The following is a 238,116-nucleotide window of genomic DNA, read 5'->3' as shown; positions in this document are numbered from 1 at the left end:
TGGTGAATTCCTGAAGATTTGGGGGTGGAGGTTGGGGAGGGGGGAAATCTTAGGGTATAATACCATAAAGTTCACCTATCAGAGCAACCATTTTCTGCAGGTGAACTGATTCCTATAGCCTGGAGTTTGGTTGTAATTCTGAGAGATCTCCGGGCCCCACCTAGGGGTTGGCTACCATAGTTCTGCCCTGCTGCAGCCGTGCTGTAGAAACAAGTCTCAGCTTGATTGTTGCTAGGGTCCCTGTGTTGTGCTGTGTCTCTCTCCACAAACTTGCCCTTGTGTTGTTGCTCTCAACACCAAGGTAGGGCTTGAGTACACCTCTGTTCAGCTACAGCATGCTTTAGGTTGCTGCCAAGACCTTGTTTCTGAAAAAGCAAGTACCCTGGAAGCCAATCCCTCTGGAAGTTTTTCCCTCTAATTCCAGAAGAATGAACATTGCCAAAGGGTTACTTATTGGTGGTAAGGGGGAGGGGCTTTGCTCATGAACTAGAGCCTTGTGACTTCATGCATTTCAGGGTGGAACAGCAGTCACATGGCTCAAAAAATGGTTTGGGGTCTGGGCACCCAAAAAGAAAAGGCTGCCCAAGTAATCAAAGGGATGGAAGAGTGTGGGGCTTTGCACTTCAGAAGCAAAGATTACTAAGGTGTTTGGGGGGGCATGATGTGGGTGTACAAAATTATGCATGATGAGGAACAAACGGGCAGAGAGCTTTTTTCATCCTCCCAGAAGACTAGAACTCAGGATTACCTGGTAAAGGTAACAGAGTAGATTCAAGCCAGAAAATGAAAGGAATTCCTCACCCAGTCCCCTCCTCTAATCAAGCCAATTACATTTCACATTGCACCTCCACATCTTATCTTACTTCTTGGCAGTGCAACATCCCTCCCACCTTCTGACTGGGATAAAAAGACTCGTCTGCATTCCTGCTTGTATCTGAAGAAGGGAGCTTGACTTTTTAAAGCTTATATCCCGGAAACTTGTTGGTCTTTAAGGTGCTTCTGGACTTACTACTTGGTTCATCCAGTGAGTAACTAACATGCAGAATAGCTAGTTGTAGCACAATGACTTTAAAAGGGGGATTAGGCAAATTCATGGAGGAGGAGGAGTCCATCAGTGCATATTAACAATGGTGGCTAAATGGATCCTGCATATTCAGTGACCCTGTGCAGCTGCTGTGGGAGGGCTGTTGACTTTCTGCCTTGCTTGTGGGCTTTATGGAGGCATTTGGTTGGCGAATGTGGGAACAGAGCAGGGCTGACCTTTTGTCCCAACAGTGGCCCTCACCCCATGCAAGGCAGGTGTGTCTGGCCTTGGCCAAACTGGCTATTTAAAGCCCCAGAGGGGGCTGGTACATATGGCTACTACCCAGGGGTCATTTCGTAGAAAAAGAGCTGGAGGAACTCATTAGCATAACTCATTCGCATATGTCACACCCCTTGACATCACCAGAAGTGTGTCATTAGCATGACTGATTTGCATATGCCATACTCCCCTGACATCACCTATCCTGGCTGTTTTGGACCCAATCCTGGCCATTCAGGGCCGAAATTGAGCCCAAAATGACAAAAAGTGGCTGAAAATGGCCGAAAAGTGGTCCAAAATGTTCAGGATCGGGCCACTGCTGAGCAAGGGAGTGATCCACCACCCATCAGAGGCCCAATCTGGGGTGTTTTGTCCTCAATCCAGGCCGAAATAGGCCCAAAATGACCAAGAGAGTCAGGCAGGCAGGGCCACCTGACATGTGACCTCTTTGGGGAACTGCCAGAACTGCATTCCTGCGCGTTCCCCCCCCCCCTAAATGAGCCCTGCTACCACCAAGCCTGTACTCCAGAGGTGGTGGGCATATAGCCAGTGCCAAGCTGGGCACTCAAGGTAGGTGTGTGCAGCTACTACCCAACCTGCTGCCAGAGTCCCAGAAGGGGTGGGTGGGTGGGTGCAAGTGGTTGTCAGAGCCTGCTTTTCCTCTTCTTTCCCCTTTGATTGGAGGTTGGGCCCAGGTTTGTTCATGGCTCTCCACTCAGCCCTGCATACTCCATGGCTAAGACTGAGCCAGTGACTCCTATGCTTAGACTGAATGGCCAAGGGAAGGAAGGGGGACAGTTGGAATTGACACTGAGTGGGTTTAAACATTGATGATGAGTCGGCAAGAGAGGTCATCTCAATTGCTATAAAGAAATGGGAGAGAAAGATGGTGCGGATTTACAGTGTCGTTCTCTGCGCTTACACTGACTGGCCTCAGTGGACTCAGAAAGATGCCGCTCTGCTTAGGATTCCGCTTTTTTTTGTACTATGTGAAAAAGGAAAAATCAGGCTTGCTCAGTGCTGACAATTTTAAAAAATGTAATTTTTTAGACTGACAAAAACCCTGAATTTTAGTATTGTGTGAGAGAGTACACCTTCTTGAGTTTCCCACTAGTATGTATGTAAGGGTGCCAGCTCCAAGTTAGGAAATTCCTGGAGATTTGGGGGGTGGATCCTGGAGAAAGCAGGGTTTGGGGAGGACAACCCCCAGCAAGGTATAATTCCATACAGTCTACCCTCCAAAGCCTCTATTTTCCCCAGGTGAACTGATCTCTGGGGCCTGGAGATCAGATCTCCAGCCACCACCTAGAGGCTGGCAACCCATGTGATACTGGGAGGATCTCAGCTGTCTTTTTGTTAACAGTGCAATCCCAATGACACTTTTCTGGGTGTAAGCCTTAATGAGTAGACTTGAATAGGATTTTGAGTAGATCTGCGTGGGATGGCACTGCAAATCAAATGTCTATCTCTTATGCCCACAATGAAGACTTTGAAGATGTACTTCAGATTGTGAGACCAATGTCTTGCATATTTCAGTTAGGATTCCTTAAAAAGGTTTCCAGTGATTGGGGCATTCAGTGTTTCATTCTCCAATTAAGTAGAATAAACTATGTAAAATGAGCAATTTATAAAATGTACAGATGACAAAATCCTGCTCTTCTCAGTGCAGAATTTGTGGAGGCGGTGGGGGATTAATGCAAAATAACCTCCTCCCTTTGTATAACCCAATTAAAAATATTAGTCAAACCTATATCACTGAAATTGGATTTGAATGTATCCCCTTCCCTCATCCACCTGGTTTCTGAAGGTTTTTGCTTACTGCCGTTGATGCTTGAATAAATTGGCAGGTTTGCACTAAGGAGATGCACAGAAGCAAGAATAATCCTGTCTGACAACTGGCTACAGGTGACTGGGCAGCTATTGGAGTGGTTAGTGGAAAGAAGGTGGAGGGTTTTTCCCCTTCACACTTCCTTCTTTTAATTCCTCTGATTCTGTTCTTTTAAACCTGCCCTATTGCTAAAAGGTCAAAGCAGCGTAATGCGATTAGCGAAGCATAATCACACACTTTCTACGTCTTTTTAATTTCATTCTATTTTAAGACCGTAGAAATCTTTTTTTTTTTGTTCTCAGATTTTCCTGAAGGAAACTTTTCCTTGGTTGCTTTTGAAGGAGATAGAGAAAGGGGCACTTTTATAGACCTACGGAGACAGAAATGTTCCAATTTATTATGGCTGCATTTATCTTAAATATTTATACACTGCAGTATATGGGCTTTCCAAAATGGCTTTCGACAATCGAGTAAGGCAATCAAACAATCAATTAACATGATATCCTCCTATTCCTATACAAACCTGCCTGTATGCTAAAATCTGCAGTGAAGGTTAAGTCAGATGAACAGCCTTTGCTGTCCCTGTATACGTTCTTGGGGACCTTGAGAAATACTGCTCCCTTTAGCTTAGTGCTTTTGTTTCAATGAGTTTTTTATGCTGCTTTTATGCTGCTGTTTTGAGTTTAAGCTTTGGTCTTCTCCAGTCTTGCTTTTCGTTGTTTTTGTCTGATTGTTGGAAGTCGTTTTGGGAGCAGAGGCTGAAAGTGCAGGGTGTCAGTATTTTCAGAAAATGTGCAATAAAGCAAATCTCCAAATGAATGTGCAATAAAGCAACTGTCCAAGTGAACCAAAACGCACAAGTCAGAGAGCTGCAATAAAACCAGTCACATTTATCCTAAAAGCAGCTGGGGAAAATAAAACAGTCAAAGGTGTGTGTGTGTGTGTACGTGGAGGTTGTCAGCTCCTAGGCTATATATTCTATACACCTAGGTACTTCTGAGGAGCATCATTAATGCATATACTCAAAAGAATAACAGCACCCCCCTATTCTTCCACAAGGAGTTCCAAGGTTTGAGAGGTATCATACCATGTTAAGCCCACAACACCCCTCCTATGAAGGTCAGGTGAGGATGGGAACTGGTGGATTTGCCTAAAGCCCACCCAAGGAATGATTTCTCAGCTGAGTGGGAATTCCTCTGAGGTTTAGACCTTCCAGCAGCCAGAGCTGGGGAGAGGGGATGCCCAGATGAACCTCTATAGTAGAATTTTCATTGTGCTTTGCACAATGTGAAGGAGCTCAGGGCAGTGTATATGGGCAGGCTGAGAGAGAATAGCTCAACTCCCCTTAGTGATCTTGTGGCAATCATTCTCTTAGTCTCATCTCTCTCTTGTGAACACAGCATGGACAGGTTTATGTAGAAGAGGACAATCCCAAAACTCTTTATGGTTTGGAATCAACATAACCCGAAGGACCGCCTACTCCCTTATAAACTTACATGTCCACTTTGGTCATCTTTGGAGGTCATACTTTGGTACCCCTGACTTCCAAGATTAGGCAGGTGGCAACCTAGGAGAAGGCCTTCTCAGTAGTGGCACCAAAACTGGAACTCTCTCCTCAGGATGATTTGCCTGTCTCCTTCTGTTGCCATTTTCTATCAGCAGGTGGAGACATTTTTTGTTTCACTTGGCGTTCCCTCTGTGATCCTTCCTCCCTCCCCAATATCTTTTAAAAAAAATTGTATTCATTTCCAGTTCTGGTTGTAAATCATTTTATTTATTTATTTGTGTGCTGGTTTTAATAGTTTTTAAGATAAGATTTTAATTTGTATGTTTGGAGTTGTTAACTGCCATTGTGGCCCTATGTGAGGGCGGAAGGGTAGAGTAAAAACCTTGTAAAGAACCAAACATTGATGCCCATGGCCAGGCAAACAGGCTTACTCTCCCCTTCCCTCTTTGACCCTCAGTCTCAGCCCTGGCTCCTTCCATCTGATATCCTTTCCTTGTCTCACTTTTGGCTGCCTTCCTGCATTTGTCCACAGCTACTGCCTTCCTGCCCAGCACATTTTATCTTATGCTGAATTGGCCTTCTGCACACCAGTAAGTCTGAATCCTGCTAGGTTTCAGCTCTGATCAGGGAACAGAAAAAGATCTTGACTCCCCTGTGAACTGGGTCCTTCAGCATTTCCCATATGAAAGCAAGGACCTTCATCCAACATCCCCGTTTCCATACAAAGGATTGCTGTGCAGTCGTCCCACCTCTGCAAGCTTTACCCTGTCTGCTGTGTTCACTGACTAGCCTGTACTCATTTCAGAGCAAAGAGGGTATTTGGTCTGTTGTTTAAAGATTCGTATAAAAAGAGAAGCCCGCAATTGGGCTGCAGCGTGTTCAGTGGCAGGTCGCCTGCCTCACACAGTGCCTCAGCGTACATGAGCAGGTCGGGTGCACATGTGCAGTGGAGATGGGCATCCTCCCCCCTCATCCTCAGAAATTTGACCTGAGGAAGGGAGATGAACCCTGAACAATGACAACAATTCACTCTAACCAACTGTTCACTAGGTGAGCAGAAAAGGGTGATGGTGATAAACCTCAAACAGAAAAAAGGTACCATCCCTGGTAGCTGAAGCAGCAAAGTCTTGCCTCAAAGCATTATTATAACAGCAGCTAAGAGAATGAGCAGTGCTAGGCAAGCCACACTCACTCTGTCTCAGCTCCCTCCTATCTTCAAAATGGGGTGAGAATACTGGCCTACCTTACAAGACCGTTGTTAAGGATGACTGAAGAACATTGAACCCTCAAAGTGCTCTGCAGATGCCAGCTATTATTGCACGTGTCCTGCAGGCCCACAGGGAACAACCGGAGGAACAGAAGTTGCTGCTGCAACCACAGAGAGCCAGTATTTTTTTTTTAAAAAAAGCATCTTCAGCCCCTGCTGCGAACGACTCCAGTTTGCATCATTTGCTGCAATACGAAAAGCTTTCTTTGCTTCTCCTTTTCCTTACTGGCAGCCAGAGCAGCCAGAATAATCTCTAATGGCAAGCTAAGCCTTGAGGCTTCTTTCGCTCTGCTGCTGGAGGGTGGGGGCGGGAATCCCTGGTTCAAGGGAGACGTTCTCTCCTGAGAGATTTGGGTCAGTGACGCTTGATTCCCCTGCTCTCTCTTTTTCTTTTCATTCTTTTTCTTTATCGAGTGTCATTTTTGGCTCCGCCTGGGGCATAGGGCTGCCTCTCCAGCCACAGTAATGGACTGACAGCAGCAAGCCCATTTTCTCTGCGTGATTTCTCACTAGCCAGCACATGAAGACCCAGAAGAAGGAAACTCCACTCTTTCTGCTATTTCAGAGGTGAAAATGTGGCATACTTCTAACTCCCCTTCTTCTCACTTCTCGAGCCCTATTTGAGGCACGCGATGGAAGATGCTTCACCTGTACCTTATCTTTGCTTTCTCAGCAGTAGCCCTGTCCTCTGCTGCTTAAAAAGCTGTGATGGTGTTTGTTCTTGGTTAACAATGTAATGGAAAAAGAGAGCTATCTTACAATGTGTTATCAACAGTTCCAAATATACAGCCTGTGAAAACACAGGCTGTGCCTTAGTGTCCATGCACAAGTATTTATACACATGTGCCTTTGTGTTCATTGCACACATTTTTGTACCTTCATGTTTATGCGCATGCATCCACTTCCCACATGAAAGATTTATCTTCTATGGCCTTAGAGGAAGGAAAGAAACCCTGCAAAAGAACATGAGACGCTCCCATTAATAGCATTCCAACAAGGGCCGTCGTCACACGGGCTTCTATTTAGCGCTAAAATGGCGCTATTTCCCGGCAAACACCCGCCTTATTCCAACACTGTAGCGATTTTCTCTCTTCTGCTTTGAGCTTGATAGTCGCGCTGTTTTGTGCCTCAGTGTGAATGCCTCACATCGATGTTTTTCGCCTCGCAACGTCCTATGCCCTCCCTTCAATCCCAGAATCCATTTCTTCCTGCAACTCCCCTTTTTTTTATTTTATTATGTCCTTATAATGACATAATGACATAACACAATGCAAACTTTCTGCTGAAGTAAAAATGACTCAATCGCCATGGCAGAGTCTTCAGCGATGGGGATCACGTCAGACAGGGAGGTTTCTGCGGGCAAAGGGCTATTTATATCATTTCAAAGTTGGAAAAACAAAAAGGTCGTAATGTTTTGCTCTAATGGAATGTTTATATGCTGTTATTCCGTTATAGCGGAATTAAACGCCAGAATAATAAAAAAAAAGGAGGGGAGGAGCTGCTTCTGCGCGGTTAGAGAGAACAGAACAGAGTGCTTCGGTGTGGACAGCTGGTGGCGCGAAGAGCCGTTAGGTGACCCAAAGAAACGTTACTGTGCCGATAACAGGTAGGACGCTATATGCTGTAAATATAACGGAAGAGATGCCCGTGTGACGACGGCCAAGGACTCTCCAAAGGCAAAAACAGGGCTCGTGATTTACCAGGGAAATGATCAGGAAGCAGGGACTACCCCTAGTCAGTACTGGTGGTTGGAGTGAATGAAAGTCAGGTGCCTTTGCATGACCCACAATCAATCTCCCCACCAGCCCATCAAAAGAATAAAACGAAGAATATGTGCTTCCACAGTCTCTACTCACCAGGGTCATTCCAAATTTTCTGGTCCCTATCCCTAGTCAATCACTACCAATTTTTGCTTTTTGGGTATATCCTTCTTAAAATACCTTCAGTAATTTTTGCATGAGTTATTAACATTCTCATCCTTCTGGGTTCAGCTCCTTTTGCAGATTTGAATCCGTGTTTTTTTAGCGCACACCCATGTTCACCCATGGACATGAGCACTGAGGAGTCTTTTACAGTACACAGACCTGCATTTTTGCACGCTGAAGTCATTTTGGAATGGTGGACAACATTTTGTATAACAATTACCAGTGTGGTCTTCTAGTACATCTTTAACCTAAAGAACTAAACTCCCTTAGTCTGGGGCTTTTTTTAAAAGAGAAAATATGACAAGGGGGAGGGGAGTTGATAGAAATTTATAAAATCAGGCAAGGGGTGAAGAAAACAGATAGAGAGCTTATTATTCCTTAGTACTGTAGTGGTTGAATTGCGAGTCAGCACTCTGCTGGTTTGAATCCCTCTACTGCCATGAGCTCAGCAAGTAGCCTTGGGTAAGTGCTCCTTTCAGCCCTGGCTCCCCGGCTATATTATGGGGATAATTATAACACTGACTTTGTTCACTGCTCTGAGTGGGCATTAATCTGTCTAGTAAAGGGGTAAACACAGTGGTAGTAGCAGTAGTAGTAGTACTAAGCAGGGCTTTTTTTCAGCAGGAATGCGGTGGAACGGAGTTCCGGAACCTCTTGAAAATGGTCACATGGCTGGTGGCCCCGCCCCCTGATCTCCAGACAGAGGGGAGTTGAGATTGCCCTCCGCACTGCTCCAGCGGCGCGTAGGGCAAACTCAACTCCTCTCTGTCTGGAGAACAGGGGGCGGGGCCACCAGCTATGTGACCATTTTCTCCAAGGGCAACCCACTGAGTTCTACCACCTCTTTTCCCAGAAAAAAAGCCCTGGTACTAAGAATTAGAGTCATCCAGTGAACCTGATGAAGAATAGATTCAGGGGAAATATCTTCACTGGGTAAGTAACTTACAGACCTCACCGCCACAAGATGTAACCTTAGATGGCTTTTTAAAAGGATTACACAGATTCACCAAGGAGATGTCCATCCATGCCTCTTAGCCAGGAAGCCCAATGGAATCTCCATGCTGAGAGAGACCTCTGGATGCCAGCTGCTTGGGAGCAAAAAGAGGGGGGGGGTTTGATCTCTGTGCACTGCTTTGGAGCCAACAGGATGCTGGACAAGAGGGACTTTTAGGCTGCTCTTAGGTTCTTAAAGACTTGAAGGCGCAAGGTGAGAGCCTTCACTGTCAGCAGGAAAATTCTGCCAGTTTCGAATATTCATTTGCAGCAGGAACACTTTTTGTGTCCTGATGCATTATTTATCGGCAGGCTGCTTTGAGCCTCTCAGAAAAACTGGGAGTGGGAATGTTCTAAATAAATAAGTAGCCCAATTTTGCAAGAGCTTCAGCCTGTCATGATAGAAGGCTAGCAAGATGATTCCAGGGCCAAATGGCAGCTGCATGCAGGGCCCTCAGCTTTTTTTTTTTTTTAAACCCTGTCTTTTCCTTCATGGGTGGAAAGGCTGTGTGTGTATGTAGGGAGGGCACTTTCATCAGAAAAATAGATCAACAGAGAAAAGAGCTAAACAGCCTCTTCTCCGCATACATCTTCAGTTGCAGCCTCCAAAACAGCTTTGGCTTAAACAGAAGAAGGCTTTCCAGGACTATTAGCCATGATGTCTAAATGAAATCTCCATGTTCAAAGGCAGTCTACCTTTGAATGCTAGTTATTGGGGGACAACAGCAGGGAAAGCTTTGGCCTCTGCGCCTTGCTTGTGGTCCTTTTGAGGGCATCTGGGTTAGCCATTCTGGGAAGTTGGGCTAGGTGGCCCTCGAAGTCTTCTTAGCAAACAAGCTAAGGGGAGGGGAGTTACATGCAGTTGCACATAGTTTGGTCCCACGTCTTTGTTCCACTGTGTTTTGCAAACTAATCTAAAGGAGCCTTAGCTTCCTTGCGAAGGAGCTAAGGTCTTGCAAGCTTGTTTTTACAAAATATTTCAAATGACCTACCTAGCTGCAAAGAGTTACCAAAGCATTTTTTTGCTAAGGAAATTGGATTTGATTTATGTATGTGTTTTTGTTATCATAATCCTATTTAATTTGAAACTTGGGACTTGCAGGAAAAAAATTGTCTTGCAGTTCTCTGGGGTACATAATGCCAAAACTTTCACGGCTTTGCTTAGATTTCAGCTATCAAACAGCTCAGGTTTTGCAAAGTGTATCTCAAGTTGATTTGTAAAGGAGCAGGGGGGTCTTTCAAAGATCTCTGCTTTGATGGTAGCTGCATTTTGCAATGCTTATTGTAATAGGCTTGCCAAGGATCTGACTACGCTTTGATCTTGTGAGCTCAGCTTTTCCCTTTAGCTGTCCTGTTTCAAGGATTTTCGTTTCTCAGAAAAAGTGAAACTAACCAAGGCAAAGCCAGGTGAGAGGAGAAATCACCCTTAAAGCTGAGGACATGAAAACAAAGGACATGCTGAGACTTCTCCAAGGACAGCCACTCACAAGCTGCCACTGGACTGCTAAGACACCCTTCCATTGTTTGTAGTGGGTCACCCTTCATTCACACTTGTCATCAGTGATTCAGGCAATAGATTTTCTGATGATCACTTTGATCTTATGACCTTCTGCATGAAACCGACTCTCTCTGGCAGTCCATCAGATTGTGCCATTCAGCTCTCATGGGGTTTAATTGAGCGGATGATTGCTTTCCATCACAGTAGTTACTTATTGGGAGGGCTGTTTGTAAGGTTGTGCAATCAAAATTCTGCTGCACAGCTGTGATTCCTGAGCCTCACTACGCCTTCTCTCTCTTTTCCTTCCAGAGCATGCAGCTGGCTATGACTTTGAGCTTCTGGGCCACTGGAGATGCACGCCACTGGAGATGACTTTGAAGACTTCTAAAAAGGATTGGGCAAATTAATGGAGGTGCATGAGGTTTCTAGGGGGCTGTTAACCATTAGAACAAAATGGAGCCTCCATGAGTAGAGGCAGTATACTTTTGAATGCTAGATAATGAAAAGCTTAGGGTCTATCAATGGTTGATTGCCACGACCGGCCAACAGAACCTTCATGAGCAGACCCAGTATTCCTCTGAGTGCTAGATTATGGAGGAATTCCGGGTCCAGTATCAGTGTCTCTTATTTTTATTTTTTAAAATATATGTGGTTGTAGTTATGAGATTTCCAAGGTAGCTTCCAAAACAGAGAAACGAAATCACCATGAAAGCACTACTTTACAAACCATTTGAGCTGGCTAGTGGCATTTTGCAATGCTGTGACTACAATTGCAGCCCCCTCTGGCGAAATCCAACCAAACAGAAACCCTAATCCAAAGCCCGAGGGAACAAAAATGCATTCACTTGATACATAAAATTTAATAGGTAGTTGCCGAAAGAGCTAAATGGAACCTACATGTGCAGAAGCAATATACCTGTGAATCCCAGATGATGGCAGGCAACGGGTTGGAGATGCCTTTTGCTTTCCTGGCTTGCTTGTGGGTTTCCAGGAAACACCTGGCTGGGCCCCATGAGAAACAGGGCACTGGACTGCTTGGAGCACTGTTCTGATGCTGCCAGGCAAATCTTTTCTTCTGATGATGAAAAATCCCAGCATGGGGATCTACATCAGGCGCACTCCTCAAAACTCAGTGGAGGGCACATCCAGCGTCCTTCGTGGATCTTTCATCTCATCCAGCAGGGTGATACTTGGATATTTTTTTGTATTTCTCAGTGGAACCTCCATATTCAGAGGAAGTCTACTTTTGGACACCAGATGAGGCAGGCCGCTCTGCTTATGGGCTTCCTGGAAGCATCTGGTTGGCCACTGTGGGAAAGGAGATGTTGGGCCAGAGGGATCTTTGGTTTGCTCCTGTGGGGCTGCTCTTATGTGGGTATGAGCAGGTTCATACCTGTACACGTGGATCTCAGTTGCTGGACTGAGATGGAGGTTTTAGCTCCCATTTTGGTTTTAGATAGAAAATTATAATTTTAGTCCTGATTGACTGGTACTTTTGTTACTGAGTATCATGGATGTTTGCTCACCAAATTCAGCAAACTCGGCATAAAAGTATTTCTTTACAAACCGGTTGGAAAACGTGCCCTGTTCTCTTGCAAGCTGCGACGCGCGAAATCTCCCTCCGGGGGACTTCAGCCGGCCGCTGCGGCTCTGATGAGCGCAGGACAGAGCCCCGGCCCGCGGGAAAGGGGGCGCCTCTGCTACCAGCTGGCCGCGGCCCCTTTAAGGGCTGCTGCGTGCCCGCTGGAGGCGCTGCGGAGGCAGGAGCCGGAGCTGGAATCTTCCGCGCTGGAGCTGCCGGAGCAGGTGCCGGGCCACGGGGCGGCGTGGGGGAATCTGGCCGCTGCGGGGGCGCGCGGAGAGGTGAGGGGGCTGCGCGCCAGCCAGGGCGGCCAGGTGCGCCCGGCAAGCGAGGGAGGGGGCGGTGCCAAGGAGGGAGGACATCACGGTTGGCGGTGCCCGGGGTGGGTTTCTTGGAGGGCATTGCCCTCCCCCCCATGATCTTGATTTAGGGTGGGAGCAGGGGGGGTCCTGCATCAGTGCTGCAGCTGGCACTGGTGTGCTGAGATGCGCTGGGCATCCATGGGCTTTATTTGAGGGGGGGGGAGAGAAAAGCAGGAATTGGGAGGGGGCCGGATCAGTGGGGAACGTGAGCAGGCAGGATGGATCAGTGGGGAACGTGCCCCCCCCGCCCGCGCCATCACTTTCCTACCATGGGCAAGTGGGCCTCTCATCTGTCTCCGCTCCTTATATACTTTAAAGAATCTCCTGTACGAATGACGTATTGACATGAGATGCTTGTCCCCCGCAGCACCAGTTTTGGAGTCACCCAGACTAGCCCCCCCCCCTTCATCATACTGCTTCCTTTAACCGTGCCACCTTCGCCCTTCCCTTGAGATGCCCAATTTAAGCTCCCCTGCCCTCATCTTGTTCAGAAAGAATGGGGAAAGAATGGTGTCACGGGGGTGGGGGGTGGGGAGTAGATTTTATGAGCTGTTGCAAGGAGGGGAGATGCCACCTCACATTCACAGCAAAAGCTCTGGTTGATCAGTCATCACTTCTCACAGCGTCGTTTAACCATTTGGTAGTTAAATTGCATACCACCCCCATCAAATCTCTGTCCCCTTTAATTATTCTAAAAGAGGGAGCCAGGAGGTCAGTTTCAGCTTGCTTGGAGTGCCCAGGTGTCTCCTCGCAACCTGTGTTAATAATGGAGAGGTGATAATAAATGAGAATCTGAGAATCTACAATAAAGCAGTATCTGAGCATATCTAAAGTGTGTTTTCTCTCCAGGCTTGAGTAACTGCACCATGGCTCTGTACCTCTGGAAACAGGATGCAGAGGATGTCCTGAAGGAAAGGTGGTGGGTGGCTTCCAGGCAAGCTAGGACCCCTGACCTCTATCTTTGTATATTAGCCTGTGGCCAAATAACCCCTGCTATGATTGATGACTTCCAATCAGACCCAGTTTTATTTTGGCCAAGAAGGCTTCTGGACCAATTTGTTTCCTAACTGGGCTTGAGCTTGCTGAGACATCACCCCTAAATACCTGTTGTGTGGGAAGTGGCTGTGGTTCCTTCTGGTGAAAAAAGCTCTAAGTGCATGCTTGTTTCCCTGCATGTTCCAGAGCTGAGCCTCAGCGCACATAGAGCCTTCCTAACTGACCTGTGTGGGTCTCTGTTCAATGACACAGGCAGGCTGAAGACATATTTCATTTTCCCCTGTGGAGCCATTTGGTCTGAAAGCATTATTGATCTGCCAGTCTACCAGGCCTGTAGCGCGAGGGTTGGCAAGACCCGGAGGCCTAGCTCTGGACGGGGAAGGATGGCTCACAGAGCCATACCGGGCACCTGACTTGGCTGCCTTCCCCACCACTGTCAAGAGCAGAGCATGGCTGTAGTGAAGAGTGTGCAGCCAGAAGCCCCCAGTCTAAATCTCACCTCTGCCAAAAACTTAACTGGGTGGCCTTTCTCTCTGTCCCATCTGCAAAGTGATCATAATAATACAAGCCTACTTTACAGGGTTATTGTACAAATGAATCAGACTATATAGATGAAGTGCCTTGGCCCACTCGGAAAGTGTTGCACAAAGGATAAATATTTTTCTGACCAAGGCTTTGTGTCTCAAACAGCAAATTGATAGGCAAACGTTCAATAGGTAAAGCTTCTTTCCTGGCATGGGAGGAGGAGGAAGAAAGGAAGAGGATGTTGTGTTTCTGCCCATCAGGAGGTCTGCAGGGCCTGCAAGACAGAGATGTTCCCCTGGGCCTTTGACTAGGGGCCAGCATTTTGTTCCCTTTCTGACCACCCTGCCTTCCTCTTGCAGCCACCCTGGAGTTACATCATGGTGGTGCCCGTGTGGTTTATGGTGACTTGGCAGTAGCCTGATTTGCTTGGTGGCACCTGGACTTTTTCATATTATTTAGACCAATGTGGGTTATGATGTTTTTATTGTATTTTTCACTGTATGTCTAGTTGGAAGCTGCCCTGAGCCTGCTTGCAGGAAGGGCAGGGAATAAGCTGAAATAAATAAATAAATAAAACCCCCAGAGCCTGGGGCAGGGGGAGAAATTAAGGAGGACCCTGAAGGTGGCATTCTTCATGGGGGAGTGTTTGGCGAGTGACTGTTGTACTGTTTGGAGGCTTTCCAGGGGCATCTGGTTTGATGCTTTGTCCAACTTGATGGTGGGCTGGATGGACCATTAGTCTGGTTCAGCATGGCTTGCGCTCTCACAATACTGTGCAAGATGGACAAAGTGATCTGACGTGGGGTAAGGCAGCTTCTAATGAGGGGAGGCCACAGAACTGTGGAAGAGCCCTTGCTTTGCATGCAGAAGGCCCCGAATTCTTAGCCCAGCAGCTCCAGCTAAAAGATTTCAGATAGCAAATATTCTCCGCCAGAGACTCTGGGGAGCTGCCACAAGTCAAAGCACACACAGCAGGAGGAAAGACAGAGCGGTGATTTGATTTGGCATAAAGCAGCTTCATGTGGCTGTGGCAAGACTGACTTGCACAGATCTAGTAAGCGGAACGTGTTGGATCAAACTAGCAGATGTATACTGGCTTACTCTGTCCTTAGAATTTTTTAGGGGATTCATGGCCCCAAAATATGCCTATGGCCACTAACATAAGTAGCTTTTGTTTTAAAAAGGGGATCATTCACAGAGTGTAGGCCTATTGATGGTTATTAGGCATGCTAGCTCAATAGAAACTCCATGGACAGAAGCAGTTTACCTGTGGATATCAGGTAATGGTAAAGAACAGCAGGGAAGAGCCCATGCCTTCATGCCCTGCTTGGGGACTTCCAGGACTATCAGGCTGCCTGCTGTTAGTGCTGGATTCATTAGGCCTTTTGCCTTATCCAGCAAGGAAAGGGGGGCATGTTTGCTTATGGGCTTTTGGAAGTTATTCTTTGTTTTGGGTCCTGTTCTCGTGGGATAGAAAAGAGATGGGAGGTATCTGTAAAGGGATATGCCTTCGTTGCAGATGTAAGAAGTGCAAAAACCCGGGTGAATCTCTTATTGGGAAGGGGTGGGTGGGGGAATGGCTTTTGTTTGCCTGTAGGAACCATAGCCTTAAAAATCATGTATGTAGTTTCTTCCCAGGAAAAAATGCTTTTCTGAGCTGGGCAGGGGTGGGATGGGGAGATAATGGCGGACAAATTAGACATTGCTAATTTGTTTATGACTAGATACTTCCTCCACACAACCTGCTTTCTGACTATGAGGAAGATATCTTAAGCCAGCAATTCCCCCCCCGCCCCCTTCTGCTGATCAGTTTCATTATGATACTTCATTAACTGTTGCATCCCTCTTTCTCCCCCTTCCCCTTCTGATGATAGTATGATGTCTAGAAGAGACTTTGCTTTGCTGTAAACTTGGTTGAGATTAAATGGGAAGCATGAGGACTTCAGTCATATCAAGGCCTCGTTTTTGAGGATGTTTTTGAATGTTATACTCTGAGTTGAAGCCTCTTTGGAAGAGTCATTCGAAGGATATTCTGCACAGATGAACTCTTTGAGAGATAAATTCCCTCAGGGATGTGCTTTTGTCATTGAGTTGTTGTATTTTCTGGGGACGCCTGAGCAGGATATATTTATTCCTGGCAGAGTTGTGAACAGGGCTTTTTTTCTGGGAAAAGAGGTGGTGGAACTCAGTGGTGGAACTCAGGACTGCACAATGATGTCACTTTGGGTCAGCTGGAACAAGGGGGGAGTTTTTTAAAGTTTAGATCGCCCTTGGTGAAAATGGTCACATGGCCAGTGTCCCGCCCCCTGATCTCCAGACAGAGAGGAGTTAGATTGTCTGGAGGGCAATCTAAACTCCTCTCCGTCTGGAGATCAGGGGGTGGGGCCACCGGCCACGTGACTATTTTCCAGAGGTGCTGGAACTCTGTTCCACTGCGTTCCCACTGAAAAAAAGCCCTGGTTGTGAAAGCTTGAGAAGTGCTTGGGCTCAGTGGCAGAACATGTGCTTCGCATGCAGCGGGGCCCAGATTAGAAAGCCAGTGTGGTGTATTGGTTAGAGTGGCAATCTAGGTTCTGGAATTCCCAGGTTTGAATCTCTGCTCTGCCATGGAAACTCTCTGGGGCAACCCTGTCTTTCAGACTGATCTACCTCACAGGGTGGTTGTTGTGAGGAAAAAATGGAGGAGAAGACAGTGATGTTGCAGGCTGCTTTGGGTCTCCGTTGGTGAGAAAAGCAGGGTATAAATACCTAAATAAATAAATCACAGATGTCAATAAAGATCCTTCTTTGCCATTGCCAGTTGAAACAGATGATGTTGAACTAGGTGGATTAACATCTGACTCCAACTTCATTTCTTCATGTAAGTTTCATTTTTAAAAAAAGAGATTTGAAGATTTTCTGTCCTGACAACACCACCTCTGGGCAGCCTTTGAAAGATCATGAAGTGCACTCAAGTCAGCAATAGAACCCATCATTAAAATTGTGGAAGAACTAAAATAATAAAGGACGTCATGACAGCCGCTCAAAGACACAGTATAATGGATCTAATGGAAAAGTCTGTTGAAATATAACCCCTAGGGGGTTACATTTTCAGCATTTGCTTCACCCCTTGATAGTGCAGAAACCTGCAACACTTGTTGATGGAGACGAAAGCAGAGCAAGGAGCAGTGATCCCTTTCCCCAAGCTCTTCCATCTCTCTGCAAAAGACTCTCCTTTGTCTCCTCTGTGTGTGTGTGTGTGTGTGTGTAACTGCATAGTGAGTGCAACTGCGGAGGGGGTGGCACATTATGTGGGTGTGCAACAGGCTCAAGAGCATTTGTGTTGCCAATGGCTTTGCTCGGCAATGGCTGCTTCTCTTTTGCAGAAGAGGCTAGGCAATTCCCGAGACCTGGGACTGGTAACAAGCCTTGCTCTGCATGCTGCTTGTCCAAAGGTCAATCTTGGGCTCTTCTGAACTGATTAGAAGGGATACCACAAAAGAAAGTTTGCCAGCCTGGACTGCAGGGTGGAGATTCCTCCGCCATGTCCACCACACCCAACCCCTATGGGGGAAATATTACCATTTCTGAGCCCTGTTTCATATATGGAGATCCATTGTGTCTGTGTTGTGCTCGTAGATGAAATGCTGCAGATCTCTGAATCATGCCTCTTTGGCATGGATCCCCCCATCTTTCCTTAGTTGTGGATCAGCATAATTGTTGTGGACCATCTAAGCACAGGCAGACCTGCTATGAATCAGACTGCTGGCCCATCTGGCCCAGTACTGTCTACTCCAACTGCAAGCTCTCAGGCAGGTCTTTCTGTCTTGCTGTAGCATCTGAAGATCCATTTAGCTGGAGATTTTACCTGGGACCTTCGGCATTTAGAGCATGCTTGTTACTACAGAGCCACCACCTTTCCCAAGACAGTGCCATGTCATTGGCAGACTGAGTATATGATGCTGCCTTTGACAGAGTCAGACATCGGACCATCCTGTTCATTATTGTCTCCTCTGACCGACAGCGGCTCTGCAGGGTCTTGGGCAGAAAAGATCCTTCCCAGCACTTTTAACTGGCCATGCCAGGGACAGAACCTGGGGCCTTGTGCAAGCAAGGTGTGTCCTCTGCCACTGAGCTATGGACCCTCCTCAATGTGAACTTGCCTTATGCAGTTAATCCAGTGGTCCATCTAGCTTGGATCTCTCTGGCAGCAGGTAACTAGGATCTCTGACTGGAAAAAGGTCCTTTCCATCACCTGTTGCCAGAGATCCTTGAGCTGGGAGTTAAACCTGGGACCTTCTGCATGCAAAGCAGGTGTTTGTATGGCCCCATAACCCCCCTCCCAGTTATGCTCATTTTGCAGATAGGATAGGGGTGTGAAGCTGACTTGCGTGCCAAAGGTCACCCAGTGAGATTGCAGGAGAGGGCAGATTTGAACTAGGGTCATCCTGACTTGCAGTTCACTGCTGATGCAGTAGAGCTTACCCCATGGTTCATGTTGACCAGAGTTCCATCGTAGCCACTGTGTGCAAACCCCCTTCAAACCCTGGTTACAAGCCTGGGTTAAGAGTGGAGACCTTGTTAATGTTGACACAGACGCAGCACTAAAGTATGATTAAGGCAAAAGGGGAGGGGCCACTCGCAGTCTTTTAACCCTGGTTTAACCCTCGGTCTGTGTTGGGTGCCAGGGCATCTGTCACCAAACTGCACCTGGGGCCAAACTTGTTCTCAGGCATGATTCAGACAGCAGGTGAGGTGGTCAAACTGGACTGTTCCATTTCAGACTGCAAGGAGGAGATATCGCATGGTTGAATACAGTCCTCTCCATGGGAAAAACAACCTTGCACATAGAAAATTAGATTATGGGAAAGGCATGGCTAGAACTCTTCTCCTTGAGCAGGGAGTTTTTCATGTGATGGAGCATTCAGTTGGGCAGTTTCTCTCCTCTTCCTCTGCTGTCTAAAATGGCATGGCCTGGGAAGAGTTTGTGTGAACTCAGCAGAGACTCATTGCGGGATGTGTTGACAAGGAATGTGTGAACCAGTTGGAACACGGTTGGGGGGGATTGGGGCCCTTCTTCTCCACCCTCCCCTCCTTAGTGACTGCATCTTGGCAAGTAGATGCCAGTGGCTAGTCTAGGTCTTGTAGTAAGTTCAGCCACAACTGCGGGACTTCTCTCTCCCTCCTGTCCCAGCTGTCCCTTGCAGCTTCTTCTGCATACACTCTTCCTCTAGAAAAAGAATGTGTGTGTGCATGCATGCAGTGAAACCATGGCAACCGTACACTCTATTGGTGATGCCAGTTCTATCTCTGCATCCACTCCCTGGTGTATGACATCAGTGCCGACCAAGAACTCTTTGTGGCTCACCCACCAGAGAGAGAGAGAGAGAGAGAGAGAGAGAGAGAGAGAGAGAGAGAGAGAGAGAGAGATCAACCCCAGGCAAAAGACCATAACCTTTGCAAGCCACAAGAAGAATAATGAAGGGGGTAATAAAATTTATGGTTGCCAGCTGATCAGGAAAAACATAGCTTGGCTTGCTCCTCTCTCTTTAGCAGGTGGCTCTATAGAAATCACCAGCATACATATTTTTTCATAGCATGGTGAAAAACATTATCACCTCCGAATATTCACAGATCAAGCTGCAGATGAAGGTGCAGGAACTTAAAAGTTGGCAATCTTAGCAGTGATACAGCTGCTGCTTGTTCCAAGACCCCAAAACCTCTTGCAAGACTCTTCTCAGTGATCATGCCATACTAGCCACGACCACTAGGGGGAGAACTAAGCTGAAGATAGTTTCAGGTGGGTAGCTTAGCTGAGCTGTGTCGGTTTGTAGTAGAAGAGCAAGATTTGAATCCAGTGGCACCTTAAAGATCAACAAGATTTTTCAGGGTATGAGCTTACCAGAGATACCAGTGATTTGTATGTCACATGTGTACTGAGCTCTGCCTCCAGATGCCTAATTGGTGAGCTTAGATCAACTAGCCCCGAGACAAATTCTAGTGGAGCCCTTTAGCAGTCTTAGGTCATGGCAGAACTTCTGGACTAACTTGGAAGAAATTATTGCAAAGTTTGCATGTGTGGGAAAAGACTGACAAGATTTTCTTAACACTTTGCTGTAGAATGAGCCAATTTTAGCTCCTGTTCAAGAAGCTGAAAGCTGTTGTTAGGGTTACAATAATGGCTTGAATATGGAGGGAGAGTGGGGTGTTGTGCCCTTCATCTGTTCTAGTGCTTCCGTTTTCTAGAACTGAGTGCCTCCCTCTGCAGCAAGCACGAGAACATCTCTCTCTTTCTCGTGATAAATTTTAGTTTAGCAAAGCTAGGATGGTTGTTGTTATTGTGTTATGACTATTGTGAATGATCTCTTGGCTCATCTTGTATACCTTTGAGCACAGAAAAGTTGCAGACCTGATGATATTTGCAGGTCCCTGGAATGTAGAATTAAGACCTAATGAAGCAGAGTGAGTGGAGAAAGTTTTGGGGCTGCAAAATTGGGTGAAATTAACTGTGTGACAAAGTTCCCCAGTGTCTTGGCAGCTTGGAAATGAACTGTTCAATCTATAACTGATAACTAAAGTCCTCTAGTTTAGATTATTTGAATCTGTTGTTAATGTTTTCATAATGATGTATTTATTCAGTTGTGTGATGCATAGTTATATGGTTTGACACCTTGAATTAACTTGCACAGATTTACTGGAGCATGCACATTCCATAGCCCTTTGGCCCCTCTTTACAATTTTTACCTTTGCCTTATGCTTTTTTCCCTTATGATTTATATTGATTTGTACCCGTGTCATAGAACAGCTCTGAAAGCCCCATCAGTTTTTAGTACTCAGTGGCTGCCCTGAGTCTCCACCGGGCAATGCTCTTCTCCCCTGAGTTGGCTTGACTCTGGGTTTCTCCTGCTTGTCCTCTGGTACACTGCCACCAGCTGGTCAATTTCAGAAATTTCCACCAAGAGGGCAAGTACGCCTCTCTTCTGCATTGCCATTTCAAGATTCTACCTTAGTGCCTGTGTCTCCCGCTAACCAATATCTGGTTACTGCAGGGATGGCTTACCACACTTGCACATTCTTGGGGAAATAGTGATCTAGCAATCATTCACCTCCCTTCCCCTGGTGCTCGTTTTAGATAGTTTGTTTGAACAGTGGAGGTCCATGTGGTACAGAGAGCAACTACCAGCATTTAAAATTGAGAAGTATTTCTTGAAAAAGAAATGTCCACATAACTACTCTACACGGCAATGGATCAAGCAAGGATTACAAAGAAAAGGTGCAAACATGCAGTCCTCTGCCCTGCAGCCCTGTACATGTCCTAGCTGGTCTTGTTCGAAGGCAGGCTCTTTAAGCTTAAAATGTACCATGTTCTAAAAACTTCCCGTTTCCATGGATTCCTTGTCCAGGCTGCCTGACCTTTGTCTCCCCTGTGTGGCAATGGCTGCATTTCGGCCGGAATCGGGCTGCTGTGGGTGCGGGGGTGCACCACACTACCCAGGAGAGCACCCTGGGGAGTGCGACCCGCCCCTGGCCAAGTAAGTGGGCGCGGGAGATCCAGGGGAACTGGTTGCTGTTGTCTGGAGATCAGTTGTAATTCCGGGAGATCTCTAGCTACCATTTGAAGGCTTGCAACTCTAAGATCTACGCAGAATGCTATCTCTGTTTAAACAAGCATTTAAAAATCAAGCCTTCACAGGCTCTATCCTGGACTTTTGCTGAGGGCCCCCAAATCAAAAAGATTGCTGCCCCTCTGGACCTCTGAAGCAGCTAGGGTTGCCAACCTCTAGTTGGTGTCTGGAGATCTCCTGAAATTACAACTGTTCTCCTGGCCACAGAGATCAGTTCCTCTGAAGAAAATGGCTGCTTTGGAGGATGGACTCTACAGCATTAAACTTCCCACCCTCTCCAGGCTTCACTCCAGGCTCCATCCCTGGAGCTGGCCGTCCCAGAAGTGGCAGAGAACAAATTGTTGCCCTCTTCCATGTGGCTGCATTTTAAGAAGTAGAAGAATACATTTCCCTTGAGTCTTCTCCGGACTACATGCACTCATTGCCCTCAGTCTTTCCTTGTAGGACTTGTTTTCCATCTCCTCTACCATTCTTTTTTTTTTTAATAAATTTTTTTATTTTTCATAACTACAAAACACTACACCAGACTATCACAAGGAAAGGGGAGAGGGAAGGGACAAAGGGGGGTGGAAAAGGAAAAGGGGGGGGGGAATGAACTACAAACACTAAACACTACACTTCAATGTTTCCCTTCATACTGTCATAATACAAAAATAGCTCCATAGAATAATGATGGAGTGGTTAATCATACAGAGAATAAACATTTCAAATTCTGATTAAACTTTCCTCCCCCTTCTAGGTCCCGGACGTAGTTCTCTCTGTGCAACTGCTGTTGCGATGCTCTCCTCCTCCTCCCCCCCCCTCCGGCTCCTCCTTTTCTTCGTTCTTGGTGCAGCAGAGTTCTGGGTTTTTATTCTCAAAATCCTTTAGTTGATCTTCTGATAATATCTTATAGGCCTGATCTTTATATCTGAACCATATTCCTTCCGGGAATAACCATTTGTACTTTATTCCATGGTCCCTCAGAAGAGCTGCAAACTTTTTATATTTAAAACGCCGTTTCCGGACTAGAAATGGAATGTCCTTCAAAATCTTGACTTTCAAACCCATAAAGTCCAAATCCGCATTGTATGAGTTATATAGGATGGTGTCCCGAATCTTTTTAGATGAAAAGTCAATAATGATCTCACGAGGCAACTGTCGCTTTGTTGCATATTTTGAAGAAGCCCGACGGACCTCCAAAATGGCGCTTTTAACCTCTTCTTTAGTCGTCCTCGCGGGTGTCGCCAGTAGTTCCGAGACCACATCCCACAGATCCTCATTTTCCTCCTCTTTCACGTTTTGGAGACGCAAAATTGTCTGCGTTCGTTCCACCTGTAGCCCGATCAGCTGGTTCTCCACCAACTTCAGCTCCTTTTTTGTAGCCTTCACAAGTGACGCACTTTCCAGAGCAGACTTTTCTGCCCCCCCCGCTGCTGCCTTAATGGTTTTCACCTCGCTTTCAATTAAGCCCACCCTTTGATCAGTTTCGTTCAGCTTGTCAACAAAGGGTTTTATAGCTTCCACCACCGCCCTGCGCACCAACTCTTCGAGCGACTCCCCCTTCTGCAAGGTAGCCGAGATTGACTTACCGAGAGCGGGACTTTGCTTCTTTGCTGCCATTTTGGGGGGGGGGGCGCCAACAAAATTCGGGGAAGAGCGAGTCTTCTTCAGATCAACCTCTCCTTCACAAACGCTTGAAGAACAGAAGGGATTCGCTTGTTTACAGGCTTCCGCCTGTTTCTTTTACTTGCCGTTTCTCGTTGCCCGGCGGCACTCGAGGCGCCGCGCACATCTGCCGGCCTCCATAGGGACAAACGGGAAATTCCCCCCCCGCATTGATTTCGGGGAGTTCTTCCCGCCGCGTCCCGGACCCTGGCTCCCTCCCTGGGAGTCCTGGGGGCTAATCCTTGCGGATCAGCCGCCCGGTCAGGGTGCCCGGTCGTTTCCTCCCGGACCAGCCGAGAGGAGCGTCCGGCATGGCTGAGAAAACGAAACCGAATCCATCTCCTCTACCATTCTTGAAACCTCTTCCAATTTGTCTGCATCTTTGTTTTAAGGGCCCCCAACTGGACACATTGTTCCAGATGAGGTCTGCCTAGCGCTAACTGCAGTGGGAGTATTACGTCTCTTGACTACTTCTAAAAGAATGAAAAGCTGCATTTTTTGCTTCTTTGAAAACCAAAACCAAAATGTGACTTGAGCTCAGTTGTACTCGCAAACGTCCATCATGTACGGGTATATTTGTGAGGGGCCCGGACCCTGCATATGATCTCCATCTGTAATACAAGGGACTGATAACGCTGGCCTACTTTGCAGGGTTGTAAGAATTACAAGATAATGTTTGTGAGGCATTGTGAGCACTTCAAAGTGCTATATAAATGCTAAAGAGCATGATATGAAATACATTTATGACCCTGGAAAATACTGTGTCTGTCTAAGAGAAAAAAAAAAAACCTGGGGTGGCATTTTTCTGATGCATACTTTATTTATTTCCAGATTGGGGATGAGCATGGATGTAAAGCTGAGACCACTGCCTCTGCTGATGTTGAATAGTTTTAAGCCACCCCTTGTGCCCAGCCCAGGTAGTTGGTGCCCTGGATCATTTAGGTGGGTTCCCATGTGGCAGTAGTGCACAGCTTCTATTCATTACAATGACGTTTCTGCATGAGAACTTCCCATCAGACCATACCCTGTATAAATCAACTTGAAGAGGTTGCTTTTGAATTTTTTTGTCCTGGGCACCAAAATTTTCTTGGGCCAGCTCTGAGAGTACCTCTCTGTCTGAAACTACAGTAGCGTTTAGGGGATTCAAAGCAGCCTTCAGAATTTGGCCATGCTCATTTTCTAAAGGACACAATTCTGCTTATCTGTTTCTTGGCATTAGGAGCTGTGCAGGGCGTCAAAGCCTTGGCCAGTGGAGACCTGATTCAGCCTCACTGCTCCGTCTTATGAGAGTTCAGCAGCCATGCCTACATGCTTTCAAGCATACTTGCATAATCGTGAAAGCTATAAACATGCCTCTTTAAAAAAAATCAGAGATGTTTAGGAAGCTGGATTCTGCACCTGATCCCAAATCCTGTGCTTTTGCAGATCTCCAGCACATATACAGTCTGATTGGTGTGCATAGCCAGGTAGCCCGGGAAGTAATGTGACAGATCCTAATGCGATTGATTCACTCTGATCATTCAAAAGGTACTTTTTAGAGGTGTGATGTTTAATTGGTAAGTAATGGATTAAAAAATCTTTTTGATTTAAAAAGGTGCTTCTGATTAATCAGGAAGCAGGGTGTTTTTTAAAGGACTATTTATTGAAACCCAATAATTAACAAAAACTGGCTAGTGCATGCCTTAGAAAAAAACTCAGTCACATAGAAGGAAGTTTTCTTTCTAACATGGCACCACCTGTGACTGCTTGGGGCATTTTCTAAAGGACAAGTAAAGCTTGCGGTGTTCTTCCAGATTATGGCTTTATTCCTATGCAAATGGAATGAATGAATGGATAATTAAAACTTCCATAATGAATCCACTAAATGGAGACAGCCCTAGTACAAGTACTCCTAGGACCTGCCCCTCTTTAAAGAGAAGTCTGTACGCCTCCTCCCTCTTTATTTTTAATTCCTCTGTTGGCAAGGACACGCAACCAGAGTCAAAACACATTAAGGGTTTGTTTAAACCAAAGCAGCTGTTCATGTGAATGTGCCTTTTGGTTTGCCTTCTTTCTCTAGCAAGCTGATAGCTTCCTTCTTCTCTTCTTTTCCAGAGTTTGCTGTGGTGTACTAAGATGAACTGAGAAAGAGCTGGAAAGAGCAGAGAGCTGCTTTTAAGATGACCCGAACGGACCCGCCTGATATTCTGGTGTCTACGGTGTATCAGGACATCAAAGTGGCTTCTGTCAACCCCTCCCACTCTGCCTTCTGCCAGCCCATGAGGCAATGTGATACCTCCATGTCTTCATCCTTGGAGAACCACCCCCAGCACTTCAACAAGCGGCACTGCCGCAGCTTTGACTTCCTGGAATCCCTCGACGAACCACCACCCACGCCACCTGCCATGGAGCGCTCCTCCCGGCGACCACCTACGCCAGAACCGTCCTCTGCTCCTGTTGGCAGGAAGGCTTCTATCAAGACAGCTGCTTCAGAGGCCCCTGTCAGCAAGCTTGGCTCCCGAGGGAGAGATGCTCCGAAGGAATCAGTCCCTCGAGCAGAGCCCAAGAGGCGTGCCAGGTCTAAGAGCGCCCCTCGAGTTAAAACCACCTTCACCCCAATTGCCATCCCTGGGTCCTCTTGCTCACCGCCAGCACCGACCAGGAGGGGACGTGAAGTCCAGCGAGTCTCCCGAGAGCCTGAGCGACTTGAACTATCCCCACGTCGAGAGGGTGGCTATGCCTCCGTGAAGGCCCTGATGAATGAAGTGCATCCTATCAAGCTGCAGCCACAGCGCAGCAGTGGCAGCCGGATTTCACCCCTCTGTGTTAGTGGAGTGAACTGCTATGAGGAGGCGCCTGCCATGCGGCCTCTGCCGCAAAGCGTACACGTCAAACGCCGGGTGGACATCAAGCCAGATGAGGCTACGGTTATGCACGCTGCCCGCAGCAACAAAGCCTCTCATGGCCACATGGAGGCCCTGCCACCCTGGTCTAGGCTTCCTGGTGCTGCCCACAACTTAACAGTGCCTGGCAGCCGACAGATGTCCATGTCACGGACACCCACGCCCAGTGACACCTATAGTGGGGAACACCGGATCCTGGCGCCGTACCCTGCTGAGCTTTATGATGGAGGTCAAGCCTTGCCGGAAGGTGGCTGTATCCCCTTCTCCCCATATGTGCCAACAAAGTTCTTCTACACTGAAGAGCCGGGCAGCTTCCCTCTGAAAAGCTCTGGTTATGAGGGATACCCTTCCCAGTATGGGGGTCATGTCCTTCCCCCGCAGCCCTTTTATGCAGAAGAGCCTCCCAAAAGCAGCTTCCATGCTCTTCCTCCGAGAACATTTTTTGTGGAAGAGAACAGGCCTTATCCCATCCAGGAGGCCCCCACCAGGACATACTATGGGGATGACTCTCGCTTTTATGCCGCCAGGACTCCTCCCATGAAAGCCGTTTTTGCTGAAGACCCTAGGGCTTACCCTGCCTTAAGATCCAACCCCCGAGTCTTCTATGCAGAGGATTATGGGAAGTATCATGAGCGGGAAGCCATGTCCAGAACTTACCCATATCCACGCAATGCTCAGCCCATGACGTTCAATGACTGGTACTGCCCCGACAGAGGGGCACTGCCGTACCAGACTTGGCAGATGTCCCGTTTCACTCCCCACCAGCCAGGGCCCCGAGCCATGTTGTCCTCCTGGCATGCTAGCTACAGCGCCAGCCCTCCGCGGCTTGGCACGGACACACGTCACTATTCCAAGTCCTGGGACAATATTCTGACACCCCATGTACGCCGGGAGGACCCCATGTTGCGTGGGCGCAGCTATGAGAACCTGTTGGTCCGGGATCAACATCGTGCCTTATCTCCTGATGACCGACGCCAACCAGTCGTGGTCAATCTGTCCACTTCACCCAAGCGCTATGCTGCACTTTCACTCTCTGAAAACTCCCTCATCGAGAAGATGCATGTTGATGGTGGGCGTCATGGCTGGTTTGTTACCCCAGAGATCACTATCACAGACAACGACATCCGAGCCAATGGTTTCTGTAAACCTGAGAGGCGCTCGGCCAGCTGGGACGTGTTGGATTCAGGTGATGTGCGAGACAGGGGCTGCATCCAAGCTCGGCCCTACGTCCCAGATCCTGGCCCTAAAGAAAGTGCCGCTCGCCAACGCAGCCTGGAGCAGTTGGATGAGCTGATTACGGACCTGGTCATTGACTACAAACCGCCTTCTGTTTGTCCATCCAGTGAGGTTAGCAACTTGGCAGACCAGCTCCGGAGGCTGATAAGCGAGGGCATGTCTCTGCCTGCCAAGAAACCAGAGCCCTGGAAAGTGGTGGAGCCCCATCCCACAAAAGAACAGCCCGGTCCCAGCTCATTTCATGCTGAGCTCCGCAAGGATCAAGGCAGGCGCTCTGCCGACATGGCAGTGTCTGCCAGCCCATTTGAGAAAGTGTTGGATGACTGCTCGCCGGACCTCAGTGTTGATGAGGATGATGTGATGATGTGCTCCAATGCCAAGTGCCGCCGGACAGAGACTATGTTCAACGCTTGCCTCTACTTCAAGTCTTGCCACAGCTGTTACACTTACTACTGCTCCCGTAACTGCCGCCGAGAAGACTGGGATACCCACAAGGAGAGCTGCATCTATGGACGGATTGGCAGCACTTGCCGCCACGTGCTGCAGTACTGCCGAGAGAGTATAGAAGTGCACAAGGCCTTCTCACGTATTGCTAAGGTGGGCTTTCTCTCCAGGGGCCGTGGGGTACTCTTTTTGGGTTTTCCCAACTCTGGCTCTGCTGAGAACTTCCTCCAGTTTGGTTTGGAGAGCTTGCTGATGTCACCCACTTACCTGTCGCTACGGGAACTTGAAGGTTACTCTGACAATCTCGGGGATTATGCCCGGGAGCTTCGGGAGGCTGGCCAACAGTATGACCCAGACGAATGTTTCCTCCTGAATGTAACTGTGGCTGTCGGACAGAAGGTACCCGAACGGCCATCTCCCAAGGTGCAGGTGCCAACGGTCAGGAAGTACGCCAAGGTTGCCTTAGCATCCTCGAGTCCCGAAAAGAAGATCCTGAAGAAGGAGAGGGATATGGAAACACTAATCCTGACTCCTCCTCCTGGCACAGCTGACATAGACAAAGAAGGTGAGGAAGGACGCAAAGCTCGTGAGATCTGTTTCATCAACATCCAGCGGGAGCTGCGTATCCGTGGAGTCTTTTTACGGCACGAGTTCCCTAAGATTTATGAGCAGCTCTGTGAATTTGTGGAGAGTAATAAGCGCTTCACACCTACCACTATCTACCCTATTGATAAGAGGACCGGCAAGCAGTTCATGTGTATGATCATGGCAGCATCCGAGCCGCGCACTCTTGACTGGGTAGCGAGTCCCAACCTCCTCGATGACATCATGTGATCCTACTACTGCCACCAATCTCTCTTTGTGTCCCACCCAGGGCCTCCTATTTATTGCCTCTTTTCTTAGAAGTGTATTTTATTATCAAAGTACAAATGTGATTGGTTAGAAAGTTCCTGTTCTTTCTAATGCATTAATTGCTGGCCATGGAATTGGCTGGTCTAGGGTGGGACCAGGTTCCCTGGGGAAATATGCTGTGTGTGGCCCTAATTACAAATCATTTCAGAATCCAGCTGAAATAAAATTTCTTTTCAGAATTTGAAACAGAAATTTTCAAATGTTCAATTTAAAAAAATGATTCTAAAATTGCAAGATTAAGTTTTATTGGTAACTATGATGTCAGCAATGCTCAGTCTTTGCCAAATCCTGGGCCTTACAGCCTGTCTTAAACTCATTCCCCCAAAGCCAGCTGTTTCCATGGTAGAGAATACAGTTTTGTTGTTTTTAAATTGACACCAGAGAATAGAAATTAGAATATTTTCCATGAAATTTTAATAGGGGCAGTTTGCTTAAAATTTTTATCTGAACTCCCAAACTTGTTTCAGCTGGGGCTGATTGGGTTGGAATAGGATTGAGGTTTATTTTAAGTCACTTTTAAGCAACTGGGCTCTAATGCCAGAACTCAAGGTCTTGGGGAGGGCAGGGGCTGTCCTTCCAACCTTGCATCTCCTCTGCTCAGTGTACCAGCTGGACCTGGAAGAGCCAGGGTTGTGGTAGGACTATAGCCAAGGCTCTTCTAGCCTCTCTGGTTCCCCCTCTAACCATTAGACAACAGTGCTACCTCTCTTAAGGTGTGTGGTCAGAGATTAGGTTTGACTCCTACTGTCCAGCTCTTGGAGAAAACCAAATTGTCCTTAATTGCTCCAAAAAGGACATCTCCCTTCCAAATACAAGTGAAGGAATGGGACATCCCGCTAAACTTCTATGGCAATCACAGATGAGACTAATTTCGGGGTGTATTTGCATGGGGGGAAATGAGGTGCAACTTGGAAAGTGTATAAAGTAATTGATCTGAGTAACTGGTCCTACTATGCAGGAAAGTGACACACAACCTGTAAAGGTGGCAGAACGGGAGTGGGGCCTGATCTGTGGGGCACAGTCTACCGGCATGTCGTGCTGCATGATGCTCATTGAGATGAATGAACAGGAATTTCCCTTCATTTGAATGAAGGTCATGAAGGGAGATTGTCCCAGGGCATTGCTGTCCATGAGCAGAAGAATGGATGCAATTTTAATGTCTTGCCTCCGTCAGCAAAATGAGTTGAGCCAGCTCTGGCAGTCACTATTACCCCACTGCCCCTATCCAAACCATCATCAATATTTTTCAAGATCATTTAATGCAAATCAAAGACTCTGTAATGCCCTTTAGTCACTGCCATGCTCACCACTGGGGCAAAAAGCGGGATGTGACTTTCTCGTCTCATCTTTTGGTGTATTATGATAAATGTTTAATTTGCTTTTGTGACTGTAAGTATGGAAGTGTTGGTATTTGCTATTTGGGGTTAACACTGGAGTATTAGGGTGGAGTGATTGATACTGGAGTAGTAGGGTGTGATCTTGTGGCTCTTGCCTGAATTAACACGGAACCATTATTCTCATTACAGTGGTAGATGTTGCTCGATGCTCTCAGAGTGCGATTCGGCTAATACAGGGATACCTTTTCTCGTTGCAACACCTTGACCCAGTACAGAGATGTCTTATGAAGAGATCTGCCTCTAGGGGTCTATTTCTGGCTGCTGTGTGCCTGTCCATTCTATTATTTTTCCATGTCCTTGATCAGTAATGTGGTAGTAATCACACTGTGTGATTGTTGGCACATCACCCCTTAAACTGTGACATGACGGTGGGAGCCAGGCTTTGAAGGTGGTAGACTGAGAAAAGGTACTCATGTCAGCGCCTCCCCCCTTCAAAAGGGTTAGATTGGACCCTGGGGGAGCCACTGGTCCTGGGCTTGCTGTAATGTGGTTTAGCATGGGCACTCTGAAGCCAAGCGTGTCTTGACACAGTGGAGGAAATGGTCGGTCTCTTGATTTAAATAATATAAAAAATATGATTATTTATCTTGAAGACTAGAAGCTTTTTTTTAAAAAAGGCTGATATTTTCAGGGTAGGGAATCCTGCCGCAAACACCAAATTCTATGCTATTTCTGCATTTGATGCAATCTGTACAGCTGCATGTGCACATATACAAGGCTGAAACAAAATGACTTTGTGTGCTGTGTTGCCCACCTCCATGTTTTAGACACCTTGGCATCCAGGCACCTGGTCTTTTCCACCTGCCTTTTGCATTCAGCTTCCAGCTTCAACGTACCCTTGCTTGCCATGATGTAGGCTGGGGCAGGTTCCCATTTCTGCTCATAGCAGAAATCTCTTTGATTCCAGCCCATCCACCTCATTCTTCCAGTTGTTGCTGAGCTGCTTTCCCTCTTGGTTTCGCTTCCTTTCATGGGGGAGGTGGTGTATGCTAATACCCCCACTGAAATCCAGGTCAGGAGCAGCAGGAATGGGGATGTGGTTGTCATAGCAATGCTGAACAGCCTTGCATCAAAGCACAATTGTTGGAAGGGCGGGGTGGGGGAAGTGGAGGAAGGCTCTTCTAACTTTAGGCTCACAGCACTTTACAGCTAGCTCTGCAAGACCACTTCCCTGGGTATCACTAGCTGAATACCTTTCTTTCTATGGGGTTAACTGGAAGCTGGGTGGTGGTGCTGCCAGTAGAGATGTCCAAGGCACAAATTCAACCTGGCAATCCATCTCAAAGCTAGAGTAGCATATGAACTCAGAGACTCTGCCAAGTCGCTGGTTCCTGTTGCAGCAGCACTTCAAGCTCACCCTGGCAATCCACCCCCTTTTGGCCTCTGCTCCCATCTGTGATGAGGAAGCAATGATGATGGTCTACCTTGGAGGGTTAGAAGGTTTATAAAACCATGAAACAGTTTGAGCACTTTCTGAGCAACGCTGAATAGAACGGGGAGAATTGATGGTTATCTCAGGCGTGGTTCATACATTCAGGGGGATGAAGTGGCAGAATGAGAATGCACCACTTTAGACTACAGGTGCAGGACAGTGTTTTCAAACATTGCCCATAAAACCAGCTTAGCATGAGACGGGTGGGGTGGGCCACTTGTGTTCTATTTGCAGAGAATGTTTTAGGCAAAGGCATGTTCCAAGCTGAAATCTGCTACCTGCTGTTTGGACTGGTGCAGCCAATTCTACCACGGAAGAGCTATGCCACCTCATTCTCCTGCCGGTGTAAACCAGCCTCAGGTGAAAGATTTGTGGATATGAGTTCTCTATTTATTGAACTTGCTGGCCCTTTCTGCTGCCTCACAGTCATCACCAGTCCCTGTAATAGCCAAGGCCATGTTTCCTTCTTCCGTAAATTCCACATGCAATATCATCATCCTCATTTATTTTAAAATGTTTAGCTCACCTTTTGTTTCAGTAAAGGGGGCTCAGAGTGGCTTATTACTATTGATACCACACATTGTTTGTGGCACTTCACACTCTCAGTAAGCCTTACAACAACCCTGAAAGGTAGTCTGGTGTTACAGATGGTGGGTGAAGGACAACTGCTTGCCTTAAGCCAATTTGTGGGTTTGGAGTTTATCTATGTTGAACCAGGGGCTTTGGGGCACGGGCTCTTCACTACTACGCTGCATCATATAAATCTGGGCATCATATAAGGAAATTAGGGAGGAAACAGCTGTTTCTAGAAATAGCAGCCAGAAGGCGTGAGCTGGAGAAGAGAAGCTTGGCTTGGCAGGAGTCGGGGCATTGCAGTCAGCTGAAGTTACTTGTTGATGTGATAGAAAAGTTACATGATGCCTACAATCGTAGTTGTGTAAGGCTGGAGTTGGCTTCTGGTGTTCTCAGTCAGTAGCATAACTAGTGTGGGACAATCGAGGCATCACCAAGGTATGACCTGGATTAAGGCACAAGATGTCTATCTGAGATGATGCAATATATTAATAGTTTATTAAAACGAACATGATGCCATGAACTCTTGCCCAGAGGCTTAGTGAGGGCAGCCTGCCAGGCTGAGCCAGCCCATTGAAGCTTCTCATTAGTTCTCTGCATGCAGCCAAACACAATCAATTTATTTTGGGGCGGGGGGGGGGTGGAGGTTAAAGCAGAGCACAGAAGGGATGATTCCAATTAGCAGGTTTCTTTTGAGTTTCTCTGAGCAGCAGGATCCTTCCAGTCTTCACATCTTTTGTGACTCACTCTGGTTCACAGTAGGGAGAAAACACAGAAATGGGAGCCAGGTCATGTGTGTAGAAATGACTATTCATGGCACTATTCACAGTTCCATCTTTGAAGTCCCTTCTTCAGTAGAGAAGTACAGAAACCAGGAGCTAAATTAAGCCTTGGTCTCCCTTCAGAGATTGGGGAGAGAAGGTGGGTGGTTTCTTTGCGGCATCCACTCCCATGACCCTGCCCTTTAACCCCTGCACATAGTTTAATTTTCTCAGGTCTAGGAGGCTAAAATGAATGTAGCTGTAGAACCCACAGCCAACTGGTACTGCCTGGCTAAACTGGACTGTTCCTTTCTGGTGCTTTTTGACATTCAGAACATTAGACTAGCCTTGCTAGATGAGATCAAAGGACTATCTATGCTGTTTCTAATAGTGGACAGCCCTTGGAAAGCCCACAAGCAGGGCAGAAAATTGAGTGTGCGTGGGTTGCACCCAATGTACTATCTGATCACCTGGTACATTGCCTTGGAACATGGAGGCTCCACTGCGTGACCATGGCTAATAGCTCTCGATAGCCCCATTGGCCTCCATGAACCTGCCTAGCTTGTTTTCAAAGCACTATAAGCCAGTGGCCATTGCTACATCTTGTAGCAAGGAGTTCCACAAGTTTAGTAATGCACTGTGTGAAGTCTCTTGTCCGACCTGAACCAGCTGCCAACCTCTGTCATCAGTTGAGCCCAAACCCCTATCTCCACATTATTCATTTTACAAACCTCTACAGTGGTCGAGCACTGGCACTGAGTCATGCGCTAAACGCACATAGTCACATACTTTTACCTTCGTGTAATTCAGTGTTTTTCAGTGCCATCCTTTTAAGTCAATGGGGTTAGCTGGGTGTAGCTCTGCTTAGGATGGCACTGTTCGTTTCCCTTTCTGCACCCTTTTCTGCTCAACTTTATCCTTTTAAAGGGGGCAGCCAACAATGTATGAGGTATCCTCATTGTGCACCTGCAAAGACTCGGAATGACATGTGCACTGTGCTGCGGGTTGCTGCTACTAACTGCTGTGCGCGTGCAAGATTTGATTGGGGCAGGTGGGGAAATAACTGTGCTGTATCGAATGGGTGACTGCCACCACCACCACCACCCTGCCCACTCCCAGATCTGAGCATTATGAAATGTTCAAGGTTTTTTTTGTGTGTGAATGACAGCGGGGAGGGCAGGTGTCTTGCTCAGCTCTGTGTTTCCATTTTCCATTCCAACGTTTCCTCTTTGCCAAATTGTAATGTGCCTGTCAAAAATAGGGGTGTGCATGGGGGCCCAGGCCCCACACTTGTGGTGTATGCATGGTGAAGTGGGGGTGGTTGTTTCAGTGAGTAATGGGGTGTTGTCTCCTTTAATTGAAAATGAATTTGCTACTGTTCCTAAATGGGTGGTAAAGAGTAAGGAATCTGCCCTGGTCCCCAAAGCACCAGGTTTTCTCTCTGGCGGCTACAGTAATGTAATGTCCTGTTCCTGGGGCACTCTGGTGTGCTGCAAGAGAACTGCTAGTGTCATAGAAAAACAGTGAGTGTGCCTGCTATATTTCTGCATGATATAATGCCTCTTTCCAATCAGCCTCTACTAGGGGTAATATGTCCCATCTTAGCAGTGGATACCATTGGTTCTTTTTATCCTTCCAAATGAGATATAGCACAACCACCTGCCCTTGGAGAGTGCTTTTGTGTCTCTGAATGAACTCCTGTTCTGACCTTTCCTCTTTCCGGTTGATCTCCATCAGAGGCAGATAATTCTGTTTCTATCTCCATACAAGGCCATTCAGTCACCCAATGTAGAGACGCAGCAGAATTTCCTGCCCTCAGAGGAAGAATGCCCAGAACAGTGACTCTCACAGAAATCCAGGTGAACTCCTCAGAGGACAGGCAATTTCCCCTTTTTGTACTCTAGAGCATATTGTTCTCCAGCAATCAGGAGAATGTTGGCATAATGTCCCAGGTGTGGTAGGGATTGGAGGGTGTGTAAGAAGGGTTTGATGGCAGAGAAGGTGGGGGCTTTTAGGGAGGGGCAGTGGATGAGGGCTGCATGGTGGGTGTGCATGGATGGAATCATGTTCTACTGCAATGAGATAATCCTGGGACAGGAGTGGGTGGAATGTGAATGGCTGATAGCCAGTACATCTTGGCTGGGGCAGTAGGATGGGCTGGTTTGAAGCTAATTTTGCTTTGGTGCAGTTACATAAGCCTGAGAGGTATCCCAGGTATACTTGGAGGCCTTTGATGTTGCAAACAAGGGGTGCAGAATCCTTTACACCAGTTGTCTTGTGAGAGGGCAGCTGGTGATGGCCTATTCTGCAGGTTCATAGGCCACCCTGTCCAACACACAACGCTAGCTGTGTTTCCTTATGATACCACTCATGTGTGATGTGCCCTAAGGAAGCCAAGCCACTGGAACTGGGCGCTAACAGTCTCTGCAATCAGCAGATGACCAACTGAACTGGGAAAAATGGGAGAGTCTGAATTGCCCATTTATCTACTGCCTAGAATTACAGGGGGGGCAAAAGTCAGCTGTTATTATATCTGAAGATATTCTGGGAGTGCGGGAAGGGATCTTTTTCCACCCCAGCAGCTATTGAAGTGCAGCCCCCTGGAGGCTTTGCCCCTCCCCCAGAGGTTGTCACATTGCCTCAAGGAAAAAGGTCAAAATTTTGTTGAGATTCAACTCTGTTTCCCCCTCCCCAGTAATAACTGCACTTCAAATATGCTGCAAGTCTGAGAGCTGGTATTCAAATGTGAAAGGTCTGTTCTATGTCCATCTTGAATCTCGGGGGCAATATTTTCTAAGACCAGGAGCAAGTAGGGATGGTGGTCCGGGTGTGTGTGTGCATTTCCTGTAACCCTTGTGGCCAAAGTTTTGTAAAGATGTTGTCTTCTCTTCAGCACTTTTGAAATGTCAGCTGCCAGAGTCTTGGGATTCTTCTTGATGCACCTTAGCAACGAGCCTGGTGGTGGAGACATTGTGGAGCCAATTTTTAACATGGAGACAAAAGGAGAAGCTGCTTTGCCAGCTCACAGAAGGATGAGAGTCATCTAGCAAGATCTGGCTGAGCAGCATTTATGGTCTTCAGAGGTGCTGGCTTTTGTGAGACAAGAACATTTCAGTACGTGGGACCTTCAGTGCCAGGCGTGTGGGTGGCTTTCCATAGGTCCTTTTTCAGTCCGGCTTTGCCCTTAAGTACGGCAGGATTGCACCCCCAGTGCTTGCCTTGCCCTGGTCACTTTGGGCTGAACTGTGCCTGCCTGAGGCTGGCAGAAGCTTCTCTTAGTCTTTCCAAAAAGGACCTGCACCCCCGTATATGGCACACCTGTGAATTCCTCTGCCAGTGGCCAGGTACCATTTTTCTATGTTGCCCTCTGGTTCTTCCTACCACTTGTTTTGTTCCTTCTTCCCCAGATTAGCAGGAAGGCAACAAAGGCCCCTTTTAAGTACATAATGAGGGACCCTTACCAGTTTTTTTTAATCATATATCTCAACCAAGATTGGAATACATTTTTCCAAAGAGACAATGGATTACTCTGGCTGCAGTACAATGTCTTCGGTTCATTCCATCAACTGGACCAATCTACCAACTGGGCCCTAATGCCCCTTTCCCTGGGAGAATTTTGCGGATGCAGGACTGGTTCCTTTGATAAATGCATGGTCTATTTATTTCCTTTTTTTAAAAAAAAAGCTCAAAAAAGAAAAAAATATATATACTGCATCATACTGAAGAGTCCCATATTTCCTCTTGTGCAGAGCAAAGTTTAGGCCTGTATTTTCTCATGGTAATGTTGTCAGTCCTGCTGGTTTCCCACGGCACAGTTTAAGATATACTTCAAATCTCTATAAATCTATATATATAAATATATATACATATATAAATGAGAACAAAAACCTTTGAATAAATATAAAATATAACTTGAACGTACAGCTTGTTCATGCTTGTTTTTTGGGGGGATAGTAGCTCTTTGCAAGGCAGAGGCAAATAATTTGGATACGGGTGAGAGGTTGGGTTTTATTCCTGATGAACCAATTTGACATTTTAAAAAAGAGAAAGAAGTGATATTTGAACCAATCTTGAAATGCTTTCTCCTAATCCCCAGATGTGTATTTGTAACTTCTCTTTGTATGGGTTTTATGGGGCTTAGGAAGCAAACATTCACACAATTGCAAGTTAAGAATTTTTTAAAAAAACCATTTAACAATAAATACTATTTTTTTCCTTTAACTAAACTCGTAAGTGCAACCATACAGAAACTTTCAGCCAACAATGTCTTTGAAAAGGTAAACAGTTCAGCTTGTCAGATCCCACTGATAAAGTCCTTTTTCACAATCTTTCCAAACTGGAGCAACTGAAACCCAGGCTACAGTCCTTTCCTTGGGGAATTACAGCCCTGCAAAAACAATACAACCCCAATAACACCAACCAAACACAATACACAAACACCACTTTTAGCCATTTTGTTCACATACAATATTTTACACTACCTTATTCAAGGTGAAAAGAGCATATTAATTATTATTCAGCGCCTCAGCAACCAGGTTCTTTCTCAGTTGCCTGGCTCTAGCTGCCTGGCTCTGCCCTACTGGGCTACACCAATTACTTTATAGAGGTTACATATTGGTTGACTGTTCTGCAGTCTTCTTATCTTTTACAACGTATGTTCAGAGGCACTCATTTCCTAAATTTCAGGGCCTGAAGCTTAGCACTGGAAATAAGTTGTAGACATCTGTCAATCCCAGACACTCCCAATTGTCCTTGTAAATCATGGTCCCAATTTTCATTGTTTATTAACCAAACCTTCACCCTGCCTTTCTACCCTCACAGAGCTAACAAGGCAGCTAACAATTTAAAACACATACATTAAAATCCATTAAAACCAACACACAAATGCATAATTAAAACAATTTAAAACCAGAATTTAAAATGAATACAAAATATTAAAAACAATACTTAAGCCACTGGGGAGAGAGGAGGCATCATGTCTTTATCTGCTGGTGGAAGAAGGCAACAGAAAGGGACAAGTGAATCACCCTGGCAAGAGAGTTCCAGAGTCTTGGTGCCACTGCTGAGAAGGCCCTCTCCCAGGTTGCCACCTGCCTAATCTCAAAAAGCAGCACCTGGCTCACCCAAAGCAGGACCTGTGAAGATGACTGCAGTGGGCGGGTAGGTTCATAAGGAAGTAGGCTGTCCTTCAGGTATGTTGATCCAAAACCATATGGTGCTTTAAGTGTCAGCAGAAGCACCTTGAATTGTGTCCAGAAAGAAATTGGGAGCCAGTGTAGATGGGCCAAGACTAGAGTGGTATGTTCCCCGCAACCCACTCCAGTCAACATCCTGGTTGCAGCATTCTGCACCAACTGAAATTTCTGAACATTTTCAAGGGCAGCCCCACATAAGAGTGCGTTGCAGTGGCCAGATCTTTCCTATCCAGGAAAGGCTGCAGCAGGCTAACCAGTCAAACCACGGTGGTAAAAGTCACCTTTGACTTCAGCTGCCACTTGCTTATTCAGAACGCAGGCCAGGCCCTGACAACGTAAGTTGATTCAGCAAAGATTGAGCTGGGAAGATCCTTCAGCAATGCAGAATCAATGTGATCCAGCAGTCATGTCAGACTAGGATCTGGAAGATTTATACTGCAATCCTAAACAGTGTTATGCCAATCTAAGCCCATTGAAATCAATGGGCGTAGACTGGAATAATTCTCTTTAGGATTGCATCGTGAGGTTCAAATTCCTTCTCACTGGATGTGCTGGGGCAGGCCATCACAGCCTGCCACACCTTGGGTGTTATGAGGATGAAATGGGAAAGTCCTTGGAGGAAATTATACTACAGGAAAGCAATGGAAGGGAGGAATGCTGCAAATATGAAATGCTGTGGGAAAATAAGGGAAGAATTCTGTACATGGTCAGAGTAGGTTTGGCAACCTGCAAGTTCTCCCCTTGGAGAAAAGAGAAACGTTAGAGGGCAAGCGGTATGACATCACAACTCACTGAGCTCTTCTCCCTTCCCAGGCACCACCCCTAAATTGTAATAAATTACTTCATATAAAAGATACATTGGAATCAGCACATACTTATGGGTTTGCCAGCCTCCAGGTGGGGCCTGGAAATCTCCCAGAACTGCAAGTGGTCTCATGCTACAGAGATCCGTTTCCCTGGAGAAATGGCTACTTTGGACTGAATGGCATCGTAACCAGCCAAAGTCCCTCCCCAAACCGTGCCGTCTCCAGGCTCCAGTCCTAAATCTCCAAGAACTCCTAACCTGGAGTTGGCAACCTTGCACATACTCCTCCCCCTTCCATTCAGTTACATAACTGGGCCATCCCCTCCAATCTACAGCAACCGAGCTCCGCCAGCAAAGCGAAGGAGCCCCGCCCTTTAAAATCAAAAAGAGTCCAGTAGCACCTTTAAGACTAACCATTTTTATTGTAGCATAAGCTTTCGAGAATCAAGTTCTCTACGTCAGATGCATGATACAGAGCTCTTTAAAGGCTCCGGCCACTCCAATTGGCTCCCCCATTCAGAGGCGGGCGTTCATTCTGATTGGGCCATTGACCCTTCTGTGACGGGAGGGAATCCTGCCTTCTGAACAGCGATTTCTGTGTCCTTCGGTTGTTTTCGGAGAACCCGTGTCCTCGATCTCTATTGGCTCGTTAGGCTGGCCAGTTGCTTCTCTATTGGATACATGACTCGACAACCGCCGGAGTAACCCAGTGATCTGACTGGCTAATGCTGCGGCGCGCGCACGCGGTCTATCGCCTTGAGCATAAGGGACTTTCCATCGGCGCGCTCGGCTCTCTCCCCTTTCCGCCCGGTCCTGCAGCCGGCGGCGATGGCCGGGGGTGGCATCGGCCGCCTTCCCGACGTGGACATTGATCCCGACGGCGTCTTCAAGTACGTGCTGATCCGCGTCGTACCAGAAGGGGCGGGACCCGGCAAAGAGATCGTGCGCGGCTATGCCTGGGCGGAGTATCACGGTGAGCACAGGCAGCCGAGAGGGCAGGGCCCAGCTCAGCTGTGAAATGGAAAGGTGCGAGGGGCGGAGCTTCCACCTTTAGAACTATCAAAAAGAGTCCAGTAGCACCTTTAAGACTAACCAACTTTATGTTGCCAACCATGTCCATCTGCTCTGTACATTGGACAAACCAGCCAACCTCTGCGCAAAAGAATAAATGGACACAAATCTGACATTAAAAATGGCAACATCCAGAAACCAGTGGGAGAACACTTCAGTCTACCAGGACATTCCATCAAGGACTTAAAGGTCACTGTAGCTCAACAGAAACCTTTCAAAAACAAAATCCAAAGGGAAGCTGCTGAATTGGAATTCATATGTAAATTTGACTCAGGCTGGGATTGAATAGAGACTATGAATGGTTATCTCATTATCAGAAGTAACTGACTTCCTTAACAGAAGCAAACTGATCTCCATATCAGAAGCTACTGTTTGCATCTATTCCTCCCTCCCCTCTCCACCTAAATATCTGACCAGTTTCTTCTTGCCCTTCATGCATCTGACGAAGAGAACTGTGATTCTCGAAAGCTTATGCTACAATAAAGTTGGTTAGTCTTAAAGATGCTACTGGACTCTTTTTGATTTTGCTACTACAGACTAACACGGCTAACTCCTCTGCATCTATGACCTTTAGAACTATGGGGTTCTGTGTTGGGTTGCTAACCTCCAGGTGGTGGCTGGAGATCTCCTGGAATTACAACTGATCTCACAGAGCTCAGCCCCTCCCCCCTGGAGAAAATGGCTGTTTTGGGAAGTGGACTCTATGGCATATACTGCTGAGCTTTCTTGCCTCCCCAGGCTCCCCTACCAAAATCTCCAGGAATTTCCCAACCCGGAACTGGCAGCCTCTAAGAGAGGGGAGGATTCTGGCATGGCAAGGGAGGAGCTATGTTGGGGGGAAAGGTAGAACTAAGAAGTGGGAAGGAGCCTTAGATGGTAATGCAGTGGAGTTTCCCACACTTGGGGAAATCACAGGGGTCAGCACAACCCCGTTTTGCTGCTTGCAGGCTTTGTAACAGAGGAGGCTCTGTGGGGTGGGGCTGTAGTACAGTCTGGGGGAAGACCTATAGGTACTTACTAGCTAAAGTAATAATAATAACTGCACGTATATACCATTCTTCTTTTAATACCCCACTCAGAGCTTGGCCTTGGCTGACATTTCTAAAGATAAAATACTTTTTTCTCACTTTTCAACCTAGGAATTAGATGAGCACTAAGTGTTAAACTGCTCCTTTTAGCAGTAGGGTCCTCAGCTTGTCTTCCCTCTTGTTCTTCCTCAGCTGATATTTATGACAAAGTAGCAGAGGAGCTGGAGAAGCAGGGCTTCCACTGTGAATGCTTGGGCGGCGGCAGGATATCTCACCAAAGCGGGGCCAAGAAGATCCATGTTTATGGCTACTCCGTGGTAAGGAGGGGTCCAGAGGAAAACAGGAGGCCTCTAATAGGTGCTTCAATGCATTCTTGTGAATTTTGCGTATAGGGAAAGCTTGGGGGTGGGTGAGTTAGTGCACTGAACTGTGCTTTGAATAACTTTGATAAGCTGCTTTTCTAAGATTAATAATAATAACTGCACTTATGTACTGCTCTTCTAGACAGATTAGTGCTCCACTCAGAGCAGTAAACAAAGTCAGTGTTGGTATTATCTCTACAATCCAGCTGGGGAGCTGGGGCTGAGAGGAGTGACTTATTCAAGGCCATCTACTGAGCTCATGGCAGTCGTGGGATTCAAACCAGTATGCTGCTTTGCAGCCCAGCTACTTAACCACTATGCTACAGTAGCTCCCATTCTCAGTGATTGCTTAAAAATAATAAACAAAACAGCAAACAATTATTTTAAAAGCCTTCTGTTCTATTAACTCAGTCTTGCAGCCCTTGGGGAAACCAGCTGGTGGAAAGTTCTTCCTCTCATCTACAGACAGGTTGTTCCAAAGCCTTGGGGCCATCAAAATGAAGGCCCTGCTCTTGCTTTCACAGTTTTAACCCTTTGCATTAGGAAGGTATGAAGCAGGATGGAATCACCTGAATGCAACCAGCTGATACAGGGCGAGAGATTTCCTTAAGGACTAGAGATGTGGGATCCAAAGCAGTCATGGGCTGGGGTTGAGGCAGATTGTATTTGTAGGGCCAGTACTGTTGTAATGTTTTTTGTTTATGGAAAGGTAACAAGAGAAACAAGTCAGAATGCAGAAGCAGTGTTGGGTTGTTTTGTTTTGCCTTGAGCATAATGAAGGTATCTTACACTGAGTCTCACACCATTGGTCCTCCTGATCAGTATTGTCTGCTCTGACTAGCAGCAGCTCTCCAGGGTCTTGGGGCAGGGAGAGGCCTCCCCTGACATCTGCTTGCTGAGGTCCTGTAATGGGGCACTCAACCTGGAACCTTCTGTGTGCAAGACACATAATGTGCTATACTTTTAAATGCAAACAAGCACTATAGAGATCCTATACAGCAAAATCTAACCAGGATTTTGACATCATTGGGAGCTTAACCACATTTTAGCGTTTTGGGTAGGGTTACCAAAGAAACGTGGAGGTCCTCGGGTTGAGAATAGTGAACCTTTGCTGTTGAAAAGTATTGCTTGTTTGGCTAACAGTGGTTATAATATCTTTCAGGGCTTTGGTCGAGCAAAGCACTCCGTGTCCACAGAGAAGCTGAAAGCCAGATACCCAGACTATGCGGTCACTTGGGCGGACGAAGGGTACTGACGGCAGCAGAGACTACTCCAGAGGAGCCTCAGCCAACTTGCTTGGCCTGCTCCATTCCTTGATGATGCTGCACAAACAAACTGCCAAGGGAAATGGGCTGGTTTGGATCTGTGTGCCGTTGCCAGACTCTGGCTACTTACTCCAAGCCTGTGTATAAACAGAGAAATAAATTACTCCTGCCACAACTGTGGTCCTGTCATCTCCACAACACAAAAAGCCGTTCTCGTAATATGCCAGTGTCTTTTTATCTTTGTGAAAGCTTCTGCTCTGCATCATTATGAGAAAAAGGGAATGGGAGCAAAAGGGAAAGCCAGCAAGGAGACAAGGAACCGGTTCAACTGGTCAGAGTTTGCACACAGTTGAGTCTTTTTTCATCCAATTTCACACGGAGTTTTGCATCAGTGTTCAACTGTGGAAATAAGTATTTCCAGAATGTGCTTGACACAGTAAATGGGGGGGGGAGGGGGCTGTGAGGATATTCCTGCTGCTCATTCTACCTAAATTAATGGGAAAATGCCCTTCCAAGCTGTGTGTTGCCCAGGTTACTAAGGGCATCATGTTAGCATGAGAGGGTCTCCCCCCTAAAAATACAGATTTATGGGATGGACGAAGGCGTATGAGGATGCTAGCAGGCCTTGTAAGACATCAACAGGAAGGAAAGGAAACGACGGTGGACCTGGTGTGTACTTCCTGCTAGCAGCCAGGAGCTTATAAAGCTCTCTGGATAAACTGGCCCATTCTGGCCTTGCACTTGGGGGCAATCAGCAACCAAGCCGTGTTTCCACTGCATGCTTTATGAAGCCACTGAAAGAATTCCCCAGGGGTTGGGAGGGATTCCCCCTTTATGTTATCTGCTGCATGTTTTCCGGTAAGGATGAGTCTGTGCTGACCCTGATGGTTGCAGCCTCTTGCAATGATAAGGCCTGGCTCACCGTTTTATGGTCTGATTGCCCCAAGCTAAGCCCAGGTACAAGGCTGCCTCCTGGGAAGTAAGGGGCTGGATTACTTGGACTTGCTGTGAATGCTGCCCCAGACCCTGCAGTCTGCCTATGTGGCCAGTCAATTAAAGATTTCACAATCTGTTCCGCCCTGGCGTCTAACGAATTGATTGTCTTTAAATCAAGGTGCAGTTGCAAAAAAGTTTTGAGGGCAACATTAAGATGACCAGTAAAACCAGTGTTGAGGCATATACATTTTTCTGACCCAATTTGATGTCAGGTAAGAAAGGAAAAAACATGCTGGCCATACCCATCCCTAAAGGGCGCAACTATCATATTAAAATAATGTAAATACATTTAAGTTATTTAAATTGCTTTTTAGAGCCTACGGTGAAGAGGAGAATGGCTGTTGTCGGCTTTTCTTCTTCCCTAACCCCAAGACAGGCTTCCTTTTCCAGGGGAAAGACACATTCAGAGAGCGAATGCGGCTGTTGGCATGTCAGTCTCAAATTAGTGAGAGCTGGGTTCAGATCCCTGCTCTGCCAGGAAGTTTTCTGGGTGATCTTGGACCAGTTATCGTCAGCCTAGCATACATTGCAAGGTGGTTGTGAGGCTAGAACGGAGGGAACCATGTATGCTGCCCAGAGCTTGGAGAAAGGACAGGGTAAAAATGGAGTAAACGAGAAAACCGTATTCCTGAGAATAAGGATGGGGCAAAAAATATAATAGAGGTTGGTTATAAGGTTATGAAAGACTTCAGGAATACCACACAGACAGAAACCATGTGGTTGGGGCATCCTTGGCAAGGATAAATGCAGCTGACAGCTTTCATGAAAGCCCCTGGCTATAGGACTAGGACAACATTGCACAGTGCAGTGACCTGCGGAATTCATTGCTACAAGTTACAATGGCATATGATTTAGATGGATTTTTTAAAAGGACAATGCAAATTCATGGAAGATGCACATATTACTGGCTACTGGCTGTGATAGCTAAATGGACAGGCTGTATATCTTTCAAGATGGGAAAGACAGACAGATGAGGGCTGCTTTTCTCATGCTCAGCTTTTGAGCTTGCTGTAGGCATTTGGCTGCTATGGGTACTGACGGACCTCTAGTCTTATCCAGTGATGGAGTTCTAGTGCTATATTAATTGCTGTTACGGAAATCCCATCCTTTGACCAGCACTTTTATCATCATTACGCCAAGGATCCTATTGATGCAGTATATCATTGTTTACAGAGTGGCAGCAGTGTGGATTTATCAAGTGACTGGGCTGGCTTGCTGGACCATCTGGAAGTGGCTCATTTCTGTCACAATGTCAGCTTTTGGAACTCTGGTGTGTGCTTGTCTCCCAGCAGAGCACATCCATTGCCTCTACAGTTGCTGGCATGTCACTGGTGCTTGCTTGCATTCTGACTGTGCTGCTCTGCCCCTTGACTGGCATTCCAGGGTGTTTGACACTGTACTGAAAAACCTTGCTTCTTGCATCAAGGAGGCAATTGCTCGGGACAGCACAGGTGATAAATGAGGTTGAAGTCCAGGGCAGAACGTCATTAGCAGAAACCTGCCCTGTGTCCCCGAGAGCAACTCTCCGGCTGCCAGCTCTGTTGGCCTCTCTGCTCCGTGCTGCTGTCGAGGATGCAAGGGTCTTGGTTGCTCCCATGTCTGATGTTCTTGATAAAACTTTCAGGTATGTTTCCTTCAGAAGAGACCATGGTGACCTAGGAGTTGACTCAGAGCTCCTGTTGCTGCTGTTCCTGTGTGGAAAGGGGGGGCATGTTAAAGGATAAGGCTGCAGTAGTGTTGAAACTGCAAAGCCCAGTTCATGCCTATGGGGGAGTGATGTGATAGAACTGACTGCTTCTGACTGCAGATGGGGAATGTCCATGTTTGAATATTCTTTTGGTATTAAAAAGATCCCCCTGCAAACTGAAAACTAGCACAGCAAGATGAAAGCTCTGTCCCCTCCTTTCTCTGTTGGTTTCCTGTTTGCAGGGAGTTTTTTAATGGGCGCTTTCTCAAATGTGATCCTCTGTGATCTTCCTCTTGCAGTTTGGATTTGTGCATCGTACCACTTTATTCTCTTACATGTGTGAACCAGGCCTAAGTCTCTTGGAACAGAGTCCTGAGGCATTTTAAAAAACAACAGATTAGATTATGGCATAAACGTTTGCAAGTCAGAGCCCCCATCTTGAGATGCATGAAGTATTATGTTCAGTTGGCAGAGGGATTATCTGTACCCATATATCTGTGTCCTCCTGAGGTAATACTTCATGCATCTGGCAAAGTGGGCTCTTGTCTGCTAAAGTGATAGCGCAATAAACCTGTTAGTCTTTGAGGGGCCCCCAAATGACTTTTTTTGCTGCCACAGACAAATACAGCTAAGCCCCTCTCTGGAATGAAATAGAGATTTACTTTTAAGTAAATTTACATACAGTAAGGCTGGTAATTGTAAGAAATACAGGAGATTGCCAACTGAGATCACAAATTGCTGGATGGTTTGTTAGTCTTTTGATTTGTCAAATCCAGTATTCTAAAATTACGCTTAGTAAAATATGAGGGCTTTTTTCCCTGTTAACCCCACTTTGCTATACCTCCTTGAATGATTTCAGGCTGCCACTTGTTTGTGGCTCTGTGATTTTTTATTTGGTGTGCAAGGAAGTTTTGTGTCCTTGATTTTCCAAAACTACCGATTTTTGAGAAGGCAGGGGCAGAAGAAACTATAATATCTTGCTACCAAAATTCAACTGTTGGCACATCCAAAGCAGGAGCTGGTGTTACTTTATTCACTCTCTCTTTGTCTTAAAAGTGGTATATCCTGTCTGTGCTATTTGCATGAGGCTAATGAAGTTGTGTGGAGGATAAACAGGTGATTAAAATCCACCTCCCAATTTGTAAACCACTTCCACGGGCTAGCAGAGTGACTTAGAAGCTAACAATCAGGGCTTTTTTTCAGCAGGAAAGCGGGGGAACGGAGTTCCGGAACCTCTTGAAAATGGTCACATGGCTGGTGGTCCTGCCCCCTGATCTCCAGACAGAGGGGAGTTCAGATTGCCCTCTGCGCTGTGGTGCAGAGGACAATCTAAACTCCCCTTGGTCTGGAGATCAGGGGGGCGGGACCACCAGCCATGTGACCATTTTCTCCGAGGGCAACCCACTGAGTTCCACCACCTCTGTTCCCAGAAAAAAAGCCCTGCTAACAATCATACCTTTTCATGTCCCTGAGCAAAACACATGAACTGTGGGCAGGAACATTCCTTTTTCAAATCTCATCTCTGGTAAAAGCTTACTAAAAGATCCTAGGCAAGCCACTGTCTGCCTCAGTTCCGCCTCCCCGCCCCCCTCTGCAATATGTAGATGTTGGTCTACCTTATAGGACTATGGTAAAGATAATGTAAGTGCTTTGAACATTGACATACAATATAAATATTAAATCCACTTCCAGGATAAAAAAAAGGACCCATCAAATTTTTGTGGGTAAACGTTTGGAACTCTTGAGCAAGAACTTCCACATGGAAGTTTATGATTATGAGGATTCAACCCTTTGTACCCTTCCCCACAACAGATTTCTTCTAGTGATGCATTCTAGGCTCTTTTTTTTTCCTAGCTGGCCCTCAGCATCTCATCCAGGCGGTTTCTGTCCAGCAATGCGGGACCACCAGTGCACAAGTGTGTGACTTCGTCTGTGACTGCTGGGATTGTTCAGATGAAAATCAGTGTGGTAAGGTTTTTTATTTTCTTCCTCCTCCCTCACGTGCCTGAAGAGGAAAATTTAAGGTGAATGGCCCATTTTGTCAGTGCTGTTTTACTATTTTTTTTTTTAAATGCCAGTACTCATGATGTTCTCCCCTCTCAGCCCAAATACGCCAGGCCGATACTCCATCTGGTGGCATACCCCTGAAAAAAAGCCCTGTGTTTATTCCAGCCTTCTGCGTCCATTTGATTCTCAAAGCCAATGGCCGTCAATAGAAAATTTCCTCCTCCGTGAATTTGTCTTATCATTAAAAAGGATCTATAGGGTGCTCTGCTACAACACTAATAACAGTGGTGAATTCAATAATGAACACAAGGCTGTATCTCAAACCTTCCCTGTGACCTTTCCTTCTCTGCCAGGTGTCCTTCATGTGGCCAGTGCAGCCTTGTTCCCATTACAGTGATTACACGCAGGGCTTTTTTTCAGCAGGAATGCGGTGGAACAGAGTTCCGGAACCTCTTGAAAATGGTCACATGGCTGGTGGCCCCGCCCCCTGATCTTCAGACAGAGGGGAGTTCAGATTGCCCTCTGCGCTGCTCGGAGGGCGGCACGGAGGGCAATCTAAACTCCCCTCTGTCTGAAGATCAGGGGGCGGGGCCACCAGCCATGTGACCATTTTCTCCAAGGGCAACCCACTGAGTTCCACCACCTCTTTTCCCAGAAAAAAAGCCCTGATTACATGTATATCCTGCATGTACTGGAATGCATCTCTTTGTATGAAACTGGTCACTGGTATATAGATCAATATGAGGTTTAAAACATGTTCAGCTGTTTCATGTGTGGATAAGAATTACTCAGCACACTCTTAACGAATAATCAGTTGTACACTGTACACTGCTTGTAGATGTGTTCATTGTAACTTGTGGACAGGGCTTCTGCTGCATCTTCTGTACCTGAATGGTCAAAAATAGGAGGCAGCTGTCTGGAGATGAGGGACAATTCTGGTTGAGCATTGTCTCTGAAAGGGATTCTGATTATCACCCTGGAAGGGGATTGCTTGGATAACCCTTTGTTGGCTGGAGAGACAGAAAGTAGAAGAGACAACTGGGACCATGGCATTAGGGCTTCATCTGCCAATTGTTTTTTCTTTTCTTCCCCCCACCCCTCCAGGTTATCACAAGGTTTCAGCCATTCTGGAAACCCCTTTCACTTGTGACTTTGAAGGCAGCACCTGCGGGTGGAAAGATGTGAGCACCTCAGCTTACCGATGGATTCCAGCCCAGGCCAGCATCTCAGCCCAGGGGATGGAGCCTCCGTTTGACCATACTTTGGGCACTGATATGGGTAACTTGTTCTTGAAGGCATTGACTAAGGCCATGAGTGATTACCAATTGAGCATTCACTGTTGCAATAGCATCATTTTTTTAAAAAAAACAACAACCAAGTTTCTTTTTTTAAAAAAGAAAATTATTTTTTTAAAAAAAAGAAATCAGATTTCTAACCCCTAGTGGTCAATGTGTGATGGAACTTCAGAAACCAAAAAGGGCCGAGCAAGACTTTCTATGGGTAGTTGGGTTGGGGAGATTGTAGTACTCTGCATAGCAACTTGCCCTTGACTATATCCAATAGAATTCCAATAAATTCTTTCTAAGGAATTGTTTTGGTCTGCATAAATGGTGTGTCTTGGCTTAGAAATTTAAGATGCATCACTGCGGAATGACTTGATATATATTTATAAATCTATAGATCTGTTCAGCAAAGGTCGCTTTTTGTTCAGCATTTTTCCTTTTCTTACTTTATTGTACAGCTTAATGAAATGCTTCCTTTGTTCCTTTATTTTATAAGCTGAACTTTTCCAATTGTTTGCAAAGCTATTCATAATATTTGTGAATGAGGGATGCTTAGAGGAAGTACTGCTTCTCACTATGCAGGAAAAAGCCATCGTTGATTATTTTTATATTATCTTTTATCATCTTAATTTTGTAATAGCACTATGATGATGAAAAATAAAATTTTAAAAATGACAGTGGCTTCACTGGCTGAGAGTTAAAGGTAGTATATAATTTACTTACAGCTTCATAAATAAAGAATAATTAACAGTTGATTCATGCATGGTGGTCAGCTGTGGGAGAAGATAGATGGAGAGGGAAGGAAAGGAGAAAACTTTAAAAGGATGCTAGTGCTGGGAATCTTCTGTACTGCTTTCGCTGTCCGCACCTGAAAATCTGGAGTTGCAATTGTGGTTTATGTTGAAAAAATGCTGCAGATCAGACAAGACTGGAGGTCAATGGGGAAACCAGTGGAATACAGCAACAGCTGGGGTTCTCTTTAAAACTGAATGAATTAATGATGGGCGGTCTAAGCTAAAGAACCTGAGTCAGATGATTGGGCTATCTAGTTCAGTATTGTCTGTTGTAATTGGCAGGAGCTCTCCAGGGTCTCAAGCAGAGGCAGGTAGTCTTGTTACAACACCTGTTGTCTGAGATCCTTTAACTGGAGATGCCAAAGACTGAGCCTGGGACTTTTGCATACAAAGGCTGTGCTCTGTCACCAAGGAACATACACATTCAGTCACTGCATAGAATAGGAAGGGAATGGATGTCAAATTTAATTCTCCTTTAGGGCAGCAGAGTAGCTGCCTGCTAGGACACAGTTTTTCTGGTGATATGGTTAAATCCTGGCTGATTTGTATCCTAGACTGTGGAGGTGGAAAGGCAGATTTGTGTCTAATATCCATTCTCTGACTACAGATCTTGGCATTTCCATAGGTTGGTACATGACCACTTCGAAGCAGAGAGGGAAGCCTTCTCTTACGGCCAGGCTCACATCCCCCCAAATGAGAGAAGCAGCTGCAACATGTGAGATCCATGCTTGGTACCACCTGTGGGGACCAGGTATGTGGGGACATCTGGCAATGTTCGAAGGAGCCATCCATCCAAGCACCTTCCTCCACCAGACAGAGCCAACGGGCAGCTTCCAGTGCCCCAGTCATGTCCTGTAAGGGATGGTCTCTTCTCATGGTCTGGCCAAGTTCTTGTTCTGGTAACAGCTCAACAGCAGGCAGAAAACAGGAAGACCCTGGTTTGGATTTCACATCTATCAGGAACTGATTAGGTGATGTTAGAGAGCCTCGGTATTTTGCCCTCTATCCAAAATATGGGGATGATAATACAAACCTACTTTAGAAGTGGTTGTAAGGGTTATTAATAAAAACAGTAATAGTCGCCTTTTATAGGAGCTTTAGAGCCAAAACACACGAGAAGAAATACCCAGATTCAGCACGTGTTCTCTTACCTCAAGGTTTGCCAGGATCTGTAGGCGTCCTGGAAGCTTAAAGTTTAGCATTTACAGAGCAGCAGGAAGGGAAATACAGGCGCCTGTATTTCCCTTCCCCTTCCTGCTGCTCTGTAAATGCTAAACTTTAAGCTGCCAAGACACCTACACTTCCCAACAAACCTTGAGATAAGAGAACAAGTTTAGCATTTACAGAGCAGCAGGAAGGGGAAGGGAAATACAGGCGCCTGTATTTCCCTTCCTGCTGCTCTGTAAATGCTAAACTTTAAGCTTCCAGGACGCCTACAGATCCCGGCAAACCTTGAGGTAAGAGAACACGTGCTGAATCTGGGTATTTCTTCTCGTGTGTTTTGGCTCTTAGAGTATTCAAAACTCCAAAGCCATTACAACAGGCTGTTTGGTACATATAACCATTCCCCATATTACGGCTTAGATAATATATATGAAGTGTTCTAAATACTCAACAACTCTATGTAGGTTATATTATTGCTACTTGTAGTAGTAAATATTAAATACAGCATTTCTCAGCACAAAGGTTGCATACCCATGGGGGAATGTTTTAGCTTGTTGAAGTTCTACCTATGGCTCAGTCTTGAACTGCCCATGATCTTTGCCTGAAAAAATGAGCTCTGACCCATGAAAGATTATGCTGGAATACCTTTTATTAATTTTTAAGGCACCAGTAAACTCTTGTTTAATTTTGCGGCAGTAGACTAATACTGCTACCCCTCTGAAATTCCCCCCCCCCTTCTTGTGAGAGGACAGCAGTGAGGAAAAGATCCCCTGGGCATGTTCAGAGTTACTCCATTATGGATTTGCATGTTCCAAGGTTGATCTCTTGTAGTATTATTTGAAATTAGATCCAAGATGAGATTCTTGGGAAGGAATGGAGCAAATGGCAAAGAGAACTTCAGCTTTCAGACTAGGGATCAATCCTGAGTTTAGTGATATGGTCAAAGAGATTTCATTTCAGCAAGGGAGGAATTCACAAAATTTTCAGTGATTGAGTTTAAAAACACATCCTAGGAGTTATTCAAGGTTAAGTTGTACCAAAGCCATATATTTTTTAAAAAGCATTTGTTGTGCGCTTCTCTTGTCATTAAAATTGCAGCCATATTGTCAACTCAGATCCAACAGTTCCTTATTAATCAAAGGCATGTATGCCTCTGCTGTGCCTGTCTGGTACTTGGGTTTGTTTCATAGTTTGTAACCAAACAGCTGGTCAGAAATAGAAGGGGTCTTGTAACACAGTCACATAAGATTCAAAACAGTGGGGGAACAACATCCCTCCCAAATGGCATTGCTGCCCCCTAATGAGCTAAAAAGGCTCCAAATGATTCTGTTTTGTTAATGCAGGACTCAACGAGACACACCGGCCCAGTTTGATAGTGGAACTGATACATGCAAATGGCACTGTGACATTATGGCAAAACCCTCCAAGCAGTGCCTCCTCCTGGCGGGAATTGGTTGCCTACACTGGCCGAGTTCACGGGATGTTTCAGGTACCTGGCAAAGTCCTATGCTGTTTTTCAGTAGGGCAGCTTGGAGTGACTCCAGATCAGTCTCATAGTATGTCTCAGGAATCTGTTACCAGCATGGGAATGTACAAAAATGCCTTGTATAGCATTGGAGCATGGGTCCATTTAGCTCAGTGCTGTCTGCTCTCTAGGGTCTCTGGCAGAGAAAAATCTTTCCCAGAACTTGATATCATTTAAGTAGAGAGGTCAGGGATTGAAATGGAGCCTTCTCTGTGGAAATGAAATTTGGGAATTGTGGCTGTAGGAGTGCATCATGATGTGGAGGAACAACACAAAAGCACATGACTAGAGATGCATCCTGGGTTCTCCTGTGTCTTTACAGGTAACCTTTTCTTCAACTCAAGCCTTCTCTGAGACAATGATGGTGGCATTGGATGATGTGGAGTTCAGAAATTGCGGCCCCCCACGTAAGACAGAGCTTCTTCCGCTTTTCTTCTGTGGTTGGGGTTGATGGGAGAAGGGAAAGCCCAGAGTGTGTTTGGCTGAACGTCCATGTAAAACCTCTTTAAGCCCTTGAACATAGCAGCAAAATGCAGAATTCCTGTTTGTCCTTCATTAACATCGAGGATTACCTGATGGCAAAGAGTGGGGTGTTCTCCCTCCTCTTGTCCGCCATGTGCATGAAAATATGCAGCATAAGAATGTGGGAACTTGTAGAAGTAATGCAAGGACAAGGAGGGAGTTAGCCGTCTTTCATGGCAGCTGCATAGTATAGTTCTAGCCTGGATTTGGATAGGTGACCACTGGTTTTCCTTTGTCCTCTCTTTTTGGTCTCTGGCTGGGAGAAGTGCATTCTTTTCTCTGTCCCATTGCAGTAGTAGTAGGTTTAATTGTATATGGCCAAAGGCCGTCACAATACAGAGTTAAGAACAGTAAAAATAGAAATTTATCATACAAGCATAAAATACAGTTATTAAAATAACAAAAATAACCTTAATAAATACCGGATAGTTATGAAAAAAGTTAGTTTTCTGAGGAAACAATCTTGGCCCTAGTCTTTTTTGCAGTTAAGGCAAACAGGGATACTCTGCTAGTGACAAATGAATCAGTATCAGATAACAAAAAACCTAATTTGTCAATATCAGAGGTAAAGTTACACCCCACTAACATATTAGCAAGAAATTTAGCTCTAACCTCTGCATACATGGGACAAAATAAAGTGTAGTGTAGCAGAAGATCCCCAGGAACTGAGGCACCGCATATACAGAGATGGAGAGCCATTGGGCTTTGATGATATCTTCCTGTAAGTAAAGCTGTTGGCATTGTTTGAAAGTGCAGGGAGGTAAATGATTTTCTGAGATTTTGGGATGTGATATTCACTAAGTGAGGAGATCTAACATGATCTCTTTTGATCAGTTTAAACCAGGGGGAAGATCTGGATTGGGAAATTGTAAGACTGTCCAAAAGAGCATCACGTCTGTAGACCTGTCCCATTGCTCCGAGCTTCTGCTATGGGTTCCTAAGCTGATGCTGTTATATACAATGAAGTTGCTGGCTATATTTAACTAGAAAATGGGGCGGGGGTAGTGGGACAGAGTATCTTTCAGAAAGTGGATTCTGTTGTGCCAGAGTTTTGTGAAATGCCACTGATACAAACTGTGTAGAAAATAAGAGCTTCAAAAATCATTAGCTGGCCACTCTTACTCTGGACAATCAGTAATGTAGACAGGAAATAAAAGTGAGGAGCCCCTAATTATCTGGATCTGTTCTGACTCATTTCAGCCTTGGTCTAATTCAGAGGCAAATGGATTCATTATGTTCGAAGACTCCAGAGATCTTAGGAGACAGGCTGCTTTGAGAATAAGTCACGTGCAAGCAGGCCCAGTTGTCATGGAATGAACAAATAGCAGCAAACTATCACTTAGTCTTCTCCTTGTGGACCTGTGTCACAAAAACCTGCTTCAGTAGATCACTGCTGATCCATCACTCTTTTGCTGCTCCTGTTTAGATCCCCAGACCTGTGACCTGTATGAAGTTGACTGCCAGCAAGGTGGATGTGTGGGTTTGGACCGGATCTGTGATGCAACTGAAGACTGTAGAGATGGCATAGATGAAAAAAATTGTGGTGAGTATTCATGGCAGGTGCTAGGAAAGAAGGCTTGCTGAGAGATCTAAGTGGTATACCCCATGACTGAAGTCATGACAGGGTGGTGTCAGAGCATTGGGTAATGACATGAGCAGGCAATTTGCCAAGGCCCATAGACGAGGGCCTCTAGTATATGATTTCCCATTTCCTGATGGGAAGAACATCTGGGGATGGTAGCAGTGTGTGGAGTGGCGGTGGTGGCAGATACAGTGGAGGAGGCATCTAGGACAATAGCTGCTTGGTTAGTGAGGTGTGTGGGGTGGTGGCAGCAGAGGAAGGTATCTTGGTTAAGGTCTGCCAAACCTGGAACCTGTTAGAAAAAGGGACTGGTGATGTCTCTGGCTCAGACCTTCAAGACTACAAACAAAACAAAAGGAAGGCAAGAACCACAGAGTTAGACAGATAGCTAGGCTAGTATCAGTCTCCTTCTTGGCTACTCTACTATCACTCACTTTCTCTTATAGGTAGAATGTAGACCAAGGGAACTTCCTTCCTTCCTTCCTCTCTCTACTTGTTCCCTTTTCCTGCATGTACCAGGAGCAGTAGCATTGTATCTACTCCTGGGACAAATGAAGCAGATGGCCTGTTATCAATCTGAAGCTATCCTAGTTAGCTAGGTTAGTCACTTTTTCTTTCCACTATACTTAAGTTAATGTACTTCTCTAAATAAATAGATCATTATTGGTTCTTTAACTCGAAGGAGAAGCTCTCTATGTGCAATTTGTAAGATAGTGGTGGTAAATATTAGTTTAGGCCATGCTGCTGCACTGAGGCTCAGGAGGAGCACTCTGTTAATAAGGAAAGGAAGGGCTGTCTGACCGGTCCAGCCATCCTTAACTAAACCCAACAATTGGTTATGGGCCCAGCCTCACCAAGTTAATTATCAGAACATACCAATTGAGTTCTGATTAACCAAGTGGATATTAACACCTCAAAACTGTGGAGAGAGAAAAGAAATAGTAAGGCATAATGACTGCTACTATAAAAGATCAAGACACACATGTCTTTGTTCTTGAATACAATAACTTTGCTGAATGGAAAATAAGGCTGGTTTAATATCAAGAAAAGGCACTTGGAGAAACACCTCACAGAAGGCCCACCAGCCAAGGATGATGAGAGACTGAAGTGGAACAAGGAAGATGAAATAGCAAAAGCAGTCATTGTAAGTTCTATTTCTACCAATTATCTAGATTTGATTCAGGACTGTGAAACAGCTAAGCAGATGTATGACCTTATACTCAAAGAGCATGTGACAGATGATTGGGCAACCAGGTCATTTTTGCAGGATCAGTTGCAAGCATTCAGATATTCAGACAGACAGTGCTTTAAAGGTCATGTGAGAAAGCTACAGGACCTGTTCTTTCAGTATGCCCAAGCAGGGGAAGAAAAGGATGGTTTCTGCCAAGGTTGTAGCTTTGTTTAAATCTCTAGACCACGTTTCTACTAGTAATCTCGCAACTTGAAATAAAGGAAAAATTGAAAAGGAAGTTCCAAGACATAAAGCTTTAAACTCAAATTTACGAGAATTGCTGACCAGTTTGTTCAAAGTCTCCCTAAGAGCAAAAAATGCAAGTTGCCACCTCCAGCCCTGGAGACATTTCTCAAAATATCAAATTGCCAAGGGAACTACGTTGGCCAGAAAGAGACAAACCTTAAGCAAACAAAGGTTCACTGCAGCAACCCAGCATGAGATGGGGCAAGACTCATTTGCAACCACTCCAAAGGCAAAACAATTGGTTATGGGCCCAGATCCTGGCCAGATATCTCTAACTTACCACCTGCTCAAGCCCAGGAGTGGGAGCAAGCTGCAAGAACAGAGTTGAATGTCATGTACAAGAACAACACATGGCCACTCACTGAACTCCCTAGAAATAAGAAAGCTGTGCAGAGCAAGTGGGTTTTTAAACTGAAATGTGACAATGAAGGTAAAATCCAACGTTACAAAGCCAGACTTGACCAGACTTGTTGCCAAAGGCTACACACAAAGGTTTGGTGGGGATTATGACGAGACATTTGCACCTGTTGTGAAACACACTATGATAAGAACACGCCTTAGTGTTGCAGCATGCAAGGGGATGCAAGTAGAGCACCTAGATGTCGTGACTGCTTTCCTACATGGTGACTTAACAGAAGAAGTCTACATGAAGCAACCTCCAGGTTTCATTGAGAAAGGCAAGGAAGATCTGGTGTGTAAGCTTCAGAAACCAATCTATGGCCTAAAACAAAGTGCAAAATGCTGGAATGACAAACTAAATGACATCCTTCTAAAGGCAGGCTTCCAAAGAAGTGAGTCTGACTTACGCCTGTACACATGGTGTAAAAATGAACAATGGACTTACATTCTAGCAGGGCTTTTTTTCAGGGGGAACGCAGGGGAATGGAGTTCCGGAACCTCTTGAAAATGGTCACATGGTTGGTGGCCCCGCCCCCTGATCTCCAGACAGAGGGGAGTTTAGATCGCCGCAGCGCGGAGGGCGATCTAAACTCCCCTCTGTCTGGAGATTGGGGGCGGGGCCACCAGCCATGTGACCATTTTCTCTGAGGGCAACCCACTGAGTTCTGCCACCTCTTTTCCCAGAAAAAAAGCCCTGCATTCTAGTTTATGTTGATGACCTAATGAGAACTCAAGTGATGGCAAAGAAGTTGTAGATCATCTGAGCAAGGAAGTCACAATCAAACAGCTTGGAAACGTGACTATTTAGGCATTCAATACAGAGGGAAGCTAATGGAAGCTTCCTTCTCAGCCAAGAACAAAAGATCAGAGATTTAATGAAGGACTTAGAATTGGAAGACAGTGCTCCCAAATACATTCCAATGGAGCCTAACTATATCAAACAAAATGAAGCATCTGAAGAGCTACCCAAAGAGAACAGATATCATGAGATCTTGGGTAAGAGCTTATACATTTCAACCCTGACATGACCAGCCATTAGCCCAGCCATCCTAACTAAACCCTAATCCTATTGGTCCTTTGTATCACATGATCTGTGCTGGACTGGCAGCTGCAATACTATTCTCAGGCCTGTAGAGGAGCTGAAAAGCACCAAAGAGGTTAGCTGCTCCTTCTTCCCGCATACTGCCACAGCAGTGTAGGCGATAGTGCACCCCTGTTTTGAAACTCTTGGCATCTTACATGGTTTAGCTCATGTCCATTTTTGTGGAGTTATCTATAACTGGTGCTATATACATAGTTTACCCATCTGGTTTGATTAGAGTTATCATTGGTTTGTTGCAAACAGACCTGCTTAAGTTGTTGCTTTTACTCTGGCAGGAAAACAAATGTGGGGTATACTAATCTAGAGCCCTGAAGTACCCAGGGCCACTTTTTGTAACATTGCTGCTTTTAAAAAAATTATCCATTGTCTTTCCATTACTTGTGAGATATGGAAGGAGCTTGTCCATAAGTGCTAGAAATCTTATACAGCTGCACCTCTGGCTTCTTTGCGATTTCGGCAAATGCTGCCCACTCTCTTTGAAACAAATCTTCTCAACCATGAGAAGAATGTAATAGATAACCTGGTTTCTTGTGGAAAGGCACTAGAACTGAACCTGCTTCACTCGAGCCCTCAATTCTCAGCCTCATCAGTCTTTGAAGTCCTTAATAAATTATGACTGTACCTGAAGGACAGCCTTCGCTCTTTTAGCCTACTTGTGACTTAGATGTTCTTCTGGGGCCCTGTTCCAAGTGCCCACAGTGATGGAAGCAAGTTGAGTGGGCATGAGGGATGGAGGCATCTCAGAAGTTGTGCTTAGACTATGGAATGCCCTTTTGTCAGGTGACAGCCTCACCTTCAGATACAGGCTTGATTTATACATGATGCTGGCTGAGGCAAAATCATTTCCCCATTGGCCACACACATAGTGCCTCATTTAAGCTAGGTTGTTACCCATGGAAAACAGCTCTGTAGCTTCCGTGCCCAGGTGGCAGCTGGTTTAAACAAAGCACAGTGTGAAATTCCTGTGGGTGAAGAAGGCCTCTGTCAGCACCCTGTTTTAAATCAAACCTGAAATGCTTCTGTTTTGATACTCATTTGGAAGTACTGGAATCTGTTCTGATGCTACTGTTTGATCTTTTTAAAAGGTGCTCTGGTTTAAAATGACTTCTAATGCTGTTTTGTTGTCTTTACACTATGTGGGTTTTATGAAAAAAGTCTTTAGAAGCTGCCTAGAGGGAAGGTGGAATATATTCATGAGCTGAATAGATATAGGTGCTCTCATTCATTCATTCATTCATTCATTCATTCATTCATTCATTCATTCATTCATTCATTCATTCATTCATTCATTCATTCATTCATTCATTCTATCCCACCCTCCCCGTAAGTAGGCTCAGGGCAGGTTACAACAGTAAAACATAATTTACATTAAAAACTTCAGTAAAACCTCAGAATTCCTATTAACACCACCCCCAGACCGTGACTTTACACCTCATCCCTGCCAATAATACAAAGAGGGGTGGGCAAAAAGGAGGGGGAACAGTCCTTTCAGTCAGCTGTAAGTCCTATGGGGGGGCAGATGATCACATGGCCCCCTGACAGGAGGCTGGTTGGGAGGCTTTCCGATGATTATTGGATTGACCTCAACCATACGCCTGGCAGAACATCTCAGTCTTGCAGGTCCACCAGAACGATAGAAGATCCTGGCGAGCTCACATATCTAATTTTAATTCAGCTATTGTTAAAACTTAAGTGGATTCATTGCCCAATGAAAGCTGGCATCCTTAATTTCTTCTGGCTCTGAGTTTTTGGGATGGGAATGCTCTGGTTTCAAAGTACTGCCACCCTCTCTTCCCATACAGATTTTTTCAGTTTCTGTTCCTTCGATAATGGGTGGTGTGACTGGTTGTCTGAGAACAAGACCCTTCTGTGGGCAAATAGCTCCAGCCTCAAAATGGCCCCATCTCCCACTTTTCCTACGCGAGACCACAGTACTAACAGTCAGGAAGGTGAGTTTAGGAAATGCAGTGAGGTGTTTCTTGGGATGGCATGTTCACAAATGGCTGTATGACCCCCGCCATTTCATGGATGAAAATCCGGCCTGCTGGCACTGCTGAAGGCTCTAGTCTGCTATATGCTTTTATTCTGACAAAGATTGTCGTACTCTGTTTTAAAAGCCAAGAAAGTATTTGGGCTTTAAGTTTAATGTGCAGTAGGGGAAAAAATCACCTATTTTTATCAATTTGAAATATGCCTCAGCAGCTGCAGCCTGTGGGAGGGTTGTGCACTGCATGATGCATTAAAGGTCATATGTGCTTATCTACCTGTGGTGATCTTATCCCAGCATTTCTCTAAGGTGTCTGAGGTGGCATACAAGGTTCTCCTTGCCACTATTTTATCCTTACAACAACCTTTGGAGGAAGGTTAGGCTGAGACAAAGCAACTGGCTTGAAGATGGTGCCTGAGTGAGTTTAGAATCTAGGATCGGGACTACAAGTGACAAAAGGCACAGATTGGACACTTGTCAGCTTCCCTCAAGTTTTGATGGGAAATGTAGGCATCCTGGTCTTGCAGCTTGGCTCTCTGACTGCTGTCCAATGGACTTTTCAACTGTCACTTGTCCAACATTCCGCCAAGCTGCCTACATTTCCCATCAAAACTTGAGGGAAGCTGACAAGTGTCCAACCTGTGCCTTTTGTCACTTGTAGTTCCGCTCTAGGTCTCTCTAGTCCTAGACTGACATTCTGCTTCTAGCCTGAGGGGCTGTTCTATGACTATAATTTTAAGATGCTGAATGTTGTTTTTATGTCCTAGTTTGTTCCGATGTGGTAGTTCTTATGGCTTCTAGAGAAGTTAAAACCACAAGAAGCTACTGCAAAGAGGCTAAACCCTGAATAATGACAACACTTGTAACTTATACCAACATCATTTTAACAGGACTAAAGTAGAGATGGTTATTTACCAGGGACTGGGACTGTAAAAAGAGGATGGTTTGTGGAAAAGAGGAAGAATTGGAGCACACGCACTTGCTCACTGAAGTTCTGTCCCAGAATCTGTTTTCCAGTGCCAAGCATCTTCTCAGAAGTACATGGATAAATTACAAAAGGAGGAATTCTTTGGGGCACATAACAGAATTATTTCTCTGTTTCAAAACCCTGACTAGTTTTTGCACATTGTGGATAGAAGGGGAGAGCTTCCTGACAGATGCGCCCAGCTCCTCTCTTGAGAAATTAACCACTAATATTGTCCCTTTAGACTGAATGAGGGTTCTATTTTCAATGCTCCTCTAGTTTTAAAGCAAAGCCCCCTGCATGAAGAAAATTGGCACATCAGGAAGGAATGTTCTATTTCATCTGCCTCCCTGTCCTGCTAGTTCTCTCCTTGCAGAGAGGCTTCCCTCCCTAAAATGTGTTATGGTCACCTGTTTTTTGAAGCCTGTTCTCATACCTACTCCATTTTGTATCATAGGTAGGTGTAATGTTAAAGGCACTTTTAACTTCACCTGCAAAAACTGCAGAGGAAATCCTCTTTTCAGGGCTGTCATTCATTCTTTCATTGTTGAAGTGGGGGGGCTGAGAAACTGAACTTTCCTTGTTGTCCATGTCCCTTGATCAAATAGAAAGTTCTGCTTCTGGCTTCTTTAGAGAGAAGAGGCTCTTAAAGATGTACTAAAAGTACAAAAAGTTGTAAACATTAACTGTCATTGGAGATTTCTGAGAAAAGACAGGAGGAACAGAAATGAAGTACATTGCAGTCAGGGCTCGTTTTAAGGGGGAATGCACAGGAACACAGTTCTGGCAGTTCCTCAAAGAAGTCACATGTCAGGTGGCCCCGCCCACCTGACTCTCGGCCATTTTGGGCCTGGTTCAGCCTGGATTGGGGCCGAAACAGCCTGGATCAGGCCTCTGTAAGAATACAAGAGAGTATCACGAAAGAGCAGGAAACCAAAAGAAAATTCGTGAACCTAACGTTATGTAAATGTTAACTAGAAATTTGGTTATAGAAATAACAAAAAAAATAGACACATTAATACAACTTTATTATTGGTGTGAGTTATTGTGGTAGTTAGGTTCACGAATTTTCTTTTGGTTTTCTGGATCAGGCCTCTGACAGGTGGTGGATCACTCTCCCAGTCAGCAGCAGCCCGATCCTGACCATTTTGGGCCCCTTTTTTGCCATTTTCAGCCCCTTTTTGCCATTTTGGGCCAGGATTGGGTCCAAAACAGCCAGGATAGGTGATGACAGGGGGTGTGGCACATGCAAACCAGTTATGCTAATGACACACTTCCGGTCATGGCAATGGGTGTGCCTTATGCTAATGAGTTATGCTAATGAGTTCCTCCAGTTCTTTTTCTATGAAATGACCCCTGATTATAGTCATCGCTCCAGTGCAGTGGTTAAAGCATCAGAGTAGGACTGGAGAACCTTGGTTCAAATCCCCACAGAGCCAAGAAGCCATCTGGATTACTTTGAGCCCGTCACTTTTGCTCAGCCTAGCCTTCCTCACATTTTCCATTTTTTGAGCAAAAAGAAAATGTGAGTGAGGGAGAGAGGCCCTAATCCAGGAAGCCTTTATTTCAGCATAAATTCCCCCCACCAGCTGAACTTGCTTTCAAATACTTTCTCATGCAGGAGACAGTATTGTGGAGCAATCACTGAAAGATAGAACTGATGAGATTCAGGTTTAAATCCCCACTCAGCCACTGCATGTCCTTGAGCCAACTGCACTAAGCCTACTTTGTAAGGGTGTTGTGAAGATAAAACAGAGGCTGGGAGAATCATATACACCATCTTGAGTTTTTGGAGGAAATGTGGGATGAAAAAATGTGGTATTTCAGGTATTTGTTCAAAAATAGCTAGCAATGTCTCTTGGAGAATATATTGGAAGAACTGTAGTTGATTTAAGTTGAGTAAAAAACATTACAGGTGGAAGTTGGAATGGATGGAGGAGAGGGTGAGTTTGGGTGGCTGTAGGAATAAGGATGCAACAAAATAACAATAACAACATTCGATTTATATACCTCCCTTCAGGACAACTTAATGCCCACTCAGAGTGGTTTACAAAGTATGCCATTATTATCTCCACAACAAAACACCCTGTGATGTGGGTGGGGCTGAGAGATCTCCTAGAAGCTGTGACTGGCCCAAGGTCACCCAGCTGGCTTCAAGTGGAGGACTGGGGAATCAAACCCGGCTCTCCAGATTAGAGTCCCGCGCTCTTAACCACTACACCAAACTGGCTGTCCCACCAAACATGCCTGTTGGGTTAAAGGGACCTGCCTAAGATGCCTGTCAACCGTTGTGCTGTGAACTTCTGCAGGTTACTTTGTCTTCGTCAGCAACAGCCCCCTGAATATACGAGGAGGGAAAGCGTGGCTGATCAGCCCGACTCTAAACAGCAATGGTAACTGCTCGGTGAGTTCTTAGCTGGGATCTGTAGTTGTTCGTTGCTTTCATTCACTATCTTGGCTGGCCCTTTGGGTGTCAGACTGCCCTAGTGCCCTGTTTATCTGGGTAATGATGCTGTAGCTGCTTTGGTTTGTTTTCCCCAGTGGCTGTTGTACTTTCAGCGAACCCTTTCCACGTTGTCTTGTCTAATGTGGAACCCCTGAAGTCAGCAGGGGATTCTAACAGAATCTTCAAGAGTTGTCATCAGGCTCTTTTCCCAAAAGCTTGTCTGCTTTACTGATTTCACTAAGGAGCCTGCACTAATCTTCCAAGGAACCACGAGCTTTCCAAGAAAACCATTGAAAATGGTCTCTAATGGGCTGTCTGCACCCATTTCCTCAGGTGCCTCTTGCACTTCCAGATACTGCTACGCTCCTCTTCCTTCAGCATTGTTGTCCTTTTGCTTTCCAGCTGGTACTGTACATCCATCTGTATGACTCTCATGCCAACAGCCTGAATATCTACTATCGAACAGAAAATTTGACGCAGCTTATCAGGAGCCGCTCTGGGGAACTGGGCAACTACTGGTTCCGGGAGCAAGTGGATTTCCCTGAGCAGGAGAAGTTCCAGGTAGGCAGAGAGTGGATTGGTCATGAAGGAGGGCCAGTCCAAGACATAGTAATCATCTTAGACAATTCTTATGCAAATGCCAGTGCTTTTGCCATTCAATGCTTTTCATGTACACTATACCAGTGATCCTTACAGGAACCCTGCAAGGTAGGCCAGTGAGTATTTACTAAATATGTATGCCGCCCTATGAATTTAAAAAATGTTGAGACTGTTTCCAGCATTCAAAATACAGGAACAATAACGTGCACAATCAAATTTCATCCAGTAGAACAATAACCTAGTTCAGTTGAAAAAACAGAAACATTATCCATATCAAATAAGTAATAGCAGCAGAATACAATAATAGGTAACAAACAGTGGATAAATAGATAACAGTATTAGCAGCAACACTTCCTGAAGGGCAAGGCATACATTATATGGAATTATGCTGTATTGAAGCTGCAATAAGAAATTTAGTATATATGCTATAGAAATACTTGTTTTTTGTTTCACTGAATATTGGAAGTATAAATTAATTGATGTCCTCTTTAGGGAAATATGGATACCATTTTGAATATGTGCCCTAGAAATACTTATATCTTGCTTGGCTTATTGAAAATTGAAGGTATGGGCTCTGGATGATGCTTTACTTAATCTGTTTTGTGATGTGGATATGAATCTTGATTTTTAAATTGTATTTGTATCTTATTTAAATTTTGTAAATTATTATATGAAGAAAATAAATTTTTAAAAGGTGGGTAGGAAAGCATGCACGTGCACTCCAGCAACCATTAAACGTACACACAAATGCCTGGGCAACCCAACTCTGTGTGTTGTACCCAGGGCTTTTTTTCTGGGGAAAGAGGTGGTAGAACTCAATGGGTTGCCCTCGGAGAAAATGGTCACATGGGCTGGTGGCCCCGCCCCTGATCTCCAGACAGAGGGGAGTTTAGATTGCCCACCGCGCCGCTCAGCGCCATCCAGATTAGCCCTATGTAGGAGATGCCATGCAACAGAGAAAGCTCTGCTCTTTGTGGCTCTGCTTCTGATTTCCAGGGACTGGGGGGCACAGAGCAGGGTCTCTGATGCAGATCATTTTGCTCCCCTGCCCATGTTGTAGATGGGCAACTCAAGCTAAGAGTGAGTGGCTTGCCCAAACCTAGCAAGTTTGTGGCAGTGCTGAGATTAGAGCTGGGGACCACAGCTCCTTCCCTTAGCTGCTGTGCTGCTGCATCAGTGTAAAGCAGCACTATGAGTGTCTTCCTGAGCAGTGATCAGTGAAGCTCACCCACTATCTTCCACCCACACCAATCCAATCAAAGACACAGGAACCTAGATGGCAACATCAATCCTCTATTCCTTGCCAGTATCAGTCCTGCCAGGAATGCTGTCCCCTGCTCTCTTGTAGCTCTTCAAAGCACAGGAACGGGGCCAGGGAGGGAAGAGGAGGCCGGCAGCCCCAGAGGTGGGTTCTGCAGAAACCGGCTGGGCTCTGCTGCCTGCGTTGATCAGGGTTCGTTTTGTTTGCTCAGATTGTCATTGAGGGGGTGATTGAAATGGGGCATACCGGGAGCATTGCACTGGATGATCTGATCCTGTCGTCTGGTTGCAGAAATCAAACAGGTGAGTACAGAATGTGGGGGACAGGCCGGTAGTCAGAAATCTTGTGGCAAGGGAGCCTAAAAATACACTGGAGAAGTTCACCTTAAGCCTAGTATCCACAGCAAAAATCTAAATAATAAGTCTGATATGCTTAAAGGTACTTAATGTATGTATTTAGTTCTTCTCTGATGGGGCCTAATGTCTCCATAAAGGGGCTGGGCCCTCACAATCCCCCCCCCCTTAGCTATTGTCAGGCAGTTCATGAATATATTCTCCATTTCCATTGCCTATGGAATTTTAGCTAATCCATATTACCTCTGTACCTCTGTCACCATGATGTTTCCTCTGGGTCTTCTTCATCTAGCTCAAGTTGTCCATGTAACTAGTGGAACCAGGGTCCACTGATGGCCGCTAGCTGATATGGCTTTCAAAAAAAAAAGGAAAAAAGTAACGGAAGAGAGATCCCATAATGGCTATTCGCCACAACTGCTACAAGGAACCTTCATGTTCACAGGCAGCCTACCTCTGAAAACCAGTTTCTGGGGGCATGAACAGGGGACGCTTTGGCCTCGTGTCCTTTTCTTGTAGGCTTCTTGATTGGCCATGGTGGGAAACTCTGAGGGACAAGATTAACCTTTTGGTCTGGTCCACCAGAGCTCTTCTCGTGTTGCTAAATAGTTGAGGTGGATTGCAAAGTGCTGTCCGGAGACCTTCCTGCAAACCCTGCTCTGTTAAAACGAATAGCCCTGTCTATGCTACAGCCAGCAGGAAAGCTGATTTCTTTGCCCTGGGTGCATCCTTTCCTCCCATTTAGATCATCTTAGTGTCCCTTCTGAGTTGGAACCCGAAAGCCCCTGCCCTGTGGACCAGTTTGTGTGCGCCAATAAGTCATGCATCAGTGCGGAGCTGACTTGTGACTTTAAGGACGATTGTGGTGACGGCTCTGATGAGGAGAGTTGCGGTAAGTGTCAAACGCATATCATGCGGCTGGGCAGAGAGCAACAGGGAACGCTGGGGAACCAGAACCCTATTATTCCATGAATGTTGTTATTCTACATAATGTGGCAAGAGGTGAAAATTTCCTCTTTCCAAGAATATTAGATTTCATTTTTCAAAGAAATAGATTTCTAGGCCTAGTGACTGTGAATATATGCTTGGATACGGCAGCCACGCCCTGCTGCAGCCTTAGAATTCAGAGAAATGGCTCAATAAAGATTCCCAGAAATCAAGGGACTAGGATAAGTTATGTGACACTGAGGATGGAACAAATTGGTATATCATCATGGAATCTGGCTTTTCTTGGTGTAGAAATGTAATCCCTCAAATCACTGAACGGCTTGGCGTCTCATGGCCCTCATGGATAACCCGAGTGTTTCATTTCACTGAGCGCAGCATTTCCAGACATCCAATGGTTGCTTTCCAAATCAGAATTAGAAGGATACTTCATTCCTATTCCTTAAAACAGTTATTTCTAGAGTGTGAAATAGGACATGCCTGTCCTCAGAGGAAGCCTGGTCCATGTGTTTACTGCACAGAGTCACTGTTCCGAGCATACGATCTGATTTGGCTGAGAACAATGACTCATGCAGAGATGAAACAGCCCATCTCCTTTGTGCAGAGGTAGTTCTACCACATATTGGGAGTAACTGATTAATCCATTCACTTCCAATACAATTAGGCAGAATTGCAAATCTGTAGGAGAGGCTGATAGCTCTTGGTTTGTTTTGTTTAGTGACTTATACAGATATACAACAGGCACACTAACTTATTTTGTGGTCCCAGGAGCCTTATTAAAATTTTACTTTTCTGCTGCACATAAACAATACTTTCTCAGCATGTCATTTGGGAATTCTTTTTTGAATTATGGAATCCACACTGGAAGGAACTGTTGTGCTATCTAGTGAGCCTGTGGTCCGAAAGTGGCTTCCCCCCATCCCATTTCCCGCTGGCACTGAACAATCTTTATAGTCCAGAGCAGAGAATTAGGACCAAATATTTCCAAGTGTTTTGAGCAAGGAATCCAAGCTGCACCTATGATGGGACACAAATTAATGCCCCCCATGGCTAATGGCCACTTTTGAAGGAATAATTCCTGCCTCGCCCCCAAATATGGTATTCAGCAGGGTAGGCTCCAAAGCCTAACAAGGTTGGGGGCGCTCAGTGGCACAGTACCACAATGCGGCAGCCATTCTCACTTTCCTCAAAAGTCTTGAGAGCAACAGGAGATAATTTGGAGTGGGTGCATCCTGAATCTTGCTGGTTAAAGGGTCCTAGGATCTGAGGCTGAGCAAGTGGCATGCCTAAGATCTCTGATTGATTTTGTATCAGGGGTAATATTCGAGCCAGGGTCTTCTGGGATCACAGCTCATTCTCTCAGTCTCTACACTACACTGAAATATTCTTGTCTTGCTAGGAATGACAGGATTTGCCCAAGGCACAGGAGGATGGATGGATATCAGTGTGGGACACCTGGAGTGGGCCATGCAAAAAAACATCAGCAGGGTAGATTCTGTTGGTAAGAGTGTTGTTCTCTGCTGCAATTCTCTGTGGCTGCTTTGCAGGGAACTGTTCTAAAGCAACAAGTGTGTGGAAGAGAAAAGTTGATGGCAGTTCACAGCTGAGTTGAGAAAAGGAGGGTTGCGCTGCAGAGTGTGTTGGGAAAGATTCCAGGAATCTTGTGAAGCTCCCTTCAGCCATGACAGATCACCCTTCTTCTTTAGCCCAAGACTGCCCCCTTTGACTAGCAGTGGCTCCAGGTGGAGAAAGGTCTTTCCCAGGCCATGGTACCTGAGGTCTTTTAACCAGAGATGCTGGGATTGACCATGGGATATGCATCATGCAAAAAACATATGCTCTACCATTGAGCTATTGCTGTGAGACTGTGAGGGGAGAATCTCTGGGCACCAACATTAGATCCTGTCCATCCCATTGTGTCCAAAAACTGTTTGGGTCTTTTTGGATTAGAAAGAAATGACTGAGGGGAAATAATAAATATTAAGGAGAGAGATTTTCCTTCCATTTTTTATAATGCATTTAGAGTCACCCCAAAGTTAGTGAGCAGTAGATTCAGGACAGAGACAGCAAATACCTTTTTCAACATGATACATAGGCTGTTTCCACCCTACTTACCTTCATCTGGAATGCCGTGGAACGTCACAAAAAACCCACAGAAGATAGCATCTTCTAGCGCAAGTTTTGTGCGGCATTGCTCAAAACTTGTGTGAGAAAACACTATGGCCATCATCACACGGGCCCTTATTTCATCAGTTTTGCACTAGAAATCGTTTCTTCTGTTATTGTTATTAGAACGGATTCTCCCATCTTTTGATGACTGCTTGCGCTTCCAGTCAGTCACATTAAAAGGGAAAAGCGCAATTCGACGGTCAGTCAAAGTGCCTCCAGAAACGGGGCCCTAAAAATCCCGCCCCTTAAAAAAATTTTTTTCCACATATTTGCGTTATACCACTCTTCTATTTGCTAGTACTTCTATAGTGCTGGGCCAACCCAAAAGCCAACCGTGATAGGTAGCAGAGGTTTCCCACCCATGGCAGAATAGAGCTATAGCGCTATAGCGCTATAAGGCTGACTTTTTAAAAAAAATTTACTTTGAGGCTTAATTGCGGGTCACACTGGGGCTTGTGGGAGTGTAGGGCAGGAGAATCAGTGTTAGGTGAGACAGGTGATCAGGGAGAGTGAGCGTTTTGGTGTTGCAAAGTGTTCATAGTTGATCCAGGGCATTCACATGGAAGTGGATAAAGACGACATAAAGAGTCACAAAATGTGAATTGGGGAGAATGGCGAAATCACAAGACAGCCGGATAAAGGTGAGAATTCAGCGGGAGATGGCGCTAGTTTGGCGCTAAATTTATGGCTGTGTGATGACGGCCTATCTTCATTGTTTTTTTTGTGACGTTCCGGGTGGCTTTGAAAAAGGAATTGGACAAAGTCATGAAGGAGGTTTGTCAATAGCCCAGCCATGATGGGGATATGGAACTTCCATGTACAGAGAGTCAGTGTCTGAATACTAATTGCTGTGGGAGAAACAATAAGGAATACTGCCCCATATCCTCCTCGTAAACTTTTTGTAGACGTGGTTGGCCACTGTTAGAAATGTATACTGGGCTACAGAGCCATCACAGTCTGATCCAGCAAGCTTTGTCTTGATGGTCTTATATGTCACAAATTGTCCTTGATTTTCAGGGTACACTTTTGGCCTGCAGGAAGGTCCAGGGCAGATGTTCTCGCTGGCTAAGGCCATCACCCCTGTATTGGGTCCCTCGGGGCTGGCCTGTGCTCTGGAGATGGAATTCACCATTGGACCTCAAGGTATCCACTTGGTTGCCTTGCCTTCAGCTTGACCTTCTTTCCTGTTTCCACGAGCATGAGTGGTGGTTTGTGCTGCCCTTTGCCTGGTGACAGAGGATGATTTGTTTGGGTGACTGAAGTGGTACAAGTCAAGTGCCACCCATTTTTCTTTCCTTAGGGTTCCTTGCACTCGCCGTTGTAGACAAGAGCCTGGGAACTCACCAGATAGTATGGTCTACTTTGGGAAACGGCACTGCAGTGGCGGCACAGGCCACGGTCCCTCTTGGAGCTAGAGACAGGCCCTTCCAGGTAGGGTGCGCTCTGCAGCCCCCCCCCCTCCCGTGCATGCCAGTTGGAGCACATGACATGCAACCAGACTGTTGTTCTCAACCACCAGATTTTACAGAAACACAAATGCGTTGATTCTGGGTTTTCTCTCCTTCCCTCACTTCCATTAGGGGATCAACATATCTTCACATTTTTCTGTAGAAAGTGTTGATTTTGAAACATGGAACGAAAGGCATCTTTGCTCAGGTTGCTGGATTTAAATGCCATCAAGTAGATGTCATTGAGATGGACAGATTTTCCAGAGGTTTGGCTGCTGTTTACCGTGCAGACAATGAAGAGGAAATGGCCTTGAACCATAGTCCAGATAGTGAGCGCCTTGCAGGGCAGATGTGTGTTGGAGGGCAGGGGATGAGATCCTGGCAAGTATGTGTGGCTTAAAAGGACTTGAAACAAGGGAAGAGAGGACCCGAGCTGGCTCTTGGCCATCAGTTTATTGTGTGGAACCCCCCCATACACATTTTGAGAACCATTTCTCTTGGTTTGGAGTTCCAGTTCAGATCCTCCTAGCAGTTTCTTCGGACCGTTCCCACACCCAATTTGATTAGCTTGGTCACAGCTCTTCTATGAACTTTTTTTGCCTGTGCACAGCCTCCTAGAGAAGGTCAAGAGGTGTTTTCAGAGGGGGGCGCTGCAAAACAGTTTAAGAGAGTGTCTGACATTTGTCAGATGGGTGGCTGTTCTGGCAGGTATTGAAACATCCTGTGCTGTTTACTGTGTGTGTTATGTAGCTGTTTAACTTGCTTTGTGCTGTGATTGTATTTTTTAAAATACGTTCCTTGTAAGCTGCATTGAGCTTCCAGGAATGGAGGAAAAGTTGGGATATAAATATTAATAAGTGAATAGCTGTTAATGTATAGGTATTCTGCTCTGAACATGGACATCCAATTTAGTTATAAGAACAGCCCTGTTGGGTCAGACTAAGCTCCATCTAGCCCAGCATCCTATTTCCCACAATGGCCAGCCAGATGCCCCAAAAGGCCCACGAGTGGGGGCCCAGAGGCCAAAGTTGTCCCCCTGTGGCTGCCCAGCAACTAGTATTCAGAGGTACACTTGGAGGTCCTGTTTAGACTTCATTGCTAATTGCCATCAATGGACTGCTCTTCCATGACCTTGTCTAATCCCCTTTTAAAGTCGACTAATCTAATGGCCATCACTGGTATCTTCGGGGAGGGGGGGAGTGTAGAACAGAGTTTAGCATAAGTGGAGTAAAGCTTTGGAACACACTTTTCAAGGACGCTTACCTCGCCTTGTGGACCTACTATTGTATCCTCAAGATGGAATTTCTAGTGGAGATTTTTACTGGGCATGCTACTGTATAGTGGTTGGGGGATTATTTTTTCAGACATTTTAACGATGCTAGTTTTATATTGCCAGTTTTAATGGATGCTGGAGAATTGATGTTTTAAAAATTATTTTAGTCAGGTGATGTGTTTTGATTTTTTAAAATGTAGTTTTGATTTTAAAATATGGCGTAACTTGTTCTGTCAGTCTCTTTTATGGATGGAGGGATGGAAGTTTAAATTATATTAATACAAAAAGGAAAAAAGCCCATGGAGTTTTGAGGGATGAGCTCATTATAGGAAGAGTGCCTTCTTTTAATGCCAAAACCAGTTTTCCCTATAGCTCTGATAACTCTTGTTGGATTGAAATTGAAGACAAGTTCGCTTACTCCGGAAAAGGCTTACTTTTTAGGAGAGCAAAAGAGTAAGAATTACCATGCACAAGGGAGCCTGCGTGTAGTGGTTTTTTACATGTGCCAAATCCAGGTGCCTTCAGAGCAATGGACACATGAAACCCCCTTATATTGAATCAGACCATTGTTGGTCCATTAAGGTCATTGTTTACTCAGTCTGGCAGCTGCTGTCCTCTGGTAGAGTTGAAAAGATCACCTAGTACCTGATCTTTTTAACTGGAGATGCCGAGGGTCGAAACTGAGACCTTCTGCATGCTAAGCAGATGTCATACCACTGATCCACAGCCCCTCCCGCAGACACACAAAAGGCATTCGCAGGCTAGGGCAGTCAATTTTGCTTTATCTCCACATCAGATATGCATAGATGATCCAGTTGCAGAGGCATTATGGAAGGCATTATGCAGAGGCATTATGGAAGGAGGCATTATGGAAGAAGGCATGGCTGCACATAGATACAACAGGCAGCCTCATTTGTGTGTGGGTACCTTTGGCTCAAAGGTACCACGAGTTATTTAATAAATGCAATTCTTGCAGTACATAGTAGTTCTGTTGTGATACCTAGTTCAAGAATTACTGCTCACCAGGTAGCCACGTGGCAGAAATAAAGTGGGCTTGGCTTCTCTTATCATTGTGTATTGGGCATCTCTAGCAGATTTCAGCCCCATCCTGTGGTTTTCTGTGACAAGGTGACAGTCCTAGAACCCCAAACCCATTCCATCTGTGTGTCTTTTTTCAAGCTTGAGCTGCTGGGTCTGGAGAACCTCAAAGTGACCAAAAATCCCCATCTGGCCATCAGGAACATTAAGTTTGTGAAATGTGACTCCTCCAGCCAAGTGCTATCATCAGGTACGGTGCTTTGATCCTGCCTGCCCTCCATTTGCAGCAATCTGTGGTTTAGATCATGCTGCTTGGTCCATAGGTTGGTGTGGATGTTCCATACCTTTTGGAAAGTCTGGCTTCAGGGCTAGCAACATAAGTTTTTTTTAAAAAAAAAACTAGTCAATTCAACATTCTGTTAATAACTACTAATGTGTTAGGTGGTGGTGTTAGGGGGCCGATGGCAGACATTCTACCCTGTACTTACACTATTACTTTGGCATAGATGCTAACATAGGAGAAAGTGATTCACTAAATTAAGCCAAGGGGTCTTATTTCTGGGGCCATGGATCCAACACAGTTTTAAACCCCACCTCCCTGCCCAGGGAGTCATGATTTCAGAAAAAATCAAGACATGCACCATCAGGATTTCCTTGTGGAACTCATAGTCACTAGCTGTGATGGATTTAAAAGAGTTTTAGACAAAATCATGTGGGAGGATACATCCACCCGGTCCCATGGTAATTGGCCATGATGGCTTAGTGGCACCTCCATTTTTCAGAGGCAGTATATTTCTGAATACCATGATGCAGGGCAACTAAGGGGAGGCTTTGGTCTCTGTGCCTGTGCTGTGGACCTTCCGGGATAGCTGGTTGGCCACTGTGGGAAAAATGATGCTGGATGAGTCGGAGCTTTGGAGCGATCCAGTGAGGCTCTTCTGATATTCTTAATGCTTTGCTTGTCTTTCTGTTTGTGCAGGGCTGTCCTGCAACTTTGAGACAGGCTGGTGCAACTGGTTCATTGAACAGAGTGATGGCTTTGAATGGGAGCGAAGCAAGGGAGGAACCATGGACCATACTATTGGCACAGGTAGCCATGTGGCATGTACTCTGCTGCCCTTGCTTTTTGCAACATTTTGGGCCCCAATAGCAGGTTCACAATTTTAACCCATAAGATCTTAAGCTGAGAACAAGTAGATTTACAAGCAGTCAAAATTCAGAATTGGATATTAGGGTTTTTTTCATTATCTCTTGTTACGGATACTCCTGTTGGGCTGAAGCTTTTTAGTGGAGTATATCCAAGGCACAAAGAGAAGCTGATACAGCTCAGAGGCAGAGGTGTGAATCAGAAAGACCTAGTTCAAAGACTGAATATTTGTTACATTTTTATCCTGCCGTTCTTCCAAGGAGCTTAGGGTAGCATATGTCATTCACAACCACCCTGTGAGGTTAGGCTGTGTGTCACTAGCCCAAGGTCATCCACTGAGGTTCATAGCTCTGTGGGGATTTAAAACATATTTCCCTGGTCCTAGTTTGACAGTCTAATATCAACTTGCCTCTGCCACAAACTTACTTGGTGGCCTTTGGCAAGCCGCTCTCAGCCGCGCCACCCCCAATCTGTGATATGAGGAAAATAATACTTATATTCCGGGTCCAGTTTGATAGCAAAGGAAGCTCATAGCTGTGCTCTGCTCAAAGGTTTTCAATGTTAACTTCTAGAGGCTTTTAAACCTTTCATTCCACCCCCCCCCTCTCTAAATTAATAGGCTTGTTAGGATTTTGAAGAGTGACTTTGTTCTTATTTTGCTTTCATTTTGACTTTTGCTTTCCTAGTACTTTAATTAATTTACTGTATGCATATTGGGTTATGTTTTACTACTATTGTTTAATTGGTGCCTAATCAGAGCTGATTTTTTGATAATAATACTTTCCTACTTTACGGGGCTATAAATACTGCATCGAGTGAATTTAGGTGGAGTGCTTTGAGCATTTGGCTGTGCTGTCCAAATGCAAAGTACACCTATGAATAGCAATTTTATGGATGAGTGCCTATTGGTAGGGCAGTAAAACAGGTCATCCGGAAAAGGCCAAGGGGATTCCTCAGCAATGCAAAAAAAATTACTTTGTAAATTAAATAAAAAACAGAGCTTTATGCTGACTGAGCATGCTCACCACCCTCCAGGAAGCACAGAATATTGATGATAGTTGAGCATCAGTTAAAGCTGGAGGGGAAGGGGGATAATGCCAACTTATAATATAGGCCAGCTGCAGCCCTTGAGAACTTATACCATCCTTGAGGAAAAGATTTGGGTTGGGAGGGAGAACTCCCAATTCTTTAACTCCTCCCCCTTCAATTCCTTATTCAATATTATTACAAAAAAATGTAGATGTTGGCAAGTTGGTACTGTGGCCTTAAAAATTGAGTAGTAAAGCTTAGTTGCCCCAAAATTTCACCCAAAGCCAACATCTAAAGGCAACATTTGAAAAGTCCCAGAACTTCACTTCAGAAACGTTGCCAGTGTTTGAATGTGTTTGACCTTTCGTTTCTGCTTCAGAAATCAAGCTCAGGTTGTCTCTTTACAGGCTATTTCCTCTCCATCAATCCTTCCGTCCACAGCTCTCTAGGATTCAGGGCCCGCCTTGTTTCCACCCCCCAAGCTCCTGTTGATCAGGGGCAGTGCCTTTCTTTCTGGTACCGCATGGATGGTCCCCAAATTGGTAAGATGATCCCTGTCAGGCTGGGGCAGTCCTCTTTTTGGGATGAACCAGCTTGCAATGTTCCTCTTTGCTCATTGTCTTGTTTCCCTTACAGGGACTCTAAACCTGAAGGTGAAACACAATGGGGAACCAGAGCATGTCCTGTGGACCAGAACAGGAAGCCATGGTGCTGTGTGGCACCGGGGATTCGCCAGCATCTCCCCACAGCGTGCTCAGAATTATCAGGTGAGCACTTCTTGCCCTGTCAACCAGGCACCTACATGCATCTAAGGGAAAGATGGGGCAAGTCACCTCGGCTGCTTATAATGGGACAAGTCAGGGCCAAATATATTCTGTGTTGCTCGTGCTCCAAATACACAATTCAGCAACTTCCAAAATCCCAGATAGTTTCCTTTTTTAAGAAAAACCTACATTTCTAATTCTTATGAACATCAAAACAGGTAGGATATTTCTTTATAAATGTTCAGAAACCAGCTGGCAGATGACTGGTCAGGATTTGAAGCTTCGGTAGTCATCAGAATAAATAGCTCCAGTTCTGTGCCAAGAAAAACAGCATCCTGCTGTCCAGATCGATGAAGTAAATTAAGCAGATCTGAATATATTTGAATAATTCTGTTCCCTCTCCCCAGCAACGGGCAAGTTTAAGGGGCTGTATAGACCTTTCACCACTGACCACAGGAAGTCTTACTTTGCTTCTGGCATTATTTATATTTCGGCAGGTGAGATTTTCAGAATACTGAATTGCACATCCATTAGCATATGCTGTTCTCATGTAACAGTTCCAGGTATGTTGAAGAGCTGCTTGCCAGTAGGAGGTGCTTGCTCATCTGCTTTGCTGCTTCTACAGGTGATCTTTGAAGCCCTCCGGGATGGGTTCTTGGGTGCAATGGCTCTGGATGACATTACAGTGACGCCTGGAGGCTGCAGTGTGCAAAAGCATTGCTCCTTTGAGACCAGTGACTGTGGATTTTGGGGCACCAAGCAGCACCTATGGATACGGCAGACTGGCACAGGAGGACAGGGCCCTCCAACAGACCACACCTTGGGCACATTGAAAGGTAATGCATGGCATATCTAGATGAATGAAGCTGCCTTACACCAAGTCCAGCCATCGGCCCATCTGGCCCAATGTTGTCTCCTTTGACTGGCAGTGGCTCTCCAGGATCTTGGACAGAAAAGGGCCTTTTCCTTCTTCCTGGAACCCTTGAACTAGAGATAGTGGGAACTGTTGGGACCACGTTTTGTGTTAAATCAGGAGGTTTGTTCTGCCTTACATATTTTTCATCAGGATCCAATTCACCCCCTCCAGCAACTTTTTAAAAACAGGTTTTGGGTTGGGTTTCATTTCTACCAGCCCCCTTAAAATGCTATTTGAGCTGTGTGGCAAAACAACCAGCAGTCCTTCAGTCTGCTCTTGGCTCCTTTGCCTAGAACTCACTTAAGGCCTCCCATTGACTCTTCCATTCCAAAGCAAAAAATCAGAACTTTTCATTAAACTGTACCTTTGAGGATGCAGTATCAACTTTACTCATACTTTCAATGAAGTCTCAGTTTTGAGGCAAATCACTTCTTGACCTCTGCCTGGAAAGCTGGTAATTGGCTATGAGGTTAACCTGATTCTATAATTCTATAATTTCTTTAAAAAGAAATTACTTATTATGGACAAAACTCAAAACAGTCACATGTGGATCTATTTTAGCAAATACGCAAGCAGATCGATTCAGAAGTTAACATTCGTACTTCTCTGCCCTGGCACCTTAACCATCTAGATTATTTATAACAGATCCTAACATTCTAACGATGAAACTGTTCACTGTAACCGTTTCTCTTTCATATTATCTTTTGGCAGTATAGGCCATAGTTTTTCCTAACTCCCTAGACTTCATCACTCCATTCATTTTTCAGCTTCTCAATGTCTTCTTTTTCTTCCCAGACTGCCAAAAGGAAGGGACCCTCTCTCGCTCTCAAATAAAATATTGCACCAAAGCAATTTTTCACATCATGTCTTTTTAAACTCCCTTCACCAGGACATTACATGATCATCAACTGCAGTGAGGACATCCTGCCATTAGGGGAAAAGGCCATTTTACAGTCCCCAACCTTCTCATCTCTGCTTCATACCCACTGTGTGATGTTCTGGTACTACCTGAGCAGTAGCAACCCAGGTGAGCAGGGCTATTCTGTCTCTCCGTTCCTTGGAGGTTGTGAGGTGGGTTTTGCAGAAATGGGGGCTCGGTCTGGCTAGTCTTAATGCCAGTGGGCAGCACTTTGGAGAGGGAGGATGTGGGCATTCAGCTAGATTATTTTATTGGAGGCTCTGTAATTCACTTTTCATATCAGGTGGGTTCTCAAAGGGATATTTATCCCCCCGCCCAAATAATTGCACACAAAAAATCCAAAGAAAAATGCAAAAGAAACCAACATCCTTCTTTTAACAGCAGGAAGGATAAAATGCAAATTTAATTAAATTCCACCACATCCTCAACTGAAAAGCCCATCTTAGCTCATATGAATAAGCCAGGCTGTCGGATGTTGTGATCTGCAAACTGTATCAAAGGCAGTAAATGTGAGACTGTAGCTGAGGATTCCCTATGGATTATTAAGTACAATCTGGCATGTGAAGGAGGTGGCACTCACCTCAGATTTGTCCCTGGACCTCAGCGATCAAGGGGGATATGGCTGGGGGACATATATGTTGCTGTGGCACCTCCACTTTGGACCTCCCAGCCCACAGGGTCACCTTTCAGGTGAGCCTGTGAAATTTTGAGTGCCAGCTAGATATACCTGTTTTCCCAGACCTTTGAAGAAATCCACGCCATTTCCTGTCATCTGTGTTAGAACATTTTGGTTGCCAAAATGTGTGTATCTTATTTTATGCTGATTTTTGAACTGTTTTAATTGCAGAAAATGATAAGCTGCCTCTTTAATTAACTTGTGAGGCAAAGTGTGCTTATTTTTTAATATTTAATATTTATGGGAGTAGGACTGTCTTGGGTATTCTGAACTCACCCTGAGTAGGGATTTAATGGTAAGAACCAGTGGTTTGAAACTAGCTTGGAAACAAATCGGTAACTGGTTTAGTTCCTGCAGGGTTGGTGTTCAGATGTTTACAGTGGCTAATGCCCATTACTGCTCTGGCTGCCACATTCGGAATCATCTGAGGTTTCTGAATAGCCTTCATGGGCAGCCCCATGTGCAGTGCATTGCAGTAGCCCAGAGCAGAGGATGGTTGGTGTACTTTTCCTCTTCAAGAGCCACAGAAGGCAAAGAAAGGGCATCTTCTAAAGAGAGAGACTGTCTAGGTCCAATGGCATGTAAGAGCTGCTCCCAGTAGAGAATCTGCATGGTATAGTGGTTAAGCTAAGGTCTGGGATATCCAGGTTTGAATCCACACTCTGTCATGTAAGCTCACTGGGTGATCCTGGGACAATCTCTCTTAGCCTAACCTACCTTGCAGAGTAGTTATGAAGATAAAATGGAGAAGGGGAGGATGATATTGTAAGCCACTTTTGCATCCCCATGGGGGAGAAAAGTGGAGTGTAAAATAATAAATGACCAAACAAGATGAAGTTTCTTACCAAGAGAAGAGTTGTTGTTCTTTTTGATAATCATTAGTGAGCCACAAATCACCAACCAGCATGTTTTTTTTCAGTCAGGTGGCTAATAACATTTGTAGGCAAGTTGCTTTTGTGGAGTTTTCAATAGCTTTGCTGTCTGCAGGGCTGTGTGTTTTCCATGGATTGTGCCACTGTGCAAGCATAGTCTTTGTTGCTGGCTGCAGGTTTCTGCAGTCTTAGTTTTCACTTTGGTTAGAAGAAGGAGGTTCTTTGCCATTTCAGCTCTGAACATAATCAGGAAAATGTGTCCCTTCTAAACGTTGTAAGCAGAACCCTCAGACTTTTTTTTGGCTTTGTTCCTTTGTAAACATGAAGACTGCAAACAATTCTTTAAAATAATGATGGTGGGATTCTGCATCCAAGATCATAGCCTGCCTTTTGTGGCAAGTTCATATCACTAGCTTTTTATTGGAGGACTTGATTTGTGTGTTGTCATTGTTGATGGACAGCTCTGATCCTGTGACTTCTCTTGCTAGGGACCTTGACTGTATATGTGGAAGAGAGAGGCACACAAAGGAAGATGCTGAGCATCAGTGCAATGCAAGGGGAAGTTTGGCGCTACAGCAACTTCAGTGTCCAGGTCCAAGATGAATGGCAGGTGAGCTGTGCCTTCATGTCTGCACAGAAATTAGATGGGAGCATAAGACATTCTTGAAGATACAATGTCTGACTCAGTATCTTGGCCTCCTAATCCCAAATATGTATGGGTGATTGTGGGAAAGCGTTCTGCTCATGCCCAGATTTGTTGCTATTTTTCATACCTAAAGGACACCATTTAAATGAGTTTCCAGGTCTAGCCTTGTGTAGCATTTAACACTGCATATAATAGCCAACAGGAGGGATGGACTGGGACATTAAAACAGTCCAGGAGCCAACTGAGCTGAACAGCCACTGTGGAGCTGGCAGGACTTGGACCCAAGCTGTGGTACTTGGACCCAAGATGTTTGACTTGGACCCAAGCTGTGGTGATGATGATTATGACTGTAAGTCACCCTGTTGCCTCCTCTCATGCTGCTGCTAGATGGGCCGATGCATGGATCCAGCCAGCAGCAGCCTAGGTGAAGGAAGTGGGTGACTGTATATCAATCCCACCACTGCTAGCTAGGTCTGAGCCAAGCAGACTGCTGTGGTACTATTGAACTGCTGGGACTTGATTTGGTTTGTTCCTGGCAACCAGCATTGCTCCAGGACAATGACCTACCAGAAGAGCTTCTCAGTAAATTCATGGGCCTCCCAATGACAAGCACTGGGAATTCATAATAGATAAGAACATCAGAGGACTCCAGCTTGATGACATCAAAGTTGCATCTAGCCCAGTATCCTTTTTCTAGCAAAGACCAGCCAAATGGCTTGAGGAATTCCACAATCAAGGACAATCAGGAGAGATCTCTTCCCCTTCGCTTTGTCCTGTTTCTGCTCACTATGGCTTGGTGCAATGTCTGAACCAGCAAACTGTAAAGGCAAACCATTTTGATGGTCAGATTTGTGCCTGCAGAGGCTGCAGTGCCAAGATAAGAGCAAATATACGAGCTTGGGAGGTTGGAAAACGCAATCAGATAAGCAGCTCGAAACTTATATGTCTGGAAGCTCAAACCATAGTTTAGGGTCTGGACAATGGTTAGTATAAACTGTTCAACACAGCGTCCAAATTGATCTCATTTATGGACTTGTCGGGTATCTTTGCCCCCTGGGCAGCGCCCAGTGAAATTCTCAAAGCTGGATGTGCTTGTGGAGGGGGACACTATGGCAGTTTCTAATGATGTAAGTTTTAGTGTTCCATAGAAATAAAAAATGTAGGCAGAGCTCCTTCAGTTTGCACCAATGGCTTCTGTTGATGAAGAATTCAACTCCTTTTCTTTTTTTTAAACACTGGCAATGCAGTGCCCTTCCTGCAAGCATGATTCGCTACTTCCTCACCGCTTGTCCTCCAAGTCAATTCCTGACTTTAACCTTCAGATTCTGCCCCCTACCCTACTTGTTTATCCTTTTGCCAGGTGGTGTTTGTGGTCGAAGGGGCTGGAGAAGGCCCCTCTTCGTACATTGCTCTTGATGACTTTCATGTGAAGGAAGGGGTCTGCCCTGAATCAGGTAACAACAGCAGGATCCTCCCGGATTGCAGCTCTGGGCTTCCAGTAGGGAGACTGGAAGTTGGAGGAGCTTGTGTGCCTTACATAGTTGTATTAAAAAAAATTGAAACAGTTGTGGTTTCTCCTCTACCCACATGACAAGCATCATTTGCCAAATCAGAAAAACTCTACCTTAGAGGGTTATAAGAATGGCAGCAACATTCTGTGTGTGAAGCAGCTTGAGTAACATGCAAGTAATAATGATAGTGCTAAGAATTAGAAGCTGGGGAAAGGAGACAGTTTCTTCTCCTGCTGGTCAGGCTCTTCTCTCTGCTTGGGGGAGCAAGGATGCTTGAAACCTTCCGGTGAGCAAGATGAATGGCCGCAGCTGCTTTCTCTTGGCAGGATCTTGTGACTTTGAGTTGGGCACTTGCGGGTGGAGCAGACCCCATGGAGACTGGTACAGCTGGGACTGGAAGGAAGGTGCCACCCCGCTGTGGTCCCCATCGCCCAGGGAGGATCACACCCTTGGGACTGAAGCAGGTAACATTTGACCGCAGCTCCTGGCTCCTGAGGGTCAGGCTGCTGCACTTAGCCATTAATAAGGAAAGCCAGCTGTAGGGCTTCCCCGCGTGTTTCGCAGAAAGTTTGAGCCAGTGGCTGTGCTTTAGCAAGGCTTTCTTGATCTGGCACACTCAGCTCTTGGAAAGCTTATGGCAATTCTCGATAAGTAACTTAAATGCTGACAAGTACATTGATTTGCAGAGATGAAGTCTTTATAAAACGCTGCAGTCTCCTTTAGCAGCTCAGGTTTTGCAAGGCTTGTTGCTCCCTTTCCTGTAAAGCTTATTTTAATTGCTATTAGCCTTGTTTAGAAAATGTCCACTCAAATGAACCTGATCCAAATAAAATAAAGCCAAAGCAATGCAGGGTGGGGTGGCGGACATTTCCTGTCTCAAGCCCAGCTTCTTCCCTCAGGTCACTATGCTTATGTTGACATCGGAGTGCTGGGGATGGGCAGGCATACGGCTGGCCTAGCAAGCGAACACCTTCCAGCAACCACTGGCTCCTGCCTGCAATTCCAATATCACATGAATTTCATGGAGCAAAGCTGTAAGTGAAAACCAGCTCTAGCATGTGAGGTGTTGTAAGGAGTGGGGAAGATCTTCCCGAAATCTCTGACTCTGTGGCAACTCTCCTAATTTGGGAAAAGTAGAGGGTTTAAGGGAGTGTAGAGGAGACAGCTAGGAAAAGAAGGGGGGGGAACTATCATACCTATGATCAAAGCATCTTGTCCTGCTGTTTCAAGCAGCAAGGGGGGCACTGTTATTCAAGTTATTCAGCAAGGGGACGCTGTGCAGGTACCACAGTAATGTCACAGGAGCTTCAGCTTCAGGCCCTCTTCAGCTCTTCTCCTTTCCCCCCTGATGTTCCTTTGGCCTTCTCCTCTTCTCCCTCCTTACAGTGCTTCTTTCCTAGACTCCTCTTGCTTCCTCTGCCTTTTCCTTCCCATATTGGTTCTTCCTACCCTGTCTCTCTTGCTTATCAGTGCGGCTCACCCAATAGAAGGCAGTTTGAGAATACCACTGGCTATAAAAACAAACCACTGACAGCTCAAAATAACAGTTTCCAGACGTAAATACTTTAAAAAGATCAACCACTTAATTAAAAGTCTGCTTCTAAATGGATGCTGAACTGGCATCCGTTGACCAGATTTCAGGACTGAAGACTGGACTGCTCTCATTCCAAAGTAGGCCTCTCTTGTTTAGCTAGTTTGCAAAGGTGCTGATCAAGAACACACTGCTAAACCCGTATAGCTAGAGTGGCTGTGACTGAAACAGTTGCACCATTTCCTTGCAAAACCTTAGATCTGAGCTATCTAGCTGACTGGATTTAGCAAAGCTGTTGCAAGGAATGAATTGAATTGGATTTCAAAGCACTTTGTGCTGATGTGCCCAGCACACAATTGCCAACCTCCTGGTAAGGCCTGGAGATCTCCCAGAATTACAACTGATCCCCAGACTACAGTTACATTTCCCTGAAGAAAATGGCTGCTTTGGAGGGTGGATTCTATGAAATTGTACCCCAATGAGGTCCTTCCCTAGGCTCTACCCCCAAACCTCCAGGAATTTTCCAACCCAGAGTTGGCAGTCCCAGCCCAGTTTGGCTCCTGGGCCATTTATTTATTTAGGTATTTATAGTGGGGCCCCAAACAGGATTACAAGACCATTTTCCTCTCCTCCATATTATCCCAACCACCACCACTACCTTGTGAGGTAGGTTAGGCTGAGAGGGGCTTGCCCAAGGTCACACAGTAGGCTTCCATGGTAAAGAGGGGATTCAAAACTGGGTATTGCAGACTCCAGGTGGATTACAGAGTGTAAATCAATCCAATTAACAGTATGGGACATCCAATAAACAATGCAATAGGATTAGGACTTCAGAATTCTGAAACCAAGCAGAGTTCTGAAGACAGAGCTGAAACACCGCATAAATATAAACATGACATGTTAAACAATGCAGAAATTACAGAGTAGGATCATATAAAGAGCAACAGATAGTACATATTATATGCAGTAGTATCGTCTACAGTACTTATACTTCTACTAAAGCATCTTTCACAGTACAGCCCGATTACATATGTAAAAATTCAGTTTTGGGTAGTTTGCAAAAAGCTAGGAGATTGGGAACCTTCCTGACCTCATCAAGCAAGCCATTCTATAAGGTTGGGGCCACAACAGAGAATGCATGTGTGGCATTTATAGAAAGTCTTACTCAGATGAGCAGAGCTGATGTGGTAGAATATAAGGGGAGAGGCAGCCTTGCAGATATGAGGGACCAAGGTTGTTTGTCTGTGAAGAACTTTATCTTTGAGAGTCAGTACCTTGAACTGAACCCAGTAGCTAACCTGGAGTGACTGCAGAATGGGAGTAATATGCATGCTCCGCTTAGCTCCTGATAATTGTGCTGCCACATTCTACTCCAACACTAACCATTACCCCATAATGACTTTTACCATTGTTGACATAAATACTGCTTAGGAAACATTCTGGAGAACAGAAAGATTTGAAAGATCAGTTTTCAAGCTGGAAACAGATAGCTGTGCCTGGAATGGGCAAACTGGCAAAACTTTAAGACAGTTGGCAATATACCTTTCAAGGAGGAACAGTTGGAAAGCATGGTATTTACATGAGGTGGGGAGAAGGAGAATTTGGAGGACTGGGCATAGCTCAGGAAATTAAGAAGCAAGTCATTGTTTGACCCTTCCTTTATATGCTTTGTGTTGCTAGCCCAAGCACAGCTCAAGGTTAAGCTCTTCAGCCTGCAAGGTGAGCGAATGGTGTGGAGTGCCACGGGACATCAAGGTCGGACTTGGATGAACCAATCTTTCTTTGTGACAAGTCTTACTGAATTCCAGGTAAAGCTGGAGAAATTGGTCGGAGCCCCTGGATTCATTATTATATAGCATCCTAAGCACCTCCTTTCCAGTCCCATGTCTCCGAATCTATGGTGACAGTTGATGCATCTTCTGGCTGCATTGTTTCCTTATAACTCCAGGTGTGTGCAGAACCATAAGGAAAAATAATACCTTGGAACTGTACTGGTGGCAGCCACTAAAGCAGCAGAGAGTGGTGATGTAGGGAAAGGAAAGGATAGGAAGAGGTCTGTGTGGGTGGCTTCTCATAAAAAGGGGTTGAAATCCAAGAGTTTTAGCATGGTAAGATATATTACCAAAGTGTACAGAAAAAAAAATTGAGTCCAGTAAGACCTTAGAGACCAACAACAATTTTCCAAGCTACAAGCTGTCATGTGTCAAAGCTCACTTTGTCAGATACAAGTAAGAATCAGTCATTTACATCCAAGTCAGAAGGTGGGAGTGGCGTTAGAAAGAAGAGCCAGTTGGAGTCAGGATGCAGACTTCTCGCAAGAGATGAGAAGTTTCAAAGGGAGATTACAACCTCTGCATTTCCCACCACTATGTATATGAGAGCTGCTTTAGCATAGTGGTTAAGTGGCTGGGATGTGAATCAGCACTTGGCTAGTTCAAGTCCCACTACTACCATGAACTCTGCAGGTGGCCTTGGGTAAGCTGCTTATCTGAATCGGAAACCCGAATTGCACACTCCTATTAGTAATCACAGCCAGCCTTTCTAAATGCTCAAGGACTGACTGACTGATGATTTCTCCTAAGACTTTTCCAGGTATAGATGTCAAGCTGACGGGTCTGTAGTTAAGTGGATTCTCCTTTTTCCCCTTCTTGAAGATGGGGACAACATTTGCCCGCCTCCAATCTTCTGGCACCCCGCCTGATCTCCAAGAATTCTGAAAAATAATGGACAGAGGCTCAGAAATTACATCTGCAAGTTCTTTTAATAATCTGGGTGCAATTCATCTGGCCCTGAGGACTTAGTTCCATTTAAAGAAACTAGGTGTTTACGTACTACTTCTATGCTGATCCATTTTGTGTTAGTATTTCCTGATGCCAATCATCCTAGTCTTCCTCCTGGCTAAAATATACCACCTTCTCTTCAGATTGTGCTGGAAGCCACAAGTGGAGCATGGCCAAGCTCAGGGACTATTGCTGTAGACGATATCTCATATGCAGCAGGCGCAAGCTGTGATCCCATACAGAAGTGGGACACGGAGGAAGGTGAGTCCTTTACTATCATTTCAATCTCGCCATATGTCTCATAATGTATTCTTCTGGCTTACGACACTTGCAGCTGGTGAGATGTGATTATCAGCTATTATATTTCTCACGTTTATGTCCAGGTGACAGCAAGATTTCAGAAGCAGGGCTGGCAGCTGGAGTAGTGTGTTCAATCATCTTGGTGATCATTGGAGCAATCTTTGCCAGCTACTGCATAAAGAAGCGGAGAACATTGAGAGCTGGCAGACTAGAAGAGAGTGTTGACATCCAGGGCTTTGACAACATCACTTTTCGGGATGTAAGGAACTTGCCATGCCAGTAGCTTTTTCTTTGACTATGCAAGAAGAAATGCTTTAGTATCTGGTGGGTTTGTGGAAGGGGCTTTGCCTAGCAGCATAAGGCTTGCAGTAAAGCAGGACAACTGAGTTCCTTCAGTTGTGCTATTAAAGCCAAACTTATCTGTGTCTGTAGGGCATGAGCAGAATTATGCAACCATTGTTATGCTAATTGGCATAATTAATTTGTGTAACTTCTCGTTGGGATTGGGGAAAGGTGAAGTGTCACATAGGGCACTCATGTCCCAGCTCACTGGTCACAAGATAATCTGAGCATTCACCTTCCTCCAAAATCTATAATTTTAAAAGTTTCACCAGCTGTTGCTACATACCCCTCCAAACCTGAATTTGTATTGTTAAGGCCTAGGAGCCTTAAAGAAAAAAAATTCTGGTGGAACACACTGGTGAAATTGCAGATGACCACACAGCCAGCGCAGCATACCTCTGTATCTGCAAGACTAGGGGCTATGGCTCTTCACCCCTAACTTATTGGTGATTTTTTGCTTGAACCCAGCATGGCCAAATTCCTACATTCTCCATTGGCTGGGGAAAAAGCAGATTACTGCCTATCTATTATTCAGCACCTGCGAGCAGGTGGATTTGCCGGTGACTACAGCTCCAGTTCTCAGGGTTGCCTTCTTTGTTCCTCACTGACCTGTAATTTGTGCAATTTTGCCTTGGGCACAAATTTATTTGGCCAGTTTGTATCATTTTAGTGCCAGTCATGGGAAGATTCTGTCCCTTGATTCTTGATTATCTGATTCAACTGCTTGAGATTTCATATATGCACTTTCAAACAAAACTTCAGACTTGAAGGACTGGAAACTTTTCTTGTGTTTTAAAATGAAAGCTGCATTTCCTGGGAAACTACATGCAGCCCTGCATATGCAGCCCTGCCTGTTTTCCCTTCTCACTGTACCCATCACTCTACATAGTCTGTTACCTTTGATTGCAGGATGTAGTCATCATACCACCGTTCCCAGAAGATGAGGAAATGGAGTAGAACCCTTTCTTCCTGTTGAGCGAGTGGAACAAACAATACCTGTGACGTGTTCTCTGACAGTCTTCCATCCTCCTAGAAACCCCCCTGCCCACATCTTCACCTTCCCTCTCCACCCTGCCCTCTGGGATCCTGATGTTTTGGAAAAAAATAGATTCTGCCTTTGGGGCATTTGGACCTAACACAAATTGGACTGGCTCATGTTTTGCCCAATACACTTGTTTCTAAAGGCTTCAGCGGCTGGATTCCTTTTCATTACTTAAGGGATTACAGGGTCTGTCAACTTCATTTTGTCCTTCTAGCAGTTACTTGGACCCCAATTCTACAATGACCTTTGGCCAAATACTATTAAAGGGTTGCCCATTTCCAAAAAAAGGGGAATAGTGTTGAGCTGGAAAAGACACAGAAAGCAGCAACCAAAATGATCAAGGGGTTGGAGCACCTCTGAAAGGCTTTTAAGAATCTGGGAATTTTAAATTAAGAAACAGACACAGCCAAGGTAGAAATATGGCAAAGGCTTTTAGAATGATGACTAGAATTGAATATGTTGATCGAGACCATTTCCTTCTGTCTCCCCTAATGCTAAAAATTGGAGTTGTAGTGATGTCTACAAACTTTTAACATTATACAACGAATGCACCCTTTACTTCATTAGCTTATCTTCAATTTAAATGTCTTGTACATGCTTTCAAATGTCATATTGCTTGCGGTTTGCGTATGCACACACAGCATTCTTCATTCTTTTTTTCTTGAATTCCCCTCTGACAGCCTTCCCTTTGATTTTCCTTTCCTCCCTAATGATTCTTGTTTTTGTCTTCAGACCTGCAGTTTTCAAATATGGGTCGTGAGTTGTGAGGATCAAAATCCTCCTGATGGTGTGGAAAGGTAGAATTACAGCATTCCTTATTTTGCCCAGCAGCTGTCTTACTCCCAAGGGCTGGGCTTGCTTCCAAGAAGCAGTGGTTCAGTTTACACCTGTTGCCTCCCAGACCAAAATCACCAGTGGCTAGGCCTGAGCCAAGCCCCAGCCTGCAGTGGGCTCAGTTTGTGTCCAGACAGCATCAGCGTGAGAGGAGATGGGCAATACAGCCTACACACATATCACTTCCTGGACTTATAGGGGCCAGGTCTCAGCTACATCGTGGAACTGCAGTGGGCACCAAAGTGTATAGTAAGCTAAGAAGTGCGTCCATGTTCAAAAAGTTTGAGGATCACAACTTTAGACTGTAAGGCTGCAGGTCTTTAAGAATTCTGAACAGCATCTAACAGTCTGTAAAGAATAATAGCCAAATGGGAGCTTTCTACATACCGAGGTTCCCCTGATTACCAATTTGTGTGAAGATACAAGAGGATGTTTGTTGTCTTTGGGAGGTATTGAGGTGGCCATTGTTGTAAGCAAAATGCTGGACTGAAAGGACCCTTGAATTGCTGCAGCAGAGGTGTCCTTATTAAAAGGTGACTACCAAGTTCAGAGAGGCCATGTTTGTCAACAGTTGTTAAGTATAATAGAAGCTACAGCTTCAAGGACAGTATACCTCCAAAAATCTAATACTGGGACAGAAGAGGGCAGCTGCATACCCTTTGCAACAGGGAAGTAGAAGCAACTAACAGGAGGAGTACTCAAAAGGAGTCCATAACATGCAAAAGGTAGTTGAAAGTGAACCCGGCCAGGGAAAAACCCCACCCCAGAAAATAAAGCAACAACATCCAGACCCTAAAGCAACCACACTCACGTTCAAGGGTAACAAGCTTTATTCGAGATTTCTTTAGAACAGCTGGAAGGAATGGACAAACGAAGAGCCATCACAATTACTTGGCCCCCCCATGCCCCCACCCGCTTCTCTCTGACCCTTGCCCCTCCCACAAATTCTTCCAGTAGAGATTCCATTGAGACCAATTCAAGCTGCTCCTAAATACCAACAGATAAACACTTTTTTTTGCGCCCCTGGCAGAATCTGATGCAGCCTTTTATTATGCTTTAGATACTCAATCTCATAAAAAGGAAGGAAAGTGTGTCACTGGTTGAGAAGTTTTTGCTGTTTAGAGCAGGGCTGAGATTCTGACGGTTTCCTCTCTAGCAAGGCTAAAGCCCTCTCGTTCAGCCTGCCGCAGACAAAGAGAGATCCTGGCCATCTGGGAGAAAGAAATGGCTAGGCGAGATCAGTCGGGGCAAACTGATTTCGAGGCTTTGTTGTCACTTCCCTTTTGGGCCCTTTTCGAGGGGTTTCCCAATGTCCCTCCCGCGAAGCTTAAGGCCTGAAATGAGAAGGAGAAAACTGTTGAGTTGTGGAGTTAACTGTAAGTGGAGATGAGGAAGAGATCTTCTAGAACTGCGGTTCTTACTGAAAGAGGGGCCAATGAATGGAGTTCTGGAACCTGTTTATATTCATATGAGATTTAGCAAACAGGTTTACCATCTTTTAGTGTGAATGCCTGTACAACTGTTTTACAAAACTGAGGCTAACAGAGTAGTTTTGAGCAAATTTGAAGGAAGACACTGAACTTGAACCCAAATTCAAGTTCAGCTTTATGTAGTAGACTATTCTTGCTCTTTACATTCACAAGCCACAGTATCAGAACACAGCAAAACTGGTTAGGGATGTGCGAATCGGGTTTCCGATTTGGGTAAAACACCCAAATTGGACCTGATTCACAAAGATTTGGGATTTCCGGATTGGGCCCAGCATCCTGGGCCCGATTCAGAAACCCCAAATCTAAGCTTCCTGAAGCGATTCGTATTGCTTCAGGACATGGAGTTTTAAATGCCCCTTTCTGTGCCGCTGCGCAGTGGCAGGGAAAGAAGCATTTAAACCGCAGATCAGCTGCTTGGCAAGGAAATACAAGCAGCAGTGAAAGGGCCCTTCTGTGCTCCACCTGGGTTGTGGGGGGGGGGGTGTTTCCCTCCCGCGACCCAGATGGAGTTTAAAGGGCCCACCACAATCCCCCACCAAGCAGCTGATCTGCGCCGGCAGGGTTTGTATTCTCCCCCCCACCACTTATTTCACCTGATGGGAAGGGAAGGAGGGGGTTCCCTCCTCCCCCTCCCACCGGGTGAAATAAGCAGCCGGGAGGGGGGGTAGTTTGTTGGTGTGCTCTGAATCTTTACGGAGCACACCAAAGCGGGTCAAACAAGGGATTCCCAAAGCGGCTTGCCTTATTTTTGACCCTTTTTTCTGCTTCGGGTTTCTCGGGAAACCCAAATTTTTTTTTTGCACACCCCTAAAACTGGCACAAAATCCCTATGTTGTTAACTAGAGCATCAGTCAAGTGCCACATCTAGCAGAACTGCACAGCTACAAAGGGTCAAATTCCTGTTCAGAGTTACAGACACATGTTGCTTTGCAGCACTCCAGCTGAAATGCCTCACACCATGGCCCTTATTCTTTCATGCCTTTTGCTTAGGTGGCAATAGGTTGGAAATGAGTTACACAATTTCTCACGAGCTGCTGACTGCTTAAAGGGTCAGTAACATAATGCCACACTATTTGCAGCAGAAATAAGTATAAAATCCCATAAGTATAAAATCCCATACCTTCTGGGATTTTCTGGTCTTCATTTATCTTCCTCCACTTGCCTTGCAGGGCAAGGTGGAGGTACTATAAGAAGACATGAATGATCTCTTCCTGCATGCAGCCTGAACCACGAACAGGAGGGCATGCTACAAACTCAACTGTGCATTACAATTTTGTCCTTTTCTTTTGGAAGGTTAGCTGCTTGGGATTGCATTACTGAGGGAGAATGGTGGGGGAGGAAAGGGAAAATAACGCCCTCCCCCCACTATTTTATTCCTGAAAAAAGGCCACCCTTTGAACTACTTTTCCTGGTTGGGGACAAAGTACAGATATCAGTAAGTTTTCTCCAGCAAGAGCAAAAGCAGCTTGGGTGTGTCTCCCCCCCCCCACCATGAGAAGATAGCAGGGGAGGAAAGGTCAACGTTTCTCTCCTCCCACTCATTTCTCCTCCTTAATAAAATAGTCCAGAGTATAATATGTAACTGAGCCCTCAGCTGACTGCCTGTTTGTGCCTGATTGTCCTTTTCAAATCCTTAGGCTGCAGCATACATCAGAAACACTCACCAATGGCTCTCTCAATCTTGCCCAGCACCTGGTTGTTGGGGATTGCCCTTCCACATTCGTAGTCAGCAATGACTTGCGGCTTTTCATTGATTTTCTAAAGAGATGCAACAATTTAGCCCATCAGGTTTGGTGTAAATATACAACTCCAAGGAAGAACTAGTTCAATATATATATTTTTTAAAATCTGTGGAAGGCCAGGAGATGACTGCATAAAGCAAATGCGTGGATTATTATTGCAAGGCATCCTGAGTATTTGGAATAGGACTGCGTATGTACAGGAACATATATTAGAACAAACAGTGCATTTTCAATCCCATAGGAAGGTGGGGAGACAAAAAAAAATCAGTGTGGTATAGGCCTCATTAAAAAAATGAAGCATGTTTCTAGCCCTTAAGGCTGGCCAATTATCTATGCTCTGATTTTATTGAAGTTACATAACAATAATGCATGCTGTGTGGGGCATCACTTGAAAACAATTCAATTGATGTAGAACATCGTCACAAAATGTATATGTAATTAGAGACCCTCTCTTGCCAGGACTGAAAAAACTACACTATATTAGTTTCCAAGGCCAACTGGAAACTCTTAATGGCCGCCCCCCCCCCCCAAACCAGCAACCAGGATCTCAGAAGGACCTGAGATCACAGTTGCTGGTCTGCTTTATATTAAGCCACCCCAAAAACTGATCTTCTGAGGCCCAACTCTGTGTGCCCCCAGTTGCAGAGGTAATTTGGGCAGCCAACACAGACACAGTTCTCGCTACAGTGGCTCCTTGTCCTTTGACAGTCACTAGCTTGATGCAGTCTGAATTCAGGCATCAAATAAGGAAATCTATTTTTCCAGCTATTGATTAGTTTCCTGCTCATTGCCCTGGTTTTTAATGTTGCTATACTTGGTTTTTCTGAATTTATCCTGCAAATGCTCAACTATCAACATTTAGTACACCAAGATTTAGTGCCATGGGATTTTACTGTTTTGTATAGTTAATTTTGTTGGAACTTGGCTGTAGATTCCATTCTGCTGGTTTTATAAGATACTTTATGAGCTTTTTAGTTACATATTCCAAACAAAATTGCCTTTAATAAAGAAAGATTATGCTTGGGGCAACATCTACTAAGAACTCTGAAGCTAGAAAGGAATGGGAATGAGAATCCCACTAGTCAGCAGGCAAGGCTCCTTAACCCTTCTAAGACTAAGAGAAACAACCTCAGTTATGCAAAACAGTAAAAACAGTAAAGTATGGAAAAATATGCAAAAAGGTTTGTTTCCCTAATTTATACATGTCTCAGAATCCTGCATTGTGTACAATAGGCTGTGAATATAAGTATTGAGAACATAGCCATGCTGTTAGCTCCTGCTGTAGGATTCAATAAATACTCACATAATAATTTCCATCCAATCTTCCTATAGACCTAAGGAAGCTCACAGTCCTAAAAACTATTAGTATGCAAAATAAAGCCCATAAAGCCACAATACAAAAATCTTTATACAACAGCAACAATGAATGATTAACAAATGATATTGTAACAATATATCCATACAAGTAAGCATTAAAAAACCCACATGAAGATAGCAGCAGTAAAATAGAGTTAAAAATTAACAGCACTATAATAAGCAACTCACCCTAGACCAAAATGTTTAAAAACAATCACCTTCCAACCATCCACTGAAATGCTGCAGTGTGTGTTTGTGTGTGTGTGTGGGGGGGGGGGGGAAGGCTAGCTCAGAGCTGTAGCATATTGCAAAATTTAGGTGCTGAAAACTGGCGTAGCTACCAGCCTTAAATGCAGGTTAATTTAAGTAAGTTGCAGTCATGTTTGGAGGCTTAACTGTTTTACTTAGAAAGCTTCTATGCCACTTTTTAATATAAGCCTCTTAGGTTGCCTCCTCGCCTCAAGAATACGAAGTTTAAAAATAAAATTAAACCAACAGTAAAACTAAACAAATAGGACTAAACAGCAACATTTATTTAAAAAGTAGAAAGACATCAGAAGAGGATCTAATAACTTTAAAGGCACAAGGAAGCAGGACAGATTTTGCCTGGCACCTAAGTTGGTGCCCTGCATGCATGCCTCGGGAGAGCCCCTCTCTCTGGGAACAATGTTCCTCATTTGCAGAAGTTTGCTGAGAAACGCCTTGTAGGAAGACCCGAACTGACAGGCAGATTCCATGAGCTATGCATTTCAAAAGCCAGTTAAGAGGCTGAAGGGTAGCTAGGTTGGTTCTGCAGCTGGGGTGCTACTGCCAGCCTTGCTATCCTGAGGGTGGCTGCCAGTGCCCCATCCTTGAAGTTGCTACACAAACATGTAATGTGGCAGATGTAAAGCTGGGTGGAACATAAAATGGAAAACGCTCATGACGACGAGACTGAGGACAAGATGGCAACGTCAGATGGATCAACAGCTATTTGACTGATCGATGGGTGCGCTTAACCAGAATTTCACCATGTCATCCATCAGAAAAGCAAGTGTGCTGGGTGTCTTTTCTGAGTGGGTCCTCTTTCTAGCCTCGGCAATGCAACTTCATGGCCAGCCTTCTATCTGCTCCATTTTCACACGGGGAGGAATACTTACTGTGGCCAGATCCTTCTGGGTGAGCCCTTTGCTCTGCCTGCCCTGCTGGATCACTTTACCCACTTCAAGAGGGACCCTGTCATGATGCAGCTCCTCTGTCTCCCGGTCCAGCTTTGCCGTGTTCTTTGTAATAGAGTGCTGCTTGTTCTGGCCTGCTGCCCCTGGAGTTTGGATGAGAAACTCATTACAATTTTCAGCCTCCTGATACAAATGAAAGGTGTTGAGGAATTGTGCCACTAGGGGTGCTTGGGAGAGAGACTGAGGAATAGGCGCAACAACCAGAATAAAAATCTATCCAACAGAATGCGGAAGAACAAACTGAGCAGTGTCCCAAGTGAAACTTCAAGAGGTAGGCTTTTGTTTTGTTCCAGGCTTATTTTGCTTTAGGGGATTCCAACTATTGATACATTCCTGAGGAAGGGGGAGGAGGATGGAAAGAATTTATTTATGCAGTGCACCGCCACCGTGGTGTTCCCAAGGTGGCTGGCCATGGCTTTTTTAAAAAAGGGGGTTAAGTTTTAATCTCCAGGAATGTATAGCTTTGAACAGACCCTCCTTGTTCAGAGGAAGTATACCCTCACTTGATGCTGCGAACACTAAGAAAAGTCATCCTTGTCTAGCCTTTCTTCTTGCTGTAGCTGGCTGATCACTTTCTCTTCAACAACTAAATTTCATAGAGGGTCTCTCAAAGGGAGAAACGATCTCCAATCATATCCTCGAAGAGCCTGATGCCCAGCCTTCCGGCTCCAGATACTATCTATTCATTTATCCTCTGCGACTACTAGCTGCAGGGCTAGCTGTCACTATGGGATCAGGTTTGGTTTGGGAGGCAGTGTTCCAGCCAATTATTCATGACTTAAATTCTTACACTCACTGGCTAAAGTGTAAGTGACAACAATTTGGGATGTTCATTGCTCCTCCTCAGAAAACAGAGGGATATGGGACTGAAGTCCTGGCAATCGCTTCTGAACATCTATTTGAGCTATGTTAAGGGAAAGAGGCTTTGCGAAGAATAAGCAGACTCCCAATAGTACATCTGTAGATGGACAAGATGCTAAGGATCCTACTCAGAGTCTAGGTATAAGGAATTTTCCAAAGCAAAGTTGCATATATTACCCAAAGAAGACACTACCTAGTGGGAATCATTTAAAGAAACTTTGCCTTTTGCCTGACCCAAACTAACAGAAATACCTACATTTCTTGGAGGTCTCCACATCCTCTCCTCTTCTTTGAGCTGCTAGGACGGCCTAAAAGAAATTAAGAATTGGAGTTAATGTCCTCATTAAAAAATAAGACTCCTTTGTTGGTGTGCTGGAAGGACAATTTGTGTAAACTGAAAACATGGCTCCTTTTGTTAAGCAAACAAGCCACTACCATACAAAACATTCCACAGGAAGGCACAGAAGCAGCCCACAAAGACATCCCAATGGAAGGAGGGGGAGGGGAGAAAAGGAAAGAGCTACCTTTAGTTCAGCAATATCCTTGGAGCATCAACCCCAAGTTAGAGTTGCCCTTTAACCCGTTTCCCCCATCCCCAGAAACAGACTGAGGGTTCTGGTGTGCCATAAGTATTCTCAGTTAACAAGAAATCTAGATCTCTTTAAGCACTAAAAAAACCCAACCCAAATTATATTCGTTTTGCTGTATAAGAAGCTAGGCTTGTAAACAGCAACTTGCATGATTGCCTGGGGTGAATGAGTAAGTTTTGAGATGGCCAGGAAACTATTTGAGGCTTCCTCCTGCATACATATGCGCATGCAGGCGCACATGGGTCACAAATGACTATGATCAATTTGTGTGAGCGCACATGCCAATAAAATATAACTTTTCTGTTGGCTTATTTGCAGGGCAATAACAAACTGTTAACTCTCTCACTTAGCGCACATAGTAAAGATCAGGTCTTCAAGAATCACAGGCTGCTGGAGCACTTTAATCTGGTGATCCACCAAATCAAACACAGCCTGTCAGGTACTTGGCAAGGCCTGTGCTGGAGCAGTCCCAGGTAGGCAGTAAAAACTGCAGGCCTGCTGGTCTCCTTGTGCCTGCCATATATGGTTGATGGAGGGTGACTAGTTTTGCAGGTCATGTACAGGCCTAGGCTATAATCTAGGAATTGGAAATACTTTTCCAGTCTGTGTGCATTACCCCTTTTCTATTCTTCCTTTGTACATAGTCCAAATACCTAAAGTTCTCTTTAACTATCCTGATGATGTTTACAAAAGAAGAAAGGGAGGCATTTCTGGCCTTCCTTTGTACTACTAACTGATCAGAATAGAACTTGCCAACCTATTGTAGAGCAAAAGAGAAATCATGTTTCGGAGACGCCTACTGTGGAACACTTGTTTAATATACCATGTTGAAATTACATGTCTCAGAAGACACTATGCAGTAGTGGCTAAAGTGCTGAATTTGAATTCAGATCCTAGGCTCACTGTACAGACTTGTGTAAGATATTCTCTCCTACAAAACAGTACTGACTTCGATGAACGATCTACTGACTTGGCATCAGCTTTTCAGGATGTTAAGTAGAAGGTAGACTTTCCTACTGAGCTATACGAAATCCTTCTGAAGATGCCAGAGATTGACTCTGGGACCTTCTGCAGGCTTACACATGGGCTCTGTTAATAAAAAGCTGCTTTATACCATGTCAGACTATTGATGTATTTAGTTCAGTACTGTTTGCTTCAGCAGAGGTTCTGGAAGGGCTCAGGCAAAGAGTCTTGAGACCTCCTGCGTGAGATCTCTCACTGCTGTTGTCAGAAACTGAACTTGGGCCCTTCTGCGGGCAAAATCATGAGCTTTAGCACACAGCCACAGGCCCCTCCCCGCATTCCAAAACACAGGATTATAGGGCAGCTTTAACAAGATAACCCAATATTTGGTACCACCTTCCCAGACTGGTGGGAAACAGAACAGAACAACCAAAATGGAGCTGGAGTCCATTTAGTACTGTGTTCTGCTTCTAACATCAGTTCACCAAACAGACAACCTGAACACAACAGCTGTTTCTTAACATCTGAAGCCTCCCACTCAACACAGATGTGGTAACTAAATAGAAGTTCTATCTTCCATATGATCAAATAGAGCTATGGATGCTCAAGAGTTAAGAGGGCTAATGCTATATCAGAAGTGTAAACGAAACTGATTTAAATGTGAGAAAACACAAAACAATGGGCCAGCCTGCTCCCAGCATACCCATACAAGCTTCAGTGAAAACACTGCCAACTTGGCATCAGATGCCTTGCGCCTAAAGGGGGAGGTAAGAAGTCAGGGAAGTACCTCTGAAGGTCCTTGCACAATCTTGCATAAGGCACTGTAAACTAACTGGATCTCTTTGCATTTCCTGTAGCATCCCCATGCCAATAACTGTCTCTCCTAGATAGAACTTTACCTTTCTTTCTTCTCTTCCCCTGAACATAGATTCTTCAGCTTTTGAGTTTGATTAGCACAGAGAGGAAAACCAGAGAAGGAAGGAAAGCAAACAAAAGATCCCAATCCTTTACAATCCTTTGTGACACGGAAGCAAGCGACACAAGAAGGGGGGTGGGGGAAGAATCCAGTTTCTAAAGGCTGGATACAGAACATAATGATTTTTTTAAAATACCTATATTGCCTTGCCTTTCTTTTTTGTACTACTTTTTCCTCTCTTTTTTGTACTACTTTGTAGGGTGAAAATAGTTAACTTTTCTCCACCAGCCTCTTTTCTTGAATTAGCCACTTCTGATAAGATTTCTCTTTGTGCTCTAACTGTGGGCTGGAAGTTCTACCATCCCTGTTATTAGGCTGCATATTTGGGTATCCAAAATACGGACAAAGTATGGAGACTCCTCTCTCCCCAAGACATATTCTGAACAAACAGACAGTTTAGAATAATGAGTGCTAAGCAGTTCTAAGCACTTATTCTATTCTTCATTATCTTATAGCAGGTCTGAGCTCACTTCTAGAACATTCCACAAATCTAAACAAACTACAGAAACAAAATAATGGCATGCACTTATGGGTAAGAAACCACTATACAGATGGATAGGTTGGCACTATAACCCTGCAGTGTCTGTCTATTAAGCAAGGAGTGACTTCCCCAGGGTCATCGCGTAAACTGGGGAGGGGGGAGAAACTTGAAGCTGGACCTACCCAGTAATAAGCAGACACTCAGACCACTCCGTCATCTTATAGACAGCAATATGGGCCATTAGGGGGTCACAAGGGGAGGAGGCCTAATTTGGGGCACTGGTTGGCCACCAAGGAGACTAATCGGGGTTGGAGAGATGGGGAGTGGGAGCTATCGGTGGGCGGGGCCAAGGGAGATGCCGGGCCAGAATATGACCATGGGGTGGGGGCGTGGTAACTTCGGTGGGCGGGGCAACTTTGACAGTTTGGCTCACTTAACAGGCGCAATGGTCACTGGAGAGGGGGAGGGGCAAGGATACCCCTCGTCGGATTCTAAAGGGGGGGGGATGCTGAGAGAAGCTTGTGACCCCACCCGAATAAGGGGCGAGCCTCGCATGTGCGTACGTTCTCCCCTCCCTTACCTGCTTGGACTTGGCTTGGGCCGCGCTAGGGCCCTTCTTGCGTAGAACCGTCACCGTGTCCCAGTCACTCTCTGCCATGGCTTCCCGTTCCTGTTCAGCCTCCGCAATAGGCCGTCCCCCTCATTCCCTTCTTCTCTTCATAGGGCGGGGCAGAGAGCTGACTGGGAGCGCGCCGATTCGTTCTGCCGCACGCTACTCACACTCAGTACCTCATTATGATTGGTTAGAGGAGATAAAGATTCCTTCCCTTTCACAACTCTCCATCCTCTCTGACGTCATAAGGCAGCCTCTCCACCTCAGCCCCTCAGCTTTTGCCTCTGATAGGTCACAGTGAACTGCCGATCAAATCTTTCCTCCCTTTTTTTAATTGGCAGAGATGGTAACGTCAGAAAACACCTCGCCTATTTAGCAAGGCTAGTGGGACAAATAAACATGTTTTGATAGGCTAAATGCCAAGCCAATCACAAGCCTGTTATGTGATTGGCTAATACAGGGACATAGTGATGGGGCTGATTTGGGATTGTTTTTAATAGCGCAATCAAGACCAAGCATTGCTTCAGGCTAGAGTGAACTAATTTTGTGTGTTTGCACACGTTATCGCTGGCTGAAAGGAAGACAGGGAAAATGTGAATGACCAGTTTTTTTTAAAAAAATATAATGTATAAATTATGTTTTATATAAAAAAATCTACTTTCAAAACGCTTGTATCCTTAAAAAATAAAGTGTGATAATTGCTAGAGCGGTTTTTGTTACCCTGTCTATAAAAGAAGGAGGTTCTTGTAGATGAATTAGGTTATAATTATGCTTAAGATCTCAACTCATGCTTGTTTCTGGTTCTAAAGTTTGAAATGTTCAGCCTGAATTAGTGTTCTGGCTTCTGGGTAACTTGAAAGTTCACATTCTGTATATAACATTTTAATAATCAGACGTTATTTAAGTTCCGTGTGAATGATTTTGTTTGCTGTCTTGCTTGTTTCATACTATGTGTCCTTGTTTGCCTTGCCTTGCCTGGTTTGCAGCCAATAAAATATAGATTAAAGTTGTATCTGAAGGATGAAATGCTTTAACCTAAAAAGCACTTTCAGATCTGGTTATTTTAATTATGTTATATATTATTTGTTTTATGTTCTCTGTGATTAATTGTGACAGCTTTTGACCAAATGCAATAACTGGCATTATCATGCTTAAATAAAGGGATAGGGTCTGTAGACTTTACTACTGCGTACTGTCTGTTGCTGTAAGTATGATCTTAATAGACAATTTCTGCATTGTTTAACGTCATGTTTAATTGTTTATTTGTTGTGTATAAGATTTCTGCTGATATGCTGATGTCTTCAAATTGTCTTACACTACATAATCCACCTTAAGTCTCAGTGAGAAAGGCATAAAAATAACATAAATAAATTTTTGGAAATAAAGTTTTTCTGTGCTGACGCTGAAAAGAATGTAGTAGTACTAATTTCTGGCCGATAGATGGCAGTGTATTCTTAGTGATAATCTCAGTTATAAAGTGGTGATGTGGATCAGGGACACAACAGGGGATATTTAAACTTCAGTCCTGCCTGCCCTTTGATTTTCAGTTATGAAAACATAAAATGCTTATATCTCAGATATATAACCCAGAGAAAAAAAACAGACCATCCAACATCCAAAACCAATGTCATGACCAACAAGTCTGTATTAGATTCCTGCTAATTTTAAAGCTTTGCAAATTTGCACTTGTATACCCTAATACATGTTTGTTGAAAGATCTTTGAGGTTGACTGCATTGCCTCACACTGTGTAATCTGCCTTGCACTTCAGTGAGAAAAGTGGTCTATAAATAACATAAATAAATAATAAATAAAGAGCAGTGGCTTAAAAACAGATCTCCTACATCAATCTGCTCTAAGTATTTCCTGCAACAAGGAAGTTTTCATTAAGGGATCTCTTAAATTGGAATGATTTGAGATTGTGCAAGGTTAATACCATTGCAGTAAATGTCCTGGCCCTTGTATGAACCAGTTTTAAAACAATCCTACTCTCGGTACCGGTAGGTTATATGGAGGTTTAGATAGAGAAAAGTATCACCAACAACAACACCACCTCATCTTTGACTCCCAGTTTTACTTGGCAAAGAGCCCTATGTGATGTCAAAACTTGTATTCTATCCTTATCTCAGCATATTCCAGTGAAATGGTGAGTGAGTGACTGTGAGGCCCAGTAGACAGCTGCCTCCAGCAACTTGTGGCTTGTGGCTTGGTAGTAGTGATACACTTTGTATGCAGAATGGGATCAGTAATTTGCAAACATAATAGGCTCTTGGGGGGGTGGGATTCTTTGTCCTTGACAGCTGTTTCCAAATCTACTATGTCACTGAAACTGATCTGAAACCAGCCTGATTCTCCCCCACTTCCCATGCTCCCCCCCAGACTGGCTTTCATTTACACTTTCTGTTCACTTTAGTAAAGTTAGGAGCAGATTCCATTCACTTGGAATGGCTGATAGTTCTTTACTCGAGGTAAGGGATGCTGTGCATTTCTCTCTCAAGGATTTGAGGGTAAAGATTACTTAGGGGTGGTTGCTGGTCTTAGCCAGGAGGTCTACCTCAAAGTGTGCTCTCTTAAGCTTTAAGGCATTTTTACACAAATACTATTCACATGCAAGCGTGAATCATGTTCAGGGAGATGTGTTTGGTGAATTGGACTAGGATCTGGGAGATCCGGGTTTGAATTCCCACTGTGCTGTAGAAACATGCTGGATTGACCATGGGAGTCACTATTCTTGCAGCCTAATCTACCCCATGAGGTTGTTGTGATGATAAAAATGGAGGTGAAGAGAATGATGTCGTAAGCTGCTTTGGGTCCCCACTGGGAAGAAAAGTGGGGTGAGAATAGCGAAATAAAAAAGCGGAAAGGAAGGAATTTTTAAAACAAATGTACATCTTGGCCAATGTGAATTTCATATTTAGCTTAAGGGTTTGGTTAAAGAAAAACTACAGGCCATCTGCATGTGTAAAAGTAAAATAAAAGCACTTTAATGAAGGACTAGGATCTACCTAGGGTTGCCATGTCCAAGTTGGGAAATGCCTGGAGATTTTGGGGGTGGAGCCTGGAGAGGGCAGGGTTTGAGGAGGGAAAGGGCCGCAGCAGTGTATAATGCCATAGTGTCCACCGTCCAGAGCAACAGTTTTCTCCAGGGAAAATCATCTCTGTTGCCTGGAGATAAGTTGTAATTCCGGGAGATCTCCAGCCGCCACCTGGAGACTGGCAACCTTACCAATGAGTACCAGAAATGGGGAGGGGGGATGATACAAGAAGGCAGGTGTTTCTCTTTCATGCTATACTTGTGGGTTTTTTTGAAGCACCCAGTTGGCTGTTGTTGGAAACAGGATGCTTCATCAGCGGGGTCCTTGGTCTGATCCGGCTATGGTCATTAGATGGGACAGGTGGAAAATGGGACCTAGATGTGAACAAGTATGCCAATTTGCTTTCTCCTGTTTGAACATATCCCTTCACTCAGGTTATCTTCAGAGGCTCTGCTCTGGGTGTTTACTGTCACCTGTGGTGATGCTGAAGCTTTGGAACTCCTTCCCCATTTGCATCCTTCTGTCATTATCTTTTGCCAGTGGGAGAATATTTTTTGCTTTATTTGGCATACCATCAGTAACTCTGATTGACCCTCCTCTTTGGCTATGTTGTGATGTGTGTTTGTATGTCTATATATTTTTATTGAATTGTTTAAATATTTTATATATACCTTATTTTAAATGCTGCTTTAATGTTTTAAATGTTTTGATGTTTGCTTCCTTGGAGAAACCTTACTTGGGTGGAAAGATGCTACAGAAATGTTTAAAGTAAATAATTCTCATAGGTAACAGGTTATGTTAAACTGCAAATGTGGCATGGCAATTAGAGAATGTGGATGCCATTGCAAATGGAAACTGGGGTACACTGAAGCTTCACCCTGACCTTTGTTTTAGTACCAGTTTTCATGCCTCTCACATCTGAGTTTTCCTCTCCACATGTACAGGTTGCTCGGAGATGAGAGCATTTGTGAGAGGGGGTGAATTGGGACTGATATTCCTTTGCTATATTTTTGTATTATGTTTGTTATTCATGGCTGCTGGGTCCCTGATTTAATTAAAGCCAGAAGTTTCTGTTCTTGCTTACAGGGATTTTACAAGATGTTGGATGTTTCTGTGCACAAGATTTGTCTGTTATTATTGGAGGTTGCATCTAATAAGACAAAACACTGTCTGCTGAAAAGGGACTATTTTATGGCTTCCTCAGGAAGCATGGGCTAGAAATAGTGAAGCGACTGGTAGAGAATAAGCATATTTAATGGGAAACCCTAAAATTTAGAAGTTGCGACTGACAGGATTGTTTTAGGTTTAGAAAGTAATGCTTCTTCACACAATGTGCTGTTAATGTATGGAACCTGATGCCACAGGATCTAGTTATGGTTACTAGTGTAGGTGGTTTTAAAAGAGAGTTAGATACATTCATAATGGATAGATCTGTCAATGGTTGTTAGCCATGATGGCTAAATAGAACCTTCATGTTTACAGGCATTGTACCTTTGAACAGCAGTTGCTGATGATTTGGCTTATGTGCCTTTGTGGGCTTTTGAGGGGTATTTGATAGGCTACTATCACAATCCATGTAACACTTTTTAATTAGCACCAATCAAAATGGCAGAAAACAGTGTGTAAGTTTTTGAGTTCAGAGAATTCTTCATCAGGCTGGATATCACAAAAATAAAAGGTGGGTGGAGTGAGGGTGGAGGAGCAGATATCTCAGGATCTTAAGACCTGTTTATGCCCGCATTTTGTGCATAATACTGAGAAGGGATGAAGATCTAAAATATGCCAGTTGCACCCTGAATTTCTGGGAGCAAGTAGCAGATGGGTTTTCTTAATTGGAAAAAAAATGTACTCTGCTGTGAGAAATAGGACACTGGACCACATGGACCATTAGTCTGAACCTGGATGGATCTTGTGTGCTTAGGGAAGTTTGAAAAAATGCTTCTCTGTTCCGGGATTGTGATAAGTTTAAGATGGATTGATGCCTTTGTTTTCTCTCTCTCCTTCCCTTTCCCCTCTTTCAGCCCATACAGGGCTATTTAACATTCCACTTTTACCTCCTGTCCAACTTGCTGCTCTCATCTCACTATGTTCTTTTTTCATAACTCACCTATTTCCTTGCTTTCTCATACTGGGGAGGGGGGTTAGGAGGGGGATATACTTGTTCTGTGTTTGAACCTTGAATAGTTTTTTGATGTAAACAAATAAATATTTGTTCAAGATGACTTGGCTGGCACAAAAATACTTAGTTTGGTTGTATTACCACTTTTCTGTCCAGTTAAAGGTACTTCATGAAGTTTATAAAATGATGACAAAATCACAGCTAAAACGAACATTAAACACAACGGATGTGTTTCTTGCTCATCATGAGTATGAAAATCAGCTACGGATATTTGCTAATTATTGTTCCTTAAACTGAGCACTTGTTTCCTGCAAGCTCACAGATGTAATTTTTAAATGTACCTTAAAAGCTGACTCATGCTTCGGACCAGGACATAAGCTCATGCAGGAAATATGGGAAAGGGTACGCTGACAAAGCTGTACAGTCTAAAGTCTCTCTGTATGTTTTTCTGGCTTACTTCAGATGTAGTGCTGTACCATGGCTTGGAGCTTAAACAAGCATAGGAGTCTCTTTCCTGTTCACTTCCTCTCCCACCACACCACAAGCTAATTAACTAGTTAGTTGGCGGAAAACCATGGTATGCCACTACCATGATTTCCAAACTGGCAAAAAAGGGTTTGTCATTGCCCTAGAAATCAGGATTTGCAATCTAGGAACAAACCATGGTTTGGTTTGCAACCCTGGTTCAAAGGCAAGTGATGGCTTATTGGATGTAGAAGCAAACTCTGGTTTGTCATGAACTTGACAGTAAGTAAGTAGCTCATGGCACACAAGGGGAATGGTGATCACTTGGGTGAGCCCAATGTACCTTGGGGAGTGTTGTTCAGGTGATATCAGAGTGTACTTTGATGTTGCATCTGAACCAAGCCTGTGTTTGTTATAAGGAGAGAACTCTCTTCTGTGCATCTGGCAGTATGGGGCTGCACCTGCAGATTGAGGAAAGTATCGCCCATGTTGGCTTTTTTGAAATTTATGAGCATGTGCAGTGTATTTCTCTCACTATTGTTTACAACAAGACTTCAAACAACCAGGATTTGCAGGGGCATGAGAAACTCGGTGTTAGTCAAAGGATGAATTTTTTTAATTTTCCAAAGTATTCTGATGGGTTAGATAGCAGTATCTGTAGTTCAGAACTCATTCTATATCCATTGCAGTTGTGTTGTGACTACTCTAAAGCCTGTGAAAGTGGCTCCCAGGCAGTTTTAAAATTTGTGCATGCTTTTTTTCAAAAGTGGGTCACCATATCAAGAAGATTGGAAACCACTGATCGAGATGGTAATGTAAGGGGTTAGGAGCAAATTGTGTTATTTCAGATTACTGAGTCCAGATTTATTGAGAGGCTTTCATTAGAGTTGGATTCCCACCTTTTGACAAGCAAAAAGAATAGTCATAGAATCATAGGGTTGTAAGGTACCTCTAAGGTCATCTAGTCCAACCCCCTGCACAATGCAGGAAATTCACACACCCACACACCCACAGCCCCAGTGACCCCTGCTCCATGCCCAGGAATACGTCAGGAATAAGGGTTCTAGTTTTTCCTGAGACGTGGCTTTTCCTTGATATGCATGGGGTCCTGTGCAACTGAGCCCTCTACCAAAGAAGTACCAGTGGGTGACTTGGGGCTTGCCAGTCCGTGTTCAGAGGAAAGTGCCAGCTAGGCCTGGAATTTGAGGCAACTGGCCCCTGGATCTTAATTGGGTGGGTCTTCAAAACTGGAACAGGCAATTATAACAAAAAAATTAAAAGGAAAGATTGAGAATGCCCCTGAGCATGGGTAAAGTCCTTCCTCTGCCCTTGTCAAGACATTTCAAGGCTGAGCTGATGTGTTTCTGCTTGACTTGGAGTGGTGAAAAGCAGAAATTTCTTGTGGGCTAGGATGAAGCTATAAAATAGTACCTGATTTATTCTATTACTGCATCATACTAATTAATTCGTATAATTAATTCAGAAAGTATAATTGTGGATTTATAAAAAAATGAATACAACACTTTTTTTTCGAATAATTTTTTTAAAAGTCCACCAAAAGATATAGAACAAAAGTATGTAGGGCTTAATTCACGAAGAGAAAGTAACTCCGGATTAAGAGGAACGGTTTGGAAGTCTGTGACTCAAACGGTCGTTTGACTGACTCGAAGGAGCGCGCTAAAACCAACCGCCAACGGCTGCTTTGGCCACGCCCACCAACTATTGCAGCCGGCCTTCCAGAGAAAGAATGAACGGAGCTTGAGGGGAAAAATCCAATCACGTGACTTTCATACAGCCTTTGTGGAGGCGGAGAGCGGAAAATGGGAGGGGCTTCCCGGTGGAGGAACTTGTGTGAGAGGAAAGGGGGTGGGATGGAGCCAAGCGCTTCCGGTCTGCGGAGAGGCGGGCGGACGTGGGCTGCCGGTGAGTGGGGTCCACTCGGGGAGTGGGGCAGAGCCACGTGACGGGAAAGGTGGCGGGAAAGAGGCGCCCCTGCTTACAGCGCGGGGAATGGGGAGGACATAACTTTCCCGAAATTCTCTCCCACCCCCGCATAGCTTAAAATGGTAGAGTCCAAGTCTTTGCTTGTGCCGGAGGAATATCCTACCTGCCCCATGTATGGAGGAATTTGCATGTGAGTAGGCTTACGTAAGTAGAGCCCTGGTGGAGCAGATCAATATAGTTCATTCTCCTGTTTCAGCAGAGGACAGCTAGATGCTTCCCGAAAGCCCGTTTACAGGGCATGAAGTCAACTTTCTCTTTTATTTGCAGCCCAGCAAACGGTATTCTAAGGTGCATTGCCTTCGACCATGAAAGTGTTATTTTGTGCCTAATACATTTCTCCGTGAATTTCGCCTAGTTTCCCATTGAAGCTCTCTAAAACTAGCAGCCATTGCCACAGCAGAATCTTTACATTTGTTTAAAGCCTCCTTTCTAAATGCATTTGGCGAGGGTAGAGGAGTGAGTGCTGCGAATTTTGGCAGGTCGGTTCTGTGTCAGAGTGCATAGGATGACATAGTGAATGTCGGGGATTAAAAAATACTGAACTCGGTTATGTGGAGATCATTGACAAGTTATTAAGCATTTAGTCTTGCAAAAGATTAGAACAAATACTTAGGACTTGATAGTTCGTTTTGTGTTTCTTTACCTCAGTGTATATGCCCACGCACAATGTATGGAATTCATGATGAGCATATCATGCATTATATATAGATCAACTTCCGTTTGCAGAGTTTAAGAAATATATAGTGCGTGTATTGGTGTGCCCAGTGCTATTTCTTGCATAGTATATCAGTATGTATTGCACCTTTAAGCGTACATGAAGCTTCATTGACCCTCTCACCCTGCAGAAATGGTCATTATTCACTTTTTATAAGTGGGAGATTAAGGCAGAGAGAGTATCACTACATATGCAAATAGCTACTACTAGTAATACTTCTAAGTGGCTAGGAAGAATAGGATAACTTTATGTTAAAAGGATGATTTTGATTGTATTTGATTGTAGTTCTCCTTCCGAAAGGGAATTTGGTACAGCTCCTCCTCCTTGCATTTTGTCTGACTTGGAATCTGGTGTTAGAAACCTTCAGTAGAGATTCCTGCCTTACAATATTGTGGTGATTTTAAAAAAAAGACACTTGTGCTGTGCGCCTCCAGGGACGATAAGAGTTCTTTTTTTGTTTTCCTTTCCACAAGAAGGAATGTTGAAGGATGTGAGCTATGTGCCTGGAAACTCCCAGATGTTTTAGGGGAACAAGTGTGAGTTGACCAAAGGGTAATCTTCTGGACTGGCTCAAATAAACAGACTCCTTGTAGTTTTTGGTGATTTCAGAGCTAGTCTCTTGTGACTCAGACTTACTTCATGTCCTTCTGAATTATCTAAAGCTGGAATGTGATTTGGATTGGTAAATACAGAAGTTCACCTTCTTGTTTTAACCTTGCCTCTGTATATCACTACTGCCTTTCAAAATTCTCTTTGCATTTTCTGATTTCTTGTGACTACTTTAAATGGCAACCAGTTGTTTGGAAGTTGGAGCCGAGTTTATCAGTTACAGTGTGTTGTAGCGGCTAAGGAGGATTTGGGAGACCTTGGTTTGAATCTCCACTCTGCCATGGAAGCTTGCCAAGTGACCTTGGACCAGTTGCACACTGCCAGCCTAACCTACCTCACAGGGTTGTTGTGAGGGCAAAATGGATGAGAGGAGAAAGATTTAAGCCACTTTGGGTCTCCATTGCAGGAAAAGGCAGGATATAAATGAAGTAGATAAATAAACATTTTAAATGCCTTTTTCTCAAGGGGTTTGGGGTGGCAAACTTGGCTATACTCTGAAGTTTTATCTACACAGCAGCTGTGTGAGGTTGGCTGTGACAGTCCTAGCTGCAAAAGCCCTGAAGTACCAAGAGAATGTCTGTAAGTCTTGGGCACAAATTTGAGGGTTTTATCTTCTGATTTCTCTTGTTTCACTTTCTGTTTTCTGGGGCTGAGGTTTAACAGTGTCATGTGTAGCCTTCTCCCATCCAGAACAGTGACCCAGGGGCTCTTGAGGATCTCAGCTGCTGAAGGCACTGTCTAATAATACCAGCGATTGAGGCTTGGACCATCTGTGCTCTCCTCTGAAGTTTTATGGCCTCTAACTTCCTTGTGCTCAGAGTTGGAAAAATTCTGCAAGCTGAATTGCACAGACATTTAGAAATTTGGAGGTTGTTTTATTATTTTGCCATTATTTTCTTTCACATATATGAAGTTGCCTTACATGAACTCGATGTTGTAGTCTCTGGCCTGGCTTTGCAGGGTCTCAGGCAACAAAGGGTCTTTCCTAATCTTTGCTACTTGAGATCCTTTAAGTAGTATGTCATACTTCCAGGAGATAATTTCTGGTAGGTAGCTGTGTTGGTCTGCAGTAAAAGAGCAAGATTCAAGTCCAGTAACACCTTCCAGACCAACACCATCTGTGTTTGAAGGAGTACAGCTTCAGAACAGAACGTGGATGGACAGACAATATCTTTACAACACAATACTTCCAGGAGGTAGCTGTGGCCAATAATGTTGTTACGTTAAGGGATGAGGCCTTATGGAGTTTTGCTCTGGACAGGAGGTCCCTTCCAAGGAGTCCTCTACCCCTCTCCTTCAGCTCTGGAGCAGGCAAGAATAACTATTACCACTCTGGTTATAGGATTGGGGAGGGCCAGAGCACCCTCCTTGCCACCCAGGCAACTCAGGGTGTGGTCAGGGTGTGCCCTGTTTATGGCCAAACGTGAAGTGTGAAGGATACAGTCAGAGGGAGAAAAAAGACTAGTTTATTAAACAAATATGGTAATTTTTTAAAGTAAGTGAACACATGAAAAGAGGGCTGGTTAACACAAAGTATACAACTTGCAGGGAAAAGATTTTGGCAGGATAACAATTTTCCTCACGTGACTATCTGACTGGATTCGTACTGTTACTTTAGTTCCTAATCTTCAGGTCGATCTCATCCATCATGTTAGGGTAGAGGGATCTGCTCCAAATGAGCCTCACTGCCACCCAGCTACAGTGAGTGACTTCCGTCCCTCCCTGTGCAGGGTCTTATATGCTCTTTTTGAAAGCTTTGGCTCCTGCTTTCCTCTCCATTTTCTCTAGTCCAAGCCTGAGGCTTGGAGGGTGCCTGGAAAATAATACAGGTCTGCAGGAAAATTCACAGGAAGCTGTGTGTGAGGGAAAAGCTGTCTTGAGGCCTATATAGACCTCTCTACCCCTCAGCCTCATACCTCATAACTAGAGTTTCCAGATCTCCATGACAACTGGCAGGAGGGGAGGTGCCCAATACTTACTGGGCTTCTTCTGTAAGCACACGTGCACTCCTGGCTGGCATGTGATGATGTCACTTCCAGATGTGATGTCATTGTACTGGCCACAGGAGTGCTCTGCACTTTGTTGAAATCATCCTTGCGTGAAATGTGGGAGACTCCCAAAGCCAATTGTGATGCCGTCACTTTCTAGAAGTGATGTCATGTGCTGGCTGTGAGCGTGCATACTGCGCATTTCCTAGATTGCCTGCTGCTGGTGGGCAGTCACTGCATGTCCTACTACCTGGCGATTAGTGGGTAGAGTGGCAAACCACCGGGAGTTTGCCTGCCACCGACGGGTACCTGGGGACCCTACTCTTGGCAAATGTAAATGGCATTAAAAGGGGATTAGACAAATTCATGAAGTGGTTGATTAAGGGATTTTGGCTGTGAGGGCTTAATGGAATCTCCATGTTCAGAAGCAGAGTTTGAATGTTGTTTCCTGTGGGGCAAGCACAGGGGCAGCTTTGGCTTCTCTGCTTGTAAGCTGTAGGGAGACATTTGGCCACTTTTGGAAGTTGGATGCTGGATTAGATGGACTATTAATGTAATCTAGTAGGGCTTTTAAGTTCTTATACAGGAGATGCCATGGTGGCCACTTCCCTTACTAAGTTTTTTTCTTTTAAAAAAAATATACTAATTTTAAAAAACTGGGTTCTGATACTAGGGAGCTAGATATGGGTCTTCCAGCCACATTTTTGTCTGGGTTCAGGTGGACTCCTTGTTCGTGGCATATTTGTGCCACAGCGAAGATGAAAGTAGTGCTTGTTTTTGGACTGCTGATGAGAGTCTCTGCTTAGCAAATGAGATGTGGTGAGGCACTGATGTGAACACTTGAGGTCTGGAAATTGTCATGATAATGAATTCTACACTTATTGCAACAATGTGGAACCTTCAAAATCTGGAGAGGAGGTTTTCCCCTTAGAAATAGATGCATTTGCTGTGGCCTGAGTATTGATATCATTATGCTGCTATTTATTAGAGTACATATATTATTCCAGAAACTGTACATGCAGAGACAGGGGCATGAAGGGGTAAACAGGATATCTTTTCATTAGCTGCATTATATTAAGCTACAGAAGAAAAAGAAGATAACGAATGAGTTTTGGCTTTCTGTTTGACAGCCTGTCCTATCAGACTCTAGCACATATGCAACATCCTAAGGATTCATATTTTCTGAGGATGGCCAGCAGGAGGTGGAGGGCGTGGCCAGCCCTGGTTCCATTCTGTGAGTCATGCTGGGCTAGGGCATATTGGAGAATAGAGGATTCCTTGCCAGCTTTTGGAACAAATACTCTTGAGCTTGTAAGAGCTGATGCAATCCTGGCCAAGAGGAGGATCCAGTCCTTGTCTTATACTGGGGACTGGGGAACTGGTTTAACACTAAAGGCCATATCAGTAAAGCACAAATCCCTAATTAAGTTCTCCCTAACATCCATTGTTTTAAATACTATCTGCAGGAGTAGGGGGAAGAGAGGCATCAACAAACTTCTCAGCCTTCCAGCCAACTGGGGAAGCCAGAAGCATCCATCCCTAAATATTAGAGCGCTCCGGGGCATCAGAGAGTGGCATAGAAGTGGGTCAGTAGAATCAAAGTTCTTAAATGTCGCTTGCACTGGCTTAAATGTATAAGGAAGAGAGGTCATTGCTGCAGGGATTGGCTGACAAAGACAGGTAGACTGGGCCATTATAATGACTAGGAGCAAGCCAAATTGAGCATCCACTGGAGGTACCACTCAGTTTATACCTGGCCAGCAGTGCCAATGATTGGAGTTGACTAACCAGTTGCTGCCTCTTGCTTTGCAGCCAACCTGCAGCAGTGTGAGAGGAGGCAACTGGTGAGCCGAAACCTGCTGGTGAGGGGTCTGAGCCAAGTGCTGAGCCCGGGTGGTGGTGTAGTGATTAGAGTTTTGGACTAGGATCTGGGAGACCCAGGTTTAAATCCCCACTGCCATAGAAGCTCACTGATGTTGGACCATTCACACTTAGCCTGACCTACTTCATGGAGATAAAGTAGAAGAGAGGAGAACAATATAAACCACTTGGGTCCCCACGGGAAGAAAGGCAGGGATATAATTGAAGTAAATTTTTTAAAATGAGTAGCTCCTGCAGCATTGGCAGAGCTGCTGGGCTGTGACTTTGCTTGCTCCTGCCCCCTCCCCCCACCATGCCTTTCCAGGGCAGTGGCCAACAGAGAACTTCCTGGCAAGTTAAATGGCTAGGCTGACCCTGAATGAAAAGGAGGAAGGGTCGGCTTCCCTTTACAGCATAAAACTCAGAAGCTGGAAGCTAGATGACATCAAATGAAACCAAATGTCTTCCTTGTGAGTAGTTCCAGAGGGTTAGCCATGTTAGTCTATGGAAACAAAACCCCAAAAGAAGTGTTGTGGTATTTTAGGTTTGGATTAGATGAAACTCTGAATTGGGTCAAGGTTCTGGTCAAGGTTCTCCCAACTTGCCTTCCCTGTAGCCAAGTGACTGCTACAAGGAACATCAGATGTCACAGGGCCCCATTTGGAAAGGGACCGTGCTGGGAAGGGGGAGAAGAGGGGCCTTTGGCTTCTTGCCACAGGGGTGCTTTTTGCCCCCCAGGGGACTGTACATGCACTATGTACTACATGTCTAGCCATGTAATAGTGCAAATAATTCCCTCCAGGTCCATTTGGGCTTGGGTATCAGATTTGTGTCTGTTTATTCTTTTGCATAGGGATGTACCTCTTTGATCTGTCCTGAACGCAGAAGGGTATCATTGACAGATAGCTGCATATATGATGATGATGGAGGATGAACAGATGAGTTAGGCCTTAAAATAGCGTTGCCTGAATGGACAAGAGGACAGCGTTGGTGTCTGAATTTGAAACAGGGTCTGGTCCCTGGGCTAATGTTTCTGCAAGATGGTTCATTGTTGCTGGCAACTCTTTTAGATCAAGGGCTGTCCATAACAAGGAAAGGGTTGTTGGCCAAGGACTGAGAGAGAATGACCATTTTCTCACTTGTATGTCACTTACTAACTCTGATCTCGATGGCTCAGGCTAGACAGATCTTGGAAGTTAAGCAGAGATGGATGGGAGACTACCAAGGAAATCCAGGGCGACTGCGCAAAGGAAGGTGATGGCAAACCACCTGTAAAGTCTCTTGCCTTGAAAAACCCTATAGGGCTGCCATAAGTTGGCTGCGACTTGACAGCACTTCCCACCACTGTCACTTACTGACACACATTACTCCCCAGAGCAGATAGAGAGGATGCAGAAGCAGTGGAAGGGTAGATAAAAACAAACGGCCTTGTCCTTGTTTTAAGCTTATAAGAGGCTGTACTTGCCCCTGAAATTATTCTGCTGCACCTGTAACTTGTGACGGCTGTGCTCATGGGAGATCCTCAAATGAGGCCTGTAGTGACAGACAAATTTTTCTGAGAGACAACTTGGCCACTGCTATGCCACTTTGAGAAGCCTTCCTGGTTGCAGGGATTTTGGTAGGGGTTTGGTTTTTGTTCACGTAAGGTGTTGGCCAAGAAGCCCAGCCAGTGCCTGCGGTGAACTCTGTATGCCATGTGGAATCACCTGCAGCGGTTCGTAGTAAAGGTGGCTTGAGTGGCAGGTGTTTGAAAAAGAGACAAAAAGTCTGGCTTTCAGATGTCAGGGTGTATCTTTGCAGGGATAGCTATATAGCGGTGGTCATTTACTGTGAGGGAGTGTGTGTGTGTGTGTGTAAAAGGCAACACTCAATATGCTGCTTATTTGAGCTATTATAGGAAGCTAATCTAGAGTGATGGTTAAAAGCCTAAGCTGTGAACCAGGAAATCTCCTGCTTAGATACTGGCTGTGTGATGAATTCGGCAAGTGGTCTTAGGTGATCTGCTATGTATTGCTGCTTCCCCTTCCCAGTTTGGTGTTGTGGTTAAGAGCGGCAGGACTCTAATCTGGAGAACCGCGTTTGATTCCCCACTCCTCCGCTTGAAGCCTGCTGGGTGACCTTGGGTCAGTTACAGCTCTTTGGAGCTCTTTCAGCCCCACCCACATCACAGGATGATTGTTGTGAGAATAATAATAACACACTTTGTAAACCGCTCTGAGAGGGTATTAAGTTGTCTTGAAGGGGAGTATATAAATTGAATGTTATTATTATTATTTAGTAAAGAGTCCAGTAGCACATCTGACAAAGAGAGCTGTGGCTCTCAAAAGCTTATGCTGTAGTAAAGTTGGTTAGTCTTAAAGGTGCTACTGGATTCTTTACTGTTTTGCAACTATAGACTAACATGGCTAACTCCTCTGGCTCTGTTATTATTATTATAGATTTTGGAGTTAATAGTACCAACCAGCCATCCTTAAGGAAGAGCTTTGGAAAGTGGCTTCCACCACTAAGCATTTTGGAACAGCCATGGTGACTACAGCAGAATGCAAGTCAACATTTTGAGCTTTTTGTTATCCTGCTTCCCCAAATGCAGCACCAGGTGTAAGTTTAACTCTGCCAGATCCCAAGTGGAGCGGGATGTACATGAATGTTCATGATTGTAGGGAAAAAACCCTCTTTCAGTGGATCTTAAAGCATTTCTTTCTTCCAGTGTTTTGAAGCCCACTTGGATGCTTTGGTTCACATGGCAGCAGCAAACTTGACTCCCCCTGGCTCTCTGGAAGTAAACAAGCCGGGGTTTCCAAAGGAGATCCTTGGGACTGAGTTGGAGGGGAAGTACCTGTGTACAGAGTGCAAGAATATTTTGAGGCGGCCGTTTCAAGCCCAGTGTGGACACCGCTACTGTTCCTCTTGCCTGAAAAAGATCATAAGGTAATTGTATTTTTGCTTTGGATAAGATTAAGGTTTAGTTAGCACACATGTATGCTGTCATAGCTGCTGAGGAAGTAAGCGTGTTCTTAACTGTCTGCTTTAGATTGCTGGTGGGAGCTCATTAGACTGACCTTGCAATCTGGAAATGCACTCTGTAGGAAAGAGTCCTGCATGCAGAAAGTTAGCATGTCAGGGACAAGGCTTAAGGCTCCATGACATTGCTAGTTTTTTTTTTATACCTAGAGATTTTTTTCTTTGCAGAAGTACTCAGCCATGCAATCTCCGCTCCTATGCACACCTGCCATCTGAAATGGTACAGTCCAGAAACAGACTCCGTAGTCTTTTGTTTATGAACTAAGCCTAAGCTCCAAGTAAGCTACTGGAAGGCAGAGAGCAATGTGGCTTGATCTTTGAATGAATGGGAGTGAGCTGGTAAGGCTACAATATTAGACTAGGAGCTGGGGACTCTGGCTTACTTCAAATCCCTATGCAGTCACAAAGCTCCCAGGGTTTCCTTGAGCCAGCTGCTATCTCTTGGCTTAATGTCTCAGCAGAGTCAGGTGACAGATCAAATGTGAGGATGAAATGGGTGAGCCATGTATACCACTTCTCCTATATGTAAATGGGCAGGATAAAAATGTATAGAATAGGCTTTGTTACATGGTTAACTAGCATGCTCGCCTGAGTCATTTTGCTTTGCCTGCTTAGCACTGCTGTCCTCACACTGCTGCTGGAGTGGCTGCAGGTGTGCAAGTGATTTGGGTGGGTGGCGCACATGAGACCAGCATTGCTGAGTGTGAGGTGTTGGAGTGAGTTACGGATCCCAGCCGTGTAGACCACCTATTTAATGCTGCTGCCTTCTTACTGCTGGGTAAAAGCATTGCTAACCAGTAACCTTCATACCCCAGGGATGCCAGTTAACAAACTTTTTAATAAATATGGTGGCTGCGTAGCAGTGAGCAGTGGGGTTTTTTACGTTTCCTTGGCAGTAAGCCCCAGCAGCATTTGAAATAATGGAGGAGATGTAGAGAATTTGTTTGGATTAGGTGCTGGCATGCAAGGGGCAGAACAACTGCACCAGCTGTGCAAAGAAGTATCTAGCTTGCCTACCTATACTTACCTGTATTGGTCTGCTTGTGCCTGCTGATGGCCTAAAAGGAGAGAGGCAGTGCTACTTTATGCAGAGAGAGAGAGAGAATTGGTCTCCCACAGACAACTTTGGTTTGTCAAAGGCGACCTGTTAAGTAGCTGTCTTCATGCACAGATAACAAGTTGTGTCAAAGGCTGTTGAAGAATGAAGGCTGTATGTTTTGTGCTGCGTGTTAGCTGTGACATACATTTCTGAACTTTTATGCCTAAAGTCTGTCCTGGAGCCACAGGGCTATGATAGCAAAGCCCCCAGCAGTGTCTATCGTGGACATTACTCCATAGTTGATTTTGAGGTTTATTCTGGCATGCTGTCAATTTCATTGCTTTTGTCTGCTTTCCTTTTTTTTGCTAGCTCTGGGCCCCAGAAGTGTGCAGCTTGCATTCAAGAAGGAATATACGAAGAAGGCATTTCTATCTTGGAAACTAGTTCGGTAAGAAAGTGAATGTTGAAGGTGCTGGAAGAGTGTTCCTTTTTCTCTGGGGAGCACTAATAATGTAACAGATGATGTAGCATGTTTCTGTAGTGGTCAAAGTGCATATCATGTGTTAATCTGAAACAACAACCCAGCAAGCTAGACTGGTTGCCATTGAGGGGATGGGAGCAAAGCTGAGGATGCTAGAATGGAAGGTTGCCTACTAGCTTGCTAATGATTTTATGGTTTTGGACTGGATTTTCATGGACCGTACACTTAGATCTTACACTGGCAGCTGATAAAGCATAGGGGCTGAGAGGGGCAAATGGGATACAGGAAGTCTCTGGTTCAGCTCTTGCTTCTATTATGAACTAATTTGATAGCTTTATGTAAGTCCCTCTCTCAGTCTCCTCTCTTTCAACAGTGTTGCAATAACAGACCAGTACTATCATATAGGATGATAGTAATGTATGTGGAGTGATTTGAACACAGAAAGTGCTATATAAATGGTACATATAATGCAAACCCTTAACAAGAGATTTACTGGGGTTTGGATGACTTGCTAGCCTCTGTTCCTTGCCAGCTGTTCTCTAATCTTGTTCCTCCACAATGCCAGACCTCTATGAGAGGTCTGTAGGAGGTTCTGAACCTGGGACCTGAGGGATGAATATGCACACAGCTATTTTGGGGTAAGATACAGATACTCAGAGAATGGATTCGTACATTGGTGCAGCTAAAAAATGCTTTAGCCTGAGTGCAGCCGTGTCCCTCTGGTTAAAGAGAGCATGGAAAGGGAATCTGTTCAGGCCTGCAGGCCAGAGGGGAGATTCGATACTGAACCATGACCTCATAACAACAAGTAAAGCCTGCTTACTGTTTTGAGCAACATGAGGACTTCCGTTACTCTGCACCATGCCATAGACCAGTCAGGCTTCCGCTCCCTCCTGCCCCCAGCTTGGCATTGTTGGAGTGAAAAGTGCAGGGAATGTCTGGGGTAGAAGACATGCATTCCTCATGGTGCTTAAAATTCATTCTTTCTCAATCTTTATTTAAATTTAATAATTTTTTTTGTTCCTCATTGAGGCTTTCCCAGACAATGCAGCCCGACGAGAGGTGGAGAGTCTTCCGGCAGTTTGCGTCAATGAGGGCTGTGTGTGGAAAGGGACGATTAAAGAATATGAGGTAAAGATCAGAAGAAGAGCTGGTTGGAGCTTCTTGGCAAAGTGTCAGGAATTGGGTTGCGAAGGGATCAGCCCTGTCAGTCTAAGCAATGGAGCCATTTGGCCAGGGTTGTGCCTATGTTAAAACAATAATAATAATAATAATTGATTTATATACCTCCCTTCGGTATGACTTAACACTCATTCAGAGTGGTTTACAAAGTATGTCATTATTACTCCCACAACAACAAACACCCTGTGAGGTGGGTGGGGCTGAGAGAGCTCCTAGAAGCCGTGACTGACCCAAGGTCATCCAGCTGGCATCAAGTGGAGGAGTGGGGAATCAGATTAGAGTCTCACGCTCTTAACCACAAATGGAGCAAGAGAATAGAAAAAACAGAATGCAGTATTGGCCACAATAATTCAGTTTTATAAGAATCTGCTGAGGGATGGCTTTTTAAAAAACTGGCCAAGCTTGTAGCCCATGTTGCTTTGGAGAGAGTGTATGGACAGTGCTATAATCTCTCGCTCCTCTCTGTAGCAGTAAGAGAAATTACGCAAAACAGGAGGCATCATGCACATAATTGATTTGCATAATCCATGCAGCTTTCCTGGTATAGTTCTTGCTGCAAAATTTGGGTCATCCTGAAACAATTCTGCTTTTTAATTTCTGTATTTCAGCATTCAGATAGTCCTTTATGTAATTGCTGCTGTAATCTAACTACATATTGTTTCCATTTTTTTTGAATGAAGGAGCATCTTATGTAAATGATTCCATAGTCTTCACTGTAATTTTGGATTTTACGTGGAGGGATGTGCATGCATGCAGTTCTGTTGCAAGGATTATCATTTATGGCAAATGTTGCACATATTTTTGTATGGGTTCCGCCTTTTGTGTCCTGCTTTTGTAAACGCCTGATTATTTTCTCCTTTTTCGAATGCCTTATTTTGTACCTTGAACTGGCGGGTTAACTTAATACTCTTCTTTGGGGAGAGGCTGGTGTTTATGGCTAGAGATGGTAATAGGTATATTTGCATATGTGTATTCACAACTGTTTGCCCTGTTCTCGTATAAAGTGGGGGTGTTGACTTTTATGCAGATAGGTGTGTGTGTGTGCATGCAAAGAGAATGTTACATTCTTTCCCACACCTCACCCTGCTGTGCTTCTTACTTATGCATGCTTTAATGTGTTAAAAATGACTCCTCCTCCCATTTTCTATGTGAGTAGGGCAGATGGTTCTGTTGTATAATTTATCAGCTCAGATGAAAGTTTGTGTTTGAATCCCTGGTTGGCCTAAAACTTTGTGCCTGGTCCCGCTTTCCTTGTAGGATTGTTATGAGAATCGAATAGAAGAGGGAGGAACCTTGAGTTCCTTAGAGGAAAGATTGGATTAGCATGCAGTAAACCAATGAGTAAATACATGTGGCTGTCCTTATTGCATCTAGTTTCTGCCTTAGTGGTAGCAAGCCTCCTTTGCATGTAGGAGGGTTCCTAATCTTCCACTGAAGGGTGAGTGAAGACCTTGCCAAGCTGCTGGCAGTGCTGTACTTAGATGGGCTAACAGGCCCTCTCTTGGAGAGTTCCTTTTTCTATCCAAGAGAATGCACGGCAGTGTCCATGAGAATTTATTATCTCCTGTGGAGTAGCTTGCAACAGTAATGGCTCTAGCCTTTTCAGTTGGGAGGAATTAGGACCAAGAGGAGAAAGCCCTACAGTTCATGTGCTCAGACTAAAGGACTAAATGCTGTGTTTTGTTGGAGCTTGGCCTGTGGGCTGCATGTGTGTGCTGTGTTCGGTTCATCTCCAGCTGAGCTGTGTTGTGTGCAGCCCAGCAGTACATTGGGTAACTGCGCCAGCACTTCCAGCTTGGAAAGTCCCTGGCAGAGCTGTTCTCAGTCAAGGCCTCCTGGAAAGTCCCTAGAAGTTTGCTCATTATTCACTTAAAGATAGCAGCGAGCACTTCTCTGTGGCCTCAGCACTGGCAATCAAAGAGCCAGGCTTGTTTTCCTTTCATGTAACCTGATATCGGTGGGAGGCAAAGGGAAATGGCCCCCTGGTTTTGAGACACTGGTCCGGCTGCTTCTGTCGGCTCAAGTTTTGCTTTCTGTTGGAAGAGGAGCGAAGCCAGTAAGGATTGCATTTTAAAAACAATTGTGCTGAGACCACCCTCGATCCTTTGAAGTGTCAGAAGGACTCCTTGTAGCTGTAGGAACCATTTGCATGCATCCTTAAGTTTGATTTTGGATTCACTGTGTTGGTTACCTTGGGAATTCGGAAATAATTACTGTTTTCCAGGCTATCTAAAATTCAAGCAGCAAAATGTATCCTCTGCGTGTAATGTGATAGATCACACATGCAGCTCAGCCAGCAGTTAACAGAGGCAGAACTTTGTATATTCTGTGCCGCAGTAGTTATTCAGAGTGAGTTTCTTACCCCTTGTGGAGGTTGTTAAAAGCTTGAAGATGTGTGCATAGAGCATGGTTAAATCTCACAGGCTATGTGGGACATCCAGGAAATAGGTCTCTTGAGCTCTTCCTATTCTTGCATCTCACTCCCCTCCTTTACCAGTCTAGGGAAAGCCGAGTAATTACCCTTGGTTGCAGGTATTCCCACGTTCAGTCCTTGGCATGTCCAATGAGAGGATGTTTAGGTAGCAGGTACTGAGAACAACCTTCCTCTGCCTGGAGAACTGCTGTCAGTCACTCAGAGTAGATAAGACTAAGGGCCAAACTCGATGTTACCTTTTAAACTACTTGGGTCTGAGTTCCCCTGAGCTGACTTGCTTTCTTTGTAGTCAGATAGCACTGAGGATAACTAATTTTTCAAATTCTGCAGGAATTTGGTTTGGATCAGGACCATTGCACAGGGGGAAGGCCTTCAGCCTTCCTTTCATTGTGTGTGTGTGTGTGTGTGTGTGTGAGTGAGAGAGAGAGAGAGGGAGGATACTGGCCTGGTTAGAGGGGGGGGGGGGCTGCATGTGTACCATACCCATTGAAAAAGGTCACATCTTGTTTGAACCTATGGTAGGTGGATCCAAGGCCTCGCTCAGTATAAGAAAAGTTCATAAGAGTGCGTGATTAAAATACTGTCCTCATTGCTTCCCTGAGGTTGGGGGTAGGGTGGGAATTCTCAACCCCTCCACTGGCAGCAAGCAGGGTGGGTTTGATTTAAATCAATTTAGTCAGTAAGACTAGATTTAAATCATGGTTTTCTACATAAAGACTTCTCACACTTAGCTTCTTGTGCAGATCTATTCTACTCCCAACAATCCTCTATTTATTGAATTTTTTGAAATTTAGCACTTAGGAGGAAAGGGGTTGGTTGTGTGTACAAAGATTTGCAATGAGATTAAGGTCTTTTTCTCAGCTGTGTATGTTTATTTTATAACCTTTTTGCTGTGAAGAAGAGGTGTGATCTCTGCAGACACAAATTCACAGTTTTGAGAACTGTAAAACCAAGCATCTCTGATATCTTCTAGATAGAAAAATTGCCCAATAATCTTACAGAAACCTCTGGAAGAGCATGATGTGAATGGATTAATGGAATTCATTTAGACATTGCATGAATATACAGCCTCATGGTACATAATTAAAAACTAATCCTTTTTTCATGATGATAACCTTTGGACTATAATGTATCTTAAATAGAAAACGATCTCTAGATAGATTTTTCCTCAAAAACATTTTATTTAAAAAATCGGATTTAAATTTTTAAAAATCCAATTTTTTAATTTTTTTTTTAAACTTTGATTTTTATCCACTCTGGCAGCAAGTGACAGAGGGTGGCAGTTTGTTTGCACAAGGCATCTTGCTGTTGTACTTCAGTGCCTTAGCAAAATTCAAGCCCAAATCAGCCTTGAGTTTTGGGGCGTCTCCAAATTGCACTCCTACATGCCTCTACTGCTTTAGGTAGATAAAATCAGCAATGTGGGAGGTAAGTTTTGGCAGGTTTCAGAATAGATATGGAACGTGTAGGTGGGAGCTGGAAAGCCCCAGCAAGCAAAGACTCTTCACTCCTCTATCCCCCTGCTGGTCCCCACGCTTTCCTGAAAGCCAGTGTCATAGTGGCAAAAAGTTAAAACTGCTCAGGGCTTTGTCAGCTGCCTCAGTGGGAACGGCAAGTTACAAGCTAGGGAACCTGTTCTTTTAGAGGGGAGGGGCTGCAGCTCAGTAGTAGGTCCAGGCTTCATTCCCTGGCATCTTTACTGAAAAGATCTCTGTTGTTAGTTGCTGTTCTGATTTTTTAGAAGGCTGTTTCTTATGTTAAATCAGTTGCCTTTCTTCTTGGAGGGCTCTGGAGGGGGGAATGCTTTAGGGTGGTTCCTTAGGCTTGCAAACGGTTAGCCAGGCCTGTGCTGTCTGCCATTTTTGCCACAGTGGAGCTAGTCTTGTTACTTCAACCAGAATTCTGGGGGTTCTCTTGTTTCCCCTCCTCTGGCAACTCTTTCACATAAGGCCTAGTTCTCACATATAGGAGATTGCAATGGCAGAGGCTTAGATGGTAGAATGGATCGCACCACTTTCAGCCACTGGTTGAACGGATCCCCGCTGTTAAAAAACAGCTCTGTAAGCAAAAGGATGGAGTGGAACCTTCTTTGCTCTACTATCAAATGGAGTTGATATGGGGATCATAAAGCTAGAAATGTTTCAGTGCCTTCTACCATGTCCTTCTTGTGTGAGCCTGGGTCTGAGATCTAGAAGATTAAGCAGCCCATACAAACACTTATTCCCCCCCCCCCCTTGGTCCATGCAGACCTCTGTTACAATTTGTGGCCCCTTGGCAGCTTGCAAAGGAGCCTGCTTCATGCTGGACGTCAGAAAGTGGCCCACTTGTGGTTGCAGATGGCCAGGCGAGCAGCTGCTTGTACGCCTTATGTCATTCCGTTTCTTTTGTCTAGCTGTACTGAAGTGTGCTGCTCATTTTACCACAGAGCTGCCATGAAGGGAGCTGCCCGTTCATGCTGGTCACCTGCCCGGCATGTAAGGGCATGGTCAGGCTGAATGGAAAGGAGCGCCATTCCGAACGGGAGTGCCCCGAGAGAAGCCTCAACTGTAAATACTGCAAAGTCCTTTTCTACTTTCCCAATATTAAGGTATGCATGAGAGCTGCTTTCCAACCTCCCTCTCCCCCCCTCCCCCGCAGTCCCACTGCCCCGGTGATATTGCTCAAGCCTAACCCTCTGTGGGTCATGGGAATGAGTGTTGCTGGAGGTGCTGTGGGGAGCAGCAGTGGGAAGCTAGTGTTGAGCTCGTAGGGGGGGGGACACCCAGGTTCAAGTGACCTCTCAGGTGATCTTGGGCTGGTTATGCTATCTCGTCCTTCCCTATGCCTGAGGATTGCTGTGAGGATAAGTGAAGGAAGAGAGAATCGCACACACAGCCCTGAGCACCATGGGAGAAAATTGGGATAAAAATGTGATAGATAGGGATTCAGCATTTGTGAGCTCGGCAGGCCCTGCAGTGTTATTTGCTTTCTTCCCGCAGTGTTTTCTTTCTCCCCCCTCCCTTCCCACTGCAGAGGCCATTGTTTGTTTCCAGGGATCCAGATGTTTTGGCTTGGCTTAGTAGTCAGTGTTACCGTGTGATTTCTGCTGGCCCTTGTTCTCTTTGAAACTTTTGGCCTGCAAGGAAAGAAGTGTTGCCAGTCTCCCTTGCTTTTTACTTACGCCCCAGTGCCTGCAGTGAAGTGACCCCAGGGTGTGTGTGCATGTGTGATGCTGGCACAGACTCTTAGTTTGTCCCTGAGTGTTAATACCTCAGTGTTACATTGGGCAAGATACATGTGTGGAGGGAATGCTTTTCTGCATGGGCATTAAGGTCTATGCATACAGTATGCAGTCTGCACACAGATGTTCCATTGTGGGACTGCTAATCCATGTAGCACAGAAAAGGTTGGACAGATTTTGATCCTGCTGCTATCCTAAGGGGAGTGCTTTTACTTGTCCCCATGGGAGTGTGTATGTGTGGGGTAAGACTTACTCTTGGGGCCCCCATTGGTCTGGGCATCACCCCTCCCTTCAGCTGTATTCCTGAGTTCAGTTTACATTCACCCAGTAAATGCACGCACCCTGGGTTCTGTGTCTTGGTCATGCTAGAGTTTGATAGAATATTGGAAGAGTGGTACCATAGCATGGGAAAAATTTAAATTTTTTTGTCCTGTTTCCAAAGTTGAGTTTGATTGCATTGTCTTCTGTGTATTTATTAAAATAGTGAACCTGTCTTTCTCCAAATAACTAGGACCCAAGAAATGTAATAGAGCTAAAACAATGTACGTAATCAGAAATGAAAATAGGCAATAAAATGGCAAATATAAGAAAATCCAACAAACCAGCCAGCAAAAATATAAAAGTGACATCCTTTAAAAACCATTACTCAGTTAAAAATTTCATCGCCCTATAAGCCTTTGCATCTTATCCAATGCTAAGAGACTTTAACAGCTCTCCTAACAAGTTTAGTTTTGCAGCCCTTCCAAAATACCATCAGAGAGGGGACCTCGCTCAGCTTTTCCAGGAAGCCATTCTGTAAATCAGGGCTGGCTAACAGAAAAGTACAGAAATGGATAGTGGCTGATCATGTCTTGGAAAGAATAAGTAGAATTGCCACATGGGCTTCTACTGGGAGATGTGGTCCTTCAGATATACAGGCCCCAAGTGGTGAAGGGCTTTCAAGGTCAGAACCAGCATCTTGTATTAGACCCAGAAAAAAATGGCAACCAGTGAAGAGATTGCAAAATGGGAGTAATAGGCTCCCAATGGCTAGCCTCTGATAGCAAATGGGCTGCTTCATTTTGTAGTAGCTCAAGTTTTGGAGTCACTTTCAAGGTATTGTTGTAGTAATCAATCTGCCAGCAATATAAAATTGGAATCAAGTAGGAATTGAAATTTTCCTTTGCTTGATTGGGAGTGTTTGGGATTCTGTATGCTAAAGCTGATTTATTTCATTCATTCCAAGCACTGCATTTTGTTGTTGTTTGTGGCTGTTCCGTCAGTTTATGCATGCTTTCCTGGCCGCACCTCTTGCTCTACAGTAGTATGTTTCAGTATTTAAATTTGCAGCATTTCTGTCTGCCTACTCAATTCCCAATAATGAATCAGGGAGCTACCTGAAAGTGCATAAGGGTTCCTTAATAATGGGATACAAAGAAATGAGTCTCTCAACTAGTAGTGTCAGTGGCAAGGCCCAAAAAGATCAAGCTTTTCTTCCTCTTTCAGATTTCCAACTTGAAGACTCTTGTATGACTTGAAAGCTTGTATCTCTTTGTCTGATGAAGTTTTGATTGGTACTAAGTAGTTATTTACCAAGGGCTTAAATAGTAGTAGAAATTATATTGAAGCAAGTGCTTGTACTTATAAGTGCTATGCATTTATTATTATTGACAACAGTTCTTAACATCTGTGTAGCATGTCTCAGGTATTCAGTATGCTTCATAAACATTTTTTCAAAAATTCTTACATTTTAGCCTTGTAAGGCAGGCCATTAATTATCCTTGCACTGCAGATGGTGGTGGTGGTGGGGAGAGATTTAGTTAGACTAGGGTATTGCTGTCACCGCTCCGGGTTGAGTTTGTATTGTGTATGCAAATCCTTTTCTGAACAAGTGACTGCCATTTCCCTTTCTCTCCTATGCTGGGAAGCTTTTCTAGACTTTCCTAATGCTTGGCATGGTGGTGGTAGGGAGGCAGGTGGTGGAGCTTGAATGTTTTGGATAATCTTTAATAAATGAACAAAGAAAAGGCTTTTCATGGCTAGGAAGGTTTCCAGACTGAGGTATGGAAAAAACCCTGCCTTTGAAACTGCAGCTTGTGGAGCAGACCTGTGCAACATGTGACCCAGCCAAGCCAAATGTGGTCAGCCCTGGATGGGGCCAGTGAGCCTGTTGTTTTGCTGTGCCTGCAAAAGCAGGAGTTGTCAACCACCTGGCAGGCCACTGCATGTTCTTCTGGAGACATCGTTTTGAGGATAATTGCTTTCCCCTCAGCTGCAAGAAAGCACCCTTGTACTCAGAGGTGGAGAGTGTTCTGAGGGAAATGGGGGATGTCATGCTGCTGACTTTTTCCAGGAAAAGGAATAGTGCAAATCCACTCCACAGGGTTATCATTTATATTTTTCAGTGGTTTGCTGAGTGTGGCGCTCCCCTGGGGGATATGGTGACCCGGTGGATGTCTTGAGGTGGTCAGCAAGGAGGTGTGACCCAGGGCTGAGGCATTTGCCTGGTTCAGTCCTTGGCATCCTCCTCAGGGAGCTGCTGCAGGTCCTGTAGACAATACAGAGCAGGATTCGACTTGGTGTGTAGGCCAGGCAGCTGCTGCAAAGAGAGAATCGGAGTGGAGGCTGGCAGAGCCAGGTCCTGGATGGGCAGAGGCATGAAAGAGGCAATCAACATGCTTTCTTTTTTGAAGTTTTTGCCCTGCTCTGTGAGCACTTTTCTGGCAGAAAAACAAACTTGAATCACTGGTGTGAATGGCTTCTTAGAGAATCCACCTTGGATTTTCAGTGTCAGCTGAATCTCCATGAATGAACTTGCTTGAACTCTTGCTTGATTTTCAGAAATATATCCCTACTAGAATTGTATTCATAAAGACATGAGAATTGCCTTACTGGACAAACCAAAGTTCGGTCCACCCCACTTCTAACAGCGGCCAGATAATCTATCACTTTTTCTTTTAATCTCTGGCACCTGTGTCTGTGAAGGTGGTTTGCCCTATGCTTGTTGAATTCTGCAGTACACTGCTTGTGAAAATAGTGGTTTTTCTTAAGAGCTCTGCTGAATTAGAACAAAAATCCATCTATTCCAGTGTCTGGTTTGCTTAGCCTGATGCCTCCTGGAAAGCCCACACATAGGGGCAGGAAGACAACAGCCTCTCCCTTGCTGTTGCCCACTCAGCACCTGGTGTTCAGGAGTATCTTTTCCCTGTATATTCATTCTACTAGTTTGAATGACTCTCTGTTAAATAGTTTAAAATCCTCTTTCCCCCCCATCCCTGAAGGCCCATGATGAGGTGTGCCCAAAATTTCCTCTCACGTGTGAAGGCTGTGGGAAGAAGAAGATCCCAAGAGAAAAGGTGAGTGGTGTGTGGCATTTTTCATCCTTTGTATGTTGGGGGTTGAAAAGAATTCTTTGTGAGAGGACCCAAAGAAGCACATGCGCCCCCTGCTTCCTCCTATACACGTACCTTATCTATAGCTATAATGGCATAGGGTTGTAACATGAGCCAGGAAGTCGTGGGTGTTCAGCTATCACCTCCACAGTGAATTCATCAAATAGCTGTAGGCTAGCCACAGCTCAGTACATTAGTTTCCCTGCAGATTTCTGAAGTATGGGAATGATCATGTTGATCCACCTTATAGGGTTGCTGTAGGAATTTCTGATACATGTGTTTGTAGAGGTCTTTGTAATGCGCTACACACAGGCTTAATATTTATTGTTGGATCACTAGTGACAATGCCCGGTGTATCATAAATTCCTTGCTTATGTGGTGTCATTCCTCTGCAAGTTAGTAGCTTTGCATTTGTGGCAAGCAGCATAGCTGCATACCAACATAATCACCCCCCCCCTCCCCTAGAGGGTTTCTTATCAAGATCTCACGCTATGGAGAGCTACCTTTGATCCTCCAAGCCTGGACAGGCAGGTTGTGTAGAGAGGTTCTGTGTTTTGTTTGATGTGGTGTGATATATTGGCAAGGAATCAGTTGAACTGGTGATGTCTTGGATCACAAATTTCTGTCATAAATTCCTTAGATGTTGACGTGTTAATAGTTTAAGTGTATGTATGTAATATATATATATATATATATATATATATGGTTGCTAGATGACCTGAAGCAGGCTACACTCTCTCACCATAGCCCAATATCAGCAATAAGTGGAAAATAATTCTTGCCTAGTTTGCAGGATTGTTGTAACAATGAAATGTGAGCAAGGGGTTTACAGCACCAGAAGTATTAGTATAGTAGTTTTGTATTATTGTATTATTATATTGTATTATTATTTGCTAGCTACCTTCCTTCCTTTGCAGTTTCAAGATCATGTCAAAACTTGTAGCAAGTGTAAAGCATCTTGCAGATTCCAACCTGTCGGCTGCACCGAGGTGGTAAGCACCTGGCCTGTTCTTGCTGATTGTGAACAAGAAAGTGGTCACTGGTCCAGGCCAGCATTTCCTCAAGTGCGGGGGGTGGGGTGGGAGGGAGGGTTGAACATCTCTCTAAAGAAGTAGGTTGAAGAATGGAAGAGGTATTCTGTAGGCCTGGCCCAAAGCCCATCTTAGCCTACTGGCTTCTGTAAGAAAGCACTGTGATGATAGCCATTTCCTGTCCAATTTGTCCTCAGCAATTGATTCTTGTGGGGAGGGGGGTTGACTGCCCCTGAACATGGAGGTTTAATATAGTTATTGTATTAATTTTTCTGTTTTCATAATGTTCACCCTCTGTTGTTGTCTTCCTAAGCCCACTGTCCCTATATCCTTTTAAGTGTTGGGTCATAAGCCCTTAGCATCTCGTTCCTTTACCCTGTTGCTTCAATATGTTGCTCAGTTAAATTACATCAAGCTGTTTCTATCCTGTACAGATGGAAAATGAGAAGCTCCCTGATCACGAGAACAAGCACATCGGGGAACATCTCTACATGCTGCTGAGTTTTGTACTGAGTCTGGGAACTGAATCCAGCAAGTTGCAGGCCCTGCCGGGTCTCCCGATGGCTGAGGGCAGTTCTACTCTGTTGGGGGGCAACCCGCTGGTCTCTGAGTCAGAGATTTCCAGCTCTTTAGAACTGTTAGGGAAATGTGAAGCTCTGGAAAGGAAGACTGTCACCTTTGAGAATATTGTCTGCGTGCTGAACCGGGAAGTGGAAAGGGTGTCTCTCACAGCTGAAGCATACAACCAGCAGCACCAGCTAGACCAGGAGAAGATAGAAGCGCTCAGCAGTAAGGTCAGAATTTGGTTTCTTGACAGTGTACTATATGGTGCCTTTGTATCCTCTTTGCTAAGCTTGCTCAGGGCAGTCGCAGATCTCATCAGGCATTCTAGGCTCTGAATAGAATACAGAAATGACGCTGAGCCCAGCCTTCTAGGAAAGTATCAGGCAGTCAAGACAGGGAAGAAAGCCAGCTATAGAAGATTTAAGAATTGGCAGGGATGAATTATAAATAGGAGTGTTGCTATGAAACAAAAAGCTGCAGAATGTCGCGTGGTCTGCAGGATTCAGTAATCTGAGCATTTCTACTTCCGTTTTGTTTTAAAAAGCAAGTTTCTAGTCATGTTGATGGGGAGGGCATAGGCAATACCTGCTGAAATTCCTGGAACCTTTGGAATAAGCTATCGAATAAGCTTTCCTGAGGTTTGGAGAGAAGGGTGGCACGGCTTCAGTGCCCTGTTGGACACCTTGTCTCGCCTTGGGAACTGAAGAAGCAGAATAAAGTATGCTTTGTTTGTAAAATGTACACAGGATGGCTGAATAGATTGCAGTTGGGCTGGTTCATGGAGCTCTTATTTGGAGAGGGGGAGGTGGTGGTGTTGAGCTGATAGTGGAGAGAGGAGTGTTCCAAAGCTGACTTGACCTTTGCATGGTTTGGTTTTTCTTCTTCTTCTGTGGTCCAGGTTCGGCAGCTAGAGAGGAGCATTGCACTGAAGGACTTGGCCCTGGCCGAGATGGCCCGCACTATTCAGGAGATGGAAGTGTCCTCTTATGATGGTGTCTTTATCTGGAAGATCAGTGACTTTGCAAGGAAACGCCAGGAGGCGATAAGTGGCCGCTCGCCTGCCATCTTTTCTCCAGGTTGTTTGGCAGAAATGGCCTCCCTAGGGTGGGTGGGGTGGCAGGGCTGTTTCTACATACTACTCCATGAGGTATTTTCAGTGATTTGGCACTGGTGACTTAGAGAATACTGTAGTAGCCCAAGGGTGGAGGCCTAGGACATCTGGCAAAGGAAGAGGGAGCTAGCGAGAGATCCCTCTCTAGCCACTGGAAGCCCCTCCCAGGCTGCCTTGTATTTGGCTTCCCTATGAGAACCGGAAGCTCAAAGGTTGGAACTGTTCCTGCTCATCCCTAGTTTGAGCTGTAGGTGCTCTGCATTGCCTTTTAAAAACAAAATCTGAACATCCTGTTTTGTAAAACTCTCAAACCCAGAGCTAGGAAGCAAGGCGGTGGTGGGGAGCTCAGCTTTTATGCTCTGTCAGCCCTCCATAGCAACCAGATGCTGAACTAGATGGACCATTGATCTGATCCAGCAGGGCTCTTCCTGTGTTCCTTTGATTACATTATGCCCCCCTCTGTTAACTTTTTGCATAACTTATTCTGTTTCTGCCAAGCCAGGGACATGGTATTTCTTTCCCACACGCTGCAGCATTGGCACCCTATCTTATGATACTGTACAAGGTGCTGGCTTCCTGTATAATTGCTGTGTGTTAGGGGGAAGGGGAATCCTTGCTCCAAAGTGCAGCCCCTTTCCTTTCTGACAGCTACATAGGCAAGCCTTTTCTACTGTTTGTATAGACTTCAAGCTTCTCTGCGCTGTGGCAGACTGTTGGCGGATGTCTATGTTGAATGGCAATGGCTGTGCAGGGTTTTGGATCTTTCACTCCACCAACTCCGTGATACTTTTAAAACTGGAGACTGATCTTAGGACATTCTGCATGCTAAGTAGATGCTCTGCCGCTGAGCCACAGCTCCTGCCCCTAGAGGCCCTGCTTTGCTTGCAGAAGGTCCCAGTTTCATCCCCTGGCATTCTCTCCAGTTAAAGGTTTGTAAATAGCAGGGGGCTGGGAAAAGACCTTTCCATGCCTGAGACCCTGGAATGCAGCTTCCACTTAGTCCTCCTAGGCTAGAGGGACCAACAGTTTGACCTCACCTAAGGCAACTTGATATGAACATAGTTTATGATGTATATCAAGCTTTTAACATTACGGTACAGGGACGTAGCAGTTGAGCACTTGCTTTACACGTAGGATATCTTGGGTTCAGTTTCTGACATCGCTAGTTGAAGGTTCTTGGGAAGCAGATGCTGGAAAAGGCCTTTCTGTGCCTGAGATTTTGGAGAGCTGCTGCCCCAGGCAGAATGAAAAAAACTTGAGTTTAAAGGGGCCAGTGGCGTGGCTTGGTATACAGCAACTTCATGAAAAAGCCAGAAGAGAGACTGGTAATGATGGTGCCTCTGAGTGTCTCTCTTCTCTCCTCCCACCCCCACCTGGCCTCGGCTTCTTCGCTATAGTTGGCTCACCAAGATTTGTGTGTGTGTGTGTGTTTTCCACTGCTCTTCCAGCATTCTATACAAACAAATATGGCTACAAAATGTGCCTGCGGATTTACCTCAATGGAGATGGCACGGGGCGTGGTACCCACTTGTCCCTCTTCTTCGTGGTGATGAAAGGACCCAACGATGCCCTCTTGCGGTGGCCTTTCAACCAGAAGGTAATCTTGGGAAAGGGGAAGAATGCAGTGTGTGGAGCTTCAGCTAGGAAGCACATGTAGCATTGGAGCTAAGAGAATGAACTTGAAGGACCCTGGATCAATCCCTCTCTTGGCAAAGTACTTGCTAGGTGACCTGGGGCAAACAGCTCCATCTTTTTGGGGTGGTGTATTGTGTGCTCGGTGGCAAATTCGGTGCTTACGCAGATGGTTAGAACAGCCCTATCTATTAGGATGATTTGCTGTGGTTTGTAATTCCACATTATTCTTCACCCCAGTTCGTTCATGAAACTTCTGTGCCTCCTTCCAGGTCACCCTGATGCTGTTGGATCAGAATAACCGGGAACACGTGATTGATGCCTTCCGCCCGGACGTATCATCTTCATCTTTCCAGCGGCCTGTCAACGACATGAACATTGCCAGTGGCTGCCCACTCTTCTGCCCCCTCTCCAAGATGGAAGCCAAGAACTCTTACGTCCGTGATGACACCATCTTTATTAAAGCCATTGTAGACCTCACAGGCCTCTGATGCTTCCTTTCCCCACCTGGATCTAGGAGTATAGAGCTGTTCCCCAGGAGGGGCTACAGTCCTCTGTATACCCTCCTGCATGGGCAGCTGTGAGGAGAGGGCTAGGTGCTACCCCTGGAAAAAGGACTTGTTCCATTTGGAGAGGACAGCATATGTTCCAGTGGATACTTTTGGTCTTGGAAACACCCATCGTTTGTAGTGACCCATGTTCTTGCGGGGACAGTGCCCTCCAACTCATCCTCAAGGAGGAATCCAAAGGCTGTGCACTTCCCAACACAAAAAAGCTCTCTTGTCTTTTTGACTGAGTCCTGCACTTTTATGTTCTCGGGAAGGCTGGAGAGGGATGGGTGCAGTTGAGGCTCACATGACGATCTGGTACCTCTGTCGGAAGCACACTTACGTGGTCGGGGTGGGGGAGTTGGCCTGAGCCATGCAGGCTGACTCTGTGCCAGCAGGCTATTGTGACACTTATGGGAGTCAATATTTCAGAAACGTGTGGAGAGAAGAGGAAGTTATTTCCTTCAAGTGTCCTGCAGTTGCTGTTGAAGGAGGACTTCTCAGCCTGCTGATGGGTATGCTGTGGGAAAATAATGGACCTTAGAAATTGTTGCTGGAGTGGATCCTGACTGCTTGTAGCTCTCCAGGCTTGGAAAAGGGGATAGGAGTGTGTGTTCTCCAGTGCTGATTGTGTTCTACCATGGTGCCTCTGGGTGGCCAGTTGCCAAAATGGCATGCTAAGGGGAAGAGAGGAAAGCTAAGAATTGGGTCATTAAATGCATAGCCCTGCTCCTTCACTGAGACCCTGGAACCCATTCCAACAGAACAAAATTGGATCAGGTGACCTTCCCCTCTACAATTTATTAATGAAAAAGAAAATGAAGCACCCTGTTACCTGCTTAATGTTTCAGAGGTTAAGACCAGGCTGAAGAGACAAACTCTGCAGTGCAAGAGAACTATCGGGGTGTGCATGTTTGCGAGGGTCACTGCAAGGTTAGCTACTTGTGACATCTGGCTTACTGGAAAACAGTTGGCAGGTAGATAACGGGGAGGGGTGAGTAGATCAGGCTCCCCTTCCTGGGGGAAGTTGGCATTTTGTGTTCAGTGGTTGTGGTGGCTGAGTATGTGAATGCTCATCTCTGCTTCTTTTTCTGGCCAATCTACTTAGCAACGCTGCCCCCTTAGCCCAGGGTGCTGGGTCATCAATGCTGCCATTGTTCTGCTGGGTGCTTTGCTCTCCTAGGTGCCTTCAGCCTTGGGCATGTCTCTGACCCTGGAGCCCAGGCCAGAAAAACGGGGGCGGTGGGGAAATCTGTGGCTTTGTGGTCTTGCTGAGTAAGGAGAGTCATGCAACAAGTGGCCTACTGGCTTGCCTATCTTAGCCCCCCACTCCATCTTAACATTCTTAGTCTTCCTTTAGAGAAGGATCCTGGAGACGCGGTTGCGTGGTAAAGTTGGCCTCTCTGGAGCTAGTTTGAGGTGGGCATCTCTTGTTCTGCAGCGGCCTTGGAATCTTTGCTCTGTACCCCCTGCCCCCAGCCAAGCTGCTTCTTGTAGGCGGAAAGGGTTTTTTGGTACAGAGGTTGTGTGTGTGCTCTTGTGCTTCAAACTATTTATAGTTTTCACTGTGAAAAGCCAGAATCTGCTCTCTGAACTGCAATTCCTTTTTGTGTCTTTTTCACTGCTCAGGTTTGTGCTTTGTCCTTTTTGTACACACACAAGCCTATTTTACTAACACTGATTTTTAGGGGATGGGTAAACAGTGAGTAGGAAAAGAGCTGGTTTGGTTTGAGTGTTGGCTTAGAACTAGGCAGACTTGGGTTCAAATCCCCACTTAGCCATAAAGTTCCCTGGATGATGCTGGGCCAGTCTGTTTCCCTCTTCCTCGCCCCAGCCTTTCTTACTGGGTTGGTGTGGAGGTAAAATGCAGGATAAAACCATTGTATTGGAAGCTGCCTTGATCTTTTTAGAGGAATGATGGGATAAAAATGATTGACTAAATAGGAAAACCCCAAATATTTGATTTCCCCCTTGCAAGTAGCTGTGCAGAGCTCTGAAGCCCTCATATCCCACTTGCCCCCCTTTCTTGAGCTGCTCCAATTTGCCCCTAGGATTTCAAGCCTGTGTTTTCAAACAGTTATGACTTGCCCCCTTCAGTGCTGAGTTTCCTAAACATCCTTTTATTTTCCCCCTCAGTCGCTTTCGGACCGGCAGAAGAGGTGGTCTCTTTTCCAGTCTGATCCAAGTAATTACTTTTGTATAGATGTGCAGGGCCTCGGGGAAGCTTCTAACTGACATGTGGGTCTAGTGTGCAGCTAGGACCAGACTCGTCCACGTTCTCCCCGTCCGCAGGCCCCCATTGTGTCACCTCCTTGGCATCTGAAGCAGTTCTTTGTTCTGTTTCCTTTCCAGACACACAAATCTGGGTTGTCTTCTGGCTGATGCTACCAAAGGCAGATTACCAGGCTCTACCTGGGTTTGTAGGGAAGGGCGTAGGAAAGCTTAGTGGGGGTTTCGGGGATCTTCTCTCCCATTTCTGAATCAGCTATAGCTTCTCTCGGGCAAGTTATCTCTGAAATGCATGAATAGAGCAAGACCTTTTATTAAATTTTCAGGTGTCACTCTAAACCTCTGCAGTGTACATAAGACCAATGGCTATTTGCTCAATTGAAACTCTGGGGATGTCACCTTCAAATGCAGATGATTCTACTGTGTCTCCACTTCAGAAATGATTGACTGCCCCAATTACATCTGATCAAAGTATCTCAGATAACAAGTGTTGAGGAAAACCTTTCTGTGCCTGAGACTTTGGGAGGCTGCTGTCGGTCAGAGTAGGCAATACTAAGCCAGATGAGCTGATGGTCTAAGACAGTTTCCTATATTTGGTGGTCAGATGCAAAAGAGGATTAGGGTACTGTTGCTTTCATGCTCAATAGGTTGTGGAGATCCTAGAAAACTACTGCCATTCAGAGTACAGGGCTAGATGGACTAACAGCCTGACTTGAGATGGCAGCTTATGTGTAGAGCTTGCACACAGAAGGTCCCGGCTTCAGTCCTGGACATCCCTGGTTAAAGGATCTCATGAAGCAGGTGATACCCCAGAACACTGCTGCCACTCAGAATACATGCCACGAGAGTATACAAGCTAGCCACCTCTACAAGTGGGAATGTGAGCTCTGCCTTGGCTTCAGAAGCAGCTATCAAAATAGAGTCACACCAAAGTCTCCCTCCTTCATTGACAAGCTGTATAGTTAAGACTTGTGCAAGTCCCTCAAGCATCTGCTTTGTGGAAAGGCAGTTTCTGGGGAAGATCTAATCTTGGCCAGTCCCTACTTACTAGAGAAAGCAGACAGACTTGTTTGTAGGATTGTGCATACCGTTTCTTTTTAAAGAAAAGTCAAAGCTGTATTTTACAAGCTGTGTAACTTATACAAACTCACATGATATTTAATATTTATTCTGCTGGACTTAAGAGAAGGGCCATACCCCCTTGATCCCTGGCAGTCATAGCACCTTTGGAGATCCTGAGGCTCACCACCTCGTGAATCTTATTTCTGCAATCATAAAGGGCTACAAGTTTACTTGTGTTTTTGAAAACCATATCTGAGATTCTTAAAGAGGCCAGATCCTACAGCTGGTACCACGTGAGTGGTACATTTTTCTGTGGTTGTGGGGAAGTAAGCACAGCCCTGCTCTGTAAATAGGTATGTAAGAACTGACCACAGAAAGACATATTTGGGGGGATGTCTAAGCAGGGTAAGAACATGGAAAAGGCACTGTGATGCAGTCGTTTCCCAACAGCAGCTGCTTATAACCTGTCTTCCATTAGAGCAGCAAGTTAACCAAGTTGTTAGTTATGATAGCTAAATAGAACCTGCATGTTCAGAGACAGTATATCTGAATAGCAGTGTAGGGGAAGTAATGGAGGAGGGATGTTGCTTTCCTGCTGAGTGTGTGAACTGCCTACAAGTATCTGACTGGTCACTGTGGGAAACAGGATGCTAAGCTAGGTGCGTCTTTGGCCTGGTCCTGTAAGGCTGGCCTTGTGTAACTGGGTGCTGAAACTTCAGTTCTGCTTTGTGCCCCCTCCCCTGAAAGAAGAAGAGCTAATTGCAGAGCAGAGAATGGGCCACATTTTGCCAGTCAGGCTTTTGGTTTGTTTGGGGACGGTCCGGGGCACCAGCCACTTGACTGGACAGTGGATTTGGTTGCCATTCTGAAAATCCTGTTTTGCTGTGCTGAAGAAGTTTAATAAAAGCTGTGACCAAGACCTTGTTTCATTTGTATTTGGGAGGGGAATTTGGGCAGGGTCACCTGGTGACTTTCTTTGGGTAGAGGAACCACTTCCATTACACTGAATCTGATCATTTCTGGGAGGAGCTTACTCTGGGGAATTGGAAGGAGCACCTTTTCCCTCTGTGCTTTGCAAGCTGCAGAGGCGGCCCAGCTCTGTGCACTTCCACTGTTGGAGGCAAGGACTGGGGTGGGGGAATTTCAGGGGCCTCCAGTGGAGCTCCCCAAATCTTGAACTGCCTTACTGGGGAGGTTCAATTTTTTTCAGAAATCTGGATGGCTTTTGAAGGCCTTTGGAATTGTCAAGGGGCAAAGGTGTACCGATTTTAATTTACCACTGCTTTAGGCCCATATGATGCAGGCTGCAAGCCTGCTCCTGGGGGCTCATTGCACAATACTGGAGAAAGCTCCCCCCTCCATTGTTAACTCCAGGGGCATTACTGTATTGCTCCTGGTCAGCAAGAGTGCATTGGGAGGGGTGGGGCAGAGAAGACCCCTGCCTCCCCTTGTAATGGCACAGATGTCAAAATAATTACACCATTTCAAGAGGTAGCTATAGCTAAGGGCTCTACTTTTCCATCTTTCCTACAGTTGCTGCCTGTCAGACCTCAAGTCTTGGGCTCCAGCACACAGGTAATTTCTTGTAAGGGATGCCACATGTAATGAGCATGGGGGCAACAGGTTGGCTTGCCTTTGCCTCTGCCCCCAAGAGTAAGTTAACATTTGTCCCACAAAGAAGCCCCTGCTAGAAGTCTCGCTGCAAGACAAACAGCGTGGAAACTGGTACTTAAGGAAATTTATTCAAGCTGTGCTGTTGATGTGAAGCAGTTCAGAAGCATCATTCCTCAGCAAGCTGGTCATCTGCGAGGCTTGGTTTGGTGTGGTGCCATTAAAGGTAGAGTTTCATGTTCTGGGCCTTAGAAGCAGGTTTCTGAGTCGTACCAGGCAGGAGGCCCAGCCCTTTTTGGAAATCAAGCAGTTTCATTCTCCAAGAACGCTGCTGAAAAGGAACCTCATGTTCTAGATCAATCTTCCCAGTGGCTAAGCTGCCACACCCCCTAACCAGGTGATCTCACCTTCGTCTCTTGAACCCACACCTGCTTCAACTGTTACTTTCCTCTTTCCCCTCTGCAGGGATCACATGAACGGAGAAGACTCTTGGCCCCGACCAACTTACTAAGGGGTTGGGGAAGCTTGGCTGGGGGGAAGCTCTGAAGCCGTCCTTGAATCCCAATTGCTTGGCTCCTTCCCAGCTGCCTTTTGAGTGCTGGGGTTCCTTTTAGGCTTCAGTAGTTTGAAACTCTCAGGGCTCCTTCTTGCCAAATGTGTAATTTGGAAGAGCGCCTGTAAATGGAGCAGGATGCCAGCTGGAACACCAATAGCCAAGCATGGTCTCCTCTGTTCCAGGGGGATAAAGGCAGTGAGTGAAACTCAACCTGGCAGAACAGCTGCAACCAGGATTAGCCTAGATTGTGCATCTATAAGAATGAGGTATTCTCGCCCTCACTCCCGGCTGTGACTTCAGCAAGGAGAAATTCAGCGGAGGCCATGTTCCCCCACTGGATTTTGCTTCTCATTGGGCTGTCAACAGAACAGCTGGTGACCCCAAGGATCCTCAGTAGCACCCATGTAGCATTCTGCCTTGGAGGAGGAACTTGGCTGCCATTGCAGAAAGATCCTCTACTGTTCCTTGCAGACAGGAAGTTGTATGTGGTTTTTATGCGAACAAACCTATATAATTAACAAACCATGAAACACCATTGAAAGGAAGGCAGGGAAGTCTGCTTTGGCCAATAGTCCCAGATTCCTTCAATGTACCCACGTCTTGCTGGCTTTGGCAGTGGGCAGGAAAGCGAAGATGAAGGGAAGGACTGCAGTCACTCGTGCCAACCATCGGAGACCCCTCTGGCCAAGGTGAGCCAGCTGAGGGGGACTCCCGACAGAGGGCTGGCTCAGCTTCTCTGGTTTGTGGCCCAGGAGAAGAGTGGTTTGCGGAGCCGGGGTTTCTCGGCTTGAAGGATCCGCATGGTGCGGGGGGAGCGCCACGCCTTAATGGTGCAGTCATCACTAGCTGTGAGGAGGAGTTCTTGCTCCACAGGGCTGAAGGCCACCGAGTTGACCACATCATCATGCTGCAGTTTGGCCAAGCAGATGTTGTAGTGCCGGTCCCAGATGTAGCCATGGCGATCTTCAGCACCACTGTGGGAGGGGATACAAAAGGGAAACCTTTTGAAATGGTGCATTTCCATTCCCCAAATGGGTGCTCCCCTGACCTGGATAGCCCAGGTAAGCCTGATCTCGTCAGATCTCAGAAGCTAAGCAGGGTGGGCCTTGGTTAGTACTTGGATGGGAGACCTCCCACGAAGACCAGAGTTGAAGAGGCAGGCCATGGCAAACCACCTCTGATAGTCTCTTGCCATGAAAACCCTACCAGGGGTCACCATAAGTCAGCTATGACTTGAGGACACACTCCACCACCAAAGGGGTGCTAGGCAGCTATTGAACTCTTTCAAGATCCCTGCTATTATGGTCAACGACTGCTATCAGATTGGGGAGCTGTGATGTGGGCCTTTTGCTACTAGTGTTAAAGCAAGGGCATTTTGCTTTTTTCGTTCAACAAATCTGTGTTCACAATTTTTCTTTGGTCCCCTAGTGCAGTTCCTCTGTTTTAGAGAGACAAATAGTAGAGGCAAGGGTAGGACTTGTGCAAAAATTGGGGTGGGGGGGGGCTAAAGCAAAAGAGTAGGGGTCAAAACTATCTAAGCCCAGGGATAAAGGTAAAGGTGCAAGCACCGAGTCATTACTGACCCAAGGAGGACGTCATATCACGATGTTTCCTTGGAAGACTTTTGTTACTGGGTGGTTTGCCATTGCCTTCCCCAGTCATCTACACTTTACCTCCAGGAAACTGAGTACTCATTTTACCGACCTCGGAAGATGGAAGTCTGAGTCAACCTTGAGCTGGCTACCTGAACCTGGCTACCGCTAGGATCGAACTCAGGTCATGAGCAGAGTTTGGGCTGCAGTACTGCAGCTTACCACTCTACACCACAGGGCTCTTAAGCCCAGGGATGCCTGTGTTCAAATCCGTTGCTCTCCATAAAGTTAACTGGCTGACCCTGGACCAGACATTCTGTCTTAGCCTATCCGATGTAGATATTTCTATCTGCATTTGTCTCTAGTAGGGATCCAAAGCAGCTTCTCTAATTTTCACTAATCCAAAACTGCAGGAAGCCCCTTTCCTCTGTTTAATAAATAACTACACCTTTCTAGTTGTTTGGACTGAGAATTTAAGAATGCTTGTCCTTCGTATCTTGTAATCATGAGGCCAGAAACTTTTTAAAGGGTTTCCAAATATGGTCCTGGAATCCCTGTTCTGCCCGGCAGCCACAAACTTCTACTCTCGTTAAAAAGGGGGAGGAATTGCAGCCTACACAGGTAGGTCAAGGGACAGGTATTTCAGCCATGGTGAGTTCTACAATCCCAGAGCACTTTTCCTCACTTCCAAACAGTGCATCATTTTCTTATGCCAATAATAGAAGACTTAAGCAGCAAGCAGCAGAGGCCAGAGCAGTCTCGCTTTGACACAGAGTACATTAGGAGTTAAGTATTGAAAAGCTGTTCTTTTTCTGTAAAATCAGCAGATGTGCTTACCTGCTTTTGCTTGCTTCAGTAATCAATAATACCTAAGAAACAGCACAGGTGACACTTAATGGCAGGCAACAGTGTGGCTCGTGTATATCAGTATATTCCTCCTGTTTTCTGGCTTACCTGGCCACAAAATCCCTGCTGACATCCAGGAAAATAAAGAAAAAGTCATCGCTGGGTGTGTAGGCTCGATGAGCCCGCAGAGCTCGTTTCGCTTCCTTCATTGTTTTGAGGTCTAGAACGTGCAGGTCGATTTCCTCGGCGATGGGGGGCGGCTGCAAAGGGTCAGAAATGATGCAATCCTGGGGCCAAGCTCGGCTGTTCACATACAGATACCTGGAGAGGAGGGGGAAAGAGTCATCGCTTCACTTTCTATCCTTGGGACTGCCAAAATTTGCCATCTGGGACCATCAGGAATGTGTGCACAAGGAACAGGCTGTACCAGGCAGGCTCATGAAAGGCTCAGAACTGTGAGCGCTGAAGCTGGCAACCAGAAAGCCAAGAAAAGTCTATACCGGTCAACAAATGAGCAAGATACTGCTGAGCCAGAGCACTTTCTAGGTGACTTGAAGCAGTTTTGGTTTTCCATCTGGAAGGCCTGTATCTCCTTTAGCCACATCCCTTTCTCCCACTGAGTGAGGAGAAAGGTGGCTTGGAGCTGCAGTAGGTGGATGGGTGATGATGTCGATTAAGCCACATTGCCATTACCCAGTCGTCACTCCTTCAGAATATCTTCTTCCCCTGAATTTGTTCCACCTCCCAAATTTACCACTCCCAACTTTTGTTAACAGTCATAGGTACCCAGTGACAACCAGATGAGTTGCTGTGCTCCCTTTAGTCATACCTCTTTAGGTCACTAGTAGTCAGCTTACTAAGAGCTAAGCTTCAAGAGACGAATTACATGAGGAGGAGCACGTGAAAGGAGTCCCAATGTTAGCCGGGAAGCTGAGTTTTAAAAGAGATCAGAAGGCTTTGTTAATTTCCCCTCTACAGAGCCAGGGAGATCCCAGCTCAGAGGGATTGTTAATTTCCCCTTTGTCTCCAGAAGGCTCTGTCAGTTTCTCCTCCCCTTCTAAGAGGCAGAGAAAAGGATCTCCCTGGCTCTGTAGAGGGGAAATTGACAAAGCCTTCCGATCTCTTTTTAAACTCAGCTTCCTGGCTAACATTGTGATTCCCTTCATGTGCTCCTCCTCGTGTAATTCGTCTCTTGTAACTCGGCTCTAAGAGAATAAGAATAGGAAAAGAGCCCTACCAAATGAGCAAAAGTTCAGCATCCCAGGTCTTCTGGTGGCCAACCAGAAAACACTGGCTGGCCCGCAAACAAGGCAGAAAGGCCACAGCTTTCCCTTAGAAGCTGGAAATCCAAAGTAGACTACTTTTGAACATGGAAGTTCTATTTAGTCATTATCATGGCTATAGCGATTCTTCAAAAATTTATCTAGTCCACTTTTAAAGCCATCTAAGCTGTTGGCCGTTGCTCCATGTTGTGGCAATGAATCCCACAAGTTAATTCATGCACTCTTTGAAGCAGTATGTCCATTTGCCTAACCCACTGGCTATATCCAACTCTGAAGGAGGAGCTTTTCCTTGCTAAGCTACCCAAGATCCTTTGAACTGCAGCTGAGACCTTGTCTGTGCAATGAGTGCGTTCTTCTGCTGAATCACAACTCTTCCCCATTTCCTTTTTCAATAGTTTGTATAGCATGTTGCTAGCAGTGCCCCCTACCTGTGGTCGGGGGAGAGGCCCATGCCGATAATATGTCCATGGATATCAATGACATGGTCAAGCGAATCAAAGAACTTATCGGACTCTCTTTCTTCTCCAAGGACTGGACCTGCTGTTGTCATTTGGTGAGGCAGGATCTGCTTAATCCCTGGGGAAAAATAAATGGGGTGGATGTGGGTAAGAGTAAGCTGTTGGCCAGTATATGCTCTATGCTGGACAACCACCGTACTGTGCTGAGCAAGGGTCTTATCTTGCCCAGCAGCCTCTTTTCAACAGCAGCCAGCCAGCTGCCTCTGGCTGTGAAGGTATAACTTCATAGCCAGTTATGACTGCTGTTTCTGTTCTCAGCCATCTGGTATTCAGAGGTATACTGCCTCTGAACATGGAGGTCCCAATCAGCTATCCACGTTCTGAGCTTGTCCCATCCTTTTAAAAAGTCAACTAAGACCCCACATGCAAAGACCCCTTACCAATCTGATGTGGTGAATAAGTGAGGCATCCAGTGGTGAAGATCAAGTATTTCTTCTGGCTGCAGCCCTCCATGGAGAGGAGGTTGGGCTCGGGAGGCTTTGTCCGGTTTTGTGCCAGCAGTTGGGCCACCTTTGTCTCCATCTCTAGTTCTGTCATGACCGGCCGGATGCGCCCTTCAATGATGTCCGTCAGGAAACGGTCCAACCCGTCTTCACGCTTTGCTTCACTCTTGGCTCCTGTGGAGTCCTCTGGTGTTGTTTGTTGTTTGGGCTCCTCCTCCTCTTCCTCCTCACTGTCGCTGCAGAGATCAGTGGTCTGATGGGGGACCAAGACAGGGTCAGAAGTTGATTGCTCCCCTTGGTTTGGCGGAAGGTCAGGGGAATCATAGCGGCTGCAGTCCACTACCATCACTGTCCGGATGGTGCTGGCATTCAGGTTCTGGAGTTTAAAAAGCCTCTTTACCACATTCATGTTTTCAGATTCTACTCCCTGCAAACACAGGAAAGGGAAAGGTCAGGAGGGGAGAGGTACCTATTCCCTCCTCCCCCCGTGGCTGATACAGCCGCATGTGTCCAGGTGGGGGTCTTAACCTGGAAGGCGTTGTTCAACCACAACACGGAGCATGAGGTGAGGTAGCCGATGCGGTGCAAATTGCCAGAAATCAGATTGGTTTCATTCAGCCAGCAGCCAAAGACGTCATATGGCTTGTTGCGCACTCGGGACAAGAGTGTGAAGTTGTCTGGAGAAGGGAAGGACAGCTTCAGAACCCCCCCTGCGCAGACTACGTGCCCATCCCAGATTAAGCAACTTGTCTGCTGGCTCTGTGGCTGAGCAGCTGCTTTGTGTTCAGAAGGTCCCAAGTTCCACCCCTGGCATCTGTGGTTAAAAGATGTTGGGTAGCAGGCTGTGGGATAGACCCTCCTCTGCCTGAGAGCCACTTGACGTAGACGGTGCTGAACTAGATGGATCAATGGTCTGATGGGGGTAATGCGGCTGCTTGCTATGATGTGAACGTTGCCACCCTCTCACTTTAGAGCTCCTGCTTTTCATGCAGAAAGTCTCAGCTTTACTCCTTGGCATCTCCTGTCAACAGATCATGGGACTAACCGTTGGGAAAAGGCATTTCTCCAGCTGGCACCCGGGAGAGGTGCTGTGAGTTGCAATAGATAGTATTGCACTAGATGGACTGACTGCATGTGAAGCTGCTGCTTATGTTTATATTTTCAGATGGTAGAGCTGTGGCCCAAAGGGCTACTCAGTCCCTGGGCAGGGAGGGAATCGAGAATTGAAGGCTCCCTCCCATATGAACCTACCCAACAGCTAAGATCATCTCAGGAGGCATGGTTCTAAATAAAGTGGGTGGTAATTGGATACCCAAGAACCATTGAGCAGGCACGGGTAAAGCTGAGAACTGGGCAGGGAGTGAAGAGTTTGTTAACCTTGCAAGAGCAGAAATGTTTTAATTCCATTAGTTACCATTAAGCTGATTCACTACTCCATAGAAATGCCAAGAATGGAGCCAAAAAAAAGATGGGAGGCTGGAGGCAGCATTGACTCTTGCATAGAACATTTTTACCCTGCAAGTTTAAAAAAAAGGAGTGACACCTCCTTAGAATCATGACGATGCTGTCACATCTAGCGGGGCATTCCCTCCTCGTGCTGTATTAGAAGCAACAGTCCCAAATAGAAGAGATGTTCCCCTCCCCCTCCCCCTGCTAACTGCCCATTTTTCTGATCTTTACCCAAGCTGATGACTGCGATCTCGCCTGAAGAAGAGGTGCGGGGCCCCAAGAAAACTCCCGACACCAGAAGGAGGGAATCATCAGCGTTGAACTGCGAGAACTGGGTATAGCCCCAGTTGAACTTCTTCATGTTGGAGCTATGCAAAAGGGAGAACTCAAGGTCGTTGTTCCAGATCTGTGGAAGGGGAGGAAAAGACCATCATCAGCAACTTCCTTCAACTCTCCTCCCCATATGCAACAAAGTAACAATTCATAAACCAAAGACCATGGCTCTATACATGCTGGGATCCTGCTGGAGTGTAAACAAGCCATGTAATAGGGTATTGGGTGCAAAAATACAACTCTCTGATGCTTTATTGAAAAAAGCAAGTTATTAGCCCTCGTGGATGCAATGGTAGGGTTGAAAGAATGTGGACAATGCCTGATGGAATCTTAGAAGACAGAGGGGTGGCCAGATTTACATTTAATCTATTAGAAGATGAAGCTTCAGGCCCACACCTATCCCTAAGAGTAACAGGAACAAAACAGTAGCAGTAAAAATAAGAATGGATCATCTAAAATGAGAGAATTCATGAAAATCGCCAGAACTTGTACAGTTTAGCTTACGTACGTTTGTCTGTGTGTGTGTGTGTGTGTGTGAGAGAGAGAGAGAGAGAGAGAGAGAATGAGAATAAGTTAACTGGGGGCAGAACTTGATTGAAAAACACAGGATATACAATGTCCTGCTGCCTGAGAGGAACATCACTGTGGGGGATGTGGCTCCAGCATACAACACCTGCTTTGCATGCAGAAGCTCCCCAGTTCAATTCCCAGCATCTCCAGTTAAATGTTTTCAGGTAGCCAGTGCTGGGAAAGACTATTCTTTGCTGGAGCCCATGGCCAATGCCAGTATGTGAGGAGGCATGGCTGAGCTGGATGAGTCTGACTGACTCTAAGGCAGCTCAACACTATTTACCAGAAAGGAAGAAGACCTTGAATGCAAGAAGATCCCCTTTTTTTTATTACTGTACATAACTAACTTGTCAGACAGCCTCCTTTTCTTGATGACACATGTAGGAAAAAGACCTAGTCTTCCTTTCAGGCAAATAAGGGTATGTACAACTTGGAAATTATACTCCTTCTCATTCCCTGCCAGCTGGCTATGTAAGAATCCCTCCACTCTGAACACCCTCGGTACATGATCTGTAGTGGCAGTACGAGGACAACAACACAGCCCTACCTTTTAGGCTTGTTTGGGCTTCCTGAGAGAGAGCCTTATTTTGTTTGGCGTGTTACAAGTCCCGTTCCTCACCTTGACGGTACAGTCCTTGGAGCAGGAGGCAAACATGTAGCCATTGTGGGAGAAGCTGAGGTGGAGGACTTGGTCACTGTGCTCCTTCAGGGTCTGCACTTCAACGCAGGGGATGGTGTCGTACAGTCTCTGGAACTCGCCGTACCAAGAAACAGCAGCTGTGAAAGAGGAGGGCCAGTAAGCAAAACCATCTCTTTGTTTGTTTGTTTATTCGATTTTATATTTTAAATGAGCATTTAAAATATATAAACATATGTAAATAAGATTTAAAATACTAAAACATAAATACATAAATGCCTAAAACAACTTATCAGATGGCGGCCCCCTCCCATTTCCCCAATCTGAATATAACAATCCAAGAGAAGTGGGTGGGGGCCGTAGTTGATCATATTCTGGTGACAGCACTTATGGGGGGGCAGATGACTTTGTTCCCCCCCCCCAGCGGGAGACCAGTAGGGAGGCACCTAAGCAATCAGAAGGTCAAAGACTGGCCTCAACCATATGCCTGGTGGAACAACTCCATCTTACAGGTCTGCCGAAAGGACATAAGATCTTGGCAGGCTCAGGTGTCCTCCGACAGAGTTCCACCAGGTTGGGGCCAGGACTGAAAAAGCCCTGGCCCTGGTCAAGGCTAGCTGGGCCACCCTGAGGCTGGGGACCACCAGTAAGTTCTTATTTGCAGATCTTAATGCTCTCCAGGGTACATATGGGGAGAGACGGTCCCGCAGGTATGCTGGTCCCAGTCCATTTAGGGCTCTTGCAGGTTTAAAGGACACCTTAAGTAGACTCCCTTAAAAAAAAATTCTCCCATGCAAGATTTGTAATTTTCCATTAGCCGTAGCTGAATCCCTCCCGCCCCAACCATCCTCTTACTGACTGTCTAGAATGACCCTGGTGAAGAAATCCCTTTCTTATTTCAGAAATAGAAGAGTATTTTTAAAAAACTGTTATATCCTTCTTTTCAATTAATTTCTAGAGCAACGAACAATAAAAAAACTATGAAAATCAAATATTGAATAAGATTAAGCGATGTCAAGAATTCTAAATCATGGTTGTGAATTATATCCCACAGACATCAAATATCTCGGGAAGAAGTAAAAAACAAATTGGCCCTGGTGGGAATTAAAAGTCAAGTCTTTTAAGTTCTGTCATAATACAGTTAAGACTATGCAGATTTTTTCCTGGAAGGGCACTGTGTCCTGGCACCATGGTGACACCCCCAACAAAGGCCCTGTCATGCATCCCAACTCTGATGGGCAAGGGAAATCTTGCAGGGGTCCCTATTGTTGAGCTGAGACAACAAGTAGGTAGGGGATGGTTCTTGAACTAATCTTTAGCACTTCAAATGCCAGTAAGCAGACTTGGAAACAAACAGGCAACCCAATAGAGCTGGGATGGTACTGGAGTGTTCTGCTCCATTGGGTGAGCTGTGGTTAGTAATTCTGAACTTTCAAAGGCAGCTCAGACCTATAGAAAGTGTAATACAACCTAGATGTCACTAGGGTAGACATTACTACAGCCAGGTCAATTTATCCCAGGGAAGGGTGCAACTGGCACTTCCCCTAACACTGGCAAAATGTGCTCCTGATTCCATTGCTGCAGTTGGAATGTTTGAGATGTAGCACAGGATCTGGGAGCCCCCCAAAGCTGCGTACTTGATCCTTAAGGAGGTGTGCAACTCTGTTCAGAAATACATTGTGCCTCTAGTCTCAGATCAGCTGAAACATCCAAGACTACTTCCATCTTGCTGGATTAAGTTTGTCTTTTTATCCACATCCAATTCATCACTGCTTTCAGATTTGGCTTCATGATTTTCACAGCCTCTCTAGAGTTTAGTAGAAAAGACCACACTGGATGTCATGTGCATATTGACATCACTGCACCTCAAACCTAAAAATCATGTCCATGTCCCATGTCCATGTCCCATGGTGCCTGTGTGCAGGCACGATGGTGGAAAGTGCCATCAAGTCACAGCTGACATAGGGCAACCCTGCTGGGGTTTTCAAGGCAAGAGACTAACAGAGCTGATTTGCCATTGCCTGCCTCTGAAACCCTGGTTTTCTTTGGAGATCTCCCATCCAATTATTAACCAAGGCAGACCCTGCTTAGCTTCTGAGATCCGATGAGATTGGGCTGTCCAGGTGATGGTGTGATAGCCATACACCACAGCATTAAAACAGCTGTTCTCCCAGCATGAGCATCTGGGACAGACCCTCAAGAAATGATCTGACCCATGAAAATATGGCACTGCCCAGCCTTGTGATGGATAATGTGCTGAATGATTATGCTGAAAAGAGTGCATTATCCAGAAGGATAATGTGCTGAATGATTATGCTGAAAAGTGCAGGAGAAACTGCAGGACTGTGTTCCCATCGCCCATCTACAAATGCAACTAAGTTCGCAAAGCAACTAAGTCCCCCAAACAGGCCAGGAGCTGGACTGAAAGGGATAAAGATAATCAGCCTCCCTTAGTGCTGTGTCTCCTAGGAGTCCAAGTTGGATGCTCTACACAGAAGCCAATCAGTTAAACAGAAGTACCCGATTCCAAGAGAGGTTGCTGCCCCTTTAAACTTAACAATCCTGGAGCTGAGAGCTAGAACTAACCTCTGGTATAAAATGGTTCAACTGAACCCAACCTGTTGTTGGCATAGCCTCTTAGCAACTGGTTCCTGCAACTTGGAGCTTGTCTTTCTAGTTTCCTTATTCTGCTTTGCATTCCAGACTCTCTTTGTAGGTCATCCCTAACCTTCCTGCTTTCTCGGCTACAGATATGACTCATGCATGCTATTTTGCCCCAGGCCCTGTACTGCTTCACTCTCAGGGTCAACTGATTCCCTGAGTTCCAAAAATCAACTCCCAGTGCAGGGCAAGACCCTCTAAATCAAACTATTCTCTCACTCTCTTTGTCTCTTCTCTTACCTACTCCAAAGTTTGTGACTTTGAGCCACTAAGCCAAACACATAGGCGCTGATGGAATTACTCACCTGGGTGTCGTGGGACATCCCGAGCTACACTGTAGTATCTGTAGAAAAGCTCCTTCCACAGGACCTCATCCTGGGCCACGGCGTGCCACTGGCGGCATGCCTGTCCCACTGACAGCACATCTTTGTAATCCAAGTACAGGAAGATTTCAAAGAGGATGCTGTCAGGGAGAAGGGGGTTAACCCCACCATCCATAGTGTCATTCTGTCACTTCCACGTTCCCTGGAAAGCACAAATGGGTAGGGGGGAAAGACAAAGAGGGCGAGTATAAATATGTCTCTAGCCTGAGAGGTGAAAGGGTTAAAACAAAAAAGTAAACTGCAACAAAGCTTCTCTCTTCCTGGAGCCACAGGCAATGGGGCACGCCTTTCTTGACAAGTCTTTCATAACCCCTCAAGACTGAACTCCAGACATGAAAGTGCACTTTGTTCTACTCACCTCTAGCAATGGCCTCTGAGAAGGTGGAAGCTGCATTTTTAGACTTGTTTAGCCTGGGTAGCCATGGCTACAGGACAGAGAGAAAGCTTCAAGAGTCACTTAGGACACTTGCCTTTCTTTCTTTCTTTCTTTCTTTCTTTCTTTCTTTCTTTCTTTCTTTCTTTCTTTCTTTCTTACACACAAACACATCTGACTCATACTTGCCCCATCTCCATTGACCAATCCTGTTTTCCTGGCCACCTTACTACATTTGCACCCCACTTTTCAGATGGCCACCTCTCATAGCAGCTTGCCTCGATCAAGAGACAAGAATCTGCTGTTAGGTTTATAAATCTAAAGACAAACTATGGACAGATCAATCTGCCAATGACTGCATTTCTCTTCGGGGGGGGAGGGGGGAGGCTGTGCTTCCCTTACTGGTGGTCTTACATGGAGGCGATGCAACTATCCTACAGCTAGCAGTCTGATGACACAGGCCAAAATGCCCCACTCCTTGCTTTGGCAACCCCTGGACAACTGAAGCAGATTCTTCAGGCAGAGAGAAGGGGCAATAAGCTCCCTGTGCCTGCTTGTTCAACGGCCCAGGGCCAGGCTAGTCTCCCTCTCGCCATTGTGCCTTTTCAGGGTAAGAATAACCATAGCCTTTAGGGATGTGCAGAATGAAAACCTCAAGCTGTAAAAAAAAACAGATGGAGAAAACTGTTTTCGAGCCTTACTTCTGTCTCTTCAGAATGGAGACCCTGGTCTGGGCTTCTTGGTAGTCACAGAAACCCTTCCTCCAAATCTTCCATGATATTTCTTGGTTTCGAGTGCTTTTGGTTGGGCTGCCTCATCACAGCAGCAGAGACAGAAGGGGGTACAACCTCCCTGTAGAAGAAGCCAAACCAATCTTTCCCTGTCTTCTGCGGTCCTCGGGCGCCTGGCAGCAAGTGCCATCCTTTTCTGGCGCACCTAAAAGGGGCTCCCCCGTCCAGCGGTATCCTCCCCGGATCCCCTTAATGTGATCTCGTTGATAGATCTCTGCCCTTCACTCTCCTCGATTCCTTTCCAGTCTCCCAGACATCCAATACTTACCCCTCATTCTTCAACAGACCCTCCGCCAGCTGCTTTCTCGTCACTTCCGGCTCTCCCGTCCACTTCCTGTTTTGGCTACTGGGACCGGTCTTTCTTCCTTTGGTCGATGTCCACCGTTCTAGGCATATCCTCTCTGTTTCCTCTCGCGCAAGTATGTCAGTCGTTGATCGCAGCTCGATTCCCTGATCAGACCTTATGAGCCGAGCCCAGAGCGAAAAAATTCCTAGTTTTGCCACCAGAGGGAGCTCAGCTCCTCTTCTTTGCATGGTAGGTGGTGGTGGAGAGTGCCTTCAAGTCATAGCTGACTTACGGTGACCTCGTGGGGGGGGGGGGTGTTTTCATGGCAAAAGACTAACCGAGGTGGTTTGTCATGACTCTCATAAATCCATGGATTGCTATTAGATCTGACAGCTGGAATGAAACCTCCTTGTCCAGAGGCAATCCGCCTATTTGGACCAGATTAAACTTCCATCCAGATATGGGAGGAGGAAGGCAAGACAAAAGAGTGGAGGCAGCATACATAGCTGAAGGATTTTTAAAAATTCAATTGTAGGGGATTTTTGGTGGTGTTGAGAATATTTTAGTCCATGTAACATCTAAAACACATGGTGCTTGGGCCTCCCTTAATGGCAAGGTGTCATGATGATATCTAAATCTGAACCTCCATGTTCACCAGATGCTGGGTGTAAAAGGCGGTGAGTCTTTGTGCTCTCCCTGTGGGCTTTCCAGGGCTATCTGATTTTCTTTTGATGGAAACAAGACGCTCAAATAATAGGTGGACCTTTTGTCCAATCCTGAGGAGATTTCTTTCTTTTAACTTGCAAATCTACACAATCTGGAGTGGTAGTTAATCTTCTGCAATGGAACCTTGCATTTTGGTTCCTGGTCATGTGAATAAGTTGTGCGTGCTTGCTTTTTGTTTGGATGAGGTCAGCGGACAGAATCCTACCTGGATGTGTATTCAGCTTTTCTTGGTAGGCAGGAATTTGTGAACAGCCGTGGTTAGTGTGTTTGTGTGTGCATAGAACAGAACTTTTGAAGAGATGGAAAATGCAAGTCTGATAGAACATATGCACAAACATCCAGTCTATGTTGGCTTCATGCTCTTGGAGACTTTGGAAATCAGTGTTGTTGTTGGCCTCCTAGGAGTTTGCTCTCTTTGGGTAAACAGCCCTGTGTGCCTGCCCTGGCCTCTGATCTCTTCCGGGAAGGGCAGCAGTACTGATTAATGACCAGCCAGCCTTCCCCATCCTGCTTGCCAGTGTCTACTGGATCGTTACAGTCTGAGCATGGCGCCCACCATATTCCTTGTCGTCCTCTCGGGCCTGCTGCTTGCATCTCCCTCCTATGCCCAGCGCCGGAGAAAGCCCTCCCCTCCGGAGAGTCCCATTGACAAGATCAGTGCTCAAGCAGACTTTAACCCCAGCCAGGTGAGAATGTAGCATGTGTGTTTTAGGCTAGTGGAGCAGCTAAAACCACCCTTGCTCTCACAAGGGAAAAGAGGAAGGCTCATTTTAAAAAATCTATTAAAAACTTTCTCTTCTGTGCAAGCCGTGTTTTTGCAGTCATTGGTAATGTCACAGCATGTTGTTCACAAACATTCAGAGGAAGCTCTGAAACCACTGAGGCAATGGCCTGGCATTCTCTAACAATAAATCACCATATCTTGACATACAATATCCCCCCCCCTTCCCAAAATGATCTCCTGGCTCCAATTAAAAGGCCATTCCTTTATTCCCTGATAACAATTACTTATTTGTAAAAGCTCCAGAATGTTTCACAGAGCAGAAGGTTCCAGAAGAACCTCTTTCTAAGTGTTGGCTGACCTATCAGGGAGGTCACCCGGGCTATGAACTCGTACTTTTTATCCCTTCACAATGTGTTGATTGTTACAGCCTCCTGGTTATCTTTCCTTATCTCTCCTTTACTTAGCAGAAACCTTCCCGCCAAGCCACTGACAAAAGCAACCTCAATGCAGCTTTAGGCCTCTGACAGGATCAAGGTGCCACGGGGGCAAGAGGAGAAGCCAGGTGCCACGTTCGCCCCCTTTTTGGTCTTACAATGTTTGCACTGTAGGTAACCTTGCTTGACAGTGCAGCATTACTAGGGATTTTAGTTCCAGTTTGAAACTCTCAAATTTCATCTTTAAAAATCCTAGTCTGGTGCAGTGGTTGGGATAGAATCTGGGAGACCAACTGGGGTTGCCAGGCCCCCCAGGTTCCAAATGGGGGGGACGGGGGCGGGGGGTGTCTTGGGTGTGTGCACATGCAACGTGTGCACTCTGAAGCCTTCATTGTTGCGCCAGGAATGACGTCATTCCCAGTGTGACAACAAAGGATCTGGACCGCATGGTGTGCTCCAGACCTCCCGGGCCCATTCCTCGCACCTTTCACCCCAAACTGGCTAGGTAAGAAGCAGCGAGGGGGGGCAGAGATTGGGAGTGGGGGATCCCTCGCTCCCACTGGGGGACCGGGAACTGGAAGACTCTATCAGTCCTCTCTGCCATGGAGGCTTGCTGGGTGATCTTGGGCCTCTCACTCTCTCTCACAACTACCTCATAGGGTTGTTGTGAGGATAAAGTGAAGGTAGGAGAATGATGTAAGCCATTTTGGGTCCCCACTGGGGAGAAAGGCGGAGTATAAATTAAGTAAAATTAAAAAAAGATGAGTTTTGAATGTCTTCATAAATGTTCAAAATAATAAAAAGTCCAGTAGTACCTTTAAGACTAACCAACTTTATAGTAGCATAAGCTTTCGAGAACCACAGCTCTCTGCGTCCGATGCATCTGTAGCATAAGCTTTCAAGAACCACAGCTGTCTGCGTCCAATACATCTGTAGCATAAGCTTTCATGAACCACAGCTCTCTGCGTCTGATGCATCTGTAGCATAAGCTTTCGAGAACCACAGCTCTCTTTGTCCGATGCATCTGTAGTATAAGCTTTCGAGAACCACAGCTCTCTGCGTCCGATGCATCTGTAGCATAAGCTTTCGAGAACCACAGCTCTCTGCGTCTGATGCATCTGTAGTATAAGCTTTCGAGAACCACAGCTCTCTGCGTCCGATGCATCTATAGTATAAGCTTTCGAGAACCACAGCTCTCTATGTCCGATGCATCTGTAGCATAAGCTTTCGAGAACCACAGCTCTCTGTGTCCGATGCATCGGATGATGCATCGGATGGAGGGAGCTGTGGTTCTGGAAAGCTTATGCTACAATAAAGTTGGTTAGTCTTAAAGGGGCTACTGGACTCTTTACTATTTTGCAATTACAGACTAACACGGCTAACTGCTCTGGATTCATAAATGTTCAAGTCACTGAAGGTTTAGGAAATTGGTCTCAAACTCACTAAATCTTCCATTTCTATTCTACCTTTCATTCGTGATGGAACTGCAGGTGGCATGCATGCGTGAGTAGGAGGGGTTCTTGGGGGGGATCCCCCCCTCCTGGCACTGGCGAGACCCAAAGAATTCCCAGACCTTTGAAAGCCAGCTCAGATTGTCTTAAATCCCCTTCTAATATTTTACAGCTTTTTTTCTTTCTGCCATAAACATACCAGTAACAGTTCATGGAAGCTTATGAAAGTGACCTTTTTCACAATATATACACAAAGGAATCCAAGGAGCACATTCTCATCTCTTGAATACATGGGGCAGAAAGGCAGGGTACAGAATTTGTAAATAAATAAATACCCTTGGTGTTGTACAGACTTCTGTATCCAGCTGCAACACTTAATTTGCCTGTTAGTAATTTGAACTGTGGGTCTTATTTTTTTAAAAAGTCAGAAAACCTTGACCTGGATAACTTAGGCAAGCCGATCTTGGAAGCTAAGCAGGTTTGGCCATGTATAGTAATTGGATTGGAGACCTCCAGCAAAGACCCAAGTTGCTATGCAGAGGCAGGCAATGGCAAACCAGGGTCGAGTTCCCCAGCCCAACTGAGGTTCCCTCCAGCCACACAGCAGCTTTGGGGAATGGCCGTTAAAAAGTAAAGGACAGCCCAAATGGCCTCAGGATGCCTCTGCAGGAGAGGAGGGGCTCCTCCCTCCCCCTTTAAGCCATTTCTCTGTGTCGAAATAGTATGGGAGGTTGGCTTTACCCCTTGCACTTTCTGCTCCACCTGGAGTATTCTGTGCGAGTGCCTTGCCTTGGAAAGCCCAGCCGGGTTTGCTGTAACTCAGCTTGATGGCCCTTCCCACCACTGCCCCATTAGGACAACATACATTTGAATGTCTGCAGATAAGAGTTATCCCCTCATGTTGGGGCTGCTTACTTTTGTATGAAAGATGCTGTCCCTGTAAACTAGGCCAGGAAGACGAGCCCGAAGGAACCTACTGGGAAAGGAGGTGGAGCCAGTCTGGAATTGGGCAGCCAAAGGCAGCGCTACCTTATGGCTGGAGCCTGGGAGAGCTTGCCAGATCATGGATGGAAGATCCTCCAGTTTACTAACCTTAAATTACTGCTTGCCTTGTAGAATGTGGCTGTTCTGGTTGGGCTGGTGCCATACTGGCCAGCAAGACCCTTGAACTGCACATAGTATCAGCTGTAAGTTCAAATCCTGTTCAAGACTTAGGCGAGAGGCATGTGGGAGTGGTAGATGTGGTTGTATTCAACAGGAAAACACGTGCTTTGTTCACAGAAAGTTCCACCTCGGTTGAAAGGATCTCAGAGAGCAGCTGCTGGAAAGGATCATTCTCTGTCTGAGACTGAATGGCCGCCAGTCAGTTGTGACAAGTTCGAGTTAGGACTCAAGGGTCTGAATCGGCAGAAGACAGTTTTATATGTTGTTCAGTGTCGATTGTGTCTCTTCGTTCTAGTTTGCTGGGAAATGGTACCTTGTTGGAGTAGCCTCCAGGTGTAGCTACCTGAGAGACAACAGCCATAGACTGGAACCAGTGAACATAATGGTGTCTGTTACCAGCACAACCCCTCCGAGCACCTTGTTGGTCAACACCTTCCGCCCACTGTGAGTATTCGGGTGAACCGGGATGATCAGCAGTACCTGTCGAGTGTCTTGTGTGTGACCGTCTGCTGGCCTTTGACTTGAGACTGTGTGCTCCTCTTCCTTCAGTACGTTGTTTCTTTCAATACGTGTACAGATTGACAGCATACAAGCTGGGGCTCAATTTGTAGAAAAGGAAGGGCAAGTGCCAGACCCCCAACTTCTGTCTCAGGCAGCTGAATCCCTGATGTACAGAAAGAAACCTCACTCTGTGAGCCTAACATACTTTTATTCCACTTTCCCCCCCAAAGAGTACCAGGTAGGGTTGCAGGCCAAGCCCGGCAACTGGCAGGCGGGTTGGGGTGGTGACAGGGCTGGCATTGTGAGTGCAATGACTTTACTTCTGGGGAAAACCCAGAAGCAATGGTAGTAGCTCTGGGAATCACTGCAAACTCTGTGGTTTTGTCTGGCATTTCTTTATTGACCCTCTTTCATGATTAATTGCTGTTTTTACATAAATGTATTGTTTATAAAGATAGTTTTAATGTATTTTTAATTGTTTGTCTCCTTGAGGTCCTGGATTCTGTGGAAAGCAGGATATCAATGGTGTTTTTTTTTTTAAAGTAATGTCCCTGGTGTCTCCAGTTTAAGTATCTCAGGTGCTGAGAAAGATCTTTCTGTGCCTGAGACCCCAGAGAGCAACTGCCAATCAAAGTGGAGGATACGGTGCAAGATGGACCAATGGCTTGACTCCATCTAAGGCATCTTCATAGGCTGATAAAGTCTAGTAAAATGGTTGTTGTGGGTTTTCCGGGCTGTATCGCCGTGGTCTTGGCATTATAGTTCCTGAGGTTTTGCCAGCAGCTGTGACTGGCATCTTCAGAGGTGTAGCACCAAAAGACAGAGATCTCTCAGTGTCACAGTAAAGTCTAGTAAAGCTGTTGACTTTTACCTGTTTTCCAGCCAAAACTGGCCTCCAAAACAGCTCCCAGGAACCAAAACAGAATAGAAATACATGAAAATGTTTTTCACAGAGGGTGGCCCCACCTACGGGCAGCTGGAGACCTGGATCAAGAAACAATGGCAAGGCACTCGGTTGTTTCCTGCCCTCCTTCTGTTGGGCCTCATCACTGAGGTTTCACTCCTCATGAATATGGCTCAGGCTAACTCATTTTCAATCACATCCTGTAGCAGAGATTTCCATAAGTCACATGATGGATGAAATAGTTTTTCCTTTTTGTCCAACTGACCATTGGAAATGCTGCCTTGCACAATACATGCAACCTATTTCTAATTTTGCTTTCTGGAACAGTACAGTACAGTACAATCCTTATTGCAGCCTAGAAGCCATACAAACACAAAAACTATCAACAATTAATAACCAACACAAAGCCCAGTTATATTCATCCAAATCCAACCACATTTTAAAAATAAAAACCTAAACAATTTATACATGGGACATTAACTGCTCATATTTTCATTGCAGAAAGCAAAAACTTGGCTACAGAGTAGTGGTTAACTCCCACTACTAGCATTTTGAACATCCTCTGTTCCGAGAAACGTTTAATACTACGAACACCGGTTCCAGAAAATCTGTGTGTACTTGGACATAAAACCTACAGTGAAATAACACATGAACCAACAACTCAACCAGGTTGTTGGAACAAGGGCAAAATCTCTGGTTAGAAGGAATATTTGGATACCTCCTGTCAACAATGCAGATGAAGCATGTTAAATCTGGCCAGCTTAAACACATAGCGGTATCTTAGGACAGTTAATATTGATAAGTAATGTGCGGGTTGGTTTTGGATCACTGAGGCTAAAGCAAAGAGCAGAACATACGCTACAAGCTTTAGTCATTGTTTCTTGAAAAGCAATATCCTTTACACGGATGTTAATTATTAAAGTAGCTTTACTTGGCCCCCTATGATTTTTAAAAGGAAATTGAAAGTCCCAAGGCAGCCCATTTCCTTCATGAGGCCTCAAAGGAAAATTGTTCTGATCGTTAATGAACAGTAGTTGAGTTCTGTATCTGAAGGCTGCTAACCAGGCTGAATTTGTAAATGAGATAAGACTAGTTAGATTAGAAAACTAGCCTTATCTCGTTTACGTAGAAGGTGCCCATCTATGTACTTTAACAATTGTTCTCAAGAATTTTAAATGAATTCATTCCATAGAAGGAGTGACACTTGCGCGCAAAATGTTGTTGCGTATAAAAACTGATTCAGTATCTTGGTAATAAACTCTTGAAGTGCTGTGGGAATATACTGTGCTCCTGCTGTGAAGAATTCTACAATGGCCCCAATTTCCCTTTCTTGGACATGTGGAAAAGCAGCTCTTGAAGGTGGCCATCCCTAGATGGGGCTTGTGTGAGAGGAGCCACATCTGGCTCACATCAGCTGGTGGCATGTCACTGGAATGTGTGTGTGTGTGTGTACTTGTCTTTTCCTTTGTGTCTGCAGGGATGGCATCTGTTGGAATATCAAGCAGTCGTACCCCCCCGCCAAGGCTCCAGGCAGATTCCTCTTGAGAGGTGTGTTGCAGAAGAGCGGCAGGGTTGGGATCTGAGGCACCGTCTCTCTCAGTGCTGCCTGCCAGGGGTGATGGCATCAATCTGTACGTGGGGGGAGCTTTTGTCCTCTGTGTCCCTGCTTGTGGGCCTTAAGGGGCGTCTGGTTGGCCATTGCAGGCAGCGGGAAGCTGGTCTAGCTTGACACATCCTGGTGCTGATTCAGTTGAGCGCCTCTTATTTTCCAGCTGAAAACTCTGGAAAGATTAAAAGAAAGGGATTCCCTGCCCTTCATGTTTTCCTTAAAGCAACAACATCATTAACTACTGATGGAGCTTTTCCTTACACTGTCTTTATGGTTAAAGCAGTGTATTTCCAAATGTTCAAAGTGCTTTGTATAAAATATGTGTTACAATAGCCCTGGAAGGTAGGCTGATATGCTTATCGTCCTGTTGCAGAGCTGTGAGGTCAGTGGCTTGCCTAGAGCGACCCAGTGAGTCTGTGGCTGAGCTGAGAGTTGAACCAGGCTCCCCCAAACTTGCAACATGAGCCTTGCTATATACTGCACCAGGCTTTACCTATTGAAATTCTTCCTGTTGGGCTGCTCATGAGCCGAGAGACTTTGTCAGCAAGAAGCAACCCTTTGATGACCTACATCCAGGAACTGAACTGACACGTCTTCATTAGTGCGAGCCTAGAACCCTTTGTAAAGAGATTAGACAGATTTCAAGAGGGTGGTTCTATCAATGGCTATGAGCCGGGAGGGCTGGATGGTGATCTCCAGGTAAAGGGGGCAGCTTTGGCCTGTTGTGGGCCTCTGGCTGTAAGGAATAAGATGGTGAGCTAGACAGATCCACTCCAGCCAGATTTTGCAGGCCTTTGTTCGTCTACAGTGCGATTGTCTTTTCTCAGGACCAAATCGAGCACCCCAAAGTAGCGAGTGATCTTCTGATTTCAGTTACTGAATGCTTCATCAGGTTGGATGCCATGAAACAAATAACAGGGATGTAGTTGGAGAAGGTTTACTTAACAGAACTCTTCCCCGTAGTGGGTGTTGATCTTGAAAGCTCGCTCACTTTGCGGTGATTTAGTTGGTAACGGTATTTCTCCTTCATGTGGTCTGTGGTTTTTAACCAGGCCCGGTGAATGTGGTCGTTGGGGAGACTGATTACAGCAGCTACGCCATCGTCTTCTATCAGAAGTCCCGGCAGATCTCTGTGAAGCTTTATGGTGGGAACCCTGTTGGAAATGGCTTGTGCATTGCTTGGTTACTTGTACTATTTCAAATTCCCTGCTTTTCTTTCCAAAATTGAACCCCCCTGTGGCTTAATTTTTTTAAATTCTGATTTTGTACAGAAAGTTGTCCTTCTGTGGTTTCCTATCTGCAGTTCTCTGCTTCTCTCTCTCCGATGTCGCCGATGCTCCTGTGTGCAGCCATCATGAACATGTGCTTGTACATGAGCATGAGTGCACATCAGTGAAAGACCACACAAGCTGTGTACACTTCCCTGAGCTCAGCAGAGGAAGAACAGAGTAAAGATCAAAGGGCCAAGCTACAAGTGACGAATGACACTTGAACGGCAAGTGAACAGACTCACGTGTATTCCTCCTACGTGATCAAGTGGAGCGCAAGTGAACATACACGTGCGTCTGTTCACTTGCCGTTCAAGTGTCATTCGTCACTTGTAGCTTGGCCCTGAGTGTGTATCACATGGTCTCCAGGCTTTACAGAAAAGGGCTTTCCTTCTCCTCCCTCCTGATGGAGCCTGTTGAGCCCCCTGATCCCCCCCCCTGGGATTCAGCAGACCCTCTAGAATACTGAGGGGGGAATGGACAGAAACCTCTGCCCCCTTTTTCAAAGGCCGGTGCCCCTAAGTCTTCAGAACGTGTGTGATTGTATTTGTTTCACTGTTCCGAGAGAAATGGACAAATTAAAGAATTTAAAAGCTCCTGTGAACTTGAGATAAACATCTGCAGAGAAGGCTGCCTGCTGCTTCCCTGTATGATTCCCCACTTGCTGTTCTGATTCTGAATGCCATCCAGTCACTCTCAGCAAGGAGTGGGGAACTTCAGCTTTGTAGAACTGCAGCATTTAATAGTTCTGGTAGAATGACTCGCCCTTGGAGGAGGCTGCCTGCTGCATGGAAGGCATTCCTAGATCAGTGTGAACACAAGTGGGCAGTATACTTACTTTTACACACTCTTATACCCTCCAAGTTTGGCTTTTAAAACCTGTTACAATTCAGAAATACAAATGTCAGCCCTTTTGAGAAGCATGGTTGTAACGTCTCCTTATTTGTCCTTCTGGAAGGACGAACCGTCCAGGTCAGCGATTCCATCGTGGCTAAATTTGAGCAGCTTGTGGCTGGTGTGGGACTCAACGAGGACATCACCTATTACTTCCCCACTTACGGTAAGATCATGTGAATGATCTGGAAGGTGAGGCTGTTATAGCTCAGTGATGGAGCATGTGCTGCACGTCATGCAGAGACACTGCAGCATCTCCAGTGAAAGGTGCTGGGAAGCCCTTTCTCTTCCAAAGACCCTGGAGAGCTGCTGCTAGTCAGAACAGATAAATACTGAGCTAGAGAGATTGATGCACTCTCATAGGATAAGGCAGCTTTCTAGGCTCATGGACAAAAATTACATTCTTGTAAATTGAACTGGATTGGCCAGAGCACCTGCTTGGAACCCAGAAGGTCCCAAGTTCAATCCCTGGCATCGCCGTTAAAGGCGATCTTGAGTAGCAAGTGTCAAATAACCTTTCTCTGCCAGAGACCCTGGAGAGCCGCTGCTAACAGTGAGCTAGGTGGACCAGTGGTCTGATTCAGTGTAAGGCAGATGTTCCTGTATCTTTGCAGCCTCGCCCATTTCCCCTCTTCCAATAGCAATGCTCGAGACCAGAGAACACTTCTCTCCATTCACTTCTGAGCAGTCCCCAGCTGACGCCCACTGATAGCTTGGGTCTCCTTGAGCAACAGCTGCTGCATCATTGGGCTTTTGAAATGCCAGAAGGGGAGAGAGGGTAAAAAGAGGAAAATGAATCTTATTTACTTATGCACTTGCAAAGAACTTTGGGACTGCTTTTCAGAATGGCTTGAAGAAAAAGAAATAAATTATTTAAAACCATCAGTGAAGACAAACAAAGCTAAGAGAACAGTGTGTGTGGATTTAAAAAAATTATTTTATTTACATTGTTCATAGTCCGCCTTTCTCACTAGGACTCAAGGTGTGGACTACACCGAGTAAGTCAGTACATCGATAGGATGGGACAGCCTGTAAACAATGCAATAAGATTTGGATTGTGGAGATCTGGAACCAACCAGAAATCTGAAAACAGAAGTGAAAAAAAGCATGAATATTAACATGACACACTAAACATAGGACCCTACTTAAATATAGAGTCCTACATAATAGGATCCTACCTACGGTAACAGTCAGTATGAACTATATCTAAAGCTCCCTAAAGCTTTATCCAAGTAGCTTTCTGAACAATCCTATGCTAAACCCTATTACCTGTGTAGAAAGCCCTTGAAATGACACTCCTGATCTTTATCCTCCTCCATCCTTTGTTTCAATGTAATAATGATGCCTAATTGTAATTCACCAGGGATTTGCCCTGAAACTGTTTTCTGCACCACAGACTAGGTGAAGGGCTGTTAAAGAGCTCCTGAGCATGAGCAGAGTGCATCATAGCATTGAATAATAATGGCTTGGCAAGAGACAAACACCATATATGTTGCCCTGAGCACCTTGGAGGTAAAACAAAAAATTCGATGGGACTTCAGCAAGCAAACAAGAAAACAAACAAATGGGCTCCAACATCTGTTCCGCCTGCATGCCAGAAATTCACCTTCAGTGCTGTATCTCTGTTGTTTGGATCAGTTTGGAGCTGCACACTGGGGGTCAGGGGCAGAGTTCCCCATCATGTTACTTTAATTATTAATTGCTTCACTTGTTTCTTGTGTCTGCAGGGTTTTGTGAGTCAGCTGACCAGTTTCACGTCCTCGATGGTGAGCAGGACTTCTTGATTCACCCTGTCACCCTGCCCCCCAATTATGTAGTCTGCTGGGCAGTTTATGTTGCATGAGGAATTCATCATATATTCAGTTTCTTTCTACAAGTATATGGGGGCAACACCTGGTGAAATCTCAGGTCTTGTTGCAAGAAAAGCTACAAAGGATCCCCAGTGGGCAGAGAGTGCATGCTCTGCCTGCTACTTGACTACAGGAATCAGACTAAACGCCTGTTGTGCAGGCTAATGTATGCAAATAATATTCATAAGGCATGCAGGTGGCAGGCTTAAGTTTTCCTGGTGTACAATCTGGTCTGTTCTGATGTGGAATTATAGTTATTTTTATTGATTATACAGTTGTGATATGCAGAAACTGTTGTCCCAGAAAAGGGTACAATTCCATCATGTGAGCCCCTCTCTTATACTCCTTGTCTCTGCTTCTGACTGTCACGTTCTCTGAAAATACCTGGCTATGGCTAGAGCCTGGGGGCTTCTCATTGGATAGATGCAGGGATGCTTTTGATTGCCCAGGGTGTAGAACCTGGAGGTAGATCTGACAAAAAGGTAGACATTAAGGATTTGGGTACCCTGATCTGGATAGCCTAGGTGAGCCTGTTCTCGACAGATCTCAGAAGCTAAGCAGGGTTGGCCTTGGTTAGTAATTGGATGGGAGACCTCCAATGAAGACCAGGGTTGCAGAGCCAGGCAATGGCAAACCACCTCTGATAGTCTCTTGCCATGAAAACCCCAGCAGGGGTCGCCATAAGTCAGCTATGACTTGAAGGCAGCACACGCACACACAAGGATTTGGGTCTGAGCTTGGCAGTTTGGGGCTGGCTCGGCATGGGCTGCTGTGTGGATCAGGGTGTATGGTCAGTGTTTTTTTACTATCCCTCCCCTCTCCCACTATTTGGTTTATTTTACAAAAGAGATGATACCAAATGGGCAAGGAGAATGCCTGGTGGTTGGTAACCTCAGAATTTCTGGCTGTTCTGGACTTGAATCTGAATTCTGCGTCCTGATTGGATGGGCAGAAGCAATGGCCTGGAACTAGAGGCGAAGCCTTTTCCCCCCTTGCCAGCAGCCAGTCTCTTCTTTTTCTTTTTCAGAGACCAAGTTGAAGGGTACATCCTGAAGGCCATGGAGGAGGCGGAGTGCAGCTGACTGCAGAGGGCTGCATTGGAGGGAACCAGCCTGCGTCTAATCAGGCCACGCCCTGCTAAGTACAGTGCTTTGTCTATACCCAGCTCATCATCTGTCTGGAAATTCTCTTTTCCTTACCTTTGAAGCTTCTGTCTGCTGTTCCCTGAATCTTGACATATGATTAAAGTAGATGTGAGAAAACTTGGGTTATTAAATACAAAGGCTTTTGTAGTTCATTTTGTCTTGCTTTGAAATGGAGCATCTAAATTTCAGTCTTCCATCCTGCTTATACATTGTCAGATAAAGATGTCTTGGAAAAGCTATCTGTACAGCCTAGGTGAATATCAGCTAAATCTGCTTCCTTCCCGCTCCCAAGAAACTGTAGCCTTGTAAAGTGGTCTGTTTTGGGCAAACAGTTCAGTTTCTACAGAGTTTGCCATCTGCAACTCTAAACGCCAGTCCCAGCAAGCAGCACTTGAGCTCTCTGTCTAAGTGATAGTTACCTTGCAAAAGACTGGAGGTAGGTGCAAAGAGTATGCTAATAAGCTTGCACTCCTTTGCTTTGGGCCTGGCAAGCTCATACCCGAGGTTGCAACCTGAAAATCTCTGCTTTGGTTTACCTTCTCTGGGGCTGCCAGCCTCCAGGTAGTGGCTGGAGATCTCCTGGAATTACAACTGGTCTCCAGGCCACGGAGATCAGTTCACCTGGAGAAAATGGCTACTTTGGGGGGGTGGACTCTATGGAATTATGCCATGCCAAGGTCCTTTCCCTCCCCAAACCCCACTTTCTCCAGGTTTCATCCCCTAGATCTCCAGGAATTTTCCAACTTGGAGCTGGCAACCCTAACCTTCTCCCTTGTAAACCTGGGGGTTTTACTTTTGCCCCCATTTTCTGGTCTCTCGTACTGAAGATTTCCTGTAAAACCTATTTATTACCATGGGAGCAATAAATGTGATAGATAGTATAATTGGGGCATATACTGAGTGTTAATATTATATACATTTCATAATAAAATTTTGCCAGATTTAAACACAAAAACAAAAAGATCTGCAGAACCAGCAAGAAGGGCTCAAGAAGCAAAGTGGTTGATCAAAACAACAACTGATATAAAAAGAAATGAAATGGGAACCATTCATGCAGTCTGCATTGCAAGAGTTGCTCTTGTATTTACGAAACTTTTGAGGGAGGGTAAAGTTAAGTGGGGAAGGGGTGGAGTTGTGTTGGCAGCACGTACGTGCATTCCAGCATTGGGCTGACATGATAACGCCACTTTTTATTTTATTTTATACCCCACCTTTCTCCCCAGTGGGCACTGAAAGCAGATTACATCATTCTCCCCTCCTCCGCTGCACCCTCACAACAAGCCCTGTGAGGTAGGTTGGGCTGATAGTATGTGACTTGCCCGGGATCAGCCAGCACGCAAGTTTCCATGACAGAGTGGGGAATCAAACCACGCTGTCTCACATTTGTACCAGAAGTGAAGGTGTGACTGTCCCTGCCCCTCAGTATCTCTCAGCAGAATGCTAGCTGTGGCTGGAAATGTTGCAGTCAAGTAGGGTTGTTGGTCCCCTGCTGGGGGAGGGGGATCCCCCGCTCCACCTCTTGCCCCCAATTTACCTGGCCGTCGGGGGGGGGAAGGGGGGGAATGGGCCTTCCAAGGCATGCTCCCACACGCTGCAGTGGGCCAATTTTGGCCTGATTTGGCCCATTTTGGGCCAGAATCAACCCTCTGCAGAGCGCAGGAGCATTCCAGGGCTCATCATGCCACTCTGAGAGTGCTCCTGTGCTCTACAACGGGCTGATTTTGGCCTCAAATAGGCTGAAATCGGCCCACTGTGGAGCACGTGAGAGAGTGCGCATTTATTTGTTTTTTTCAATTCATTTGCAAGGACTTGTGTCACTAGGCCTTAACTAATCTGAGTTAAACGATCCCAAGAATGAAACATTTGCTTTAAAAATTTAAGCGTGTTATTGGATTGGACCAATGGGCTCTCGGCATAATTTTCAGTATAAAAATCCCAGCAACCAGCATACTCCAAGTGGTCCATCAGAAAATGGGGTGTTTGCTGGGGGATCACAATCTCCCTTTTATCTCCCTTTTACTTTCCCCTGTATTAAGATGCACTTAAGTTCTGGAATTCTGGTGCTGGAAAAAAATGCCCCGTCCTCCCATCCGGGCCTGGGATTGCCTTCACATCAGCGTACAGTGTGAACAATGCCACGGCATCAGGTGCTCCCCGATTGCTGGCCCCAGGCTGGAATGTTCCGGGATGCTCAGGCTTTTGCTGAGAAGGCCGTTTCTGGACAGCACAGGCAGGACTGTGCCAAGGCCCTCCCCACTGAGCGATGGGGTTAGCAAAGGCTGTTTTGTCAGTCCTGCTCCTACTGTGCGCAGATGTTGTTTACCCCTCAGAATCCATGTATAACACTCCGCGCCCTGCCCTCTGTTCTTCTTGCATGCCCATGATGTGCTGAGCTGAAATCTGTCAGGAAATTAAACGCCCTCCAGGAAGAAGATGGCCTGATTCTCCCCCCCCCTTTGCTTTTCATCATAGTGCAATAGGCAGTCCTTCCTGTAGCCTTCCTTTGGATGGAAATACACTTTACTAAGTACCTAGAGATGCTCAAGTGAACCTAACTTCACATGTCCCCCCTCCACTTTCCATGCACTCACTCGCACAATCACACTTCAGTTTGCTCCGTGTGAATACATTCATGCATTCGATACCAGTTCCTACTCAACTACTAAAAGTATCCAGTTCCTCCCACCTCCATTAATTGAAATGCAGATCTTGACACTTTCTCACACCTTAAAGAAATGCAAATTGACAAGTCAAAGGAGCCTGTAGTACTTGTTCTAGCAGGGAAAACAGAGCTGAATTGGCACTTCGCCCTTCAGAATCACTTGTAGATTACACAAAGGGAGCTCCTGTGAAAGTGACATTCAGGTGCACTGAGCAAGAACAGCCTGCAGTGAATTGAGGACCGCACATACAATCCTGCACTTGAGTATCCCTAGGTACTTAATAACGTGTATTTCCACCCCATGTCAAAATAGCATGAGAGTGAGTTTTCCCCATTTTTGCCCATACTCCATGTAGAGTATTCTGTGCAAATGGAGCAGTAAAAACAGGGGAGGGGACCCCCTGTGCTATTGTGACATGGGGAAATGGCTTGAGGAGGGAGGGAGGAGCCCCTTCTCCCCCCATGGAGGCATTCTGAGGCCATTTGGGCTCTTCTTTATTTTTTTAACAGCCATTTAATTTTAACTGCTGTGGCTGCCGAAACAAAAGTTGGATCTGTGGAACTCAGAACCAACTCTTTAAAAATCTGCATGTCTAGAGAGACCCTTCATGTCTAGAGAGATTACTTCATGTGGAGAGAAAAAATAGGGCAAAAACCTCCCCTGCTATTATGACGTGGGAAAATGGCTTCAGGATGGGGGGAGGAACCCCTCCTCGCCCACAGAGGCATTCTGAGGCCAGTGAGAGTCTCCTTTATTTTTAACAGCTACTCCTCAAAGCTGCAGGGAACCCTGCACGTTTAGCTTGGCCCTAATTTAACACTTGCCCTGTGTCAGTCTGTGGAAAGCCGGATACTCTGATTTCGTCTCCCACCCCTTGCAGCAAGAAATCCAAGGTCTCTTGAGTCAAAGGTTCTTTAGTGAGAGATTATATATTCAGGAAGTACAAGTGTCCATAGGTTATCCAAAGGCTAAAGCAAGCTTCTGGCTGTACATAGATCTCTTGTTGAGAATGACGTATTAAGGGCTTGCTACAGTATATCAAACCCTCTAAACCATCCCCTACCCTCGGTGTCTACCCAGCTGGTACAGAAGGTGGGAAAGTGGAAGGAAGGAGCTGTCCCAAGGCCGCTGTGGTGAGCCATCTCAGATAAGGCTGTCTCGGGAACCAGGCTGCTCCTGCTAATACACACACAAAAACATTACTGGAAAAGTACAGCAAGTAAGCAATATGGAAGGACTGTGAGCAACAGACCTGACACCCTGGTTGCTTTTGAGCTGGGCTGTTGTAATGGGTTCTATGTAGGGCTGGCTTTGAAAAGTTCTTAATAATTGGCCGGAAATGCAGCAATCCATCTTGTACTCCCCACAGTGGACATATTAGGCCTGAAGTAATTTGACTTCACTGAAATTCCAGGTTGTTTCTGGGCCAAGCTCAAAGGGCAAACTGTTCTCTAAATCTTGAAATGGTTTTGGACTCTGTACCCAGTACAACCCCACCTGCTTGTCAGCAAGAGAAACCTGTGTCTCTGTGCCGTCTCCTCTTTGGTGCCCCCAGTCCTCTGGAGCTGCCTTTCGTATTTACATCAGCTTCTTTCCCTTCAGAGCTTTAGAAGGCTTTTTGCACATGGTTTTTGGATTGAACTGACAACGGAGACAGCTCAGTTTTTATTTTGTTGATATCAGATCCTGTTGGTTACTACTTGACTCTCTTTTTATTGGTGCTTGGAGGCTTGTATCTTTTCCCTCCTGTTGTTGTTTTAGATTGGCTTGGCATAAGCGTTGTCCCACTTCACACTGTTTTGATTTGAAAATCCCTCTTACTCTGCTGAGCAAATTGAACTTGTGACAGTTTATTTGCTCATCTTTTTCCCCTGCCAAATGTTTCTTATTAAAGGCATGCCATGGCATGATGTTGTTTTTGCATCCGGTTTATACAAATGGCAAATGGTATAAAATGTCATAAACAAATGAGAAAGGAATATCAGCAACAAACATGGGTGAAAAAAAGGTGTGCAACGACAGCATCTGAAAACAAAAAGAAAATGATATTATTGTAGATCACTAATTGCAAGCTACCTTTGGTTATTTTTGTTGAAAGGTGGGAATCCCTTTTTAAAAAATGAATGAATGAACAGTTAAGCAGGGAGAAGTATCTTCTGATGTGGAGACAGAGAAATTGAGAAAAGTCTCCTCTGATTAATGTACGGCTGCTGCTCAAGTTAGGTCTATAGAAGACAGATTTGGGCAAAAGCAGCTTTTGCAAGCAGGATTGCCATGTCCCCTTACCTGTAAATGGAAGTGGCGCACCTGGCGGAGGGGGTGCTGCTTCTGCCTCATGTGTGCTCTGACAGCCTCCCCAATGATGTCACTTCTGGTTTAAATGGGTGTCTCAGCGGGGAGTGGGTGGGTGTCAGTTCTTTAGGAATTGGCCCCAAACAGCATTTTTGCTGTCCAGATGAGCGGTGCCAGGAGGTGGCAGATCCCCCAACCCCCTGGTGGGAGGCTAGCAACCCTGGTCACAAGCACAGAGAGGGAGTGATTCTAAAGCATTCCTGCTCTGTCAGGGGGGGTAAGTGGCTCTCCTGGAACAGCCGGCAATTTTCTTTATTTTCTCTGCTTGACAGCAGACTCCTTGGAGGCTCCCAAAGGGATAACATTGACATAACAATGATCTTTGTGAGGAAAATCATGTTCCTTTCATTAGTTAAAAAAAGTAGGTCAGGAGAGCCAGTGTTATGTAGTGGTTAGAGTGTTTACCACTAAGGGGCCAGCAGCACTCCTAGCATTCTCTCCTCATCACTGTTTAAAGGCTGTGCCCTGTGCCTGCGTCTCCCACTTTCGCAGGGACAGTTCTGGCTTTCGCAGGGACTGCTGACGGTAGTTGTGCACTATGGAGATCTACTGACCAACTAACTTTCTTTCTGTAGCACCTTTTAAAGAATGTGTTTGACTGGATCTTATGGTTATGGAGAACAGACTTCCAGCATTTGAAATAATAAGAAATGAATTAAAAAGAAAATGTCCCCACACAACTTTGTACAGCAACGGATCAGGCAAGGTCACAAAATAAAGGTGCAGTCTTCTGTCCCTTCTGTAAACATACCATGACTGCTGTTATTCTAGGACGGGCTCTAAAGCTACAGCATTCCATCAGTCATCTGTTACCTTGAGTCTTTGTCTGGGGGGCCAAGCTAGAAGTGACGCGTTACACTTGAATGGCAAGTGAACAGACTCACATGTATCCCTCCCTGTTCACTTGCACTCCACTCGACCAATACATATGAGTCTGTTCACTTGCCATTCAAGTGTAACTCGTCACTTCTAGCTTGGCCCTGGGCTGCCATGTGGCCATCAAGATGGAGTGTGAGTGCTCCTTCCTCTAGGTATAAGCCCATTATGTTGTTCTTGTCTGCCACAGGAATTTCCACAAAGATAGTTTCAGGTGGGTAGCTGTGTTTGTATGCAGATGAAGAGTAAGATCTGGGTCCAGTAGCACCCTAAGGACCTACTAGATTTCCAAGGTATGAGCTTTTTAGAGTCAAAGTTGCCTTCGTCAGATATGATAAACAAATATGAAAAGTTTGAGTTCAGAATGAAGATTTCAATTTGTAAAGAAAGGAAGTTCTTCACAGAAGAACCAGCATGGTGTAGTGTTTAAAATGTTGGAATAAGATCTGGTAGACCCAAGTTCTAATCCAAGTGCTGCCATGGAAGCTTGCTGGGGGACCCTACGGCTAGCCATTAAGCCTAAACTGCATCACAGAGTTGTTGCTGGAGGAAAATGGAGAAGTGGAGAATGATGTCTCGCAACATTGTGAGGAAAGAGGGGGTATAAATATCTAAATAAATGCCAGTTAATTTTAAGGGTGAAAAGGGACAGGGAGTGTGAGGGAAGTCCTGTGCCTCTCTTCCCATCTTCAAATGGGATTTGCTGTTGGTTATATCAGCTGCTCCTTAATCTCAAAAGTAAAGGTGCAACTTTTGTCTTGGTCTGCTGCAGTGCCAGGAGAGAAGCACTCATCGAAATGCCCCTTTTTGTTGAGGTAAACGGTTCTGTTCTGGGCTTCAGTAATTCCCTCCTGCCACTGCCATCTTGGGGAGGGGGGAGGGTTGTAGGCTGCCGCTGAAGCTATGGAATGTGCCCCCTTCACCTTTGGGGGAGAGACATGAAAAGCAAAACAGTTCTTTACACACTCAATTATTACATAAATGCTTTTTGGCAAGGCTGAGCTTTTGGAATTCTCTGGGCTGGGGGTGGGGGAGTTGTTTCCAATGGGGGATTATGGAACAACTCCTGCAGGGAGAAAAATTCTTGTGCAATTCTAGTTTCAAGATCTTACCTTTCAAGATATGAAATGGACCACAAGCTGAAATTTTCTCATGGCATTTGTGCCCCCCCCTTTCCTCAAGGATCTCAGTGCAGTTTCTGTTTGTATTGATTGTAATGTAATGCCAAATCAGCTGAGACCTTGACATTTCATGACTGGAACTGCAGAAATATAATTTGGCCCCCAAATAACCACTGAGGGCTACTATAGGTTGGCATTAAGGAAGGGGGGGTTAACTCTTCCCTTCCCTATGCTGAACTCACCTTACAGGGGTTAGATCAAGATGGGTAGCCGTGTTCGTCTGTCTGTAGCAGTAGAAAAGAGCAAGAGTACAGCAGCACCTACAGCACCCCCCCGTCTCCAGGAATTTCCCAAGCTGGAGTGGGTCCTAAGATGGACCAATGTACTCTCTCTCTTGGGGTGTTTGGAGCCAAAGATAGGAGATAGTTTCTCTACTGGCTTGCTTTCACCCATGGTTGGTGTATAAGGGAGGTTCCGTTGTTCCAGGGGGTAGATGAAGCTGTGTGTCTTGGACTGCTACATGTCCCATCACACTTAAACTGCTCTGACCCTTGCCACAAATAAAAGGCAGAATCTCTGGTGGTGAATGAAGATAATGAAGGAATTTGCTCCTTTCTCTGAAAGAGATAAAGGCTATCTCTTCTAAGCAAGGCCTGGAATGAATAAATTATTCTTTTGCTTTGATGGGAACAGTAGAGTACAAACAATCTCTTAATTATGTCTGGCAGGAGCCTCTCCCCCCAGTCCTGTTCATGAGTTGTTCCAAGAATCTTGTTTTTGTTAACATAGGTAGTTTATTGAGTTGTTTCTAAGTGTGTGCTGCTGAGCACAAAAAATATGTCCAGTAACATCTTATGATTAAAGACTGTGAGCTTTCATGGACTTTTGTCGACTTCATCAAATGCTAACTGTAGTTTGCAAAAGTTGTTTACAGCTTTGTTGGTCCAAAAGCAGAATCCCCAAACAGGAACACAGTCTGCGCAATACCTTTTATTAGGGCCAAGTGAAATGACACGAATGGCACAAAATATTGTGCAAGTGTTTTGAGCTTTAAGTCTGCATGCCTGCTCAGCATTTAGCATTGGAATGCCTACATGAACAGGTCTTAAAATCATGGCCTGAGGACCCCTCCTTTTTTTGTAACATCTGGCCTGATGAGTTCTGCTGATCTCAAAAGCTTGCACAATGTTTTGTGTCAGTTTGATTGGTAAAGGTTATTACATGGAATGTTCTTGTTTTTGGCTTGTGGTTTTGCAAGTCAGAGCAATCTTTTAATGTGAATACATGCTTTTTAAAAAAAGTTCTAGTACATCTAATGATCAAGAGTTATGAAGGTGTAAAACTGCCTTTTACTGACATGGGCTCTCTAGCCTAGTGTTGTCTGTTTTGACAGGCAGGGGCTTTACAGGTGTGAGACAGAAAAGGGTCTTTCCTTAACTAGAAGTACCAGGAGATGATTCAAAGCAAGCGCTTCTCCACTTAGCTTTAGCCCCTCCAAGAAAGAAGTTCACATAGTCATGCGGGTCTGTTTTGTTCAGTATTTTCTTCCTCTGATTGGCAGGGCTTGGACTGGGGGTATGGATCTACCGGCTTACAAGAGAGAGGCTTTGGAGTCTTAGGGTATGCTTGTAATAGATAATATATTCCCAAATATACAAGTAGAGCAGAAGTAGAGACCATGCCTTCCCATCAAAAAGAAACCCAGCCTGGTAACGCTGCCCCTGGAACTTCTTGCCACTCAAGGAAATGGGGAACATGCAACACATTCATGGAAGGTTGAGCTAGCAACAGCTATGAACTGTGGGCTAAAATGGAACCTCTGCATTCGGAGGCAGTCTCATCCAGTACCAGGTGCTAAAGATAAAAAGCAGGTGGGTGGTCATCCTCTTCACGCACAGCTTGTGCACAGCTAGAGGAAGCTGCTGGTTGCTATTGGGAACAGGATCCAGCCGAGTAGATCTGATGGTGTTAACACCCATCTCCTGCTACTCCAGGGCTCCCCTGTGCAGTGACCAGCACTAGCTTCCAGAGTATAAATACAATGGATGGATCTGCAACCCCTGAGCCTCACATCTCAGCTTTGAAAGCTGACGATTCTTGTTTTCTGGAAAAGATACAAATGTCATTGGTTGGGTGAGAAAATACTGGTCTTTGTACAGCTGAGGAAATAGGTCTGGACTTCACTTTCTGGACTTCAGTGCTGCCTTCCTTGGCCCTAAGAGTCCTCCATCCCAGGGGTCTTGGCTGGCCCCAGAGCTGGCTAGTAAACCATGTTTAGCTTGCAGGATCACAGGCATGCCATAGCTCCAGGGAGCTATGATTGGGAAGGGGAGGGGGCATTCTCTCTCTCTTTCTTTCTCTCTTGCAAAATCCAGCCCAGTAGGAGGTGGAGTGGGGAGTGGGGGCCCACTTACAAACAGCAAGCACAGTCCCTCCCTGGGTTATTGCTAGTCCAGCCAATAAATAGCCGCCTGGTCTGGGATTCTGGCTCATGCTAATTCTGTCTCTGGACAAGCGGAGCACTGCAGGACTGACTGTGGACAGAACAGAGCGTCAGGCATGCAGCAGCCACGGCTCTTTGGCTTCCTGGCCCTGATTCTTGGATGCTTGCTCCAGGCACAGGCTGAAGTCCCGGTTCAGCCAAACTTCCAGCAAGATCAGGTAACCCACCCTGTGTTATTTAATGCTTGTTCACCCCTGAGCCCAATGGTCTTTGCAAAGAGCCAGGTTTGCAAAGGGTCTCTCTTTCACCTAGGAAGCTCGAAATATGGGCCTTAAGAAGAACCCTTGCAGAAGCAGCAGGCTAGAGAGCAGAATTCTCCAGAAGACCTCAGCTGCTGGTTTAGATAAACTTTGCAGATCTAAAGTCTTGCAAAGTGATATTTTGCATGATAACCGTCAGCTTTTAATGTACAAACAGATTTATCCTTAAACCTCTCTTTGCTTTTGTAGGGTTACCAGGTCCCCTAGGTCTCACAAGGGGGCGTTGCAGGGGAACATGAGAGGAATACTCTACCATTTGGGGCTGATTTTTACCCAACCGGCACCTGGTGTGATCCTGCACTTCCATGTTGTGCCTGGAATGATGTCATTCCCAGCATGACACAGAAGTATTTTGGATTGCGTGGGAGCATGCTTCGGGTGGTTCTTGCCCCATTCCCATGCCTTTCACTCACTGGCCAGGAGAGAGGTGATGGAGGGTCGAGGCTGAGATGGAGGATCCCCTGCCCCCACTAGGGGAATGAGATCCCTAGTTTAGGGTTTGAGTCCGGTGGAAATAGGTTATGGAACAAAGCATGGGCTGAAATTTGAACCCTGCTTGCTAGATGGATGAATATAGTTCACTTTGATTGTCTTGCTAGAGCATGGATAATGGAGAAAGATATGCTCCCTCTTTTTCTCATGCTACATATCGCCATTGTGTGTCATACCATCATATGACGATATTAGTGGTGACTCTTCTCCCAGAATATATATTTGTACAGGTACAATGGATTGGATTCTGAAGATCTGCTCTGCTAACGGTGACCTTTTGCACTGATGCAAGAAACCTTCCTAGGGCTGCCATTCCCCTGCCCAGGGCGGGGGATCCCCTGTGCCCACTTACTTGGCTGGCAGGGGGCGCGCACCCCAGGGTGCCCCCCGGTGGTGCCGCATATCCCTGGGCAGTGCAGTGCACCCCCGCAGCTACAGTGGCCTGAATTGTGCCCCGCAACACCCCACAATGGGCCTGTTTTGGGCCGAATTGTGCCACTTGGGGAGCGCGGGGGAGCACCCTTTGTCCCACATGGGCACCCTTGACCTGCGTAATGACATCACAGAAGTGATGTCATCATGCAAGCCGGGAGCTCGCACAAAAATAAAATACCCAGGACAAGGGAGGGTAAGTGCCAAGCTCCCAATCTCCCGCCAGGGGAGTCAAGGTACCTGGCAGCCCTAAACCTTCCATTGATATGGAAGATTCCTTGCAGCAGAGGAAAGAGCCACATTAGCAAAATGGTTCCACCACATCCAACCATTGTCAGCTGCTTTGCTGTGAGCCAAAATTTGATAGTTGTGTATATCTAGTATTTCAAAATTCTGAAAAGAACCCTGGCTTTTGTATTGAACTATGCATGAATTGTTAGGAAAATATAGACTTGTGCAATTGATGGGGCAGTCCAGTTCTGTAGTCCTGCCGTGCTGGCAGTTGCCTTGCCTTTGTTTTGCCAGTATAATGGCACATATTTTCTAATCACTGAGGCTGGTAATGTTCTAAGTGGCAAGAAAATGTACAGCTCCTTCCATCTCTTTCAAACCTTTTCCACACAGGCTCTTTGCCCGGGTTTGATGCTGTTGGGAAGTAGCCTTTTCCTGCTTCCCCACAGCATTGTGGTTCATTCATGTACTTCTCAGGTTTTCCCATGCTTTTCTCAGTTCTATTCCAAACCTATTTTGCTGCAAAGTTTTGGGGAAGATCGCAGCAAAGACTGGGTGGCTGCCATGTGGGTACCAAAATTCAGATTTGACTGGTCCTGCCTACATGGTTGCCATTTTCCTTGCCTTAGTCCCACAGGCATTGGTAGCTGTTTCCCCTCTGCACCACTAGGGGCTTTCCCCATATTTTTTTCCTGGTCCTCACCCCTGGTGGTGCAGAGGAGGGTATGGCAACAGGGTGGGGTGCGGGATGGAAAATGCAGAGAAACCCACGAAGTCTGGAAGCCCCGTTCCACAGCAGCAGCAGCTGATAAGTATCTGACAAGCGGTAGCCTGACATCCTTCTTTAATGGATGGGTCTGTAACCACAGTTCTTAGGGAGATGGTACAGCATCGGCCTGGCCTCCAATTCCAAATGGTTCAAGGAAAAGAAGTCGGTGATGAAGATGTGTACCACAATGGTAACACCCACAGAAGACGGAAACCTGAATATAACTTCCACCTACCCCAAGTAAGCTGGAGGTGGGGCAGGTGGTGGGAAGTGGTGCTTGGGAAACAAAGCCCTGTGACAAAGGGCAAGCTAGACGTGCAGGTTCCCCAGACCCAACTTGGGTTTCCTGCAGCCACACAGCTGCTTTGCGGAACGGCAGTTAAAAAATAAAGGGGAGCCCAAACGTCCTCAGAATGCTTCTGTGAGGAGAGGAGGAGTTCCTCCCTCCCCCTTCAAGTAGAGTTGCCAGCCTTCAGGTGGTGGCTGGAGCTCTCCCAGAATTATGACTGAGCTCCAGGCACCAGAAATTAATTCCTCTGGAGAAAATGCCACGCTGGAGGGTGAACTCTACGGCATTATACACCACCAAGGCTCCTCCCCTCCCTGAACTGCACCCTCTCTAGGCTCCACCCCCCAAATCTCCAGGAAATTCCCAACCCAGAGCTGGCATTCCTCAAAACTGCTCGGTGGCTGCAGGCAACTCGAGTTGGTTGGACCCAACTCTTTAAAAAACTGAACGTCTGGCTTGACCCTTAGTTGTGAACTTCTTATCTTGTGGGAAGCTGACTGGAAGTGAATTTACTGCTTGTGGTTTTCTGCTTTTCATTAGAAGGCAGGCCTGTCCAACTGGTGGTGTGCCAAGCTAAAGGCAGCCCAAGAGCGGGGAATTGTGGTAGCCCCTCCTGTTGTGGCAGTTCCTGGCAAGCACAAAAAGAGTGAGCCTGTCAGCCCCCACTAAAAGGCTGCTGTGTCTTGCATGTGCCCAACAGTCCCTTTTTAGAAGCGACAATCTGCATTATCCAGACTGCCCTCCTATCATCCTGATTTTTGCCTTTAGGGAATGCCTTGTTACTGGGTTGCAAGCCTTGGCCTCCTTCGAGATTCAGCTCCTTCTGCAGGACCTTTAAAGATTGAATTTCTGAGTGGGTACTAGTGCTTCCCTTGTCTTGAGAGCACATCCACGTGCACGTAAGGACATGAATGTTCATTAATGTGCCACATGCAGTGCACAGTCTGCCCTTTCATACACTGCAGCCCCAGACGTAGATTGGGAAGCATGATAGCAGATAAGTCTGTGTTTCTACTATATCTTTAATCAAAAGAACAAACACTGTCTTGGCTAGGGGTCAGTGACCTTTTATAATTAAAGAGCCAAGTTACATCACAATCGAGAGCAGGAGATCAACAAAGAGTGAATAGAAGAAAGCCTGTTGGCATAAATGAAACTATACAACTTAATTGACAAGTTGATTAACAACCCATAATATTTCTGCACTCCAAACACTGGTTGTTGTGAGCCCTGTATCAGGAAATGGCACATATGAAGTCTTGCTATCGGAAGCACCCTCTGCAACTTGTTTAATGCACTAGCATAAATCAGTGCATGGTTTGCCCTTAAATTGCTAGCAGCTGTTCATCTTTTTCATTGCCTTATGTGTATATAGTTTCAGATGGGTAACCATGTGAATGTGTACTAGCAGAACAAAATTCATGTCCGGTACCATCTTATGAGGCTAACAAAAATGTTCAGGGTACAATTTTTCATGAGGCAAAGCTTATTTCGTCAGGTATTTTTGGTGAGTTTTGACACGTGTAAGCTTTCTACACAGGAAAATTCTATTAGTCGGTTAAAGCGCTACTTCACTCAAATTTTGTTTTCCCTTCTGCAAAGCATCTCTAAAAACATTTTAGTCCCCCCACATTTTTTCCAGCCATTCCCTTCGCATGCTGACTATTTAGCATCCTCTTCGTCTCCAATATGCCATTAATTTAAAGATTTCATTTTCTAAGAGCCCTGTTTCATTCTGGGGGCCACAGGTTGCAGACCCCTGGTCTTGTCTTTTAAATCAGTGGAACGGAAGCTGCTGCAGGGCACAGAGACGGCAGAGTGGAACCTTTTGCAGTATGTAAAACAGATGGGCGGATGGGCAGCAATGTCCAGAATGTGATGTGGGGTATTATAACTTGTAATTTACAACTTGTAATTTACAAGCATATCTTTTAGCTTAATCTGTGAAATGTTGGAGGGTAGGAAATTCTGCAGGATTGACCAATGGAATTCGTTGCTGCGAGAGGAGTGATGGCCATTGGCCAAGGTGGTTTGAAATCAAAGATTAGCTAAATTAATAGAGGGCAGATCTTTCAGACCCTAGTCTAGAAATAGAACCCCCATATGCAGAGGCAGTTTACCTTCGATAGAAAGATAGTTGTGTCATGTCATAGCTTGTAGATTTGATGAGGTGTCTGACTGGTTGCTGGACAAGACTGATTATGCTGAGATTGCGCAGGGCAGTTCTAATAAGGACAGCCCCAGCTGGATTAGATTTATCTAGTCCAACGTTCTGTTTCGAATAGAAGTAATCCAGATGTTTCTAGGGAGCCCCTAAGTAGGGCATGAGGACAACAACATACACTGCTCTGGACACGTTGCCTCTGGACATACCGGTTTTATGTAACTTCCATGCAGAATTGCCATTGATAGATGTTTTTGTCCAGTCCTTCAGTTTTACCTAGTGATCACCACCACTTCTTGTGGCAGTGAATTCCACAGGTTAATAATGAAGATGTTCTTGAAAAATGTACGAGGTATTCTGGATCAGACTAGGGGTTTGTCTAGTCCAGCATCTTGTTTCTTGCCTCCTGGAAGTCTGGAAGCAGGGCAATGGAGGAAACAGTCTTCCTTGCTGGATTCCCCCGAGAAACCAATGCTAAGAGACATGACTTCTGAGCATGGAGGATTCACTTAGCCATCCTACCAAACAGCCAGTGACGGTCCTTTCTTTCCATGAATGTGTCCAGATCTCTTTTAAACGTATCTAAGCTAGTAGCCTTTTTTTGCATCTTGTGTTAATGAGGTCTGTAAGTTTCTCTCCCTCATGTTTAATGACCATCATGGCAGCAAAGGTATTTCAGGGAATGGCAACCCGGGTGTCACCCAAGTAATTGTCTCCCAATTTAAGAGATGCTGGAACTTCTCTTTGCACCTTTGCATAATACTTGTGTGTGTATGTGTGCCTTGACCTTGCTCCAGGCTCGATCAGTGCGAGACGAGAAAGAGTCTTTTTGTTCTGACTGACCAGCCAGGCCGATTCACCTACATCAGCCCACGTAAGTGAGGGGAACCTGAGCTCATTCGGGTCAGTGGCTAGGCTGGCTGAGAACAGCGGCCTTCATTGTTGGGGGCAGAGAGTGCAGAAGCTGCTGAGTAAATAAATTGTTACCTGCTTGCCCTTAATCCTGTTTACTTCCAAGTAAGATGTGGAACATTTTGCCTTTGCCAGCCCAAGAAAACAGGTTCTAGCAGCGGAGTCTGCCAAAAGCAATGGAGAATTGCCTCTGGCCATAACAATGGCCTCCAAGTCCAGTTCAGCAGGGTCACAGAACATTGGGTAGTGCATTGACCTGCTGGATCAGGTCAGAGGCTCATCCAGGCCAGCATCCTGCTGCCATCAGTGGTCCACCAGATAGCCCTAGACTCAGCCCACAAGGTGGACCAGAGGCCAAACCTCTCTCTGATGTTGCCACCAACAACTGGCAGATAAGAAGAGCCCTGATGGATCAGACCAGGGGTCCCTCTAGTCCAGCACCTGGTTTTCAGCAGCTGCTAACCACTTGCCCTGGGCAGGGGGCCAACAGGGCATAGAGGCCACAGCCCTCCCCTGATGTTGCTTCCCAGCACCGGCATTCAGAGGTTTGCTGCTTCTGAGTATGGTGGTTTCCCCTTAGGGCTAAGCTACAAGTGACGAATGACACTTGAACGGCAAGTGGATTGAGTGGAGCGCAAGTGAACAGGGAGGAATACACTTGCCGTTCAAGTGTCATTCGTCACTTGTAGCTTTGCCCTAAGTCAGCAAAAAAAAGAGAGAAAAAGTGCCGGGCAGGGGAGAGAGACTTCGACCCAAAAAGAAATGGATAACCAAAAAGACTAAAAGACTTTTACGTACCAGCGCCAACCTCCCCCCACCAAAACCTTTAGTAAAATTCAAGAATTAAAACTGTATGATTAAAACAATATCGCTCTGGTCCCATATATATAAGTATCTTCCCCTATTGTAGAAATTCTTATTGCACCTGTACTCGGGGGGGGGGGGATGTTATACATTTATAGGCATCTTAAAAATGACCAGGTAGTGTTACAATTATCATTATACACATGTAACCAAACACCTTTGGGCCATAAGGCCTTCCTTGGTGGTTTTTATTTGTTTTATACATACCATAAATAAACACACACAAAAAGATGTAGACACTCATGGAGTGAGTAGATCCCACTTCCCCATTCAAATAGAACAGGACTACCAAAGACCCATTAGTGTAGATGATAATTGTTTTCACTATTCCAGATGTTAAAAATCTTTATAAGCCAGGTCAGGATAAATCATATCAAGAATGGTGTGTATAGCCACAACATGGTTTGAGATCTCTTGTGGAATCTAGAAGGATTCCTTGTGGATTTCTTTCCTGTAAATGTATGACATCCCCAAGTGCATGGGTGCACTTGTTTAAGAATTTCAATATTAGGAGAAGGTACTTATATATATGGAACCAGAGTGATATTGTTTTAATGATAGTTTTAATTCTTGGAATTTTACTAAAGGTTTGAGATTTTTTGTGTGTGGTTTTTTGGCATTGGTCTTGGCACTTGTATGCAAAAGTTGTTTTTGGTAGATGATAGACTTCTTCCTAGGAAGAACCCTGCCGAATCAGACCAATGGTTTATTACCTAAAATGTATGCCATCCTTCTTCCATAAAGTTTTCTCTTCCTCCATTATATCCTCACAACAACCCTGGGAGGTTGGCTAGGCTGAGAGACTGCGATACACAGTGAGCAGAGATTTAAATGCAGGTCTTGCTTGTCCATTCTGGCCCTAGGGTAGCGCCCTATTTGCAGCAGTGGCCAGCTAGGTTGAGGCTCACAAAGACCCCTTTTGTCCTGTCTATTTGTCCTGGCACCTGAGATTTGGAGGTAGACTGATTCTGTCCCGAGAGGTTTGCTTCAATGGTCATAGCCATCAAGGAAATCCTGTTTTGTTTACAGCCTTGCTTCAGTATTTCAAAAAGGCACCAATAACCCAAAGTTGGTTCCTATGCAAAAGTAATGGATCGCCTTGTCAGTTCAAAGGCAAAGGACTTAGCAGTCTTAACTAGCCACATGAAGCAGCTTTAGAGAGGAAATTTGTGCTCCTGATTGGGAAACTCTGAAGGGACATGGGCTGGAGGGCTAGTTTACAGGAATGTCTGGTGGGGAACTCCACTGCCCCTCCCTCTGGGAAGTTCCAGTTAAGTTTTTTGCTCGCTGGTTTTCCTTCCAGGGTCTGGAAGCCCACATGAAGTCCGAGTGGTGGAGACCGACTACAATGAGTATGCGTTGGTGCATGTCAAGAAGATGAAGGGCACGGAGACCTTCACAATGGTGACACTGTATGGTACGTACCCGCTGCCCACCACCAGCAGACAACCTCTCTCCTCAGTACTGCAACTCTTCCCAGTAGATGTGCTGTCCACCTTGGTGACAAGATGCTAGGGCTCAGGGCAGGGGAAAAGTCAGTCTGATTTTAGAAGTCTGACTGGACCAAAGGAGAAAAGGGCTCCTGTTCCCATTGCAGTGCAGAGTCTCATTCCGCTGCCCTCCTTCCTTTCAAGCAGCTCTTAATTGAGAAAATAGTGAGAGTATTTTAATAGCTATCAACATGGCATTTCATGTTCATTCTTCACCCCTGTCCAGGCCCCTCTTAGGGTTACTGCTTCCATTTCCCCCCACCCATATTGCATTCTTGAGAAGACAAGGGCCAAATATTCCAGATGCTCCAAACATCTGGAATGTGAGTCACACAATATTGCCAAGGTGGTGGCTGTAACTAGCCCTCCTTGTCTAGAAGCAGCACTTTGGGATTTGAACATTGGAGAGTTGCTGTAGGTTTTTCCAATTGCTAGGATTGTTGCTTTGAGACTTATTGTGGCCTGCTTATGTGCTTGCTTCTGTGCCTTGTCTATAATACCTGCTCAGCCCATATGTTTGTAAACGAACAGATCTTTACTAAGATGGGAAAGCTCACTGGAGATTTCTAGATCCTGTCAAAGCTGCCTTGAACTTTGCATTCAGGTGTGGAGTGGTGAGCACCGAGTGAGTTTGGTTATAATGGCAGGCATTAGGCCTACTGGCCATGAATTTGTTTGCCTGTTTATTTATTTATTATTTATAGTCCTCCTTTCTCACTGAGACTCAAGGCGAATTACACAGTGTAAGTCAATATGATCAATGGCTGGGATACTCAGTAAACAATACAATATGGTAAGGATAGCAGAAACATGTAGACATCTGATCCGGAGGTGAAAAACAATGCTGAAACAGAAGGTTAGCAGATAGATCTGACCTATTAAAGAGCATGAAACTGTCCGGTAGGAGTTGCCAGTCCATGGAGGCTTGAGCCAACACGGACAGATTCTGATCATGCATGAATCTGGTCAGGATCTGGCATGACCATACTTCCCACTAGCCTTGTCTGCACACTCCCGGTTAAGAAACCTCCCTCATCTTCCACTTTAGTCAGTGTCATTGTGTGTGTGTCTCTCTCTCTGTGTTTTTGCAGGCAGACGCAAGGAGCTGAACCTGGGGTTGCTGGAGAAATTCACTCGGTTTGCCTTGGAGCAGGGACTCGCCCAGGAGAACATCCTCACCTTGCCTCGGACTAGTAAGAGCAAGCCTGGGATGAGGGACCTGGCCAAAGGAGCAGGGAGAGTGAGAAGCTGGCCCAGGTCCCACCATCCGGCCAGACTTCTTCCTGATCCCTTCCTCGTATGATTTAGACATACCATCAACATGCACAAAAAGCAGGCCCTGCCCCAGGGAACATACAGTTTAAAATACTAGTCTCCCACTGGTGGATCCGGATTTCTCTTTTCTTTCTGTTTTTTTTTTAAATAAAAAGGAGGGAGAACGAGTGGTTTGGGTGGGGGGAGAGAAACAGGGCATCTACAGAAAAAAGGAGCCCTGTATTTACTAGGATTAACAGTTGAAGACGACTGATCTCAGCTGTAGGCATATTCCATAATACCTGAAGCAGTGTGCATCCATGCATAAGTGAATAGTGAATTCTCTTGGTGACTTTCCCTTGTTCTGGATTTAGGGTTGCCAGCCTCCAGGTAGTGGCTGGAGATCTCCTGGAATTACAACTGGTCTCCAGGCCACAGAGATCAGTTCACCTGGAGAAAATGGCTACTTTTGGGGGTGGACTTTATGGAATTATGCCATGCCAAGGTCCTTTCCCTCCCCAAACCCCACTTTCTCCAGGTTTCTCCAGGCTTCACACCCCAGATCTCCAGGAATTTCCCAACTTGGAGCTGGCAACCCTATCTGGATTGCATTTAGAGGGCAAAGGAGGTGGATGCCCTTGGCTTAGCAGCGCTGACAGTGGTTTCCAGGGCTATCCTTTGGGGGATTCCACACCTTTTCTGTGGTGGAGTCTTGACTGCGCAATGCCATCCCATAGTGGTTCACCTGGTGGCTGGCTTGCTAAGCATTAGGCACAAGGTGAAAACCCTTTTTTCTAAAAATAAATTGTTCACTGTGTACAACTTGGGCCTGCTGTTTTTAATTGCTACCCCTGCTGCTTTTCTTGCTGTGCTAAGCTTGGCAGCGTTTGATACCTCATTTATTGATATTCAGAAATGCTTCAATGCATTTTTTTTATAGAGAGGCAGCTTAATAGGTATTGCAAATAAATACACCACTGGGTGATGCCTCCAAGCCACCCCTAATACCTTTGGGGACCCCTTCCTGACTTGTCTTGTCTCTCTTCCTCTCTCAACAGATCTGTGCATGGAGGAATCTGTGTAGGTAAGCAGTCATTTCCCCTGTGTCTGAAGCCTTTTGTGATTTTAAAGGAAGAGGGGGCATAGCTCCGTGGTAGAGGATCTTTTTTGCATGCAAAAGATCCGAGTTTCAGTCCCCAGCATGACCAGTTAGAAGAATCAGGGAGTAGTGTTCATCATGTTGTGCATGACTTCTGCCTGAGGGTCAAGCTAGATCTGCAGGTTTTTAAAGAGTTCCGTGCAGCCACACAGCAGCTTTGGGGAACGGCTGTTAAAAAATAAAGGAGAGCCCAAATGGTGAAACAGCTTGAGGAGGGAGGGAGGAGCTCCTTCTCCCCCTGCGGAGGTATTTGTCTTCAGAGAAGACAAAACTGACTCAGTTTAAGGCAGCTCCCTGTGTGTCCTCTTAGATGCTCTCCCATGGGGGCCACACCACCTCGCTGTATTAAGAATTGCTGTTACATTATTTTGCTGTAAGATATATCCGTACTGAAGAGTTGGTGGGATGATGTTTTCTGTCCTTTTTATCACCTGTCGTCTCTTGCATGGAGAGAGAGGACTTTGAGTCAGTCCCAAACAATCGAGCAGTAGTTGATTCAAGACAGACAAAAGGAAACTCAGGACTTGATGAACAGATGGGATTTTATTTCCACAAGAGTTTTGATGGCTGCTTGCTTAGCCTTTAAAAAAAAATAAAGAGATGCTAGACAAATTTATGGAGATGAGGTCTGTCTACAACTATTGGCCATGGTGGAACCACTATGTTCAGGGACAGTCTACCCTGAGTACCAAATGCTAGCATTAATCCATTGCCTTTGCTATGCCAAACTTGTGAGCATTTACAGGACAGCTGATTGGCTACTGTTGAAGACAACATGATAATTTAGTTGAATTTGTAGCACTAAGATCAAAAGTTCATCTGGCCCAGAATTCTGTTGTCAACAGCAGCCAGCTGGTTAGATGCCTCTGGGAGCCTCATAAAGAAGACACTGGTGTCTTCTCCTGTTGTTAGTTCACAAATTTTGCAGCTTGGCGATGCAGTGCCCCTGAACATGGAGGCTCCATTTAGCTATTCCAGCTAGCAGCTCTTCTCTAGGACTGTGTCTAATCGTTTTAGAAAGAGCAGCCTAAGCTAACAGCTACCCCTACATCTCTCATGGTAATAAATCCTGTGATAATTTCACATTGCAAATCTCTTCCCCTGCTGAGACAAGAAGACTGAATTGCTTGAAAGCCTTCTGGCTTTTTTTTTTTGTGAACTTGCTAATTCTAGTGATTGGGGGTGTTTGGAATTATATCCAGATCAAAGAAAAGTTCAATCCTTTTTCTTTTCTTTTCTTTTCTCCTGCTGGATAAACCAAGTGCTGTCTCGAGTGAGAAAGATCTTTGCTGATCTGCAGTCCTGGATTTCTTCCATGCTTGAGGCAGCAGCCATTTCTGCTGAACCCTACACCTCTCTCGAGTCAAACTCTTCATGTGTAATATCTTCTCTTGACTAAAAAGTAAACAAGTTATACCACAAGACCATGGCATTGCTGTCTCTGTTACATTCTTGGACTCCCTGTGACTCCAGCCTTTTTATCATGACCCTTGAGTTATTGACAATTGGATGACAATCTCAATCTAACCTACCTCCAGGGCCAGCGCCTCCATTGAGGCAACCCCAGTGATTGCTGCCAGTGTTGAGATGGTGGAGGGGGCACTGAGGCCGGAGCCGGGGGAACATTCCATGGAGCTGGCGGCAGCAGCGTGCGGGAAGCTGACTGGGAGGGATGAAAAGCTGCCCGTGCACTGCCTTGGCCACCTGCCATGCCTGGCCCGCAGCTACTGCAGCTTCCCAGCTCTCCTGCGCTGCCGCCGCCACTGCCAACACGCGTCCGGCGCGGCAGGTGTCTACTGCAGTGCGTGGAGCAATGGAGTGAGAGGGCTGGGAGGACGCATACACACCTCCCCAGCCACCCACCGTGCCTGGCTGGGCCGGCAGCCTCTCAGCCCTCCCGCCCAGCCGCCCGCAGTCCAGGTGTGTGCGCGCAAGGGGGCAGGAGCAGTCCTGAAGCTGCCCCCCCACGCTTCAGGCACCAGAAATCCTGGTGCCAGCCCTGCCTACCTCATGGAGTTGTAGTGATGAAAAAATGGAGGAAAGGAGAATGATGCAAGCTCCTTTGTGTCCCCATTGGGGAGAAAGGTAAAGTCTAACTGAAATAAGTAAATAAATGAAGAAAGAACAAATGCAGGTGTAGTTCTGCTTTCCTCAAAAAGCTTTGGTCCCTTCTAAGGAACATAGTATCTGAAGAAGGGAGCTTTGACTCTTGAAAGCTTACACCCTGAAAATCTTGTTGGTCTCTAAGGTCCTACTGGACCCAAATCCTGCTGTTCTACTGCAGACCATCACAGCTACCTACCTGAAACTAGTGTTGCCTTTGTTCCTCAAGGGGGCAGCCTGATTCTTTAAAAGCTAAGTGACAGCTGAAAGCTTAAGACGTTTCTCCTTCCGGATCCCCCAAAGCCTTGGCTGAAGCGGCTATCCCGAAATAACAACTCCTTGCAAGCACAGCTGACATCCAGAGCGGGTAGCAGACCTTCAGCACAGGTCTGAAGAACTTCCTCAGATCTCATTTTACAATTAAGCACTTCCTGTGCCTCCTCTCTTGAAAATACTTTGAGAACTGCTGATCTTCAGGCTGCCATCCCATGAATAAAAAAGGCAAGTTCCAAGGCTAGCGAGCCGTAGATTCCACATTCCACTTTCTGAGCTGCCCTTTTCTCTTTGGGAACTAATCTCTAAGGATAGAACGTCTGCTGTGCTCCAGCATTGGGAATGACTGACAGACTTGACTTTTTTTTCCTGTATCTTCTCAGTAGCTGTAGGGAATAGTTCTTTTAAGGTCTGTGGGGACACGATTCAGCTTGGTACTGAAGGGGTGGAGCATATCCTCCGTGCCTCTACCTGCACATTTTCTTGAGCTGAAATGGTCTGGGGGTGTTATTTGCCCAATAGCTCCTCCTCCCCCCATGCTGCAGAACTAATCAGGCCCCTGTAGACTTTTTAAAAAGCCATTCCCTGCAGCTGCTGTGTGGCTGTGGGGAAAACGTTGTGGGTCCGGGAAACCCTGACTCTGCACATTAAACATTGTATTGTGTAGTCTGGGCCTTAGAAGGGCATAACTCTGCTTAAGATGATCGTGTGACTCACCCAACTGTAAATAACGCAGGGATAGAATTACATAACCTGTTGTCATTAAGGGGCGAGGGGAATGCAGTTCTTTTGCAGCTGTTTGGGAATTAATAACAACAACAACATTCAATTTATATACTGCCCTTCAGGGCAACTTAAAACCTGCTCAGAGTGGTTTACAAAGGATGTTATTATTATCCCACAACAGCAATTACTCTGTGAGGTGGGTGAGGCTGAGAGAGCTCTGGAAGAGCTGTGACTGACCCAAGGTCACCCAGCAGGTGTCAAGTGTAGGAGTGGGGAATCAAATCCGGCTCTCCAGATTAGAGTCCTGCTGCTCTTAACCACTACACCAAACTGGATTTGTTTCCTTGTCTGGCTTTTTGTGTTTCTTCCTATTGTTCTAAAACTCCCCGTGAAAGTGGACAGTTTCTTTTCCGACCAACATTCCTATGCCTTTCCATTATGGTGTGACAGACAGCTTTTCCTGCCCTTGGCCTACAGCATTTTGTCATTGAACTGTTCTCAGTTGGTGACTCAAGGAAAAGGCAGTTATGAGCATTGACTGCTGTCTTCAGATGACTTGGCCAGCAAAGGAGGAAGTCCTTGAAGAGGGATTTAGAGGTTTAAGAACAGATTTAGATTTAATCAGGATCATCCTGTAATCTCCTGATTGTGGCAGTTCCACCTCCTGGCAGAAGGACAGCAGCTCCTGGCATGGCTTGGTTGTCTCTTACTCTATTGCCCCATCTGTGTGCCAAGGATGCTTTGTACCACTCTGGGCCCTCCATGCTGCTGCAAAATAGAGATGGGTCATTTAGACCAACGTGTGCCAATTCTCATCCGCATATCGTGTCTGGCCAGGGCCAGCCAGACTCAACAAACAGTGCAGGTGGTTGCTTGAGGCTGCAGGCCAACTAATAGGGTTGCCAACTCCAGCTAGGGAAAATCCTAGCGATTTGGGGGCAGTGCCTGGGAAGGAGCTCAGCAGAGATGTGATGCCGTAGTCTACCCTCCAATGCTTTCATCTCTCCAGGGGAGTGGATCTCTGTAGTCTGGAGAGGAATTTTAATTCTAGGAAAACTTCAGGCCCTACCTGGAAGTTGGCAACCCCAAAAGCTACTATGGTTCTTGGAATTGCAGAATCCGAGCTGTATTTGTACCCTCTGTTTTTCAGCTTGCAGTCCTTACTGGGAAAATCTTCATGGAAGCAATGCCCTACCCTGGTGTGTAAAATGCTAAAGGCAGGGGAAAAATAATTCTTAGGGCAAGAAAAACTGCTTGAAGAAGCTCTGCATCCAACCCGCCAATTTCTCATGCTCTGTTTTCCTTGTTGCTGGGCTGTGCCAAAGGCCCGTTATTCAGCTATGGTCTAGCAATTATCATTTAATACTGTTACTTGACACCACTGGTCCAGATAGCAGATACTTTCTTGTCCAAAGTGTTTCGTAAGTGATGGGGCAGAGCAGATGGGATATTGTGGGCTGACCTGCCCATTGAGACACTGGAGCTCAGGCGTATAAAGTTGGGTGCCTCTCGGGTGTGGGAGTCATCCTTTGTTGGTTGGTCTGTTGGCGAGCAAGGAAGGAAAGACGCAAGAATGAAGATCACTCTGTCAAGCCTTATGATGGTCCTACTTTGGGCAGTCTGTGCTCAGGCCGATGTTGTTGTGCAACCTGATTTTGACCTCCAGAAGGTATGCTGGTTGGGGGATGGGGAAGATTCCATAGCCTAGATGCCAGAATGAGCTCTTTGGTTAGGAAGAGGGGCAAAGGTATTCTACATCATCTCTTGGGACAGATGGACATATTGCAAAGTCCATGTGGACTGTCAGTCCATGCGGCTGTCAGTCATGAGGACTTTGGATCATATGTGTGCTGGAGTTCCCATTCTCAAGCACTTGGGAATCCACAGCACATGAGGAGAAGGAGGTATTGCCTTCCCCTATACAGTATTTTCCTGACCTGAGATTGCCTCAGGAACTGCTATTTGCCTAAACTTCTGTGTAGTAGCCATATGGAAATATAGGCTTTCCAAACAGGCAAAGAGTGGCTTATTGGAGACATTTCAGGACAGGAAAATATGTGTGCATGTGTGGGGGAGGGCTGAAGCCCCTTATCCATGTGACATAGTCTCAGACTGAATTGGCCCTGTATACACGTCCTGGAACACATCTATCAAATGTCCATATGGGGGTCATCTGAGTTTTGGAATGTGTGAATTGGCCTGTGATAATTGATCCTTGCTTATCTATGGTATCCCCTATTCTTCTTTCCTCCAGTATCTTCCTCCACCATCAAAATGGAGGATAGGCTAGGCAAGCCTGATCTTGTCAAATCTCAGAGGCTAAACAGGGTCACCCTTGGTTAGTAATTGGATGGGAGACCGCCAAAGAAGATCAGGGTGTCAGAGAAAGGCAATGGCAAACCACCTTTTAGTCTCTTGCCAAGGAAACCTCACCGGGGTCACCATAAGTCAGTTACGATTTGATGGCACGCTCCACCACCATTACACACCATGAGGATGTTCAAATCACTTAAGCCTGGTTGTAGCTAAGAACTTGCTAGCTTTACATTGGAAATCAAAGACAGTTCCCACAGCAGAAAAATGGTTAGAAAAAATATGGGACCATTATATACAAGAAAAAATACATGACGAATTATACCAGAATGAACACTACTTGAAAGAAACTGATTTTATTGCAAAATGGTTACCATTCATTGAATTCATTTCCAATACAAATCACTCTCCACCTAAGCATTTACTTTTTGTTACTCAGATTTGAAGCAACGACTATCAAATAATTGAAAAAAAAATGCTAGTTGTCTTTGTTTTAACTATATTGGCATGACATTTATTGTATATAGTTCACTAAGACTTTGTTGTTGTTCTATTTTACTTCTGTACATTGTTTTTGTTTGTTTGTTTGGTTTAAAAAAAATAAATTAAAGCTCTGCAGGCAGGCCTCTGGAAAAAAAAAATCACTTAAGCCTGTAATTCTCTCAGTCTGGCATTATTGACCCCCCTATTGCAGACTCAGGGTGGAGCCAAGAATGAGATGGAGGGTTTGCCAAAAACAAACCTACCACTTCATAGCAGAAGTAAAGTTTGAACGAGGATGTCTTAGTATTTTAGTCACTGCACTGCAGCAGCTCCCATTATGAGTGCTTCCAGGCAGGGGAACTGTTTCCCCATGAAACTACAGGTAATGTGCAATGAATTGATGGTATAAATAATAATTTTCCATCAAACAGTTTCCTTAAACTTCATTGTCAAGTAAAGGAAAGTTTTAGAGAGAGTGGTCCTTGGCAGGAAGCTGTCTTATGCAGCTTCCACATCTGACTTGGTATGGTCTATTCTGACTGGCAGTGGCTCCCCAGGGTCTTGGGCACAGAGATTCTTCTCTCACAGGCACTGGGAGTTGTGCCTCGGATCTTCTGCATGTCAAACTCTACCAAGATGGATCCTCTACCTGAAGCAGTTATGAGGGCCGAGGGGGAGCATTTCCTTGTCTGAGATCTTCAAATGGAGGCCTGAACAATCATCTGTTCTGCAAGATATAGCTTTGGATTTCCTGCATTGAGATGGGGCTCCAATGAGATGACTTACAATGCTTCTTTCACCTCTGCAACTCATGGTTATGGTTTTGGGTTGGTTTAGCTTTCAGGGGATTATTAAGCAGGCTGAGGATTCAAAGGTTCACAAGAGAACCCCCAGGGTCACCCAATGAAACAGACGGGCATAGATTCAGGGACGAAAAAAGGTAGTTCTTCACATAAAGCATAACTAACTTAAGGAACTCTGTTCCACAAGGTATGGTGGCCAGGAGTTTAGGTGGCTTTAGAAAAAGATTTGACAAATTTATGGAGGATAAGTCTATGAGCTTCCTGTTGAACCTTCATGTTCATTGGCAGTCTATCAGTACTGGATGCTGCAGGCAAAAGGAAGGATATCTTCTTCACAACCTGTTTGTGGGTTTCTCTTATACATTTAGCAAGCCATTTTTGAAACAGGATACTAGACTAGTAAACCTTTGATCTGATTCACTAAGAACTGTCAAGGGTTTTTTTACCCTGATGGAATTTTTATTTTCTCTTTCTTTTTGATGGGGAGTATCAGAATAGGGGGACAGAAGACAGCATGGTGTAGCGGGATCTTCTCAGATCTTAGAAGCTAAGCTGATCCAGTACTTGGATGAGGGACCATCAAGGAATACTCTGCAGAGGAAGGCAATGGCAAACCACCTCTGCTTCTTGCTTGTCATGAAAGCCCCTTGCTGGGATCTCCATAAGTCGTTTGCAACTTGATGGCACATATGTATGTACTTATCTGAATAGGGTTTTATACATTACATCACAGGCATAAGGAATGCATATTTAAATGGATGCAGGAATTAAAGCTGCAAACCCAGGGCTGAGAATATGCTTGTGTGCGTTTAGAGGATCTTGAGACTCATCCAAAATCAATTTCTCCAGTTTGCAGGAACGTGGCAGGTTCTGGGCGGGTCATCAAACTGCCCTGTATTCCAGTCCATGAAGGATATAATGAAAACATCAGCTGCCATTGTTACACCCCTCCCAGATGGAGACATGAAGATCTTGACTGGCTACCCTATGTAAGTACCTTTACCATCCTTGGGTGATTCTCCACTCTATTGACATACATCCTTACAAATGGAGTGCCTGTTATATACATAGCTTATCTATATACAGCAACTTAGGGTGTATCAGATTTTGAGGTTGAGAGATTGAGAAATCTGACATTCTGGTTAAAATCCATTTCTTCAGACAGCATGCCTTTAACATATGAATTCATAGTGAGAGCCAGTAGTTTAGATTCCTCCTAAAAAGGATTGTTCATGTTCATGGAGGAAAAGTCTATGAATGGGTGTTTACTATGATAGCTAACTGAATCTCCCTTTTCAGAAGCAGTCTACCTCTGAACGCCAAATGTTGGAAGCAAACAGTCGGGGTTGGCCTGTGGTCTTTGTGACCTGCTTTTGGGGCTTTTATTGATTTATTTATTAAACTTCTATCCTGCCCTCCCCGCAAGTGGGCTCAGGGCAGGCGACAACAGTAAAACATAATTTACATTAAAAACTTCAATAAAACCAAAGAATTAACACCACCCCCAGACAACAAACATACACCCCCATCCCTGCCAATGATACACAAAGGGGTGGGTAAAAAGGAGGGGGAACAGGCCTTTCAGTCAGCTGTAACTCATATGGGGGGCAGTTGATCACATGGCCCCCTGACAGGAGGCGTTGGGATGCTTTCTGATGACTATTGGACCAGCCTCAACCGTATGCCTGGCAGAATATCTCAGTCTTGCAGGCCCACTGGAACGATAGAAGATCCTGGCGGGCCCACGTTGCCTCTGATAAAGAATTCCACCAGGCCCAAGCCAGGACAGAAAAGGCCCTGGCTCTGGTCAAGGCCAGTCTAGCCTCCCTGGGGCTCGGAACCACCAGTCGATGTTTGTTAGCTGATCTCAGCACTCTCTGGGACACATACAGTGAGAGGCAGTCCTGAAGGCTGTTCCCTGGCCATGGTGCTGGAGGAGAGGGGCTTTTTCTTTAGTCAAGGGAGAACTCAACTCTTTGTAGGAAAGTGAGTATTTGTGCAAGACTTTGATGGAACCTTCTCTTTTTTCTTTCCTTCTTTTAAAAAAAATAAATTGTGCACGTCTTGATTATCACCATCTCCTCCTCTCTACTTGATTGACCTACCCATTAATTAAGCTAAAATGGAATCAAGCTAACTTCATTTGGCTAAAAGGTAGCAGCAGCAAGAGATTTTGAACTGTGTCTCTCTGCTTGGGGGCCTTCATGGGTATGCTTACTACAATGCTTTCTACAATCTCACTCTAGCCTGGAAGATGGCTTCTTACCTTGACATGGCCAACCTGGCCACCTGGATCCATGCTATGGTAACATCAAAACGTGACTATTGTAATGCACTATACATTGGTCTCCCATCTAAATTAACTAGGGGGCTCCAATTGGTGCAAAATACTGCAGCTTGGCTGTTAGCAGGTACAAGCAGGAGCATGAACATCACTCCCATGCTACAGTCACTCCGTTGGCTACCTATCAGTTACTGTGATCAATTCAAGGTATTGGTTATTACATACAAAGCTCTTCATGGCCGTGGCCCAGCATACCTTTGAGATTACCTCACTCCTTATGTCACTCCACGGCAGCTTCACTCATCTGAACAGGGTCTCTTGCAGGTGCAGCCCGCGAAATCAACAGTAGCCCATACATGGGCTTTCTCTGTGGCAGCCCCCACCCTATGGAACAGCCTGCCTGAGGAGGTCTGGAGAGCTCCCATTTTCCTGGCTTTCTGCAAACGATGCAACACTGATTTATTCAAAAAGGCTTTTTACTCAGATCGGAGGGGAGTATTAGAGGGAGGGGTCTCAAATGCTTCACTAATGAGTTAGGGACCATCGATTTCACCACTATGTTGCCTTGCATATTGTCTGTAGCTTGAATATGTACTCTTATACTACCTGTACTTCATGTTGATCTAATGTCAGTCCTAGAATTGATCATGTTCTGTTTCAGCAATTCTTCAACTCTGAATTGGATCTTTGCTAATGCTATGTCTTTGTAAAATACTATGACATTGTTGTGGAAATATCCTTAATGCTGTATGGAAATGTCCTTGATCCTGTATGGAAATGCCTACCCTTGTGCTTGCTACTGATTGTACTGATCTCACACTATGTAATCCGCCTTGAGTCTCAGTGAGAAAGGTGGACTATAAATGACATAAATAAAATAAATAAAAAAATCTGGCTGACCACTGTGAAAAACAGGAAGCTGGATTAGATAGACTTTTGGTTTGAGCCAGAAGGTGGATGTTCTTATGGTTTCATGCCTATCCCAGAAGGTCACATCTTTCATTGAATCTTCTACTTAAGAATCAGATGGGATGGTGTCCGTGTCTTTGGCAATAGGCATGGTCTATCTTTTTGACCCTCTTGGACCACTGTGTGAAACCCAAGGCTGGCTGGACTAGGTGGACCCCTGGCCTGTTCCAGCAGGGCTCATGTCCATATGCTTAGCAGAAGGAGTCATCTCAGATGCTACCAGACTTACTTTCCTAGCTTTCTTTTGTTTTCTAGGCCTGAAGAATGCAAGAAGGTAGAGAGAGTTTTTAAGAAGACGGAACAGCCTGGACACTTCACCCATGCTGGTACATAAGAGGACCGGAGGAACTCCTCATATAGGGCCAAGCTACAAGTGATGAATGACACTTGAAAGGCAAGTGAACAGACTCACGTGTATTCCTCCCTGTTCACTTGCACTCCACTTGATCACCATGTGGAGCACAAGTGAACAGGGGGAAACACATGTGAGTCTGTTCAGTGTCATTCGTCACTTGGAGCTTGGCCCATAGAGTGGCCAAATGTTTGTTTTTAAAAAACATTCATTATTGTGGATCAGAGTTCATTAGTGTGAATCCTGAGCATGTCCAGAATGGTCTTTGCTCGAATAAGAGTGTTAAATTAGGATTTGAGGGCAAAATGATGACTTTCTGTCTCCTCATGCAGATGATGTAGCTAAGAGAGACGTGCGTGTGATGGAAACGGACTACACCAGCTTTGCTTTCCTGTACACCTTTAAAGAGGCTGAAGGAGAGCCCAGCACCACCACCTTGCAGTTTTACAGTATGTGCTCCAATGATTTTGTGAACAAGAGATGATGGAGGCAAAATGGCTTAGGGCAACAGCCATCTTTCCTCCTGAACTATTTTGGCACAAGGCTAAAGGTATAGCTGTGTGGCCACCTTGGGGCTATTTCTCTTTGCTTTTACTGCTTCGTTTGCTGGAGCCCAATGTGTGTGACTTTGTGATGTACAAACTCCCCCTTTTCTTTTTCTTGCTTAGTACACAGATTCACATTATGCTGTCTTTTACTCCACCCTAATTCTGGTTTCACTAGACAAATTCCTAATGCCATTCCAGGGTCGGATTTTGTCTATGCAGTCTGCCACAACTCTCAGTTCTTTCCATTTTTTTGTGAGTTAGGCCCCTTTACCCTTCTAGGTACTGATACACTGCAAATGAATTATCTTGATGCAGCCCTACGTATGATTGTCTTAATATTCTGATTTTGTGTTTACTGCTGTGTACATGACCTCCCTTTACAGTGCCAGCATGCTTTGATAAACACTGCAGAAAGGACTTTAACACACGCAGTCATAGTATTATTTTGAATGTTTATAATATTCTGCTCTGGGTAACAAGAAAGTACCTAGAGTGGCTTACAACATTATGTATATCTTTTTATTTACTTTATTTATACCCCACCTTTCTTCCCTGGTGAGGACCCAAAGCATAGTTTTCCTTGCCTCTATTTTATCCTCACAACAACCCTGTGAGGTAGGTTAGGCGGAGAGTGTGTGACTTACCCAATGTAACCCAGCAAGATTCCATGGCAGAGTTGGGATTTGAACCTGGGTACCTCAGATTTGAGTTTCCCAGATCCTAGTCCATCACTCTGATCACTACACCATTTCCCCTTCCATTTTATCCTCACAGCAACCACCTGTGAGGTCTGTTAGGCTGAGAGAGAATGACTGGCCCAAGTCACGCAGTCAGCTTCCATGGCAGAGTGGGGATTGAACCAAGTCCTTCCATATCCTAGTCCAATACTCAGCCACACTAACTCTCTACAATCTACATAAAATCTCTGTGTGCAACCAGATTCAAGTTGCTTGTTTTCACCGTCTTCTCAATAAGCAGAGATGCACCAGTTATGTATGTATATACTGAAAGGGAATACTACAGGAACAACACATATGCTGTACAATCTTCAGAATAAAAAGTGGAACAATGGAGGGTTCTGATGCATTGGTTCCACTTTGGAAACAAGATAAGGCAATTTGTTAAATGGCAAAATCCGAGGCAAGAGTTGGATAATTTTGGAAGTGCCTCTAGAATGAATAGCTTTGTCTCTCAGCCGTCATACTGGATCTGATGTCCCATTATGATCCTCATCATGCATTCAGTCTTTTTTCTTGCTTCTCTTCCCCATTCAAAATTCTGTTTTTGCTGTCAGTCAGTTGTTTGTCTCTCTGGTCTGGGTAGGGTTCCCAACTCTGGGTAGGGAAATTCCAGGAGATTTTGGGGGTGCAGCCTGGAGAGGGTGGCTTTTGGGGAGGGACCTCATTTGGGTATAATACCACCGTGTCTACCTTCCAAGGCAGTGATTTTCACCACAAAACTGATCTTTGTCTCCTGGAGATCAGTAGGAATTCTGGGAGATCTATTGCCACCACCTGAAGATTGGCAGACCCAGGTTTGGGGTTTCTGTTCACCAGCTGACAGAGCCTTTAAATCTAGGCTGAAAGACTAGGCCAGTCTACACTGCACACCTCTTTCAATGTTGTAACATTTTAAGCTTTTGTGTCTACCCCCCCTCCAACATTTTGTGAATTGTATAGTGAGAATCCTGAAGGTTATCTGTCGGAGATCAGTCCTACTCTTCTGGTTCTCTGTGGAAAAGCGACGACTGCTGGACCAGCATGTCTAGCAAACCAGTTGAAGCCTAGAGAGAGAGGGGATTTATTTTTAAAATGTTGAAAAGGGGTTTGCTTCCCACAGTATGCTCAGGTTTTTTCCTCTTCTGTCTCTGGTCAAGCAGATTTGTGAAGCCTGACAAACCTATATGATTAAAGGTGGAAGTGCAACGATTGTTCACACGGCAGGCATACCTTTCCCCAAATCTCCTTCCGTTCTCTGGAAAAGAAGACCATCTCTTGGCTAAGAGCGGGACCACAAGTGACGCCTGACACAGGTTGGACACTAGTCAGCTTCCCTCAAGTTTTGATGGGAAATGTAGGCATCCTGGTCTTGCAGCTTCGCTCTCTGACTGCTGTCCAATGGACTTTTCAACTGTCACTTGTCCAACATTCCGCCAAGCTGCCTACATTTCCCATCAAAACTTGAGGGAAGCTGGCAAGTGTCCAATCTGTGTCAGGCGTCACTTGTGGTCCCGCTCTTCTCTAGTATGAATTATGCCATTAGCATTTCCCCCTCAATGCAGCACCACTCCTCCCCTCACACCCATGAATATCCCTTTACGTGAAAAGGAAATGAACAAAGTCACCATAAGTTTCTCAGCATCAAGAAATAAGTGCATGAATTGGCTCTAATGCTGACCTTCTTTGCTGTAGGCAGAGGTTCTGATGCAAGCCCTGAAGTGGTGGAGAAATTCAAGCAGCATTGTCATGACGTGGGGCTCACCGATGATCTGATGGTGATGTTACCCAAATCTGGTGAGTATTGATGTGTGTTTCACTGGATTCTGCAGCTTGCATTCTGGAAGCTATGCATCATTTTGAGTCAGCGGATGGGCTATTATTTCTACAGACCATGGGAAATGAAACTTTCTCTGAAACTTTCCTTAAGATCAAAGGTTAGGTCCTTCCCTCCTCTGAGGTCTTTTTCTCCCACAAAATTTCAAAATTTAAATGTAAATGTCATGTCTCATATCTGTTTGCCTCCCCTCCCCTCCACATTATAGACCTGTGTATCCTTTTTTTTCTGTATGTATGACTAATGCTTTGATTCTAAATATATTTGCTAGTTTAACTGGATACTATCCAGTTATGTTTCATTCAGCCTAAAAAGTCAACCAATAGCAGTCCTATCCTTCTCGCAACTTCCAGTGACCTCTGGCCATTGGTGTCTTCACAAGTGACAATTTCTCCTAGTCTCATTAATATACCATGGAGTCTTTTTGGTATATAGGGTTCCCAGTCCACCGGTAGAGGCAAGTTATGCCCCTCTCCTATTTATCACGTCTTAGCTGGCTGATGGGAGGCAAAAGTGTGAGGAATGGGCCCGGGATTCTGGACTGCGCTCTGAAGGAAAGGCCCCCCTGTGGGGTATTTTGCTTAAAATCAGCCAAAATTGTGAGGGGTAAGTTGCCCCTGCACATGCTCCCTCACAGCCCCCATCCCCGGGGTACCTGGCAGCCCTAATGGCATACCATAGGAGAAGTGGAAGTCCTAGATCATCCAACCTGTGTGGCCACTCTAGGACTTCTATTTATTTTGGACTTTAAGGCAAACCATAGAATCTGCCCTCTGAAGCTTCCAGTTTCTCCAGGGGAACTGATTTCTGTAGTCTGTAGATCAGTTCCAGGAGTCTGGAGGCTCCACCTTGAAGTTGATAACCCTGTTTTCTTGAGACAAAGTTCCACAAATGAGGCCTCATGATGAGGGAGCAGCCTTCTGCATCATTGTCCTACTAAACCTCAACTGGTACTGCTCCATGAAGGAAGGCCTGATACTGATATTAGAGGGAAGTTATGCACTCTGGCCAGCCCAGTTTGCCACTGAGTTTGGTTAAATTTAAACAACAAACATTTAACTTTAAACAATTCAAATAAGGCAGTGGTAATAACAATCCTTGAAGAGTGGCAGTGTAAATCTAATCAAATAAGCCTGGATTTTGGCAGATCCAGGAAGTATTGCATAGTTCCCAATAGCTGACGTCGGGGCTGGGATCCCAGCAGGCCCTGGGACATTTTGGCAAATGAAAGGGAAGGTGGATGTGGGTCACCCACTGGCCATAGTTTGACCCCCCCAAGGTGAGCCATCACCCAGGGAACACTTGTAGCTTGAGGTAGACAGCTTGCCTCCTCCAAGGCCTTTAGTACCATGTTGCAAATGATGGTGTCTGCTGTTACATTTCTGTGCTTTGGCTCATAAATCTTTCTTTGAATTGCAGATGAATGCCTCAAAGCTCTCAGGTGAGTGGAATTTGTTGCTATCTCCAGAAATAGTTTGAGGCTAGAGCGGCATCTATATGAATCTTTGGTCTTTATTGTAATGTAGTGGAGGTCAGGCAGTTCTTATATTGATTTAGCCTATCAGAAATTGGACCATATGATGAAAGGGGGAGGGAAAAGGGGTTCACACATGGGTATCTGTGTTTCCTGATGATCTATCCCTTTGATTGCAAGTTTGTCAGTGATAATCAAAGTTTGCCATAATCGAGGTTTGCCATTTGAGTGCATGTTGCTTAGGAGTTCCAACTGTAACCTGCTGCCTTGGAGGCCAGATTAAGTTTCCAAACAGCCCTGGAAGCTTTTATCTTCCAGATGGATGAAAGTATTAAGCAAGTGTTCACCAACCTCTGGTGTATATATGTGTGTAGGGTTGATGAGGATCCAAGTCTACAAGAGAGAGGTGTGCCAAGTATGTTCCTGGAGAAATAAGGTTCCAAAGCATCTTTTGTCTTTCTGGAATTTTGCTGGAGGAGCATGATGCTTTTTTCCTTAGGGTAACTCTACACGTTACTTTTTTTATGAGCTTGCCACAGAGTCAATCTGTGCTCCATGTAAACACACATTAATTCTGGGGATTCTCTTCTATAAAGAGAGTGCAAATGGGCTCAGAAAGCTGCCACTGGGAGAAGGAGAGCTCTTTGCCTTTGTCCCAAGTTTTTTTCTCCCCATGCAAAAATAGAGTGGAGGTATTGTGTGCATGTGTGGAAGCAGAAAGGGGGGGGGAATCTCCCCTGCATTGTTTTTGTACAGGGGGAAAAAAAACTTGGGAGAAAGTTTGCACTCTCCTTTCTTTATAGAAGCTAATCCCCGGAACTGACATGTGTCTGCACAGAGCACGGATTGGCTCCATGGCAAACTTGTAAAAGAAGTAACATGTAGAGTGACCCTTAGTAGCTGCCCCACCCTGATTCCCCCATGTCACGTTTCCTTTGCATAAACTGTGTAGGTTGAACTCTCTCTCTCTCTCTACCTCATACTGCTTAACTTATTCGATTTAAGCAGATTACCAAAACTAGGCCACATTTAAATGGTTGAGCTGTGTGGAAGATTGACAAATAAGGTTCCTACAGAAGAAGAAGGGTGGGCTAGACAGAGTGTGTGTCGCCTCACCTGCTTAGTTGTGAGTCTCCATAGAGCCAAGCTACAAGTGACGAATGACACTTGCCTGGCAAGTGAACAGACTCACGTGTATTCCTCCCTGTTCACTTGCCATTCACTTGCTCTCCACTTGATCAAATAGAGCCACCACCTCCCTCCCTCCCCTTCTGGAAGAACCAGCTTGCTAAGGCACCTGCATAGGCTGCAAGGAACCCATGTCCAACCTATCTTTGCAGCCTCGCTGAGAAAAGCTGCAGGACAGCAAGGTTGCTGGTGGAGAAGGTTCCTTTGTTGGACAGACAGAAGCAGAGAGTTTGGCTCCTGCTCATCCTGTCACCTGTCTCTGCTGTCACATCCTTGCAGCTTAGTGGGTGCCTGCAGCTGCCTATGGTTGAAAAGTGTGTTGGATCTGGGAAGTTCGAAGGCCACTGGGCTAGATGACCTTCTGGCAAATTCTCAATTATGTGATTTGGGGCTAACACACCACCCCTGCTATTTGATTTTGCAGTGCCTGAAGAGGATCTGACCTGCCAGCAACCAACGCCCGCTCTCTCCCCACCTCCCCTGCTGAAGTACCAGCAGCCCAGGAGTCACTGCGGCTTCTCTTCACATCTCAGTATCTCTTCTCCCCTCACATCCACGTCTCTTGCTGATGTGGGCTCTGTCTTACCCACATGAGGGAATTTCTTTCTGCTGAATAAACAGTTTCAAACGGTGTTTTTTGAGCTCTGTATGTTTGTGGTGGGTGATCTGGGTTGTGTGTCTGTCCCCTCAGTCATAGGATAAGGGCACAGAGAAGGAGTAAATGCTGCCACCATCTGTACAGTTGAGCCTTTTAAATGCAGGTGGGATAGGGAGCAACTTGTCTCCAAGTTTCCCCCAAGCCTTGTACTTTGGCTAGCACTATATGTCAGCAGCAGACGGGAGGAAAGGGGCAAAGATGAATCCTCTAAAGGGTAGCTTTGCTGAGCAGTCCCTGAGCATGTGTAGAGTGCAGTGAAAACCCCCATAGCCACTTAATTAAGTTAAAAGGAAAGTATTCAAGTGTTTTGTCCTCTTTTCAAGGATTGAAAGAAAGGAGATTTGTAGGGATGTTTCTAATGGAGAGATACAATAATTCTTAAGAAAATCCTACTGAAAAGGCAAGCCCAAAAGAAAAGATTAAATACATCTAATCTGCACTGATAAGTTAACTGTATACCTGTTTTCTCTGGAGTCTTTCTCTGGGGCTCACTTTCAGAAACAGGGATAGCTCACAGTGGAACCTGAGCTGCCCTGCAGAAGCATGGAAAAAAACAGGGAGAAATTATGTGCTTGTATTTTCCTATCTGAAAACCTCCTTGTGGGACTGGAAGTTTAGGTTCTTGTTAGATTAATTTTTTACTTGTACCACTTAGCTGTAGGGTATAGGTTTGATATGAAGTTTATCCCTTGAAATAATAACCAGTATTGATGACTATTTCTTTGGCAGTGGGCTGGCCAGTCTCTGTAACCTTGAGGCTTCCCCAGGCCAAGTGGCTAAATCAGCCAGTTTGGTGAAGTGGTTAAGAGTGGCAGGACTTTTATCTTGAGAACCAGGTTTGATTCTCCACTCTTCCCCCTGAAGCCAGCTGGATGACCCTGGGTCAGCCACAGCTATTTCAGAGCTCTCTCAGTCCCACCCACCTCAAAGGGTAATTGTTGTGGGGATAATAATAACATACTTTGTATACTGCTCGAAATGTGGCACTGATCTGTCCAGAAGAGTGGTATATAAGTACAAGGTTATTATTTTTATTTGATTTTATCGCCCTCGCCGAATTCTGCTTGCACACTTGTCAGAATATTAACACAGAAAATGGATAAATGCAATATCATAAATGATCAATCAAAACATGGTAAGCAATGGGAATGAATAATCCACATGAGATTTCTATACAATGCCCAATTCATGATTACCATTTAAGGACTGTTTTGTATGCAGCATTTCTAACACATGCTGCTGCCTGCAATGTTTAAAACCTGGGCTTTATCTATTTATTTGATAAATGTATATCCTTCATTTCATATGAACTTTGGGAGAACCTAAAAAAGACACCAGTAAGACTTCTAAATAATCCCAGATGATAGCCGTTAAAACTGCAATTATAAAAATCAATATTTGGAAGTTGAGAGAATGAATTGGGATCTTGTAGAGTTGGGGTGTTGCTGGTTCACACCTCTCTAGTGGCCTTAGGCAAGTGCATCTCTTAGCCCCTCATCACAACTACCCCAAATCTGCAGTAAGTGGTTAATAATACTGACCTACCATACAGCGTTATAGATAGTGCGCACACTCTCTCTCACACACAAAGAATAATGTGCCCATGGAATGTTTTGAACGCTTTATAAAAGTGGTATATAAAATGCCAAGTATAATGAAGGCTCTTGGAGAAACTGCAGGGAACTCCCAGTTAGGGCCAGTTTCTATGGTACATTTTTAGGTGGAGTGGAAAGTACCCTCAAGTCATAGCTGACTTACAGCAACCTCTTATGGGGTTTTCATGGCAAGAGACTAACAGAGGTAGTTTGTCATTGCCTGCCTCTGCATAGCAACCCTGATCTTTGTTGGAGGTCTCCTATCCAATTACTAACCAAGGCCGACCCTGCTCAGCTTCTGAGATCTGATGAGAACAGGCACACCTGGGCTATCCAGGTCAGGGCACATTCTTAGGTATACACTAATATATTTTAAGCTGACCACATAATGCTGAATGTAGAAGTGAAAGGAATACTTCCTTGAAACAGGTGCAGAATACTCAACAGACAGCTAGATTTTGTTGCAGCCCCCTGCCAAATGAAAGTTCTGTGACCAATGTAAATTTATTACCTAGATGAAATCAATCCTAAATTTTTCCTTGAAGTTAAAAATGACAAAACAGAGGCTATACTTTGGTCACATCATGAGAAGGCAAGGCTCACTGGAAAAAACAGTAATGCTAGGAAAGGTGGAAGGCAGTAGGAAAAGAGGAAGACCTGACAGCTTCCAGTTTGGGAGTGACTTGACACTACATGACAGACAAAATGTGTGGAAAAGCTCTTTGGTTCCTGTTGTTCCAAGAGGCTGAAGTCTTCAAGCTGTGCCTAGAAACAAATCGGCAGTGAGGCCAGATCTTTCAGCACAAGGTTGACATGATCCCTATAAACAGCTTCCAGCAATAGTTGGGCAGTGGTGTTTTGCGTCAATTGAAATTCCTGGTCAGTTTTCAAGGCAGCCCCTTGTTTGTTAAGCGCATTACAGTAGTTTAACCTGGATGTGATCAAAACATGGATCACTCTAGCCAGATCACGTTATTTGAGAAATGATCAAAACATGGATCACTCTAGCCAGATCACATTATTTGAGAAACGGCTGTAGGTGGTGTTATAATAATTGAACCTGATAAGTGCTCTGTGGCACACACTCAGCAGAAGCACAGGATCACGGAGACCATGCAAACTACAAACCTGCTCTTTCAGTGGGAGTGGTACCTCCTTTAGGACAAGCTGTCTCCTTCCTCCTCAAAGAGCTTCGTCATTGACCAAGAGCACCTAAGTTTTGTTTGGATGGATGACCTGCAGCAAGGTGGTTGTATCATGTGCTTTCCAACTGTACCCCACAGAATACAAAACAGACTCCAGGATGGAGTGACTGAAGTTCAGCAGACATTAAACCAGAGATTCTGGATGCACCACATGTTTTCCAGGATCATTCCACTCATTTCTACTCACAACAGGTGTCGGACCTGAGTTGTCTTTAGAAATTGACAGCCCATTCTTTAGAGCTGGTTTGGTGGGGCGAGTGTAGGGCAATGGTCAATATATCCCGATCTTGGCTAGGATGGTACAGACTACAAGTTGACACCTCTGTTTTCAGGTTGGTCTGTGCTACTAAGAGGGCCAGTTCTCCATCACAGACCACAACATCTCTAAGGTTAGCAAAGACCTATGCCCTGTTGTCACTGTTTACATGGCACAAGCCCAGTCTTGTGTCCTCAGCTTCTATTACTCTCACTTCTTGGTTCTTGCCATGTTTATTGGAGAGTCAGGTTGGAGAATACAATACTGAAAACCAGGAGACAAGGCCTACTCTTTATTCACGTTGATAGCGGACCTTATTGTATCTTGTCTGCCCTTCCCACTCTTATAGATAAGAGGACACAGATGTTCTTTGCTTGGCTGCAAGCCAAATGCCCACTGGGGTCTGGGCCAATATAAATGCCCCCTATATTTGGATAATACATTGTCTTGTTGTGTTCTGTGAGGTCTTCTATCAAGTGACCTTTGCAGCAATCATGGCCATGCCAACAATAACCTGTTATCTCCAAAGTTGTATACGTGGCTGGATAGGGGACAAAAGATAATGGGGGTATGATGCAAGATGGATGGATGGGGAAGGTCTTTAGAGCTCTATAAAAAGGAGACTTCAGAATATCCAAACCAACCTTTCACGATCTCACATTTTCCTTTTTCTGAGAAGAAAGACAGGAAAAGCTGAAGATGAAGATGTGGCTGGTTGGGCTGGGGCTTGCCCTGCTCTATACCGTGAATGCTGAATCCGAATGTGACCACAGCCTGGTAAGAAACCCTGAACGGGGCCAAGGGAGGGACTGCTTTACTGGGTTTGGTTGTCTCCAGGGTGCTTTGGATCCACCACTCTCATCTTGGTGTGTCTCCAAAGCACTTGATTTCCTTGCTGAAGGCTTTCTATTTTTATTACTGTAGAATATGGAAAAAAGTTATTAACTCTTTCCTTCCACGGTCTATTTGTTTGGTGCTTATTGGAGGCACAATGCTTGGGAAGGCATTATCATTGGAAAAATTTCATATGCTGCATTTTAGAACGGGGAGCTCCATGTGTAAGACACAAGTTTTCAAATTGTGATCACCTTCCTCTACAAGTTGAAAACATAAAATATTACTGCTGGTTTTAATTAGAAAGTTCATCATTGAAAGCATTTGTTAATTATTTGGTCAGTTACGATTTTAATTGATGAGGCCCAATTTTGATCAGATTCCAGTTCATCCCATTCTGGTGTTACTGGGGGGCTGTGCTTGACAGGCACATGAATTACAAAGATTATTTTGGTCCTGGTAGATGCCTGTAACAGGCAATGAAGAAAATTCTCACAGTTCTGATAATAGATGGCAACATTATTAACATATATTTTAATATTTTAATTATCTTTTATCCTTCAATATCTCAAGAGTAAAAGGGGACACGTCTATTGGGGTTCGGGCAGTATGCAAGTGCATAGAAGTTTATTCAATTTGTTTCAAAGGGAAGCAAATAACTCCATGTTTAAAAATTGCTTGAGGTCTCATGCATATAGTTTATCAGCACTGTATTCCATCTACTGAATTTTCTTTGAGAGGACTTTCCCACCTGTGTTAGAACTCCCACAGTTCCATATCATCCATCACAGTTATGACAACATTCAAGAGGAGGGCATGCTTTTTAAAAAAATGCTTCCAAGATTATGTTACTAATATTTTCCTTTCATTTATATTGTGAGGAGTCATTGGAACTTGAAGTTATGGTCTCTGAATGGGTGTTCTTTTGTAAGGATAAAAAGAGATGGTAAAATCAGCTGTATTAACATTCTAAGTTCCTTTCAGCATAGCTGTACTCTCCCAAACAACCCACTGGTTCCCCATCTTGTCTGTTTGTAAACACTTCTGGGATTAGGCCTGCATTTATCTGGCCAACAGATAGTCTTGACCTTATCTGTAAGATTCTCCAGACATCTGCCAAGCCCTTTACCTACCTGCTTTATTGCCATATTCACAGTAGGATTTTCCACTCTGGCTTTAGAAATTTCTTGATAGTTGCGGGCGGTGCCTAGGAGAGCACAGCGTAGTTGGGGAAGGGAACTCAGTGAGGATGTGATGCCATAGTGTTTGCCCTCCAAAGCTTCCATTTCCTCTAGAGGAACTAATCTCTATGGTATGGAGATCAGATTACTTGTAATTCCAGGAAAACTCCATGTCCCATCTTGATGTTGGTAAACCTGGTCTCCAGTTTTTCTGCTTGCCTGTGTTTGCTCTGTCTCAATCCCCTACTAGAGTTACCTGGCACCTCCTCCTCAGCTCAAATCCCATTTGGGATTTGAGCTGAATTCCATCCTGACTGCTCATACCTGAGCTATGACAGGTAGTCCTAGAGCAGTCCTAGTGCTAGGCAAGAACATTATGATGGATGTCCACGTTCAAGAATGTTTTGCTTAATTTAACAGCTGTTGCTAAGCTTTCTGCAAAGACCTGCTTTTGCTGCTGGCTAACAATCTTATGTCTTCAGATGGCAGGGAAATGGTACTTTTCCGGTGCCTCAAGTAATTGCAAACATCATTTGAAGCACAAGGACCACATGAAGGTAGTGCCTGCTGAAATAAGCGTCACAGAGGACAATAAATTAAAGTTCACCTCTCATTTCCCTAAGTAAGCATGATGCATGACCAATCCTTTTTTTTGCATGTTATAGTATGATATGAAATGAATGCCTGGATGTAGCTGTTTACACTCTCGTCAGAGACAGAATTGATACAAAATCCTACAAATGACATTTTATTTGCCCTTTTGGATTTCAGATGTGAAATCTGAAACTGAAATGTGAAACTAGAACAGTTCTCATTTTGCTTTCGAAATATTGATAGCGAGAGGAGATGGTGAATGATGGTCAACATTTCAGCACAAACCTGTCATCTGATTCCTCGTGTACTACGTAACCGTTTAAAGCAAATAGGATGGTACACATTTGGTTATGCTGCAAAACATTTTAATTATAAAAACATAGATTTGTTTTTTTTTTGGATTAAGATTTGATTCAGGACAATTTCTATTTCTCTATTGAATTTTAGTGGCGAACTGGCAAGTTCACCCGCTGGGGTCACACAGATTGGCTGATCTTATTATACCATGGCAGGCCGGGTGTACGCAGGGAAAAGGGTTGCAGGGTCTGGCCCAGGTCAAAGCAAACTCCTTTGTGTTGCAGCAAGGTTAAGACAAACTTTTAAACTCAGCACTCCTAAATGCAAGCATATTTTAATTTTTGGAACAAAATTTTTCCCACTTCTTCCTGTTTAGTAAATTAACTAACATAACATTTATATAAATCTGTGAAATAAAATTCTATTAATCTAGATTTTTTTTTCAGGCAAATACCTTATTCAGGGCTTTGTGTTTTCTTCATTTCTGCAGTCAAATGTGGCATGCACCAAATTTCTATTATATAATTATTATACAGCAAGTTTTTAGTCTGTATGCTTCTATATACAAGCCTGTATACACATGAACAATGAATGAATAGGGCTCTAGTGCCCCCATAGCTACTTGCCCTTCTTCATAGCATTTTGAAGCAATCAGGTGACCAATTAATAATAGTTTAGTTTATAATAGTAATAATAGCTCATAAGAAAAGTTTCATTTTATATCAGCTGAAGGATATCTAAGATAGTCTTGAGCACATGCAAGCCCATCTAAGAAGTCAGCTGCTCCAAACATTTTATTTTACTTGACCATTTTCTAGGGTACAAGATAACTTTGAGCATATCTCCTTATGACATGATGATTTTTGTCTTCATCAAATTTTGCAGGAAAGATGGATGCCATAAGTTTGCCATGGACTTTGAGAAACTGGATGATGGAACATACTATCACGTATCTGGTCCGTATGACTGTGGTTTTGCTTATTTGACTTCTTCTGACCATGGTTCTCAGTGCACATATGTTAATTTATATTCATGTCATGTGTATTAAAACATTTAGAAACCAAATAGGAACTTCCTCTCTTTCAAGGGTGGGGGGTGGGGATCCTAACAAAAACACAGATGCAAAATGGTTTCAATACTTTCAGGTAAGAAATTATATTGATTTTTAAAAAAATTATATCCAATTTGAACAAGATTCTGATTTCAGAAATACCCAGTGCACGTTCCAGATGAATTAGATTATTTTGTACCTTAATTGTTATGTCTATACATTTGCAGCTAGGATGGTAGATTTCAGGGCTCACACTTCCTCCCTACCCTGCTGCCACCTTGCTACCCAGTCAATGGGCCATGGCAGATCTCTCTCCTTCCCCTCTCAAATGTGCACTCAGTGTCCATCTGCCTACTTTCTCTCCCACTTCCATCTCCTTCTTGGGGTCAAACTCAATGTTACGGTTTTTGGCAAGTTGTGTCTGGCATACAGGTCATGGCCCTAATCCAAACTGGGCTGCATGTGTCTGGGAATTGAGTTCCTAGCATGGGAGTCCATGTGGATCTCTGTTCCCAAGTCCTTGTGGTGGCTACATGTCCACCATGTGGGCTTGGCAACTTCTGAATTACCTCTCAGCCAGGGTTTTTTTTCTGGGAAAAGAGGTGGTGGAACTCAGTGGGTTTCCCTCGGAGAAAATGGTCACATGGCTGGTGGCCCTGCCCCCTGATCTCCAGACAGAGGGGGGTTTAGATTGCCCTCCATGCCGCTTAGTGGTGTGGAGGGTAATCTAAACTCCCCTCTGTCTGGAGATCAGGGGGTGGGGCCACCAGCCATGTGACCATTTTCAAGAGGTTCCACCGCGTTCCAGCTGAAAAAAAGCCCTGCTCTCAGCAGTGAAATGGAAGGGCAAAAAACGTACCAGGGAGGAAAGAAGGGAGGGCCAAGAGTTGGACCTAAGAATACTACAATGAAAGACCAAAAAGATTATGGAAAATGACACTGGAAAGAATGGTATGGGAAGAGGAAAGAGGAGGAAGTGGCAAGATAGGTCCCCACCCCCATGGGGGGCAATGTTTGTGTGAACTCCTCTGTACCTTAAGATTTTCTGCTGAGGTCTTGATCAGAATATTATTATTTGATGCAATGCTGTCATCCAATAGGAGTGGAGTCTTCTCAGTAGTTCCTCTTTATTATGGAATGCTTGGAAAGTCCATTTGACTCCATCTAGAGAACTAAACATTCAATCGTTTCCCAATGTTACATGTTGAGCATTTGCGTTTGATCTTGGCTTCTTGTCCCTTTCATTTTACAAATTTTTAAAAGGGAGTTGTGTTGTTCACATGTTGTTTGCATTGATATTATGGATGTTTTCTGTTGTTTACTGCTTTGAGAATTCTAAAAACAGTATAAACGTAATAAATGATCTTGCAGCTTTAAGTTTTTTTTTTAGTCATCTTGAAATGAACATTTCAAATCTGATAAAAAAGTTGAAGAATTTGTGGAACACATTTCCATTGGAAACTCATATGATTCTTAGCATTTTCTCTTTCAGTTCACTGCTAAAGTGAACCCTTTTGGGGGGAAATTTGACATTTATGTTGATTTATTTGGTATACGTACAAATTGATATTTTGTATTATTATTATTATTATTATTTATTTGGGTTGATGCTCTAACATGGCTAAAATGCCAAAAATGTAGTGGGTAAATAAATGAAATTTATATAGAAACAGAAACTATCTAAATGATACTAAATTTTGGATTCGGTTTCGTTTTCTCGGCCATGTCGGACGCTCCTCTCCGCAGGTCCGGGAGGAAGCGCCCGAGCAGCCTGACCGGGCGGCTGACCTGCGAAGGTTAGCCCCCAAGACTCCCAGTGAGGGTGTCAGGGTCCGGAGCACGACGGGAAGAACCCCCCGAAGTTTATGCGGGGGGTAAATTGCCCGTTTGCTCCTATGGAGGCCGGCAGACTTGCGCAGCACATCATGTGCCGCCGGGTCATGGAGAATGGCAAAAAGCAGAATTAAGGTGAAAACCTGTAAGTAGCGAACTCTTTCTGTTACTACAAGCGTATGCGAAAGATTGGTGGGATCTGAAGCTAAGAAGGCTCGGATTTCTTCCCCCTCACTGAGTTTCGAAACTTGGGTGGTGGATTCCCCCCCCTAAGATGGCGACAAAAAAGCAGAGCCCCGCTATGGGCAAATCCATCTCAGCTGCTTTGCAGGGGAAAGGAGAGTCTCTTGAGGAGCTAGTAAAGCGGTCGGTCGTCGAAGCCATAAAGCCTTTTGTTGACAAGTTAAATGAAACTGATCAAAGGGTTGGCTTAATTGAGAGGGAAGTGAAAACCATTAAGGAAGCAGCGGTGGGGGCGGAAAAGTCTGCTCAGGAAAACGCAGCACTCATGAGGGCAACAAACAAAGAACTAAAGCTGTTGGAGAAACAACTGATTGGGTTGCAAGTGGATCGTGCTCAGACAATATTGCATCTCCAGAATGTGAAGGAGGAGGAAAATGAGAATTTAAAGGATCTGCATCGGAACTTTTGGCGATACCCGCGAAGGCAACTAAAGAAGAGTTAAAAAGCGCCATTTTGGAAGTCCGTCGGGGTTCTTCAAAATATGCAACGAAGCATCAGCTGCCTCGCGAGATTATTATTGACTTTTCATCTAAGAAGATTCGGGACACCATCCTATATAATTCATACAATGTGGACTTGGACTTTCTGGGCAATAAGGTTAAGATATTGAAGGACGTTCCATTTTTAGCTCGGAAAAGAAGATTTAAATATAAAAGGTTTGCAGCTCTTCTGAGGAAATGTGAAATAAAATACAAATGGTTATTTCCGGAAGGTATCTGGTTTAGCTATAAAGATCAAACTCACAAGATAACATCGGAAGACCAGCTAAGGGACTTTGTGTGTAAACATCAAGAGTTCCAGCAAGCAGAAGAGGATTTCAAGCCTGAAGGGGGAGGGGAGGAGGGAACGAGCACAGTGACTGTAGCTGTTCAGAGAGAATTGCGACCGAGACCCAGAGGGGGGAAGAAGACCTAATCCTAATTATAGTTTGTATTTTATAAGATCTACCAATCTAACAGCATTTTACAAAGTTCTAATGTTAAATAATTGCAGTATGAAGGGAATGCATTACTTGTAGATGTAGTGTTTGTGTTGTTATGTGTTGTTTCTTCCCCTTCTCCCTGTTCCCACTTTTTCCTTTTTGTAGTATTAGTAATTAAAAAATAAAAAAACTTTCAAAAATGATACTAAATTTTGCTTTCTGTCCCAGTCTGCTCTTCAGGGACAGGATATGTCTCATTAAATGTTGGTGATTCTCCCTTTTTTCCCCTCCTAGATTGGGGTGAGAAAAAGATAGAAATTTTGTCTACAGATTGTGAAAACTATATCATTGGTGTTGTGAAGATCCAAAAGAAAGGGAAAGAGAAGACCTCAACTCTTCTAATGCTTTACAGTAAGTATTCAAGGGGATACTACCACCTTCTCTGCATCCTGAGTTGCTCCCAGTTTCATGGGGCTTTCCTCTGATGGCCCATTCCAATAATAATACCTAATAACAACAACGACAACATTTGAGGAATCATTGTGGCGCAAGGCTGACAGGAAGACAAAGATTTTTGAAACTGTGATCACTTGACCATACAACATCCAAGAGGTTATTTATTACTAAAATAAGCCCTCTTGTTGGTGATAGCTACTGCTTGGAAATTCTAAGGATCGTTCACAAGCACATAGTTATCTGCACTATATGAATTTAATTGGGTTATAATGTTCAACTGTATTATAAATCATGTACCTCATAAACCTAGTCACTTGACTAGGGATAATAAATGACAATCTGAGGCAGACATGGTGAGTATTTAGCAGACTAGGCACCCAAAACTAACATTATTTTAATTAAAAGTTTCATTGTTTTCCATTAACTGAATTGCTAAGATAGCAGCTTTGCAAGCGGCTGCTCAAAATTATTTTTAATGTTAACCCTTTAACCATGACTAATCTCACTGCTTGTTGTGATCTACATTACTAGGCCTCCTGATCAAGCAGTCTTTGTTTATCTTCTTCATTTGGTTCAATTGTAGGAATGCCTCTGAATCTGGAGACCTCGCAGGTTCTTTGAGGCCACTGGCTGATCACACCAGACTTGCCAAATAAGTGAACTTCAATAGTAAAGCTGACATAAATATTGTCAGGTTCAGGTTCCTTGGGTTAAATGTAGCTTTCCCCCTAAAGCTGCAGGCTAGCCATTCATTTGCTATGACCTATAGTGACCTGCTGGTGTTTCCTCTGTGAGTGTTAACTGTTAGGAGATAATACCTGGAGAGCTTTGTGATATATGAATGTTTGGGCTTGGCACTCCTCCTAAATGAGGAAAGGGGGGTGGAATTTATGCTAGAAAAGACAGAGGCAGCCAAATTGCTGTGAATACTGGTCTCCTTATGGCATCACCCCCTACCCCGCATTACTGCTGCTGCCTCCTCCCACCTCTTTTCTTCCTTGCTTGCCTAGGGCCTGCCCTCCTCCATTCCCACCGCTGCTACCTTTTTTCTATTTGCACACCTGCCCCCTTGTCTGCAATTTCCCACGCTCTTCTCCCTCTGGCACCTCTCTCTGTCTCAGTCATCTTCTTGGTTTGGAAATTCCTGGATATTTAGGGGTGAATCCTGGGGAGGGGGTTATGGCGATGAGCGGGACCTCAGTAGGGACGTGATGCCATTAATTCCACCCTTGGAAGCTGCCATTTCTTCCAAGGTGTACCCTGAAGATCAGTTGTAATTCCAAGAGATCTCCAAGCCCCACCTGGAGGTTGGCAACCCTATCCTCTTTTGGCCATAAAAGACTAGAAACAATGGGCTACTTTAACAAAATGTGTGGGTAAAGAGAAATATTTTGGCTTGGCATCTGAGGGAAAGTAAGGGAGGTCCCAGGCAAGCCTGAAGGGGGATGGTATTCCAAAGAACAGACACTTTCACTGAAATGGCCCTATCTCTGGACACGACTCACCTCATCTCTGCAGGCATGGATACAAGAGCAAGGTTTGGGAAGAAGATCTTAACTAGTTGGGCTGAACAAACTTTTGTAAAGGCTTAGCAAAAGGGTTTAGTTCACCCATGTAACCTTTGCTTTTTGGTTCAGAAGTCTGTTCACTTCTGGCGAAAGATATGAAATCCTGGATAGATGAAATCTGATTCTGCTTGTTTTTTATTCAGCCAAGGTCCCTGAAGCGCCTCTGGAGCTTAAGGAGAAGTTTTTGGAACGCAGTGACAGCTTAGGGTTCGCAAGAGATCAAGTGGTCTTTCCCCAGGAAGGTAAGATCTAAGGGAGAATTTTGCAGTGGAAGGTGAGGTCTACTTCTATCTCTCTCCTCACATGCTTAGTAATTCACTTTTCACTAGTTCACATTTAGGGATGCTTCTAGAGTTCCTGTTACAATTTCTTTCCAGACCTTTGCAGTCCATTGTTCTTATGGAAATGGAGGTTGTTTATTAATAATTTTCCATTTGTGTGTTTTATTTTTGGATTTTGTTCACAGCAATGCGAATATGCAGTTTACCATAGCTTTGCATTCCTTCATCCATTCCCTCTCTTTTTCCACATGACCAATGTACATGTGTGCATTGCTATGACAATCTTTAAAAAAGCAATCTATGATGAGATTATATGTATGGTTGTATCAAGATTGGTGTCTGGTGTTTTACCAATGTACCTGAGCATAGGTGCCCATTGATAGAACAACAGAGAGAGCGAATCCTGATGCAGCTATATGATCACATCCTGACTGATATTTTTAAAAGATTCAAATGGATTTCATATTTATAGTTTTAACTAGTTTAAATGATAAAGCAATCAGTTGCACCTCCCATCACCAGTAAATGCAGCACATATGTCAATAAGAACAGTTAAAAGCTATACTTTTATCATTTAAAAATGATTCAAATTATAAATGAGAAAACCATAATTCCATAATCCATCCTGAGTCTCAGTGAGGAAGATGGACTTTAAATAAAGTAGTAGTAGTAGTAGTAGTAGTAGTAGTAGTAGTAGTAGTAGTAGTAGTAACAGCAACAACAACGACAACAACAACAATAATATTGAGGGATGAGGCACCAATTGTAGCTTCTTGGTTGTCCAAAATGTTGTAGATTTTGTTAATATAAAGCAGAGTTGTGCAGCAGTAAAGCATGTGGTTTCATGCCATTGGGCTTAGAAGAAATAATTGCAGACATGAGAAAAATAAGAAAAATTATTAAGATGACTTCCATTTCTATCTGATTAACTGTGTCTAAAACTCAATGTCCTATAAATGATATTGTGTGTGTGCAACACTAGGGGTCTGCGTGGGCATGCAAGAGAGAGAAGTGTGCTCAGCAAGAGAGAAACATAGGAAGGAAGTTCTCTAGGTACAGGAAACTCAGTGGCTCAGCCCTCTCACACGATAAACCAGAGAGAGAACACAGAAAGCTGGAGGTGGTGAATCTTTTTAAAATGGACTTTGGTACTTGAATGTGTATTGGTGGGACAGTATGGCTGGGAGTAATGGAGTTTGCTGCTAAAAGTACTCTCTGTACCCCAAAATGGCAGTCTTCCATCAGACAGGGTGGCACACATATATATGTAGATGTATTCCCTCCAGAACAGTGGTGGCCTCAACCAGTATCACCTCCATCTTGTCTGGGTTGAATTTCAGTTTATCCACTCTCATCCACTTTAACAAGGGCCTGTAGACCACTGGTCCCTAACCTTGTGGAACCTGTGGGCATTTCTGAAATTTCAAGAATGGGTAGTAAGCACCACCATAAAATGGCTGCTATGGGGGAAGCAATTGGAAAATACTTGGAGGGCTTTAAGACAAACTTGGGACCAGCAGTTATTTCCTGTGAGCACTTTATGCAGATTGAAAGATTAGGCTTCCTGGGGTCACCACCTTCTCATTGGTGGAGGAAAGTCAGGATTCACTCTTTGATTGGAAGAAGGAACTAGGTACCAGCAAACATATCAGCAGGGTTGCTAGGTCTCCTGCTATGGTGAGAGACCTCAGCCAGCTCTTCCTGCTGCTGCTCCAGGCAAACCAACCAACCAAACAAACCCAAACCCAAACCCAAACCCAAACCCAAACCCAAACCCAAACCCAAACCCAAACCCAAACCCAAACCCAAACCCAAACCCAAACCCAAACCCAAACCCAAACCCAAACCCAAACCCAAACCCAAACCAAACAAACAAATCTCTGCTGGGCTGATCACTTCTCTGGTGCCCCAATGTCCTCACCCCCTGACATCAGTGATCACCATGGCACCACACTGGAAAGCACTGCTGTGGATTCTGATTCGGGACTGGGATATCTGCTCCTGGATGTATTATCTGATGCATTGTTTGGCTACAATAAACACTCTAAAAAGTTAGACCAATCTGGTGTGAATTTTGCATAGAATTAACTCCTGCAGATAACTCTCTGTGCTACTGGATGGTTGCTTCTCATTTTGCTATGTACAGATTACCTCCAGTACGTACCACTGAGTTGAGCAGGAATAGGAGCCGAAACAAGTTATGTTTATTAATGCAGTTTGGGTCTCCTTTTGAATTACCTAGCTTAATGATAGAGAGTTGTGCCTTTGAGCATGCACAAGTGTCTGCCCTTCATTGCTCAGAAACCATATGTAGATACACCCAGCTGGGTGGGGGTTCAGAAAGCCTGTCCATTCCATATATGTTAGAAATGAAGCATTGCATCTTTGTCTTTGCATTGGATAATAAATTGCATAACAGTTTGAGAGATGCAATAATCATATACTCCTTTGCATTTTGTTTTTATAGTGGCCTGTGAAAACAATCAATAGATGAAGGTGAGTTTTAAAATACTGATTCCGTGCCAGAGAAATAAGACATAGTTTTTTAGGGTAGTGAGTTTTTGGAGTTCTAGGCTGCCCGCTATGGCACCTCCTGCCCTGGATTCCAGGCTCCTCCTTGTTGGAGCAATGGCAGCAAAATAAGGGGGAACATGATGTTACGTGACACCCCAACATCACTTTTGGGCACAAAACCTAAGGTGACATTGTAGCATTATGCAATGTCAACTTCTGTAGTCCCCATTCCCATCCTCCCTGGTGTTGCTAGCTATATATTTGGCCATTACACAGACTAATGCATAATGTATCCTATGACCAGTTTCATATACATCAAAAGAACCACCCCCCCGCAATATTAATATTTATAGTAAAAACTTAAATTTATATCACCAACAGATAGTCTTTTTGACTAACCACTATTTTATAAACCCAAAAGTGATTTATCAGAAATCTAGCCACACAATGAATATAACCTGAAACATTTTTGAATTTCTTTCCTTATATTTGAGCCATTACCTATCTTCATTAACTTGTTCATAAGCAATTATACATAACTATTGCCATTTTCACACCTCTTTAAAATAGTTCATGGAAGGCTGCCGGTTTCCTTGCGTGATTTTTGATACCATCTATTTTCAAAATGAAAGCAGGCAGCCACAAAAGCGCCATTATCATTGCCTGCCTCCATTTTGTAAATGGATGGTGTCAAAAATCACGCAAGGAAGCCGGCAGCCTTCCGTGAGTTTTGTATCGTGTGAAAACGGCCTGTATCCGTTCTTAGGATCGCCACTTAATTATTTCAGGTAGAAAGTGTTGGGAAAGCCTTTTCTCTCCCTCAGAACCCGGCATGCTGCTGCCAGTCACAGAGGTGACAGTACCGGAATAGGTGGACCAATGGCCCAACTCGATACAAAACAGGTTGTGTTCACTCCCCACCCTCCTTGTTTGTGTTACAGGTGCCTGCTGCTGATTCACCAGAAGATTCCAGCAGTCGCTTGGGAAAAGTTCTTTACTGTGCCCTGTGGTTTTGACCTTTGTCCAGTCTTTGGACAGATGTTTCCTCATGTGCTTAATAAATAGATTTAGAAACCGCAATCCTTGTTTTGTGTGTGTGTTTTCCTTTTCTTCTTTTGAAGGAATGGGAGGGACCTACAAGAGCTTCCTTCTCTGAGTGGAGATTCAGGGACCTTGGCCACATCTGTTTTCTGTCCCTGATGGTGCATGCAAAAAGGATTTCTTACCCCATTTTTTTAAAAAGAAAGTTTGGGAAGGTATATAAATAAAGATTCTGGTTCTGTCTCCAATGAAAAGATTTCAGATAGTAATGCTGTGAGAAAAGTCTGCCTGCCTGCCTGAGTCCCCAGAGATTTGCTGCTAGTCAGGAGTAGTTGGATGAGGTTTGGTTTTAGGTATGTGTGTGAGTAAAGTGTTGTCAGGTCGCAGCCCAAATATGGTGACCCAATAGGATTTTCAAGGAAAGGGAGGAACAGACATGGCTTGCCACTGCCTGCTCTGCAGCAACCCTCAAATTCCTTGGTGATCTCCCATCCAAGTACTAACCTCAGCCAATCCTGCTTAGCTTCTGAGATCTAACAAGATCAAGCTAGCCTGGACCATCCAGGTCATGGTGGTTTGAGGTATGCACATTTCATTAGATGTCTCCTTATATTGATTATATAGACCTACAATGTGCAATCCACTTTCAGTCTCAGTGGAAAAAGCAAACTATAAATACAAATAAATAACATAAAAATTACAACATCAACAAAAATAAAATTGGGCGGCTTAACTGTGTGTGGTTCTGTGCAGAATGCAAGACAACCACCCCTTCTCCAAGGAGCTTATAAACTAAAGTTCAACACAGTGGAGATCAGAGAAGCGCAATACCCATTGAAGAATATGTATTTTCTCTAGTGACAATTGTATTTCAGTGGGTGTTTAGTGGATGGTAGACTCGTGTGGTTGTTTTTGATGAACTGTTGAGTTTTTCTCGCCTTCCAACTTTTGTTGCTATGTTAATTGCCTTAAGGTGGCAAGGTGGGATAGAAATATTTTAAATAAAATAAATATTTAGTCTTCATTTTAGTAGACAAGGGGGGACCAAGAAGTCATGAGATTTACTGAGTTCCTTATATCTTTCAGTGCCAGCCAGTCTCAGATGAAAAAGTAAAATGCATAGTATGTTCATCTGCCTGACCAGCTGCACTATCACCCAGTGCCTGAATGCCCTGTACAGAGATGGCACCACATTCCTGCATTGGCATTTGGGAAGGCAAGATGAATAACCGCCTGAACCCCATGTCCTCCATCATTGTGCAGGGTTGGCACCCAATGCCATAAGCCCTCCAAGATGCCAGTGATCATGTTTTTTGCTGATTGTAGCGGCAGTTCCTAGCTCATCTCTTCAGTCATGGCCTGGTATTGCTATGCTTCTGCTTTTCAGCATGAGCAACTGAGACTTTTCCACCTCTTTCCTCCCTTAGACCACATCTTGAATAGATCCAGGATGCCACTGGCCTCTTGTAAGAGCTCAGACTAAGCGCTCTAGCAGAATCATTCACTATTAAATTATATCCCACTTTTCATTCAGCATGAAACCAAGAAAGCACCCAACAGATTTCAGAGGATGTTTATCCTCGAGGCAGTGACTGGATCTGGTTAGGGGCAATAAGAAGGCTGCATCATGTGTCTTCCAACACAAAACCAATTTCAGGAAGAGGAGAAAGGGATGAACTTCAGTATGCATCCAAACAGAGAATCTGAACACTTCAGATATTCCACCTGACCATAGCATGTATGGGACTTGGGCTTCTTTGCAAACTGACAAGCCCATTCATTAGAATGGGTGGATGGAGGGGTAGTGGTGGTGGAATGCAAGCCAACCAGAGACACATGCAGGGGTCATCCTAATACAGGTTTATGATGGTGCAGGCCATGAAACAAATCAACATTTTCTGGTCTGAGCAGCAAAGAGGCCCAGTTCTCCATTGCAAACCACGTTGTCTCTAAGGAGCAGAACCACAAGTGACAAAAGGCACAGATTGGACACTTGTCTGCTTCCCTCAAGTTTTGATGGGAAATGTAGGCATCCTGGTCTCGCAGCTTCGCTCTCTGACTGCTGTCCAATGGACTTTTCAACTGTCACTTGTCCAACATTCCGCCAAGCTGCCTACATTTCCCATCAAAACTTGAGGGAAGCAGACAAGTTGAAGGGGTTGAAGGGGAAACCATTCCTGAGGGTAAAGGACACCTTCACTTTCCCAGAAAGTTTATAATACTGTCCTCCAACTTCGGAGCAACTAACTGGGTTCACTTCTGTGGATGCTGTGACACAGTTATAATAACCTTTATCTTTTGAAAGTTCATTATCTTACACTTAGGGCCCATGTAATGATGGCATTTGCTGCTTCCTCTGGAAGAATAGCATAGAGCCCAGCAGTTTCCCACACCATGAATTACTCAAAGCCACAAAACATATATGCCTTAGCAAGACTAATTTCACAGGCAAGGACAGAACTCCCTTGTTGGTTTGTTGCCAAGATAGAGGCCTTTGAGACTTTCATACCAAGTGTAAGCAATCAAGTGAGACGTTGCATGCTCGCTCTTTTAGCCTTATTCCTCAAGGCAGCAAGTGCATGACCTGGGGACAAATGTTTGGCTGGTTTTATCAGTCAGTGTTGGGCACTCCTACAGTCCACACCTCAACCTCAATTCCTGAGAGAATAAGGGACAAAGAATCCCTCCATCCTTGTCTCTAGGACTGCTAGTCTTAAATAACTTTCAAGTGATATGGTCCATATTAATATCCTCTGTGGAGATGTGGAGATGTGGAGATCCTCTATAATGATTCATTCTAGACTGGACTCCCTACCCATGGATGCTGAAAGAGTTAAACAGTTCCCAGCTATCATAAATCTTGATCCTCCAGTTTGCAGGTTCTGAGCAAGTCTGTTAATGATAGGATGTTTTGGAGGTCTTTCCTTCATAGGGTCGCCATAGTCGGATGCAACTTGAAGGCACATAACAACACACAACAACAAAACTATCATAAAAGAGATTTATCAATCCCTGGGACATGGGGCTATGGGGAAGAAGTTGAAGGTGGAAATGGCATTGCAAGCTCTGCCTACTAATAAATCTGACTCATGAAAAAAAAAATAGCAAGCAGGACTTTAAGACTGGAAAACCACAAGAGGGCAATAGAATGCAACAAAAGCAACAGCATCAAGCTAGCCAGTATTACCTGCCCAGGAGACACCTGGAAGTGGCAGTAAAACAAGAAGCCCTCCACTCACAGCCTTTTTATGCTAGCAATAGTACGTGGGGTGGAAGGGAGGGGAGGATGATGCTCCTTCTGCCTCTGCACATGCTCGGGAGCCCATTTGTGCCCTCCCCATTTTAACGGTGAGCATCAGGTCACACGTTAAATGTGAGTTGGGTTGAGGTTCCCCCCAGCTCAACTCACACTTAATGTATAGTCTAATCAGAACCTTTGACATCTAATCAATTTTGACCTTTCATTTTGATGGCAACAAGTGGTGAAAAGCCTGACTGACAAAATGATGTAGTGGGATACAGAATCAGAGCTCTCATAGCTTACTGGGCCAGATGATGGCAGGCTGGTGTCAAGGAATATCAGAATTCTCCAAGACTCTTCAATTTGAATTCACTTTGCATTATTTCCTTTGTCCTCAAGACAATGAGGTCATCTTTGGTAAGGTCTATATCACAGATGCTGTCTATATCAGCAAGGAAAGGATTATGAATCCATGTTTCAATGTTAAGGTAGTCTGAGCTGCAACATTTCCAGCTATTGGTAGATTTCTGCCCTACAGAGAAAATGGCAAGGCTTTGCCACTAGAGGTGTGCATCTAGAACGTTTCTGTTTCCATTTTGGTTCCAGAGGTTATGGAATAATCGAGTCTCATTACTGGTTTGTTCAAGCTGTGGCAGTGCCAGCTCCGAACTGATCTGTTTGTCTTTTTGTTTCATGAGTTTCAGCACCTTGTGCACCTTGTGGCTGGGCATGTGCAAACGTGCAATCTTCTTTTCAAGTGGGCGAGGCTCTGGGCAGCTGTTTTTGCATGTAACGGTATTTCTGTGAGAAATTTCACAGAAAACACATTTCTTCTTTTAAACCATTGACCCACCGAGTTTGAGAGCACACAACAATGGGAATTTGTGCTTATAGACCCTCACAAATACTTGGGGAAGATGCACACCAAGGTGAATTTTGGGCAGCTGCGCACACACAGTTCTTTTTGCATCATCCAAAGAGTTTCTCCTCAAAGACAGCAAGTGCTGGTGCTGGCTGGGCACATACAATGGTGAGAAACAGGCAGTGCCAGCACAGCAGGCAAGCAGGAGAGCACCAACTGGTTTAGCACAGCATGGCAACATTTTAAAAAAATCCTGCTTTAGTGACAAAGCCAACAAATTTCACCTTTGAGTCCTGCTGTTACGTCATGTTTCCCTGTGCCTTCTAGTTTTGTTTCCACGATGAAGGGCCATTTGCATGAATCCTCCTCCTTAATCTGCTGCAGGATCCTGGGCTGGGGACTCCTGGTTGCCAGTCTGCCCTGGCACCGTGCATAAAAGCACATTGACATTGTGGGATGGGGTACTTCCTTCATGGGAAGGGAAATAGAGGGAGGATGGCCCCCTTTCCCCCCTATTTTTTACTATTAAAAGTGGGAGACTGGACAGGTTGCTCACTGCCAGTCTCCCTTTCTGACTAAAACCATTAACCCAGAGCTGAATGAAAAGGAAAAATGAGAAAATGGGATCACAGAGAAAAAATGAGACAGTCTTGCTGTTATGCTCAAAAAGAAAAATCTGACCAGGGCCGATTCCAGACGGCCCCCCCGCCTCACGAAACGTCGCGCGTCATCGTGCGTTGTCGCGCAGAAAATGCGAAATATCGCGTTTTCTTGCACGAGTTTTGCGCGACGTCATGCAAAACTTGCGCGAAAAAACGCAATATTTCGCGTTTTCTGCGCGACGGCGCGCGACGGTGCGTGACGTTTCGCGAGGCGGGGGGCCATCTGGAATCGGCCCTGATCAATCCTTCCACATGGACTACTGATCTGGAAAGAGTTGAGAGTGTACTATACATGCCTGCTACCTTGCTGTCATTTAACTCTGGGTTAAGTTTTTATCAGAAAGGCCCCAAAAGCTAGAAGGCTTTCTGGGCAAGATAAAATTCCTCCTGGTGCTCCTTGACTCACTATCCTTGGAGGACTTCTTAAGTCACAGTGAATGGCCCACACACCATGGCATCTAAGCGAAGGACAGCAGCAGCAGCAGAAGGCCGTTGGATGGGCATGAACCAGCTGCACATGCCTAGGACCTCCTGGTTCTCCTTTAAGAACTGCCTTTTCTTTCTAATTTTCACTCTATTCTGGATAATATGTGCCTTTGTGGCAGTCAGGGGCTCAGAGGCTGCAGGAGGCCCCTCTCTCCTCAAACCCACATGTGCACACCTGTGTGGATGTTGCCAGCCTGCCTTATCTTGCATTGTACAAAAAACTCACACAGAAAGGGATGGTGATGGTAAGGGCGATGCTGGCACAATGGCGCCATTCCTTCTGCTGCTCACCTCCCCAGTGCAAAGCACTTTGATCTCTATGAGCCACTCAACTCCAATGCCATTTCTCAGGAAACATTGAAAAAAACCCACACTCATGAGGGCCACTCTTATACCTGCCCACCAACAGAGTTAATGCTTGTCTTTGGAGCCAGAATGTGCAGGAAGACTTGCTATTAAGGTAAATAAGATGCTGCCAGATGGCTCCCGAGTCCCGACTGCCTGGCCTGCCTGCCTGGCCTCTGCGCAGTAAGTACCTAAATGAAACACACACACTTTTTGGTGGAGAGAGTCATTACAGCCCCATTTCCTGGATTTGGTTCTGCATTCCGGAAGCAGTTTAACGAGCCAAACCAGTGAGTTCTCTGTGTATTTTCAGCTTGTTTTTCATTATGCACACCCCTATATGTCACTCTTTTTTTAAAAAAAAATTTTTTATTGGTGAGTACATAGAATATTATTAAATACACAAATTCCCCGTCTTATCTAAATTATATCAGCCCCCACCCTTTCCCCCACCCTCCTTATTGACTTCCAATAGCTTTCCAACCCCTAACCCATCTTATTATTTAAATTACTCTTAACTATAATTTTTCTAAATCTTATATGTATTGTATCACTCATTCTAAGCATATTCAAATTCTTCTATACCTATACCTTCTATACCTATTTGTCACTCTTGATGCATGTCTGCAGAAGCACATCCTCCAGCACTGGAAAGTTTGCATAATTTTTCCCTTTCAGTCTCCTCTTGCAACATGATAACTTGGCCAAAAAAAGCTTGCAGTTTTTCAGCAGCATCCATAATGGTGACTGCAGGGCCTTGAATCAAAAGATCTGCCTACCTACCTTTATATGGCTAAAAATATCCACCAAATAAACCAAGCCCTGATTGAACTCTTCCCTGTCAAATTGTTCTGAGAGTGGGCTTTTCTTTCAGACTCAGGGCCAAGCTACAAGTAACAAATTACACTTGCCTGGCCAATGAACAGACTCACGTGTATTCTTCCCTGTTCACTTGCCCTCCACTTGCTCTCCACTTGCTATCCCTGGAAGCAAGAACATGGCCTTTAAAATTGAGATTAAAATTGCTCTATGCTGAAGATGGTTTGTTAGGCACTCTAAATTGGGATATCTACCAATAGAGATGGGCAGGATCCAAAAAAAATTAACGATCCAGCTGATCGTGGATTGGCGCCAGCGACGATCCCGAATTAACAATCCACACCGAGCCTCTCCCGTTCCCGATCCGTGGATCGTGGATCATGGAGGCCAAAGTGGGGCGTGCTGCTATTCCCAGCTATGTGGGAAGGTGGGTGGAGGCGGTGGCCACCGGGCCTGGCGGGCACAGGGAGGCGGCGATGAGCTGCCTCCCCTCAGGTCCCATTCAACAACACAGGAGGTCTGTGTTTGGCCGTCAGAGCTGCCTATCAGGGTTTGCAGGGATGAGATTGGAGTGCCCATGGCTACAGAACACCCCCTTCCCCCTCCCTCCCCTGGGTGTCTTCTCCCAACTTGTGACTGCTTTGCTGCTCCGTGGTTGGAAGGAAGCTCTGCTGATCAAGGAAAGCTGGGCTTCCATTCAGGTTTCCAGGGCGACAGAAGGAGGGCAAACAGAGCTCAGGCTTTCCCCTGGCTCCATTGCTGGCGCCTGAGTGTCTGGATCCCCAATCCGAGCCCGAATGCAACGATCCAGGCCTCTCCTGATCGCTGGATCGTTGGCCGTGGACAATCACGATCTGCCGGATCATGATTGCGCGATCGCCATTATCATGGTTTTTTTTCGATCGTAATGCAGATCGTGCCCATCTCTATCCACCAATCAACTTGGATGAAAGACCTGGATGAGAAACTGATGATAGTTGGAATGTAGATTGATGGTATTTTTGAGATGGGCAAATCCAAAGCATTTTCTCTGATTAAAAATTGTGTCCTGGAAATTGACCATAGCAGCTTGGAAGCCCACAGAGTTTGTTCACCTTGATCTTTTGGTCTCTCCCCCCCACCCCAATCAATACCTCCTTATATGTATTACTTTACCATCCCAGGATACTGCAGAGCTTTCTTGTTTGCAAGATTGAATATTATACCCACAATGGTTTTACAGGGGAGATATTTGAATAGGCCCCATTCCGACAGAATTTGCCCTTGTGTCCTTAATAATACATCCTTTCATGCCCTGCTTGAATGTAGGCTCTTTGAAAATATAAGGGATTATTATATTAAGCCCTTAATTAACTGACCATTCCCTTATACTCCAGAAACCCTGGCTCTTTTGTTTACTGATAAGGATCCTAAATTTACCTTAGCAATTGCAAAATATGTCTCAGTTCCTTGTATCCAAAAAAGATAAGGAATAAGTATTTTCTGCTGAAAATATGAATCAATGAGCTTCTAAGGGAATGAAAGGAAAGGTAATAAAGTGTTTCAAGACTTTTCCTCTGGAAAGCCAGTGAACTTCTGAGTTGTAGAGAAGAACATATTCTGCTTCCAATTTTTGATAAAACCTTTTGAAAAGACAGTGATTCAAGGCCCTAGCTCTGATGAAGCTGATCACTTTCAGGGCAATTGATGAGACTTCTTTCAGGATTTTTGGCAGACTTTTATAGCAGTGCACGCTAATGTAGAATGTTGACGTATGAAACTTCTTTCTTCATCAAGGCAACAAAATCAGATGAGTTGCCAAGCATCGCAGGAGCTCCGTCTGTGTACAACATGCTGAGATTTTTCTTCCAGTCAAAGATTTGCTGGGCAAAAAAATTTCTCACCATTTTGAAGACATTGACAGTTTGTCATTTCCATAAGGGGCTTACAAAATAGGAATTCTTCCGTGATTGCATCAGCATGCATATAGTGGAAGAAAGCAGCAGCTGACTGCACTGAGAAGCGTCATTACGTTCATCCAGATGCATGTTCATGGGAAATGATGTAGTTTTCAATTCCTCCAGGACCTGTTTGAAAATATTAGAAGAAATCACAGCAATTTTGGAGTGGCTTTGGCCCCATACCTCTTTTGGTTTTCTTCTGAATCCCAGATGCTTAACTCCCTTCTCAGATTTCAGTGCAGTGTTTTCAAGATTTCTCTTTGGATTATCTACCTGCACTTATTTCCCAACGTTTTTCTTGGTGCAGTTTTGAGTCGGCTTTTTCAGTCGTGGAGAATTTTCTATTAATTTCCCCCTCTCCGTCCTGTATTCCGCCCCCCTGCCAATTCTCGCTGATTGTTCTCTACATCTTCCTCTCAGCTCCTCCCTCCCCCCTCCTTCCCCTCATCTCCCTCTTTTCCCAAGATGCTTCTTTTTTGTGTGTGAAGAAAACTTTATGACATTATAACGTCATAATGTTGTTGTTGTTTTATTGTGTTGGTTTGCCCCCTGGTGCTGGCCCCTCCCTCCCAGCCTTGGGTCAGCCTACTCAGGGCTCTCCAATTTGGACCATGGGGTGTGGTTGTAAATCCTAAACAAAAATATCTACTGGGAGCATGGATGTCCAGTATTGGAGAATTTTTTTCAAAAAAACTAAGCATAATGACATTATATCATTATAATAACATAACAACAATAATATTTGATTTATATACTGCCCTTCAGGACAACTTAATGCTCACTCAGAGCAGTTTACAAAGTATGTCATTATCCCCACAACAAAACACCCTGTGAGGTGGGTGGGGCTGAGAGAGCTCCAGAGAGCCTGACTAGCCCAAGGTCACCCAGCTGGCTTCAAGTGTAGAAGTGGGGAATCAAACCCGGCTCTCCAGATTAGAGCCCCACGCTCTTAACCACTACACCAAACTGGATCTCTAACATCATGACATTATGATGTCATTATTCTTGGTTTTAAAAAATTTCTCCAATACAGGACAGCCACACTCTGAGTAGGCATTTTTGTTTAGGATTTACAGTCCTATGCTGCCATTCAAACTGGAGAGCCCCATGCAGGCTGATCAAGAACTGGGAGGCAGAGGTTGGCACTGGGGGGCAAACCAACGCAATGAGATAACAGCGACTTTATGATGTACTTATAACGTCATAAAGTTTTCTTCGCACACACAAAAAGAAGTACCTCATAACAATATAACAATGGTTAATTTGTGCTGTGGTTACATGGATCTCTTTTAGGATTCTATGCTTTTTGGTTCAAAAGCTCTGTGTTTGGGGTGACTACGCTAAACCTGCACATGCACCGTGTTGGATTTTTTTTTTTGCTTTCATTTCTCTTTAGTTACTTTTAGTTACTTTAGTTACTTTAGTTACTTTTAGTTACTTTAGTTATCTTAGTGCTGTGGGTGCCTTTGGTCATTGTAATGTCTCATGACTTCATGCTCTCATAATGTAGTAACACAATTGGGCACACATGAAAATTTTAAAAAAAGGAGTGATGATGATGTGATGTCAACAGTGACACCAATGATGACATTCACGTCTCACCACACAAACCTCTGTGTTTCATGGCGATGTGGACAAAAAAGATGGCACCCACCCCAGAATTAAGTGGTGTGTGGAAAGGTCGGTGGCCCAAATGAATCTGATCCTTAAGGAATGAACACTCAAATAAGAGAGGAGTAGATCACCCGTGCAGAAACCCGTGGAATCATCATTTGACAAAGGCACTGGTTCAATTTTCTTTCTTTGCTCCAGCCTCCAAGTCACAACCTTTACAGGGCACATGGCTTCACCAAAGACTCTGGTCACATGTGGCTTCTTTTCCCTGACAGTTCAAAAAATATTTTTTTTTGCCTCCTTGATGAACCTCAGAGAGTTACATCCCCTAACATGGTTAGTACTTTTAACCTGGAAATCATAGCAAAAATGGGTCCAGGCAAAAGGTACCATATTTGAATGTATTATCGAGCAATAATATCTTATTTTGAATGCCCTTTCTCCCTATTTCTTCACTTGTTCTTCTGCCTGCAGGGGTGGAGATGTGGAGGCTGCAGCTGGGCTGCCTGCCTCTGCAGTAATTCCAAATCACGTTCCTTTAAAAGGCCATTCTTTTCTATGGGAAGTAGACCTGTCCTCTGGACCCCAGAGACTTGCTCTACCACCCGTTATTTGGAGCAGTCTCAATAGTCTGGTGGTATGTGCGATCTTTACATTGTAAAAAGCTATTATTTTCTATGAGGATAGATCTGGCCTCCAGTTTTCAGCCAGGTCTCCCAGGAGAAAATAATGGCCCTTAATGGCCCAATAAGCCACCAAACTGTTTGGTGGTGCATACTGTCTCCATCCCTTCCCATCCCTGTTATTTTAGTGGGTGGGGGGAACAAGGGGAGAGTGGCAACCATTTTTTAAAAAAAATTCAGGTCATTTTTTTTAAAAAGAGCATGATTTGGGGGGGGTTCAAAATTCCTTAACTGAAAACTGTGCCCCAAAACATTACGAGAGAGAGAGAGAGAGAGAGAGAGAGAGAGAGAGAGAGAGAGAGAGAGAGAGAGAGAGAGAGAGAGAGAGAGAGAGAGAGAGAGAGAGAATTAAGCTTCCTAGAAAATCATGTCCTTTAAAAAGAAACTAACCTGAAATTAAAAGGAGGTCTTTTGAAGTGCACATTCCTGCTGGACCTCAGACTAAGTGCGCTACCAGGACTATTCATTATTAACTTATATCCCACATATCCTCCGTTATGGAGCCCAATGCAGTGTACATAAGTCTGTCAGGAGATCTGTCATCTGGGCACTGACTGGGCCCAGAGATACTTATCTACACCAAGATGGTTGCATCATGTGCATCATGTTCCATAGTATTTGAAGCAGATTTCAGGATGGGAGATTGAATTTCAGCAGACATCCAACCAGAGAATCTGAATGCACCATGCATTTTCCAGGATCATTCCACTCATTTCTACCCACAGCAGGTGTGGACTGGAGTCCTCCTTGGAAAATGACAGCCCATTCATTACAGCTGGTTATTGGGTGGAAGTGCAGGAAAAACAGCAATACGTGCAGGGATCATCCTAATATAGGCTGGGATAGAGCAGGCCCTGGAACAAGCCTACACCTCTGTTTCTAGGCTGGGGTTGGTTCTCCAGTTTGAGCAACAAGCAGGCCCAGTTCTCCATCACTTAGCATGTTATCTCTAAATGTATGCTTCAGGGCATGCCCAGTCTTGGGTCCTCGGCTTCTATGACTTTCTTGCTTCTTGCCACGTATATTGGAGAGGCAGAGTGGAGAATTCAGCCCTGAAAACAACAGGTAAGGATTATTTTTTTCATTTTGACTAGCATGTTGACCTTTACTTACCATATTCACCCCCCACTCTTCTAGATAACAGGACTGAAACATTTTCTGCTTGGCTGCAGGCCAGATGCCCACTGGGGCCTTGGCCAACTTCCTTACCCCTTTGTTTGGATAACTGCAATGGCTCTTTGTTTTTGTGAGGTCATCCATCAAGAGACCTTTTCAGCAATTATGACTATGTCAATAATAACCTGTTATCTCTGAAGTTGTGCATGTGGCTGAATGGGGGATGAAAGGTGATGGGGGGAGGGGATATGACGCAAGTCAGGAGTGGGGCGGGGGGAGATCTCAAGAACTCCATTAAAAAGGAAACCTCCGAACACCCAAGTCAACCTCATTTGAGTTTCTCAGAATTCTTTTGCTGAAGACTCCATAAGTTGGCTGCGACTTGACGGCACGCACACAAACACACACGCACAAAAGAAAACTGAAGATGAAGGTCTGGCTACTTGGTTTGGGGCTTGCCCTGCTCTGCAGCGTCCATGCCCAAATCGAATGTTCTGGAAATGAGAGGCTGGTAAGAAACCCAAAATAGGCCAAAAAAAGCTGTTTCGCCTGGTGCATTTTCATAGGGGTACCCTGCATCCACTAACCCCATCTTTGCAAATTCTGAGAAAAGGGTGTGCTCCACTGCTTTTTAAAAAAGTGCTTCCATTATAATGTTCATGATGATTTCCTTACATTTATATTGTTAGGCATTACCAGAACTGGAAGTGTGCATCTTCCATATTTGTGTTCTTTTGTGGGGGCTATAGACAGATGTTAGAAACAGCTGTATTTACTTCTAAGGTTCTTTGCAGCATAGCTCCACTCACCCACACCTTTTGCTGTTTCTCCAAACATCATCTGCCTATAAACACTTCCAGGTCAGGCAACCTGCTTTTGTCAGGCAAACAGATTTTTCTGGCTTAATTCATAAGATTCTCCAGCTGCCTTCCAAGCCCTTCACTTCCTTCCCTTGTCTCCAGTCATTCTGCCTGCCTGTGTTAACTCTACCTGGCTCCCTTGCTAGACCTCCTTTGCACTTGCTCCTATGCTCCAATCCCATCCCATAAGGACTTGCATCTCCATCCATCCTGCACTGCTAGGAAGTGATCCTTAATGAGTCCAAGAGCTGGAACATTTGTGTTCCAGATGGGCAGCCATGTTCAGGAATTTTTGCTTAATTCATTGGCTTTTGCTAGCCTTTCTGCAAAGGCCATCCATCACTCCCATATTGTTATGTTTTTAGATAGAAGGGACATGGCACGTGATTGCCTTAGCAAGCAACTGCGACCATTTTTTGAAAAATAAGGATTCAATGAAGATGGTGACTGCCTCGCTGAGCATCACAGGGGAAGGGAAATTCAGAGTCACCTCTAACTTCCCCACGTAAGTGACTCAACATTCATTTATCATGCCTGTTTCCTGCATGTTCAATGCTCCCTCTACATGTTAGAGTTTGGCATCACTGCCCCAGACGCAGCTGTTATCACTTTCCTTAGGGACAGAACTGGTATGCAATTCTGGGGATGGGGGGGGGAATCAACCACTCTTCTGAAAATGAAAAAAATCACATTTCTCATTCACAATATTGATAGTGAGAGGTGATGGGAATGATTGTGAAACCTGTTTCTTAAGATGTTGGTAAAAATGTCAAGGCAATCATATTGTTAGCTTTCTATGTTGTTAGGTCTTGTTTGTTCTAAAACAATAGATTTAATACATATTTGCGTACGTTGCAGAACATTTTTATTAGAACATAGATTTGAATTTTTGCCTACAGATGTGGAATAAGGAGATCAGACACCATAAGTTGGGATAAACCAAGAGCCAACTTTGTCTTCATTGCTCAAGGGAGTCTGCAGTGTACACAGGCAGTGCAGGCAATTGGTTGGATGCAGAAGTCAGGCCTCCTCTGTTTGGAAGTCAAGCAGTGACTATAAAAGCCCATCTTGCTTGACTATTTGGTAGGATAAAAGATGGCCAGGACTGGAGCATGTATCCTCATGACCTGATGGTCTTTGCCCTCATTTCATTTTGCAGGCCAAATGGATGCAAGAAGGTTGTAATGGACTTTCAGCAAACTGAAAATGGAATGTATACCCGCACATCTGGTCTGTATGACTGAGTTTTTATCTTTTAACCATTTGAATTCTGGTGATTGTGTTAACTGGTAAACCTATTAAAAATAGAAATCATAGCCCTTTCTTTAAAGTTATGGATTCAGAGCCAAAATTCTGTAAATGGAAAAAGGTTGGCCACTCTTACAGAAATTTGGTGATTTACAAATCTCATCTTCAACCTTGGGGGTACACAGAGGGTTTTTTTTTCCTGCAGGGGAGAATGGAGAGACAATTCCAGTCATTAAGCATAGAATTGTGAAGTATACAGTACATGTTGAGGATGCGTTTAATCACTTTGTACTCTGATTTTTATGCATATACATTACTTAGCTGGTAAATTCCAAAGTTCACACTTCCCCCTTGCCTCACTACCCCTTAGTTACACAATCAGTCAGCTGTGGAAGAATCTATTCCCTTTCCCCCTCCCTGTCCAAATGTGTGCTCCCCGCAGCTGCAGCCCTGCTCCCAATCCCTGGTGGAGTACAGGATGCCAATTACAGCCTCACCCAATCACCTTCCTTTTCAGCATTGGCCAAACCCCCTCTGCGGCATCCAATCACAGCACCTGTTCCAACACTACATAAACCTGGGCCAGTAGTCTGCATAGTTCAGTAGGTAGGGTGCATGGCATGGGACTCTGTCCCAGAGGTCTTGGCCATGTGCACTTTCTGAGCAGTATGGCATTGTGCAATATTATTTGCCTGCTTCCATGTGACTGGTGGAGGTATCAGGGCCACAAGGGGGCTGGAATGCCTCCTTGGAACCTACTGTCTTTCCCCAGTGGTTAGGATGTTGCTCTTGCATGTAGGGAGATGTGAGGCTGGCCACCCTCTCTCTCTTTTTGTCTTTCATTCTCTCTTTTTGTCTTTCATTTTTCACTTTTCATGGGAAGGATGTGTGGCTTGGAGCAGGGATGGTTGTCTATGGACAGCACTTTTGCTGGCAATCAGACCTTTGCTGAGGAAGCAATGGACATCCTGTTTGCTACATGGTGCCATTCCCTATGGGGCATGTGCCTCTTTTGGGGTTGCACTGTTGCTGAGTCTTTCCTTCCTCTCTGCCAGCTCTCCATGAGGGCTGGGTGGGAGTGGCGTCGAGGGCAATGGCCCCATCAGCAGATGGTGATTGGCTGTACCTGTGAGTGCCACTCACAGGGGCGTTGGCTGCCATTGTCTGATTGGTGGATGTTACCAGTAGGGATGTGCGCTAGAAACCTTCAGTGTTTTTCAGATTTGGGTATCAGGAATTCCATAAATATCAGTATTCCAGACATTTGGGTCCAAAAATACCAGTTTAGTATTCGGATTCATTTTCTTCCAGAATCTAAAATTATTCAGCTCCCTTATTCCCTATAGAGGAATCTTGGGGGGGGGGGCTGGGGCTGGGGGCCATTTTTCATGGAAATGACTCCAAAATTGCAGAGGAGTGGGGGCTGCCTATCCACTGAAGACCCCCCAAGTTTCAAAAAGTTTGGGTCAAGGGGTCCAATTCTATGGGCCCCTGAACAAGGTGTCCCCAGCCACTCTCCATTGTTTCCCGTGGGTAAAAAAATTCAGTTCTTTTTCTAGGGCAAAGAAGCCTTAGAGCTTCTAATCGCTGTGCTTGGTATGGACGCCGGTGTTTTTGCCATGCCATCTGTGCCTTGCAGAGGGGCACACGTGGTTGTTTTCCTTTGCAGAATGTCCGTAGAGAACAGACTTGCAGCACTGCAGTTATTCCTGTGCCTCGGAAGCCCACAGGATCGCACTGCCCGTGGCCTTCTGTATTGAATTTGAACATTTCAGATTTTGATCAGCAGGTCTGAAAAAATGTACTGAACTGGGGAAAACGTTTCCGGTGGGAAGTCATTTGATACGTAGCATTTTGGCCTTAGCCTGATTGTAGATATTGTATTTCTAAGGAAAATATCTCAATTATTTTGATGTATTTTGTGAATATATTAATAGGTATTTATATATACATTAATTTAGGTGGAAACAGTAACATACTGTAGAATGAAACAGCCCTAATTTACAAGTCGAAACCAGTCAAAGGGTGCCAAGTTTCTCTTCTTCAGCTGCAAGGTGTTTATAATGAAATTCTGACTCCTTCTGTTCTTTTCTTCAGATATGGGTAAGGAAACCATTGAAATTGTGAAGTCAAACTGTAAAGACTATGCCATTTCCTCTGTGAAGATAGAAAGGGGTGACAAGACCTCAACTCATGTGGTACTTTATTGTAAGTATTCAAATGATCTCCTACCCCCTCTCCCTCATCTGGAGGAAAAAATGCTCCCAGTTTCTTGGGGCTTTCCTTTCATGTCCTGTTCCAGTGAACAGTCACAGCATCACAGGTCTGGAAGGAAGACAAAGATGTCTGGAACTGTACTAGCACAAATATATAGCATCACCTGAGTGGAGAAAGTGCTGTCAAATTGTGGTTGACTTATGGTGACCCCTGCTGGGGCTTTCAAGGCAAGAGAGGTGGTTTGTCATTGCCTGCTTCTGCATAGCGACCCATCTTCCTTGGTGGTCTCCCATCCAAATAGTAACCAGCACTGACCCTACTTAGCTTCTGAGATCTGATTAGACCTGGCTAGCCTGGGCCATCCGGGTCAGGGCAACTACATGAGCTATCAGGATGTTATTTATTATCACTAGCAGCTTTCCTGTCCGTAGTTTTAGGAGCCTAGTAACATTTTTCGAATTCATAATTAAATATAGTATATTAATTTTGTCCATTCGTAATGTTCAGGTGCATTATGAACCAGGCACTGTTTCCCCCCCAAAATTTTCCCTCTGGCTTGGAAAACTTGGAAAACATGCATGGTGAATATGCAGCAGACGGGCACCCCAAACAAACTATATTACCAGACCTGTCACATCAAGCAATGTTTGTTAGCCAATTATCGTTTTTGTTTGTTTGTTTCAGTTCTAGGGATGCATCTGAATTTAGGGACCTTGCTGGCATGGTCTGAGTACTGGGGGCTCGTATGGATTCTTTTAACTCATGGACTGAACCTACAGTAGACTACTGAGCTCACAAAATACATGAACTTCTGTAATAAAAGCTGCATGAGAAATATCTTGCTCTTGTGTTTGCTTTCACAGTTTACAACTTCCATATTACAAATGCAGTTACTATGTGAGACATGCCTTTGTGCTATAAACATGTTTTCTGACTTTGTATTCTCCACTGCTTGCAAGAAACTAACATTGTAGCTGGGTGGTATTGGATACTCTATGGTCCAGGCTGGGGTACCGGGAACTATCAAAATTAGAATTATGCCTACAACTTTCCAAGACTTTCCTTTTCAGAAGACACAGCTGAAGGGCTGAGTTCACCCACATGCTCTTCTGGACCCCCATGTTTTGAGGGTTTTGTATGTGTTTTGATTTAGCCCACTGCTTTCTAGAGGTGGAAGGTATGAAATGCATATAGGACTGAAGTCTGACTCTTCTTGTTTGTTTGTTTCAGCGAAGGACCGTGAGGTGAGTCAAGAGATTGCGCAAGAATTCAAAGCAGTTGTTGAGAGCAAAGGCTTGACGAGTGATCAAACAGTCTTCTTCCCCCCTGAAGGTAAGAGTTAAGAGATGCTGCTCTTGTCAGTGAAGAGTAGATCAAATTGAACTGCAATAAGCAGCTGAGATCTGGGCGAGTTTCGATTTTTGAAATGGGGGAAGAAGCAAACACTTGCATGAATTCATAGATGTGAGGTTTCTTCTTTAGATGGAAATATCCCATGTTGTCTAGTTCACTCATTCCTATGTAGGGATGTCCCCAGAATTCTCATAATCTCAATTTCTCTCTTGCTCTTTGGTGATGTGTTGCTTGCTGGATTATATATAGTGCACTGTACCCATGCAGTTTGCCATAGCTTTGAGTTCCTTTATTTATCCCCTATTCTCTTCTACAGTACCTATGCACATATGTTCATTGCTACACTACTGCCCTCTCCCAAAGCAATCTTGATGAGATTGTGTACGGTTCTAGCCAAAAAAATTTAAGTTTGGTGTTATACCAATGTGTCAGACCAGTGTCAGACCACATTGATAAAATGCCACACAAAAATAATCATTATGCAGCTGTGTATATGTGACCATATCCAGAATGTTCTTGAAAAAGATTCAAATTAACATATTATTCATTTAAATTATTTTTCTGCCCTTTCTATGTTCAAAGTGGCTTTCAAATTTTGCTGACAAACTCTTGATAAAAAAGGTAATAAAACAAACAAAACCTTACAATTTAAGGAAAGATAGGGCAGTAAGAATGCTCAAGCAGTAATATCCCCTCAGAATCTCACTTGATTCATGCTCCTCCTATGGAAGCTGTCCAAGAGTGGTCCCATGTAGAGATAGGCATGAACCAGCGGTTCGTGGTTCATCGCATTTCACGAACCACGAACCTCAAACTTTCATGAACCTGTTCTGGTTCGCAAACTGGTTCATTTGGTTCATGAAAATGTCTCATCCAGGTCTGCAAATTGTCACTTCTGGGTCAGCAGATGGTCCCTTCCAGACCAGCAGAAGGCCACTTCCAGGTCAGCAGAAGGTCTGCAGGAAGTCCATCCCCTGTTGCCTAGGAAACTGATTGATCAGCACCAGGCTGTCTGCAGTGACGAACCAAAAAACGAACCAAATGAACCAGCCCAAAGTTCGTGCGGTTTGTCAGAAATGGGCTCTGGCGAACTGCTGGTTTGCAAACCATGAACTGGCCTGGTTCGTCATGAACTTTGGTTCGTAGTTTGGTTCATGCCCATCTCTAGTCCTATGTACACACTGAGGGCCAAGCTACAAGTGACAAATGACACTTGAACGGCAAGTGTATTTATCCCTGTTCACTTGCCCTACACTCAATCCACTTGCCATTCAAGTGTCATTCGTCACTTGTAGCTTGGCCCTCAGTCAAGGCTGAAAGGTTCTGAGACATGGATCAGTGTAGCAAGTTTTTATTTTATTTATTTATTGAAAACATTTCTATGCTGCCTTTCCACCCAATACACCCAAAGTGGCTAACATCAAAACATAAGCAATGCAATCCTGATGCCTGCCAGGCTGCCGACTCCTGTGTGCCTGTGTAAATGTGGTGCCACTAGTCCACACCCTAAGGACTTTTGTGAGAGAGTTGCATCAGCACTCAAGCCCAGTGCGGTGCGGCCAAGAGAGAATGCTCCATAATTGTGCTGGCAATGCCGGCAGAATTCACCAATGGCAGGGTGGCTGCAGTTGACAGCGCTGTGAGTGGCAGGGAAAGGCTGCGTTATTTGATGCATTATTTGAACTGATTCAGCATTTGGCTCTCAGGAAAACACCCTGAAAAGTTATAACAACCTGGCTTGGATTTTACATATAGATTCTCTTGGAGTAAGCTGTCTGTACTACTGGGTGCTTCCTTCTGGCTTTCCTATGTACTGATTGTATCCACTAATTACTACTGAGGCAGAGGAGGGAGCCGAGTAATGTTTATTGATGGTGTTTCAGTCTTCTTCTGGACCCTGTTCTCATCACCAGTCCTTGAGACACCAGAATTAATGATAGAAGTTATGCCTCTGAGCATGCATGACTATCCTTTGTTCATTGATCAGTATAACAGGATACACTCATGTGTCTTTTCCAGGACAGAGTGTGTTGGAACCTTGGCTACTCTGTGTGTGCTAAAAATGAAGCAATGCATGCTTCTCTGTTTGTTTCCTTTTCATTTGACATTAATGCAATAGACATACACTCCTTTTACAATTTGTTTCCATAGTGGCCTGTGAAAATGTGGAATAAGAGGAAGAGGTGAGTTTCAAATAATTAATTCATTGTCAGAGAAACGCAGATGAAACTTTGTAGGGCAGTGGGCTTGGTTTGGAAATCTCCTCCTAAAATAATCAATTTGAAGCAGAAAAACCAGTCATGGAAGATGACACCAACCTTCCTTTCCCAACTAAATCCCCAAAGCTGTTTTAGATTTTTTTTTTTTTAAAAAAATATTTGTTTTATTGGTAAGGACTGTGTGCAAGTCTATAATGCAAACTGTGATGTTGATCTTACATTGCAGGGAAGGTACTTGCTAAATGTGTTTTTAAAATTTTGTGTCTGTCTTGGTTAGGGCTCCCAGGTCCCTGTACCCTCCTGGTGGGGGCGGGGGGAATGACCCAGCATTGACCTGGAGGATTAATCCCATGTGCACACGAAGTCCGTGCACTCCTGGTGCTGACATGATGATATCTCTTCTAGGAAGTGATGTCATCACACCAGCAGCTGGCGTGTTCCTGCACTTTGTGTGGGGCCAATGTAGCCCACTGAATCATAGAACGACCTCATTGAGGGTCAAAATTGGCCCATGCAAAGTGCAGGAGCATGCCTGCTGTTGGGCGTGATGATGTCACTTGAGGAAGTGATGTTACTGCACCTGCTGGGAGCGTGTTGGCTGAAATCATGCCCTGGAGGTTCCTTGCCTCCCAGGCCAGCTCCCTGCATCTTTCTCCCTGCCGGCCAGGTGAGCGGTTGCGGAGAGCAGAGGTGGGGGGGATCCCCTTTCCCCACTGGGGGAATAGGACCCCTAGTCTTGGCGTGGCATGTTTTCAAAGCATATGGGAAGAATGGCTCAGGCTTTATCTTTACAGCCTCTGCCTGGGAAAGCTGTCCAGAAAGAAATGCAAGCCTCAGTCTCATTTGCTCCTCTTCACTGGAAGCGCACCACAGACAGTTTGGGGGAGTTAGTATATTAGGTCATACATATTCACAGTTCTTTGAACTTTTTATTCAAACAAGACTGTAATAAAAAGAAAACCTGTGTATGTGTGTGTATGTGTGTGTGTGAGAGAGAGAGAGAGAGAGAGAATCTCAGCGTTCTATTAAAAAACAAAACCAAGTTTCTAGCCCTTACGATGGCAGTTGTGAGCCAGGGAAAATTTCAGAAGCCAGTTTGACTCTGTACCTCTAATCAACAGCTTGGATCATCTTTATTTCTGGCAGTTAGCGGCTGGGTTTTGTATAGTTCTCCCTAACCAAACACCTGTTTTTCTGGCATATTTAATTGCTGACCAGAAAAGTAAAGATATTGTTTTGCTGAGTGAATTTTGTTACCATGGATGGATAAGCAAGGATACTTAATGCATTTTTAGCAATCCTGTCCCTTTCAAAAGCAGACTCCGGAGAACTATTGTCAGTGAGGAGAGACTGTACTGGGACAGATGGAATGATGAAATAATTTGTTTTGAAGCAGATTAATGTGTTCACTTCTACCCTCCCTGCACTACAGGTGGCTGCTGCTGATTCACCAGAAGATTCCAGCAATAACTTGGGAAAAGTTCTTTCCGGTGCTCTGTTCTTTCCTGTTTTGACCTTTGTCCAGTCTGGGACAGAAGTCTCCTTATGCTCTTAATAAATAGATCTAGAAACTGCGTACCCCAAAGGCCTTGTGTTGTACATATGTGTTGGAGGAACAGGAAGGAACTGCAAGATATTCCTACGTGGAATGAAGGCTCAGGGCCCTGGGAAAATCACTGATAGTGCATTTATAAATGAACCCCCCCATTAAATAAAAAGAAAGATTGGGAAGATATCTAAACAAGGTTACTGGTTCTATCTCCAATAAAAGGATTTCATAGAGTAATGCTGGAGGAAAAGTCTGCATGCTTGAGTCCATGGACAATTGCTGGTACTCAGAGAAGGCAGAATGGGGTTTGGTTTTAGCCATGCAGAGTTTGTGGCCCACCCAGCCAAACCTGTCCCCCCCCCAGCCATGCATTGTGCATGGTGCACAATGCCCCCCCAGCCATGCATTGTGTCAGGTGCATGCCAACTCCCCTACCCCCTGACCTGAGAGTCCCAGATGAAGAGCATAAGCATAGTCTGTTTGGCTGCAAAAAGCATCAGATTGCATTTGGCTTTGTGAATCATGGGATGTGCAGGGCTGGTCTAGATGGACAAGGAGTTTGGCGTAGGTATTATTAGTTGAGTGCAACAATGTGCAAGGTGTTGTATGGAATGCAAGACAACCACCTGTTCTAAAGTCTAATTTTTGCTTTAGTAATTTTTGTGTGTGTGCGCTTTCACTTAATTTAAATGAAACTAGCATGAAGCTCTTATAATTCCATTTGTCTGTGTGGAAATAACCCCCTATACTCAAATGAATGAGGATGATCACACAAGTGCAGGAGCATCGACTGCACATCAGAGCTTACATGCAATTCTGGAACAAAGTGGACATAGGAAACACTTTTAATACACAAATGCTGGAGGAACTTGATGACCTGATAAAATTGCATTCCAACGGTCTATTTGGTCCCTTTGTTACACAAGAGTGTTTTCCCCTTGCCCCTCCAATCCGCTGAGCAAAGAGATGAGACAGATAAGGGCTGTTGTGAAAAAGTATATTTGCAAATATAAGGTACAGGCTACAAGATGAGCTCAGAATGTACCCCAGAACAAAGGAGCACATGTTACTTTTAAGGGCTTGTGACATCATTTTGGAGAAACGAAACTCACATTCAAACAAAACATGTGATCTCTTTACACCTATGGATAGGCTATTCTCCATTTCTCACTCGCGACAGCTTTATTACTCTTTTTTGTCTTCACAGTAGTCACTCGTTACTTTCACACACACTCACTCTTCCTCCAAAGAGGAGGGGGGGAGGACTTACAATTCTCCCTTTGTCTCTGCCTCTGCATCATAAGAATGTTCAGTTATCTATTCCCAAGGACATACATTTCTTCTGTCATAAACAACTAGAGAAAAGGGGGGGTGGCTAAAGAGCAGAGACCAGTTACTTTAAAACATAAAAATCCATTCTTTTCCTCTTGCTAGCTTAATTCATAATTGCATTATTGATTCAAGGTCTCCACTAAAAATTTGCTAATCCCACACCTTGTTCTATCATTTTGATCCTAACAGTTATCAAACAAAAAGCATGAATAAAAGTGTGCAAACATGAACAGGTACAGAGTTCTAGCGATACATTTTTGCTCTGGAGGTCAGGTCTACCACCCATTAGTATGTTGGCCTATGGCAATCTCCAGAAACCCTGGTTGCCCCATAGCTAGTATCACCATCACAGCACTTTTAATTATCTCTCGAACCCAGGCAACTAGCAACCCTCAGCATATTTAATTAGCCAGGAAGGGTGAGGTTATAAAAGCAGGTGGTAGGCCTCAAACCTCCTAGGATTCTGTCCTTATCCTCCAACTGAATAAACTGAAAAATATGCTAAGCATCCAGACAAGTTAGCATCCTGGCACCACCTGACCCAGGATTTCCTAGTTCCACTGTTGCCCAAAGGTGCCCCCATCATGTTGCCCAAAGGTGCCCCCATCATGTCTCCATCCCAAGACTTCTGCCAATTAACATAACTGATAGAAATCTGTCACAGAGTTGGCAATGAGATTGCCAGGTCCCCTCTGGCTGGTATGTCAGGGGACTTACCAAGTTGTGGAGGGCTCACTGACGTCACTCCCTGTGCATCTGGAAGTGACATCTGCATGTTGTCAGAGATGCTGGGGTTTGTCTGGTATTTGGACAAAACCCAGATTTAACCATAAAGTTTTGCTCAATTACCAGAGTATCCTGGTATCCCCCAGTGACATCACTTCTGGTTGCATGGGAAGAAATATCATTGCTTTGGGATGCTGTCCATTCCCCAGCCCCCATTTCTCCATCCTTTCCCCCCTCCACTGATCATCTGAGCCATGGCAGGAAGCACTGGCTAACAGTGGAAGATCCCTCTCCAGTGCCAAGAGAATGGCATCCCTGGCTGGCAACTGAGACCAAGGACAGTGAGGGAAAAGAAAGCAGGGGGAAACAGCAGCAACAAGAAGCACCAGACCGGGGTGAGGGAAGCTGAGCAGTGTCAAGGGAACAAAATATTTGCTTTTTTGGTCCTTTTCTCTGGCTATGTAGAACATTCTACTTTGGAAGCTAATATTGAAGTAGGAAAATATTCCCCATGGCCCTTCTGTCTGCTGCTATTTGAAATATTGCTTGGAGGTGGGGAGACTTTGGCAGACCAAACCTTTGATTGTACAGAATGACCTGTGCACATGCACCTTCATCCCAACATTCAAAGGGCTCTCTGCAGCTTTTGATCACTGACTCAACATCCAATACTGCAGCCCATCATGAACTACTACCCACATCTTTGAAGGCATATATGATAAAAGATTGCCTCCTTAGAGTTCTGCAGAATAGGTTGCCATGTACAGAGTGTTCTAGAGGGTTGCAAATATGCAGAAACAATTATTTCTTCAAATAACCCTTGTTTATCTCAAACATTATCATTTTGCACAACTGGTTCCTGGAGATGAAGTGTATTCAATGAGGTGAACTTAGGAAGAAAGTGAGAAGGGATATAAAGTGAAGCAGAATTAAAGCGCTGTGATTCCTTTGGCCCTTGAAAGCATCCCCTCATTGATGTGAAGAAAGGACCGCTATGAGGATGGCAGCTGTGCTGTTGACTGTTGTGTTGACCTCTGTCTGCTTGCTTCATGCTGGAGCCAACATTCCCATACAGACGGGCTTTGATGTCCAGCAGGTAACAGCAACATGAACTCTTAATAGGGCTTAAAGCCCAGGATGCTGACCCGAGTATCCCCACAGAAGGAAGCATAGACTTTTCCAGCTTTCTTCCTGACTGGTTCCAGAAGGCAGCCATGTTAGTTTATTGCAACCAAAACACCAAAAGTCTAGCGGCAGCTTAAAGACTTAAAATAGATTGTGGCAGATGCGTTCATAAACCAGAATTCATTTATTCAGGTACAAACAAATGAAGGGCAGTAATGGGGATGGAGGAGATGTGATAAAGTCGGGCTAGAATGCCCAGTGTGTGGACGGCTCCAACAGTAACCTCACAGTGCTTCCTAGATATAATCGTTTCAAATTATATACTTACAGTGCAAGTCTATTGAAATCAATGGGCTTAGACTGGAGTAACTGTACATCGGACTGCACTGTTAGTTATGCTATCTTTGGTTACTTATAGCGAATTCCACATTCTAGATCGCTGGGAAGTGGTATTCCATTGCACTGGTAATGAATCAAGAGGGACTGAAAGACGTTGAAGTCCTTGACAACGTGGTGGAGCCTTCAGCTAACGGAGATTTACTTGTCAAAGTCCGTTATATTCAGTAAGTTTCTTAGTGTTGCTTTGTAAAGAGAAATCCAGTCCAGTTATAAAGAGAGATCCAATTGTTTTGTGAACCAACCATCTACAATGAAAGCTGCAGTTTGCAAGTTTGTTCAGGAAATTAAGTATGTTGAAAGTAGAACTGAAATGATTTTAATATAAAAATTCTCCTCTGTAAATTTTGATAGTTAACCTATTTGGCTTGGATAGATAACAAGCAAATACTTGGTTTACATTATAGTCATTTGCAACTCAAAGATTTTGCAAGAGTCATTAATACCAGTAGATGATTTGCTTTATAATTGAATAAAGTGTATATTCCTTTAAGAAATCAAAGTATCAACTTTCAGAACTTGATATTAAATATGGGTTGTGAAGTCGATACTTCACACAATCTGGCAGGTGATGGCATTATAATTTAATATAGTTTATGTTCGCTTGCTTCAAAAGATCAAACTGGGTTATTTTTTATCATGATCTCACATTTCAGTTTTGAAAACAAGGGATCCTATTTTGGTACCAGCATCTAAAAGCTAACATTCAGATATCTTCAGATGATGAAATTTTATTTTGCGCAATTTCATTGTGGAAAATTTTGTGAATGTAATGTCCCAGGGTGAAAGAGTAACAGCCTTTCCTCTATATACAGTGTACCAGGGTGGGAAATTACTACAGCTTGAACAGTAGCATTTTACCACTCCTTGCAGTACATACCATTTCAGAGGTAGAAAATACGTGAATTAGCCAGGTCATGAGTGAATGGAAAAGAGCAGAAAGGATAACCAGGATTGCTGGAGCATTGTCCGAGTTCTAGGATGTTGCTGTGCAGTGATTCACATCTGATTCTCACATACATTGGAACGAGGCGGCCAAAAAGGAATATATCACTTGAGGATCAGAATTATGAATGCTCCCACATGTAAAAATACCCCTTTTAACTAGAAAACCAGCACACAACAATTACTTGGCCAAGAACTTTGGGCGAGCATG

At 45.0% G+C, this 238,116-nt stretch overlaps 10 protein-coding genes across 16 annotated transcripts; 8 read left to right on the top strand and 2 right to left on the bottom strand.

Annotated features, from left to right (window-relative positions):
• Window positions 1-23,902: 23,902 nt before the first annotated feature.
• Window positions 23,903-28,433, top strand: AJM1 (apical junction component 1 homolog). Its single transcript, XM_054998398.1, has 2 exons — window positions 23,903-23,954; window positions 25,132-28,433. The coding sequence occupies exon 2, from the start codon at window positions 25,197-25,199 to the stop codon at window positions 28,431-28,433; it is 3,237 nt and encodes a 1,078-aa protein (XP_054854373.1). The 5' UTR covers window positions 23,903-23,954; window positions 25,132-25,196.
• A 10,909-nt stretch (window positions 28,434-39,342) lies between these two features.
• Window positions 39,343-42,575, top strand: PHPT1 (phosphohistidine phosphatase 1). The gene is made up of 3 exons (XM_054998035.1): window positions 39,343-39,647; window positions 40,966-41,090; window positions 42,298-42,575. Exons 1-3 carry the CDS (start codon window positions 39,503-39,505, stop codon window positions 42,388-42,390), a joined length of 363 nt encoding a protein of 120 aa, XP_054854010.1. The 5' UTR covers window positions 39,343-39,502; the 3' UTR covers window positions 42,391-42,575.
• A 2,370-nt stretch (window positions 42,576-44,945) lies between these two features.
• Window positions 44,946-86,409, top strand: MAMDC4 (MAM domain containing 4). Its single transcript, XM_054997182.1, has 29 exons — window positions 44,946-45,020; window positions 46,938-47,051; window positions 48,195-48,368; window positions 49,793-49,918; window positions 51,675-51,820; window positions 52,179-52,263; window positions 53,805-53,921; window positions 58,741-58,887; window positions 62,199-62,293; window positions 62,738-62,896; window positions 64,408-64,498; window positions 65,292-65,438; window positions 66,891-66,992; window positions 68,678-68,803; window positions 68,961-69,091; window positions 71,561-71,669; window positions 72,399-72,509; window positions 74,003-74,137; window positions 74,232-74,362; window positions 74,985-75,195; window positions 76,165-76,302; window positions 78,231-78,352; window positions 79,749-79,842; window positions 80,226-80,363; window positions 80,799-80,933; window positions 83,111-83,238; window positions 84,354-84,471; window positions 84,594-84,769; window positions 85,762-86,409. The coding sequence occupies exons 1-29, from the start codon at window positions 44,969-44,971 to the stop codon at window positions 85,807-85,809; spliced, it is 3,606 nt and encodes a 1,201-aa protein (XP_054853157.1). The 5' UTR covers window positions 44,946-44,968; the 3' UTR covers window positions 85,810-86,409.
• A 1,131-nt stretch (window positions 86,410-87,540) lies between these two features.
• EDF1 (endothelial differentiation related factor 1) lies at window positions 87,541-97,131 on the bottom strand. Its single transcript, XM_054998444.1, has 5 exons — window positions 96,985-97,131; window positions 93,651-93,702; window positions 92,456-92,616; window positions 89,883-89,976; window positions 87,541-88,062 (listed from the first exon to the last, which is right to left on the bottom strand). The coding sequence occupies exons 1-5, from the start codon at window positions 97,060-97,062 to the stop codon at window positions 88,001-88,003; spliced, it is 447 nt and encodes a 148-aa protein (XP_054854419.1). The 5' UTR covers window positions 97,063-97,131; the 3' UTR covers window positions 87,541-88,000.
• A 7,399-nt stretch (window positions 97,132-104,530) lies between these two features.
• Window positions 104,531-133,655, top strand: TRAF2 (TNF receptor associated factor 2). Of its 5 annotated transcripts, none has more exons than XM_054997207.1 (12): window positions 104,531-104,558; window positions 112,250-112,409; window positions 112,519-112,739; window positions 114,241-114,319; window positions 115,385-115,483; window positions 120,394-120,555; window positions 124,449-124,523; window positions 125,477-125,551; window positions 126,025-126,384; window positions 127,053-127,230; window positions 128,714-128,862; window positions 129,170-133,655. In XM_054997207.1, exons 3-12 carry the CDS (start codon window positions 112,552-112,554, stop codon window positions 129,386-129,388), a joined length of 1,584 nt encoding a protein of 527 aa, XP_054853182.1. In that variant the 5' UTR covers window positions 104,531-104,558; window positions 112,250-112,409; window positions 112,519-112,551; the 3' UTR covers window positions 129,389-133,655. The 5 variants fall into 5 exon arrangements, with proteins under 5 accessions (XP_054853182.1, XP_054853184.1, XP_054853183.1 ...); XM_054997208.1 differs by lacking the exon at window positions 104,531-104,558 and adding an exon at window positions 104,724-104,769; XM_054997206.1 differs by lacking the exon at window positions 104,531-104,558 and adding an exon at window positions 109,455-109,537.
• Window positions 133,656-134,459: 804 nt separating this feature from the next.
• FBXW5 (F-box and WD repeat domain containing 5) lies at window positions 134,460-147,120 on the bottom strand. 3 transcript variants are annotated; one of them, XM_054997205.1, is made up of 11 exons: window positions 147,051-147,106; window positions 146,693-146,843; window positions 145,541-145,760; window positions 142,557-142,714; window positions 141,266-141,440; window positions 140,114-140,262; window positions 139,523-140,012; window positions 139,053-139,200; window positions 137,450-137,662; window positions 137,333-137,364; window positions 135,797-135,877 (listed from the first exon to the last, which is right to left on the bottom strand). In XM_054997205.1, exons 3-10 carry the CDS (start codon window positions 145,731-145,733, stop codon window positions 137,355-137,357), a joined length of 1,536 nt encoding a protein of 511 aa, XP_054853180.1. In that variant the 5' UTR covers window positions 145,734-145,760; window positions 146,693-146,843; window positions 147,051-147,106; the 3' UTR covers window positions 135,797-135,877; window positions 137,333-137,354. The 3 variants fall into 3 exon arrangements, with proteins under 3 accessions (XP_054853177.1, XP_054853178.1, XP_054853180.1); XM_054997202.1 differs by lacking the exon at window positions 137,333-137,364 and having other exon boundaries at window positions 134,460-135,877; XM_054997203.1 differs by lacking the exons at window positions 137,333-137,364; window positions 146,693-146,843 and having other exon boundaries at window positions 134,460-135,877; window positions 147,051-147,120.
• A 1,169-nt stretch (window positions 147,121-148,289) lies between these two features.
• On the top strand, window positions 148,290-159,875 carry C8G (complement C8 gamma chain). The gene is made up of 7 exons (XM_054997211.1): window positions 148,290-148,480; window positions 151,863-152,011; window positions 154,450-154,520; window positions 155,634-155,726; window positions 156,808-156,909; window positions 158,471-158,509; window positions 159,621-159,875. Exons 1-7 carry the CDS (start codon window positions 148,340-148,342, stop codon window positions 159,644-159,646), a joined length of 621 nt encoding a protein of 206 aa, XP_054853186.1. The 5' UTR covers window positions 148,290-148,339; the 3' UTR covers window positions 159,647-159,875.
• Window positions 159,876-169,197: 9,322 nt separating this feature from the next.
• LOC129342571 (lipocalin-like) lies at window positions 169,198-180,991 on the top strand. The gene is made up of 7 exons (XM_054998405.1): window positions 169,198-169,411; window positions 171,538-171,677; window positions 174,688-174,764; window positions 176,970-177,083; window positions 178,248-178,349; window positions 179,469-179,494; window positions 180,832-180,991. Exons 1-6 carry the CDS (start codon window positions 169,310-169,312, stop codon window positions 179,492-179,494), a joined length of 561 nt encoding a protein of 186 aa, XP_054854380.1. The 5' UTR covers window positions 169,198-169,309; the 3' UTR covers window positions 180,832-180,991.
• A 3,178-nt stretch (window positions 180,992-184,169) lies between these two features.
• On the top strand, window positions 184,170-196,270 carry LOC129342577 (lipocalin-15-like). The gene is made up of 7 exons (XM_054998414.1): window positions 184,170-184,340; window positions 187,120-187,259; window positions 189,779-189,849; window positions 190,208-190,324; window positions 192,835-192,936; window positions 194,396-194,417; window positions 196,063-196,270. Exons 1-7 carry the CDS (start codon window positions 184,245-184,247, stop codon window positions 196,067-196,069), a joined length of 555 nt encoding a protein of 184 aa, XP_054854389.1. The 5' UTR covers window positions 184,170-184,244; the 3' UTR covers window positions 196,070-196,270.
• A 28,083-nt stretch (window positions 196,271-224,353) lies between these two features.
• Window positions 224,354-233,350, top strand: LOC129341960 (extracellular fatty acid-binding protein-like). The gene is made up of 7 exons (XM_054997325.1): window positions 224,354-224,446; window positions 225,161-225,300; window positions 225,955-226,025; window positions 228,141-228,251; window positions 229,491-229,592; window positions 231,765-231,796; window positions 233,265-233,350. The coding sequence occupies exons 1-6, from the start codon at window positions 224,363-224,365 to the stop codon at window positions 231,785-231,787; spliced, it is 531 nt and encodes a 176-aa protein (XP_054853300.1). The 5' UTR covers window positions 224,354-224,362; the 3' UTR covers window positions 231,788-231,796; window positions 233,265-233,350.
• Window positions 233,351-238,116: the final 4,766 nt, after the last annotated feature.

This window comes from Eublepharis macularius, chromosome 14 (assembly GCF_028583425.1).
Source record: "Eublepharis macularius isolate TG4126 chromosome 14, MPM_Emac_v1.0, whole genome shotgun sequence".
In the NCBI taxonomy this organism is placed as follows: Eukaryota; Metazoa; Chordata; class Lepidosauria; order Squamata; family Eublepharidae; genus Eublepharis; species Eublepharis macularius.
This window is presented reverse-complemented; position numbering and strand designations above follow the sequence as displayed.

What these genes read in the sequence shown, in the direction of transcription:
- LOC129341960 (XM_054997325.1), top strand. Translation starts at nt 224,363, where the DNA reads ATGAAGGTCTGGCTACTTGGTTTGGGGCTTGCCCTGCTCTGCAGCGTC. An exon ending in GTCACCTCTAACTTCCCCAC is followed by an intron (nt 225,301 to 225,954) that starts GTAAGTGACTCA and finishes TTCATTTTGCAG; the next exon opens with GCCAAATGGATGCAAGAAGG. An exon ending in AATGTATACCCGCACATCTG is followed by an intron (nt 226,026 to 228,140) that starts GTCTGTATGACT and finishes TCTTTTCTTCAG; the next exon opens with ATATGGGTAAGGAAACCATT.
- LOC129342577 (XM_054998414.1), top strand. Translation starts at nt 184,245, where the DNA reads ATGAAGATCACTCTGTCAAGCCTTATGATGGTCCTACTTTGGGCAGTC. An exon ending in CTGATTTTGACCTCCAGAAG is followed by an intron (nt 184,341 to 187,119) that starts GTATGCTGGTTG and finishes CAATTTCTCCAG; the next exon opens with TTTGCAGGAACGTGGCAGGT. An exon ending in CACCACCTTGCAGTTTTACA is followed by an intron (nt 190,325 to 192,834) that starts GTATGTGCTCCA and finishes TCTTTGCTGTAG; the next exon opens with GCAGAGGTTCTGATGCAAGC.
- EDF1 (XM_054998444.1), bottom strand. Translation starts at nt 97,062, where the DNA reads ATGGCAGAGAGTGACTGGGACACGGTGACGGTTCTACGCAAGAAGGGC. An exon ending in CCCAAGCCAAGTCCAAGCAG is followed by an intron (nt 93,703 to 96,984) that starts GTAAGGGAGGGG and finishes AATTTCTTTTAG; the next exon opens with GCCGTCCTAGCAGCTCAAAG. An exon ending in TGTGGAGACCTCCAAGAAAT is followed by an intron (nt 92,617 to 93,650) that starts GTAGGTATTTCT and finishes TCCAAACTCCAG; the next exon opens with GGGCAGCAGGCCAGAACAAG.
- PHPT1 (XM_054998035.1), top strand. Translation starts at nt 39,503, where the DNA reads ATGGCCGGGGGTGGCATCGGCCGCCTTCCCGACGTGGACATTGATCCC. An exon ending in TGCCTGGGCGGAGTATCACG is followed by an intron (nt 39,648 to 40,965) that starts GTGAGCACAGGC and finishes GTTCTTCCTCAG; the next exon opens with CTGATATTTATGACAAAGTA. An exon ending in ATGTTTATGGCTACTCCGTG is followed by an intron (nt 41,091 to 42,297) that starts GTAAGGAGGGGT and finishes AATATCTTTCAG; the next exon opens with GGCTTTGGTCGAGCAAAGCA.
- MAMDC4 (XM_054997182.1), top strand. Translation starts at nt 44,969, where the DNA reads ATGCAAGGGTCTTGGTTGCTCCCATGTCTGATGTTCTTGATAAAACTT. An exon ending in CAGTACTAACAGTCAGGAAG is followed by an intron (nt 58,888 to 62,198) that starts GTGAGTTTAGGA and finishes GAACTTCTGCAG; the next exon opens with GTTACTTTGTCTTCGTCAGC. An exon ending in GAAGTGGGACACGGAGGAAG is followed by an intron (nt 84,472 to 84,593) that starts GTGAGTCCTTTA and finishes GTTTATGTCCAG; the next exon opens with GTGACAGCAAGATTTCAGAA.
- FBXW5 (XM_054997203.1), bottom strand. Translation starts at nt 145,733, where the DNA reads ATGGATGGTGGGGTTAACCCCCTTCTCCCTGACAGCATCCTCTTTGAA. An exon ending in GATCGCAGTCATCAGCTTGG is followed by an intron (nt 140,263 to 141,265) that starts GTAAAGATCAGA and finishes TCCCTTCTCCAG; the next exon opens with ACAACTTCACACTCTTGTCC. An exon ending in GGTTGAACAACGCCTTCCAG is followed by an intron (nt 140,013 to 140,113) that starts GTTAAGACCCCC and finishes CTGTGTTTGCAG; the next exon opens with GGAGTAGAATCTGAAAACAT.
- LOC129342571 (XM_054998405.1), top strand. Translation starts at nt 169,310, where the DNA reads ATGCAGCAGCCACGGCTCTTTGGCTTCCTGGCCCTGATTCTTGGATGC. An exon ending in ATTCACCTACATCAGCCCAC is followed by an intron (nt 174,765 to 176,969) that starts GTAAGTGAGGGG and finishes TTTTCCTTCCAG; the next exon opens with GGTCTGGAAGCCCACATGAA. An exon ending in CCTCACCTTGCCTCGGACTA is followed by an intron (nt 178,350 to 179,468) that starts GTAAGAGCAAGC and finishes CTCTCTCAACAG; the next exon opens with ATCTGTGCATGGAGGAATCT.
- TRAF2 (XM_054997207.1), top strand. Translation starts at nt 112,552, where the DNA reads ATGGCAGCAGCAAACTTGACTCCCCCTGGCTCTCTGGAAGTAAACAAG. An exon ending in TGCCTGAAAAAGATCATAAG is followed by an intron (nt 112,740 to 114,240) that starts GTAATTGTATTT and finishes TTTTTTTGCTAG; the next exon opens with CTCTGGGCCCCAGAAGTGTG. An exon ending in CTATCTTGGAAACTAGTTCG is followed by an intron (nt 114,320 to 115,384) that starts GTAAGAAAGTGA and finishes TTCCTCATTGAG; the next exon opens with GCTTTCCCAGACAATGCAGC.
- C8G (XM_054997211.1), top strand. Translation starts at nt 148,340, where the DNA reads ATGGCGCCCACCATATTCCTTGTCGTCCTCTCGGGCCTGCTGCTTGCA. An exon ending in AGGCAGATTCCTCTTGAGAG is followed by an intron (nt 154,521 to 155,633) that starts GTGTGTTGCAGA and finishes GTTTTTAACCAG; the next exon opens with GCCCGGTGAATGTGGTCGTT. An exon ending in CCAGTTTCACGTCCTCGATG is followed by an intron (nt 158,510 to 159,620) that starts GTGAGCAGGACT and finishes TTTCTTTTTCAG; the next exon opens with AGACCAAGTTGAAGGGTACA.
- AJM1 (XM_054998398.1), top strand. Translation starts at nt 25,197, where the DNA reads ATGACCCGAACGGACCCGCCTGATATTCTGGTGTCTACGGTGTATCAG.